Genomic DNA, 288,358 nt, shown 5'->3' with positions numbered 1-288,358 from the left:
ACAAGCGCCCCTGGGTTCAATCCCTAGTACCCCCTGCCCCAATATTATTTTCAGCGTATAGTAAATGCATTAATAATGGGTTTCATTGTGACTTTTATGCCAGTATATAGCATACTCTGATCTTATCAACCTTTCTTATTTCCCTCTTTTTTTTCCCCTCCCACTCCCTTCCCTGGTCCCCTATCCCTTCCCAAATAGTCCACCTTCTACTTTCATGTCCTTATTTTTTCCTCCAGTTTCCATATATATATATAAAAAAAAGCATGCAATACTTGTCTGAGTAGTTTATTTCACTTGATACAATAATCTCCAGTTCCACCCATTTTCCTGCAAATGACATTATTTCAAACTTATGGCTGTGTGTGTGTCACATTTTCTTTATTTATCCACAAATGGCCATCTAGCCTGATTTCATAACTTAGCTATTACAAATAATGCCACAATAATCATGAGTGTGCAGGTACCTCTTTAGTATGCTAATTATGATTCCTTCATACAAAGGAGTGGAATAGCTGGACTGGATCATATGGTAGTTCTAATTTTATTTTTTTGAGAAACCTCTCATACTGTTTCCATAGTGGCTGAACTAATTTACATTCCCTCCAACAGTGCCTAGGGTTCATTTTTCCTCACATCCTTTCCAGCATTTGTCCTTTTTGTTTGTTTGTTTTCCCCTTTTTGCAGTCTTGGAGATTGAACCCAGAACCTCATGCATGCTAAGCAGGAGTTCCACCACTGAGCTACAACCTCAGCCTTTTTTATTTTTATTTTGAGACAAGGTCTTGCTGGATTGCCAAGGCTGACCTAGAACTCATGATACTCCTGCTTCAGACTTCCAAGTAGCTGGAGTTTCAGGCATGTGTCACTGCATCCAGCTATATATTTTTTTTTCTTGATAATAATCACTCCGACTGGGATAAGATGGTGTCACCTTTTATTTCTGGTAAGAACACAAATCTGTTAAATTTTTGGTATATAATAAATACAATGTTACTAATTATAGTTCTCATTCTCTACTTTAGATCTTTAAGTTTATCTTCCTAGGATAACTGCCAAGTTTGTACCCTTTGACCTACATCTCCCCATTTTCCCCCGCTCCATACCTGCCGCAGTCTTGGCTGAGCCACCACACACCTTGTAGATTCAAACAGCAACTCTTTATTCCCGAACTCACACCGGCCTCTACACACACGTTCTGGGGAAATCCCAGTTCTGCCGCCGCCCCATTCACCTACTCCACGAGGCTTTTTTTTCCAATACTTTCTGAATCTCAGGAGAACTCAAGGGAACTCAAGGATCGGGCGTGCCTGAGGCAGCAGGATACGCCCTATTCCCCCGCAGGGTACACCTTAAACCTGGAACTTCCCTAAACCCAAGTTGTCTTAAACCTGGAACGCCTTAAACCCAAATTATCCTAAACTGGGATACTTCCTAAAACCTGCAGGATACACCCTAAACCTGGATCCACCCTGGTCCTTGAGCAGGGTCACCTTTCTCAAACACACATGCAATGTCACAGCGAATTTCCAAGGCAAGTCCATTTAACATGGGATACGCTGGCAAGGAAATTTCGATGCATCATTCCTACTTGGCAATGGCCCTCAGCACATACCTCTGGTAACCACCGTTCAACTCTGTTTCTATGTATTTGATTTTTTAATATCCTACATAAAAGTGAGAGGATGTAGCTTTTTTTCTTTCTGTGGCTTATTTTTCTTAGTACAATGTTCTCCAGGTTCATCCAAGTTGTCACAGAAGAACTATCTTCTTCTTCTTAAAGGCTGTGTGTATATACACCACAATTTCTGTGTTCATTCATCTGGTGATGGACACTTCCTTTGATTCTATATCTTAGTTATTGTGAATAATGCTGTAATGAACATGGAAGTGCAAATGTATCTACAAAGTGCTGATCTCATTTCCTTTTGGTTTATGTCTAGCAAAGGAGTTGATTGCTAGGTCGCAAGACAATTCTGCTTTTATTTATTTATTTATTTATTTTTTATGTGTGTGTGTGTGCCTGTTACTGGGGATTGAACCCAGGAGCACTCTACCACTGAGCTACATCCCCTAGCCTTTTAATCTTTTATTTTGATACACAATCACTAGATTGCCCAGGCTGGTCTAGAACTTGCAATCCTCCTGCCTCAACCACCAGGGTAGCTGGGATGGCAGGCATGCGCTACCGCCCACAGCCTGTTTTTAACTTATTGAAGAATTTCCATACTATTTTCCCCAGTGGCAACACCAATTTATATTCCCATGCACAGTGTTCAAGTGTTCTCTATTCTCCACATCCTTCCAATACTTATCTCTTGTTTAGTGGATAATAGCTATCCTAACAGGTATGAGATGATATTTTGTTGTGGTTTTGCAGGCTAGAAAGCAGTAAAATGCTATGTTTTATGTGCTGAAAGAAAAAAATTGCCAACCAAAAATACTATACCCACAAACTTGTCCTTCAAAACTGAAGGGAGGGCTGGGGCTGCAGCTCAGTGATAGAGCACTTGCCCCATATGTGTGAGGCATTGGGTTCGACTCTCAGCATCACATAAAAATAAGTAAATAAAGATATTGTGTCCATATACAACTAAAAATATATTAACAAAACAAAACCTGAAGGGATTGTCAGGCACAATGGTGCACATCTGTAATCCCAGCAACTTGAGAGGCTGAGGATCACATGTTGTTGTTCTCGGCAGCAACTCGAGAGGCAGGATGATCTCAAGTTTAAGGCTAACCTGTTTCAAAATTTTAAAAAATGAAAAGACCTAGGGGTGTAGCTCAGTGGTAAAGTGTCCCTGGGTTCAATCCTCAGTACAAAAAAAAAAAAAGACAATGGGGATTATGGACTTTCTCAGAAAAACAAATGAGGGAGCTCATCATTGCTAGATGGTTCTTACATGAAATGCTAAAGAGTTCATAAAGAAACTAGAGAATGCTAAATAATAAGAGAGCTTAAAAACATAAAACTTATTGGAGAAGGTTAATATAGAGACAAAAAGAATATTACTATAATAGTGGTGAGTAAATCTATTGTAATCCTACTATATAAAAGACACAAGTATCAAAAGCAACTATAAATTATGTAAATTATGTTAATATAAATATAAATAATATAAATCTTTATAAATTGTGGCGTTAATAGCATATAATGTGGTGGTGGTGGGGATAAAAGCATAGCAGTCTTTCATGCAGGGCGAGTTAAGCTGCTATCAGCATAAAATAGCCAGTTATAACTATAAAATATTTTGTGTGAGCCCTGTGATAACCACAAAGAAAATACCTATAGAAGTTACACAAAAGAAAAAGAGAAATGAACACCTAGCAATAAACAACAACAATAAAACATAAAAGTCAGCAAGAAAGATAAAGGATAAAAGAACCACAAGACACACAGAAAGTGGTTAACAATATGCCATAGTAAATCCTTCCTTATTGATAATGACTTTAGCTTGTAAACGTACTAAGCACCTCATAAAATGATAGGGTGGCTTGATGGATTAAAAAACAAGATCCAACTATATGCTACTTGCAAAAGAGTCACGTTAGATTCCAGGACATACATAGGCTGAAAGTGAAGGGATGGGAAAATATGTTGTGCAAATGGTAAACAAAAAAAAGCAGAATGTCAGGTATGGTGGTGCCTGCCTGTAATCCCAGCTAGTCAGGAAGCTGAAGCAGGAGGATTGCAACTTTGTGGCTGGCCTGGGCAACTCAGCAAGACCCTGTCTCAAAATGAAAAATAAAAAATAAAAAGGACTGACAAAGGAAATCAGTGCCTGCCCCACTACACTCAATCTCTAGCGCCCCCCCTCACATACAAGCAGAGGAAAAGAAAAAAAAAAAAAAGAAAAGCAAGTAAGTAGGAGTGACTACATATATCAGAAGAAGGAGTTTTTAATTCAAAAACTGCTTCTAGAGACACAGTCATTACCTAATGATAAAAAGGTCAATTCAACAGGAAGACATAATTACAAATATACATGCATTCTATATCAGAGTGTCTAAATATATAAAGCAAATATTGATAGACCTGAAAACAGAAATTGACAACAATGCAGTAATAGTACATGAGTTCTACACTCCACTTTCAATATAGATATACCATCCAGACAAAAAGTCAATAAAAAAAGAGCAGACTTGAGCAACACTGTAAGACAAAAGGACTTAGGCACATTTTTTAAAATTGTAGTTAAATATGCAGGAATTGGTCCCAAGGAAATATCAAAACACAGAGAAAGTTTTGTGCAGGATGAAACTGATGGCAGCTTAATTTGTAATCAGGAAAAATTGAAAATTGTATATACAATAATAGGTAAATGGTTTTTAGCTTAATATCATAAAATTATTAAAAGCATTATGATACACAGTAAGGAATGGTAATTACTTAAAAATAAATGAAGAATACAAAATTATATTTGTATTAAAATTTGAATAAATTTTAAATCATATACACATATAGACATGAACTAAAAAGGGATGTGAGGAAAGAAAAATAGTTGATTGTTAGGTCTGGTGGAAATGTGTGCATATTTCTTTATCAAAGAGGAGCTTAATTGTATAATTATTGTATAATAAACATAATTCTTACATTATAATCATTTTAATTTATTGTAACATTTGCATAATAAATAAATATATAGTAGATCAGAAAAATATGTTAGGATGAGCCAGAAAACTTGAAAACTTAGTAGCTGGAAATGTTTCTACTAAATCACAATATTTTGGGGTTGGGGTGGTGGCTCACTTGTAGAGTGCTTGCCTAGCATGTGTAAGGCACTGGGTTTGGTTCTCAGCCCCACAAATAAATAAATAATAAAGGTTCATCAACAACTAATGAAAATATTTTTTAAAAATTTACAGTATTTTGACTGAATTAACTAGGTCTTTCCACGTAACATAGGCAGAAGTTTCTTTTCTTCCAACAATGTTCTAAGGCCAAGTGTTTCTCTCAGGGTCACATCACCCAGACAGTTTCCTACTTACTAGTCCTACTTACTGATACTTGGTTTTAGAGAAGAAAAAAAAATGAGCCTGAAAAGCATTTGGAATGCAATTCTTTGGTTATTATAAGGAAGACCAACTTATGACTGTCAGAAACATCTGCAAAAGTGTGAAGAGCGGCCTTCCAAAGACAGAGAAAAGGGGATGACACCAGGAAGATAATTTTGTGTTAATGTAGGTTACAGTACCATGACATTTTCCTCACCAGATTTTTTTCTTTCCCTTAATCCAGTTCATTCTGACAGTGATGTGCAGCCTAATTACTTTTTGGGGGCTGGCTTTAATTGAGGCCCTTTCTCCATGGCTTAAACTCAACATTACATAATTACATTTTTTTCTTTTTTTTTTTTTAACCCTTCCAGTAATTGCTTCAGTCAGTAAATTTCTACTGTCTTTGAAATCAAAAGATATTCCATTGCTTATATTTTGAAGTCTAAGTAACCTTGTCTAAAACCAGTTAATCAGCAAGAATTGAAGCAGGGCTATAAAGTTGTTATTAGCATATGCAAATCATTAATCACTTCTATATTATAATGCATTCCACCCATACCACTTCATAAGTGTGACTTTGGAGGAGAATTAAGTGATTTAGGGGACTCAGTTTGAATATTGAAGATGAATAGTTTGTTTAAATATATTAACCTTGGAATAATTTTTAAGTGACAAGCTTTCAGGTGCTAATACTTCTTTCCTTATATTTACATAATGCGCAGATATAATTTTTGTTCACCAATTATATTCAGCATTGCTCAGGCTGGAATATTAAGGTTTTAGAGTCAGTCTGGGTTAATATGAAAAGAGTAGACCTTGGAATCAGAGAATCCATAATCCAGTCGCTGCTGTCATGCTTTTGGGCAAATTGCTTAACTCCTGATATCTTCAGTTTGCTCATCTTTAAAATGTAGGAACCTCCCAGCAGCTAGGAAGGTGGAGGCAGGAAGATCACAAACTCAAGGTCAGCCTCAGAAAATTATTGAGGCCCTACGCAACTTAGTGAGACCCTGTCTTTAAAAATAAAAATAAAAGGGCTGCAGTGTTAAGCACCCTGGGTTCAATCCCCAGGACCCTCCCCTTACCCCGACACACACACACACACACACACACACACACACACAAAATAAAATGTGAAAACTTAGTAAATATCTCATTGCATTTGTTGGGCCCACAACCATATAGATTCTGCTATGACAGGTTCTTATTTAGGGGTAGATATAGCAAGCATTAGGCTTCACTGAGATTTCACTGTGATTTAATATGACATTCGGAGACACTAAAGAACATACAGAAAAGAGTCAGGGGAAAAGTCCTGCAGTAGGAAAATAGGTTATTCTCAAGTACATTTTAAGAGAAAAAAGAATTCAAATTATTGGAAATGTATGACAATTGAAGGATTGTCATACATTTCCAATAACTCTCAAATACATGAACAGGTGTTCTGAGGGCACAAAGGAATTCATACCTTTCCAGTTCTAGTCAGGATAGAAGAAAAATAAATTAGCTTAAATTGTCATAGAAGATTGAGGCTAACATTTTAACCGTGAAACCTTAGAACCAATTCTAGGAGAGTTTCATACTTTCCTGAATGGACTTGGGTGATTACCTATTCAATGTCCATTTTCCCTTTTCCCTTCACACAGCCATGTAGATTCTTCTTTGCTCATCTATCTCTCTCTCATGCAGCCACCCTAGAGTTTGGAGAGGGACATTCACCCTTTTCTTACTTCCAGGGGTGGATCCCAATTGCCTTATGTTGGTGAACATGTCCATCACCCAGGTGGCTGTGGAATTTAAGAATCAGAGTAGATTTTAAGGTTCTTGTTTGAAATGCTAGAATATATGTTCTTTCTTCAGAATTGTCAGTGTGATGTGAAGCCTGGAAGTGTGGCAACCATCTCAGGATTCTGAGGGAAGCTGGCCTAAGGTAAGAAGAGTTTGAGAAACCAGAAAAACATTACAACTTTGGTGACCAGTTGAACCATTTGTAATCCACCTGATTTTTCACATGCATGAGCCACACTATTATTTAAGCTAATTTTCTCTTATTGCAACAACGGGGGTGGTGTATGCAGGAGGCTTCTAATGGACACGCAGAGACCATCTATTCTCATGTTTTGCCTCATTTGCAATTACGTTTGTGTTTCTTCTCCCCCAAATGGGTTACAGACATTCCCAGGAGTAGCAGTTATGAATTCTGCTTATTTTGGATCTCCTATCACATCTAATAGCATATCCTTTGTGCAGCAGACCCTCCAGAAACATTTGTTTACTGAGGATCATGCCTGGCGGATCCGTCTTCATCATATCACATCTATGATTCTCAGCAGGTGCACAGATTGGTTTTTAGGTTATCTTCAAATCGTTTTCTCACGCTGGGCTATCGCTGTCATTATCTTTCAGACTGAGAAAATGGTTTCAGCAAATGAGTTTGCTACCTTTCATTTAGCTCTCTGCCACTCCGGCATGAACCAGAACCCAGATTGCCTGGGGAAAAAAAAAAAAAAAGAAAAAGAAATAAAAGGTTTTAGGCTAAAATCATCGCTGCAGTCATAGCTCATTTTTAGGAGGTGCTAAATATCTACAGAAATAAACCTTGCAACTCCCAGAACTCTTGGAAAATTAATATTTTAATTCAACTTTATGCACGGGTTGCTATTGCTCTATTACATATAAAAGAAAAACTGAGCTATTAACCAATTCTCTTTCAAATTGCTCACAGTGTTAGCATTTGAAACACATCTCTGGTGAGTGAAATCACACATGGCCTAAATGTGGTAATCATAGTTCATCATGTACCATGGGCTTCAAAAATTAGTGTTGGGTGAATATCAAATCTTGATCCTGTGTGCGGTTCTTTCAACCTCTCGCTGTTTCCAGTTACATCAGCATCCCTGTTATGGTTGTTTCTACAAACCAGTCTTCCAATAAAGGTAAAGCCACAGGCTTTCTTTTTTCTTTGCCCAAGTAAAGGCTTATGACCAAAAGCTTTTGTAATTAATTTATGCACTGCAATAATAATCTAGCTTACTCTTAATCTCTCTGAATCCCTTTGGCGTTACAAAAGCCATCTCCATCATTCCCACTAAAAACAACACACTCATTTTAAAATCACAGTTCCAGCCTTTCCCCAATTGAGAGGCACATCTTCTTCCAGGTAGGAGGTTGTAGGATTTAAGGCAGGTGACAGAAAATATCCTGGTGTGTAGAATTCGTGGGATTGGGAGCTCTTTATGTTTGCACAGAAGAAATAAAGAGCAAGGGCTGATAAAGGGCAGGCTTATTGCCAAGTTCATGACCTTTCAAAGGCTTACAAGGATGAGCAGGTGTTCTCATCACAGCGAGGGTTCAAGGCCACAGAGAAAAATGAAAATATTGAATTCTGACAGTGATTTTTCATCACATTGTCCACAATTCTCTTCCAAAGCTATCCAGCAGCTTTGGTAAGATGCTATACAAATTATTTTCTTAAATATCTTTCCTGGCTCGCCATTCATTTTAACTTGCCTGGTTTCCTGACTACAAAGGCCCTTCCCCTTCCCCCATACCAGATGCAATGCCCACACTAAATAACAGCTGACGTCTATATAATGTAAACTATATATTAACTACTCTTATAATTACCTTATATACTTTAACTCAATCTTCCTAAAAACCTTATGAAGAAGATACTTTTTTTTTTTTTTTTGGTGGTACTAGGAATTTAACCCAGGCATATTCTGCCTGTAAACTACATCTCCAACCCTGTTTTTTTTTTTTTTTTTTAATTTTATTTTGAGACAGAGTCTCACTAAATTGCCAAAGCTGGCCTCGGACTTGTCATCCTCCTCCCTCAGCTGCCCAAGTCACTAGGGTTACAGACATGCATCACTGTGACCAGCTAGAAGATGCTATTCTTATCTTCATTTTACAGATTAGAAAATCCGTGCACAGAGAAGTTAAATAATATGTCTGAGGTCCTACAGCTACTAAGTGGTAGAACCAGGATTTAAACGCATGCAAACTATCTCTAGGAGTTTATACATTTTATGACTGTGCTCCATATTTTCCAACTGACCTCAGATTCTGGGATCAAGAGGAAAAATTGTAACACCAAATTAGCAATCTGCGAAACTTGGACTCCATTTGCTTTGCCTTGGACCTTAGTTTCCACAATTGGGTCTGTGTTTTAATATCACTTCCTGCTCTTCCCAGTCACAGTCCCTACCCAATATAGCCAATCTTTTGCTATATATATATCTGGGACAGAATTCTTAGGACCTGATGTTGGAAGTGCCTTCTCCTAGCTTGCAAAACACTGTGTCCTCACCAGCTTGCAGACTCAGCTGCCTGCTTCTGCCTGTGGCCCATCACTGGACGTCTCCATGCCTGACTTGGCTCCATGTTTGCCTAGTTGTTAGCTACCTCCCTCTGTCAGGGAGGGCAGGACCACTCTCTGGATTCCTGTCTGTCTTGGGACCATCTTGACCTATTTATATTACCTACTGAGTCTGTATTGTTTATTGCTTTTGTCACTCCGCCTTATCCTGACCCCTTTTTGCTGTTTCCCATTTCTCTTCTTGGGGGGGGGGGCTTCATCCACCTCTGTCAGACATTCCTCTCTCTACCTTTCCACCTTTCTTATGAGCCACATTTTTTCTTTTTTACGATTTTGCTTATTTTGCCAACTCTTCATGATGTCACTTTCTTTGGTTTCTACTACAAGCGTCCTAATTTACCTTTTTTATATTCCCTTCAAATTTTCTTTGTTTAACTCAATTATTACATGTTCTTCTCTTACTACTATCTGACTTGGAATTGCCAATTTCCTAAAGCAAGAGGTTGTTCCCTAACTCTCTATATGCTAGAAAAACATTCATACTTTACAGTTCTATTTATCTGATTTGTAACTTTTGGCACCTTAATTTCCTCATCTGTTAAACAGAGATAATAATATCTCTCGAAGAGACATGGAGGGTTGAACAGAATCATATATTCAAAAGCACTTTGAAAGCTGTATTACACTGGACAAATGTTAGGCCTTAATAGTACAAAGAACACTACAAAAAGTAAGTGATTTTTACTCTGCACCATAAACCAGTCCAGGAATTACTTCACTGTTCCTGTTCTCCAATTTTTTACACCTGCAGGTGTTGATATATAGAGCAAAAAGAACTGAATGCATTAGGAAATCTAAGAACTTATAATGTCCATAGGCATTAGATATATAAGTCTCTGGAGATTCTCAGCATCTTTGTCAAATTCTTCAACACCTTTGTCAAGTTCCCAGATTTCTTAATGGACTGAGGATAAATTTTTTTTAGATTAAGGCAGAAATTTCAAACTGGTAACTTATTAGCTAAATTTGGCTCTTGGATAAACTTCATTTAAAAGAAAATAACCTTTTGAAAAAGTTGCATATGAATGCATTTAGATAGTATTTTGGTCAGCAGACTCTGAGCCAAGGATTTGGGAAGTAATTTTTTTTTTTTAAAAAGTGCTCCCCACAGAAATTGACAAGGGGTTCAGGAAAAGGGATAAGAAAAGGGAGAAGTCCAGTAAGAGTGTGATTTCAGGTCGAGTCCTAGATTCCACCTGATCACTCAAGGAGAACTGAAAGATGAAAGGTACCTTGGAATTTAACCTGCCTAAAGGTAGCGTAAGGGGCTTTAAATCCTCTGTTCATTGGCTATAGATGGCCATGAAGAAGGCAGGACACTTCCCCTTCCCTCATCACTGGTTAATTCCAGTGACCCCAGACAACCTCTTCACAGGGGTGAAATATCAGCCAAGCACATAGGAACTGGGGGTTGAGCACACAGCTAGCAAAAAGAGAATTTCAAATGGGGCACCAACCAGGTTCATGACAGATAGGGTGCATGCTCTCCAGTTTATTACCATTCCTATTCCCAATATGTAGCCTAGGCAAGCTGCAGCTCAAGGATTTCTGCAAAGGGGGTGCTTGGGCCCAGCACTGTGCCCAAAGAAGGTGCTATCTCTGGAATGTGCTCACTTGGGTAAGACTATATCCAAGATGACAAAACATAAATTACCTATACCTGAGAATTGAGCATGCAGAAAGGATTGTGGAAGTCTGTTTTGAAGTTCTCCTTCCCCAAGATTCCCTTCATCTTCATCACCACATTTAATCACTGTATTTATTTGGCCTGACCCCGCCAGGCATTTCAGTTGGGTAACTGCATAATTTGTATGATTGAAAATTAATGGGATTGTGCAAGGTCTGACCTGAAAAGACTTAGACCATCTGGGCTTCTTCCTTAACTTTACAATTAAGAAGAAGCTCCAAGAAACTGACTCTCATAAGACCACAGAGGTAATCATGGGAGAGCTGATGTACCACTGATGACTCCCGACTCCCACAGGGATGCTTACCCTAGGGCTCAGTGTCCTCCTGAGCTTTCACATGGGGGCTACTACTAGGTGAACTCCGTAGAGAGGGCTGGACGACTTATTAGATCGTAGAGCACAATGTAAATGTTTAAGTGTGGTTATGACCTCAAAAAATCTCTTATCCTGCTGAAACTGATGTGCTTTGAGGGACGGCAGCTACAGGTTATTACACAGAAAATGGAGGGCATTAAACTTAATTCTCTCCATGATGTCTTTCTAATATCTCCTAAATGTGTTTTATATCCTTAATATTTCCCACAAATTCATCAGGAAAGGTCTTGCTTGATTTTAGTCCACTGGAGCGGATGACTGAGGTGACTATGAAAATTGGCTTATACATCATAGTTTTAAAACGTAAATCATTCCATAACTGCAACATTTTGAACTATTTCAACCATCCATTTGTTGAGGATACAGCCCTAAAAACATGGAAATGGCAACTCAGTCAGATAAGGACCAAGCTAACATTTAGTACTGTGTTTGGCACAAACAAATCTGTCAATAAATTTGTTTGGCCAGGTGCAGTGGCGCATGCCTGTAATCCCAGTGGCTTGGGAAGCCAAGACAGAAGGATCGTGAGTTCAAAGCCAACCTCAGCAAAAAGCGAGGCACTAAGCAACTCAGTGAGACCCTGTTTCTAAATAAAACACAAAATAGGGCTGGGGGTGTGGCTCAATGGTCAAGCACCCCTGAGTTTAATCCCTGGTATCCACCCCCCCCAAAAAAAATTGTGGCTTTTTTTTTTTTTGGTACCAGGAATTGAACCCAAGGAGACTTCCTACTGAGTCACATCCCCATCTCTTTTTATTTCTTATTTTGAGAAAGGGTCTCACTAAGTTACTGAGGGTCTTGCTGTTTCTGAGACCTCTAACTTGCTATCCTCCTGCCTCAGCTTCCTGAGTCACTGGGATTGCAGGTGCACAACACCACACCCAGCAAAAGTTTTTAAACAATGAAAATTTTATAAATGGTTGGGGGCTTCTAATTTAGCCTACAGGAATATCTTGAGATGCTTTTCATCTTTATATTTTCCACCATCTACACGGGAAGCAAGAATTTGATCTGGCTGCTTGTTGAAACATTTCTTCAGAGGACATCCAGGGAAGTCAGACCCACAAGTAGGCATTATTAGAACCTGAGCCCAGGACAAAGGGGACATGGGTTAATGAACTGGAAGACAGATGTGTGGGCTGAAAAATGAAGGTTCAAGTTAACTGATGGGCTGACACTAGAGGTGGGGTAGGAGCGCAGGGAACCTGGGAAAGAAGCTCAGGGGACCAGAGAAAAAGAGCCAAAGTATAGTTTACAGGTGAACACTCAGGACCCTCAATTACAGGTTTTTTTGTGGAATGAGACCTGTCCTGGTCTGTGGAGGGTAATGAAAACAGCAGCCTCTGATGTGAATAACTGAGGATCACACATTCTGAAAGCATGCAATGTCAAATGCTACCTACCAAACCCAAGGTTGTTCTGGGCAGCTAAAGGTTAGTTTGGTCTAGAAAATAGTCCAATCTATTTTCATGGCTGACATCTGATGGAGTCGATTAATTCACATCAAACTTTTTGACAAACAATGGTAGGTATGATTTATTTGGTTCTTAAACAATACAAATGTAGCCCAAATATATGGTCTCCCTCTCTTTCCCTTTGGAAGACAGTATTCTTTTAGCTACGGAAACACAGAAGATTCCGTGAAGTTGGTCCCCACTGTCCTGCCCCTTTCCTTCTGTTCCAAGCTCCCCACTCACCAGCCTTCTGCTTCTGCTGATGTTGCTGAAATCTGATAACATGATGGGTTGAGGTAGTATGAGAACAGAGTGGTTGAGCCTCCCTTCTCTTGCCCCACTGACCACTCAGTTCCCCTAAGACCATCACATGAAGCAAGCAGACAGAGGCGAATTCTGTTTGGGAAAGGGTTAAACAATTTTAGTGGAGGGAAGCCCTGACTTCCTTTATACAGTTCCCTGTGTGAGGCACAGACAGCTCACTTCCTTCTGTTAATAGGTGTTTTAGTCAGCTTTTTTACTGCTGTGACTAAAAGACCCTACCAGCACAACTGTAGAGAAGGAAAAGTTTATTAGAAGGCTCGCGATTTCAGAGGTGTTAGTCCATAGAAGGCCGGCTCCATTCCTTGGAGCTCAAGGTAAGGCAGAACATCATGGTGAAGGAGTGTGGCAGAGGGAAGCAGTTCATATCATGATCAGAAAGTAGAGGAAAAACTCCACCCTCCAGAAACAAAACATATACCCCCAAAATCATACCCCCAATGAACCACTTCGTTCAGGCCACACCCAACCTTCCTCCAGTACCACTCAGTTAGTTCCATCAGGGATTAATTCACTTATTCGGTTAAGGCTATAACCCAATCATTTCTCCTCCAATCCTTTCATTGTCTATCATGTCTAAACCATCACAATAGGCCTATTATATTAAGTACATGTGTGCCTCCCAAACACATGCTCTTTCCAACCTGGACCAAACAAACAAACAAACAACAACAACAACAAAAAACACACCTCCCCCCACCAACTCGGTAAGGAAGGAAAGATTTCCTGAATTAGCATAGAGTCTTGTCCTTAGTCCTTGGTGCCAATGGGTCCCTATTGATTTTGTGGAAGTGCATTTGATTTCTGTTCTGCTCTGTTCCTATGTCTCCCAAAATAATAAAAAGGCTGCATCGGCCTTTAGTGACTTATTTATTTTTTATGACTTAAAGGACTCCAGATTAACTCTTCTTTGCATCTTCAACACCCTAACTGTAAAATGTTTCACAAATGTTTATTTGATTCTTAAACAATACAAATGATTGCAATGAGTTAGACCGATTTTGGCCTCTTTTTTTTTTTTTTTTTTTTTTTTTGGCACCAGGAATTGAACTTGGGGTTCTTAACCACTGAGCCATGTTCTCAGCCCTTTTTAAAAATGTTTATTTTGAGACAGGGTCTCCCTAAGTTGCTTAAGGCTTCACTAAGTTGCTGAGGCTGCCCTTGAACTTGAGATTCTCCTGCCTCAGCCCCTCCAGCTGTTGATGTCACAGGCATGTGCCACCAAATCTGGCTGACTTGGGATTTTCTTTGGTATTCATTCCTCTAGTTTTTCTTCTGCCAGAGTCTTTCTGAAGAGCATTGGTTCTGGATTGAATTTCAAAACAGATCACGAGAGATGTCCTAAGTCACCTTTGCTCTCTGTGCTTGCTGCCTCTCTCCATCAATGGCAGAGGATCCTCATTCTTCAGAACCTTCCAGTCCTAATTTGCTCCAGTAAAATCTGCTCCTGGATGTCTGTAGTAGAGGTGGAGTCAATTAGTGCTTAGAGTTACCCTTCCCAAGCTTGTGGTTCAAATGGAGATTACCAACTGAAACTCCCACTGGAAAAGACAGATTAGCTTTAACAAGGTCAGTGTATAGATGAGGCAGAGCAGAAACCTCATAGTTGTCTATAGCAAAGAGCTTTTGCTCAGTGCTGGATCAGTGTGACAATGCTGGCCCAGTAATGTCAAGCCTTTGGGTTTTTTAGGAGGGGGGAGATAGTACTAGGGATTGAACCAGGGGCACTTTACCACTGAGCGACATCCCCAGCCCTTTTTAGTTTTTATTTTGAAACAAGTTCTCGCTAAGTTGCTTAAGGCCTTGATAAGTTTCTGCTGCTGGCTTTGAACTTGTGATCCTCCTGTCTTTGCCTCCTGAGTTGCTGGAATTACAGGTATGCGCTACTGAGACTGGCAAGCCTTTTGGTTATCCAGGAAAATCTGGGTAGCTCAACTTTATATGAAATCTCCAAATTGGTAAAGAAATACATAACATGATAACATTTAGGTAAACTAGAATACAAGCACACAGTCCCCTCTGAAACAAAGTAGATAGGTCCATTTAAAAAATGTACAAGAATATTTATAACAGTCTTACTTATAAAATCCAAAAAAGAAAAAAGGAAAAAAAAACCTAGAAACAGAGCAAATACATTTTGTTGAATGCTGGCTCCCGAAATTATCCCCAAACTCACCAGCTAAGACAAAGCTGAGCAAGGAATATCTTGACAGAGTCTTCACAGTGTCTTAGAATGGTTAGGGCAAAGTCAGAATTACTGAAATTTTGAAGTTGCCTTTAAGGTGAGTCTCAGGGTAAGGGAGTGGGTCTTGGTTAAGACTGGGTAAGAATATGATGTAGTAGTTTAAGATTGATGGACACGGCAAGGAAAAGCTAGAAGTTTAAAGAGACTAAGGGTATAAGTCATCATTTGATGCTTTCTACTGACGAGTTTCTTTCAGGAAGTTCCTGGAATGAGTAATAAAATGGCTTGTGACTTATCTTCCTGGATAAGAGTTTCTTAAAATAGTAAAGTTACACTGATAATGTTGGTGGAATAGAAAAGTCATGTTAATACAGTATGCATGTAGATGGTCTAAGTTCTCAACTTCAAGGAAAGAAAGGACAAATTGTAGTATATTTTTAAAAACCAATACACTCAGCAATAAAAATGAACAAACTAGTCCCATACACAATAGCATGAATGTATCGTATAGGCACAGGGATGAGTGAAAGAAGCCAAATGCAATAGAGAACATACTGTTTGCTATGTTCAAGAGCCCACATTAAGTTCTAGAACAGGCAAAATAGAGGTATAGGGACAAGACTCAAGTAGTTATTATTTCTGAAGTGAGGCTGCTGGTAGTTGTGGTATTTGGGAAGGAGCACAGTGTTGGAAATATTCTACATCTAGATGGTGATTTTGCCTGTGTGTGTGTGTGTGTGTATGTGTGTGTGATTGTGTATGTGTGTGTGATTGTGTATGTGTGTGTGTGAGCTCCATGCAATCATTCAGCTCAATACTTAAATTAGCACAATTAAATATGCTTATTGTCTGATTTCAATTAAAACATACAGAATTCTACACCATTCAATTTAAAACAGCACCATTCTACAGGAACACATTCAAATAAAAATACGCATCAAAAGAATTGTTTGTGGTGGAGTGGGGAGAAAATGAGAGTGAGGAATGGGGATAAAAGGAAATTATGAAAACAAATATAATAGGGACCTTACCTTGCCAGATCGGAAGGTGACAATGTATTAAAAACTACAGTGGGCTGGGTGCGGTACAACCTGCCTGTAATCCCAGCTGTTTGGGAGGCTGTTGCAGGAGGATCACAGGTTCAAGGCCAGGCTCAGCAATTTAGTGAGGCCCTAAGCAACTCAGCAAGACCCTGTCTCAAAATAAAATTTAAAAAGGGCTGGGGATGTGGCTCAGTGGTTAAGCTCCCCTGAGTTCAATCCCTGGTACCAAAAATGAACAAACAAAAAGAACGACAATGGTATAAGATTCACTGAAGTTTCTCCTCCTTGGATCCAAAATTATGCATATTAAAAGATACATTTTGTAGGATAAAATTAAATATAAAATGTATATGTGTCAAATATTTTAATTCATTAATGGTGAAAACAGATGTTATAACAAATTCAAAAAACACTTCAAAGAGCAGAGACTACAAGGGGAAAAAAATCCTGTGTATGGGTGTGATGATGGATTAAAACCCGGAGCCTTGCGCATGCTAGGAACGCGCTGTACCACTGAACTACATCCCCAATGCTTTTCTTTCCTTTTAATTTTGAGACAGGGCATCCCTAAGCTGCCCAGGCTGGTTTCAAAGTACAGTTGTCCTGCCTCAGACTCATGAGTCAGGAATGAATAATTCTTAAATGAATTTTCAAATAGATGCAAAACATATTTGTCTAAAAAATGAATATATCTTTCCATCTATTGCAAGAATCACATTATGAGTTTCCTCCAAACTGTAGAATTATTAAAAAAAATTCAGACAGTGATAGGAAGAAAGATTGCTTGTATGGGTAAACTAGAGAAAATACTCAACTTCAAAATCTATTTCTACTTTTTCTGGGTATACTTACAAATTTAATACTAGGCAGTTTGAGTAAAATATGAATGCAAGCCCTTATTAGCCTAAGAATCTCAAGTTTTCAAGTATTATTTTAGAATGCTCTAATGTTGGTGTGAAAAGCAATCTCAAAGGTCATCTTTGAGAACAGACTTGGGCTACAAGAATGCCACTTTATTGGGGGAAATTCCTGGCCATTGGTAAGGTAAGCACAAGAGAGTCATTTTAAGAGACACCCTGGTCTTCCAAATGTCCCCACGTTACCCCATCTCAGCCATCTATTTTCTGTTGGTATGGCTGGCCTTGATTATGAAATTTTGCTTCATGGTATAATTAAAAAGAATCTCATATGAGCAGTATGAGCAGTGTTCATGTGGATTCTGATAGAATATCAAGATATCTTGGGCTGGGGTTGTGGCTCAGTGATAGAGTGCTTGCCTATCATGCATGAGGCACTGGGTTCAATCCTCAGCACCACATTTTTCATGGCCATTTTTCTTGTTAAGTTTCTGTCTCAGACAGTGGGAGAAGATGCAGCCCAGATCTTGATCCTGAGCCAGGAGGAAAGGCAGAGAATTCTCAATTTCATGAAAGGAACAAAGCTTCATTTATAGCATACCACTGCACATGATAGAATTTCATGAGTCAGTCGATAAGGATAATTAAACTGTGTAGGTCAAGGACTAAACACAACCATTCTACCTCCTGAAAATCCATTAGACAAAAGCTTGAGGAACATTATTTAAAAAGCTGCAGTATTTAAGCATCAGTGCATTCTTAAAATATGCTTCATTGCTGCTAAATAATGCTGAATAAAAGCCCAAATCCTCAGCAACACTACTTTGTCAAAAACAAACAAACAAAACCCTCCAAAACATAGTAATAATCCTTTTTTTAAAAAAATTACTGTGTGAATTGCCATTTTTTGCTTTGTTCCTGATGTCTTTTCTCCTTGGCTGGCCTTTGTCTCTTTAAAATTCTTGTTTTAAAAAACAAGAATGTTCACTCTCAGTACTTCTATTTAACATAATGCTAGAAATTCTAACCAGAGCAATTAGGCAAGAGAAAAAAATAAAGGGGATAAAAATAAGAAGGGAAGAAGTCAATTATTACCGTTTGCAAATGATATGATACTATACATAAAAGATTTTTTTAAAAGCCACCATAATACTGCTAGGGCTAATAAACAAATTTAGAAAGTAGCAGGTTACAAAATGAACATACAAAAATCAATAGCTTTCCTATATGCCAACAATGCATCTGCTGAGAAAGAAATTGGGAAAATAATTCCATGCACAATAGCCTCAGGAAAAATAAAATATCTAGGAATAAATCTAACCAAGGAGGTGAAAGATCTCTACAATGAAAACTATAGAACATGAAGAAAGAAATTGAAGAAAATCTCAGAAGATAGAAAGACCTCCCATGTTCATGGATAGTCAGAATTAATATTGTCAAAATGGTCAAACTACCAAAAGCATTGTACAGATTTAATGCAATCCCCATCAAAAATACAAATGACATTCTTCACAGAATTAGAAAAAAAGCCCTAAAATTCATTTGAAAGGAAAAATACCAAGACAATTCTAAGCCAAAAAAACAATGCTGAAGGCATCAAAATACCTGACTTCAAATTGTACTACAGAGCTATTGTAACAAAAACTTTGAGGTACTGGCATAAAAACAGACATATAGACCAATGGTACTGAATAGAAGACACAGGGACAAACCCACACAGATATAGTCATAGGACCCATGACAATAGTGTCAAAAATTAAATAAAAGACAGCCTTTAACAAATCGTGCTGGAAAAACAGGTTATCCATATATAGAAGAATGAAACTGGACCCTTATCTCTCACCCTGCACAAAATTCACTCAAAATGGATCAAAGACCTAGGAAACTGCAATTCCTAGAAGAAAACATAGAGTCAACACTCCAGCATATAGGCACAGGCAACAACTTTCTCAATAGGCCCTCTAAATCTCAGGAAATAATGCCTAGAGTTAATAAATAGGAGGCCATCAAATGAAAATCTTCTGCACAGCATAGGAAACAATTAGGAATGTGAAGAGAGAACCTACAGAATGGAAGAAAATCTTTGATAGATACTCTTCTGACAGCAGATTAATAGTAGAATATATAAAGAACTCAAAAAACTTAACACCAAAAAATCAAATAATCTAAATAATAAATGGGCAAACGAATTAAAGACACTTTTCAAAAGAAGAAATACAAATGGGCAACAAATATATGAAAAATGTTCAGTATCATTAGCAACTAGAGAAATGCAAGTCAAAACTACACTGAGGGCTGGGGTTCAGTGGTAGAAGGCTTGCCTGGCACACGTGAGGCACTGGGTGCAATTTTTTCCCCTCTTCCTCTTCCCCTTCCTCCAATTCCTCTTCTTCCCCTTCTTCTTCTCCTCCTCCTTTTTCTCATTTCTTCTTCATCATCGTCCTCTTCCTCCTCCTCCTCTTCTTCTTCAAGTTTCCACCTTTTTATTGGTGAATTATAGTTGTATATAATGATGAATTTTTGTGTTACATGCATGCACATAATACAACTATATAATTTGGTCACTATCACTCCTCGACGAGGAGAGGGAGGAGAAGAGGGGGAGAAAATTTTTATTCTAGAAAGTAAATGGGATTGCAGCATGCTAATCTTTTCCATGGTCCTGAATCCTGAATCCTTTCAGCACTTTTAACACACAGTGTCTTCTAAATTAAAAAATATATATATATATCAAATTTAGCTGGGTGGCACACACTTGTAATTCCAGTGACTCAGGAGGCTGAAGTAGGAGGACTGCAAGTCCTAGGCCAGCCTCAACAACTGAGACGCTGTCTCAAAATAATAAATAAAAAGGGCTGAGGGTATAACTCAATGATAAAGGGACCCTGGGTTTAATCCTTAGCACCAAAAAAAAAAAAGTTGAACTATAATTCACATAAAATAAAATGTACTCATATTAAATGTAAGCTTGATGGGTCTTGACAAATGTATAGACTCCTGTAACCACAACCACCACCACAATCAAGACAACAGAACACTTCTATCACTTCAAAAACTTCCCTTATATTATAGCCTTTGCAGTTGATTCCCCCACCAAACCACCACTTCTGGCCCCAGGCAACCCCTGCTCTGCTTCTCAGGCAGTACAGATCAGTTTTGCCTACTCTAGAGTTCCACCTATGAAATCACACAGTTGGTATTCTTTGGTGTCCAGCATCTGGGCTCATTTTAACATTCTTGAGATTTGTCTATGTTGTTGTGTATTTCAGTATATTCTTTCCTTTAATTGTCAAGTTATATTCTATTGTGCAAATACACTCAATTAGTTGATCCAGTCACATTTTGTTGGTGATTTTGGATATTTCCAATGTTTTGCTCCTGTAAATAAAGCTCAGATGAACATTCAAATACAATCTTTGGGTAGGCATATTTTCTTTTTAAAAATTGATTATTTCATTGTATATATTTCAGGTGTAAACAATTTTGATACATATAACAAAATGATTATTATAATTAAGCAAATTAACATATCTATCATTTCTCATATTTATCTTTGTGTGTGTGGTAAGAACACCTAAAATCTGCTCTCTTAGCAAATTTTAGCATATAATACAATATTATTAACTATAGCCCTCATCCTGTACATTAGATCTCTGACTTATTCATCCCAGATAACTGAAAGTTTTGTATCGTTTGGCCTATATCTCTGTATTTTCTCCTCTTCCCTCCCACTGTTATACTGTCTGTATCTGACTATGTGATAGATTTTTTAAAAAGATCAAATGAACATATATTTTCATTTCTCATATTCATACACATATGCACACACATATCTACACATAATAAATGATCTAATGTATGTTCAATTTTGTAAGAAAATTGCTGAACTTTTTTTTAGCTTTGAAATTGTTTAAGGTTTTTCTTTTAATTAGTTATACATGACAGTAGAATGCACTTACATTTTTCAAAGTGGTTGTATCGTTTAATATCCCCCAATAGCTGTGTATTAGGATTTTTTTTATTTGATGTCCTTACCAACACTTGGTAGACTTTTTTACTTTTGTTATTCTAGGAGATATATAGTGATTTCTTATTGTGGTTTTAATTTGCATTTAGTTATTTGGGGCACATTTCTATATCTTATATGTAGAAGGATAGGTGGGGTCAGGTTATGGGGGATCATATGTCTAAACTAAGTTAGCAGGCTAGTATCTAATAGTTCACTGTTTGACAAGCCTTTTCTTCACCTGCCTTCAAAAAAAATTTCTGGAACCACTTTTACAGAAATATATTATTTTAAAATCCATTTTTGGATTTATTTTTATCATTTTATAATTTTCATATATGCATGATAATTGAATGATGCAAAAAAATTATGTAAAGTTTGTTTAAAATACACTCTTTAATATCAGTAATAAATGAAAGGAAAACTTTCCTATTCCCCAGTTATCAATGAATGTATGCTGTTAATTTACATTAAGCTCTGTAATAAGTGCAATGTGTTGTTAATAAATTAAGTTATGAACCTGGTGTGTTGGTGCATACAGGTAATCCCAGCTACTTCAGAAGCCAGAGCAGGAGGATCAGAAGTTCTAGACCAGCCTGGGCAACTTAAAGATACTCTGCTCAAAAAAAAAAAAAAAACCCAAAATAAAAACATAGTAAAAGGGTTGGGGATATAAATCAGTGGCAGAGTGCTTGCCTATTATGTGTGAGACCTGGGTTTAGTTCCCAGTGCCAAAGCAAAAACAAAAATGGAAGTTAAGATATAGTAAGCTGTGTTTGGCTATAGGGCCAAGAATATGCTAAAATATGGAAGTGAAATTTAATTTTGTTGTATGGCATCCAAATATTTCAAATTGTTTTCATAACCTGATATTTGGAATTTGTGCTAAGACATCAATAGGTTTGTGTTTATCTTTTTAAGTTTTCCTTCTTAATGCACAATAGAAAACATGGTTTCAGAATTATCTTGGTAAAAGACATATGGCAGATATGTATGGTGTTTATGTCCAAAAAACTAACAGCCAAATGGAACATAATTGGCATTCTATCTTTTTTTTTTTTTTTTTTGATACTGGATATTGAACTCAGGAACAGTTTACTGAGCTACATCCTTATCCCTTTTTATTTTCATTTTTGAGACAGGGTCTCATTAAATTACCCATGGCCTTCCTAAGTTGCTGAGGCTGGCCCTGAACTTGTGACCCTCCTGTATCAGCCTCCCAATCCCCTGGGACTATAGGTGTGCACCAATGCCCTGGGCTCTATTCCTTCTTTTTTTTTTTTTTTTTTTTTTAAGAGAGAGAGAGAGAGAATTTTTTTAATATTTTATTTTTAGTTCTCGGCGGACACAACATCTTTGTTGGTATGTGGTGCTGAGGCTCGAACCCGGGCCGCACGCATGCCAGGCGAGCGCGCTACCGCTTGAGCCACATCCCCAGCCCGGCTCTATTCCTTCTTAACACTGTTTTTCTTACTACTTTATGTGCTCTCAAACCTTTTGATAAGAATCATGTAATTTACAAATCTGTTGAAGTTCCACTTGGTGTAAATTAATAATAGTAGCACTTTTTCTTTTCATCACTTTGTTAATAGTAGCACTGTTTGTTTTCATCACTTTTCATCACTCCCTCCCTCCTTTCTTCCTTCTTCCTTCCTTCCTTCCTGTTTTTTGTTTTTTCCTTCTTGGTACTGGGAATTGAACCCAGAGATGCTTTACCACTGAGCTACAGCTTTTTTTATTTTTTAATACAGGGTCTGGCTAAGTTGCTGAGGCAGGCCTTGGAACTTGCATTCCTACTGCCTTGACCTCTCCAGCTGCTGGGATTACAGGCATGCAACAAGGTGCCCTGTAATTGAATTTCAATTCTTATGTTCAATAGATTTTTAAATCTTTAACCAGGGGTCCATTTAACTAATTATTATAAAGCAAACATCCTTGAGACCATCCTTCATGTCGGAAGACACTCCCCTGACACTTCATTAACACTACATATGACCTGTCCCAATCTCAACTCATCCTTGCCTCCAAAGTGAGCACTATCTTGATTCTATACTTACTTATTTTTTACTATACAATTTCATAACCCAATGTATATCACTAAACTCTGTAATTTAGTTTTGCTTTTTATAGGGTTTGCTTTTTAGTTGTTTTTTTTTTTTTTGCGGGTGGGGGGGCGGTACTGGGGATTCAACTGAGGGTCACTTGATCACTGAGCCACCTCCCCAGCCCTATTTTGTATTTTATTTAGAGACAGGGTCTCACTGAATTGCTCAGTGCTTTGCTTTTGCTGAGGCTGGCTTTGAACTCTCGATCCTCCTGCCTCAACCTCCCGAGCCACTGGGATTCCAGGCATGCACCACCATGTTGAGCTGCCTTTTTGGTTTTTTAATTTACAGTGTTCCTTTTCATCTCTTGTTTTCCTCCCTTGCAATTATTTGTTGTAGATACATGATGATTTCTCCTATAGTTTGCCACAGCTTAGGTTTGCTGATTAGATTCCCCTTAACATGTTCCTTCTGCTCTTTGTATTTCCATAAATTGATATTTGAATCTTGAAACTTATTCAGATTCAAGTTTGTGGTCTAGCCACACTATTTATTTCATAGGTGGTGGTGTGCAATTCATCGGAGGCACACAGTGTTCAGTTGTCTCTCTCTGATCCCTGAGCAGCTTTGGTTGCTTAATGCCCAGATGATTGAATTCTTTAAGACGAATTCCACATTCCTTCTTTATTCCTGTGTTGAAAACTTATAATGGGAAACTTTGCCCTTTCTGCTATTTGCTTTTATGGTGATATAATTCATACAGAAAAGGCAAAATAATTCTTTTTATTTACTAATTCTTAAAATAATTGGTTTGCTAACACCTCCAAGGTGATCAATCAACTGTGTGTGTGTGTGTATGTGTGTGTGTGTGTGTGTGTGTGTGTGTGTGTGTTTGCTAATGAATTTATGGATTTAAATATATTTGGTATAAGATCTCTGGCAAATATTACCCTCATTCATGCTAAAATTACCCTATCTTTGGGACAACTGTTCAAGTTGGCTCCAAAGTCCTCAAAAGGCCTTTGTACCCACTGCCCCTTTTTTCCCTGTCCTGGGTATTAAATCCAGAGCCTTGTACATGTCACTTTGCCACTGAGTTCCATCCTCAACCCCCAAAGACATATTTTTAGTTTTTTAACAAGCACATGGATGTAAGAAAAGGCCACAGAGGCTCTGGATTGACTCACTTAAGGTATTTTATTTTGTAGCCTGTAAGTACCTTATTTTACTAGAAACGAAATTATGCTTTAATGTCGTCAGTCTCACACCTGTGTGGGTGGCGGATTTACTAAAGACAAACAGTATTAGAATGTGAATCACAGAGGCTCTACCTGACTTTAAAATAAATAAAGGTAGTCTGACAGGTCAAAACTATTGTTCTTCCTGGTCGATAGCTTCAAAGAGGAGCCATCTTCCATTTTAGATGGTGTATAGCTGGGCTTTGATTGTAATTCCACAGTCTCAGGAGCACAGGAGTGTCTGGGTCCTTTTACCTCCTGAAGCCTCTTTCCTTACTAGGCTATGTTGAACTCCTTTGAAACAACTTAGTATAAGAAAGTTGTTTGTTTTTTAATTAAGATATTTTAAATATGAACAAAAAGAGCAATTTTACAAACATCTGTTAGTGACTACACAGGATTCACAAGTGTATTATTTGCTTCAGATCATTTTTAGGGCTGGGGATTTAGCTCATTGGTAGAGCACATGCCTAACATGTAAAAAAGAAAGAAAGAAAGAAAGAATTAAGTATGAGTAGACCATTTTTAAAAAGAAAGAAAATATTAAGCCAGGCATGGTGTCACAATCCTGTAATCCCAGTGACTGGAGAGGTTGAGGCAGGAGGATCTCAAGTTTCAGCTCAGCATTCTAGGGAGACCCTTTCTCAAAATAAAAAATAAAAAGAACTACGGATGTTGCTCAGAGGTAAAATGCCCCTGGGTTCAATCCCCAGTATCAAGAGCAAAAGGAAGGTAGAAAGTATATAGTATATAGTCCCCTTTATTTTCTAAACCAGTCCTATTTATCTCCCTCATGTGGAAGCAACCACTATTCTGATATTGATATGTATCCTTCTTATGCGTGGTTTTATACCTACTTCCTATATGTATATATCTATGAAAAGCATTGAGAATTGTGTGTATTCAAAGTTTATATAAATGTTATCATCCTATATGACATCTCTTCCACTGACTTGCTTTTCTCACTGAACATTCTGTTTTGAGGATTTATGCGAATATACCAAGTTTATTAACGTTCCACAGGATTCTACCATTTGAATACACGTTTATTTGTCCATTCCCTTATTAATGGACATTTATGTTTCTAGTATTCCCCATTATAACACAATGCTTAAAATAACATTTTGGATATTGCATGTTAGAGAGTTTCTCTGGGGATAACCATCGAAGCAGAATTTCTAGGGCACGTATCATGTATCTTCAACTTTGATACTATCAAATCCATTCATTCATAAAACATTTATTGAAGATGCCCCACAAGCCACTAATGTAGAAGACAATGGTAATAATAAAAGGTTAAATGACACTTAATATCTCTTCTTAAGGTTCTAAGAAGAGAAATAGTCACATAACTAAATAAATTTAACAAATTTTAAGACAGTGGAAGCACAAAGGAGGAAGTTGCCAATTCTACAAGAACATGTTAGGAAAGCTTCTGTGGAGAAGTAAGCAAAGAGAAAAAGAGAACTTCTTAGTGTTTGTCTATGGACCAAGCCAGGAGGAAGCTTTGTGGTTACAGATGGTGTTGGAGAAAACGGGCCCAGGAACATGGTCAAGCAGGGAGGGTGCTTGAACCAGGTAGTCTATGAATCTATTGCCAAGAAAGTGATGCAAGGTAGACCTTGGGAGGAACCAAAGTCACCAACAGGAATGTGAAGGTATGGATGAGTTTAAGGGAGAGCTAAGACCCATCTAGAAAATGAATAGTGAAGTTAGCTGCCCAGCCCAGAAAAATAACAGGAAGTTTACTGTCCAGATCTGGTTGGAGATTTAGACTCACTGAATCCAGGAGCCTTTTTGACTATGCTGATTGTCAGCCTGGGGGGGGGGGGTAGTGTGAAGCTATTTCAAGGAACCCTGCCAAGTTGAACAGATGCCACCTCTTTGTTGGCTCATATGTCTGGTTCTCTGCTTATTTGTCCTCTTTTTTCTAGTCCATGTGGGTACTCTCATCTTAAGCACAGTTTTTGCTAATATTCCTAAACTTTGAAAATCCTGCTTACAAAAAAGACCCATTTCCATTAAGCCATATTCAAGCAGTACAAATATGATTAATCTGCATCCTATGAAATAAGTCCTTTGGAAATTGTGTTTACTAAAGTAGATGGAAAATTACATCATCCAGTTTAATGGTTGAATGAGGGATTTTGGGAAATAGGAACCAAACTGATGATTCAGTGTCAAGGGTGGTGGCCCAGAAGAGAGAGTTGCTCACTGGAATAATGGGTCAGATTTGAATGCTGAAAGCATGTCCAGTGCTGACATTTATCACCAAATGCATGCCAGAGCAGTGGCCCACTTGGCAATCTACAACACATGCCTTGCTTTCCTGCCTGTGTTACTAATTTGCTTCCCATGGATCAATGACTGCAAATCGTGATGAGAGTTTTGGCCAGATCAAGAATGATTTATCAGACTCTACAGGAGTGGCCAGCTTTCTGGCAGGGCCATACCGCTTCTGTAGCTTTGCCAAAGTTCACAACTGGGGAGAGATAATTAAGCCCAGGAACGAAGCTCAGAAGTCTTTGAAAACATCCCATAAGGTTACCTCCTGCTTCAGGATTTGAGGCTGAATTCAAAGGTCACCCTCAGAAAAGTCAGAGTATCCAAACCAGCCACATTTAAAACAATACTCCTAATAATAAAACCTCTTGAATGCTGTTTTCATTAATTCCAGGAACACCTGTCTGTCTCTCTTCACATCCCCTTAATAAATTACTTTTGCCCCTAGACAAAGATGTCCTCTGTCACACTGCCAAGTCCTTACCTACACACTGGATCCACATTAATAAAAGAACACAGATGGATATTAATTGCTGCCATAAGAGTGCTTTGCCTTCCTGGATATGAGGAAATTAGCTTCTTTGTGGTTTAGGCCTTTCCTGGAATCCAAAGTCAGGCATAATACATAACTACCCTGAATCTAAGATACTAAACAAGGAAGGAAGAAACTTGTTCACAGAAGGATATTCTTAAATCCATATGTACTCAATTTTTCTCCCCTTAGTGTGGAAACTTAGGAAAGAATAGTAAGGCCAGCTCAACCTGCATAACTCCCTGTGACCTGGCTGATAAAGGCAAGTGGTGTGTGGGGGTGGGGTGGGGGGTAACAGAGGGGCATGATATGGTACTCAATATAGTTGAATGAGAATCCAACACGAAGAGGAACATCTAAGTAAATGTCAGGTGCAGGTATGTTAGACTGTGCGCAAATCTTGAGCTATGCAGTTACCAATAACCTTCCTTTCCTTTGACATATGTGGGACAAGGTAAGACAGGCCCATTTAAAGGGTCTGAGGTGCTGATGTAGGGTGTGTTTCTTTTGACTGTCTTTATTCATTAAGTTTTACATTTCCTGGGATACGGTTCCTAATTATAAGGCAGAATTTCATGACGTCTTTCCAGCTACTTCCTTCCCAGTGAACCAAACACTGGATGGAGTGGCTTTGATGTTTTTGGGAGCCCACTACATCTTTTTTAATCTTGGTTCACCAAGGGCTTGGCACTGAAGTATGGGACAGAGAATAGAATCTTAGTAGCCAGAGAAAATTTGGTAGAGGCATGTCCAAGGTGGGTATTAGAATGTAGATGAGAGGAAAGATTATTCCTGTCATCTGGAAGAGGTTCTAGTAGCAGCCCTCTGGTCCTTGGTGTGGGTGAGGGTGTCAACAATGGGAGAGGAGTTCGATGAAAGCTACCACTTTGAACTGCTCTATGCCTGTTGGAATATTCTTTGGCATGCCATTCTTCTTGGACTGTAGATACCTCATCTTGGTACAGACTGGCTCCTAAGTGCTGTGAAAGATAACTTTCTGAGTGGAAGATTGCTATGAATTATAACCAAATGCCATGCTAACCAGACCAGCCTTTGATTTTAGGAGTACTATACCAGCAGCTGCAGAGTGGTAGAACCCTGAACCTAGATTTTGTGCTGTCAGGTAAATGGTCTAGGTAGGAAGTGGAAAGGCATATGAAATTTTTTGAAATCGTTAGTAGTACCCTACAAAATAAAAATACAACCAGCTACTAAAATCAGAGATTGTGTGCTTGGCTCTTTCATGGAGAAAGATGATTTCTTTGATGACCAAAAAGGGAGTGCCTGATATGTATAATGAAAAAGAACAATAATGGAGAGGGAATCTACTTCTTAAAGGATTTTTCATAAATAAGATAGTTTCCTTGTATGTGGAGGAGGCAGCCTGAACTGAAGTCCATTGTGATAATGTTCTCACTTGGATTATGAGTTGGGAAAGAATATATTAGACTCTTATATCCCCTTGTCCTATTTTGACTCTCATCTCTCATGATTATATTAAGATTTTGAATGGAGTCATTCAGGGTGACCTGGATGACAGTCTTTAAGACTGTGAAACAGAGCAAGTCATCCTACTAAGTTAGGAACCTCTGCAGCCTCAACCCCTGGTTCTCCTCTGCATAGCTCTGGAGCTGTAGCAGATACCATTAGATCATCTTGGTCAGTGTAAATTGGGTCTGGATGGCCAAAGAGTTCTTGTGTCAGTAGTGTCTTGGGGCCTCCTGTTGCCATATATATTAGATTGAGTTTTCTGTTTGGTGGGATCAGAGCTGAGCCAAGAGGACCTAGGTGTTCTGCCTCAGACTCTCAAGAATTTAAGTTGTGGTTCTTTCAATCAAAGAGTATTCAGATCTGGGAGTTTTCGATGCCAGGATCAACATCGAAACGTCCTGTTGTTCTCAAGCATGGAGAATCATCAGAATGCCCTGGGGAGCCTTCAGAATTGCAGAATTCAAATCTTCTAGAATATGAATTATAGAGAAAAAATTTTCTTTTCCTCCAGTAGTTCAGATTATTAGTCAGATTTAGAAACGTCCAATATGTGGTAACTTTTGGATTCAGGATGTTGAACAGAATCCTCTTATTTGGCAAACTATTGTTCTTGCTAAACTGAGCAAGATCAAAAGTGCCCTGAAGGCACAGCTTCATGTAGATCAGGGCCACCAGGTATCAGAGGATAGGTTGACACTCTGTCATATTACATATACATCTTTTCATGTTCTTATATTTGGAGGCCTTATTTATTTTTGGAGTACACCCTAGCAATGAGAACTTGCCTTGAGGTTCATCAGAACACATTAGTAATAGGTGGGTAGGTGGGAGGACAGCTTCTTGGCTTCCTGGATGTATTTCCTAGTAGTCATTGTAAACCTAATGTTCCAAGAGTCTGTTATGGGTAAGTTATGAAAGTGGCACTTGCCACCCTTACTTTCATAAGAATGCATTGTCATTTATGACTGAGGTTAGAATTCAACAAGGTACAGGAAATCCCTAACCAATTTTCTCTCTATTAATTAGCCAGGTGGGATTAAATAAGTAGGGAGATTTTATTTTATTTTTCCCAGGGGCACACTAACACCAAGCTACAACCTCAGTTCTTTTTATTTTATATTTTGAGGTAGGGTCTCACTAAGTTGCCCAGGCTGGCCTTGAACTTTCGACCCTCCTACCTTAGCCTCCTGAGTTGCAGAGATTACAGGCATATGGCATCAGGCTCTGCCAATAGGAAGATTTTTTTCTTTTTCTTTTTCTTTTAAGGAGGCAATGGCTAGGTGAAGTGACATGAACCTGTAATTCCAATTCTAGTGACTGAGGAGGCTGAGGCAGGAGGATTGCAAGTTTGAGGCCAGCCTCAGAATTTAGTGAGACCCTGTCTCGAAATAAAAAAATAAAAAAGACTGGGGATATAGCTTGTCCCAGGGTTCAATCCCCAGTAAATAAATAAATAAATAGAATAAATAAAAATTTTAAAGGGAGCAATGGTTTCATCTGGGCCATTTGGACAGGGAATTGAGGCATGATCGTGGAGATGTTGGTGATTATGATGATCTTGGTAACAATGCTGATGATCATGATGTAGGAATAGTAGTTGTAATCTAGGCAAAAACCTGAGATGGCAGCTGTTGCCTGGAGCTGACTTTTAATTGATCTTTTTCACATGATGGGGAGGTGAGTCAGCTACTTTTAAAAGGCTAAGAACGAAGTGGATGTATATAAATCAAGTGTTATAAATTAAATATTTCAATTTTGACTCATACTATAATTTCTGAGGCATTAAATCTTTATTTCGGAATGACCTTTCATTGTCAGTGATGGACTATTTTAGCCTTAAGTTGCCTCTGCCCTGTTGCCTCTGTAAAATATGGTTATTTTGTAAAAGAACTAAATGATCACTGAATGAAATTTATTTTAAGTGATCGTTTTGTAAAGAGTAGTTATCGTATGTGAGAGCATATTAAGTATTTCTGTTGTATCAGATGAAATTTTCTTATACTGAGAATTCTAGGGGACGCACACTGCCATCTCTGAGACTACAGAGCTTATAAGAATATTATTTAAAAGCACTAAAAGACAAATTATTTCTCTACTGCATTTTTCCCCCTTGGGATGTTGACAGATCATTCAGGTAGGCAATGAAAATAAACAGCAAAAATGTCATAATGATATTCTAGACATTAAAATGACAAAAATAACATTATGTAACAACATGAAAAATTTTTCTCTTTGGATTTTAAAGGGCTGAAGATTGAATGATAGAAAAAAAGGCAGGGGGCTTTTGGAAGAGAATGCTTTCATTTGAGGTCAATTAAAAATAGATAACCCGGGCTGGGGTTGTGACTCAGTGGTAGAGCACTTGCCTAGCACAGGTGAAGCACTGGATTCGATCTTCAGCACCACATTAATAAAATTAAACAAATAAAGTTAAAAAATAGATATCCCATCACAAACTTGCCAATGTAAATTTAACAAGGTAAGATGATGCAATAACCCTATAAACAACTCTGTCCAATAAAAACTATTTTGTTCCTTTTTTAATGTTTTTTTTTTGTCATTATCATCATCATACTTTTTTCCTTTTTTGTAGAGCTTAGAGGCTTGATACCACGCTGAACACTTTATATAACACTGCTTTTCAATGCTTACAACAGTCCAAAGCCTTTTTTTTTTTTTTTTTTTTTTTTGCTACTGGAGATTTAATCAGGGGTGCTTTACCATTGAGCCACATCCCCAGGCATTTTTTGTCTTTATTTTGAGAGTCTCACTAAATTGCTTAGGGCCTCCCTAAATTGCTGAGTCTAGCCTCTAACTTGTAATCCTGTCTCAGCCTCCCCAGCTGCTGCGATTACAGACACTTGCCACGGTGCCAGGCATGGGGCATCTCATGTCTCTATTTTACAGAAAAAGAAACAAAGGCTTAAGAGATTTTAAACAATTCATCCAAGGACACACAGCCATCGAGCAATGAAGACAGGAATAAATTCCAGGTATGACTATGACCAGGAATAAGTTCTATTTGCTCACAAACATATAAAAGTTTTCAACCCTAAACTCTTTTCTTTTCTTATTATTTTATTATTTTTAAATTGTTTTTTAGTACTGGGGATTTAATTCAGGGGCACTCTACTATTGAGCTACATACCCAGTCCTTTTTATTTCTTAATTTTTTTGGTACTCAGAGTTGAAACCAAGGATGCTTTACCACTAAGCAACATCCCCCCACCTCCGACCCCCGCAGTCCTTCTTGTTTTGAGACAGGGTCTCACTAAATTGCTTGAGGGTCTTTCTAAATTACTGAAGCTGGCCTTGAACTTGTGATCCTTCTGCCTCAGCCTCTCAAACCTCTGGTATTACAGTAGTGTACCACCAGGCTATTCTACCATTTTAATCAATCAGACATTCTGTGAACATGGCCTGCTGGGATGTCCTGCCCTCTAGTGGAATTTTGCTCATAAAGACCTTTTAACCCTCCAGGATGAAAAGATGATTGTGATTTTGTTGTTGTTGTTTTGTTTTGCACAACTATTTGTTGTTGCTGTTTTATTAACTATGGTAAATGTAGAAAGATCTTTTTCCTTTTTTTTTTTTTTTTTTGGTACCAGGGATTGAACTCAAGGCCACTCAGCCACTGAGCCACATCCCCAGCCCTATTTTTAGTAAAGACAGAGTCTTATTGTGTTGCCTTGCCATTGCTGAGGCTGGCTTTGAACTCACTATCCTCCTGTCTTAGCCTTCTGAGCTGCTGGAATTACAGGTGTGTCCCACCGCACTCGGCCCTATCTTCTTTTCTAATGTAGAGAGGAATTTATTTCTAGGAGGGGAGAGAGCATAGAAAACCCAAGAGAAGTTTAAAATACCCTCTAAGAAATAAAGATTCATTGCTTGCAGCCTGTTGAAATCAACATGGTTACACTTTTCTCAGAAGTTAATGGGATAGTTCAAGCTTCTCCCCTCAAATTACATTTAAAGATTGAGGATATGTCAAATCGTGTTAGGACCAGCACTGAAACACAAAGCATCTCTCTTGGGATTCACAGACAGCTTGGGAATATATTTAAAACACAGGAAATGCAAATAAATCAAAATTTGCTTTCCTCTTGGCTTACCTTAATTCTTCAATTTTAAATACTTTTCAAATGAATCTCTTTCACTTTGGTACTGTTAAAAGTCATCATAGTATTAAAATGCATAATTGGATGGCCTGGGTTTAATTAGGAAGGACTTGGGTTAATATTATATTGTATTGCAGCAACAGGGATAGATTTTTTTTAAGTGAATTAGGCCATTATTTCAGCTATTGTTCATTAAAAAAAAAGCAGCCCTGGGTAAAATTGCTGATGCTATCACATGGAAAAGGGCTGACTGTTGAGTTATAATTGCTTTGTGTGCAGTCAGTGGGGCATGCTGAGGAGGGAAGGGGAATCCTGCCAGTTTCGTCTTTATTATAGAGCTAGTTCTTAAAAATTAAATATCCCTTGTTAAGCAGCAGCAAAGACAGGGTGTTGTGGCATATATATTATCTACTAAAAGACAGAGTTGTCCAAGGGTTCCTAAGAAAATCACATCTCTTCACACCCTGGGTTAAAATTGTATATTGCTTATATTTCAGGATGGGGGATAAGATCGTTAAAATGTAACAAAATAGCAAATTTTCAAGACAAATCGTCTTTCAAATAGTGCATGAATAAATTACTCATTAAAAAATGCCATGACCAAAATATGCTGTAACTGTAAAAAACGTAAGCTAGGTAAGAAAGGTGTAAACCATAGAACACATATTTAATAAGCTCCTTGTGTCCACTCAGAGTTGAAATGAGATTCAATATATTACACATGGAATAAAATTTGCCTTGGTAGTGATCTTTGCTATTTGTAGATTATGTAGTACCTAATACCAAATATCAAGTACTTGGAAGACTTTCAGGGTCTTATGTTTTCTATAGATCTCTCTACCTGCTGTTTAATTTTAAATTGAAGATAATGCCGTGTGTGTGATGAGGGGTGGCTGTTCTGGGCATTGTAGAATGTTTAGAAGCTTCCCTGACCACGAAGGACTACATTCCGGTAGCAAATAATACCTCCCCTCCCATTTTTTTATGATCAAATATGTCTCTAAGGGATTGGGAATTTAGCTCAATGACAGAATGCTTGCCTGGCATGTGCAAGGCCCTCAGTTCAATCCTCCGCTCTGAAGAAAATGTTTAAAAATTCTCTAAATTTTTACATTTAGAGTATAAGTGGCTCATCCAGAGTTTGAGGCCAGCCTGGGCAATTTAGCAACACTGCCTCAAAAAAAAAAAGCTTTTCTGAGAGTGTAACTCAGCTCGGTTTAGTGTAAAGCATCCCTGGATTCAATCCCCAGTACTGCAGAGAAAAAACATCTAGACATTACCAATAAAATCAAACAATTGTGTACTTGTGTATATGGCATGTCTATTCGTTAAAAGATGGGGTAAATATGACGAATGTACTTTACCAAGTTGCTGCCCCAATACACATATATTTTATTACAGTTTTTGGGGGTTTTTTTTAGTACCAGAGATTGAACCCAGAGGCGTTCAACCACTGAGCCACTCCCTAACTCTTTTTATATTTTACTTAGAGACTAGTCTCGCTAAGTTGCTTAGGGACTTGCCAAATTGCTGAAGCTGGCTTTGAACATGCAATCCTCCTGCCTCAGCCTCCTGAGCCCCTGGGATTACAGGCATGCTCCACTGTGCTTTGGTCCAGTTTCTCTTCTTGTTAATATGACCTTGACACGCCTCAAATGAAAGGAGTGTCAGGGAAAAAGGGTCTATGTCCCTGTCTTTTGAAATTTGGTATGAATTTGTAACTGCCTCATTCTATATAAGGCAGTTGATGGGATATTGTGTCACTGAAGCTAGGTTGTGAAAAGCAACATATAGCTACTATATGACTCTCTTGGGGATAGTAGAACCCACTGGAGGCCATTCACCATGCTGTATAGAAGCCCAGGTAACATGGAGTGGTTACATATGGATATTGTGGCTGTCAATTCCAGCTAGGTCTCTTCCTTATCCAGCACCAACATCCAAATCTATGAAAAATCTTATCAAGTGATTCCAACTCCTGGTCTTCAGCTAAGGAACCAGATATCATGGAGCAGAGACAAGCTGCCCATAGCAGAGTTTCAGATCCATGGACACTATGAGAAATAGTAATTTTTAAAAATTAATTGAAACCACTAAATTCTGGGCTGATTTCTTCTACAGCCATAGATGACTAAAATGTGTAGGTCAAATCACGCCAATAAGATCTTCTGTCTCTCTATATTTTTAAATAAAGATAGTCTAATAGTAATTAATTAGGATTATACTTACTCCATAATACTGATATTACCCCAATGCACAAGAATTCCAACCGGACAGAGGACTACAATCTTTCCTAAGTTCCATTAAAAACAAAACAAAATGATCAAAATCAACAGTACCCATCCCTTAACTACCATTTTCTTCCTTTATACTACTATCTATCACTTGTTCACACACACACACACAAAAATCATGATATTGATTTATGATATGGCAAGCACTGTCAAACTGAATCAATTAACATTTCAGGGGCATTTTCATTCCTACAAGCAAACCATTTTCAGCTGCTAGAAACACATGAACTAAAGGCCATGGATTTAGTTTTATTTTTCAAGTCACATGGGCTTAACCACCTGCTACAAACAAGAGACCTATAAAGGTCAGACTATAACATAAAAGCCATCTCCAGTATAATTGCAAACCCTGCACAATGACATCCCCTAGAATTAAGTGACTTTACAGTACTAGAAAAAAGATAAGTTAGTTAGCTTTTACAGCACTGAATCAATTAAGGAAGATCTTCAATTACAGATTACAGAAAATCCAACCAACAGTGGCTTTAACAAACGTTTCTTTTTCTCATCTAATAGGAAATTTTCAGATCAGCACTGTTGATGTTGGTTCAGAGATTTGACTCTTAGGGCCAGCATTTCTGTTCTTCTTTTTACCTTTTCCTCATGTCTTTTGAATTGTGGCCACATTATGGCTACTGCGGCTCTGGAGAGTACATCTGCATTCAAGGCTGGTAGAAGGTCAAAGGGAAAAATGGACAATGCCAGCAGATTTGCCCTTCTATTTCATTGGGCAAAACTGTATGCCATGGCCTTGCTTCACTGTGAAGAGAATGGAAAAACGAGTATTTGCTTGCACATTCTCGACCACAGAGGCAGGCAAAGGAGAAGTTGGTATTGGGTGGTGGATGAAGCTGCAGTATCTAAAATTTGTACAAAAATGAGAATTTATCTTGGTGAAATATCCATAAAAACCTTAAACAACTGAAGGTGTACTACACAGGCACACAGCCTTCTATATATGCATAGAAACATCCTGATTTTATATATATATATATACATACAAATCCCAGGTTCTAAATCTGCATGGAACTCTCAATATGTACAGTATTGTCCTGTTTTTGAAAAATAAATACAAAAACATAGAAATTTGAAACTGTGGAAGGATAGATAAATATACTCCATATCCATGGAGGATAAGTTCCAAGAACTCTCTCAGATACCAAAACCTGTGAGCACTTAAGCGCTTATCTAAAATAGCATGTTATTTGTATGTATCCTAAAAATAGATTTTAAATATACATTTAAAATCATCTTTAAGTTACTCATAATGCCTAATACAATGTAAATGCTATGTAAATACTGGTTATACTGACTTGTTTAGGAAATGATGATTAGTAAAAAGGTTTTTTCATGTTCACTGCAAATAAATTAAAAGGATATTTTCAGGGCTTGAGAGTCTAGGTCAATGTGAGAGTACTTGCCTCTCTCACATCCAAGCATGCATAAGGCCCTGGTTCAAGTCCCAGTATGGCAAAAAAACCCCACTATATATATATATATGCACATATATATATATACACACATATAATATTAAATTCATCGTTTTATATATATACACACACACATATAATATTAAATTCATCATTATAAAACCCTCAGATATGGAAGGCTGTACACTAAAATATCTTCAGAATTATACTTCTTTGTCCCCTTTTATATTGTCTTTTCTACAATAAAAACATATTAAGTGTGAATAGTAAAAATGAATAATACATATGTAGAACTAACACTTTAAAATATAACTTTTAAAAATATGGGTTGATGAGAGAAAATCTCTAACATGTTAGTATTTAGTCTTTCAAATAGATACATACATATGCACACATACCTTTGAACACTTAGGGTCAAAATCCTAATATATGTTTGTGTTATCTCATTAAACAATTGTATGATAAAGTTACCATAAAAAGTCTTAATTTTCCAAATAGTTATCATTGAAATGTTAAATATGTAAATAGCATTCATAAAATAAAAATAATCGCTGATGAACAAAACATCTTAGTGTCTGGTCAAACACTGTTCTTTACTTAAAACTAATACATATTCTTATCTCATGCATACATATTTTTGTGTTTTTCATTTATTACTTTTGACTTACTAGGTATGTGGTCTCAGGTAAGCGACTTACCTCTGTCTTCATTTTAGCATCTGGAAAATGGATGTAGTAAAGTGTCTACCTTGTGGAATTGATGAGTTGTTTCAACGAATTAGTACTTAACATTTTAAGCTCTATACAGATGTTGACTTTAAAAATTAGTGTTGCATTTGCATTTCTCTAATCACTAGAGATGTTGAACATTTTTTTTCATATATTTGTTGATTGATTATATATCTTCTCTGAGAAGTGTGTGTTCAGTTCCTTGGCCTATTTATTGATTGGGTTATTTGTTCTTTTGGTGCTAAGATTTTTGAGTTCTTTGTATATCCTAAAGATTAGTGCTGTCTCTGACATGCATGTGGTAAAAATTTGTTCCCAAATTGTAGGCTCTCTCTACCTCATGGATTGTTTCTTTTGCTGAGAAGAAGCTTTTTAGTTTGCATCCATACCATTTATTGATTCGTGATATTAATTCTTGTGATATAGGAGTTTTATTAAGGAAGTCGGGGCCTAATCCAACATGATGGAGATTTGGGCCTACTTTTTCTTCTACTAGGCACAGTGTCTCTGGTTTAATTCCTAGGTCCTTAATCCATTTTGAGTTGAGTTTTGTGCATGGTGAGAGATAGGGGTTTAATTTCATTTTGTTGCATATGGATTTCTAGTTTTCCCAGCACCATTTGTTGAAGAGGCTATCTTTTCTTCAATGTATGTTTTTGGCACCTTTGTCTAATTTAAGATAACTGTAATTATGTGGGTTAATCTTTGTGTCCTCTATTCTGTACCACTGGTCTACCAGTCTATTTTGGTGCCAATACCATGCTGTTTTTGTTACTATTGCCCTGAAGTATAGTTTAAGGTCTGGTATAGTGATGCCACCTGCTTCACTCTTCTTGCTAAGGATTGCTTTAGCTATTCTGGGTCCCTTATTTTTTCCAGATGCATTTCATGACTATTTTTTTATTTCTAGGAGGAATGTCATTGGGATTTTGATTGGAATTGCATTAAATCTGTATAGTGCTTTTGGAAGTATGGCCATTTTGGCAATATTAATTCTGCCTATCCAAGAACAAGGTAGATCTTTCCATCTTCTAAGGTCTTCTTTAATTTCTTTCTTTAGTGTTCCATAGTTTTTGTTGTAGAGGTCTTTTACTCCTTTCGTTAAGTTGATTCCTAAGTTTTTTTTTTTTTTTTTGAGGCTATTGTAAATGGGGTAGTTTTCCTATTTCCTTTTTGGAGGATTTGTCACTGATATACCGAAATGCCTTTGATTTACGAGTGTTGATTTTATATCCTGCTACTTTGCTGAATTCATTTACTAGTTCTAGAAATGTAAATCAAAACTACTATAAGATTTCATCTCACTCCAATCAGAATGGCAGATATTAAGAATACAAACAAAATCAGTGTTGGAGAGGATGTGGGGGAAAAGGCACACTCATATATTGATGGTGGGACTGCAAATTGGTACAGCCAATATGGAAAGCACTATGGAGAATCCTCGGAAAACTAGGCATGGAACCACTATTTGACCCAGCTATCCCACTCCTCGGTCTATACCCAAAGGACTTAAAAACAACATACTATATATAGGGACACAGCCACATCAATGTTTATAACAGCACAATTTACAATAGGTAAACTGTGGAGCCAACCTAGATGTTCTTCAGTAGATGAATGAATAATGAAAACGTGATATATATACACAATGGGATATTATTCATCATTAGAAGAGAATAAAATCATGGCATTTGCAGGTAAATGGATGGGGTTGGCGAATATAATGCTAAGTGAAGTTAGCCAATCCCAAAAAAACAAATGCTGAATGTTTTCTCTGATTTAAGGATGCTGATTCATAATGTGGTTGGGCAGGAGCATAAGAAGATTAAATGAACTATAGATAGGGCAAAGGGGGGGGAGGGAGGAGGCATGGGGGTAGGAAAGACACTGGAATGAGATGGACATCATTACCCTAAGTACACATATGAAGACATGAATGGTGTGACTCTACTTTGTGTACAACCAGAGATATGAAAAATTGTGCTCTATATGTGTAATATGAATTACAATGCATTCTGCTGTCATGTATAACAAATTAAAATAAAAAATAAATTGCATGAATCTGAAAAAAAAGTAGTGTTGCATATTTAAGTATAAAGGTCAAATAGATATTGAATGCATGAGCCCAGGGCCCAGCCAAGGTTTTGAGTGGGAATAGGAAAACACTGGCATGATCAGCATACTAATAATTTTTAAAGTTACAGAACTGAAAAAAAGTCACCCAGGGAGGGAATTTAGATGAACATCAAATACTTTGAAAAACAGAAAAAGATATTATAAACATATTATTGAATTGGTCCTATGTGGTGGGCACCATAATTGCCAAGAAACTTTTGTTCATGCAGGGCATAGTGACATATGCCTGTTAGTCCAGCAACTTGGAAGGCTGGGGTGGGAAGCTCACAAGTTTAAGACCATCCTCAGCAATGCAGCAAATACTTATCTCAAAATGAAAAGTAAAAAGGGCTGGGGATGTAATTCAGTGGTAAAGTGCTCCTGGATTCACTCCCCAGTACAAACAGAAATGGCTATAAAAATGTTTTTTTGTTCCAATAATCTTGCTTACGATGTTTTACATGTTTTTTTCTTTTTTTACAAAGTCTTGTTTATAAAGAGTCAAAGGAAAAAAATATGATTTTGAATTGATATAAGGAAAGGTTTTTCTTTCCACATTAACTAGTTTATTTCCCTTTAATGGACAATGAGAATTAGGTAAACCACAACTTTACCTTTCAGGATTAGCTACCAAAATTTCAAAGTTAAATTGAAAATTCAACTGATGTTCAATTCACAAATTCCAAATATGATTTCTTTGCTCTTTTTTAACAAATACTTCCTATTTTTGTCATTTAATTTTATGAAATTACTTCAAATTTATAGAAGGGAATCGGTGGAGGACTAGAGGTGAAAAAATAGTGAAAAGAGCATCATAATGGCTTGGACATATAGATTCTGTCTGCCTATCTACCCTAAGACAGATGGCAGCACTCATTGTGCCTCTCAATCCCCCACACTGGTCTTCTCTTTGTTCCTAACCTGTCGGACTTCTTCCCACTGCTAAGCCTCCATATTTACTCTTCCTTCTGCTTATAATGCTCTTTCCCCTATCCAAAACCTGCTCAGCTTTCAAGTTCCAGAGTCAATGACAACACCTAGGGAAGGTCTTCCCTGACTGCCCTCCATTATACATTCTCATGTACCCTGTGCTTTTTCTCCATAGTAATTATTATCATTGAAATGATTTGATTTCTTGAAAAATCATCTTGTTACTTTTTGGCACTAGGGATTGAACTCAGGGGTGCTTTACCATTAGGTCACATCCCCAGGCTTCTTTGCTGATTATTTTAAGACAAGGTCTCACTAAGTTGCCAAGGCTGACCTTGAACTTGCAATCCTGCCTCAGTCTCTCCAGTTGCTGAGATTATAGGTATAATTACAGGAAGTCTAAAAACTTTCTTTAGTCCTTAAATTTCAATTTATTCATGAACAGAGTTTTACCCAAGATTATGCATTCAAAGATAATTGGTATCTAGCTCTTCCTACCCTTTGTTTTCCAATGCATGACAGTGAGAGAGCTTTAGGTCATACAACTCAGGTATTTTTAAATATGAGCCAGATAAGTGATTGAAGAATTATATAAGTACTTATTTTTAAAAATATTTTTTGCCATTTTATCTCTTTGAAATATTCAGTCCATATTCAAATTTCCCTAATTATGCATGACATGTCTTTTATAGCCATTTCTAATCCTAGATCCAACTGAGGCTCATCTGTCTTGCATTTGAATTTGAGATCTCTTTAGAGTCTTTGAATGCAGAAAAGTCCCTCCTTTTTTGTGTGATATTGACTCTTTGAAGAATCTAGGCTAATGTTCTCTTTTCTGAATTTGTCAGATTGTTCCCTGGTAGTATTGCTTAACTTAATTTTTAATTCTTTTCATTTTTTTATAAGCTGGAAAATTAGGTTTATTGCAGAGTTGTCTAAAATATGCAATATAAGCCCCATTTGTAATTTTAAATTATCTAGAAGCCACATTTTTAAAAAAAGTAAAAATCAACAGATTAATTTAAATGAGATATTTACTTAACCCACTATATCTGAAATATTATTTCAACATATAAACAATATTTAAAATTTTTTTGTCAATGGACCTTTATTTATTTATTTATTTATTTATTTATTTATTTATGATGCTGAGAATTGAACCCGGTGCCTCACACATGCTAGGCAAGAGCTCTACCACTGAGCTACAACCTTAACCCCACATAAACAATATTAAAAAGATATGAGATGCTTTTTCTCTTTTGGTATAAAGTTTTTAAAATAAGGTTTTTTTTCACACATAAAGCACAAATTCGGAGAAAGCACATTTTAAGTACTCAATAGTCAAATAAGGCTAGTAGTGGTCAGTATATATGGAACAATGAATTTTAGGGTCTTACTAAGATCCAGGTTAAACTTTTTTTTTTGTATGTGAGTGTGTGTGTGTGTGTGTGTGTGTGTGTGTGTGTTTGTGTGTGTGTGTGTGTGTGTGTGGTGTACTGGGGATTGAACCCAGAACCTCAACATACTAGGCAAGCCCTCTACCACTAAGCTACATCTTTAGCACTTTTTATTTTATTTTGAGATAGGGTCTTGCCTAGGCTGCCCTTGAACTTTGGGATCCTCCTGCCTCAGCCACCTGAGTGACTGGGATTATAGGTATCAGAATGCTAGATTCTTGGCAAGAATGTGTCATGGGTGATGTGCACTTCCCATTGTGTTAGATTAGGAACCTCATAATATCTGTGAATTACTATTAGTGGCATTAAGTTTGAGTTCTAATAAATGGGTTACTGAGAGTTTTTCAGTGTAAAAGATTCATTTCCTACCCTACCCATTTTAATGTACAAAGCAATTTTTAGGTATTCTATGGGCACCATAAGATAACCTTGTTGCCCTGCAAGCTTTCAAAGGAAGCGTTTAGAATCTACAGACCATCTTTTTGGGAACCAATTATTACTCTGTGGGGTACAAAATGGCACCATTTAAAATATATTAGCTGGCATTCTTTTTTGGCAGGGGGGTGGGGGCAGGTACCAGGGATTGAACTCAGGGGCACTTGACCACTGAGTCATATCCCTTAATTTGTACTTTATTTAGATAAAGGTTCTCACTGAGTTGCTTAATGTTTCTCTTTTGCTGAGGTTGGCTTTAAACTCATGATCCTCCTGCCTCAGCCTCCTGAGCCTGCTGGGATTACAGGCATGTACCACCATGCCCAGCTGGGCTGGAATTCTTTTAGAAAAAGGGAAAATATTTACTTTTAACTGGAAGTGGTTGTTTACATCAGGAATTCCTTCTATTTCTTTTCCTTAGTTTGCAAAGAGAACAGAGTCTGAGAGGACACATCAGGATTACAAGAAGCCCAGGAGAGTTGGGGATGACTAGAGATTAGGAAGATGAATGCATTTAAGGCAAGGCTAGCTATCTGTTCAATGTCTACCAGGTGTCAGGTACTGTTTTCGGTATTGAGTATATCCTGGTGAATAAGATTCTCACAATCACTACCCTCATGGGGTTTATGGTCGGAAGGAAAACGAGACATAAAGGAGATAGTTACATCCCTCAAATCAAATGATTTCAATGATAATAAGTGTTATGATTGTTATGGCGACATTGCAATAAGTCACCTAGTCTATTTAAATGCAGGAGATGGAACCATTTTTATTCACCAGCCAGCAGTCTGAATCCACCAGCTGGAGGTTCCAAGGGGCAGGTTGCAAATCTACATGCTTTGACCCCCTCCTCAGGTTTCAGTACACCTTTTATAGTCCAAAATCATATTAATCATAAGTGGCTGTTGCTATGATTTAAAACCATAAACAAACATCATGAGATCTAAAATCATAAGCAGAAGGGGAAGTGGGTCAAAATGACCCTAGTTGAGTACAAATTAAAGAATGGTAGTAATCAAAATGTCTAAACAATCATTCTAGAACAGAAGGAGTGGGGGAGGGGAGGGTTAAGGAGGGTGAGAGGATAAAGATGTCAGGGAAGAATTAACTTCCATATTTATAGCTTAAGGAATATACTGAAAGGTAGTACTGCCTGCTGACATAGAGAAGGGAGAAGGGAATATTGCAGGGATTATAAAAATTCAGGTTTGGCCAGATATGGTGATGCATGCTACTCAGGAAGCTGAGGAGGGAAGATCATAAGTACAGGGCCAGCCTGGGCAATTTAGTGAGACTCTGCCTAAAAATAAATTTTTAAAAAATTGGCTGAGGATGTAGCTAATAGTAGAAAACCTGCCTAGCATATGTAAGGTCTTGAGTTCAGTCCCCAGTACTGAAAAATAACTTTGATTTACAACATTTGGTGTTTCAAAATACATCAAGAAAGTGAAATGACAACACAGAGAAAATATTTGCAAATTATATTTCTGATAAGACATTTGTAATCCTCAGTATATAAAAAATTCTTATAACACAAAAAATTAAAAGATGAATAAGCCAAATTAGACACGGACAAAGGTTTTAAAAAGACATTCTTTTTCTCCAAAGAAGATATATATAAATGGCCAATACACACATGAAAGGAGGCTCAGCATCATTAGTCATTCGCAAAATGCAAACCCAAACCACAATGACATGCCACTTCACATTCACTAGAATAGCTATAATAAAAAAGATAACAATTGTCATCAAGGACATAGTGAAATTGGAGCCCTCCTACATTGTTGGTGGGAACACGAAACGGTGTGGAACACTTAGGAAAACAGTTTGGCAGTTTCTCAAAATGTTAAAGATAGGGTTACCAAGAGAACCCACAATTTTACTCCTTGGTTTTTGGCTAGGAGTAATGAAAACATATAACCACACAAAGACAAAAATGGATGTTCCTAGCATTGTTCATAATAACTCTAAAGTAGAAATAACTTAAATGTGCAACTGACAAGCGAATAAACAAATGTGTTAAACCCATACGTGCAATGGAATATCAACAATAAAAAGAAATGAACTATCGATACAAATCATAACAATGATAACCCTCAAAAACATGAGGCAAATTGAAAGAAGTCAGTCACAAGCTGGGCGTGGTGGCCCACGCCTGTAATCTCAGTGACTTGCGTGGCTAAGGCAGGAGGATCACAAGTGTGGAGCCAGTCTCTAGCACTTTGCAAGACCTGTCTCAAAATAAAAAATATAAAATAACAAAGACTTGGAGTGCAGCTCAGTGGTAGAGTACCCCTGGGTTCAATCCCTAGTACAGAAAAAAAATGGTCACAAGGACTACATGTTGTATACTACATAAATGAAATGTTCAGATAAAAACTACTGATTTGTACATTTTAAATAGGTGAGCTTTAGAGTATGTTAAATTCTATCTCAATAAGCCTCTTAAAAATTCATTTTGAGATATATTAATTTACTAAACATATCTGTGAGTTTTCTTAAAGAACTCTGTTCTACATTTTCACACTGTTGGTGGGACTGTAAATTAGTACAACCACTATGGAAATCAGTATGGAGTTTCCTCAAAAGACTAGGCATGGAACTATCATATGTCTCAGCTGTACCACTCCTTGGTATTTATCCTGAAGAATTAAACAATTCTTACTATAGTGATACTTGCATATTCACATTTATAGTAGCACAATTCACAAGAGCCCAACAATGGAACCAGCCTAGGTGTCCATCGAAGAATGAATGGATAAAGAAAATGTGGTAAATATACATAGGAGAGTTTGATTCAGACATGAAGAAAAATGAAATTATGTCATTTTGAAGGAAAATGAATGGGATTAGAGACCATTACGTTAAGAGAAATAAGTCAAACTCAGAAGGTCAAGGGACATAGGTTTTTTCCTCATATGCAGAAGATAGAGAGGAAAAAAGGAAAAGTGTGTGTATAGAGGGAGGATCTCACGAACATCAAAGGGAGACCAGTAGTGGAAAGGGACCAGGGAGTGGGAGGACGAGAGGGAGGGCATAAGTGTTGGTAATGATACTGCCCAAATTATATCGTTATATTGTGTGCATGTATGAATATGTAACCCAAATCCCATCATTATTAAACTAGAATGCATCAATAAAAAATTGTGGGAAAAAGAGAACTCTGTTCTAGTGTCCCGTAAGTGAAGAGGCGTCCAAGCAGATTGTGGGGTATGTCAGAATTCTCAGCATTTGGGAACGAAAGAAACTTATTGTCTTTTTCCAACTTCCCTCAGCCAGCTCATCCCCCTTTCTCTTTTCTGGTCTCCCTGGGCCCATCCCCTTTCCTCGTTTCCTAGCAACCAGCTTCCTAGGGTGCGCTTCCTCAAGTCTCAGGCGTCACTTCCGCTCTGAGACAGGAAGTGGGGTCAGACCGACTGCTTTCCCGGGAGTTCGGCGTTTGCTGCAAGCTGAAGTACGTCAAGTAGTGTTTTCCTGGGACTGGCTGGCGGTCACCAACCCCCAGCCCCGCCATCCGCGCCGGTTCTACCTCCCTGCCTGGTGGTGAGGCCTCGGAGGAGGGCTCGGAGGAGTCTAGCGACCTGTGCGAGAGGAAGCGAGGCTCTGGGACGCGGGGGCCCCCAGGGCCGGCGGGGGCAACTACTTAGGTGTCTGTGGAATCTTTTCAGTGTGCCTTGCCTTTCCTTTGCGGGCCGCCGGAGAGGAGATTGAGACATTTCTGCATTCCTTCCCTAACTTCTCACGTCCTGCCTTTGAAGGAAGACCCCCTCAGAGAGACAACTTTCCCAGTTGCTGACGCCCTTCCACGCCCAGGCCCCCACTTGTCCTGCCATGACCTCACTGTGAGCTATTCAGCGATTTTTGACAGTTCCCGGACGCCTAGGGTAAAATGTTTATATTGCGTAGAGGTGGGCTTGGGGGACTTAATTTTCTGCAAACCTGATAACGCTGGGCAAATGTGTATTTTGGCTTTTTTTTTTTTTCCTTTTAAACATCTCTGGCTTGGTTTCTTGTTGCAAACCTGAGGAGTTGGCGCTTTATTTGATTTTTTTCCCCCCTTGGCACTGGGGATTGAACTCAGGGGTGCTCTACCATCGGATTACTTCCCTAGCCCTTTTAATTTTTAAAATTTTTTGACAGGGTCAAAAGTTAAGTTACTGAAGTTGGCCTGGCATTTGATTCTCCAGGTACTGCTTTTGGAGTTGCAGGGATTACAGGCGCGTGCCACCATGCCTGACTCTGCACCTTGTTTTAGACAGGTGGGAGAACATACTGGAATTAGAGTGGAAGGGCCCAGGAGATACTGATTTTGTGGCTCTTAGCCTTACACTTTCAGGAACTCAGTGACCTACCTGTATTAGGTGAATCTTGGTTGTGAGCTTTTAATACGTCTATCTTCCCCCGCCAAAAAAACTGCAGATTCTTAGCAAGGGCTGTGTCATATTCTATTTTTGTGACCCCCATAGCCCCAAGCACAGTAAAAAGCTCATGAATATTTTAAATCCAAATATCAGTAAATACACATTTTAACATTTTCAGCTTAATGTTGAGGGGATCTATGTAAGTACATTTGAGCTCCTAGAAAGGACCACATGAAATAACAGCATCTTTTTAGAAAAAATAGTAAGAGATCTGTGTAGTTAAATGTGTCTGAAGTTTAGAGATTGCTCAGAAAGCTAGGTATCATGCTCTCAGTGGAAGAGAAATATTGTACATTTATCTTTCTGGAAGAGACCAAATATTGTTTTTCTGTTTCTTTTCTCCCTTCTTTTTTTAAATTTCTTCTCTTCTCCCTCACTTGTTTTCTTTTAAATAGGTATTGTATCCTAACTTACTGACCCAGAAATATTGCCATCATGGGAAATCAACTTGCTGGCATTGCTCCTTCCCAGATCCTTTCTGTGGAGAGTTATTTCTCAGACATCCACGACTTTGAATATGATAAAAGCCTTGGAAGTACTCGATTTTTTAAAGTTGCTCGAGCAAAGCATCGAGAAGGCCTGGTGGTTGTGAAGGTCTTTGCAATTCAGGATCCCACATTGCCATTAACTAGCTATAAACAAGAGCTGGAGGAACTAAAAATCAGGCTGCACTCTGCACAGAACTGTCTTCCTTTCCAGAAAGCAGCAGAAAAAGCATCTGAGAAAGCAGCTATGTTGTTTAGGCAATATGTGCGAGACAACCTCTATGATCGCATCAGTACCCGTCCATTCTTAAATAACATCGAGAAACGTTGGATTGCTTTCCAGATCTTGACAGCTGTGGACCAGGCACACAAATCTGGAGTTCGTCATGGGGACATCAAGACTGAGAATGTTATGGTTACAAGTTGGAATTGGGTTCTTCTAACTGATTTTGCCAGTTTTAAACCCACTTATCTTCCAGAGGACAACCCAGCAGATTTCAACTATTTCTTTGATACTTCAAGGAGGAGGACTTGCTACATTGCTCCTGAACGTTTTGTTGATGGTGGTATGTTTGCTACTGAGTTAGAGTATATGAGAGATCCTTCAACTCCACTTGTAGACTTAAATAGCAATCAGAGAACAAGAGGAGAATTGAAGAGAGCAATGGACATCTTTTCAGCAGGTATTTGAGTTGGTCACATTTGCTTATTTGCAAATTAACAGTTCATTTGTAAATTAACAGCTCATTAAGCTTTTTAAACTGCCAAACATAGAAATATAGCTTATTTTTAAGTTACCAGATGTTCAAAAATTAATTTCTTGGTATGTCCTCATATACCATTTCAGATAGATGCATCATTCCTTCACTGGCCATGTTACATACTCAGAAAATGCAAAGAACATTAATTATATTACTTTTAATATAACATTTAAAAGTATTTGTGTAATTCTAGTGTAGTGTCAGATAGTGTTCTATCTGATGGATGATATATGTTACTCTTTTAAGATGACATTTCACTTTGGTGTTTGCTATGGTGGTGATAAGCCTAGGGTGTTTTATTGAAACACATAGGTGCTTAAATAAGTCTACATGGGGGTTTGATGGGTAGAGAGGCAAGATCAGGGAAGCCTTCTATGAAAAGACTGACATTTAAATTGAGATGATTAGGGGTTAGTTTTGGTAGGGTAGTTTGTTTCAAGCAGAAAGTCTTGTTTATACAAAGGCTTAAAGACCAGAGCATGATATACTGATGTGTTAGGACACTTCAAGTAGATTAGTGTATCAGGAATATAGATAAGAAAGGGTGTGGCATGCCCATGCTAGTCTGTTGGATATGTGTTTTAGACAAAACATTGATAAAGCATAGGGAGTAAATTGCCCGGGATCCACACTGGAGACAGAAAACAATTTAGGAGAAAACTGTCACAATCTTGGTTAAGAATGATGGTGCCTGATTTAAAGTTATGGCAGAGTTGGAGGGAATAGACAGAAATGATAATGTTTAAGGGATAGTAAATGGACTTGTTAGGATTTTGTGACTAGAAGACAAAGTCATGAACATTCAATTCCTTTTGCTCTTGGAGAAACTGTGGATGGCAATGTTGGTCCTGAGATAGGAGACACATGAGGAAGAACAGGTAGGAGTGAAAAGATAATGAGGTCTGTTTGCTAGATAGTTGGTGGTGTCGAGAGAAGATACACAATAGGCTGTGAAACTTTGGTGACTAGAAGAAATTGGAGATGGAGATGGATATTTGGGAATTATTAAGCAATACTATTTGTAGCCAGTGGAATGAGTTTGTAAGCCAAGAGAGTTTGTAGAGAAATGATTCTTGAGCTCTTTTTGGATCGCCTTAAAAAATTACTGGACTATGTCTCTGGTAAAATGTACCATGTATTCATATATTTTTTTTTCACGTATGCAGACCACATGAACCTGGGCTAGGGACTACAGGTTATCTAGGAACTTCTGGGATAAAGAGCAGAAGTGGATTGAAGATAGTATTCTGACACACCATATGAACTCTGGCTTCAGTGTAATTTCTGGTAAATTTTGTGATGATTTGATATAACCTTATTTTTAACCATAGGTTTACTAAAGAAAAATATAAATTGAGCCAAATTTTAGATGATTTAGGAAAAGTAATATAATTAGTGAAGAAGACTTTCATCTAGGAGAATGAATTGTTGCATAGAATTGCACCTATGTTGGTCCATTCAATGCACTAATCTGTTTCCCAAGATAACCCTGAGGAGTGTTCTTGATAGGATAGATTCAGCCTCCAGGTTGTAAATATGGGTTGATCCTTCCTAATCTTAAAATCTTTGACCCTTCCTAATAGTGCAAAATGTTTGCACAGTTGTGAATTTTGGGTAAGAAATGTTCAGCTAGTAAAGTCTATGCAAATATTCCAAACTCTTAAAACAAACAAACAAACTCCTAAATACGGAACACTTCTGGTCCCAAGCATTTTGGAAAGAGATACTCAACATGTATAACAGGATTAGAAATTTAACATGAGGTGGGAGATTTCCAGAGGAAACATAAAAACCTGCCATGTGGAAAACTCTGGGTTTTGTCTCTTGAGTGGACCTAGTTTATTACATGTGGAACATACTTCCATTTCACTTAAAAAAATACACACATACACACACACATTTATGTATAAACTGAATCAGAGTTAAACTTTGTTGACTAAATACATTTATCTAAATTTTTATTGAACCATTTTTACTTTTTAAACTTACTAACTTTATAAATAATACTCCTTTAGCTTAGAAATCTGATTAGTTTCTAACTTTAGGGGATCATTCTCATTCATAGGTTTAAAATTTCAGGGGCTGGCAAGTTTATATCGATCCCTTTTGTGTGTATTATTTTGTACACTTCCAAATTCTTAACTCAGGGCTTGTTTTTGCAAACTAAAGAGTCCTGCATTTTGGCTAAAGGTAGGCCTTTCTGTTTGTTTGAAAAATAGATGGATGGCTTTTGTCTTACCTTCCAGAACTCTTAAGACTTGAATCTTTGAGTTTGGAATGTTGCTTTTTACCCCCTCAAGCTAGTATTCGTGGTGGTCCCTGACTACTGGTTTGGGAGAAGTGAAGTGTATGTATTCTGCTGACTCTGGTCACTTAATGAGTAGAGCCCTCTTTGAAATTGTTTGGTTTTCATCAGATTTTATATTTATCAGTGTCCCCCTCTTCCCCATTCTCCACTCCTGATCCCTTTTTCTTCCTTTGCTGTATGTGTTTTGGTGCTGGTCCTCATGTATGCTAACTAAACATTCATTCTACCACTGAACTATAAACTATATATAGCTCCTGTGGGTTTTTTTTTTTTTTTGGTACTAGGGATTGAACCCATGGGTGATTAACCATTGAGTCACATCCTCAGCCCTTTTTAGTTTTTTAGTTTAATTTTTATTATTTGCTTAGGCCTCACTACTTGCTGAGGCTGGCTTAGAACTTGAAATCCTCCTGCCTCAGCCTTCCAAGTTGCTGGGGTTACAGGCATGCGCCACAGTGCCTGGCTCTCCCTTGGCTTCCCCTATGTTTTTTAATTGAATATTCCTTCTTTGGGTGTTATCTGATGTATCCTTTCGTTCCATTTATTTATAATTGGCATGAACTCATTAATTACTAATTTTTCAGCCAGGCATATTTGTTACTGTACTTAATTATTTTGGTGTGCTGGTTGTTTCAGATTTGGCTTGTGGAATCCCTTTCAGGTTGACTCCTGTGTCCTTGTGACATACTCATCTTTTTTTTGTTTTAGCATTTCTTTTTGGCACAAGATACTGAATCTACCTTGTCTCAGTGAAAATGCAAAATAAGAAACTTAAGGGATATTTTCCCAAGGAACCTTAGCTCTTTTAGTGTGTAATAAATGATATTAAATGTTACCATATAGTGCTTATTGCTATTAGAGTGTTCTGTTACTTGGGTCTTACGGTAGAGAGAGGTGTGGGAGTAAGGGCTTGGAAGCTTCCTGCCCTCTCTGAGCATGCCATCCTGCAGGAACCTTGCATTTGGGAAGCTATCCGAACCCTGTATCTGAACCCTCTTTTGGATTTTCATGGAGAGTTCATTGCATAGGCATGATTGAAGCATGGACAACTGTGTCAAAATATGATTGGATAAAAAGTATAAGCTAATTCTAATAGACTGTGTGGGGATACCCAGGAAGGACTGGCTGCTTCAGTATTCTTCTTGGCCTTTCCGTGTAGAATTCCTCCTTCGAGGTTATGGGGCAGAACCCCTTTGGAATGAGGAGAGTCTTATGATGTACTTTTGGATAAGTATGGGTCAGCATTTCTTTTTGGCCAGCTCCATTTTGGCCTTTTTTTTATTGTGTTTATGATATCCTGATGAAATACATTTAGATCCACTGTTTTTCAATTTATTTTCATTCCCATTCTTATTGATTTAATTTTTTGAATGGGAATATCAGTATGCTTTTCAGAGTCAAAATTACACTAAAAGTGAAGTATCCGTTCTAATCCCATTTTCCCCTCACAGTGTATGTAACCAACTTCATTGTTTTTTGTTTTACCCTTTGGTGTTTTGTTTCTTTAAAGTAAGGAGAAAATATGCACATGCATGTTCACATATATACACACATATATATGTATACACATAATACAAATTTTTCAATTTTCCTTCTTACACAAAGGTAGCATATCCTATATGCTCTTTTAAAAAATCTAACTTTATTGAGATATGCCGCAGTCTGGCTGGGCACAAAATCACGAGCTACTCAAGCAGGAACAAACTTTATTTTTTGAAACTGCCACCAATGCCCCGTACACACACTATGCTTGCAGATGCACACACGCGGCATTGTCCCGGAACCCCAGAGGAAGTTCCTCCCCCGGAATTCCCTCCTACTGTACTTCCCCAACCAATGGGAACTCTCTAGGAGTCCCGTAGCAGGCCGAGGTGAACAGCAGGAGTCCAATATTCATATGAATGCAAATCTTAACATAATCATATCATCTCAATGGCTAGCTGGCGTCACCTTTCAATCAAAAATGCCATGCATCATATTACTTGGCTGTGGCTCTTAGCAGAGATATAGTTTACATACTATAAAATTTACCTTTTTAGATTGTACAATTAAGTGATTTTTAATATATTAGTAGAGTTGTATAACCATCATCACTAATTCTAGAACATTTTCAACACTCCAGAAGGAAAACCCTTAGTACTCCCTTCTCATTCTCTCTCTCTATGGCCTTTAGCAACTATTAAAATCTCTCTACAGATTTGCCTGTTGTGGACATTTCATATATATGTGGTCATACAATATGTGGCCTTTTGTTTCTGAGCTTCTTTTTTACTTAGCATGTTTCCAAGGTTTATCCATGTTGTGATGTGTTATGGGTGAATAATAATATTCCATTGTATGCTGGACATTGTGGTTTCCACTCTTGGGCTTTTTTGAATAGTGCTTCGGTGAACAAACATTTATGTATAGGTGTTGGTGTGAACTTACGTTTTCAACATCTTGAAATTGTGGGATCATATAATAACTTAATGTGCATTTTGAGAAATTATCAGGCTTTTTCAAAGTTGAAAGGAAAGTGACCACAACACTCGGAGTGACCAAAAGATCTTTATTGCAGCAGTGCAACAAAGAGAAAAGAAGGAAGGAGAGAGAGAGAGAGAGAGAGAGAGAGAGAGAGAGAGAGAGAGAGAGAGAGAGAGAAAGAGAGAGAAAGAAGAGAAGAGATGAACAGGGAGAGAGCAAGAGCAAGAGAGAGACAGAGAGTGCGTGCAAGAAAGATAAAGAGCAAGAGAGAGAGAGAGCAAGAGAGAAAGAGCAAGAGAGAGAGGGGCCTGGCAGGAGGGAGTTTTTATAGCCCAAATCTAATGGAGCCTCTGGGTCTGCAAGCTGCCTTGTTGGCCCAAGTGGGGTTGAGTGCTCAGCCTTGAGCGGGACTTGACACACACAGGTGATAAAGGACCAGATAGAGGGGGGTTTGAGTGTGTGGGCTATCTTGCAGCCAACATCTGTTCAGCCTGCCCTGCAGACAACACAGTTCAGCCTGCTCTGCACCCAACAAAAGTGGTGCCATTTTATAATTCCACCAGCAATGTCTGAGGCTCCAGTTTCTTTCTCTACATCCTTCTTGACACTTATCTTTTTAAATAGCGATTACAGTAGATATGAAATAGTACTTCATATGGTTTTGATTTGCATTTCCCTAATAATGATGTTAAACATCTTTTTTTTTTTTTTTTTTTTGGTGGCATTGGAATCAAGCCCAGTGCCTTGCACATGCTAGGCAAATGCTTTACCGTTGTCCCAGCCCAACATCTTTTCATATGGTTGTTGACAATTCATATATTTCCTCTGGAGAAACCTCTATGCTTGCTTTGTCTTTTTAAAACATTTCTCTTGTTATTATGGAGTTGTAAGAGTTTATGTATACTGGATACAAGTCTGTTATCAAAGAAATGATTTGCAAGTATTTTCTCCCTTTCTGTATCTTTTTCCCCCCACTTTCTCAGTGGCTAGAACCTTCAGTACAACAGGAATAGAAGTGGTGAGAGCTGACATCTTTGTTTTGTTCCTGATCTTAGGAAGAAAGCACTCCATTTTTCACGACTGTGTTATCAGCTATGGGACTTTTATATGTATCCTGTATCTGTTGAGTACTTTTACCATGAAAGTGTTGGATTTTGCAAATGTATTTTCTGTCTCCATGGAGATGATTTTGTGTTTCCCTATTATTAATTTACATTAATATTTACATTAATATGATATATTCATTTATTGACTTTCATATATAGGAGTTGCTTGCATTCCTAGAATAAATTCTACTTGGTTATGGTGTTTAATCCTAGATCCAGTTTGCTAATATTTTTCTTTTTTTTTTTTTTTGAGAGAGAGAGAGTCAGAGAAAAGAGAGAAAGAGAGAGAAAATGAATATTTATTTTTAATATTTATTTTTTAGTTTTCGGCAGACACAACACCTTTGTTTGTATGTGGTGCTGAGGATCGAACCCAGGCCGCACGTATGCCAGGCGAGCGCGCTACCGCTTGAGCCACATCCCCAGCCCAAGTTTGCTAATATTTTGAGGATTTTTTGTGTTTATGTTGGCTTTTCTTTTTCTTGTGTTTTAAGGATAATTTTTTGAGCTCTTTCTTCTATTTTAATATTAGTACTTATAGTGGTGCATTTATTCTTATGCTTTAGTTATATCCATTAAATTTCTTATTTTGCATTTTCATTTCATTCATCTCAAAGTATTTTATAATTTTCTTTGATCTGTTTAGGATTATGTTAATTTCTATATATTTGTGAATTTTTCAAATTGTCTTCCATTTCACATTTCTTATTTTATCGTGGTTTGAAAGGCATTGAATGATTTCATTCCTTTTAAATTTACTGAGTGTTAGTCCCTTTTTTCACTACTCTGACAGAATACATGAGGCAGGCTACTTTTTAAGAAAAAAAAAAGAGACTTATTTTTGGTCATGTTTCCGTGGGGGGCAGGGAGTACAAGGTCAAGGGGCCATATCTGGTGCTGGCAGAATCCTGAGGTAGTGCAGGGCTTCATATAGCCAGAAACAGAGTTTGTACATGTGTCTTTGTGTATCTGGTTTCTCTCCCTTTTCTTCTGAAGCTACCAGGATTTAATCATGAGGGCTCTACCCTAATAACTTGAATCCAGATTACTTCCCAGAGGCTCCACCTCTGAACATCATAGTCAGATACTAAGTTTTAATCCTCTTAATACCTCATAAAGATTGAAATTGAACATATGAGACACTTAAACCAATATCCAAACCATAGTATTGAGCCTTGTTATGTGGCCTAGTATAGGTCTGGTCTAGAGAGTGTTCCATGTGCCCCTGAGAAAAATTTGCTTTTATTGAGTGGAGTGTTCTATTGATGTTTATTAGATCCAGTTGGTATACAGTATTGTTCAGGTCTTCGCTGCCTTGTCAATTATGGTGTTTTTAATAGCATGGTTATTTTTTATTCTAAAAATGGAATTTTTTTATTCTAAAATTTGACACTGTACAGATAAAAATTAATTTTAACAAATTTATTGGGTGTTATACGTCAGGATCTTAGTTGCTGTGAATTTTTCAGTGAACAAAATAAATATCTCTTCCTAATGGAGTTTGCATTCTAGTGAATGTATAGACAATGAAGAAACACCATATAATCTAACAGTTGATGTTCTGGAGAAAAATAGTATTTTTCAGGGAAAAAGGAATGTGCTTTAAACATCTTTTAAATTTACATTAATATGATATATTCATTTATATCATATAAATATAATGATATTGTGGTGGTGTTTTGAAGTTTTAAACAAGTGATCAAAAAAGGCAGCTGAGATGTTATTTGAGTAAAGATCTGGAGTGGAGGTTTAAGCCACCAGATATGTGGGAGAATAGTATTTTGGGCAGAGACAACTTGCAAATATGAAGACTGAGGTTAGGCTATTTAATAGTTTTTTTAAGACTTAAATGCATGTCATATGATGATTCAATTAAATTGTTTTTTTTTTCTTTTGGGAATGTAGATGCTTTTTAAAATTTCTGGTTTGAAGAATATCTTAGTGCAAAATAATTGAGTTATTTCTTCTTTCATCTCAAAATTTACTGCCACATGCCTTAGTATTTCACATTTCATATTTGTTCATTTATTCATTTTCTCTCTCCCTTTCTAGAATGAAGGCTTCATGAGGGCTGGGATTTTATATACTACTGGTACCTAGTTTATAGTAGAAATCATTCAACTTTTTGTTTAATGATGAATAAATGAATCACCAGACATGACTTCTTAGCAGATCCTCGTGAACTTAAAATATCTATATATCTCTACTCAGAAACAGTTTCTAGTGACTTTTTGTTACGAATATATGTATATATAAAATATGTTGTATGATATCACCATTTTAAATTATAGAATTGGAAAGTAATTTTACAAAAGGTATATTTACATAAGTAATTTTACATAAGTTTACATTAAAGGGAGATAAATTAAGTGCCCTTTTTTTACTTTATTCTCTAGAAACTAACAATCAATTAGTAGATATCTATTTTACTCTAGTTATATGTTGCATTAAAAATTTGAATTCATTTTATTTGGGGTTTGGCATTTTGAGTTTTATGAATTTTCTGAATTCTGGCCTATGTTGCATGATCTCTTGCTTCTCATTTCTAATGGAATGATATCTGCTGTTTTCCAGGTTGTGTGATAGCTGAGCTTTTTACAGAAGGTGTACCATTGTTTGATCTCTCTCAACTTTTGGCTTATAGAAATGGACATTTTTTCCCTGAACAAGTGCTAAATAAAATTGAAGATCGCAGTATCAGAGAATTGGTAACTATGTTACAAATATTTGCCTTAGAGTCTTTATAGGACCGTGTCCCTGCCTTTGCATTTGTCTGCTCTTGGAATGTATAAATTTGGAAAAAAGAAGTAACACACAGATGAATACAAGTAGCCTATTATTACTTTATTAGGGAGAAATGTACTGATGTTTTTCCTGTTGTGTGCAGAGATCATTTGACTTAAAAAAAAAAAAAGAATCTGTTATCTATTTTCTTTTATAATCTTCATCTGTGTTTTTGATAGATTTGCAAATTGGTGCCTGGATTTTAGAGAGATTATCCTACATAGAGCTTGCAAGTAAGAAAAGAAGGAGACAGGAAACATCAATTTGAATATAATATAATAGTGTAGGGCCATTTCATATAAAATTGAATTAGGGCAAGCTTGGAAGAGGATTTATAAAATCAAAAATTTGTATAGCAGAACAGGCATGAGAAATTCTATGGGTGGTCACTTAAAACACACACATATTACTGTTTGAGGACATCTTTGTTTTTTGTTTTTTTTTTTTTTTGTATTGGGGATTGAATTCAGGGTCACTTAACCACTGAGCCACATCCCCAGCCCTTATTGTATTTTATTTTGAGACAGGGCCTTGCCAAGTTGCTGAGGCTGGCTCTAAACTTGAGATCCTCCTGCCTCAACCTTCTGAGCCACTGGATTACAGGTGTGCTCCATTATGCCTGGCTGAGGATATCTTTTTTAAGTTAGTTATATAGTAACTGATGCTTGTTATAATGACTTTGATTCATGGAAAAGATGATGGTGAATTTAGAATACTCTTTAAGACAGTAGGGAAATATAGAATATACTTTAATTTCTCTTAAAAGTGGTAAATATTAAAAAAATAAGATGCTTCTGCAGAAGCCACTTTAGCTCATGTGCAGTAAATAGTACATTGGATTATAAATTGGCATTCCTAACTTTTTTGGTCTATGAATGTGGCATTTATTAATTTTTTTAAATTAATTTTTTAAAATTGGTTGTTCAAGACATTACAAAGCTCTTGACATATTTCATACATTAGATTCAAGTGGGTTATGAACTCCCATTTTTACCCCAAATACAGATTGCAGAATCACATCAGTTACACATCCACATTTTTACATAATGCCATATTAGTAACTGTTGTATTCTGCTACCTTTCCTATCCTCTACTATCCCCCCTCCCCTCCCCTCCCCTCCCATCTTCTCTCTCTACTCCATCTACTGTAATTCATTTCTCTCCTTGTTTTTTTTCCCATTCCCCTCACAAGTTAATAACAAGAATCAACAAATGGGACTTAAACTAAAAAGTTTTTTCTCAGCAAGAGAAACAATAAGAGAGGTAAATAGGGAGCCTACATTATGGGAACAAATTTTTACTCCTCACACTTCAGATAGAGCCCTAATATCCAGAGTATACAAAGAACTCAAAAAATTAAACAGTAAGATAACAAATAACCCAATCAACAAATGGGCCAAGGACCTGAACAGACACTTCTCAGAGGAGGACATACAATCAATCAACAAGTACATGAAAAAATGCTCACCATCTCTAGCAGTCAGAGAAATGCAAACCAAAACCACCCTAAGATACCATCTCACTCCAGTAAGATTGGCAGCCATTATGAAGTCCAACAACAATAAGTGCTATCGAGGATGTGGAGAAAAGGGTACTCTTGTACATTGCTGGTGGGACTGCAAATTGGTGCGCCCAATTTGGAAAGCAGTATGGAGATTCCTGGGAAAGCTGGGAATGGAACCACCATTTGACCCAGCTATTGCCCTTCTCGGACTATTCCTTGAAGACCTTAAAAGAGCTTACTACAGGGATACTGCCACAACGATGTTCATAGCAGCACAATTCACAATAGCTAGACTGTGGAACCAACCCAGATGCCCTTCAGTAGATGAATGGATAAAAAAAATGTGGCATTTATACACCATGGAGTATTACGCAGCACTAAAAATGACAAAATCATGGAATTTGCAGGGAAATGGATGGCACTAGAGCAGATTATGCTAAGTGAAGCTAGCCAATCCCTAAAACACAAATACCAAATGTCTTCTTTGATATAATGAGAGCATCTAAGAACAGAGCAGGGAGGAAGAGCAGGAGGAAAAGATTAACATTAAACAGAGACATGAGGTGGGGGGGAAAGGGAGAGAAAAGGGAAATTGCATGGAAATGGAAGGAGACCCTCAGTGTTAGGCACTTATTAATTTGGCAAAGTAACTTCATATGTCTTTGGGCCTACATTTTCTTAACTGTCAAGGGAGTAAATTTGTTTAATCTTTGACTTAATCCAAATGTGAAGGTAATTGTTTTGGGTTACTTTTCAACATAGTAATATGTAATATAGAATATAATCAGAAAGCTCAAATAACCAGATACATCTTTATGATATTCTATATCTTTAAGTAATGGAAAGTTTAAACTATATTCTATTAAAAAATTTTGTTTCCTATTTAGTAGAGTAGAGGTGGAAAGGTGAGGGTGGGAAATGATGATTGAAATCAAATTCCTTGCATGTATGATTTTGTCAAACTGAACCCAAATACTAAGTATAATTATAATGCTCTAATAAAAAAAAATAAAAATTTTTATTTCCTTATGATACTAGAAAACAGAATGAATTCAGATTAGGTATATATTATTTCTATTGTTCACAGAATTTAATCTCTCTCTCTCTTTTTTTTTTTTTGAGTAACAGGGATTAAACTCAGGGGTCAGGGGTACTCAACCACTGAGCCACATTCCTAGTATTTTATTCAGAGACAGAGTCTCACTGCGTTGCTCAGAGCCTCATGGCTTTGAATCTCGATCCTCCTGCCTCAGCCTCCCAAGCTGCTGGGATTTCAGGCGTGTGCCACCATGCCTGGCTTAATATCTCTTTTATATTATTTTTTATTTTTATTTTTTGTGGTGTTAGTCATTGAACCCAGGGTCTTGCATGTGCTAGGTAAGCCCTGTGTTACTAAACTATACCTCCCGTCCATCTTTAACATTATGTGTTGGCCAGTGGTAAAGAGCTTGCTTACCTTTCCCAAGGCCTTGGGTTTAATTCCCAGTACTGCAGAGTAAACAAAGCAAATACCCTCCACATATTCCCCTTTTGACTAGATCCTAGAGATATACTTAAACTGTATATTATTTCTTTGGATTTTTAAATATATATATATATATATATTTTAGTTGTAGTTGGACACAATACCTTTATTCTGCTTTCCATTTTTATGTGGTGCTGAGGATTGAAGCCAGCGCCTTGCACATGACAGTACAGTTTTAAACTAGAGATCTGTACAGGACAAATGTAAATGGAATTCAAGGTTTCTGTGATTCCTTCTATAATTGTATATAATTTTTATTTGCAAAAATTTTGTTTATATATTTTTCTCTGGAGAAGATCCATTGCTTTTCTTAGATTCTCAGTAGTATCATCTGCTCAGAAAAGTTTAAGAATCTTTGAATTGTAGGTGTCAACATATTATTACCCTATTTTAATAAATGGGGAATGTTATATGTCAGGACTATCTGTAACACATTAGTATGTAATTTCCTTTTACTTTCTAGGATGATAGTAGAGTTTCGTATTTTTTTGTATTCAGGTTCTGAAAGTAGTTTGTGAGATAAAGATTGAGGATAGTCAGAATTACCTCAGAAACCCTTTAAGTCACATGTAAATTGCCCTTATAACTTTCATCTGGTTTAATTTCCTGTTCTTAAATCTATTTTTATTCCTTTTCTCCCCTTGGTATAGGTAACTCAGATGATTCATCGAGAGCCAGATAAACGTTTAGAGGCTGAAGATTACTTAAAGCAGCAGCGTGGCAATGCCTTCCCTGAAATATTTTACACTTTCCTTCAGCCTTACATGGCTCAGTTTGCTAAGGAAACTTTTCTCTCTGCAGATGAGCGTATTCTTGTTATACGAAAGGATTTGGGCAACATTATTCACAATCTCTGTGGACATGATCTACCAGAAAAAACAGAAGGAGAGCCTAAGGAAAATGGGCTGGTTATCTTGGTGTCTGTTATAACATCTTGCCTACAGACTCTTAAATACTGTGATTCCAAACTTGCCGCTTTGGAACTTATTCTCCATTTGGCCCCAAGATTAAGTGTAGAAATCCTTTTGGATCGTATTACTCCATATCTTCTGCATTTCAGCAATGACTCTGTTCCTAGAGTGAGGGCTGAAGCCTTGAGGACATTGACCAAAGTTCTTGCTCTTGTCAAAGAGGTTCCTCGCAATGATGTCAATATCTATCCAGAATACATTCTGCCAGGCATAGCCCACTTAGCCCAAGATGATGCTACTATTGTCAGACTAGCCTATGCTGGTAAGATTTTATTGTCCAGATTGTACCTACTCAGATATTTTTAAAGTTAGTGACTAGAATACCTCTGATTTTTCTGATTTCTTTGGAAATTACAAGTGTGAGCTTGGCTCTTTGAACTATCTGTGTAAATTTTAATGTATTTATAGCTAATCTTATTCCTGGGATTCAACTTTTGTGTGTTCTTCTATTTTTGAAGTAGTTAGAATTATCAAGTGAAAAAGTATAAAAAACAAAATCTTATGCTTTTATTGGTAGTGTTATATTTAACTTGGAATAAGGCTAATGTTTACAACTATGTGCTTCTGATCTAGTGTTTCTAGGCCTTTCTGATGTTTCTCAGAACAAATCTACTTGTGTAGCTCTCAGTTTTAGGTTATAACAGTCTACTATTGAAAAAGATTAGTTTTTTGGAGTAATTTTGTATTCAAAGAAACTAGCATACTTTCTGAATTTTCAGGTCCTCCTTCTAATTACTCTAGTGCTTAGGGTGTGTAGTTTCTTTGTGATGAGGTGTTATTACAAACCACTACCTATTTCACTTGTAATTCTTACTCAAAGGTAGTGATACAGATTTATATTTTTAGCTCCCAAAGTCAATTCTGAATGCTTATTTTAGTATAGAAAATGTCACTGAAACATATGTAGTATTATATTATTTTGTTTTCTGATGGAAGTCAGAGCTTCTGTTTTGAAGTCTTTGTAAAGAGTACATAGGTTGTATATAGTCATAATTTTGTCACTTTTTTGAAAGAAACTTGCTTAGTTTATTCATTTTATGATTTGCCTGCCACTGTTTTAATGGAGCATGTAAAAAATGGTCTTTAGGCGCTAGTCTTTTTTTTTTTTTTTTTAATTTTTTTTTTAAAGAGAGAGAGAGAGGAGGGGGAGAGAGCGAGAGAGAGAGAATTTTTAATATTTATTTTTTAGTTATCGGCGGACACAACATCTTTGTATGTGGTGCTGAGGATCGAACCCGGGCCGCACGCATGCCAGGCGAGCGCGCTACCGCTTGAGCCACATCCCCAGCCCCTAGGTGCTAGTCTTATCTCTAGGCTCATCTGCAAAGGGATTGGTGGTGGTTGGGTGTTTTTCTTTTTCCATACATATATAGTTATTTATACTTATCTCTGCCTGTTTGTTTATTTCTGGTTTCTGGTTTTCATAATTGTACAGGTATAAACTTTAGGTCTAGAAATCCAGGATTTCTTTAAGCACAGTAGAGCTTATTATTTATAACAAGCATATTTATAATTCATTTGGCAAATGTAAATAATTGAACAGAGAAAATCAAGTTAGATAACAGAAAAGTTTATAAATTTAAAAAATTAAGTTGTATTTTTCTTTCCAGGGTTTTATGATCCTTTATGGCCTAGTGTATTCCATGTGTTTTGATGTATAGGTGCCATAGTAAAGTATTGATACCTAATTACTATTAACCATAGCATAATAGCTGCTGTTTATTACAAAGCCTCCTGGGTGTCAAGGAACCTACTGCTCAAGATTGTTGCAAGGATTAGTTGTGAGTTGAAGCAGCTTTAAGTAACAAATGTTATAGTGTGTTCATTTTAAAGGTTAGGAAATTGGGATTAGAAGAGCCTAAATAACATGAACCAAGTCTGTGTGGTCTAATTCTCAGTTCTTAGAGCTGCTGGACTAGATATTGGTTTTAAAGCAGTCCTGCTTTTCCGGTCTTCTGGATCTTAATGGTGACAGTCCATGATAACCCAGGGTCATTGTCAGTACCTTTCATTGTTCCTTCATGGCCCAGTGCATGATAAAGAAGCTTTTTAAAGGAAGAGTCAGTCTATTTGATTAAGTATAATTAAACCATACATGTCAGTCATTATAAAGTTTAAAATCAATGTACTTTTTTTTTTTAATCTCAGAGATACTGGCATAGATTTCTGTCTTGTTTAAAGTGAACTTTCAAGTGTGTTGTGTTTATGGACCTACATGGGGAAATAATCATAGATCTACTCAGATTTTAAAAGTGTCCATGGAAGTAAGAGACTTTTCCTAATAAAGACATATATATATATTTGGTCCTCCATAGCCATGGGTTCCTCCATGGATTCAACCGACTATTGATTGCCTAACATGTACAGACTTTAAAATCGGCGTTCCCTAAACAATACAGTGTAACAACTATTTATATAGCATTTAAATAACATTATATAGGCATTAGAGTTGCCTGCAGATGAATTAAAATATATGAGAGGATATGCATAGATTTATTTATTATTTTTACATAAGAGACTTGAGCATCCATAGATTTGGGTATCCAAAAGGGGTTCTTGTACCATTCCTCCATGGACACCAAGGAACAACCATACTCTTTACAGTTGGGGTATTTATCTAGAATTCTGACTTACTATCAGTGTATGGCCAAGAAATGTCCTGTCTTTAGGGTGAGCAGGCATTATAGGTCATTAAAATCTTGCATACTTAACGTTTAGTATTGGATCTGTTCAGGGTGGTGTTGAAATCAGAATGGTGGGGAGAGAGAGCCCAAGATGAAAATAATGACTGTATTTAACAGGCAAAAACCTCAACTATTATAGGGTGCATTTTTAATTTCATAGATTTTTTTTAAAAAGTAGGGAAGACGTCAGTTTTAAGTTTAAGTAGGTCAACTTTATGTTCAGTTCTTCATTGCTAAGAAGGAAACGTACAGTCTTTGTGTCCTATGTTAAGCATAGAAATGGGAATGCAAGGGAGGATACAGACATGGGAATAAATAAAAATGGAAGGACTATGAAAATACAAGTGAAGAGTAGATATAATTGATAGTAAACATGATAGTAGAATTACTTTGTTCCACTAAGAACTTCAGAGTATCACTTTCAAAGCAGTCATTTATTCAATTTGACAGTGGCTCTTTAAGGTAGCTGTGACTCCCATTTATGTGTGAAGAAAGCCAGATTCAGATTGTTTAAACAGCAAGCCAGTAAGTGGCAGGATGCAGATTTGAGTCCAGGTGTTTCTGATTCCAAAGCCCAGCTTGATGTTATTTTAAAATTTTCTGTGTTAGTCTAATAAATATCTCTGACCTGCCAAGTAATTTTTAAAGGGTAGGCCTTTATAGAAGAATTAAGCTCCCCCCCTCATTATATTTGTGTGTCTATATTGGGTTATTTTTACTATTTTAAATAAAGCTGATGTTTCATTGTTAAAACTGGCAGTTTGGAGATAGTTGTAGATTATGAAGTTAGTTACTGAAAATTTGATTAGTTAAATTGAAAAGTCCTAAGTTTCCCCTTAGTTTTATGGTTATTACTTACAATTATAAAGACTTAGGAATAGTTGTATTATCACAAATGTTTAAAATTATAATTATTATAAATTTTCTCCCTCTTTATCTTACAGAAAACATAGCTCTACTGGCAGAAACAGCTCTGAGATTCCTGGAATTAGTACAGTTAAAAAATCTCAACATGGAAAATGACCCTAATAGTGAAGAAATAGATGAAGTTACACATTCGAATGGGAATTATGACACAGGTTGTGTAATTTTTTCACCTAAAATTCCTATTAGATTGAATTGCTAAAACTGTCATTTGTAGCTTTTATGGGAGATGAAGAAATTGCAGATATTTGGATAGAATGGGTCCTTTGTGATTGTTTTTTTCTAGCCTTGTACATACATTGTTATTTAACTGGAAAATAATCAGCTAGACACCCTAGATTCCAAACTTGATTGTTTTTCAGCCAGAATTGATGTGTGTGAACAGTAAAGCTAGCTGAATTATTAAATTCTCAAAAAAATGGAAACATAGCTAGTGAATCTAAACCTTTTCTTATGTCAGTACATTTTGAGTATCCTTAATCACAAATTGCTTATATTTTATACTGTGTGATTTACTTATTAAAACCCATTGCATTTATTGTAAAGAACAGATGTCATGATAAACTCACTGAAGTTGTGTCTTTGATTTTCCTTTCTTTGTTTCTTTTTTGTGCTGAGGATTGAACCCAGGGGTCCTCTGAGCTACATCCCCAGCCCTTTTTATTTTTTATTTTGGGACAAGGTCTCATTCAGTTTCTAAGGCTGGCCTTCAACTTTAATCTTCCTGCCTCAGCCTCCCAAGTAGCTGGGATTATAGGTGTGCATCATCATACTTGGCCTCTGTCTTGATTTCCACACAACTTTTAATGGGTTTTTAGCTAATATTTGAGTGGAAGATTTAGAAGTAAAATCATATCTGCTCCTAGGTGATTTTAGTTGAAGACAACTAGAGAAATCTTGTTTATGGATTTTTATGCTATAGACAATTGTGATAGCAATTGGACCTTTGTAGACAATGAATTTAGATATTAAAACTTTCGAGGAGTTAAATCTAAAGTTTTTCTTACTGTGAATATGTAACTTTGCATAGTGACCTGTTCACCTTTTCCCTTGATAGTAGCTGGATGGAGCAGGAGTAGTTTCTGCTTTCTTTCCTTTAGTCAACAAATATTTGTTAAACATATTCTGGGCATCAGTCAATTATGAACCTGCTCTAAGTACTGGGGATATAGTAGTGAATAAAAGAATGATCTGTACTCTTGAACTTTTAATAAATGGAAGATAGGCTAAGTAAATAAATGAAAAGGGATGAGTAGAAGATAAGTTCAGAAAAGGTGGCTGAATCAATGATATAAAGCCTTGACAGGATTGGCAGTATGTTTTCTAGCTTTCTAAAATAATAAATCAACATTTGAAAATGCTTTCTAAACATATTGCCTAGTACCATTATATTTATTATATCTAGAGACAATCTGATCTTTTTCAAGTTCTTGATTAAGTCATTATTTTGGAGTAATGTTTACTTTCTGGTATTTCCCTCTCATTTTGTTCTTAAATTCATAAGTGGAGATACTTAATTAGTTAGATAGTAACATACTTGTAGCATCTGCTTATTAGGATATTCTTCAATTTACATTTTAGTTGCCCGTTCATCAGAATGTGGAAGAGTGGAAAAGCATAGTGATTATAGACTATACAAAGTGGTTTCATCATCCTGTTATTCCAAGGAGTAAGAAAGAAGGCCCAGTCTATATTAAGGGAGAAAAAAATTGATCCTTTTTTTTTTTTTTGCAGAACTCCAAGCCTTACATGAAATGGTCCAGCAGAAAGTTGTCACTTTGTTAAGTGACCCAGAAAATATTGTGAAACAGACTTTAATGGAAAATGGAATAACAAGGCTGTGTGTATTCTTTGGACGTCAGAAAGCCAATGATGTTTTGTTGTCCCATATGATCACTTTCCTAAATGATAAGAATGATTGGCATCTGCGTGGAGCTTTCTTTGATAGTATAGTGGGTATGTTGTTAAGTTAATGAAATTTCAAGTTTAAAATGTAATTTTTTTTGTTTAATATAAATTCATCTTCTGCTAACTCTGCAACTTGGAAGCTTTTGAGGGAAAGATGTTGGTGTGTAAAATTAAATAAACCCCCACAATGATAAAAGATTATTCCTAAAAAGTTAAAAAAATTATTTTTAATGACTTGGGGGACTAAGGTCAGAGCAACACAAATTTGGGGCCAGCCTCAGTAATTTAGCAAGGCCCTAAGGAACTTAGTGAGATTGTGTCTCAAAATAAAAAATAAAAAGGGCTGGGGATATGGCTCAGCACCTTCGGGTTCAATCCCCAGTACCAAAAATAAATAAAATTGATATTTAAGATTAATAAATTATACTTTTAAATACTTATTCAAGTTGAAGGATGGGTAATAATATTACCAAATTAATTAATGAGAATTCTTAATATTTTTGTTTTCATGTTGCATTTGGATGATGTATTTTAGTTAATCAAAAGTGCTTTTGTAATTGAACTATCAGTCCAAGTGAAGGAATAGCATGTGTTTATTGAAATCTGTGTTTTAAAAGAATAATTACCTGGGAAATATCATGAAATATTGTTAAAGTATCTGAAGTAGGTTGTGAGTCTTAAAGTGTGATCCCAGTTGTTTAAATGTAAAAAAAAAAAAAAAAAAAAAAACAAATTTTGTTTGTAATAAAGACAGTTATACTAAAGTATAAGAGTGATTATTTCTTGGTCTGAGATAGTAGGTAATTGTTCTCTCTATTTTCTATGTCAGGTTTTCTACAGTGGATATGGATTACTTTTAGAATTAGAAAATAGTTAAAATATAATTATGGTTGACAGTCTATTAGAAAGTTAAAATTTATACACTTGGCTTTGTGTAAACTGAAATTTTTTGAAAAATTAAGCAACTCTTGTTTTCTTTCATTTTGCAATCTTGATTTTCAAATTTATCAAAGAAGACAGGCATGTTTAATTTAGTAATAAACTCCTTTTACATTTAAATTCAAAATTATAAATAAATGAAGTGGATTTTGTTTAAAGTGTGTTAAATCATGCTTGAGATAGGATTTAATATTTTTTGAATAATATTGATTCCTTTCTTGTTAAGTGTTCTAATCTTTCCAATTTTAGGTTAGGTCACTTGTGATATGTTATATGCTAAATACAGATCCCACATGATCTGTTACCTCCAAAAGGTTAAAAACTCTTCTACACATTGGAAATTGTGGCTGGTGATATATACTCTTTCATGATATAGCAGAAAGCTAAGGCTTTAAGTTTTGGCTTTTAGTAATGTAGGAAAGTAAGTGCTATAAGGTTTGCTGTTGGATTTTTTTTCCTTAAAACAAGATTAGAGAAAGATATATTCCATGCTTGTGTAGATATTTTGATAGATTCTACTGTCATGTATAACTAAAAAGAATAAATAAAAAAATAATGAAATTAAAAGGGCTAGAGATGTAGTTCAGTGTTAAAGTACACCAGGTTTAATTCCTGGTACTAAAACATGAAACTAAATAAAATTAAAAAAAATAAAACGAAAGAAACCTATGTGGCAATGAGATTGTTATTTCTGTAAATGCTATCATATAATGTTTTGGAAAAAAGGATACTTTCTGATTTGAAAACCTTTGGAATTCTAGCTTTTTTGTGTGTTGTTATTAAGGGAAATTTCTGTAATTCTCTTTTCTGACATCTTTGTTTTGTTTTTATTTTTGCATTAGTTTATTGATGCATTTATCAGATTTGCATTTAGGAATCTGTCCACCTCAGTTCCTGAATATGTTATACTTTGCTTCTCACCTCTTTTTGTCTTTCTTGCTTGTTTTTTTCCTTCTTCCAGATAATCTTATTTCTTTTCTTAGAAAATAGTGGTCCCAGAACTCCCCCCATTTATTGATCAATTCATATGTGTTTTGAAGTATATATTAGTTCTTTTTGAATAAAAATTAATTTTCATTGATTATATATTTATTTATAAAAACCATACATGCTATAGAAAATTTGTAGAATACAGAAACCAAGAAAGCAAGCAAATATTTCTAACCCTGCATCCTGCATATAAACTTTTTAATGTTTTGGTGTTTTTTTCCTACAGGTCTTTCTTTTTTCTTCCTATCCCATCTGTCCTATTCTGTATGTATTAATGGTCAAGAGCAGGCACTGTGGAAACAGACTCGGAGTTCAAGTTCTAACTTGGTCTCTTATTAGTTTGTGGTTCTTGGGAAAGCTATTTCAATCTTTTTTGTGCCTTAGTTTCCCTATCTGTAAAATAGAGAGAAAATATCCATTTAATTATTTGTTGTGAAGACAAAGTAAATTCACAAATATAGTAGTGCCTGATATATAAGTGCTATGTATAATATTACTTCTTAATTTAATTTATTGTTTTTAAAACTTTTCTAGTAACATTTTAAGCATATCTAAATGTCATTAAATTCTTTGAAATCATAATTTAATAGATCTAAATTATTCCATTGTATAATTTTATCAGTTCATTTAAGCCTTATTGAAAGTTTATATTATTTTTATTTTTAATCATGTTAAAAGATAGTCTTTTACATATGTATTTAATTAAGTAAAATACTTAGGTATTTAAGTAGGGTCATGTGCTGCTTAATGGAGTTGCATTCTGAGAAATGCACCCTTAGGTGATTTCATCATTTTCAGATGGGTGTACATATGCAAACTAAGGGGCGTCTGTAATGTCACAAGGTGATATAATCCTGTGGGACTACTGCATAAGTTGTTGTTGATTAAAACATTATTTTTGGCATATGATTGTATTTCTTTTTGTTTATTTTCTTAGAATAGAAATTAAATATTTTAATGACCGAGTTAAAGAATACTAATATGTTTTTAAAACTTTTGTCACATTTTACAAGTTTTTCAAAAAGATTATGCCACTTTCCACTCCCATCAACATTAAATGTTGCCCATCCTTGTAGCAAGGAATAGGCTTTCCTTAATCTGTGCTTGTTTGAAGGATAAAATGATAATAGGGTTACATTTGACATGTATTTCTCTGCTTACCTATCAAATTGGAAAATTTTTTTCTTATTTTATGTTTTTTAACTCATCATTTTGACCCTTTTTTTTTGATGGAGTTATTTATGTGTGTTGATTTTTTTTTGTCTTTTATATATACACATAATGTGTATCATCTTAAAGGCACATACTTCTCTCAGTTTGTTTTAACTTGATGATATTTGTTTTTATAGACTTTCTTAAATCAAATTTTATGTAGTCAACTTATTTGATCTTTTGCTCAGTGATTTTTTTTTTTTGCTTTTATACTTTTTCCTATTCCAGAATTAAATCAATCTGTTGTATGCTTTTCTTCTTCTTGCTTTATTTTGGAAATTTGCTGGTTTAATTTTTTTGGGGGGGCAAATAAAATCTAAATTTTATTTTCTTAGTAAGTAAGCCAGGTTCCCCAATAATATTTATCAAACACTTTGTTTTGGTTTGTGAAGTTTTCTTTATCACCTGTTGTGTTCTTCTGTTAGGGTCACTTTTCTGGGTATACACTCTATTCCATAGATCTTCCTATTTTGAACACATATTGTACACATGTTATATTTTCATTATTATATAATCAATTTTAGTATCTGGTAAAGTAACTTTCCAGATGTTGTTTCTTCATTTCCATAATATTTTTATATGTTTAAGCTTATTGTACATTTCAGCTAGTCAAGTTTCTAAATAACCCACTGCTGGAATTTTCGGTAGTATTTTTCCTTTTATTAAAGGAAACATTTCTGAAATTACTTTTTGTCACAAGGGAAATATACTTTTGTAAGTTATCTAGTTTATTCAAAATATATAATGTAATATATGGAAAGCAGTAGTTGTGATTTACAGAGGCACTACCAAGGTTTGTGTTTTGGGACTATTGTCTTCAGATGATTTGTCACTAGTATTTCTAAATAATATTTTCATAATACTGTTTTCAGTATTATAAACTTTCAATGCTATCTCTTGAATTTTTTTCTATGCCAGATGAAGATTGAACTGACTCCTAACCATGCCTTGATTTCTCTTCCCTTGTCAGTTGATTATTATCTTCCAGAGTGCTTTAGTTTTGTTTATTGTTGTTATAATGTTATGTAATTCAGACTAGTCTTATTACCCTACTTTTGATTTGTACTACAAGAGGATTAATGCCTTCTTTCCTTTTCTTTCTCTCCAGTTGACTTCTCAATAGCAATTTCATTGTCATAGGATAATATTTACCTTCTGTTTTGTAATCATAGTAACATCTTTTGTGCTTTGTGTAGACTGATTCTAAAGGTTGAGGACAAAATTTACATGACTATGAATGTAATTTTTTTGAATGTAGAGCCAAGTAGTATATTTATTTCACCACAGTCCGAGTTTCAAGAACCTTCCCTAACTTGAGCTTGTGTATAGCAATGTCAGTAGATTATACTATTTTCCCTCTTTCTGTGACTATATTACACATTTTAATTTATTTAATGTGAAGTTATCTTTTATTTGTCCAGGAGTTTTAGATTCCTTTGTCTTCCTTTTTTAGAGAAAAATAATATACTATCTTCATATTTATAATATTTAGCTTCATTCTTAACGATTTTATTTGTTGCTTATAATCTATTTCACTTTTCTTCTTCATGACATTCTTGAAGTTTATTGGCTTTTATTTATAATTTGGGATGACTGAGTTCTGGATTTTTGTTAGCATCATCTTTTTCCCCCCTTGAATTCCTAGCTTACATCTACCATTGTTCACATTTTCCATCTTCTTTATTTCACTGGAATTTATCCTCAAACATTTTTTAGGAAGGATTGCATGAGAAATAAACCTCTATAGTCCTTGCATGTCTTGAAATGACTTACTTTTTGTTTTCTTATTTGATAGTATAGAATTGCTTTCATAACTTTGAAGGTCTTGCTCTGTTGTCTTCTAGCTTTCATTGATGCTGAAGATCATCTGATGGCAGTCTGATTCTTCTTCCTTTTTAGGAGACCTATATTTTCCTTTTTGTAAGTTTTTAGGATCTTTGCATTTTCTTGGTGTCCCAGAATTTCTTCATGATTTGCTTTGGTATGGGTCTTTTTCATTTATTATGCTGGGTAGGAAGTGCAATGTTTTTTCCTGAGTTGTTGATCAATATATTTGGCTTTTGATTAATTTTAATGTTTTATATAGTGTTAATGTATACTTTCAGGTATTGAGTAATTATATAATGTTGCTCTTCATATTCAGGTGTTGCTGCCTATGTTGGCTGGCAAAGCTCCTCGATTCTCAAGCCCCTGCTGCAACAAGGTCTCAGTGATGCTGAGGAATTTGTTATTGTGAAAGCTCTTAATGCACTTACCTGTATGTGCCAGTTAGGACTACTACAAAAACCCCATGTCTATGAATTTGCCAGTGATATTGGTGAGTTTCTGTTTTGAAAACTTAGAATGGGAAAATCAGGGTATGGGAATAATTTCATAAAATTTCTATTGTAACTTTATCATTGTAACTTTATCATTTTAAGTATTGATTGTGTGTGTATGTGTACATTTATGCATGCATGTATGCAAGAGACAGGTGGACTTATTTCCTTCATCTCAGGTTGGGAAGTATTGTTCTGTTTTCATCAGTTGTTAAATCTTTGTGACCATTGAAAAAACTCAGTATTTATTATTATTTTTTTAAACATGATATGCATAAGGTGTTTACTGTTCTGAAGATTAAGTGTATTTTGGGTTGTAGCTCAGTGGTAGAGCAAATGCTTAGGAGTTATGAGGCCCTAAGTTCAATCCCCTGTACCAAAACAAAATAACCCCCAAACACCTTACTTTTAGGGCACTGGACCATTATTCAAGTTGACCACTGGATGTGAAAGATTGTTTATGACATCTGTTCTTGCATTGTTTGGTAGTAAACAATTCATAGTATTGAAAGTACTATCAGTAATTTTATGAACCAATGCAAGGAATTTATTCCTTGAGCTTTATACATGGATCTGTTTTTCTCAAACTTTGAAAATGCAGAATAATAGCAAACAAATACATATGGCAAATGCTAAAATTAAGAATATCTTGAATTTTTAATGGTATTATCACTTTAAGAAAGAAAGCAATGTAATATTGCCAGTAGGCTTTGTGTATTGAGAGGACATGTAATCTTAGAAAATTCCCTTTTTACATAAGATACTTAATTTCTGCAGAATGATTTGTCAGGGAAAATTGGTGGAAAGTCAGACCTGGCAAAAGGCAAAATTTTCTTCTTTTTAAAGACTGAGTAGTATTTCATTGTCTTTATCCATTCAGTCTTCAGTAGACACAGGCTAATTCTCTCTCTTTGTTATTGTGAGAATGCTGCAGTAAATATTGGAGTGCAGATATATCTACAAAGGTGCTGACCTAATTTCCTTTGATGATAGTTTACTTTGATAGATCATAGGTAGTTCACTTTGTTTTTTGAGGACCCTTTTTACAGTTCTCCATAGTGGCTGTACTCAATTACATTCTCACCAGCAGTGTGATCCTTTTTTTGTACATCTTGATCAGATTGTCTTTTGTGTTTTTTATAGTTAACCATACTGACATGTGAGGTGATACCTCTTTGTTGGTTTGATTTGCAATTCCCTAATTAGTGACAGTGAACATATTTTTCATATTTTTGTTGACTATTTGTATGTATTCTTTTGAGAAATGTTTACTTTGGTATTTTGGCTCTGGGTTATGCCTAGGTCCTGGGTTTTCAGGTTTGGACCTGGCTGTGGGCCTAGGCCTGAGCCTGAGTCTAGGTCTGTAGAGGGTAGCCTGATGCTGGGGTCTTTTGGGGTGGATATGGAGTCTGAATCCATGGAGGTGGGCCTGGGCTCTGGGTCCATAATGACTGACCTAGAGGCTGAGACTGCAAGGGTATGCATGGAACCTGGGTTTCAATCCACTTTCTTTTTCTTTCACTCCCATTCCACCTCCTCTCCCTTCTCCCTTTCTCTCTCCCTCTTGTGGTGCTGTATCACTGAGATTACACTCCCAGCCTATCTCAGTCTGTTTTCTGTTGCTGTAATTGAATTCCACAGGCACAGTAATTTATTTTTTTAAAGAGGCTTATTTACTTTGTGGTTCTGGAAATCTAAGAGCATGGTGCCAGTATCTGCTTGGCATATGGTGATGAGGATCTTTCTGCCAGATCATGACATGGTAGAAGGCATCACATGGTAAAGCAGAGCAATCTCGCTCAGGCCTTCCCTACTTATAAATCCATAGCCTCATTGGATTAAGGTCCCACTCTTATGGCCTAATTAAACCTTTATTATTTCCTAGAGGCTCCACCTCCAAATACCATAGTTGAATTAAGTTTCTACCCTGTTAATAATTGACAGTGATTATTCAATTTTAATATGAGTTTTGGTGGAGACATTTGAACCATAGTACTGTTTCTCACTGGGGTAAGCCTGGTGCTGTGGTCCCTGGCAAAGCTGGATGCTCACTTAACTCTACTTCCGCGTAAAAGGTGTCACTCCAGGCTGTGCTTCCCAGGCTTTGAATAAGGTAATGTGACAATGTCCTTTCTACCCTCTTCAGTACATCTTTTCTTATTTTTGTGCTTATACTCAAGTGCTGCAATCTCTCACCTAGATTCTTTGGCTCTTATATATTTCCTATATGAATAGTTGTTAAATAGATTTTTCTGCAAGAGGATGAAAGCTGAACTGTCTTATTCTACCATTTTGCTTACATCACTGCTTTAGAGATTTTTTTAAAAAAATTTTTTAGATGTTGATGGACCTTTATTTTTTTCATTTATTTATATGTGGTGCTGAGAATTGAACCCAATGCCTCACACATGGTAGGCAAGTGCTCTACCACTGAGCCACAACTCCAGCCCCCTGTAGTGATTTTTAAAGGGAAAGAAATGATGTTCTTGATAGAGATTATCATGATTTCTTTGGCAGCTCTTTAAAAAGCTATGTTTTTCTCACTTAGATGTAAATACTATCTTCTTCTTGTGCTTGTCTTCAGTGAATTAGAATGTGTGAAATAGAGAAAAGATTAAGTACTTTGGTTTATAAGAAATTCTTTTGATCAAGGCTTCTTGTTTTTTGAGTATTTGATGTGGTCTAGTATTGATATAATAATGTTGTATGTGGGACAACTGCAAACATCTCAGTAAATACTTAAATAAATGTGTCATGCATCTATGAGTTGTATGGGTGGTTCTGCTTCAGGCTATGCATCTCTAGATTGTCTTAGGTGAGTGTGATCCATCTGTCTCATTATGTGGCCCTGGTTATAATGATTGTGGTTAACTAGGTTATATTCTTATGATGATATCAGAAACAAGAGAAGGAATCCTAGTTAAGCAGCACATTTCAAGTTTCCCTTTGGACTAATGTTTGATAGCATGCATTGGCCAAAGCAAGTAAGATGATAGAGCTGAAAGAGCAAGGGACTAGAAGGTATGCTTGCATACCCTAAGTGCATACACATTGCATATGTATGGTTAAGACTTGAGTCAGTAATTTAGTATGACACAGTGTCCAACTTCTGTCATGCAATTATGGTTTTAGATACTTTCTGGAGGTTTGTGATGTTTTTCAGTTTTCATTTCCCCTCTTTTTCAGAGGGAAAATACCAGCCCTCCCTTGTTTGATGGTTCACAGATTGTAGATTTATAAAATAACAAAACTTTTTGTGAATTTAGAAAAATGGAAATGAGAGAACTTAGGAGAGGGATCTTAAATGAATCTTTTCTAATTCCTGTTTTACTTAAGTATTAGCAACATATAGTGCTATTTATTTATAAATGTAAATTTCTTATGGAATAAATATTCTGTAAATAAATATCTTTGCATAATCAGAGCCAGTGAAATTTTTTTGCACTTAGAAGTTTGAATTTTATTCTAAATCAGGTTAGTCTAATTTTGATTAGTTGAAATCATTAATTTTATGTTTAATACATAAAAGGGATGAGGAGACATTGATTTAATTTTCTGATTTATTTTACTTTGTAGTTTTTAAGAATGGGCATGATGTTTTCTACCTTTTTAGTTTCCATTCATGATGTTTTGTGAATGAAATTATGAATTATGTGTTAGGTTTGTTCAAACCCCTGCATTTAAAAATAATTCCAGATAGATCAAATTATTCCCTTAATTGTAAGGCTGTGGCTTGCAGAAGAAAAGCTTCCCAGTTTCTCTGCTTCTTGTATGAAAGATACTGTGTCCTTGATCTTTTGTGGGAGTTTAATTGGAAGAGTTAATCATTTGCTTTATGTTGTTAAGACTTTATGTCTGGGGTCAATATTTGTTAATCTAGTGTTATAAGTGAGTAGGTGACATACATCTTCAGCTCTGGCTAAAAAGTGGAAATGTAAGAAATGTAAAATTCTCAGAAAATAGGTAACTTTTTATTCTTTAATGGTATTGCTTATCTCTGTGGTAAGGGGATATTATAATAGTAACTATACTTTCAGTTGATTGAGTTTATGCACAGATGAATTGAGTATGTGATGAAATCTTATAGTAACATTGTGGTTATGTGGGTAATAATCTTTATGGAATTTGTTATAAGGCAAGAATTTGTCCTGATTGTTTGAAACTATTTGTGAAACTGCTTTGATACATAACTTTTTTTTTCTTCTTTAGCCCCTTTCCTATGTCATCCTAATCTATGGATACGCTATGGTGCCGTGGGATTTATCACAGTGGTAGCCCATCAAATAAGTACAGCTGATGTCTACTGTAAACTGATGCCTTATCTTGATCCATATATTACCCAACCAATAATACAGGTATACATGTTCTAATTTGGAGTCAATCTTCCTTACAAACTGTGTCTCTTAAAAGTTAAAAGACTAGACTGATTTCTTCTTCTTCTTTTAATTTTTAAACATTTAAGTTGGACTATAACATCTTCATACTCCTTTCAAGCTAGTTAATGTTCACGGACCAAGCAACCTTGATAGCTGAGAAAAGTTCAAGATAATATTATGTCACACATAATATAGTGTGCAGTAGTTCATGCTTTATTTTCTTTACATAATGTAAAAATATGTGTTCTTAAAGTGAAAAGTATAACTGATTTTAGTCAAGTTATCATTTATAATAAATTAGTATGTGTGTTGTCTCTCTCTTTCTCCCTCTCTTTTTACCAGCACTAACTGGTTCTGGTTTCTTTTTAAAAAACCTAATAATGATTCCCTTCCCCTCCTTCCAGCCTTATTGTGTCTGGTGATAAACTTTGAATCTGTCATTTATGTAAAGCCAATTTATTTGTTTATCAGTGTTTATATCGTTCATCTTGTTGGGCAGCTAACTATAAAAATAGATATTTAACTTGAATAGAATACTGAAGGATGAGTCTGGCTGTTAAAGCATCCTGCTTTTACTAAAACTCCATCTTCCATTTGGAAATTTACGTGTTTCTCTGGTTTGTTATGTTTTTATATCAGTGAGTCTTTCCTTTGGTTGAAAAAAGTGACATTGGATATACTCTGTCAAATAGGAATCTTTGGCTGTGCTGTGTCGTCAGTTTTATTTTCAGATTCATCCATTTCTGGGGATCATCATTCTTTATTTCATAGAGTTTGTAGAATTTTTTTTCAATTTGCATATATAAGAGAAATTTGTATATTTGGAAGTTGGTTAACACTACTAGTAAGTATGCCTTTTCATTTTGGATATTTATTTATGCTCTCTTGGAAATTAGGGATAGAGGTGCCTACTCCTTTTCATGAGTTATTCTATTTATTTTATTACTGTTTTATATTTTGAAGGCAGGGATCAGGAATAGAGAGTAAGATTATCCATTTGCTACATAAATCTTTCCTTTTTACAGTTTGGATTAGACAAAAGATAACCTTTAGTGCAAGTTTCCACTGACCAACTCACTAGCTAATTGAATAAATCTAAAAAAGATCCTTTTTGGTTAATGTTAGTAATGCTAATCATTTTTATTATATGCATCAACAAGGATTTTTTTTTAATTTTTAGTTGTAGATGGACACAATATATATATTTATTTATTTTTATGTGGTGCTGAGGATGGAACCCAGGGCCTCACGAGAGCAAGGCAAGCGCTCTACCACTCAGCTACAGCCCCAGCCCTGGAAAATATTCTTAGTGATAATAAAAGGAAGAATTTTATGATGTCTATGGAGAGAGCATATAAGAAATATTAATTAAGTGGTCGAATCTGTTGGGAAAATGTGGAAACTGAAGGGAAGACCTGTGGTTACTTATGATCTCTGGTTTAGCATTTATGTATTAGACCTCCGAACTGCAGGTGTTTTTTAGATCTAGAAAGTATTCTGTCATGTTTGGATCTAGAAAAGGTTCTTTTGACTTTCTGAAACATTTTGGCATGGATATTTATTATTAGTCTTTGAGCATGATAGACAGAGGTGTATTTCAGTGGTAATAGAGAAAAGTAAGAAATACCTTAACCCTTTAAAGCTCACTGCTATTCTTTTTTCTTTTGCAAATATTGCAAATGTTGATATCTTTCATTTTCTTAGAAAATAAATACCTGTATTAGCTTACACAGGTTGTATTTAACTGAATCTGAAAATAAGTATTTTTCACTGATTCTTTCTATTCTTCTAATGTAGATTGAAAGAAAACTTGTCCTGCTCAGTGTTTTAAAAGAGCCAGTAAGTCGTTCTATATTTGATTATGCTTTGAGATCTAAAGATATTAGTAGCTTGTTCAGACATCTTCACATGCGTCAGAAGAAACGAAATGGGTCTCTACCTGACTGCCCTCCACCTGAAGATCCTGCCATAGCACAGCTTCTGAAGAAATTGCTCTCACAGGTTGTATCACCTTTCTGAAATCTTTTTTTTTATGAAATACAAATTTAATAAAATATTGAAGCATTCACTTAAATATTAAAAATGTTTTTGATTAGGTTACATCATAACAAATGAAAATAAATATGGCAAATATGCATTTGCTTTGGTACCTATGCAGGTGACTATAAGGCATTGGGTTGAACTAAATAAAGAGTTATAGGAAAACTATTAAGTTTCTTTTGTGATTATTGGCTAAGTAAATGAGAAAGTAAAAATAACCTTAGATTTAAGTAATATTCTTGATTTTGTTTTATATTTCACCAAAATATAATGAAATCCAGTTAGAAGAAACATTTTAAAACATATACACAATATGTAAAAATTTTGTTTCTTTTCGGTCCACTATTTTTATAAAGTTCTTACTGTATTCAAAAAACTGAAATAACTTGGATTTAGAGTATATCTTTTAATAAATTGCTACATCCAAGCCTGTGAGTTTGGATCAATTATCTCTTTCTTAGAACTAGGAAGTAATTTTTATATTTTACTTGGATTTGGTAATAAAGCTTTAGAAATATTAAGTCTATATTTAGCCTCCTCTTTTATGAGTGATGTGTGGGACCCAGAGAGTCAAGACAGGAATAAAAATGGTCAGAAGTAAGGCAGATACTGAGGAACTACGTTAATGATTATCTTTAATTCTGAAGAATGTTTATGGAAAGAATATTTGTCAGTCATCTCTTGTCTAACAAGAAAAGAAGATGAGAAAATGCATTCATTTTCTAACTAATTGTCTTGGGTGAAAGGAGGGAGCAAAAAGGAGCAGGTCTCATGGCCTTTCTTTTTTCTGCTATCTGCTGTTTTCCCAGGCATTCCCACTACTGCTCTTGTCTCCATGCTAGCCCTTGTTACTGAGTACCATGACAAAAGCACAACCATCCACTGGCTTCCATTCTTCTGAAATGTTGGGTGCTTGGTATATTTGTCATTTAGGCCTTCATTTGAGTGGACAAAAGAGGAACAAATAAACCTGTTTTATGTTGTTTCTGGTGATAATAACATTAGAAGATTCATAGCATTAGAAGATTCATAAACATTAGAAGACTATACTCTGTTCAAGGGACAGTCATTGCTAGTAGAAGGGAGAGCAGGTCAGAATCTCTGGGATCCTCAGAAGAAACAACAGCAGAGCAACACTAGCTTCCATTTTTGGGAAGACCTGCTGTAGTTGTGCATTTCATATTTTGTGACCTAAAAACAAACTTGAACAATTATTATCCCTGTATTATAGATGAAGAAACTGAGACACAAAGTAGTTAACTTGCCTGTGTTTGTGCAGTACAATAAGTTTCAAAATTGGCATTGGAACCTAAACCTGTCCAACTCCAAAGCACATGCTCCTACACTATTCCATGTTGTCTCTCATATAAGATAATCAGGACAGAAAGCTAAGATTGAGAAGCAAGCTTGGGTTTTGTACAGACTTAGGACGAAATTCATGTGTAGATCATGTCCTCCAGCCCCTTGCAGGACTTTTTTTTTTTTTAACTTCATCCTTTTTGGTATCTATACTACCTAAATTTCTTAGGATTACTAGCAGAGGCTTAGAGCCATAGGAGCCCTTGGAGATAGGAATTGAATTATTGTTCCTAATGTCAAGGCTGTACAGATAATTTTTTTTTCAGCTTTTGCAAGCAGTAGCTCTATTCATAGTTTTGTTTCTGTTTTGTTTTAACTTGGAGTTTTAACAGTTTTTTGGACAGCTGTGTACTTGAAGTATATATGGGTAACATAGGCTTTTCTATCCTTGCATTGTTCCTATAGGAAAATATGTTCAGAGTTCCAGTTAATAGACTTAAAATACACTTCTGGAACATCATTCTTATGGAAGTTGGACTCCAGATTCTCAGTAGGACTTACCATCAGGAGATGACACATGGCAGGGCTGATTTTAGTTAGAGCTCATCTACAATAGCTTCCTGTTTTATTTGTATCCATTTAATCAGGTGCTAATAAAGAATTCAGAGTGATTTCATTGCTTGTGTAAGAAAATAAAATTTTTAACTTTTTAATGGATTTTTAATTTTAGTAAATTTTGAGCAATATAAATACAAACATAGAATTGAAAAAGTATAAGAAGATATGTGATAAATGTAAGTTTTCCTCCATTCCCTGACCCTCAGCCATCAGTTTCTTTTTCTGTTGATGTGAATTTTATGTGTTGGGTGCTGAATACCTTTATATAGTGTTGAGTTTGTTCTCTCATACAATCACTGGGAATTAGTTTCATCCTTTTAAAAACCTTACTTTTAAGCTTTGTTAGGCCAGGTTTAGAGCAAGCTTTAGTTGGCCAGGTTAGCCCAGCTACTGACAGTCTTTGTGAGCACGATGCTCTGTGTATATTATATTCTTTCACTTCTGGCTGCTGAGAACATGGACTATTCCCAGCCCTGTGTTCTAGGAATCATTTGGCCTGCTGTTCTTTCCTGTTGCTCTTTTTCTTCTCAGGTATCTTCATCACACACATATAGTTTTTGAAGCTCTCGCTCTGGGCAGATCCCTCTTCATTTCTCTGCCCCACAAATTTTAGCTTTCGTGGCATTCTTGAAGTCTGACCTGTCTCTTGAACCAGCTGTTTTGTACTCTTAATTTCTTTCCCAGGGCCATGGCTTGGAAACACTCCAGGCAGTATTCTGGAACAGTAATGGGACTCACCTTTATCTTGGAGATGCAGCCCTATTTTCCCATGCCATGAAATGTTGTTTCATATTTTTGTCCAGTTTTAAAGTTGTTTAAAGTGAGAAAGTAAATCTGGTCCCTGTTACTCCATCATGACTAGAAGCAGAAGTCTGTGGGTTGTTTATGGGCTTGTAGTAGTAGTGCTCTGTAACTTGGGCTTAATCTCAGATAGAACAAACTCTCTTGGCTTTATTTCTTATTCAAGATTGACTTAGCTCTCCTTGGTCCTTTACATTTTCATATATATTTTCCATATGATATTTCATATCAGCTCTGTTGGTATATTGTTGATATTTCATTGAATTTATAGGAAAAAAATTAACATCTTGGCAGTATTGATTTTTTTCAGTTCCTAAACATGGTATATGTTTTCATATTACTAGGTCTTATTTAATTGGTCTCAGTAATGATGTATGTCTTATTTTTGTAAAGTTTTATACATCTTTTATTATAAATCTTTGGGTGTTTGATTTTTTTTTAAACTGGCATTTTTTTGTTTATAGTTGGCATATGAAAAATTTTTTATACAGACCTTACATCCAGCAAACTCATAAAACTTATTAGTTCTAATAGTTTGCTTATTTATTTCTTTTGAGTGTAACTTCTTAGTCACATAGTGTGTGAATATTCGTTTTTTCCAATTTAATGATTTTATTTGCCTTCTTTAAGTCACTGAGGAGATCTTTAATAGTATTAAACAGAATTGATGATAGTAGACATCCATGTTTCTCATCTCAGAGGGAAAGCTCTCAACATTATGCCAGTTAATGTGATTTTGCTACCGATTTAACTTTTTAAATTATTTGTTTATTTATTTGCTTATTTATTTGGTACTGGAAATTGAACTGTCATGCTCTCCTACTGAGCAATACCCTAGCCCTTCTTTAAAATTTTGAGATGGGTGTTGCTGCATTGCTGAGGCTAACCTCAAACTTGCAATCTTCCTGCCTCAGCCTCCAGGTCACTGGGATTATAGGCATGCACCATCATGACATGTTTTTTTGTTTTTTGTTTTATCTGTTTTGGTACCTGGGATTGAACCACGGTTTCTTAACTACTGATCCATATCCCCAGTCCTTTATTAATTTTTTTTTTTAATTTTGAGACAGTGTCTTTTTAAATTGCTTAGGACCTTGCTAAGTTGCTGAGGCTACCTTTGAACTTGCAAACTTCCTGCCTCAGCCTCCCAAGTCACTGTGTCAAATGTCTTTTTTAAATATACTGAGAGTATTGTATGGGTTTTCTCTTGTATTAATGTGCTAATATTTGGAATAAACATAATTGTGTCATAGTGTGTGTGTGTATATATATGATTTTATTTTTATTATACAAATTATAAATAATAACTATATAATTATGTAAAATGTTTTCATGTATATTGGATTTACTTTGCTGATACTTTATTAAGTATTTGTATATTTAGGGTCATGGACAACTTTATCCTATAGTTTTCCTTTCTTAAAATATTCTCTCCCCTCCCTCCAGTATTGGGGTTTGAATTCTGGGGTGCTCTGCCACTGAGCTTTATCCCCAGCCCTTTTTATTTATTAATTTGAGATGGGTTCTTGCTAAGTTGAACGGGCTGACCGCAAACTTGTATTCCTCTTCCCTCAGCCTCCTGAGTTGCTGGGATTATGTTGTGTGCCATTGCATCTGCCTCTTTCTTGAAATATTCTTGTCTGCTGCTTCCCTCTCCTCTCCCAATGGTACATTACTAACATTTTTCATTAAGATATAATTCACATACCATGCTTTTATGGTACACAATTCGTCGGTGTTTTAGTGTATTCACACAGTTGTGCAACCATCACCACTGTTAAATTCCAGAATATTTTCATCATCCCCAAAAGAAACCCCATGCCCGTTAATCCTCATTCCACGTTCTCCCCTCCCACTCTGCCCCTGAGAACCATTAATCTGCTTTCTGTCTCTATGGATTTAATTATTCTGGACATTTCAAATATGATCATACAACATTTGTTGTTTATGTCTGGCTTGTTTCAGTGGTCTTATGTTTTCAAGGTTCCTCTATATTGTCACATGTATCAGTACTTCATTTCTTTTTATGGGTCCTACCTTTTGTTGACTAAAACACAGACTGACAAAAAGAGTAGAACTCACTATACCTGTAAGCTTGTCCTCTTGACCAGAATTTTAGGAGGAGAAGTAAAAAGCAACTAGAATGGTGGGTTAATACTTGTTAAAAATTGGTCAAGGATTCCTTTATGATTATTATGCTTAAATATAATCTTATCCCATAATCTTAACTTTCTGTCCTTTCTAGGATTGGTTTGTGCCACACTGTGCAAATGAATTGTGAATATTGCTTTAAACCATAGTGGGATTGTAGCTAGAGGCCTTAGGGAAACTGCTGTTTTATTACATGATGTATTTTATTTTATTTATTTGTATAATAAAGATATACTATGGAATTCTGTGGATGGTTGGAAAGAAGAAAATGCAGAATAGCCACATTTACCTGAATATTTAACTTGTTTATTGAATTAATTATTTAGATTATTAGTGTTTCTAGTCTACCCCTTTCTTAATATCTTTGGTGGATTAGTGCATTAAAATTTCCCTATAACCTTACAATGTGGTTGTAGGTAATTATCTGTACTTTGTAGATAGAGGTACAGAGAAATAGAGAAATTTCCAAAAATGTTACATTTGCAGATTAATGGTACTAGAATTTGAATGCAGGCATTCTGACCATAGCTATTATGTAGGATGGTCCTGGGTATGATGCTAGCATTAGTATTCAGCCAGAATTTCTGTCACTTCCTAATGTAGAATGCTTTAGATATCAGAATGCCTTCACCTACAGTCTTTCTCTCTCTCTCTCTCTCTCTCAAGGGCACTCAACCACTAAGCCACATCCTCAGCCCTAGTTTTGTATTTTACTTAGAGTCAAGGTTCTCACTTAGGGTGCTAAGCACCTTACCATTGCTGAGGCTGACTTTGAACTTGCAATCCTCCTGACTCAGCCCCCTGAGCCACTGGGATTACAGGTGTGTGCCACTGCGCCTGGTTCATTTAGTATTCTCAATACAAACAGGAGCAAGGTTGAAGTGATACACTTTCTTTTGCTTCATATTGTATGTTCATAATTTTTGTTTAGATAATAAATGTTTGATTATTCAACAGTTACAATTTTAAAGATTTACTGGACATCAAACTTTGTGTAAAGTTCTTTGAAAATGTCAAGGATGAATTTTTTTATTGTTTTTTTTAGTTATACATGACAATAGAATACTATGACATAATTATAAAAGCATGGAATATAATTTGTCCTAATTCAATTTCCAATATTTCCTCTTCGCCTTGCTTCCTCCCACCGCCTATTTTCTTCCCTCTACTCGACTGATTTTTTTTTTTTAATTAGTGCCTTGTGGAAGTACATGATGGTGAGATTCACTATGGTATATTCATGTATATACATAGGAGGGTTAGATCAGATTCATTTCACTGACTTTATCTCATTCGTCCCACCTTCCTTTCATTCTCCTTTGTCTATTCCTTCTGATATTTCTTCTTTTCTTTTTCTTTTTTTTAGTCCCCCTGCCCTTTGTTTTGGATTATCATATCAGAGAAAACATTTGACATTTGAATTTTGGAGACTGGCTTATTTTACTTAGCATAGCTTCCAGTTCCATCAAGAATGATATTTGCTGCCATTTAGGAAAAAAGCTAAGATATAAATTATGATACAAAGTAGACAGTGCCCTAAAAGAGAGTTGTGGGAGATTCCAATAGAGATATATTGTTCATTATTAATACTTTTTCTCTTTTGTTTGCTTACATCATTTCAAGATTCTGATTCTTTTTATATTAAATTGGGTGGTTGATGCTTCCTTTGTTAGTCATTCTGAGTCCTGTTGTTACGACTCTTGAAAATAACCTGAAATGTATGGTTTTATTTGGTTTAGGGAATGACAGAGGAAGAGGAAGACAAACTTCTGGCACTGAAAGACTTCATGATGAAATCTAATAGAGCAAAAGCAAATATAATAGACCAGAGCCATCTTCATGATAGTAGTCAGAAAGGTGTAATTGACTTGGCAGCTTTAGGGATAACTGGGAGACAAGTTGATCTTGTTAAAACCAAACAAGAACCAGATGACAAACGGGGTTAGTACATTTGTTTATGTTTGTCTTACTACTTTATCTTGTTAGTATATAAAAGTTGTTTTTAGCTAATTAATAATAGAATAAAAGCCCCATTTTCCAGATAGAGAACTTTCAAATATAGTGGCTCCATTACTTAGTAGGGAGATGCTGGGGAGGAAACAAGAGGAAATGAACTCACAGTTAAAAGATTAAGTGACCTGTCCAATCACAGTGGGGCCTTCCAAAGTTATACTTTTATAAAGTAATGTTGCCTCTGTGGAAGTGTGTGATTGAAGGTGAAATTCTATTTTTTAATCCTTTAACCACCAATTTACAGCCAGTAGTCTATGTAAAAAGAAGTAAAGTTTTCTACTTTGTTATTAGTAAGTGATGCCCAGTGAATTAAAAAGGACAGCTTTGTTATTAACAATGAAATAAGAAGAGTAGAGACCAGAGAATCATTAGTCATTTGAAGTTTTTAAATTTGGAACTTATAGATCTTAATGACATTGACATTGATTGTATGAAGTTTGTAAGATTTTGTGCATATTCATTTCACTGATACATTGACTACCAAGTACATGCTTTTAAAATTTCTTCTGTTCTAGTATCAGATTTTGAGGATAGCAAATGAATTATATTGAAATGAAACTCTAGTTGCCAAATTTAGGATGAAGTATTTGTATATTAATGATTTACATCTGTAATGTATAAATAACTCATAAAAATTAATAAGAAAGCAAGTACCCCAAAACAAAAAGGGTGAAGGATTTAAGCAGACAAGTGATAGAACTGAAAGGCATACATATGAAATGGTAAATAATAAAGTACAAGCAGATTAAAACAGTGAGATGCTCCTTTCTCTTCCTGTGTAATTGGCATAGACCAATGATACCCCAGTGTTAGCAAAATTATAGGGAAGTAAGCATTTTCATATACTTGTTGAAATTATAAATTGAATATATTCTTATTAGAAGGCATTTTAATGTTAGCTGCTGTAATTTAAAATGTCTTTCCTATTTGACTTGTTTTCAGTTCTGAAAACTTATCCTAAGAAATACTGACAGGCATGTGAAGAAACATATATAAATAAGACTTCATAGAGAAAGAAAAAGGAAGTAATATAAATATCTGTTAATAGAGGAAATGGTCAAGTTAATGTTCAAAGCATTTAGTTAAGGAGGGGAAAAGGCATGTTTTCCAACAGTATGTATTCTGTTTTTACTAAATAATATGGATAGTATATTTTTAAACTATAAAGTATCTGAGGTCCTGTTAGGACTTTGCATCAGGATATTGGAATTCTGGGGAGCAATTCACAATATACTTTGGTAATGCTAGAACTTTGTATTAATATATTTTTTATAATTGGATAAAGATAAAAATAAAGGGTTTCTCATCTGTAGACAGGAGCTAGCTACATAGCAATTGATTTTTTAATTTCTTCCATTTTTTTTGTTTATATTTCCCACATCACTGATATGGGAGTAGAGAGGGCATGTACTGCATTGTGGTCAGTGACATGAAAAAGTTGTTTTTATTATTGTTTCTTTAGATAAAGTGGTTACTTTGAAATTGAGCTAGCTTTGGGAAACTAGAAATAATTAGGACTAATTATTCACAATCTTGAAAGCTCATTTGTTCCATCTGTTCTGGAGATGAAGGGAGATTTAATGAGTTGAAACACATATCTGAGTGAAGTGGAGATCCAAAAGAACAGATAGGATATGAAGTCCATTGCTGCCTTCCTTCCAAAATAAAAGGAGGGGTATATAGTAAAAACCCATTTTAGTTTTAAAGGCCACCTTCAGACAAAACTATTATGAATATATTTTCATAGCTAGAAAACATGTAAAACAAGACTCAAATGTAAATGAGGAATGGAAAAGCATGTTTGGATCACTGGAACCAGCGAACATCCCACAAACCCTGCCTAAAGGAAGTGACCAGGAAGTGATTCAGACTGGGAAGCCTCCAGGACGATCTGAGTCCTCTGCAGGCATTTGTGTCCCTTTGTCAACTTCTCCACAGGTAACTGTCACCTAGGTAGAAGTTTTGGTTATTTCTTTGAATTCTGTTTTGCTATTTTTGATGTTTAAAGTCTGTGTACTTTACTGGAAAAATCAATGTGGTGGGCTGTAGTTGTAGCTCAGTGGTAGAGAGCTTGCCTAGTATGTGTGAGGCACTGAGTTCGAGCCTCAGCACCACATAAAAATAGATAATAAAAAAGATATTGTCCTTCTACAACTAAAAAATTAAGAAAATCAATGTGGTGACTTGTTCTGTAGGGAGGACTTACTTCTTTCTAAGATGGGTTCACTAATTTTAAGCCAAGGAGGAATCTAGTTAGTAAAATCATCAAAAAGGTCTCATTTAAGAGTTTTTGACAGAGAGATTATGGATGTGTCTCATGGTAGAATGCTTGCCTAGCTTGCATGAGGCCCTGGGTTTAATTCCCGGCACTGAAAAAAATAAATGAACATAAAAGATGTTATGAACTGTGATTACAGTTTGGCTACAGTTTAATTAGTTCGTAATATAAAGCAACTCTTCCCTAGCCAATCATATTTTAAGTGAAAAATATCCATTGAAACAGACTGATAAATTGAAATTCCATATCTTATTTTAATTTAGATCACTAAAAATTTTTGTCTAATGTTATTTTTGTGCTAAAATATGTTTTAATATAATGGAGAGGTTTAGAAATATAGCATTTGAAAACAAAAAGAAATGTAGCATTTGTAGTTAACTGTAGGTTTTCATTGAAAAAAGTGTATTTAAATGGATTTTAAAATTGGTATATTAGCAAGAATAAAAAGTTGGTATAACACAGTTATAGAACATTGGTCCATTTTTATCATCACATATACTTGACTTAGGACATAAATACATATAATTCTATTTATTTTGCAGGTTTCAGAAGTAACGAATGTCCAAAATAAAAAACCAGTAATACAGGTTTTAAGTAGTACAGTTTTACCATCAACCTACCAGATTCGGATCACAACTTGTAAGACTGAACTTCAGCAGCTCATACAACAAAAGCGGGAGCAGTGCAATGCTGAGAGGATAGCTAAGCAGATGATGGAAAATGCTGAATGGGAAAGTAAACCACCACCACCTGGTAAAAGTTCCAGCCTGGGTGCCTAATCTTAGAATGTAGTGGAGGAAGCTGATACAGGTTGAGTGTCCCTAATCTGAAAATCCAAAATCTTAAACTCAGATTTAGGATTTTGGATCATTTCTTCTCATGAATTTTTCATGAGAGGTGCTCACATATACTTCCAAAATCTGAAACACTTCTACTCCCAAGCATTTCAGATAAAAGATATTTAACATATACTTTATCAGACAACATGTACTTTATACTTGACAAAGAAAGTAAGGGTAAAGCTATCACTTGGGAAACCCAGAGAAATAAACAATTAGTAAGAAATCTTAAAGTCATTATTTGTGGGGTTTGGATCTTTTTAGCTCTGAGTACAACTTGCAGTGTCATATTTTTGGCCAGTCAGTAATTTAGCTCAATTGTGTTTATTTTCCCCATTTATAGTACCAGGTTTTTACCTTCCTAGTTTCATGCTGCTTTCTCATTGAATGTCAGGCTTTTTGGAGTAAACTGCTTTTGAATTCTGGAGAGTTTAACATTTTCATCTATTAATATTCTACAAGAAAAAGGTATAACATTTAGAAAATTGTTTTAAAAAGAAAACATATAGACCCCCCACTTAGCAATTATTAACATTCAGATTTTGGGAAAATACTTCCTATATTCTGAGCTCTAAAAGAAATTTAGAAATAAGATGAAAATGTGGCTCAGCCATGTTAACAGTCACGCCCCATATAATGTGGCAGAGTTACTCTTCATTATTTGATTTGTAGATTTAAAAAATGATTTTCTGAATTTACATCTTAATGAAAATTTAATTGGAAAACTCTCAGAAGAAGTGCGTAGTATGCTTATGTGTAGACTTTTAAAAATTATGAATTCTTACAAGCTTTTCATGTGGATCAGGGAAGATTCTGGTTGAGGTTAGTGATTTAAAGATTTAGAAAATAAAATTTTTAATTGGTAAACATCATCTCTAATCATAAATATTCTAATTAAAATAAATATTCTGGAATATTTAAGCTATTTCTATGATGTAAGTCAATATTATTTACCAGCCCAGCTAAAAAAACGGAAAAAAGACCATAAACAATTTACATTTATGATATAATCTGTCTTTATAAGTGGAGTTAAGTTGTACATTTTATTTGGTAACCAGAGAAAATATGTCAAATTTTGTGGCTTAAGAAATGTACAGTGACTATTGTGTTGGGATCTTAGTTTTTTCTTTCCACACCTGAGCAGTTGTATGAAATTGATTTTCTCTAAAGGGAAATGTTCATCCTAGGCTGGCAAGTTATCTAGACTTTATTACCAAGTGTTTTTTGGTTACTTTCAAATTTAGTTATATTCTTCTTAAAAATCACATTCACCTGTTCCCACACAAATGACCATTGAGGTTCAAGGGGAAAACATTTTGGTTTTTAATCTTAAATTACATCAGATTTGGCAATAGTCTTGGTTTCATTTTTGTTTCTTGGTGAAAAGAAATGATTTCTAAAATAACATTGTTGTCACTTAGGCATGTTGTTGACACTCCGTACAGTATGATCTTCAGCATAGCTTTCTGTTTTATTTTAAAATAAATAATATTGAACATTATGGAATGTTATATTTGATACAAAAAATGGTTAATGATCAAACATTGAAGATAGTCATGCAGGGAGGGACCTATGCTAGGTACTGCAACTGTTTCGGAATGGTAAGACATGGTTTCTAGCCTCAGGGAATTTATAGTTTGGTAGACAAAATTAATCAACTCCAGAGGAATATATAAATAATGTAGAAAGTTATAGATGTCATGAAGTAAGTACTGTAAAGACCATAAACATTTTGAGGCTATAATTTATAATACTATTTATATTTATATCATAGAATACAAGATTTATGGAATACAAGATTGCAGGTGGAGAGGAATCAGCCAGCATTGGGATGTTTACTGTACTGTAGGGACAGTGCTGGACTCTTAAATATATCTTGTTTATTCATATTTCTACCCTTTGGGTTAAGTAATAAACCTCTCATTTTACATTTGAGGAAATTAAAAGTTCAATGAGTTTTAAGTAGCCGAAGGTCACACAGTTAAGGTATGGTGGAATGAAGTTTTCGAGACTTTGATGCTTAGGCCACTTCTTCTCCTGTGCCTCCTGTGCTGTAGGCTGAGAAAATCATTTCCCCATGTTACTGGATCAGAATTCAGTGTTTTTAGGAGTAGTAAATGACTGTTGTGCTCTCTCAGATTCTGGAAAATGACTATCTGTCATAGTTCAGTAGACCACTCTATATTGGCTAGCTATCAGTACCCTTTAAGTTCTTAAGCTGATTCTTGGTCACTATAGCTCAGAGTAAGGGGAAAATTGTGTTTGTAAACTACAATTTAAGTTATACTCCTTTGCTTTTTCTTAGGGTGGCGTCCTAAAGGGCTACTAGTTGCACATCTTCATGAGCACAAATCTGCTGTGAATCGAATTAGAGTCTCTGATGAACACTCACTTTTTGCAACATGTTCAAATGATGGCACAGTGAAAATCTGGAACAGTCAAAAAATGGAGGGGAAGACCACTACTACTAGGTAACCATATGATCAGGAAAAATCAGTTTATTCATTCAAATCAGTAGATACTTATTGAGTGTTTACTCTGTAATTAGCACTGTTTTAGGAGCCAGGGCTATGTCATTGCTAGATGGGCAAAAATCATACTTCTGTGGGGTTTACCTTCTAGTGAAAGATGACAGTCAGTAAAAAATATAAATAAGTAAAATATTGTGTTAGATGGTTAAAAAAATGTTATGGAGGAAAAATACAGTAGGAAAGGGAAAAGGGAATGTGATGGGGTGGGATAGATAGAATTTTAAATAAATTGCCAGAGAATGCCTCACAGAGAAAAAATGACATTAGAGGAAAGCCTTGAAAAAAGTAAGGGGAAGAGCTATGAGGATAACTTGGGGAAAAATGTTCTAAGCAGAGGAAACAGTAATTTCTGTGGGCCTGAGGGAGAAACATTTGGGGTGTGTGCAAGATAGCAGAAAGGCCTGTGTAGCTGAAATAGAGCAAGGAAGAGGAAGAGGTGGTGGGTAAGGCCAAATTAAATAGGGTCTTGCAGGCTGTTGTAAATGTTGTGAGCAGAGGAAAGACATGATCTATGTTAGATGTCAGCACAGTTACTCTGACTGTTGTGTTAAGAATGGATTGGTATAGGGACTGGGGTTGTAGCTCAGTGGTAGAGTGCTCGCCTTGCACGTACAAGGGGTTTGATCCTCTGCACCACATAAAAATAAATAAAATAAAGGTATTCTGTCCAACTATAGGGAAAAAAAAAAAGAATGGATTGGTGTATATATACAATGGAATATTTTTCTTTTTATTTATTTCTTACATACATGACAATAGTGGAATGCATTACATTCATAATTATCATTCACAGCACAATTTTTCATAACTGTATAAAAAGTATATTCACGCCAAATTATGCCATTATATATGCGCTCTCTCTCTCTTTTTTTTTTGCATCACAATTCTTAATACACCTTTATACCACAGTTTATCATATCTCTGTATATAAGGTATGTTGACACCAAATTCACATCTTCATACATGTATTTTTGGAATATTACTCAACCATAAAGAAGAATGAAATATGGCATTTGCCACTAAATGGTTGGAAATAAAGAATATCATGCTAAATGAAATAAACCAGTCCCCAAAAACCAAAGGCACAGTGTTCTCTCTGATATGTAGATGTGAACCCACAACAAGGAGAGGGAAGATTAGAAGTTCACAAAAGAGAATGAAGGGAAGGGAGGGGGGATGACAATAGGAAAGACAGTATAATGAGTCGGACATGTCTTTCCTATCCTCATATATAAATACACTACTAATGTAACTCCATATCATGTACAACCACAATAATGTGATCCTAATTGGAACAAGTTATACTTTTTCTATGTATATATAATATTTCAAAATATACTCTACTGTCATATATATAAAAAAAAGAATAGATTGAAGAAGGGCAGTATAAAAGCAGATAGGAGTCTATATATTAGTAAAGCAGAAGAAGGTAGCCTGGGTCAGGGTAGTAGCAGTGTAGCTAGTAGGTAATTCAGATTCAGATTCTGAATATTTTTGAATGGTAGAGCTGTCACAGTTTGCTGAAGAGATTAGATGGTGTATGCAAGAGAAAAGTAAAAAACTGATGGAATAGCCAGTTAGGAAAACAAATACTGTACCATTGTTCCACTGCTATAGACAAGGAGATAATTTATGACTTGAAATTCTTAAGACTAAATATGTACAATATAATTTAGATACATATGATTATTGTAATTATTTTAGATTTGTACAACTTTATAGTTATATACCTCCTTGTTTTACAGTCTGTCTCCACTCTCTTCTCCCTCTGTCTGTGTCTTACAGTTCCACTGTATTCTTATTTGTTTTTTGTATAGTTTGTTCCAAAAAGAAAGCTACTAGAAATCAGAATTGAATTGTGTTTACATTAAAAGGATGTGGGGAATCTCTGGTGTTTTCGTAATCAGTTCATTGACCGTAATTAATCATAAAATCAACAAACAACAAAATATCCTTGATAATTAAAATAATTTTAAAATTTTATTATGTACCAGCCTGATAAAATTTTGTGCTGATTGGGTGTTTTTTAAAAAAGAATTCTGTGTTTTTGCACTATGATTTAATTTTTATATGTATTATATCTTGGTCAGAACATAAATTAAAAGTCAATAAAAGAATCCTTAAGTCTATTTAGCATTTTTAAATTAACATTTTATTATGAAATTATCAAACTTGGAAGAAAAGTTGAAAGTATTTCATGGTACTTGCCACTCAAATTCTTTAGTTAATAATTTTACTGTATTTGTTGTGTCTTTTACCTGTTCATCTACCTCTTATAAGTCCTGTTTTTTTTTTTTTTGGTGCTGGGAATTGAACCCAGGGCCTCAATGCATGTCAAGCATGCACTTTACCACAGAGCTACACTTTTATTTTTATGATTTCAGCGCATTGCAGGCATTAGTATATGCCCTCTAAAAACTTCAGTATGTATATTATTAACGAGAATTTAATATTTATGTGTATTTTTCTGATATGAAATATATATACAATAGTATATAATATGATATAATGTATATACAATAGTATATATATATACTTAATAAAGTATACAGATCTTAAGTGAACCATTTCATGAATTCACACAAACACATATATGTCTACAACTGCACCCCTCTCAAGATACAGACTGTAACCATCATACCAGGATGTTCCCTTATGTCTTTTTCCCATTAAATCCCTTCATGTAACAATTCTTTTACTTTTTTTCCCTAATCACTATTAGCATTTTGATTAACATTTTAAACACTTACTCTGATAATTGTTTTCCAGATGGTTCTTTGCTATTATCATCAGTTATGTTAATTGTCCCTTTTATTAGGAGGATAAGTTTAATTAACATAAGTAAATTTCTCAAAAATGAACTTGGAATCATGTTTACATTACAAAAACACTTCTTGTTAATTTCCAAATGATTTTCATCAGAATCATGCCTTCTGTATCCTAGTGTCATATGTTAGGCAGTAGTATTCCAGTGTCAACATTTCAGACAGTTGGTATCTCCAAAATTTTGGCAATTGAGCCTACTTTATAGTCTTTGGGAAGTTTGTACTGTGATTAGGAGATGGATCTCTTCTGGAAACAGTTGTTCTCTTACTTTGATGTAACACTTGCTGTCTTGTTGTGAATGCACTGTGCCTTGTTTTGGAGGGGCTACATCCAAGTTCCAGGGTAGAGAAGAGGGCAAGGGAACAGAATGTATTATTTTCACCAGATGCCTTCATGGACTCGTGAGGGAGGAGGATATAATCATTATTGCCTTAGCCAAACACAGAGCAGCTGGTGGTAGAAAAGACTGGTGAAACTAATGTACTTTTTTGTTACTAGTATGTTATGACTACTGATACCCCTCCTAGCGTGGAGGGGAGTGCATTGTTTGGCTAACTCTTCATTCCCAGCCCTAACTTTTTCATTGAATTACGATTGCTTATTTATACTACTTGGATCTTAGTTCTGTCCTTATTTGAGTTGAACTTTCAGTTTGTTTTATAGGGACTAATTCTTGAAAAATTGCTATTCTTTAAAAATTTGCACAGATTTTTCAACAGATTTTTTAGTATTCTAAATTATATTTTCCATGTATTTTTCTTGTACTATCTTATCTCTGGCTCATTTTAGCTTCTCAGTTGTAGGGGAGATTGATGAATTTGGTAATTATTGAAATTGAAGTTATGCTACAATATTTAAGAGGAGTTTTGACAGAGTAAAGAGTTAGAACAATATAAAGGGTGCACAAGGAAGATGTCAGTGTTAGGGTTAGGGTCACATATATTGGAGTCATTGATAGTATTGAAAGTCAAAGTTTTTGAGTGGTATGGCTACTCTGAAGGGAAGAGTAATGAGGCTTGAACCTGAGAAAATTGAATTTTGGGGTTAGGAGCAGAGGGGCCAGAAAAGAATAGAGAAGAAGTTATTTGTGTTACAACATGAACTACATCAGAAGAGAAAATTTTAAGAAATGGACTCTTAGGCCTCTCTCAAATGCAATAGAAAAGCTAAGTGGCATAACATCCTAGTAAGAATATCTGGGTCTTCTTACATGGTGCCCCCGGTGGAATACAATTGATGACATCTTCCTTGGAGGGCTTTTGGACAACATACATGATACTTCTTTATGATGTACATATCCTAAGGAAATGTAAGTATAAACCCAGATGTTAGTTTTAAGATTATTAGATTGCCTACTTTTAATAGTAAAAAACTAGAAACAAACTAAAGATTCAGCAGTGGGGATAAAATGGGGCAAATAAGTGATGATGCATCTGTAAAACTGATATGGAAATAAAATATTTCATAGGAAAGATATTGAAATATTATATAAAAAAAATTAAGAGTACATAAAGTTTCTGTTTCTGAAATGGTAGAAAGGATCTTCAAATATTGCTCCTCCATAAAAGCAATAAGAACACTGGCAAAAAATTGAGAAAGTCAGTTTTCTTAGAACTCTAGAAATGAAGTCTCACAATCCCAAGAGTGTTTAACCAAGAAAAATAATAAGAACAGTGAGCCATGTGCTGTTTAGCTTAATTTCACCCCCCTCTACCCAACTTTGTGGTAGTCTTGAAAACAAATAGTTTCATAACTATGGTTGCCATGGAAAGTAGCCCCTTCATATCCACTTGAGGGCTCACAATGGCTTTGGAACTCTCCAAAAGCCTCATCCCCAGATAATTGTTGCTATTTAGCTTCTTTGTTCTGTGAAAAGCCCCTTTTGACTTCTCTCACACCTGTTGTTTGAGAAAAACCTCTTCACAGGGCATTTGTTGAAAATAATCTGCATTGCCAGGCATGGTAGCACATTGATGTAATCCTAGTGTCTCAGGAGGCTTGGACAGTAGGATTGCAAGTTCGAGGCCAGCCTCAGCAATGTAGCAAGACCCTCAACAATTTACTGAGACCATCTCAAAATGAAAGATAAAAAGACTGGGATCTAGCATAGAACACAGTGGTAAAGCACTCCTGGATTCAATCCCCAGTACCAAAGGGGAGATAAAAAAGATAAAACAGAAAATAATCAGCAATGGCAGTGACCTAAGGTAACATTACTCAATGGACATAACAAGAGGCTGACAAAAAGTCAGTAAGTAAGATGTCCCTAGGGGTCTTTGAAAAGTTTTGATATATTCTTGGCCATATGTATGTGCAGGGTTGCAAACATGCCTAGGAGATAATTAAAAAGACTAAATTCTCACCTCTGGTTGACTTTGAAATTCAGGAAATAAGGCAGGAAATGAAGGCTAATATAGAGTTGTAAAACATTTCATGGGTTGTAGAAGATGAGCCCAGATGGAAAACTCTCACTTAATGGCTCAAGGCATTTAAGGCAATGCCTATTCAGTTATTAGACAACCATTAAGCTTACTGAACAGTGACCTCATTATTCACACTATGAAGAATACAAACTTTACAAAATTAACCCAAAGAACATTAAACAGACAACAATGGAATCATTATGTTAATTTTGAATGTCCAGTTTGAATAAAATAATTAGAAACCATGTGAAGAAGCAGGAAGGATGAAATATACATAGGAAAAAAAGGTAATCAGTGCAAACTTGTATCTCAATATTCCCAGACATTGGATTTGCTAGACATAGACTTTAAATAAACTGTTATAATTATATTCAAAGAACTAAAAGAAACCTTGTTTATGTTTAAAGAATTAAAAGGGGGGTTGGGAATGTAGCATGTAGTAGAGCACTTGCTTACCATGCACTGGGCCTTGGGTTTCATTTTCAGCATTGTAAGGAGTAAAGTTGGAAAATAAAAAAGGAGAGCATGAAAACAATATCTTGCCAAAAGATAGTATCAATAAAAAGAAATGGTAAGTAACCAAGTATAAATTCTGGAGTTGAAAAGTATAATAAATAAAATAAAAACTTCATTGGGCAGGCTCTACCACGGATTTCATCTGACAAGAGAAAAAAAATTCAGAGAATTTGAAGATAAAACAATTGACATTATCCAGCCAGAGTTACAAAGAAAAGGACAAATGAACAGAGCCTTAAAAACTTGTAGAGCACCATCAGTCATTCCAGTGTGTACATAGTTAACAGTTGTCGTTTGGTATCTGTGGGGGATTAGTTTCTGGACCCTCTGTGGATACCAAAGGCCGCAGATGCTCAAGTCATTTATATAAAATGGCATAGGATTTGCATATACATTGTCATGTCCTCCTATATATCTTAAATCATCTCTAGATTTACTTATATCTAATACGATGTATAGACTATATAATAAATAGATTCTATATTGTTTAGGGAATAATGACAAGATAAAATGTATATGCTCAATGTAGACATAAATTTTTTTTTCCTGAATAATTTTTACTATGATCGGTTGGATCCACAAATGTAGAACCCATGTATACAGACTATTCTGTTGATATCTATTAGATCAGATTAGTTTGTAGTGTTGTTCAAGTGTTCTGTTTCTTTGTTCATTTTTTGCCTACGTGTTCTATCTATAGTCAGGTATTAAAGTCTCCTACTCTTATGGTCAGATTGTCTGTTTTTACTGACTATATTTGAAGTATTAGCTGAAAACTCCCCAAATCTGATAGAAAACATGAATGTGTATATCTAATAATTCAGTGAACTTCAAGTAGGATAAAATGAAAGGAGATCTACTATCTGGACACATCATAAGCAACTATTTGAAAGACAAAGAATCTTGAAAGCAGTAAGAGAAAAGTGTCTCATTGCCTCCAAAAGATTAACAAATGATTTTTCACTGGAAGTGACAGAGGCCAGAAGTCAGTGAATGTGTATGACATATTTAGAATGTTAAAAGGAAGACTGTCAGTTAGTAATAAATATCTAGTAAAGTTGTCCTTCAGAAACAAAGGAGAAATGAAGATACTTCAAGATAAATTGAAAACAAGAAATTTATTGCTAGCATATTTTCCCTACAAGAAATACTAAAAGGAGTCCTTGGTACTGAAATGGAAGGACATGAGATAGTAACTTGAATTCTTATGAAGAAATAAAGGGAAATAGTAAAGGTAAAACAGAAGTAAATATATAAAGAAAGTATGAATCACATATAAGGTATGATTTACATCTGACATTTTGCTTTGTCTTTGTCTTATGTGTTTTTGTTTCTGTTTTTTTTTTAATTTTCTATATGCTTTTTTTTTTTGAATTTTTAATATTTATTTTTTAGTTCTCGGCGGACACAACATCTTTGTTGGTATGTGGTGCTGAGGATCGAACCCAGGCCGCACGCATGCCAGGCGAGCGTGCTACCACTTGAGCCACATCCCCAGCCCTTTGACAATATTTTGATTAGAATTTTGCATTGATCTTCTTAAGTATGATAGGTCTGAAGTTTTTCATTTCTTTGCAATATAATTCAGGTTTTGGATTCAATATTATATTTTCTTCATAATAATAACTAGGAAGTTTTTTCTTCCTTTTTTTTTTTTTTTTAACAACTGTTTAAATATCACTGGGATTATTTGGTCCTTGAAGATTTGGAAGATTTCTCTAAAATCATCTAATTTGGTGTTTGTTTCTAGGCTAGTACTTTTTTTTTGTTGTTGTATTTATGATATATTTTTTTATTGTTGGTCATTCAAAACATTACATAGTTCTTAATATATCATATTTCACAGTTTGATTCAAGTGGGTTATGAACTCCCATTTTTGCCCCATATACAGATTGCTGTATCACATCAGTTACACTTCCATTGATTTACATATTGCCATTCTAGTGTCTGATGTATTCTGCTGTCTATCCTATTCTCTACTATCCCCCCTCCCCTCCCCTTTTCTCTCTCTACCCCCTCTACTGTAAATCATTTCTTCCACTTGTATTATTCTTCTCTTACCCCTCATTTCCTCTTATATGTAATTTTGTAAAACCCTGAGGATCATCTTCCATTTCCATGCGATTTCCCTTCTCACTCCCTTTCCCTCCCACCTCTCATCCCTGTTTAATGTTAATCTTCTTCTCAAGCTCTTCGTCCCTACCCTGGTTACTCCCCTTATATCAAAGCAGTCATTTGGCATTTGTTTTTTAAGGATTGGCTAGCTTCACTTAGCATAATCTGCTCTAATGCCATCCATTTCCCTCCAAATTCTATGATTTTGTCATTTTTTAATGCAGAGTAATACTCCATTGTGTATAAATGCCACATTTTTTTTATCCATTCATCTATTGAAGGGCATCTAGGTTGGTTCCACAATATTGCTATCGTGAATTGTGCTGCTATGAACATCGATGTAGCAGTGTCCCTGTAGCATGCTCTTATTAGGTCTTTAGGGAATAGACCGAGAAGGGGAATAGCTGGGTCAAATGGTGGTTCCATTCCCAGCTTTCCAAGAAATCTCCATACTGCTTTCCAAATTGGCTGCACCAATTTGCAGTCCCACCAACAATGAACAAGTGTACCCTTTTCCCCGCATCCTCTCCAGCACTTGTTGTTGTTGGACTTCATAATGGCTGCCAATCTTACTGGAGTGAGATGGTATCTTAGGGTGGTTTTGATTTGCATTTCTCTGACTGCTAGCGATGCTGAGCATTTTTTCATGTACTTATTGATTGATTGTATGTCCTCCTCTGAGAAGTGTCTGTTCAGGTCCTTGGCCCATTTGTTGATTGGGTTATTTGTTATCTTATTATCTAATTTTTTGAGTTCTTTGTATACTCTGGATATTAGGGCTCTATCTGAAGTGTGTGGAGTAAAGATTTGTTCCCAGGATGTAGGCTCCCTGTTTACCTCTCTTATTGTTTCTTTTGCTGAGAAAAAACTTTTTAGTTTGAGTAAGTCCCATTTGTTGATTCTAGTTGTTAACTCTTGCGCTATGGGTGTCCTATTGAGGAATTTGGAGCCCAACCCCACAGTATGTAGATCATAGCCAACGTTTTCTTCTATCAGACGTCGTGTCTCTGATTTAATATCAAGCTCCTTGATCCATTTTGAGTTAACTTTTGTGCATGGCGAGAGAAAGGGATTCAGTTTCATTTTGATGCAAATGGATTTCTAGTTTTCCCAGCACCATTTGTTGAAGATGCTATCCTTCCTCCATTGCATGCTTTTAGCCCCTTTATCAAATATAAGATAGTTGTAGTTTTGTGGATTGGTTACTGTGTCCTCTATTGTGTACCATTGGTCCACCTGCCTGTTTTGGTACCAGTACCATGCTGTTTTTGTTACTATTGCTCTGTAGTATAGTTTGAAGTCTGGTATCGCTATACCGCCTGATTCACACTTCCTGCTTAGCATTGTTTTTGCTATTCTGGGTCTTTTATTATTCCATATGAATTTCATGATTGTTTTATCTATTTCTACAAGAAATGCTGTTGGGATTTTGATTGGCATTGCATTGAACTTATAGAGAACTTTTGGTAATATCGCCATTTTGATGATGTTAGTTCTGCCTATCCATGAACAGGGTATATTTTTCCATCTTCTAAGGTCTTCTTCTATATCTCTCTTTCGGGTTCTGTAGTTTTCATTGTATAAGTCTTTCACCTCTTTTGTTAGGTTGATTCCCAAGTATTTTATTTTTTGGGGGGATATTGTGAGTGGAGTAGTTGTCCTCATTTCCGTTTCAGAGGATTTGTCGCTGATATACAGGAATGCATTTGATTTATGCGTGTTAATTTTATATCCTGCCACTTTGCTGAATTCATTTATTAGCTCTAATAGTTTCTTTGTAGACCCTTTTGGGTCTGCTAGGTATAGAATCATGTCATCTGCAAATAGTGATAATTTAAGGTCTTCTTTTCCTATTTTTATGCCTTTAATTTCTTTTGTCTGTCTAATTGCTCTGGCTAGTATTTCAAGGACTAAATTAAATAGAAGTGGTGATAGAGGGCATCCCTGTCTTGTTCCAGATTTTAGAGGGAATGCCTTCAACTTTTGTCTATTCAGAATGATGCTAGCCTGAGGCTTAGCATAGATAGCTTTTACAATGTCAAGGTAAGTTCCTGTTATCCCTAGTGTTTCTAATGTTTTGAACATAAAGGGATGCTGTACTTTGTCGAATGCTTTCTCTGCATCTATCGAGATGATCATATGGTTCTTATCTTTAAGTCTATTGATGTGGTGAATAACATTTATTGATTTCCTTATATTGAACCATCCTTGCATCCCAGGGATGAATCCTACTTGATCATGGTGTATAATTTTTTTGATATGTTTTTGAATCCGATTCGCCAGAATTTTATTGAGGATTTTTGCATCTAGGTTCATTAGAGATATTGGTCTGTAGTTTTCTTTCTTTGAAGTGTCTTTGTCTGGTTTAGGCATCAGGATGATGTTGGCCTCGTAGAATGAATTTGGAAGAGCTCCCTCTTTTTCTATTTCCTGAAATAGCTTGAAAAGTATTGGTGTTAGTTCCTCTTTAAAGGTTTTGTAAAACTCTGCTGTATATCCATCCGGTCCTGGGCTTTTCTTAGTTGGTAGTCTTTTGATGGTTTCTTCTATTTCCTCAATTGATATTGGTCTGTTTAGGTTGTCTATATCCTCCTGACTCAATCTGGGCAGATCATATGACTTAAGAAATTTATCTATGCCTTCACTATCTTCTATTTTATTGGACTATAAGGATTCAAAATAATTTCTGATTATCTTCTGTATTTCTGAAGTGTCTGTTGTGATATTGCCTTTTTCATCCCGTATGCTAGTAATTTGAGTTCTCTCTTTTCTTCTCTTCGTTAGCATGGCTAAGGGTCTGTCGATTTTATTTATTTTTTCAAAGAACCAACTTTTAGTTTTGTCAATTTTTTCAATTGTTTCTTTTGTTTCAATTTCATTAATTTCAGCTCTGATTTTAATTATTTCTTGCCTTCTACTTCTTTTGCTGTTGTTTTGCTCTTCTTTTTCTAGGATTTTGAGATGAAGTATGAGATCATTTATTTGTTGGTTTTTTCTTTTTTTAAGGAATGATCTCCAGGCAATGAATTTTCCTCTTAGAACTGCTTTCAATGTGTCCCATATATTCCGATATGTTGTGTCTGTGTTTTCATTTAACTCTAAGAAGTTTTTAATTTCCTCCTTGATGTCTTCTAAAACCCATTGATCATTCAGTAACCTATTGTTCATTCTCCAAGTGATGCATGATTTTTCCTTTCTTCTTTTATCGTTGATTTTCAGTTTCATTCCATTATGATCAGATAAGATGCATGGTATTATCTCTACTCCTTTATATTGTCTAAGAGTTGCCCTGTGACATAATATATGATCTATTTTTGAGAAGGATCCATGTGCTGCTGAGAAAAAAATGTAACTGCTTGATGTTGGGTGGTATATTCTATATATGTCAATTAAGTCTAGGTTGTTAATTGTGTTATTGAGTTCTATAGTTTCCTTATTTAACTTTTGTTTGGAAGATCTGTCCAGTGGTGAGAGAGGTGTGTTGAAGTCTCCCATGATTATTGTATGGTGGTCTATTAGACTCTTGAACTTGAGAAGAGTTTGCTTGACGAACGTAGCTGCACCATTGTTTGGGGCATATATATTTATGATTGTTATGTCTTGTTGGTGTATGGTTCCCTTGAGCAGTATGTAGTGTCCCTCTTTATCCCTTTTGATTAACTTTGGCTTGAAATATATTTTATTAGATATGAGTATGGACACTCCTGCTTGTTTCCGCAGTCCATATGAGTGGTATGATTTTTCCCAACCTTTCACCTTCAGTCTATGTATATCTTTTCCTATCAAATGCGTCTCCTGTAGGCAGCATATTGTTGGGTCTTGTTTTGTGATCCATTCAACTAGCCTGTGTCTCTTAATTGGTGAGTTTAAGCCATTAACATTTAGGGTTATTATTGAGATATGGTTTGTTCTTCCAGCCATATTTGTTTATTAATGTTACTAAACCTGATTTGTTTTCCTCTTTGATTACTTTCCCCCCTTTACTGTCCTACCTCCCACTGTTGGTTTTCATTGTTATTTTTCATTTCCTCTTCCTGTAATGTTTTGCCAAGGATTTTTTGAAGAGATGGTTTTCTAGCTGCGAATTCTTTTAACTTTTGTTTATCGTGAAAGGTTTTAATTTCATCTTCCATCCTGAAGCTTAATTTCGCCGGATACACGATTCTTGGTTGGAACCCATTTTCTTTCAGTGTTTGAAATATGTTATTCCAGGATCTTCTAGCTTTCAGAGTCTGTGTTGAGAGATCAGCTGTTATCCTGATTGGTTTACCCCTAAATGTAATCTGCTTCCTTTCTCTTGTAGCTTTCAAAATTCTCTCCTTATTCTGTATGTTGGGCATCTTCATTATAATGTGTCTAGGTGTGGATCTCTTATGATTTTGCATATTCGGCGTCCTTTAGGCTTCTAGGATTTGGGATTCTGTCTCATTCTTCAAGTCTGGGAAGTTTTCTCGTATTATTTCATTGAATAGATTGTTTATTCCTTTGGTTTGGAGCTCTGTGCCTTCCTGTATCCCAATCACTCTTAAGTTTGGTCTTTTAATGTTATCCCATATTTCTTGGATGTTCTGCTCATGGTTTCTTAGCAGTCTTGCTGAGCTGTCTATGTTCTTTTCAAGTTGAAATACTTTGTCTTCATTGTCTGATGTTCTATCTTCTAAGTGATCTACTCTGCTGGTAGTATTCTCAATTGAGTTTTTAAGTTGGTTTATTGCTTCCTGCATTTCTAGGATTTCTATTTGTTTGTGTTTTTTATTACCTCTATCTCCCTGTGTAATTGATCTTTCACTTCCTGGATTTGTTTATGTAGTTCCTTGTCAACGTGATCTTTCATTGTCTGATTTTGCTGTCTCATGTCTTCCTTGAGACTCCAGATCATCTGAAGCGTGTATATCCTGAATTCTTTATCTGACATTCCATCTGCTGCAGATATTACCTCTTCTAAAGTTGAGTTGACCTGCATTGCTTGTGGTCCTTTCTTTCCTTGTCTTTTCATACTGCTCACGTTTCTTTCTGCTTGGTGAAACTGTTGTTTTTTTGAAATTTTCCCCCTATTTATTTATATTGCTCTTGTATAGTTGGAAAATCTCCCTTGCAGGGCGGGTAGTGGCTGTGCTCCTCCTCTAATTAGGGTGATCTGTCTACCACGCTGGTCGGTTGCAGGTCTGCCCACCCTGCGGGCGCGGGTGGCTGCTCTGCTCTGCCCGCACTCCAATTGTGGTGACGTAACTACCACGCCCTCGGGTCGTTGGTCCTGATCCGGATGTGGGCCGCGGCTCTGCTCGGCCCCTCCAATTGGTGTGACGTGTCTACCACGCTGGCAGGCCTCTAGGCCTGTTCCGCCGGTGGGTCTCAGGTCTGCCTACCTTGCGGGCTCGGGCGGCAGTTCTGCTCAGCCCCCACTCCCAATGGGGGTACCTGACTGCCTCTCCAACGGGTTGCTGGGCCTTTTCCGGACACGGGCGGCGGCTCTGCTCCACCCCCACTCCAACCAGTGTGACGTGACTCCCTCGGTGCTACGTGTCCACCACGCTGGCAGGCTATCGGGCCTGTCCTGCCAGTGGGTCGCAGGTCTGCCTACCTTGCAGGCTCAGACAGCGGCTCTGCACAGCCCCTACTCCAAATGGGGTGACTTGGCTACCGCGCCATCGGGTCGCTGGTCCTGTTCTAGGCGTAGGCAGCTATTCTCTTCGGCCCCAGCTGCAGTTGGGGTGTCATGATACCACGTCGGCGGGTCACTTGGCCTTCTCTGGGCGCAGGCGGCAGCTCCACTCTGCCCCCCTGGCCCCCACAGCACCCAGCAGGACCCGGACCGAGAAGTAGTCACCGCAGGTTCCCCAACCCTGGGCCAAAGCAGCTTCGGGAGCCAGAACCCGGCCTCTCCGATCCCGGCTCACGCTCCGCTAGGAGCAGGCTCCAAGGACCGACCCCTGCGGGTTCTCCTGCCCCAGGCCAAAGCAGCTCCGGGAGCCAGAGCCCGGCTGCTCCAAGCTCTCCGAGCTCGGTGTACGCTCCGCTGGGAGCAGGCTCAAAGACGCAGTCCCCACAGGCTCCCCAGCCCCGGGCCAAAACTGTTCTGGGAGTCAGAACCCAGCCGCCCCGAGCTCAGCGCACGCTCCACTTGGAGCTGGCCTCAACACGCAGTCTCTGCAGGTTCCCCAGCCCTGGGCCAAAGCAGCCCTGGGAACCAGAATCCGGCCGCTCAGAGCCCAGCGCACGCCCTGCCAGGAGCGAGCCCCTAGGAGTATTGTCCACTGGTTCTCCAGCCCCGAGCCTGAGCGATCTGTCTGCGAGACGCAGGCAAATACCAGCCTGAAATCACCTGTTCCGTAGCTGAATGAGCTGAGATCAGTAGAAAACAGGGATGATTACATCAGCTCTCCAAGATGGCGGCTGCTGTCCTCCTCCGTGATCCGACCGGTGTTGAGAACCGAACTGGACCGCTTCTCTCCTCTGTGTCAAAGCCGGAACTCAGCACTAAGCACGGCCATTGCACCACTGGCAAGAGCCCCCAGAATCTGCATTGCTGCACCCCCGCTCCGGCACCTCGCCGCTTCCCAGCGCGCGCCGCAGACTCCAGCTGCGGGGCGATCCACCGATCAGGTATGCGACCCTCCGTGCGGAGAAATCGCCCGCGTCCGAGCCCCCGCAGCCGAACCTCGCGCGATGGAAATCCGTCCACTAGATTCTGGAGCACCTTAATTTCACTGGAAATTCCCAGCAAGATAGCCTTCAGCTGTTTCACCTCGTCTTTCTCCCGCACAGTGACGCGGCGCACTGGGGTGATGCTCTCCCTTCGCCGCCATCTTCCTGTCCTCTCCTTCTATATGCTTTTAAAAGACAGTTTCATAAAGAGATAATTATAAGCCTAGGTCAATGAATTTATAACACATTTATATACGCCCAATACTGTATGATGATAGTTAAACAGAGGAGTAAACATTGGAGCAAAATTTTTCTGTATTAATATTAAATTGGTTTTTAATCTGGTTGTTTTAAGATGCTAATTGTATTTCTCAGGGCAGTTACTTAAAATTACTTAAAAACTTTCAGTAAAATTAAAAAACATAAAAAAACAAATGTTATGCTAGAAAATGTCTGTTTACTGTAAAAGAAGGTAATAATAGAAAAATAGAAGAACAAAAACAAAAAGACACAGAAAATAAATAGCAAAATGTCAGATGTAAATCATACCTTATGTGTGATCACACTAAATATAATCAAAAGGCAGAGTTAGTAGAAATGATGAAAAAACCTTCAATTATATGCTGTGTACAAGAGACACATCTTAGTTTTAGAAGGTGCAAGTAGGTTGAAAGTAAGAATTAAAAAAGATACATCATGCAAATAGTACTTAAAAGAGAGGTGAAGTGTCTATACTAATGTCTGATAAAAATAAATTTAAGATAAAAATTGATCCTAGAGAAAAATAAGGATATTTTATAATGATAAAAGCATCAGTGTATCAGGAAGACATAATCATGAAATATATGCATCTAATAATATAGCCCCAGAGTACATAAAGCAAAAACTGACAGAATTGAATAAAAGAAGGCAATTTAATCATAATTGGTTAATAGTGGAAGACCCACTTTCAATATGGATAGGACAACTAGGTATAAAATCATCCAGGAAATAGAACACTTGAATATCATTACAAATTGATTGGACCTAACAGACATCAATAGAATGCTGCACCTAACAGCAGAATATAAATTATTCTGAAGTGTACATGGAATATTTTCCAGATCAAATTATAAATTATTCCATAAAAAAACCCTCAATTAATTTAAAAGGACTGAAAACATAGAAAATATGTTCTGCAAACACAGTGGAAGGACATTACATAGCATTAATAGCGAGGAAGTTGGGAAATTCATAAATATGTGGAGATTAAACAATATATAGTTGAGTACCAAGTGGTTCAGAGGGAAATTAGAAAATGCTTTAAGATAATGAAAAGGAAGACACAGGATACCAAAATTTAGGGAATGCAGCTAAAGGAGAACTTAGAAAGAAATTTATAGCTATAAATATCTACATTAAAAGCAAAGAAAAATCTCAATAACTTAGCCTTAATTCATTAAGTTCCAAATTTTCAATTCTGCCAATATTTCAGTGAAATTGATACAAGTACATTAAAATAGGTTGAAATAATCTAAAATGTATATGTATATATATAATGTCAACATTATTATATCACTATATAATTACATTATATACTATTATATACCATGTATAATGCGATATACTATATTTATATTGTTATAGGTTTTCCAAACCTAGACAATGGGACAAAATGGTTTAGGAAACTCTAGCAAAGGAAGAGTAGACCTAAAGTAAGTAGAAAGAAGGAAAAAGACTAAAGAGGAAAAAAACAAAAAATATTTATGAAATAGAGAATAGAAAAACAAAAGAAGCTGGTTCACTGTAAAGATATCAAAATTGGCAAATCTTTATGACAGTTACCAGTTACAGAAAGAGGAAAGGACTTATTACTAAAATCAGGAATGAAACAGATATTACTATAGACTTAACAAATAAAAAAGAATATACTATGAGGGTATACTATAAATACTTGTATACTGAGAAATTAGATAGCTGAGTGAATTGGATAAGTTTCTAGAAAGACACAAGCTTCTGAAAATAATTCCAGAAGAACTGAAAAATCTGAATGGAATTGTAGTGTTAAACAAATTAAGTTAGTAATCAAACTCTACTGCAACAGTCCAGGCTGAGATGGCTTCAATGTGAATTATTATATCAAATACTTAAAAAATTATTGTCAATCTTCCAATAATATATGAGGGAGCAGTTTTAAACTCATTCTTTGAGGCAGACAATATTACAACCAAGTATGTCCCAAGAAACTACAGATCTATGCCATAATTAACATAAGTGTAAAAATCCTCATCAAAATGCTAGTAAACTGAATTCAAAATATAAAAAGGATTATAAGCCATATACAGTGCAACATGAAAATCAATCAGTGAACATACCATATGAATAGAATAAAAAGTAAAGATCATGTGATCATCTCAGCAGACTTTTAGGTTGCATTTGACAAAATCCAAATGTTTTTATGATTAAGGTCAACTCAGCTAGTCATAGGAGACAAAGGCCATCTACGAAAGCCCCACGGTTAACATTGTAGTTAATTGTGAAAGACCAAATGCTTTCTCTCTCAAGATGAGGCACAACACCAGAACATTCATTCTTGCCAATTTCATTGAGTAATGTATTAGAGGATCTTGCCAGTACATTTAGGTTTAGGCAAGGAAAGGAAATTAAAAATACACAGATTACAAAGGAAGAAGTAAGACTGTTTGTATTAGTAGCTAACATGATCTGGTGTATAGAAAATCTTAAGTAATAATTCTTTAAAAAGTTAGAACTAGTAAATGAGTTCAACAAAGTGGCAGAATACAAGATCAATATACAAAAATCAATTGTATTTCTGTGCATTAGCAATGAATATTCCAAATATGAAATTAAGACAATAATTCCAATTACAATAACATAAAAAGAATAAAATTTCTAGAAATAAACACAAAAATTATAATACTTCTACACTGAAAAAATGCAAAAGATTGTTGAAAACAATTAAAGATTCAAATAAATGGAAAGAAATCCCATGTTCATAAAATAGAATAAACATTGTTGAGGTAGTTTATTGCCCCAAAATTAATGTATAGATTCAGTGGCATTTCTGTGAAAATTCTACCTGCTGCTTCTTTTTGTTGTAAAAATTGAGTTGGTTCTTTAAATTCATAAGGAACGCTAAGGGGCACAGAATAGCCAAATTAATCTTAGAGAGAAAGAGGACCAAATTGGAGGACTCACACTTCCAGATTTAAAATTTGCTACAAAGCTGTAATTATCAAGACAGTGTGGTAGTGGCATAGAGTAGATATATAGATCAGTGGAATAGATTGATCATAATAGATCTCTGTCATGTAAAACACATTTATGGTCATTATTTTTTGACAAAGGTGCCAAGATATTTTAGTGGGGAAGAATAGCCCTTTTAATGAATGATGCTGTGATTACAGGGTAGTTACATGCATAAGGATGAATTTCCACAGAATCATTCAAAATGAATCATCAACCTAAAAGTAAGAAATGAAATTGTAAAACTTTTAGAAGAAAACTTAGGCATGTAACTCTTTATTACCATAGATTAGATAAGGATCTGAGCTATAACTTCAACATACAAGTGATTAAAAAATGGAACTTTATCAATAATATAAACCTTTGTGCTTCAAAAGACACTATCAAGAAAGTGAAAGATAATCCACAGAAAAGGAGAAATATAAGTCACATATCTGGTAAGGATCTGTTCCCTAGAATATATAAAAAAAAACTTTTACAACTCAATAGTAAAAATACAAATGACCCATTAAAAAAGCAGACAAAAGATTTGAGTAGATGTTTCTTCAAATAGGATCCATAATAATAAGCTCATGAAAAGATGCTTAGCATAATTAGTTGCTTAGGAAACCCAAATTCAAACCACAGGTAGAATTTCACATCCACTACAATGTCTATAGGCAAAAAATATAATGTGTGTTGATGAGGTTTTACAGAAATTTGATGCTTTATGTATTGCTGATAGGAATGTAAAATACTGTAGCAACTTTGGAAAATAGTTTGGCGGTCTCAAAATGCTGAATATGGAGTTAACTTTATGGCCCTACTGTTCCACTCCTAGGTATACCTAACTCAAAAGAAAACAGAAAAATCTATACGCAAATGTTCTTAAGCAACATTATTAATATTAGCCAAAAGATGGAAACCAGCATGTCCATCAGGTGATGAATGGATAAACAAAACATGGTATATTCATACAATGGAAAATTATTTAGTCATAAAATGGAATGAAGTATTGATTTATGCTATAACATGGAAATGTTTTGCTGAGTCAAAGAAGCCAGTTCCAAATGCCACATTTTGTATTTCATTTATATTAAATGTCCAGAATAGGCAATTTTGTAGAGACAAGAAGTAGATAGGTAGGTCTCACTTCGGTCCCAAGACTAGGAGCGGGGAGATTTTGATATAACAGCTAATGAGTACAGAGTTTCTTTGGGGAATGATGAAAATGTTCTGGAATTAGATAATGTTGATGATTGTCAAACTTACTTGTTATAAATCCCTTTAAATGGTGAAATTTGAGGTATGTGAATTACATCTCGGTATTAAAAGACAGATGAAGAAAGTGCTGTGTATGTTGAAAGACTGAGCATACTGACTTTTTCATCTCTCCTATTGCCTTGTCCCCTGGCTCTCTTTACTTATCTACAGTACTGAGCTCCTGTAGGCATTCTAGATATATGTCTATTCAAAGACTCATCCATAGTCATTTATAGCAGCATTATTTATAGTAGTCAAAAAGTGGAAACAATCCAAATGTTCATCAGCTGATGAATGGGTAAGCAAAATGTGTGTGTGTGTGTGTGTGTGTGTGTGTGTGTGTGTGTGTGTGTAAATATATGCTGTAAAAAGGGGTGAAGTTCTATGTGCTACATCATGGCTAAACTTTGACAACATGGTATATGAAAGAAGTCATATACAAAAAGCTATATATGTTTGTATGAAATATGAAGAATGGTAAAGTTGATAGAAAATTTAAATTGATGACTTGTTGCTAGGGGCTAGGGTAAGGAAAAATAGAGTAAATGCTCCTGGGTAGAGAACAGTTTATTTGTGGGTTCTTAGGCATAATGAAAATGGTCTAAAATTAAATAGTAGTGATCTATGCAATGTTCTGTTAATATACTAAAAATCATTGAAATTGTATACATTAAAATGTATGGTGTATGAAAACTATCTCAATAAAGCTGTTACTATGAAGAAATGAAGTAGGGAAAAATTATTGATAAAAATATAAAATTCCATATTTTAAAAGCAAGTATGAATATATTATAATAGGTATAGAAAACTCTTTGGAAGACTATATAACAAAATGTTAAATAGCATTTATTTCTGGGTGGTATTATAAATTTTTTACTTCTGTACTTTTTGTATTTTAATAATTTTGTGCATTTAACATGCATTAGCTTGTATAATAAAATAAAATATAGACAACAAATTAGTAATGCTGGTGATTGGATACTGTGACCTTTTAGAGGTGTGTCCTCTAGAAGGGTAAAGATACAGCCTAAAGGAGGAGTAATGAAGGAGGGAATTGGTGATACTGGTAGGCATTTTACTTAGTTACATATTCAAAAAGTTTGGCAGAAAATGTAAAGGAGGAAAATAATACAGATAGCTTAAAAGGTCAGCATTGTGTATGAGAGACTCGATATTATAATAAAACCATGCATTTATGAGTGTTTTAATGCTTATATATTTTTTGATCTCCACTGTAATCCTGTTAATGATCCTGTTAAATAAGTAAAGCACCCTTTGTTTTGTGGGTGAATGATCTGAGGCACAGTGCAAGTTACGTAGCACAGCCAAGTTCGTATAGGCAGTTGGTAATGAAAGTCAAGTCTAGCCAGACTGTATTTTTGATATTATAGGATAATTTAAGGGCCAAAGAGAGGATGTAAAAAGTATTGCAAGAGTTGAAGGAGAATGGTGGAATGAGATGGACGTCATTACCCTAGGTACATGTATAACTGCACATATGGTGTGACACTACATCATATACAACCAGAGAAATGAAATGTTGTGCTGCAGTTGTGTACAATGAATCAAAATGCATTCTGCTGTCATATATATCTAATTAAAATTAATTAATAAAAATAATAGTAATTAAAGAGTTGAAAGAGAATTTGGATCATCAGTAGGATCAGGACTGTTAAGAATTTGGTTTCTTATTAAACAAGAGGATGGACCACTTGTTCTGTGATACGAAGTGTGCAAAAATGACCATTTGAAGCAATCAGAAGAAAAGGTGATTTTGAACCACTGCTTTTCAGAGGAGATTCTTATTTTGGTATGAAATCAGGAAGACAAAATGAACCTCACAAAATAATAATTTTGTTTGCAAATAGTCATGTGCATATTTAATATTAGCAATAATGTGCTTGTGGTGTTTCAGAAATAAAATCTTATTTTTCTTTCATTCAGATCTATTCTTACATATAACCGAATTGGAGGAAGAGTCAAGACACTCACGTTCTGTCAAGGCTCCCACTACTTAGCCATAGCATCTGATAATGGTGCTGTCCAGCTTCTTGGAATTGAGGCTTCTAAGCTGCCGAAGTCTCCTAAAATCCATCCTCTACAAAGCAGGTATCTATCTTTTGTCTTTTTAAAATTTTGCATTTAGTACATTATAGTAATTTAATTTTCCCTCATATACCACAGTGTAGTTGGAGCAGGCATTATACTTCTTATTATACATTATACATTATACATTACTTCATTATACATTATACTTCTTTTTTGAGCCCATGGATTAAATAAATCTGTGCTTTCAACTCAAAACTATCACCTGTGGCTAATTTTAGAAGACATCTTATTTTTTGCCAGTTAGTTAAAAGGTCAGAAGGGCAGCTTTGAACTTGTAACTCATCCCAGTCTGAAATCTGTCTGAATAATGTAATCACAAGTTATATCTTTTATATAACTACTAAAAATACAATTCTGTCTGGCCCATTTTGAGTATTCTTCATTAAAGAAAACTCAACCGTCAGCATAATGTTGCTTGGCATTAAAATCTCTGAAGTTGATGAGAATATACAGTAAAGAGTTTAGGCATGTGATTTCCTTACCATTTTTAAAACAAAATGCTGGGTTTTTTTTTAAAGGAATTTCCTTCACTTCTTATTAATTGTAGCTGCTTACAGATTAAACACATGTAAAATAAGACATTTAAAGATAAAGAGCAACAATTATTTGGGTGACCAATATGTATAATGATTTTGTGTGGTTCCATTTTTATTTCATTCTTTCTCGGTTTTGTTTGGTGTTATCTTGTTGGGTTGTATTATAGTAGAAATATGGGATCAGAAATTAGTAAAAAACAAACTGAAAGAGTGTTAAGTAAATTGTTAGAGGAAGGAGGCATCCCAGTAAAATCAAGAGCAGTCAGGGCATACGTTGATACAATACAAAAATGTAGCCCATGGCTTTTTAAGGAGGAGTTGTTAAATGTATCACAATAGAACCATCATGGTGAAGATTTAAAAAGAATAGAAAAGAAAAGCCCAGGAACTCTGCCAGTTGGCACATTGACATTGTGGGCGTTGGTATCTGGTTTGCTTAGTCCAAAGCCTTCAGTTCAGACAAAGGTAGAGGAAGGAGAAGACATATTGATTCAAGTAAAAGATAGGCCGGTTAGCTCAGTTGGTTAGAGCTTGGTGCTGATAACGCCAAGGTTGCGGGTTCGTTCCCCGTACGGGCCACCAAATGCCGCAGTCTGGCTGAGCACAATTCAGGAGCCACTTGTCAAAAGAAACAAACTTTAATTTTAGAACCACACACGCCAAACAAAACAGCTCCTCAGGAAAAACCTTCAGAGCCCAACTGCCACCACCGGCTTCCCACAAGCCTCTTCACCTCCCCCCCTCCTCCTGCTCTTGAAGCCGATTGGCTGGGTCGCGTGGGCAGAGCCAAAAAAGTCCCCCAGTGAGCAGCTCCGTGGTCTGAAAGGGCAGGGAAACAGTCCAATGAGCATCACCACAGAGGAGCCAATCAGTTGGCAGCTAGAAGTTGCTGGGGCTGCTGTGAGCCAATCATCAGCTGGCAGCTGGAAGTTTGCTGGCAGCTGGAATTTTGCTGGGGCCCCTTCGGCTGTGGCTCTCAACAAATATGTGTTATGTACTGAGGATTCCAAAGACAAATAAAATATTACATTTTCTAAGAATCTATAGACGAGTGGCAGAAATAGACGAGAATGATTTTAGTGCAGTATGGTAATGTGCCATGTTACATGGTTAACAGGAGTCCATTTGAAAGAGAGAAGAAGACAGGGAGAATAGATGTGAGCGCCTGAAGCAATGTGGTTGAAAGGGGCATACCAGGGACTGCGGCTGTGGCTCAGCAGTAGCGCACTTGCCTGGCATGTGTGAGGCACTGGGTTCGATTCTCAGCACCACATATAAATAAATAAAATAAAGGTATATAAAAAAAAAAAAAAGAAAGAAAGGGGCATACCAGGCAGAAGTGGTAGACCCCTACAGAAAGAAAACTAAATTAGGAGACTTTCACTTAAGCGGATGATAACTCATAGTTGTATAGCTTAAGGCAGAAAAGGAATTTGTGGGATCACCAAGGATTTTTTTTTTTTTGTTTTCGTTGTTTTGCTTTGCTTTGTTTTTGCATTTAAAAATGTGTTATTTTTAGAATAGTCACTAAACAGATTGGAGCAGCTTTAGTCCAGGACATATTTTTTATGGCTTTTATTAATAAATACCTGCCAGTTTCCTTAAAATTTGTTTCAGTAGAGGATGACTGTATAGCATTACACATATTGAGTTCATTTAAATTATTGGCAAACTGTGCAATGTGATGACTGTGCCCTCAGGTCACAACACAGATCAGATATGCATATTCCATGCAGGATTCTCTCTCAGCTGACAGCACTTTCTACTGTGAATGTTAATGTCTTTACCTTGAGCAAATTATTTATTGCCTAGATTTGGAGTGCTTGCCAGAATATTTGGGTTTTACTGTATCTGACTATATTATTCTCCGAAGAAACCTTGCCATAGTCAGGTGTTTGTTTCATTCAGTCATATCACTTGTTGTCATGCCTCTTTAGGAATTAAATTTTATGGGAATAACCATTTCACGTTTTATTTGATATTTTGATTTTCCATCTTCCCGTATCTGGAAATATAGTTAGGAGTAGAATATTTGTAAATATAATTACATATGTAAGACAGAGAACTGCAAGCTACAGCCTATAGCATGGTCCATAAAATAGGAATGGTTTTTGCATTTTTAAAGGTTTGGAAAAAGTATAATAAAGAAGAATATGGATATGAGATATATGTGACTCAGAAGACCTAAAATATTTAATGTTTTAAGAGATATATGTGACTCTTAATAGATAATGTTTAAGAGACAAAAATAAAAGTCTGTGCACAAGCTTGATGTGTACTAATCATGGAGTCTGGCCAGTACACATTATGATATTCTTTTTTTTTTTTTTTTTGTGGTACTAGGGATTGAACTCAGTTCATAGGTATGTAGGCAAGCACTCTACCACTGAGGTATATTCCAAGCCCTCTGATGTTCTTTTCAATATAAAAATGCCTCAACTTGGGAAAAAAACTGGAATACCTATATAATAAATAAGGGAATAAATTATTTATTGGCTTATGCATCACTGACAACTCTTAATACATTTTGCTAATGAAAGAAATTAGATCCAAAAGGCTAGGTATTATATATTTCCAATTATATGATATTCTGGAAAACATAAAATTACAGGGAGGAAGACAAATCAGTTGTTGCTACCAGTTGAAGAGATAGTTAGAGGTTAACTACAAATGGGCTGCACAAGATAGTTTTGGGGATGCGGAATATTTTTCTGTGGTTACATGATGGAAGATACATGGCTATATTTGTCATAACCCATGTACTATATTCCACAAAGAAGTATATAAATTTTTAAAAAATCAACCAGTATATAGTGGGAAAGATGGAATGCAATCTGTGACAAATATATTTGTTTTTACAAATGAATCATATCTCATTGAAGAGCATAGAGAATAGAGGAACTAAAATAACTTTGGAAAGCAGTGTTTTAATTCAGTTCTACAAGTTTAATGACTAAAAGAACTGAACTGAAGTGTTATATTCTAAGTGGTTGTTTTTTACAGGAATATGGGTTGACAGCTCTGAAGCTACTTTCTAGGGCTGAAGAAATAAGTAAATACGTTGTAGACAATGAGAGCCAGTTTTCTCACTAATGGAGAAAGAAGTTAAAAATAAGGAAAATGAGTAAAGGCTAGAATGAACTGGTAGTGATGAAGGTGAAGATTTCCAAATGAACTTATGATACATGTATATATATATGTATAGACATACATACACAAAAAGATAGGAATAAATCCACGTCTACACACATGAAGTAGTGTACATAATATATTTTTTAGCTCTGGCCATTGAGAGGAACTAAAATCAGGGATACTGTCATAACACTCAGCATTTATAGTGCCTAGATCTTGGTTTCTTAACACCATTCTCCATTAACAGGAATCAGGACTCCTTGAAGAACTGGTTGATCTTCAGTTAGAAACGTAACTTTTACATTTTCTTAAAGTAATTTCACAGTGAATAATTTTAGCCAGTGCCACCTTAAACAAAGGATTATGATTTACCTCACCAGTAATACATCTGAGTATCAAGTATTTCCCCATATCATACACTTAGAAAGATAAGCCATTTCTGTGGTATCCTTCCCAATGAGGCATAACTTTAATAATGAGAAAACATCAAACAAACCCAAATTGAAAGACATTTTCCAAAATGACTAGCTAGTAGTCTTAAAAAATACAAAGGTTGTGAGAGATTGAGGAACTGTCACAGACTGGAGGAGACTAAGGAGATGTAACAACTCAATGCCTTGTGATATCCTGGAGTGGATATTGGGACAGAAAAGGACATTAGTGGAAAATGGATAAAATCAGAATACATTCTGTAACATAATTACTGGTATTGTACCAAGATTAGCTTCTTGGTTTTGATGAATGTCCTATGGCTTTATAAGATGTTAACATGAGGCGAAGCTGAGTAAAGGGTATACAGAAACTTTGTACTATTTTTGCAGTTCTACTATAAGTCTAAAATTATTTTTTTAAAAAAATACTTCAGCTATAATTGTCCTAATGGGATTACATAACTTTTTCTCTTGAACATGGTATATATTCATTTTATATGGAAACTAGTTCTACATTTTTTGGTGAGAGGAAAAGTCTATTTATTTTGCTTTATGTATTTCTCTAGAATTCTAGATCAAAAGGAGGATGGCTGTGTTGTGGATATGCATCACTTCAACTCTGGGGCACAGTCTGTTCTTGCCTATGCCACTGTGAATGGTTCTCTGGTTGGCTGGGATCTCAGATCTTCAAGCAATGCATGGACATTAAAGCATGATTTAAAGTCAGGCCTTATTACTTCCTTTGCTGTGGACATCCACCAGTGCTGGCTCTGCATTGGTAAGCTGATTTTCAAGTCATTGACTGGGTTTTGCATGCCACCACTGCCTGCAGTTACCATATTGGAACTGTTTTTTCCTTTTTTTTCTTCATTGGTAATTTCTTTCCATCTTCTCCCTTTTTCATAATTATCATAATTATTGCAATTTATTTATTTTTTTATTTCAAGACAATTTGGAAAGGTAAAATCAGTATCACAAGGCATAAACAATTTCCTTCTCGATCTTAAATTAGTATCTTTATAATCATTATAGTGATTAAATTTTCTGGCATTCTCTTACTCTGACAGGAAATCACCAGGCTTGACTTAAAAAAAAAATAGAATTTGAGTTCCTGCAGACACAGTTAAAATTGTGTAACCTCAATTACACAGTAACCTCAGACAAGCTGTTCAACTCAAGTCTCAGAATCTTCATCTTCAAATGGGATTAATGCTTTCAAAGGCTGCTTTGAGGATTTAATGAGCTAAAAGCTTATATCAGTGTCTGGTGCAGGAGAAGAGCCAGCAATGGTTTCTCATGTTATTATCTTCCAAGCCTCTTTTCCCCAAAGGTTGAAGATACACCATGTGGTGATATCTCTCTCTCTCTCTCTCTCTCTCTCTCTCTTTTTGGTGCTAAGGATTGAACCCATGGCCTTGTGCATGCGAGGCAAGCACTCTACCAACTGAGCTATATCCCCAGCCCCTACCATGTGATCTTTCTTGCTTCTTTCTTCTGTTTTTATTGTTGTTGGTTTTTGAAAATGTTTAATTTGATGAGTTCTGAAAAATATATAATATAAAAATATATACAATGTACCAAAAATATATATACCACAAATGGGATACAAACGTTTTCATCACTTCTTGAAAAATTTCCTCATACTCCTTTACATTCAGTGCCCTCCTCCCAGCCGCTAATAAAACCACTCATCTCATTTCTGTCTCCATAATTTTGCATTTCCCAGAATGTCATAAAAATAGAATCATATAATATGTGTCTCTTTTTTTGCTAAGCATAAATTTTTTAGACTTTTCCATGTGATTGAATGTATGAGAAGTCTTATTGTTGTGACATTGTAGTCTATTGATAATTTATGTATCCATCACATTCTCCAGTTAATAGATGTTGTTGTTTCTTGCTTTTATTTAGTTCTGAGTAAATATTTATAAATAGGTTTTTGTAAAGACATAGATGTCCATTTATTATAAGTACATACCCAAGAATGGTATTGCTGGTTTTAAAAATTTTGATTTTTAATTAACAAATAATCATTGTACATATTTATGGGGTACAATGTGATGTTTCCATGTATCTTCATATTGTAGAATGATTAAATCAGGTAATTAACAGATCAGTCACTTCATGTACTTATTGCTTGTGGTGAAAACATCTAAAATGTACTACTTTTAGCAATTTTGAAACACACAATGCACTATTGTTATTACCAATCTATGCAATAGATCACTAAAGCTTATTCCTTCTATGAAACTTTGAACATCTTATATCTACATTTTCTTCCCTTTTCCTGTTTTAAGTGTCATCTCCTTGCCCCCATAGTACTTTGAACCTGCCCCTTAGGAAGCTATCACATCTTACTCTTTCTCTCTTATTCAGAAGAATTAACAATCTTCTGTGTCTGAATTTAGGTTTCTTAATTCCCTAATTTATGTTTGCAACAATTATATATCTGCCCTTTTCTGTATTACTTGGGTTTTTTTTAGATGTTGATGGACCTTTATTTTATTCATTTATTTATATGTGGTGCTGAGTATCAAGCCCAGTGCCTCACACATGCTAGGCAAGTGCTCTACCACTGAGCCACACACAACCTCAGCCCTTCTTTTTATGTAGTTTATGTAGAATGCATTATTTTTGCCTTCTGTCTCAGTAAACTGTGCAGGTACAGGAAGATGTAATATTAGGTCTAGAAAATTAGATATTATATACTAGCAAGTTAGCAAATGGTAGTGATGCCTCTTAGGCTCCCTGATCAGCTTTTAGGGGGAAGCTTATGTTTCCTGTACTATTTGAGTCATTATCTTGGAGTGGGTCAGTTTGACATGCAAGCTGTCTTTGTGTAACTGCCACCCCTTCCATCCCACTCCTGCTGGGATTGGAAACCAATATAAGAATTTGCTTTCATGACCAGAGTTTAAGTTGCTATGGGTAGATGCAAAGACTTCACCCCAGTTTCTGCTGTGATTGGATATCCATATTCATCTCCAGGATGTTTTAGAGAAAAGGGCACATGAAAATGATTGAAATCTGATGACAGCTGCAGAGCTACTACCAACTTTGGATTCCAAAGTGATCATTGGATAAAATCCCCTATTACACCATTATTGAAGGTAGTCTGAACATTTTGACTTACCAATTCAGTTTATATTTTCTCTAGTTTTTGTTTTTGTGAATACTTTTGGCAATTAATAACAGTATCAGTAATTGATGAATTACTCATTTTAAATTTACATTCATTAGACAGTACTCTACAACATTATGACAAGCACTTTATGTCTGTTATTTAACAACTATAGGTACTGTTTGAAACTGGGAAGACAGCTACATGAGAATGAAACCCTTTTCTAAGGGATGAAGGCAATTTTAAAATACATTGACATAAAGCTAATACTTTGTACAAATGCCCCCCTAGTGTGCTTTGATCATTAGATGGTAATCTTTTTATGCTTCTTTTTCTTTAAGGTACAAGTAGTGGTACCATGGCTTGTTGGGACATGAGGTTCCAGTTGCCAATTTCCAGTCACTGTCATCCTTCCAGGGCTCGAATCAGGCGCCTTTCAATGCACCCTTTGTATCAGTCTTGGGTGATAGCAGGTAAGATGAAGGGCCAGCTTTTGTGTATTGGGGGGTTTTCTTGGAAAATGTGTTATATCCTGTTGCTAAGATACATTTTTAGTGTTTTGCTTTATATATAAAGAACTGCTTTTCCTGTGATGTTCTGTCCATAAATGGAAGCTCTACTGGGTGCTCAGGCAGAAGTCTGGTGTCTTCTTAGGTTATTGCTGAGTTGCTGAGAGTGGCCTCAAGCTTGTAATCTCTTACCTCAGCCTCCTGAGTTGCTAGGATTATGGGTACTAACTCTTCTTTTTCTCATTCCACCTCTAGTGCATCAGCTATTCTACAAATTCTGTCTTAAAATATATCCAGAATTTGACCACTTCTTACTACTACATTATTGGCTCCCTAGTTCAAATCACCATAATCTCTGTCCTTTCTTTGCACTATCCTCTTAATTCCCTGCTTCTGACCATGTCTCTTAAGATTTTTTTTTTTTTTTCTGCTCAATAACTCCCAGTGGCTTTTCATTGCAAGTAATAGCCAGTGTGGTCCAAAAGGCTCTATGGACCATAAGGAGAGATCATCCCTGATAACCACTGTCTAACCTTTTTATCAGAGTTCCAATGAGAAACTAATGGCATACCAATGGTAGGAAAATTATAAGGATTTATTTTCAAAGAAACTGTTACAAAGATGTGGATATAGGACTATCATAAGATATTGCAGTAATACAAGATTAATAATAGCAGAGTAGCAGTAGAAAGCATGAGTGGAAGGTATAGTTACTGGAATTTGGAAAGAAATTGGATAGAGAAAACCATCTTGAGAGGAACAGTTATTTGGAGGTGAGGGAAACAACCAGGTTGGGGTAACTGGTCTCTATTCCCTCGGGGCTCCTTATGGGCATATGTTAGTTTTCTGTGACTGCTATAACAAGTTACCACAAACTTTGTGGCTTGACATAACACAGTTTTATTTCCTAACAATTCTGGAAACCAGAAATCTGAAGTGGGTTTTGTGGGCCAAAATCATGTTAGCAGCAGGACCATATTCCCTCTGGAGGCTCTTCTGTTTCTTTGCAGTTTTCCACTTCTGTTGCTGTACTCCTTTAGCTAATGTCTCCTTCTTTCATATTCAAAACCAGAAAGATCATCTTGGTTCATTCCTCTATATCTCTAAGCAAATGAAGCCTGGTATATTGTCAGTCCCCCTGCATCACAATCCTAAGGGATAATTTCTCTCTTAGGCCTTGGAGTTTCCAATTTTTGTGATCTGTCACAGATATGCTCCAGTTATAACTCATGTTTCTCTTTATTCATCTTTCTCCAAAATAGCCCACGGATTCCCCCCCTCCCATTTAGTTCTTTCTTGCTAAAGTAGTATATCTGCCTTTTTAGTCCCTATTAAAATATTCTGTCCATGATGGGACCTGGATTCTCACCCACCAGATGTGATTTTTTAAATTCCCTGTATTCAGGTGGAGCTTACACTTTCTTACTTGTTTCTTTGCCATTGTCTTCTTGTTTTCCATATATCCTTTTTTTTCTCCACTTCTGGAGAAACTCACAAACTTAAACAAAAAACATAGGTTTCTTGAGGGCTGGATCTCTATGTGATTTGTCTTTCTGCCCTATAATTCTTTTCACCAGGTTGGAGACCAGTAAATATTTATTGTTAGGCTATTAAAAACTTGTTAACTACACCCACCCAATATGGTGATGGGTTCATGTTGTTATTTAAAAGTGTTAGTCAGTATTTCTTATAGGTTGGGAAAAAATTGCTCTACCTACCACGATGTGAAAGCTCTGAGTGTGAGATCCTTCTGGTCTAACAGTTCTGGTCTTTGTCTCTCTTAGCTGTTCAGGGGAACAATGAAGTATCCATGTGGGACATGGAGACTGGTGACAGAAGATTTACTCTCTGGGCCAGCAGTGCACCACCACTTTCTGAATCACAGGTTTGTCTCCAGTTCTAACTGTAAAGGATATTATTGCTCACATCCTAAGCACTTTCAGGTATTTTAGCAAACAAGGGATCTATTGGGCTTTGGGGTTATGATTAAAATTTGAGTTTTTAATAACATCAAGTACCATATGGCCATTGCTGCATGCATATTTTCTAATTCCTTAAACTTTCTTGTGTCTGCTTTACTGAATGTTTTGGTTGCTAATTATATAAAGTTTGTAGTATCTCTTTAGAACTACAGTGTAGTCCTGGGTTAATTAGGCAAATCCTGGATTCAAGTTTAGGTTATGAAAAAATGGAATATGACCATCTTACATATGAGGATCCTGACTTAACCATGGTTTGACCAAATGATTTTTTTACTTTATAGTGGTAGTAGTGTAGAAGTGATAGACATTCATTAGAAACCATATTTGAAATTTTGATCTTTTATTGGGCTAACAGGTATGTGGTCCAATACACTCTTGTGATGCTGGGCAGTGAGCCATAGCTCCTGGTCAGATCACAACGGTAAATAACTAATACTTGAAGATAGGTGTATTAACTGTATTTTCAACTTACAATGAGTTTATTTGGACATAACCCTCACATAAATCAAGAAACATCTGTACTTTTGTTTTTAATAGTCACAATCATGTTGCCAGGGTACTTCATTGGGGCAAAAGGTAGGATTTTTATTTTATTTTATTTTTTTGGTGGTGCTGGGGATCAGACCCAGAGCCTCCCATGTGCTAGGCACATGCTTTGCCAACTGAGTTCCATCCTTAGCCCTTTCCCGCCCTGTAGGAAAGATTTTTTTCCCTTTAACTGCGGTCTTGCTCAAGGTGGTCCTAAAGAGAAAATTTTAGAAAACTGAACAGGCTGCACCTCTCTGTTCAGAACAATACAAAGCAACTATACTTCAAAGTCCCAAAAAAGTAGATTTAACTTATATAACTCATTTCTCATATCCTCTGGTAACCAAGTGTGACTATAGAACTATCAGCAGTTAACTTGCCTCTAGAAATAGTATTCCATTAGTGGAAGGCACTGATGTCTTTTATTTGACATGCCATCTTTGCTTCTTTTAAGCCTTCTCCTCATAGTGTCCATGGTATCTACTGCAGTCCTGCTGATGGAAATCCTATCCTGCTAACAGCTGGCTCAGACATGAAAATAAGGTATAGTATCTCAAAAAAAATTCTTAAAAAGACGGATGAGTACATTGGTTTATGAAAGGTGTTATTATAGATACTGGTGACAATTTAATGTTTTAAACTATCAGCACATTACAAGGGCAACAATTAGTACTCTATTATAATTAATGTTATATTATTGATTCTAGAAAAATCTTTTTCTAATCACAGTATAAACAATGCATTGATGAATGTAAGCCAATGAGTATTAGTTCTTCCTATTATCTCGTGAAGATTTTCCATATTTATTTCCTCTTCCCTAGGTTTTGGGACTTGGCTTACCCAGAAAGGTCCTATATTGTGGCAGGAAGTACTAGTTCCCCATCTGTGTCCTATTACAGGAAAATAATAGAAGGCACTGAGGTTGTTCAGGTACGTTACTTTTTATTTTTCTTTCTTTTTAACTTTTGTAGACACAAAATTGGGTTTGGTCAAGTCTGGAAATAACTTTTTTAAATATAAGAAATATGATTTATTTTCTCTTGGATTTTTTTGTATTTTTATAAATTAATTTATTAAGGTATAACAAGCATAAACCACATATAGGTATATAGCTCAAAATGAAAAGTAGACACTTTACAAAGTTAAGGTCTGAGAAACATAACAAGTACTTTTATTATTTACTTTTACAAAAGACAAATTTAGGGACATTGAAGTTAAGAAATTTTTCTGAGACACAGGTGTAAACAACCTAGTAGTAAACTCAAATCTCACTGTTAGGACTCTAAAACTTGTGTCCTTTGCTTAGAAATTTCAAATGTGATTTATCTGAAAGTGCCTTGGCCAGGTAAGCACTTCCTTCATGACAAAAAATGAGGAGCTGTAGAAATTCTAGAACATTAGATATATATTTACTTCTATATTTTGGTCATTTTTACTTCTCCCAATTTATACTCTTTCCCTTTTTTACATTTGATGTTAATAAAAATTAATAGGCCCAGACTATTGGCCATTTGTAAGTGTTCCATATTTGTACATGGCTACTCATGCACTCCAGTGGCTGGAAACCCAGCATGTCATTTTGGACTCTTTCCTTTTGCTCTTTTTGTTCAGTGTGAGAGTGTGACTACTTTACATGAGGTGTTAACTTCAAATCAACAACTTATCCTAGAAAGAATTCTGATAAGAGGCAGAAGGTGGTGTGGATTTAACTCTGGCTCTCTCCTTGATTTCTAACTATCAAACAGGAAATTCAGAATAAGCAGAAAGTAGGACCAAGTGATGACACCCCTCGAAGGGGCCCAGAGTCTCTGCCTGTGGGACATCATGACATTATCACGGATGTTGCCACTTTCCAGACCACACAGGGCTTCATTGTGACTGCCTCTCGAGATGGGATTGTGAAGGTGTGGAAATAAAGTCTACTGACTCATGTGAATTGTAATAAAGTTTTAAATGTACAGTTATTCAAAAGAAAATGTATTTCTAGAAAACAGAAGCGAGAACAAATTCATTTGCTTAATTTTTAAAATCATGCCAAAACTAAACAAATCACACCCAAGGTGGTTAACAAAGTTGACATGGCTAGTTTACTTGTGCACCTTTCTTCAAGAGTTAGCCAGACAACAGTGTCTTAGACTTTTTGTTGTATATGTCATAGAGATGAGAAATGTAAAATGCAAAGATGAATATGATGTTTATTTTGTATTGAAAAAGATGGTTGTAAGCTATTATAAACACATTTTTGCTATTAAAAAATGCTATTCAAACTAAACTTTACTCAAGCATCCCAATAATTTTTGGTTTATTTTTTGGGTGGTGTTTTAAATAGTAATCATAAGCAAGGGAAATCTCTCTAACAGCACTTATTCTGAACTGAATAAATGAACTTGGTGTCACAAGGAAACAGAGACAGAACAAGGCCTTGGGTCCAAATCTTTGGACACTCAGAACTGTATTCTTCTCTGCTCTCTGATCTTTCTTCCTTTGTTTTACAGTCTGCCTTATTAGGTATTTAACACTGTAAAATTAATTTCTGATGTATTAGCTCTGGAGAAATTGGGTCTTCTTGGCCATGATCATTATTTTTTATAAGCTCTACCATAAATTCTGTAGCTTGGTCTACCAGCTTGCATTATCCAGCGAAGATTATTTATTAAATGCCTTGACAAAAAAAAGATCAAATGAAAAACATGCCAGAAATTTGTATTTTCAAAAGGCCTTTCCCACTAAGATGAAACCTTTAAAGGTAATGGGTTACAGTTTGTATGCAAACCTAATTTTCCACATTTTATTCTTATCTATTTACAGAATGGTTCATGGTGTTCAAAATATTTGAGTTTAGATACATGAGTATAAAAACATTCAGTAGATTCTGAGTCTGGTGCAAAATACTACTTGTTAAGAAATACACTAAACAATTTTCTATTTTTCTGTAATCATTATCATTGTTATTTTGAGACATGGTCTTCCTCTTGCCCAGGCTGGCCTCAAACTCATGACCCTCCTGCCTTAACCTCCCAAGTAGCTGAGATTATAGGCATGTGCTACCACACCCAGCTATATTTCTTTAATTATATAATTCAGCTTTAGTATGTAACAGTTTACAATGCATCTATAACTAGCTTTTCAACTCAATAACTTAGTTTTTAAACAGATAACAACAGAATTGTTGGGAAATGCCAGTCACTTGAAAAAAGTCAGGAGTGATTAACTCTGGTGGTGCCCTAGTTTATTGGGGTAGTAGTCTGTATCCTTAGTATTGGCATTGTCGTGGTGTGTTGCCTCAGTTTCCCTTTAAGTCTGTTAAAACCATATTTACTGGGGGGGAGGGGGGGCTGGGGTTATGGCTCAGTGTAGAGTACCTGCCAGGCATGTGTGAGGCCCTGGGTTCAATCCTCAGCACTGCATATAAATAAATAAATAAAATCTAAAGATCCATTGACAACTAAAACAAAAAATTTTTTAAGACCATATTTACAGGGTTTCTAGGTTTTAAGTCAGATTTAGAGTCTTCACAGGTTGGGGAAAATTTTTTGATACATGAATTTCACATGGATAAGAGGCTTTAGGCCAGAAGCTATTAGGTAAGCCATTAGACTAATAAATGTGGGAAATGCTGAGAAAACAGTGAATGGGCTGACAGGAATATGATCCTTTTTTCCCATTGTCATTCTTCTCTCCTCAATTCCCCAAATAATGCTACTTTTTAAAAAAAATTTGGTTGAATTATTACTAAGTATTATAATCCATAGCATGTTCAATTATATCCCTTTTTAAAATTATTTTCAGATATACATGACAGTAGAATGTATTTTGACATCTTATACATACATGGAGTATAACTTATTCTAATTAGGATCCCATTCTTGTGGTTGAATATGATGTGCAGATTCACTGTGGTGTAGTCATATGTGAACATGGGGAAGTTGTGTCTGAGTCATTCTACTATCTTTCCTATTCTCATTCCCCTCCCTACCCTTGACATACCTTTTTGACCTCTATTTCTTTCCCCACTTTTTTTTTAATTGATACATTATAGTTGTACAGACTGATGGGATTTATTGTTAGATGTTCATACATGCACACAATACATAATTTAACAATGTAATTTGGCCTATATCACTCTCCAGCACTTCTTCCCTCCCTCCCAACCACCCACCCTTTAGTCCCTTTCCTCTACTGATCTCCCTTTGTTGTTGCTGTGGTTTTTAAATCAAGTTTGACTCACAGCTCAGTGCAGAGACAATGGGAGGCTGGTCCCTTACAATCAATTTGCATTTCTAAGCCAAGATGCACCACAACAGCACTTTATTAACATGCACTTAATTTTTGCTGTTTTTCACTTTAGGAGAAAGGTAAATCATGGAAATGCCAAGATTAGGAGTTATTAAAAAGGAACTTCTTTTTGTAGAATACTTCTGATTCCTCACCTATTAATGATTAAAAATATGACCCAAAATGCTAAAAACAATCTCAATCACAAGAAAATATTTGTTTGGTGTACTTTACTTATGAACACAGGAAAAAAAAATACATTTCCAAAGTATTTCCAATAATAAACAGAAGAAAGGTGTTTGTACTTAATCCAAACTTAATTAGAAAAGTTCCTGTTATTAAAATGCCTCTTAAATATTATTCATCAATTTCCGGTACTGGAAAAAAATTTTTCCTGAACCCCAAAGCACCATTTAGGATGGACGAAGAAACCTGATGTGTTTTATTCTTCTCTGTTACCTGAGTATTAGTGCGACATTTAACTCCTTGGACTTCTTGCTCCTCTGAAGATGTGGGAGCTATCTCCGTAGAGTTGCCTGAGTAGAGATGGCAGAAGTGCTTCAAAAAATACTACAGATGGCTTTTCGTTTCAGGTATTATAAAAGAGGTATAGAAAAGAAAATCTGAATGGACCCTGCTGGTCTTGGTGTCAGTTATCTCATCTGTGCAGTTTCCCTCCCTTACTAAAAACAGTGATATTCTGCCTAGCAGGGTCATTGCTACCAGCTGTGGAACCAGCTCTTAGACTGAGGTAAGGTCTGAATATTGAGTCTAAATAAACAGTGCTACTTGGGTGTTTAGTTGTTGAAAATTTCATCATAAGAGATGAAATTGAATGGGGATAAGGAAAAAAGTCATCAGAGAATGATACTAGAGACTAGGCACTTTGAAGACGTTTTCCTGCTCTGATTTACTCTGATCTCTTGGATTTCTTCAACCGATATGGATTTTTAGATTGAAGTTTTAAAGATTTTCTTACCTTTTTCAAACTCAATATCTATTTAAAGCTCTTTTCAGAGTTTTGCCAATCCTGTTTTGGTGCTGTTCATTATTGACTCAATAAGTACCAGAAGTAACTCAGAACCTTACCCATAACCAGTTGTCTTTACCCTTCTTCTCTAAAGCATACAAGGATTAATGAAAATTAATAAGTGGCCATAACAAGGAAGAAAAACTGGAAATCCATCAAAATGGCTTAGCAGGAAGTTTTATAATGAAGATAGAGCATCCAGCTGAAAAGCAATAATTTATGTTCTAGGAGAATTAATGAGTTCCTCAGTGGGTTTAGGAGGATTTAGAGCTGGAGAAAATTCCCCTCTGTTTCTCACCAGTCCAAACAAACAACTGCAGAAGATGAAAGACAAACTTCTAGTATAAACCCATTTGAGTAGTAATCATTCCACACAGAAATAGGATGTGTTTTAAGTGGAAAAATAACGAAAGGTCAAATATCCAAAAATATGATATACAAACAGCATCAGTCTCTGGGTAAATGTTATTCAAGTTGCACCAAACGTTAAAAAAACTTTGGTTAAATAGATGAGCATTAAACAGTGCTGAATTAAGAAAGAAGGCTTGGTTTGCAGTAAATGGACTGAGAAATCTGCAATCAAAAGTATTAGCATTGGCTCATGTACACACACATACACTATGTAAAATTTACCTTTAAAGTATATCTCCATTACACTTTCCAAAGTACTTCTTTCATTCTTCCTTTTTCTAATGATAACAGTTGTTAAACATATCCGTCTTAGAGTGCTAGAATTGTCAGGAATGGTCAAATAAATGGTAAGATATATCTTAATACCAGTGAGTATGGAGAGTCAAGTTACCTGATAATCTAAAACCTGTGGCTTGTTCATCCCACCAGAATGGACTTCTGGTAGGCAGATATCCAAATAAAAGTTGCCAGAGTTCTGGAGTAGATTTAGTTATTATTTAAGTCCAAGTCTTACCATGCTAAATTATTTGAGCACTTTCTTGAATGTCTTATCTTTTGGGAGTAGGTTTTGCCATTCTCCTTCCATTTTTAGAAGTATGGGATGTGCTCCTGGGAAAATTCCGAATAGCATCATCTCTACCACCTCTCACTACTCTTGAAAGATATTTCTTATCTTGGAAGAATTTTGTCCGCTGTAATGCATCTTCTTTGAGGACAGTTTTCTGTGGTCCAGGAACAAAGCTATACAACAAAGAAGAGAACATCGTAGAAGATAAATGTCACTTCAACTTTAATAGACTCCATATTAATCTTTTTTTCCTAAATTAATTGTTGTACTCATTTCCTTATTGCATCCTTCCTCCAGGGTAATTTTTAAAAGATTATTAAACTGGGGATTTATACTGGCCCATATATCACAAGCTGACAAATGAGAAATCTTGTATAAGTATGCAAAAGTATAATTTTGGTAGCAGCATTTCTTCTGTATGGAACATGTTCCACCCAGACCTTCATATGGTGGGTCTCATTCTTCAGATTTGGGTTCAAATGGTCCCTCATCAGAGACCACCACATTTATCATTTTCCCAGTTCCTTCCCCACTTTCAGTCACCCAGCAAAGCATGTTTTTATTTTCTTCATAACACTATTGTAATTTTTATTTACTTATAAACTTATTCATGATCTGTTTACCCAAACAGAAAGTGAGTTTTGTGAGACCTTATCTGTTCACAGAAATCATCAAAAAGCATCTGATGAAAACATGACTGTATGCCACACACTTCTTTCCTCTCTTCCCTACATTTCTTCCTCCTGTCCACCCATCTATCCCTCCAAATATTTATTTTCACCTCTATGTAAGGAAGGCCCTTTGTTAGCTATAGTGGGAGAAAGAGAGCCCAGTCTGGTAGATACATAAAGAGCCTGATTGGGAGTCATGAATAACCCAACAACAGAGGAGAGTGGGAGTCAGACTCTAGAATGCCTTGAATTCCAGGTAAAGTAGTTGGAGAATTGTAGGGGCCAAGTGGTAGCTAGAAATTCAAACCTGCCCATACAACTTTCTGCACAGATAGAAATGTCTTATAATCTGCCCTGGCCAGTATGGCAGTCACCAGCCACATATAGCTATTGCACACTTGAGACAGTGTGACTGAAGAACTGAATTTTCTAATTCATAAAATCTTTTTTAAAATATTTTTTCAGTTGTAGATAGATACAATATCTTTTTTTTTTTGTATTTATTTTTATGTGGTGCTGAGGATTGAACCCAGGGCCTCATGCATGTGAGGCAAGCACTCTACCACTGAGCTACAACCCCAGCTTCTAATTCATATAATCTTAATTGCTCTAAATAGCCATATATAACTAGTGGCCACTGTATTGTACAGTGCAAGAAAAGAGCCATTCAGACAAACAATTTAAGGGATATAGTAGAAAGAGCCATGGGTCCAAAAAATGTAATCCAGGACCTCTACTTACAAGCTGAGCAGTCTGGGCAAATCATTTAACTAGACTAATCCTCGTTTCTTCAGATAAAAAGTGGAAATGAAAAATAATGCGTGTTTTTGTGAGCAACAATTGAAGTCCCTTACCTTGGGGCTCTGTTGGTTATAGTGCATGGAGGTGAAGGTCAGTGACAGAGCTGGGCTATATCCCAACTTTTTATTTTCCTTTTTTTTTTTTTTTTTTTTTTTGGTACTAGGGATTGAACCTGGGGGCACTCAACCACTAAGCCACGTCCCCAGCTTTTTTTATATTTTATTTAGAGATAGGGTCTCTCTGAGTTGCTTAGCGCCTTGCTTTAGCTGTGGCTGGTTTTGAATTCGAGCTCCTCTTGCCTCAGCCTCCCAAGCCGCTGAGATTATAGGCATATGCCACCATGCCCCCAAATCCCAACTTTGCTGAAAGTAAGAGTCCAATGTTACTTTCACTGAACTAGGTTTTAATTTAGGACAGTATGGAGAACTACTGAAATACCTGGAATAGAGAGCTAAATAGTAAATGTTGTGAAAGCACCTGGATATGGTTACAGAATGGCAGGCTCCTCATAAATATTTGGAGAATGAATGTGAGAGACTGGTGACATGAGAAGAGAGAGGTTCATTGATGCTGATAAACTTCAGCTACTAGCTGAATTGTGGTCAAGGGACAATTCAAGAGAACTTCCAAATGTTGATCAGAACAGTGGCAATATTCACGGTGATCCATTCTTTCTGCTTTCACTAGCTATAAAATCTGACCTCACAAAACATCAATACTTAGGAAATGAGCACAGTGGGAAAATATATAACAAATTTGAACTAAAATCATTTCACTTTTTTACATATGCATGAACATATGAATGTGCACTCTTCCTCATCTATAAACAGAGTTATAGGTGAAGGAAACCCTCAGAATAACAGAACCATGCCATTCGTGTTCCCTGACACACCCCCACCAAACTGCCAAGCACTAGATACTATGTGTCTGGCTTCTGAAACTCAAATCACAAAGTGCATTTCAGTTCACTTCTGTCAGTGTCATCAGAGATGTACTAAGATGATCCAACTTAAGAACAGTAGCCATGGCTAAATTTTATCGTGAACACAACTTCTTCACACACTCTCCCATTTTTATCCTTCACTGTATTATTAATTTCCAGACTCAGTTATGAATTCAAATTCTCAGTCATGATTGTCTATATACACAGAATATGGCACCACCGATCATGGGGAAGGCATTCTTGTGTCAAAAGCCATGGTTTTCATGGATTGATTATCTTATTTTGTTCTCTTCCACCATCTCCCTCCTACCTTTCCTTTTTATTTTTCCTTTTATGGAAAATTTAATTATGTTTGTCGTCATCTTTCATCTTTGTTAAGAAAAAATTGTGAATTTGCAACTCCTCAAAGCATGACATTGCTATTTCCCCCCCCTCAAATATTTTTATTCTCAAAGGGATCAAACATTAAAACACCCTACCTTTGAATTTCTATACCTTGTCTTATAGTAGGCATTTGCATTTCCTAAGCATTTGATAAATACCATTTATTTCCCAGTTTTATTTCTCTTTTTTTCTATACTCTATTTTCAGAAAATTCTGTGCAGATTGGTGATTCCATCACTAGGTAGTCAAGACAAAGAAATAAGGATGAGATAGTTAATTCATTTTGCATCTTGTGCTCAGCTCCACTAAAAGCCATTGAAAGAAAGATGTGGCAAATTCTAAATAAAAAGGGGGAAGGTGGATGGAACTAATTATAGATTTCAGTTCTCTGTGAAAAACAGATTCCTCCATCTATGCAGATAATCAGGAGTGAGCTGTGCTACATAATTGACTTGCTGCATTGGAGTAGAAAATATAGACAAGATTGCTTCTACTTCCAAAATTATTTTTACCTTAATATATGTTTTGTATGTCCATAAAACATACTTAGAAAAGCCGAATTGCAACAGATGTGTTATTCATATGGCATTGGTGACTGTGTCCATTTTTATAATTCACTTACTCTGGCTCTAGCCTGTCACTGCTTTAGAATCTGGCACAAATGCTTCCCTGACTAGATAAAGCAATAAACAGGTGGCTTTCTGTCTTATTGTCTCTGAGCCGGTTCTAAGTGCTTATACAAGAGCCACCCTGCAATCTTAACCTCTGGCCATCTGTCTCCCTGGTAGCTTGTGGTTAACTCTTTTCCATCTGATAAGAACCAGCTTCTTATGCATTTTCCTCAAAATTTCACAACAGAATGATCCAATTCCTAGGCAGGTCATTCGGAGGGCGGCCAGACCTCTTGCCTAACAGGCATTTTTGTCCCCCACAATCCTCTGTTCAGTTCTGCTTCACTTCTCTTAAATGACTCAACTAGCAAGTTTCAGAAGCAGCTGGGTGACTCATTACCTTTTATGAGAGTCTTTGGTCATTTAAAAGAAGGCCTGGGGTGTCCTGGTCTATTATACCATCAGGGAGTTCACCAACGTGAAACGTGGAACAGATTTTACTTCTCAATTCTTGATACCCCAGCCATTTCATCATTTCAGAATCACAGGAGAAGCTGAGCCTCCTGTGTATCTAAGGCATTATAGAGAAGGGGTTAGAAACTTCCTGTCCAAAATTGCTGTGAGTCTTCTCTTCCTACTCATATTGCTCTTCAAACAGAGAGCATGGTGGAGTGGTTTCCAGAAATGCCTTTTAATTGTGTGGGTTGACTCTGGCATATGCCCTTACAGTCATGGCTGGCTGCATCATACCTGGAGCTTAATACAAAATGCAAATTTGAGCCTCCAGTTTAGAAAAACTGAAAATAATTTTTTTCTTCTGTTGTCTCTGTCTCTCCAACCTGCCGTGGACAATTTTTATTTACCTTTAAAAGTCCAGTTCCCTATGAGTTGGCCTGTGAAGCCAACTGTCAGATTCCTCCTCTCACCAGCCTCTAGACAGTTGGTCTGGAAATTGAGCCAGGCATCTCATCTTCCCTCAGCTGTCTGTCCTAACCCTCAGCAGAGGGGTGATCCCCAAGAATATCACCACCTCCTTCCTGGAATGTACTGGATGCTTATATGGAGGAAAGCAATGACAAATGTATTGTGGCATCACTAACTTGGAGCAGATGGCCACTGCCTTCCCGGTCTCCACTCTTTTGTGTGCCTGGGTCCCTCACCAAGAAGGGGGAGGTAGGGCAGACCCAGGGAGCCAGGAGGCAGCAGAAAATGGGGTGGTAAGTAGACTGAGGCTCCAAGTCCCCATTTGCCACTGTGTGCCATTTGCCATTGTGTCCATTTGGACCCCAATACAAAACACAAATTCCAAAATAACATTAATAGTGACTGGAGAGCACTAAACCCCAAATTCAGGCCCTACTGAGCACCCAGGCCCTTTGCAAGTGCACAGCCCACAAAACTAGCCAGCTTGTAGCTCTGCCACACCTGCCTCAGCCCTGCTTTTATACAGCTTTAAGACATCCTCCATGTAAAGATGTGGCCTCACTCACTCCATTTCCCTCTTCTGAGCTGCCAGGCACCTGCAGCAGGGGGCGCTCTGCTCCTCCTAGATTGAGGCAAACAGGCTTGTTTTAGGCTTGAATTCAGGCAGTATTTGCTGCTGGACAGTTCCCCTGGACAACTCTCCCCAGGAGGTGAGCAAGAGATTGCAGGCAGAGGCCTCTCAGAGAGGCCAGAGCTGGGGCTTCTGGATTGCCTGCCTGGCTTGATCTCCACACAGAATTGCACACGCTACACACTACACAACAGAAGTAGGCATGTTGCCTAAGGTATTTGCCAGGTGCCTGGGGCACACTTGGTTGTGGTCTGTGGCTGTGTGTGAGTACAGAATGACTTATCACAAAAATAAACACTCAAAACTACTTGATTTCACTTATTTCTAATTTATACTATTCACTATTTCTAATGTATGCTATTCAGTTTTAATAGAACTTTTGCCCTTTTTGATATATCTTAATTTTAAAAATTAAGTTCTACTTTTACTATATTACACACAATAATATGTTTACTACATTATTTCTTTTCCTTTCTCTGTTTTTTTTTTTTCTATGAAATCTTAAGACCAATGCTTAGATCATTAGCTTTTAGGGTTTTAAAATTTTCTCTAACATAGGAATTAAAACTATATATGTTCCTAAATCATGACTATATCCCATAAATTTTGACACAGCATTTTGAATATTACACAGTTCTAAGTACTTTTAAATTTTCATTATTTTTTGTCCTGTTATTTATTTAGAAATGTGGCTTTAGTATAAAAGCATCAACTTTAAAATAGTTATTAATTTCTAAGTTAACTGCATTGTGTGGGTTGTATGACACCAAGTCATAGAGATGTGTTGACACTTGCTTTATAAGTTAAAAATCGTGCAATGAACACCCATCAACTCTCCACCCCCATTCAACACTTATTAATGTTCCGTATGTTTCTTTGAATGCATGTTTAATTTTTTTTGTAAAAGGTACTATATGTATTCATAAAATCAAGCTTGATATGTTTAAATCTTGTATGTATTTACAAATTTATGTCTATCAAGTCTGTGTACTTTTGAAATCTTCATTTTGACGATAGTTCAATGGCAGTTTCTTACTATAGTTTTTTCAATTTCTACCTTGTGTATTTTAAGGTTATTATATGAACCTCTTATAAATTTAGGATCTTCCTTGTGAATCACTTTCCCATCATGTAGACTCTATTATTATTATTATTATTATCATTATCATTGTTATTATATAAATCTATAGCCTTCTTATTGTACATGGTAGTTGGGTTCATCCCGACATAATCATATATGCATGGAATTGGATCTTGGTTCACCATCCCTTCTTCTTCCCTCCCTTTTCCCTTCTGTCCTCCCTCCCCTCCCTTTTCTTTTTCCTCTACTCTGCTAGACTTCCTTTTGCTCAACATACAGACTCTCTTTAATTACTACACAATGGTTTTATTTAGAAGTATATTTAATCTGATATTAATATAGCTATTCCAGCTTTTATAAACATGTGCCTGGAATTTTTTCCCCATCATTTTACTTTCAACCTTTCCATTTCCCTATGTTGTAGATGTGTCTTCTGAAAACAGTTCATGCTGGATATTGTTTTTAAATCAAGTCTATCGGGGCTGGGGATGTGGCTCAAGCGGTAGCGCGCTCGCCTGGCCTGCGTGTGGTCCAGGTTCGACCCTCAGCACCACATACAAACAAAGATGTTGTGTCCGCCAAGAACTAAAAAATAAATATTAAAAAAATTCTCACTCTCTCTCTCTCTTAAAAAAATATAAAAAATAAATCAAGTCTATCAATCACTGATTGTAACTGGCATGTTTGTGTATATTTTTATTGTGATTACTGATATATTTAAATGGACTTGGTTCTGCCACTGGTCATGCCAATGGTCATTTGTGCCCTCTACCTGTCCTTTCTTGCCTTTAATCTTTTCCCTTCCTTGGCTTTTTATTTTTAAATATTTACTTTTGTCTTTGTTTTTATTCCATTTTCCCTTGCTATATTTTTGGTAGTTAGCTACTTTCTATTTTTCCATGTGTGCCCTCAAAAATTTTAATGCATTTTTATTTTATTTTATTTCCACATTACAATTTTTATTACACATATAGAGCACAATTTTTCATATCTCTGGTTGTATACAAAGTATATTCACCCCAATTTGTGTCTTCATACATGTACTTTGAATAATAATGACCATCGCATTCCACCATCATTTCTAACCCCATACCCCCTCCCTTCCCCTCCAACCCCTCTTGTATTAAGAATTGTAAGGCCGGGGCTGGGGATGTGGCTCAAGCGGTAGCGCGCTCGCCTGGCATGCATGCGGCCCGGGTTCGATCCTCAGCACCACATACCAACAAAGATGTTGTGTCCGCCGAGAACTAAAAAATAAATATTAAAAAAATTCTCTCTCTCTCTCTCTCCTCTCTCACTCTCTCTTTAAAAAAAAATGTAAGGCCAAATAATAGTAATAGAGCTCATGTAAATAAATAAATAGATAAATAAATCTGTGTTATAAAAAAGAAAAGAATTTTTGATAGACGAACTTTAATGCATTTTTAAAACAGTCTAAAATATTTCAACAACCTAACCATCAGTTCAAGTACCTAGAGCCCTTGGTATCTGTTTACCTCCCTGTGATTTATGTAATTATTGTTTCTTTTTTTAGTACTACCTTTCTATCCTTAAAGATCAAGGCTTCATTTTTTTTTCTTTTTTCGGTAATAGAGATCATTTTATTATTTGTTGTCTTTTTTCCTACCTAATCAGTAAATAAAAATATTTAATTTGATGCTCATAGTCTTAGTTACCACTGTTTCTTCTGTTAAAACCATTAGGTGACAAGTGCTTTATTTTCATATGTTTGTTAACAAGTACAGCTTTTTGGTAACCCACAAATTAAACATTACTATTATTTAAAAATACATATGTTGTCCTGGGGGTTTAACTTAGTGCTAGAGCACTTGCCTACCACGCTTGAGACCTCCGAGTTAGATCCCCAGCACCATAAAATAAGTAAATAAAAATACATTTGTCTAGATTTACCTAAATATGGACAAATTTTATCACTATTACTTTTTGCATCTTACTTCTTCCTTCTGTGGCCATTTTTTTCCCTTCTATGTACATGCTTTAGAGGTTCCTTTAGTAAAGCTTTTTGTGATAGACTTATTTTTAAAATCTGAAATATTCTTCCTAGTTTTCAAAAAATTTTTTGAAAGTCAGTTTTTCTAAATTGACAAAAATTTTCTTCTGCTACCTTAAAGATACTCAGTAGTCTTGTGGTTTCCACTGTTGCTGTTATTAATAATTCAGCTGCTGCCCAATTATCTTTGTAGAAGATCTAGTCTTTCTTTTGGCTGATTTTAAGTTTTCTTTCTCTTGGCATTCTGCCAAGACAGTGCCCTATTCCAAATCTAATTGTTGCTTTCTTTTTATTTATGCTGCCTGTTATAGCTTGTCTTCATTTTATCTGTGCACCCATATCATTCTGAAAAATGATCATTTCCTATTGTCTTTTCTTTATTATTTTTATTTTTTTCCTTCTAGAATTCCATTTAGAGATAGGTTAGACCTTTCCATTCTGTTCTCTTAATCTCTTATGGTCATCATCTCTGTAGTCCAAGAAGTTTCTTCAGCTTTTTCCTAGTTTATTATGTTTCTCTTCAGATGTATCTGTTTATTCACCCATTGAGTTTTATAAATTATTTTTTAAATTTTTTTAGAGAGAGAGAGAGAGAATTTTTTTTTAATATTTATTTTTTAGTTATCGGCCGACACAACATCTTTGTTGGTATGTGGTGCTGAGGATCGAACCCGGGCCGCACGCATGCCAGGCGAGCGCGCTACCGCTTGAGCCACATCCCCAGTCCTATAAGTTATTTTTTTATTTTCAAAATTGTGAAGTCCACCAAAAATTAGAAAGAGCAAAACTATAAATTGCTTCATGCTTTTTGCCTAGATTCTCCACCATTGCCATCTTGCTACTATATATGAGCATGTGTACATCCATATCTGTGTTAGTGTTCATACGTGTACACACACACGATCCTACTCCCCTTTAGAAAAAACATCTAAAAGTAGTCTATAACAGTAACATTAAAAGAAAAGCATACCTGTTTCAAGAACAAAGACATTCTCTTATACAAACAGTATACAAACAGTATCGTACTATTATCACATCCAAGGAAATCCACACAATTCAGTAACATCACCCAACATATTCTTCATACTCAAATTTCTCCATTCCCCAAATGTTATTTATGTATCTCTTCTTTTTCTTTTTTCCTGAAGTACTGGATTGAACCCAGAGCTCGTGCATGCTAGGCAAGTGCTCTACCAATGAGTTACATACTTGGCCAGCCAAATATCATTTATATCAGTTCTTTTTTTAAAATCTGGAATCCAATTAAGGTTCATACAATTACATTTGACTATTCCATCTCTTTATTCTCTCTTATTCTAGAACAGTACCCCATCCATATCCCTCTGTTTCTCATGACATGAAACCTACAAAGAGTATAGGTGAAGCATTCTTTTTTTTTAGAGAGAGAGAGAGAGAGAGAGAATTTTTAATATTTATTTTTTAGTTCTCAGCGGACACAACATCTTTGTTTGTATGTGGTGCTGAGGATCGAACCCGGGCCGCACGCATGCCAGGCGAGCGCACTACCACTCGAGCCACATCCCCAGCCCGAGGTGAAGTAACCTTAAGAACATTCTACATTCTGCAGTTGTCCAGTGACCTTCTCAATAGGCTTAAATTCGCAGACATTTCCAGCAGGAACCTCCCACTGATCCTACAAGAGGCACACAGTATCAGATCGTGGTTTTAGGGAGTCCTGCCAGGTCTCACCATATCACGACACATTTTCCTCCTTGTAATTAATAAGTCATCTGTGAGTGCTTCTGTTAGCCTTTTAAAATACTTGCCCCCCTCCAAAAAAAAAAAAAAACTGTCATAGAATGGTTTTAGCATCCCTGAGCCATCAGTTTCTACATTTATAATTAACGTTGTAAGTTACAACTAGTGATTTTTCTAGTTCAACTATTTCCTCCATGTTTATATGCCAGTATTCTTATATAAAGAAGAGCTTTTGGGCTGGGAATGTGGCTCAGGCGGTAGCGCACTCGTCTGGCATGCGTGTGGCCCGGGTTCGATCCTCAGCACCACATACCAACAAAGATGTTGTGTCCGCCAAAAACTGAAAAATAAATATTAAAAATTCTCTCTCTCTCTCTCTCTCTCTCTCTCCTCTCTCACTCTCTCTTTAAAAAAAAAAAGAAGAGCTTTTTCTCCCCTTCTTCACCCCTCTTTGGAAACCTATATAGACTTGTGGGTTTTAAGAATTCAGCATATTGTAATTTATTACCATCATTGCTCTTTCTGGTATTCATTTTACCCAAGATTAGAACAGTGGGAATCCTTACAAGACAACTTATTTGTCCTTTTCACATGACACTGTTGTTTTGTATTTTCTTGCTTCCTGGAACAATAAGTTGCCCTAGGCTACCATTGCACCTTCCCTGTTACAGCCTAGAATTAGATATTTCTAAGGAACCATGAAACCCTGGCTCCATTAAAAAGCAAACAACCAAAACCCCCAAACATCTCTATTTGGTTATTTTTCAGATTAACCTGATCATTTAAAAAATTCTCTTGTTCCCATGAATTATATTTTAACATCATAGTAATAAATTTTTCATCCAAATAAAATGGGGGGGGGGGTAAAGAGAGGAAGAAGAGGAGGAGCAGGAAAAGACAGAGGACAAAGGGGCAAGTGCCTATTCATTTATCAAATCACACCAAGAAGACAGTACCTTCGGAACTGCCACAGGGTTCGGAACTGCGTTGGGTCTGTAGAGCTGAGACGGTTGCACTTTGCTTTCAAGTTTATTGGTGGATATTTGTTGATTGCACCTAGGAACAAAAAAGGCTGTGAAGAGTCCCTTCTTTGTGGCTATTAACATTACTGCAGGCTGTTCTGTACACAGTGTCACTTCACTGTTTTCCATAACTATCAAGAAAGATACCAACTAAGGTGGTCCTAGGAAATGAAAGCAGATTTCTCTGAGGAATTTCCAAAATTGAGCTTAGAAAATCTCTTCTGAATTTTTGGTGAATTCAGCTAAGTTTTCAGTGAGATGCCCATGTCTGTTCAAATTGTTAACCATGAGAATCTGAAATATCATGAGTCCTTCCTAATGATCTAGTCTTTAATTGATATGAACTATTTTTATATTTATTTGTTTCTGCAGAATATCAAAATGCAAAGGGAAAAGGACATTCCCTTTATGGTCTTTATGTCACTTATAAAACTAATAATACAGTGCTATTTTGGGCAATTCATAATGACTCATTTCAGTTGGAAGTGTATCAGTTTTTATCATGACAATAAAGCAGGCCTCATATTATTTAAAAACTTGAAAACCATTTTTATTGGAAACTTGAAAAAAAAATTTTTTTTTCCTGAAAGCATTAAATAGAATACATTTGTTAAACACAGTTAAATCTCTTCCTGATGATGCAGGATCCTTGTAAGTAGCAGGTTTTTACTGGGCTGTGATACCTCACTGTCTCCTGCAGGAGGGACTGTGTGCTCTAGACTGAATGTCCTAGGACCGTGATGCTACCCTTACTGTGTACCTCTTCAGAAGGACCTCTCGTCCCATTCTTTTCTAGCTCCTCTTTCCTATTCCAGAATACATCAACATACATTTCATTCTGGGAGCTCATTTGCCCCCACACCATTGTTTCTCAAATCTTAACGTGCATATGAAAACCTGAGGAATTTGATGAAATGCAGTTCTGGTTCCGAATATCTGTGGTAGGGTCTAAAATATGCATTTCTAATAAGCTCCCAGGTGATGCTGGTACTGCTGGTTCTAGATTCACACTCTGAATGGCACAAGACATAACATGAGCCCCGTGGACACTCTCCAAGGCTCCTCAGACCTCCCCCTGCACTGATCAGTCAGTGTCTTGACAGCTTTGACCAGTCTGTTGGAGACACAACCAGGACCTTGCTTGAGCTACACTAGAACTGGCTGCTCTTTAGCCAATGTGATCAATTTTTTGATCACAGGACCATTTACCTTGAAAATATTGAGAAATTGCACTGAGTGCTTTTCAACCTTCAGAGTCATATCAGAGCATTGTTTCTCTTAATCCACCCTATTGCATTCAAAACGGACTATGTGTTTTCAAGGCAAGCTCATTGCAAGGAATAACAGCCCATGTTTATTTCTTATGGGCACCAGTTACACTAACTCTTGGCATCATAAAAAGTCATTAACAAGGCTAAGAAAGTTTTGCAAGCCTGTATTTTTTCATTCTGACAGGTAAAATGGTGTCTCCTAACACTTCAGACTTTGCCTTCAGAACTTGTGAAAGCAAAGCCAAGAATTGCCTAATTTTTCTTTGGCTTTCTCCTTCAGTGTGTTTAACTGACGAAAGTTTCCATCAAAGGGCAGCGTGCTAATGTTACATGGCAAGGGCTCCACTTTGTAGCTAGAGTCCAGGCTGTGACTTCACACCCCCAGACTGCACTGCTCCAGGCAGACAGATGTGTGAACAGCTGCTTGTTATGATTGTTTTGCCATAGAAACCAGAGGCATAAAAAGGATGAGCCAAAAAATTAAATGCTTAGGAATCAGAGGTTGCCTCCCTTCCATCATCCATTATTACATAAATTCCTTTCTGACCTTGCAATGCCCTTGAAGATAGACAAGAGGTTTCCAATAATACATGCTAGCCCATCAACCTTTTACTGGGGAATTCCAAGTATATTCTGAACATGTAGGAAAGAACAATTTCCATGACTTACGCCTGATTGAGTTTATAAAGGACTTCACAAACTTCACACCATATCTGTGCTCAGGTTTCTGAATTCGGCCCAGCTGGATCAAGTGGTGGTCCAAAGGGTGGCTGGCTAGCTCTTCCAGTTCCTTGTCATTCCATGAAGGGCCAAGGGAAAGCACAAATAGAGCATACCCTTGACATTTGGCTCTCAAGGACTCTTTCTTTAAGGTTTCCCCATCCAAGTAACTGGTTTCCCCAGCAGATATCACAAATATGACTTTGTTTCTTCTCAGATTGGGTGTGGTTAAAAAGACATTGTCCAGAGTCCACCGTAAGGCATGACCAATAAAAGCATCTCCATTTAGCTGTTGAACCGATTGTTCCACGTGCCTCTTCATGAGGCGCTTACTGCTATAGGTTGTAAGGTTGAACTCAGTTCTAACAGGACTCCTCTGAGTGTTGGGTAGGAAGTCAGAGGGGGCATGACTCAGTAGGGCCACCCGGTCTCCAGTGACAGAGGTCTCTGGCTCTGGGGTGATTTCAAAATGATCTAGCAGGGTCCCCAGGAAGCTTCTTATGTCTTCAAATTCAGCATGTCCCACATTCCGGGAGCCATCCAGCAGGAAAGCAGCATCCATGTAAGACTGTACAGGGGGTGGTCTGTCTTGGTCACAAGAAGCGTCAGGCTTGCAGATATCTGCAAACCAAGTCACTTAGGGTTACTAAGTAGATGTGGATAGAAAAAGATAACACCTCAATTATCTTAACATGTGGCAACAGCCTAGTCTTTGATATTAAAATAGTTATAAAACAGCTTGAATACCAACAACAGCAGGATTTCCTAGTACACAGTTTCTACCTATCTCCAGAAAGTACAGATTTTATACCCACCTGTGCCTTAGACTCCATTCACTCATGCTATCAATTTTTTTAAAATTAGGTTGCTTTCAACAAAAGTTTCATCTTGGCTCTGTTGAGTTTGTAAAGCTTAAAGTGGACAATTTGTCCCATGCATCTTGAGTACATAGTAGCATAATATGAAAGATTCTGATTGTCCTTGGTTGATACTAAAAGGCTAAAACCAGTGGCCCTTATCACCATTCTCACTATGATTGTTCTACCATGCAAAAAAAAAATATAATAATCTGCTTAAAGTAAAAAAGCCATGTGTTTTATTTCAATTTAAATAAGAGTTCACAACTTCATGCCTATCTCTGCATATGTACTTAAGGACAAAGCTACAGCCCATCCTTATGTCTCCATAGTGCTTTTTTGTTAAAAGAGTAATGCATGTTAAATGAATGACTATAAATATTGCTTATTGATGGGCTCCCATAAAATAGGTCATTTTTCTAAATATGCATATCTCATTTAACAAAAGAATGCATGGTAATGAAAAGAGTCAATTTCACTGAATTTAACCAAAACAACTATTCAGAGGAATAAAGTAAATTGGTAATGGAAGGATCTTGGAAGTCAACTGATCTTCTAATTTTATAGAGTAGATTGAGACCAGAAGAGTTAATCATTTTTTTTTTTTTTTACCAAAGGACATACCAGTATTACCAGAAGTTTCTACATATGAAGTCATGATTTATTATCAGAGATGAGGCCATGTGAAACAGTAGTGGGGAGGCTCCTTGGCCCAAGGGATGGGGTGCCTAGATAGGTCTTGTTGCAGGAAGAAACATGCTGTGTGTGTCCAGCTGTGCCCCTGCTGGGCCTCAGTTCTGCAGTTTCTCTGCATAATTAGGTGGTTGGACCCAACTAGGATCAGATCCACCCAGAGATCCTTTGCCAGGGATGACATTCCGTCTCATTTTTCAATAACATTAATGATTGAGGATAAGAATGCCCTCTTTAAACATCAAAGGAAAAGAAAAAGAGAAACAGCATAACATGTATGTAGACAGATGGTATTTAGATGTGGGATGGACCATAAATAAAAACTATTCGATGAAAGATTAATGACCGAAATGCAGATCCTAGGGGATGTAGCCAACTTCCTAATTTCACTCAGTAAGGACCCAGTAAGGATGGTGCTGCACAAGTCAGAGTCCCCCAGTGAAATTTAGGAAAATTTTATGGACTCCATGTAACAGATGACAAAACAGTCACCTGTGTACAAGGCCGTTTATAGAATCAGGGACAGCAGGCTGCCCATTTGCTCAGTTTTGTGGGTTTTTTTAATTGCAGGAAATGACAGCCAAAATATCTTCCATCATGTGCCTAAGAGACAAAACAAAGGCTGGAGCCAAGAAATGGAGCCAAAACCCATCCCCAGTCACATATGTGCAACTTCTGACTGTGCACGAACCGGCACAAGAGTGTGGCACGTTGTAACTATTGTAATCAACGTGTTTGAAGGTGCAACTGAGAATTATAACTCCCCATAGCCTGCTTAGCACTTAATTGCTTTGAGTAAGACTGCCTGAGTCTAAACTAACCCTGTGCAATCAACAGAAAAGAGAAATTGATTGGAGAGGAGTAGAGGAAAGACAGAAAACACAGGAGCTATAAGAACACGGAAAACTCTACTTCTCCACCAGAGTTGCCACCTCCCTATAAGGTCATTTGAACATCCATCATAGCCTCTCACAGATACCCTTGGAGAAGGGCAGCAATCAGGCATTTGCTTCAGACCCAGATGGACAGTTTCAGGGGAGCAGAATGAGACCTCCATTCCTCATAATCTGCAAGCAGTTTAGAGCCAGCCTTCTTGGGTTTGATCTGACTGTAAGGTCTTGGGCAGATTATCACATCACTCTAAGCTTTATTTTCCTCATCTGTAAAATGGAGTTAATAATAGCTCAGATGTTTTAGAGTGATTATAAGGATACAAAGACAGAATTGATGAAAAGTGTTTTGAGCTGTGCTTAGAACATAATAAGCACAGTATCTTTAACTCTTGTCTCATCGTCACCATCAGTATTACATAAAGAGATTAGAAGAACAGTGCATGGTCTATATTAAATGTTTGGTGACCATCAGCTCTAACATCCTCCACCACAAATCTCAGTGACTTCCACAGTTTTCATAATTATTAGAATGCTCAAAAGAAAAATTAGAGTTTTCCAGTTAGACCAATAATTGGGTATAAAACACTACAAACAAATCAATGGGCAAATCTTTCTGATAGTTAACATTTTGGAGCTCTTTTCAATGGAGATTCATGACTTTCTATTGTTTTCTACCCTTCTAACACGTTGTAACTATCTGCCAGGCATGGTGGTGGCACATGTAATCCCAGCTACTTAGGAGGCTGATGCAGGAAGATTGTAAATTCCAGGACAGCCTGGCAACTTGGCAAGACTCTGTGTCAAAATAAAAGTTTAAAAGGGAACGTAGCTCAGTGGTAGGGTGCCCTGGGGTTCAATTCCTAGCACTGGAGGAAAAAAAAAAACCTCCCCAAGTGCGTAGGAGGGTGCTGAATAGCTTTAAAGCATCTGTTTGGGGCCATGAACATTTGAGATTCAGAAAACTCACATAAAATACTTTATAACATGAAATACCTGGCAATGAGACAAGCTAAGTTTTTCTACAATTCATTACTGTTTTCTGGAAGCTGCAGGAAATAGAGAGGCCTGGAATGTCACCCTCCTGCTGGGATACATAGGAGGAGACCCTGCAGGCTGAGCTAACAAACTCCATCTGTTTAATCTTAAACATGCAGCATGATGAGGTGGGGCCAGAGCCCGAGGAGGAGGTCCTCTCTACACCATGCTCATTCTGGCCACAAAGGTCCAGCTGCTGTGGCCAATGGTGACTCAGAGGATTTAAAAGGCATGATCATATTCTCTCTGTGGGTCTCACCATGGCAGAAAGTGCACCGCTGGAGTCTCTCTAATGCTGGTGTATCCTCAGTCGCGGAGGGAAGCACTATGACTTGGAATGTACCAGTGTCATCGATCTGTAAGAGGTGGGAGAGGAAGAACTGCTTAGTAGGTAGGGAGGCGAGAATGTCCCCGTTCTGTTGACAGAGCTGGGACCAAGAGGGCAACTCTGCTCCTTCTAAGGTCATGGCAGGATTCAGCATGTCAGGGTGACCAAGAGCACTGCTGGGCTTTAACCCCAACCTTTCCTTTTAGCTCTGGCAAATTTGCCTCTGTTTCCTCGTCTATAAAACGGGAATATTACAATTACTAACAAGGCTCTGGGTAAGCATCAATTAGGCTTGTCATCATGAAGCACTTATTGGCACAGAGTGGGTGTCTTGTGGGTCATTAAGGAGCATAAAGTACTTCCTATCTGTTACCTCAGCAACCCAGGAGGTTAGGTCTTAGGTTCATCCTCCCCATTTTAGAAATTGAAACACAAAGAAAGGCTAACAACTGATGAAAGGACACCAGACGCTGACATCATTTAAGGAAGAAAATCAAAGATGTCTGCCCCCCCCCACCACGTGCCTAAGTACCAAAGAACCATGTAAAGTCACGGGCTGCTCTTGGTAACTTCTTTAGGTTTCCACCGTACACTGGGCCTCGGAACTGGCTTTAACACAGACTCAAATCCAAGTTTAGGCAGCTCTCCTTTTGAAACTCCCAACCATTTCCACTTTGGTCCCTTTGTTAGAAACCTACTTACAGTTTGAGGGCGCAGAGTGGGGGAATGATCACTGAGGAGAAGTAAGGAGACCCCAAATATCCAAGAATAATTAACTTGCCCATTAACTAACTCACAGATAACTGATAACTGAAGAAAAATTGTAGGTGTGATCCTATCTATTGTCTCAGATAGGACCAGATGACATTTTAAGTGCTATGAATCCTAACACTCATGGCTTCTCTCTTTGTCTGAGAAGTCTCCTTCCTATACTTTATCCATAGAGGACCAACCTTGAGTATGGGGATGAGACCATTTCTCTGACAAGAGCCAGTTGGACTGGGAAAGGACATCCGAGCCAGCCAGACCCATGTTATCCAGAATTTGGAACTGGGGTTCTAAGGGCTGAGGGTGGGTGTTTAATGGCAAGAGTTTCTAGAGTGTCCGGCTGTGTGTATTCTATCTGTGGAATCAGGAGCAAGGGAGGATAATACACTAGCAAAAGTAAGAAGGTTTTTCCTGAGACTCATCACTATTTCTGTCATTTTTAATTATTCTTTGTACAACAAACAGAGAAATATCTGCCCCTCAGAGTCCTCTCTGAGAGATCACTGGGTTGCTTTCATATGCTTTCTGGGTTGGAGGTGAAGACTCAGATGGACTATGTGATAACTGAAGATTTTGGCTAAAGTTCTAGACACAAACACATAGAGAAAAGAACACACCACATCTGGGAAAGACAGAAAGAGGCTGGGGTTGTGGCTCATTCCTCATGTGCAAGACCCTGGGTTCCATCCTCAGCACCACATAAAAATAAATAAGTGAAATAAGGGTATTGTGTCCAGAGGCAGCTTACCTGGACTTGGGACCAGAGGATATCTTGGGCCCTATCTAGGTCCTTTTGACGTATTTTTCTTATGATATGTGCATGTGGGTACTTAAACTACCTTAAACTGATTCTGATGATCTGTAAACAAAGTGCCTTGGGTAATACATTAGCACAAAGAGTCTGCTCTGCTAATGGTTTTATGAGATGCCTCTGTGCACAGTTTCAAGTCTATCAAACCCTTGCTCCCACTGTGAAGGTTGATGGGAAACTGAACCAGTGTCGGTACAGAGGACACAGATCAGACTTTCTGGGAAGGGGAAGAGCTTTCTCATTGCCACCTACCAAGATCCAGGGGAAACAACTTCACAGACTGTTGGAGTTAGAACAAGTCTTAGAAACCATGTAATCCAATCTTATTGTTTTACAGAAATGTGAGCCCCAGTAGGGGATGGAATATAGACAACTTTGGTTTAAGCTTTGCTCTCCTCAAACAAGACCTACCTTCCATCTTCTGCATGAGCCACTTTTATCATTGCAGTTTTATATCAATGAGTCCTAACTTAATTTAGAGCAATGTTTCACAAGATGTTGCCCGGGGATCGATGCCATTTGCTAACTAATCTTGTGTTCTAACATGTTTACACTGTAACAATAACAACTTCCATATTTCTGGCTGTGGCCTTAGTTGGCAATTTAGGCTCACATTTAATCATGTGTCAACATACTGGCATCAACATAAAAGCAGTGTCATTGATTCTCATTGATTCTACTGAGTTTCTTTACTAGGGAAAGTCCACAGGGGGGTCTGCACTCTCCCTTGACACCACCCTCAAGGATCTCTTAGTCAACAACGTTGGAAAGATGTGATTTTAGAGATCATTCATCCGACCACTTATCACTGAAGAAACAATAATAGCATATTATGGAAAAATACCTTAGACAAAATGTGGACGGGGGGGGGGGGGTGGTTTAAAATAAAAGAGTCCTATTGTTTGCTTTCCTCATTGCTCATTTTCCTGTGGATTCAAAGTACCAGCTTACATGAAAGCACAGCTATAAATCCGTGGATGGACAGTAGGGGTGTTCAGCCCATGGCTCTGAATGATAACTTATTGTTTTCCTCTCTAGATAACATGGGGGCCCCATAGATTGGTGCCTCTAAAAAAATTTCAATTAACATTGTGGGTAATCTTTCTTTAGACAATTCTGTGTTAACAAAGGAAATCCTTTTCAAAATAAACAGGCTGGGTGCACAAAATGCCAAAGTTTCCAATTAAAAAGTTTTCCCTCCAATTTCAGTTCTGTCTCTAATCACTAGGATCATCTATAATATCAAATACTACACTTAATGTTTCTCTCACCTCCAAGCCTAACAGCAGAATAAAAGAAAAAAAAAAGTTAGGGTTGCTAAAAAAATTAAAAATTAAAAAAAAAGACACATGTCTCATAAGAATATTAGGAAGGGAGTTGGGCATGCCTGCAATCTCAACTACTAGGGAGGAACGGCAAGTTCAAGGTCAGCTTGAGAAATTTAGTGAGACCCTATCTGGAAATTAAAAAAAAAAAAAAAAGAGGGGCGGGGACTGGGATGTAGCTCAGTGGTAAAGTACTTGCTTAGCATACTTGAGGCCCACCCTAAATTGGAAGTCTTAGTGGGGAACTAGTAAAATTTCATCAGAAGAAGTAAATTGCTAAACAAATTCAGAGGGAAAACGCTGGTGACGAAACAAAGTGAAGACTGAGATTTTTTCCAGTCAAAAGTGGCCTTCCATTTTCCAGCTTGAAACTCCACTTTATACCACTGAGAAGAACTTGCAGGGTGGTGATCACAGTCCTTGTGCAAAGAAACAGGAAAATCAGTCCTTGCTCTTGAAATAGCTGCTTTTGAGGCCTACCACACAAGTCTGCTCAGGTACCAAATTCCACCCTGGCCTACTGAACTCTCCATGAATTGAGATTTGAAAAATCCCTGGTAAGTACAAAACAAATTAGGGTTTTAAAATATAACCCCCAAATAAAATAAAGATGCATGGTGTCATTAGACTTCTGAGGTCTGTTCAAAAACAGAACAAAACAAAACAAAACAAAAAACCCCAAAACCACAACACTTTCAGTAAAGGTAAAACACAATGGAAGAGAATGCACAGAAAACAGGAAAAGACAGCAAACACAAGTTGCAATTTCTCTTCTGTAATGTCAGACACTGTGTTCTAACCAACTGGTGGCATTTGCCTCGGGTTTTGAGCCCAAATAATAACCCTATCTATCTAGGCAGGGCTGTTTAAGGCATGTCATGCGAGGGGGAAATTTTTGGTTTTCTTATTTACTCTTGTATCCTCAGAGCCTGGAACAACACCTAGTACACATGAGGTGCTCACTAAACATTTGTCACATGAAAGGAATTCTGACTTCATTAGTAAATCTTGTGCTTCTGCTCAAGGGCTCTTGGTGGTCAATGCCACTCGATTTTATGAGGTTCTGTTTTCAAAATTTGAAACTTCATTATGAAAATCTCTAGGCTATTTGGGTGGAATCAAGAAGCCAGATTTACCAATCTCTGAAATGATTAACATTCAAGTCTTTAAACAACAAAATACCTCCTTATAAATAATATACTGTGCAGGTCACTTTGAGTGGGTGGATGGAGTTACGTCTAAGTTTATATCACAAGTGCTACCAATTGTTTGCAACAAGATGTAAAGTTGTCTCTTGTTTTGTGGCTAAATAAAGCCAGCAGATGAGAGAATTATGAGGACTGTGTATAATCAACCTTACTTACACGTTACTTCTCCTAGCAGCTTCATTTGCATAGTCTGGCCCCCCTCTTTCCTAATTTACATGCATAACCCTCTCATTCTGAGAGTTAATTCAATGATGCTAATAGCATTTTCCATTCTGGAACTTCCCAGACTTCGTTTTTTAAAAACAGGTTTTAGTTTAACAGTATCAAGCTATTAAGTGATAATCATGATAATTAAAGCAGAAGCTATCATTCCATTCTGCTTTCTAAGTGTCCGGCTTCATACCAACTTTAGAAAATAGGTACTGCTCTCTGTATTTTCAGATGAGAAATATATTTCAACTTCATTCTGCTTATTTCAACATTTTCACTGAAAAAAGTAGAGAGCTGGAAAAGGCTTCCAAAAGCCACTTAGTCCTAGGTCCCAGTCTCTAGAAAGATAGAAGTCACGCTGACTGGAGAGTCATTGCCCCCATTCAGGGCCTTCAGAGAAAGGCACTGTCTTGACCATCCATTGAATCCACACCAACGCTAAATTAAAATTACCCTCTGACAGTTCTTTCTTGAGCCTAACCTGAAGTTACCTGTGCTGCTCTAATAGGAAGTTTTGCAAAGCTGAATCTCAGCTAATTTTTCTGAAGTCATAACTTTTCACCTACTTGAAGACAATAACTGAGAGGCTTTTTATCTTCTGTTATCTAAATGAAGTAACTTTTGATTGGTTGACCTTTTTATTCATTTGCTGCTGCCTAGGGCCCCTCTTCATAATCTGTCTCCACATGAATGGAGAAGCAAACACCATGCTGGACCAACACAGTTGACTGGAAGGATACTTTGCTGGTCTGGTGGTTCTTTGTAATGGAGCCCTGCCTTGGAGCCACTATGGACAGAGTATTATGAATTTATGCATGGATGTCTTCATCCCAGGTGGTTTATTTACGAATGTTACAAATTAAGAGTTAATCCCCAATTAAGAGGCCATAATTTTTAAAACGTCTTTTCTTTTTATAAAATCTGGATTTTTATATAATTGGTGAAGTTTAGCCAATTGGCTTTCACTGTGTAGGAATGACTAGTACCCTGGCTATTTAAGTGGCATCTGTGTATGTTTAATGGTCTCCCAATTCAGTGTCATTAGATGCAACTCAGAGTAGCTTGTGGAAGCACTAGAACAGTAAATCTGGAGTCAATGCCTGGCATTGCCAGGCTGTGCAAACCTGGACAAGTAGCTTAACTTTGAAGTCTAGGCTCAGTTTTCTCATTCATAATGTGAGAACCACTGTTATCCATTTCATAATACTACTTTTGAGAATTAAACAGTATGATGCATATAAGGGCTTAATATGTTCCTGGTATATAAGTAATAAATCAGTCTTTTTTTTTTGTTTGTTTGTTTCTTTTGTTGTATGGGGATTGAACCCAGGGGTGGTTTACCATTGAGCTAAGCGACATCCCCAGATTGTTAAATTTTTTAAAATTTTGAGACAGGGTCCTGCTAAATTGCCTGTAATTTTTCATCCATCTGCCTCAGCCTCCCCAGGAGCTGGGATGGCAGGTGTGCCTGGGAAAATAAGCATTTCTAATTGTCTCGGGCCAGCCATGGGCTGTGTGTGTGTGAGCTGTGAGCATTTTGAGCACATGAGCAGACTGGACTGAGGCCGCCTCTCTGTCTGGGCTGTGCAAGTGTGTGTCCTTTTCCCATTCTGCTTTTTGATCCCACCCAGCACCTGAGATGGGTGTAGCCTTCCAAGATGCCAATCTGCTGACCACCAGACATCACCAGGCTAGACTCAACCCCCTGAAACCTGACCCCCCCCCCCTTATTGGGGTGGAACTTTCTAGAGTGCCTTCCCCTCAATAAAAAGGAGCTTCAGAACCTCCTCCTCTTCTTTTTTGTCTGCCTCCTTTGTGGGAGCTGGAGCAGAGAAGCCATTGCTGAAGAATCCCAAGAAAAAAAAAGGTATGTTCTCCATCTCGGCCGTGGTCATTTCTGCCAACCCAAAGTCACCTGGAGTGACCCTGAATGACTTAGTCACGCCTCAGGGCATCTCATCATTCCATTCTGCCAACTTTGGTTGTGAGAGCAAGGGGATGTGGTTCTCTACTTTCTTAGGAGACTGCTGAATACAGGAGAAATAAAAGAGTGAAGAAAGGCGAAGAGCTTCCTCCTCTTACCGCAAACGCGCGTTTGACGGAGGGCACGTTGCCGAAGGCGATCACCACGGGAATGATGTCCAGGGCGCTGAATTCCATGGTGGCCGCGGCGATGGACTGGGCATCGGCCGGTGCACCGCTGCTGAAGAACGTGGCGATTCTTCTCGTGGAAGTCCCGGGAAGGGTCCGCTTGAAGACGTTCCTGGAAATGAACCTCATGGCCCGGCCCAGCTCCCGGCCCTCTGAGGATCTCTCGTAAGGCACAGCTTCGATTTCCCTGAGAAGCTGGTCCTTCCGGAAGGTGTCCGAGAGGCGCACCAGGTGCCTGGCGTGCGAGTCGTAGGAGAGGACGGCGACGCGCGCCCCCACGGGGCAGTGGTTCTCCCGGACCTTCACGTCTCTCACCAGGGAGGCCACTATCCCCTTCATCCGCTTGAACTCCTCCTCCGTGACATCCCGGGACTGGTCCAAAGCAAACACCAACTCGGTTGGATGCACGGGGCATTCAGGTTTTCCTAAAAAGACAAGACCGTGCCCCTTTAAATGTCACTCACCGTGCTTACCTCCAACGAGACCAAGAAGGTGGGGTGAGTGTCAGTGTTAACTACTCAAAACATTTAAGCATTCGATAATTAACGATTTCCATATTACAACAGAACATGCAAAAATGTTGAATATTTAAATCTTGAAATAATTGAAAGTGCTAGTCGAAAGGCCAACTTTGCTCTTTTGAAGGAAGTGCAAAAGAGAAAAGTGCCAAATTCAAGGTGATCTGTTATGAAATTTAATTAGCGAACCCCTTCTAAATGAGTAGAGAGCTTCTGGTAATGCCCTTTAAGCCCTACCGAGATTGGATTAAAGGTATTGTATTTTGTTGCTGGAACTTCCACTCAAACTAAAATAAATTCCGTCTTAATGAGAAAAATGGAACAAGTGTTAAAAAAAGAATGACTGTGAAAGCCCCTTTGATAATTTCAGGAAAAAAAAATGGAAGTAATGTGCAGTACACAGAACAGATCATGAGATGTAAAGAGTAGGCAAGAAAGGGTGGTATTTAAAACTAACATAGGACCATCTTCAAATTACTTATCCTCTCTGCCTCAGTTTCCTTTTCTATAAAATCTGAGTCATAATATCACCTAGTGCCCAAGGCCTGTGGTGAGGACTAAATGAATCAGCATGAATAAATCACTTAGAACTACAGCGCTAGGTGCTCAATAATACTAAGCCATTATTCTTAATGACTTTGCTATTTGTGGCAGAGAATAACCCTAGCACTAAAAGGAAGACATGGAAGGCTTTAACTGATAACTTTTTTTCCCCCCAAGGAGCAGGAGTTTATATTTTAGCACTGGAGATCAAACCCAGGCCAAGCAAGCACTCTACCACAGAGAATAATAAATGATTTCCTGTCTCCATTGAGAGGAACCCAAATCAAACTGTTCATCTCAATGGAGACATGAAATAATTTATTATTCTCTGAATCTAACTAATGGGCTGAGAAGACTTTTAAAAATTGGGGCCATTTTAATTTTGCAATTAAAAATGATTAGAATAGGAACAAATATTAAGTTGATTCTGCTAGCTTTTGTTATTTTTATATGGGAGCAACTACAAAGTTTCAGGTGTGATATAGAGATACAAGAAAAAAAAGAAATATTCCTAGCCACCTTATGATAACATGCCAAACCCAGCTCAATCCAGCCTCTGCCTATATCCCTGTTTTTTCATGTGCCCACTGTCACCAGGCCCTGTCAGTCCCTGGAAATAGCTAGAGGTTTTTCCTGTTCCGTGGTCTTTGCATTTGGAATTCCCCTGCCTGACTGTGTTTCCTTCAGCTAGACTTCAAGTCCACTGCCTAAGAATGCTCCTGCGTCTAAAATCATCTCCCCTCCCCTCACATTATCCTGTGCCAGAGTCTCTCACGCTGTATCTCTTCACAGAAGCCACAGGATTCTGAATTCTTTCCTTTGTTCATTTTCTAGGTCTTTCATGAGAATGGAAATTTCTAAGGACGGGAACCTGAACCTTGTCTATTTTTTTGACTCTGTGTCCCCAGTGCCTAATACAGAGACTGGCACATAGTAGGCCTTCAATAAATATTTGTTGAACACATGTACAGGCAACCAGAGGGCAAGAGTTGGCGGATTTATATAAAAATTGTAAGGGTTTAAATGTACATATGGATTTACACAAAAACATCACATAAGAAGCATTTGTTGAAATACTTGAAAACTATATTAGGCCAAGTTGGTGATTATCATTAAGCATGAGATGCATATTCCGCTTACTTGCTATCTGACCATCCCTACTTTATTCTGTTTCTCTGCATCTTAATCCTTAATCACTGGTCTACAGAGAGCATATGAGAGAGAGAACAAAGGAAAAATTTCATTACAAAAAAAAAAAAGCCTAGCAGTAAGTAATTGATGATGTTAGCCTGTAACATATTTTAATACTAAGAAAGCTTACCCATTTTGCTTGAGAAATAGCTGTGAAGCTCAGTTAAAACTGAGATATTGGAGGTAGGTCTATGCTACCAGCATGAGGCAGCAAAGAACGCCCTGATAAAATTTGTATCAGCTGTCAGGCAACACATTATTCTAACTCTTCTTTCCAGATGTATGACATTTTGGAGCTTGATTAAAACATGCTGTAAATAAAGATTACTCACCATGTCCGCCCGCTGGGGAAGGAGAACAAAGGAGACTGGGTTATTATTTGGTGGGAGAATAGAGTTCTCTGACAATGTCAGAAAATCATGGCAGTGAAATCCTGCCTTGTCTGTTTTTTGTAGATGACTCAAAAATCAAGGCAACAATTAGGCTTTGGAGAAGATGCAGACAGAGCCCCAATCTTGGTAAAGCATTATTCCTTCTCTAAGGAAAGGCATGGGAAAGGGGGTAGATAATATTCAGACATAAATCAACAGCCTGCTGCTAGCTGTCAGAGGCAGAGAATCTCTGCCTGGAAGGGTCATGATGTTGCAAGGAGCTACACTGGATTTGGAAAAGTGAAAAGTCCTAACTCTACATTTTCCCCATGTACAAAATATTCCCATCTGAAATTTACCCATCTAAAATTTTCCCACATACATATTTATAGCTATCAACTACACACGCGCCACACACACACACACACACACACACACACACACACACACACACATACACACACACTGTATGTATAGCATGTGTTGTGGATCCCTCATCTGATGCTTAGGAATAGAAATGTTTCAGATTTCAGATTTCTTCAGCGTTCATATGCACAATGAGATATCTTGGCGATGGGATCCAAGTCTAAACATGAAATTCATACACATTTCATATATCTCTTACACACATGGCCTGAAGATAATTTTATACAACATTTTTAGTGAGCCTGCATTTTGACTGTGACCTCTCACATGAAGTCAGATGTGAAGTTTTCCATCTGTGGTATCATGTCAGCAATAAAAAAGTTTCAGATTTTGGAGCATTGTAGAGTTTAGATTTGGGATGCTTAATGCATGTATGTGCATATTTCTATATTATTATATAAACATCAGAGATGGATTTACTCTTAAGTAAATGATCATTTACTCTAGACCTCCACTGTGCAATATGGCAGTCATGAGTCATTATTTAAAATTATTTAAATTTTAAATAATTAAAATTAACTTACACTTTCTACATGGCAAGTATTGAAAGCTACATGCGGCTGATGGCTACTCTATCGGACAGGGCAGTGGACACTTCTGTCATTGAGAATGTTCTATTGGAATCTGCTTTAGACCTCTTACTTGCAGAGTTCCCTTGCACAGCTCTGCCTGGAAGAGGCCCTAGCCATGTTGCTCATATGATCATATGCTTTTGTAAAATATGCAAGAATTAGGTAAGTAATGTAATCACAATGACATTTTGTAAAATATGCAGTTGTGATTTCCATTCTTGTTCTAAGTAATACTTGTGAAATAATTTTCTACCTACTTTTGGATTTGCAATTTTGTAGTGAGCCCCTCAAATTTTAATAGTTCAGGTCCCATCACATCTTTATCATTAGAGATCACATAGACCTAAGTCAGAAAACTTACTCTGCTAATTCAGCTGCAAAACAACCAGTCTTTTGTCACCCAGTGTATAAATTTTGATTCCCATCTTGGTTCCATTCTGCTACCAAAAGAGTGCTGACCTATACTGTTTTCTAGAGCTTAGTCTGTGTCTTTCTGAACAACTCTTGTCTGCAGAAATGGGCTCCTACTTGTCCATCTCCCTCCCGAACCCCCAAAGGTCTTGAGGAAACTTTTGACTCTTTTTGGTCATAGTGCTTATTTGGGAAGGACTACATATGTGGAAGTGGACATTCGACATGATTAAACTTCAACTCTTCATCTTGTACATGGATTTTTTTTTATGGTATCAACACATATTTTGAAAGCAGAATTTGTTTTGAGGGTCTTAAACTCCAAAGAGAATTTGCCAAATCTAAATGCCTTCTTGCTTTTAAAATTTTGCAGCAGAGGGAAAAATGTATTGGCAGAACATGCATTATCATGAGTTTTACAAGCAAATCAATCATCCTAACTAAAAGCAATCAAACACATCCGTCCAGGAAAGGCGTAATAAACCATAAATCAAAGGCAAGGCTCCCACCCACCGGGACACCCTGTCACCATGGCTCTTTCACACTGGCGAATTCAATTCTGTCAGTTATTGTCAGGTGCTAATAATCATTTGAAAGAAGTCCAGTGTGACTCTCCACTGATTGATTTACCACTTAGGAGAGCTGTGACCTCAAATCTCAATTTTCCCCAGGTCCAAAGCACTAGCTATATTGTTGCTTATTAGTTCTTGGAATGGGTTCCAATAGGCAGACCAGCAGCTACACCAGGACTTAAGAACCACCAGCCCATGATGACTCAAATTTATGCAGTGACACCACTGATTTTAAGAAATTGGCAGGTGCATCGTCCCAGTTGTGAGTGTAGGGCTCCCGGCTTCCCTTCATTGAAAGCTGTCGGCTTGGGTGGTAGTTTTACGAAGGGTACTTACAACTGTGGTCCCGCACATATTGAATGAGGTCACATGTCTGCAGTTCAAAAATCAAACAGAGGGAATTTAGCCAACAGATGCTTGGTCACGACACGCAAAACTAAATAAATTTAATGGAGTGCTCAGAACACTCAGAGAAAAGAGATACATACTGAAAATGAAGCTAATCCTTTGGCCCCTTTCACGCCCTGGGGAAACAAACAAAAAGTGTTTTATAGCTTTAGACACATTGGGGGCCAGAATCTGCAGCATCATTGCCCTGAGGATGTGTTGGCTTTTAGGTTTTTATTCTTAAAAGGAACAAAAAATACAGGTTGGAGACTCAGGGCCTAATGAAGAAGAGCATACTCAGGGGGACAGATGGGGAGCAGCAAGCTTGATACGCTCGGCCTCCAAGGTCGCTTTTCTGCAGCCCCTTCTCTGAAGGACAGGGTTGTCCAGAAGCTAAGGATGGAGCTGGCAACTTGACACAGGCATGCAGAGCTTGGGAGCAGAGGTGGGGAGCAGGTCTACAGCTTAGCACTAAAAAGATGGAACCATTCGTGCTTGGCTGTCCCTCCTGTGCTCGACAGACGGAGTTCTTCACCCCATGCCTTGCTTCTGTCACTGAGCAGCAGCCCAAGCAGAGCCTTCATCTGTTCCCACCACTGGTTGGATGACAAAAGGACTCAAACCAAACATCTGGAGGGGTTGCCTTGAGTTGTCTTCCCAAACCGAATATGTATATATATACGTTACACACATATAATATACATATATATATGCAATTATAAACACATATGCATATATATTCATCAGGTTGGGAATAGAAAGAACAATGTGCAATTGGTTTTAATTTTAGATGTCCAGTCCCATTTTGGGAATGGGAAGAATCCAGCTTCTCTGGAAGAGACATCCAAGGAAAAATGCACTGGAGCCCCATCCAGACTCCTGAAGCAAATAATAAGCTCCATGTGAGTGTCACTTTGATCAAATTCATTATTTATCAATTTCCCTTCATTCGCTGACCCAGTATTAAATGCAGCAAGAGAGCAATTATTGAATAGATAAGTAAAATTTACTGATAATTGAGAAATCTCATTTTAGTCTTATACTTTTCGTTTCTTCTTCCAATTTTCCCCACCGCCCAAGAGATAAATGTTAGTCTGCATTTTTTTCCTTCCTTTTGCAGAGCTCATGAAATAGCAAAAATAATGGCCAAACAGCAGAAGCAGAAGGTGCACATATTTGGACAATGAAGCGTTCTTGCATTAACTTTTTAAGTGACAAAGGTTCCGATATGGTTTATAACTTTCCTACTTACCTTGCGTCCAGGGGGTCCTGTCTCCCCAGGGGCTCCTGGCTCTCCTGGAAGTCCAGCAGATATCTCAAAGCAGAATTTATTTATTTAAAATCATATTTACACACACATATGTGTATATATATGTGTGTGTGTGTGTGTGTGTGTGTGTGTGTGTTTTAAATTTAAATATCAAAGGTGAAAACTCAAAAGTGAATTTTCACTTTCATTATAGAAAACTGAGAGATTTCCAAAAGGCACAAAGAGTGAAAAAAAAAATGCTGGGTACTGTGGTGCACGCCTGTAATCCCAGCAGCCTTGGGAGGCTGAGGCAGAAGGACTGTGGGTTCAACACCAGCCTCAGCAACAGCGAGGCACTAAGCAACTCAGTAAGACCCTGTCTCTAAATAAAATACAAAATAGGGCTGGGGATCTGTCCCTGAGTTCAATCCCCAGTACCCGTCCCCCCAGAAAAGAAAGAAAAAAACAATACATAACAATCCCTTCTTCCTCAGATAATCCTTGTTTACATTTTGGTGTCTTTTCTTATTCTTTTAGGTGTTCAGTCCCATTTTTGGAACTGGAAGAATCCTGATTCTTTGGATGAAGAAGAAAAAAATTTATATATATATATATATTAGTTTGTAAAACTTATTTGGATCATACTTTTTCCTGATGTCTTTTAAACTAAGTATGTAGCTCTGGATGTTTTTATGTTATTAAATATTCTTTTGTAAAATCACTTTTCATGGTTGCATAATATCCTGTTACATGAATGTACCATGATTTATTTAACCAGTCCCTTACTTTTGGCATTTACATTTGTTGTTGTAGTAAGCAATACTACTGTAAAATCATACTCACAATTCTGATTATTGGGGAAAACTGCTAGGATTGGAAAAGCTGGGTTGAAGGAGAAATTTTTATCTAAATGAGAATATTTATCTCTTTTTATCTAAACTAAAAAACAAAAATAAATAAATAAATAAATTCCCTAGAAAATAAAACTAAAGTATAAAACCTCCTAAGATGACAACAATAAAAACAGAAACATTTAGCAGTTGGCTAGAAGGAAATGTAATAAACAGCAGTAATAAAAAAAAAAAAAAACAGTTGTTATCTGTTTACTTGTGTCAGAATTTTTTCTATATGTATTCAGCAATATACTTTATCACTGAGAAAGCCAGGATTTACTATTTAAAAATAGGATAATATGCTGGTGTACGCCTGTAGTAATCCCAGCAGCTAAGGAAGCTAAGGCAGGATGATTGCAAGTTCAAGGCCAGCCTCGGCAATTTAACAAAGCCCTAAGCAGCTTAGTGAGACCCTGTCTCAAAATAAAAAAAAAAGGGGGGGGGGGCTGAAGATGTGACTCAGTGGCTAAGTGCCTGCATCCCCACACCGCCCCCCCCCAAATTACTTTCTTTTGCAAAAGTCATGGGTTTTACAACTTTTGCAATAATAAATGCTGAAGTTGTCTACAATCAACTTAATTTGTAAAAGCATTGCCTATGGAACAGTAAATAATTGTTGATGTCCTCTTGTATCCCAATGATATTGACAGTGTGCCAGTTTGAATAAAATAAACTCACTGACCATATTTTACTCAGAAGACATGGGGTTAACCTCGCCAAAGGAAAGATGGTAGATTGAGTGTCTGCATTTCCTGTTGTCCTTTCTAACATCTTACCGAAAGTAAACTGAGTTTTTAAAAGGGCAGAGGCAACAATGATAAGAATTTGGAAGAGAAAAAAGGCAAGAGACATAAAATTTTGGAGGCTGGAAAGCAGACGTGTGTTAGACACAAACCTGAAATAGCTAAGTCCTAAGCCAGCATCAGGGAAGGACCAGGACTGACATGTCTGATATCACACATTCCCAGAAGGCTCAGGCTTTGGCAGTACCAGACACCACGAGAAGGGGAAGTGATGGGAAGAGGCCAGATAAGGAGGCTCAGTGGAAAATAATTTTAGGAGTCCCCAGATCTCCTTTCATTTTTAACAGTTCGGTGGTTGTCCCTTCTCTCCACCATGAAATAAACTGAGGTAAATCTGAGTTGAGACTCAGGAAGAGTTGAGGGACATCCAATGGTACCACTGAAACAGGAGATGCAAAGAAACAATGCACAATAAATGTGAGATCCTCCAGCTCTCTTTTTCCTCATGGCTTCTAGAAAGCTGGCATATAGGCCTTTACTCTTCAGGCAGGAAACGGAAGGAATGTTTTAAGGGGAATCTAACTAAAGAAGAAAGACCTAAAAATACTGATATCATAGGTTTGTGTAAAAAAAAAAAAAAAAAAAAAAAAGTTTAGCCAGATCAGCCTCCAGTGAAATCTGTAGTTGGTAAATCCCATTCATATCCTCAGAGCTTCCAATCTGACTTTTTCTCAAGTGTTAAATATGAAGCAATAACTCATTCTTGATACATATGAGAAATACAGATTAAAATAGAAAAATGCAGGAAACAGACTATGTTGGGCAAAGAAGACTTAAAAATACTCATTTATATCCTTAGAGAGATAAGAAAAAATGCTCTATGAAACAAGAATAGTATATGATAAAAAAGGAACATGAAGAAAACAAAAATAAGTTCTTAAAGTATGAGAGAAACATTACAAGATAAAACCAAGGAACACAAAGTAGAACAAGAAGACAGAAAATAGGAGAGAAAAAGTAAAGGAGTAAATTGACAAACAAAATATAGGTATTCAAAAAATAGTAATAGAGGGGACAGAGGGGAAGAAAAGCTTCGAAATAATTAATAACACTTTTGGAACCAAAGAGCATACATTTCCAGGCTCAAGGGGCCTATCCAATGTCCTTGAAAATTGATAAAAATGGATCATACACAGAGTCATAAAAACCATGAAATATCAAAAGTAGGGACCAAGATATGATCCAATGGGGTTCCAGAGAGAGAATATTGGCCATGTAAAAAAGTTAGGAATTTGAATTTCCTTGGACTTCCCAAAGCAATGAGAGAAGCTAGAAATAATGGAGAAATGACTGCCTTCAAAATCCTGAGAAATTATTTTTAAATTGGAATTGTGTCCTACCCAAAGTATGCATCACATCTTAAGGTAGTGTCAAGCCATTTTCAGATGTTAGCTGTACCAAAAAAAAAAAAAAAAAAAATGTACCGCTTGTTCATCCCCTCTTAGTGGGCTACTGGATGAGTTTTCCATGAGGCACGGGAGAAATCCAGAAGTAGGCTGGGAATGGGAATGAGGAGTCTGGGAACAGGAATGAGATACCAGAAGAAAAGTGAAGGGAATCCACATGTGAAGGTAAGGGCGATTGTACTTTGGTTGGTACCAAGCACAGTGGAAACCAGATCAAGATGGTCAGGTTGAAGCTCTGGGTGGAGATTTAATAGGCTACCTGCTGAACCTACACATCTTCAGAAGGGATTTGGATCAAAGGTAAATGATGAAAGGTAAATCAGCAACGTTTACAGTAATACCTAAAACTTAAAAATCAAAAGGTTGGTGCCATAGGCATGACATTTAGAAACATATTGCCAATTCCAGAATCACCAGTTAGGAAATGAAAGTTGTTTCCATGGAGAAGGAAATGGGAGGAATTGAGAGGGGCAGAGAGATGACCAGTTATTAAATTTCTTCCTTTTTTTTAATTTGACCAATAAAAATGCCATTAAAAACATTAACATGGTGTCGTCATTGTTTTAACCAGCAGTTCTCAGCTGGGGAGAATTCTGCCACCCCTCCTCTAGCTGCCCCGACATGGAGAGATCTGCAGAGGTGTTTAGGGAGGGTGGGGTGATGCACGCAGCAGGCAGATGCCAGGTGTATTGCTAAACACCCACCAATACCTGGGGCAGCTCCTAAACAGGATTATCCAGCCTGAGATGTCAACAGTGTCAAGGTGAAAAGCCTGCCTGTTTCAAACTGTTTGTAAAGTTGTTGTTTTTAACGAAAACACACATACAAACAGAGCACATCTACACAAAATAAAACAGGTTAAAATCACCCCGAAATTTAAATTTTCAGAATTTAAGGCAAGGTTTTTTTTTTTTTTTTTTAACCAAAATCTTCCAATAGAAACTTCTGCTCTTTCAGGAGAAAACCTGAGAATTTTTAATGTCTCAAACTTCAACTTTGAATGACAAAAATACTCAAAGCAGATGGATGGGTGAAAAAAGCCAGTCACAAACAATGCAACATGGATCACAAAGAAGAAATTCAAATATTTCCAATGGCCAAGAGGCAAAGTTTACATGTTTCATACTAGTTTATTGTTTTTTTAAAAAAATGATTAATGTGCCATCACGGGAAGGGAATGCAATAAAGAGCTGAGCTTGTTAGCATGCTTCTGATGTTCAAGGTTAAACTGCTCTGTTAATAAGCCAAAGGAAATGATCCAGAGATATTTCAATGCAGATGACATCTAGATTAATTTGAAAGTCTTTTCCAATTATTTTTCTAATTAAATCAATCTTTGTCATTTTTTGAAGGCATAAGGATAAAGGATAGCCACCAAAAAATGTTCAAGGAAAAGAATTATAGTTGGGAAGAAGTCCTCTTGGGAGAAAGAAGAAGAAGGGAGAGAGAAATTTCTTTATCTTGCACCCCTAAAACCTACATAAATATTCTCTATACATAAAGTTCTTTGGTAGAATCCATTATGACATAATTATCCAAGCATGGAACATATCTTATTCTAATTAGCACCCCATTCTTGTAGATGTACAGGATGTTGGGTTTCACTTAGGTATTTTTGTACATGCACATTGGAAAATTATGTCCGATTCATTTGAGGGTCTTTCGTATTCCTATCCCTTCTCCCTTCCCTTCATGCCCCTCTGTTTAATCCACTGAACTTCTTTTCTTCCCCACCCACTCTATTGGTGGTTTAGCTTCCACATCATCGGTGAAAACATTCAACCTTTGGATTGGCTTATTTCACTTAGCATGATAAATTTTTATCAGAGATTTCATCCTTCCTAATTCTCTTGACCAGTGCTATTATGAAGAAAGAGATGAAGATTGAGATTCAATTGCCTTTATATAATCTTAAAAAAAAAAAACCCACAAGCATCTCATGTGTTCATAGTCTAAGATATTCAGAGTCATGGAATGTAAGAAATCTATTCTTAACCCCTCAGCCTTAGGTGAATTGATGCTTATGAGATGTCCTGAACATATCTTTCTTCTCGTTGTCCCAGAGCGTCAGGCAATAGCTAAGCCCCTCCATAAAATAATAAAGACATATTCAGTTACATACTAAACACAAATTTTCTCACAAAACTCAAGAAACTACCTTTCTGAGATAAATGAAGATGGAACCTTTTAGCATATATCTTATTAAAAATAGCTTAACAATACCTCATTCATGAAGACAAGAAGTCAGGGGGCATTATTAAGTTGCATTCAATCTTGCAGGGAGATAGGATTAAATTGATCATATTTTGGCTGTGTAAAACCTGTTTTGGATCACAAGGATTCCTTTGGGTAAAAAAAAAAATCTTATTTCTAGTGATAACAATGGTACCTTAACAGCCAGGACAGGGAATTTGTTCACTAAAAGGGAGCAGTCAAGAAATGAAACAACAAGGACATCTTCTTGCTGGCATTGAGAGATGAGTATTATAATCACTGAGCCACATCCCCAGCCCTCTTTTAATTTTTTTTTTTAAATTTTAAGACAGGGTTTCACTAAGTTACTTAGTAGTGAAAGTTACTAAGGCTGACTTTGAACTTGTGATCCTCCTGCCTCAGCTTCAGGAGCTGCTGGGATTACAGGCCTGCACCATGGCGCCTAGCAAAATCCACACATTTTATAAGACTTTGGGAACAAGTCTATATAAGTCAAATGACTATATATGCATGAAGAAGGACTTTCCGAAGTAGCTGAAGGGGTCAGCAATGGGAATCTGAGAAGCTTACCGTTATGCCTCTGGATCCTTTGGGTCCAGTCTCTCCTGGACTCCCAGGGTCCCCCGTCTCACCCTAAGTGCATTAAAATAAAATGGTTATTGAAATCAAATCTATATCACAGAGAGATATATATGTGCTTTTAAACTGATTCCAACATGAAGTCATTTTTCACATGTTCTTTTGTCTTTGAAGGGTTTTCTTTTCCTGTGAAGCTCTCACAAAGTTGGCTCAGGTCCTGGGAGACGTGAACTTGTTTTGTCCTTAGACCCTATCACGGGACCTGGCATTTATCAAGTTTAGTAAATGTTTCCAGAAAAACTGGAAGCCCTGAAGTTGAAAATATCTTAAGGCAACTTACAAACATACTGAGAAAATTGAGCCAGGTGAAATCAGATCATTTTGATTTTCTTTACATTTTACTTTTCTCTGAGGAAAGAAAAAAATACATATGATAGAGGGGAAGGATCACCCTGGAGAAGAAAATTTTCAGAAGGATTATTTTTCTTCCTTTACCTATGAATTACAAAATTAGACATGAAATGTTTTTTGAAAATCTTATACTTCTAAATAAAGGTTATCATTTAAAAAAAATTTGGCTCATTTCTTTCTTCCCTCTTTTCCCCTCAGAGGTAGGACATCTATTTAACAGGAATAGTCCTTCTGTTGGCCCAGGATATGTTTCCTAACCCCAGGAGTATTTCTGACAGATCTCTAATGAATGCGAAGTACACAATACCTTAGGTCCACTCTCTCCAGGGAATCCTTCTTGTCCCTACAATTGACAGTAGAGAAGATTAATTGCACACATTGCCCAGTGTCTTTTTTTAATTTTAATTGAAATGTATTTTTGCACATAATTATTGAGTATGAGTTCTTGTATAATATAACAATATATGCTTACAATGAGTAATGATCAAACCAGAATGTTTTAATCTCCTCAAACATTTACCATTTCTATGTGTTGGAAAATATAGGAATCTTTTTCTTATTATTTTAATGCATACCATTAAATTGTTATAGACTACAGTTACTCTAACATGTTAATAATTCCTACAGTCTCTATCTTGATACCCGTTATCTAACTTCTCTGTCTCTTTTCCCTATTATCCTTTTGAGTCTCTAGTCACCACTAGATAACTCTTTCATAGTATTCAACCAGTGTCTTTTTACTAACTCTAATTTATCTGCTGACTTGTTTAATGCCTCTGAACCAACGAAGGGCTCAAACAGTTGCGAACTAGAAACCAAACAGTACTGTTGGAGAAACTAACTCCAATTTCTAAATTAAATAATTTATAGGTTTCATCAAAACTTGACAACCTAGATAAGTGACTAAAAGGAACTTGAGGCTAAAGTGATTTGAAAAATTACAAATTGCCTCTTCTGCATACGTATAACAGAATACATGGTCATTTGACCCTGTGTCTCTGGAACAATCTTCTTAAAATGGATTTTCATGGCGAACTTGGAAACCTACAAAGTCTAAGCTGGATTATTCATTGTAAGGTCTTCCTTCTTTCCTTCCTTCCTTCCTTCCTTCCTTCCTCCTTTCCTTTCTTTCTTTCTTACCTTACTTTGGTCAGGGTTTAGCTGAAGAATTATAATTATAAGAATTATAATTATACTTGATAAAGAGAATACATATTTAAAATAAAGTTTATTTTTTAAGTTTTATTTTAACATGTGCAAATTGCAGTTTATTATTGGGGTCAGTGTAATATAGTTCAATACATGGATACAGTGCGCACCAATCAAATACAGATGCCCTTTATCCACCTTCTCCTTCCCAACCTATAGTAATCACTATTCTACAAAAAAATCAATTTTACTTTCTGAGTGTTAAAACAAATCTTAAATGTATGTAAAATATGAGAGGATGAAAGAAGAAACAGCACCCAAATCTTCCCACCCAGAACCATGGTAATACTCTGTCCTACTTCTTTTGAACTTTTAAAAAAGCATGTTAGCACAATGGGGATAGATGTTTCCCTAGGCATATTCCAAATTTTCACTTGAATTGGAAATATAATTTTAATTGTATTAGTTTTAATCATTTTTTGTAGTTGTCAATGAACCTTTATTTTATTTTATTTATTTATATGTGGTGCTGAGAATCAAACCCAGTGCTTCACACATGCATGGTAGGCAAGTGCTCTACCACTGACCTATACAACCGCAGCCTCTTAATTATATTTTGAACCTAAAAATTTTAAGCATAATTATAAACATTACACATTCATTTTTGTAGAGTGGCAAATACCCAATGTCAGGCTATTGAATATTTGTCTTTTATGAGATATTAAGGCTGTTTTCAATTATTCTCTACTTTAACAAACTTTTCACTAGAGATTCTTCATTCCTTAGCTTTATTTCTCAAAAATTTTTAGCTTTCTTTTGTTTGTTTTTTTATACTCCCAGCTGGCCTTTTGGGAAGTCCACTTGGAATCACACTGATCTTTAGGACGATTTAGACTTTGCAACAGGAACACTGCCTCTCTGCTTACTTTATATCTCAGATCTTTGTCTTAGGTCTTGAACTTTTTTTTTTTTTTCAGAAAGGATATCCTAAACTATATTATGTTTTTGAAGATTTTGTAGTTATGATTGGGTCTTTTTAATTCTTAGTTTTTACTGGTCATTTTTGGTATATAGAAATCACTGGCTTTGGTAAACTTACTTATTTCCAGGCACTTAATTCAGTGACAATACAAAAATGATCATTCTGATGTACAGGGGTTTTCTTTTGTTGTTGTTTTGTTTCATATTTTTTTTTAAGTTACCACTTGGACCAATGCATTTTGAAAAATCCTGCAAAATCTTTCACTAGTGGCTAAAGCAAACATAGTAACAGGAAAACAGAGTGTGGAATGCTTCCCTGAGCAAACTTCAACCCTGAACTGCTAAGACTAGAGGCCTTGTTTAAGCTGAACCAGGTCAGGCCCTAACCACACATCCCTGCAAAACACACAGAATTCATTTTTGTGTTTCAATTTTTGCACCTTAAACCCTCTCATTCTCTTCTCTTGTACATGTCCCCATGGGATATCAGCCAATAGGAAACACATTATAAAAATACGTTTCAAACTACAAGATTGTTTTATTCACTGAAATATATATATAAAACAAGCAATAAAAAGTAAAGGGAAAACATTCAGCTTCGGGTAGATGCGTCTTACCTTTGCTCCTTTACGTCCAACACTACCATAACCTGGACTGCCATCATCACCCTGGAAAAATGCAATTAATTACTAACATCTCAAACTCCAGATAGAGGCAGGCTTATTCACAACAGAACAAGACAGCCAGGTTCGGGGTTTGATGAGAAGCCTAGGATGCAAGATCCTCCCTCTGGGCAGGCCACTGACATTTTTGTGATAGTGGCACTAAACACGTCTGCAAAGAAGGAGTAATAATTCCCACTCATGGTGTTGTTATGAGGATGAAAAGACAAAGCGTTGGGAATACTGTTAATGGAGGTAGCAGTTGCATTTGTGTTTTAATATATCAGGTCTAATCCATTTTCCATTTCCTGGGCCAAAAACAAGAACTCCAAAATGTCTGGATATTGGCTACTGACCCTTGTAGTAGCTGGGAGCAATGGGGGGCAGATGGAATGGGTTTCTGATAAAGAGATTCTAATGGGAAGAAAGTTTGGAAGAAAGATTAAGGGGATACTAAATGCAAGTTTTGTCTATTTTAGCCTTTGGCTCCAAGATCATCCTGGCCATGATTTTTGGTATTTGGGAACTCACTGTCTTGGAAAAGCTGGCCAAGGAACTAGTCCAAGGTGAGGATGATATCGCTCTCAATTTCCAGCACGCTGTAAAGCTAGACTGAGATACTATCACTAAAACTCTTCATAGACTCTTCAGAGGTAGCATTCAGACATCTATCTAACTAAAAGATTCCAAGGGTCAGATCAAAAGTACCGATAAATCACAGAACCGACCTGCAAGCCTCGAGGACCAGGAAAGCCAATAGCTCCTTTTTCTCCTGCATCTCCAGGCTCTCCCTGTTAAAGAGCACAGTGAAACATGTCTTTATTAGGTTGCTTTTCTGATGGAAATCAGAAATGAGGGCATGAAGGCAACATTCAATTGCATCCATGTGTATCACACACACCAAGGCGCTTGTGCCCTGGGCTGCGTGTTATGCAAACGACACAAGAGGAATGGCTGGCTGCTGTTGGCCAGCGAGGTCTCCTCCACTGACAGTTGAATTCTCAGAGGTCTGATTTATTGTTTAGTGCAAGTTGCCTCTTGGCAGCTCATGCCATGAAACTGTCTTACCACGAGCCAAGGAGGAAGCACTGTACTGTTCAGAAAAATGTTAATAGAAAGGTTTTCCATGATGATCCATGCAAATCATCAGGCTCCTGCAAAGATGGTAGATGTACTGAACTAGTTTTAAGGTTTCCGAGTGTGAATCAGACAACTAAGGGTGCTGGCAATAGTTTCTAACCTCTGACTAGTAAAGCACCTACTGTGGGTTATACCTCAATCTTAGTATTATCTCAGGCAAGTCCAGCTACATGGAAAAATCAACATGGGTTTAAAAAGGAAGGTTAGCTCCTTTTAAAAAAAATTTTTAGAAATTAAGTTTGGAATGGTTTTAGATTTACAGAAATGTTGTGAACATCAAACATCTCTATCCTACCTAGGATACCATATGTCATGTCTCTAAGTTCTTCTAGACTGGGGCAGTTTATCAAGCTTCTCTTGTTTTTAATGACCTGCACAGTTTTGAGGAGCATTGGTCAGGCATCTTACAGAATATGTTCTCTAGTTGGAGTTGGTCTGATATTTTTTCTCATGATGAGACTGGGATTATGGGTTTAGAGGAGGAAGACCACAGGGGTATGAAACCATATCATCACATCCTATCAAGGTTACACACTATCAACGTGACTTGTCAATGTTGACTTTGACTGTGGGGTTGACGTAGTGTGGGTCGAACTTCCTCACCATCAGGTTACTATCCAGCCTTCTCCCTAGTCCATGTTGTACTCTTTGAAAGAAAGTGTTAGGTGCAGACTACACTGAAGTGTTTGGGAGTGACTAAGACATTTTTAAGAACAGAAAGGAAGTCTACTAAGTGTGAGAATTGCAAATGGATTATTATCCACATTCCCGAACTCTGGAGGATAAAACAGATTAGAAAGAGAAGCAGAGATCTTCTGATTCTCAGAGTGTGCTCTGGGGCCACCTGGCCCATGGTCACCCAGGGTTCAAGTGTAAAAGGAAACTCCTGGACCCCATTGGATTAGTCTCACTAGTGGAGTCCAACAATATGTATTTTAAAGTAAACTTGTCAGCTGATTCCCATGCATATTGAAATCTGAGAACATCTTCAAGTTTCAGAAACAGAGGAAGTCATATGGCTTGTCCAGGGCCAAACATTTGGTTTCTGGTAAGCCAGGCATTGAGTCCAGCAGGATTAATTGCTGGGTTTCCATGTGGACATGAACTTACTGAAGTAAGCTTGGGGTAAGTGTTTGGGGGTTTATCTCATTAATAATGAGTCTAAGGTCTCAGTCCATCCTGGGTCTGCCCAGAGGGTTTGTGTTTGCTGTGGGATCCTTTCCTCCCAAATTTTTGCATGGCTCCTTAAAAGTTTATTCATTAATAATCTTCATAGGTATAACTACCCAGCTGTGTCTGTCTCCTTCCACATACTCACCTCAATCTAGCTCTAGGGTCCCTCCATTTCTGTCTACTCCTCTTTTAGTCCCTCTACCACACCCTAAGGAGTGGCTTCATTTCACATAATAGACTTAAATCCATGTGCACATCCATGATGTCTGCCACACACACACACACCCTTCCTCACAGCACAGGGGACTTTTGTCACCAGTAACACCACTTCCCTGACACCCTTCTCCAGGACAGAAGGCAACACTGTGTCTGTTCCAAATGTTCATCTCCTGACCACTATTGTTGACCCACATGCCCTAGAAATCCCTTCCTCTGAAGCCGATTGTTGTCCATGCATCTTATTACATAGTCCGGTCAACTATCTCTGCGTCACTCGACTTCTGGCCTCCATCATATCTTGCTAGCAGTTGTCCAACACAGCTACCCTCTTTTCCTTATGTCCTCAACCTCATTCTCTTTGTCAGGAAGTTTCTGTGCTTGAGCAGCTACTCTGCTTTTTCTTCCTCCATCTCCTCCTTCCTCTTCTCTGATCATAAACATGCTACATCTCTCCTATCATTGAAAACAGCTCCCCCCCCCCGCCCCGCTCCAACCTTGCCTAGATCTTGGCAGTAGGGGAAGTAATGTCTTCCTCCTCCTCCTAAAGGCTTAATTTCTTTACAGAGTAGTTTGCAGCTCTGTATTCAGTTCCTCCTCACCAACATGTGGTTCAGTCTTTTGCAATCTGGGTCCCTTTCCTTCTTCTCCTCTCAATTGCTACACTTTGGAACTCTTCTTTGAGCATCCTTAGCCACCAGATCGGATGGCTTCTCTCCTCCCCTCCACGTTTCTGGACCTGTCAATACTCGTGACTGTCCCTTCTTGTATTCTTCTTCACAGAACTTTTTTTTTACTTCTTTTCCTTCTTTCATAACGAAGCATTGTCTTCTAGCTTCTTATACACTTCTTACAAATAGGCATCACTGAGGAAATTTTTTTTTAAAAAAAAAAACAACCAATGATTTCGTATCTCCAACCAGACCTACCTCCCATAGCAAAAGATTTTCTTCCTTTGGAAACCCGCTCCTCTTTGTGACTTTCCTGCATCTATGATGGTGTCTCCACTGATGCTGGAAGTCCCAAATCACCTAGCCCCTTCTGCCGGTCACAGTTCCCTGTTGGAAGAGTCCTATGGAATCCTCATCCTGTGAAGTCGTCCAATCTCTGCTTGGCCCGGAGGCTGTGAGAGTGTACTGCCTGATCTCCTGGCTTCCAAGCTCTCTACCTTCAAAACCCTTCACTGCGTTGCCCGTTTAACATCTTCCAAGTCTGGCTGGGTTCAGACACTCCATTCACAACCTGTAGACAGCTAGCACTGTACTGGCTACTGAAGAAAGTCAGTCACATAGACACATTGTTCTTTATGTGCCTGCCAGAGGGTGGTATTTGTCATCCTCTGAATAATCCCAAATCACCCATCCTGCCTCTCTGTCTGCCAAAGGTCTTATCTTCTAAGCCCACTCACAGCCTATATCTTCTTAGATATATTCCAACCGAGAAATATTTCTATCAATGCTGTTTAAACCTCCATGTCACTCCCTTATCCCTCTCTATTTTATGCCCTAGATTATTGTCTTGAAATTTTTCTGAGTTTTGTGGCTTTCACATCATATTTATTATACCACCTAGAAATTCATTCATTCATTCATCGAGTATTCACTAAGCACTAATACTTATCAGGTACTGTTCTAAGCACCAGGAATGCATCAGGGAATGAATGAAGATTCCTGATCTCCTGTAGCTGACTCTCCAGCTCAGACAAAGGGAAGGCTCTGTACAGGGCCTTGGTGTTAAAAGGTGCTCAGCAGACGTTAGAATGAATGGAGGAAAGAAAGGAAAGAAGAAAGCAAGCAAGAAAAAGAAGGAGGAGAAGAGGGAGGGAGGTAAAGATGCAGGGAGGGTGGGAGAGAGAAAGGAAGGCCAAGCCAGAATAGTCCCCCTCCTCCCCGAGATCCCTCAGCTTCTACTGGGTGTAGCTCCTCGTGAGATTATGCTGAACTGGAATCCCTGACCTCATCCTGGTCCACACCCATGTCCTTAGAGGTCACTGGCTCTCTAAGAATCAAGCCAGGGTTTAGGGGCAATGGGATGTGTTTTCCTTTGTGTTGAAAGGGCTCTGGCGAGTACAACCAGACACAGCTCTCTTGAGGAGAAAAACCCCCACTTTGGGGGATATAAAGAATGTGACCTACTTTATTTCCTTGGCTTCCCAAACGTCCTTGGTTGCCTGCTTCTCCTTCGGGTCCTGGAGGCCCCTGAAACAAAACAAGGTTTGCAAATATAGCAAAACATAGAGCAACTTCCCCTTAAAACTTTTGTGTCTCTTCTAAGAGGAAAATGAACTACAGATGCGAGAAGAGTTATGGCTGTACAGATTCTTGCTCTGGAAAAAAGTATTGCAGCTGTCAAATAAAGTCTAGTAAATAAAAGAAAATTAATAAAGTAAGTCATGCCAGATGTTGCCTAAATGATTGTGCTTCCTCGTGAGTCTTCTCTTCCAAAGAGATTTCAGGTTCTCACAATTTTGCTCTCCGAGCAGATGTTGCTAAAATGGCTAACATTTAAAGAAGGTATTCCAAGTGACATTTGCCTTAAAAGAAACACATTCTACCAAAGCAAAGGATCAGTCTTTTTACTTTTTTTAAATGCAGGCTTGGCTTCTTTATTTCCAAATAATATTCATCAGAAAAAGCTCAAGAAAATTTTTACTAAACACAATTTGCATGGGACCAGTGGTAGAACACTTTGCCTAGCATGATCAAGGCCCTGATTTCAACCCTCAGCACCGCAAAACAAAATACAAAACAAAACAAAAGTCCCAAAATAAACAAGACTGACCCCCCTCCCTAAAAAAACCCCACCAAAAATCAATTCACATTTTAGCAAAATATGCTCAGGTAACACAGGATAAATATTCTGAAATAGATTCAGAAAAGATTAGAAAAGAGAAAAGTAAGTGTAAGTGAATTCCTATTTACAAAAGGGGAAAAAGTTACAAAGTACATAAGTTCAATTTAACAAGAAAGATACAAGACCTATATTTAAAAAAAAAAAGCTTTAAAACTTTCTGAAAACATAATAACACAACTTGAACAGATGGATAGACATAATATGCATCTAAATGGAAAATCTATTAGACATAATAGAAGTAAATTCTTCCAACATTCTAGAAAGCATTTTTTATTGGAACAGCTTTAGGGCTGAACATTTTTAAATCCCAATTCAAAGACAGCACAACTTGCCTTCCTCTGTTATTAGCACTTGGGATCAGGTTTTTCCTTTGGGATATCCAAACATATGTCAAGAGAAATATCTTTTTGCAAAGCTGTTTACAGGTACTTCTAAGTAATCCCAACATCTGTGAACTAAAATATATTCACAACATTTTTGATCATGGTTGCTATAATTTAAAATTAAATAAGCTAATCTCTGTGTAATAAGCACAATGCTTAACAAATTAATTTTGTTTGGAACAAAAAAAATTGCCACATTAACCTTTTCATTCTTAAATAAAAATGTAGTGAGTGGGTCATAAAAGCATTTTCCTAATAAGAGGGATCGTTGAACAGTAAATTGATTGCTAAGGAAGATAATTTTTCCATAATCCCCCATCTCTTTTCCTCCTTTATTTTAAAAGGAAAGTCTCAATTTCTTTACCCTCTATAGAAAGCTTTCGATTCATTTTCTTTGAACTTTCTCTTCCACCATGGCACAGAGCTGTCCCAGGACATTCGTGTTCAACCAAATCAATATTTTTCTGCCCTTACTTTATTTGAGATTGATCATGTGTTCTTTGAAACTTTTCCATTAACTTTTGTAACATCAAGTTACCAAGATCTTCCTGGGCCCTCTCTAGTGTCCTCTCACTAACCTTCAAACACTCCTATTCTTTGCCTCTTAAATCTCCATCCTTTCCCCTATTTCCCTCAGTTTAACCCCCCACATACCACTGCTACATAATGACCCCTAAATAATGTACCTTTAGTCCAAACCACTCAACTGAACACCAGATTCATTTATTTAAATGACTATTGGATATCCCACAGGGAGCAATTATAAAAATAATCATATTTACCTTAAATTATGCTCCTAGTCTCATATTCTTTTCATCAAGGCATGCTGTCACCTTTTACTCCTGCTGAAACTCAAGCTAGAAACTCTAAAATCACCCTGGATCCTTCCTTATAGCTCACTTCTCCAAATCGCTCAACTACGAGTCAGACAACGGAGAGTAGTTTAATCCCCGTCTTCCAAAAGTCTTACTATTAGCAGCATCCATTGTTCCAGGAAGAACAGCCGAACCTCCTGGCTTGCTGGGTTAGGTCTCATTCTCATCTCACCGATTACTCTACTCTGTATGTAACTACTGATTTATTTCTCTTTCTGATTTACTAGAGACTTGATTGCACACTTCCTAAAGGATGAGGCAAATCCTATTGACTTCATTTCTCTGGAACACCAGACAGTACTTAGGACCCACCAATCCGTCCATCCATCCACCCATCTGTCTTTTCAGGAATGATCCTCAGGAGGGAAGGAATAATGTGCTTAGTTGGTTGTTTTCCCATGTAAATTCATGTAATACAGAGAGAAAAAGCAGAGAGATTCTAATTATCCTTGACAACATGGTACCAGTTGGAAGTTTTGCCTACCAGCTCTCTTTCCATAAAGAACTCAGAGGTGGAGAAGATTTCTGGAATATTATTTCATGTGTAGTCACTCAAAGCACATACAAGTAGAATGAGAAGTTAACATGATTTACGAACCTCCAAAATAAAAGATGCCTTGGATGGATGAAGGATGGATGGATGGATGGATGAATACATATAAGACCTTGTCATCAGCAAATCAGAAAATACCTGATTCTGTTTCCTATGCAGGATCCTACAAAGTACCAAACGGAGACTTGTGACTGATCAAATAGGGCTCAGGTTTCAACGAATGGTTATCCAGATAAATTACCTACTCAAATACTAGTGTTAGATAAAAGATCATGTTAGTAGTTTCTAAAGGAAAGGAGAAAATTTCCTGGGTATCAGAGCCAAAGAGTTCCCTCGACTTAACATCAAGAACAGCTATGGAATATAAAGAGCAGCTGAGGCAATGGTGTTAGTTAGAGGTTAAAGGTTCATTGGCTTTTGCTGTAATGGCTGCCTTTTATGGAGCTTTTTATTCTGTTCAGGGCACTGTGCTAATGGGAGATAAAATCTTTAATTTCCACAACAATGTAGCGAGAGATTAAAATCAAAAACAGATTCTCAAGGCATTTACCCCCAAATCACTTAGTGAATATGAGGATGAGATGGGAATTGAATCTCATTCTGACTCTAAAAACCAAAGTACCAGCCACTCTGCTATTTTGAGGTCCATGTGTGAGACAGACTTCCCAAGGTCTTACATCCATGCACCAGCTTAGATTGGAGGTCTGAAAATGTGAGTCTCCAAACTTGAGGCAGGCGGCTGAGGCTAAATCAAACCTCCAACATGGGCACTCAGGCTGGAAGTGTTTTGCTTGTGTTGAATCTATTTCATTGCCTTTGGCAGCCACAAATGCTTTAGTGTTAAGTGAGGATAGGAAGGAACTGTTCAGAGTTCAAATGTTTAAAAAATATATATCCTTAGCATCTTATTAGAAGATACGGCACTAGGAGTTTGGGATGGATGGTTGGGACATTCATTGCCAAGGACATCTCAACTTTGGTTGGGACATGGCAGGGCAGGGCAAGAGGTGCAGGTTCTCCTCACACTTAAGAGAAATGCTGATCACTCCTTGCTTTTTGTTCGCATGAGGGTAAAATCTTGCAAAAACTCATAATCCACAAATATCAAGCTGAGAAGAAACAAGGGGATTAAATGCTCAGTTTCTATAAGAGTCGGATATAAGTTTTGTCTGAGAAAACAAAAATGAAGAGGCCAGCAAGTGATGGATTAATGCAAGGACAAATGCCGAGACACTTGAGAAGATGCCAGCCTTGACCACGCTAGTCTGTGAGACAGTCCTAATCTTACCTTCAAGTGCTCTCCCATGCACCCCATGTTCCAGTGCTGCAACAATACCATACTATTTATGGTTCCCAAACTCACCTTGATGGATTGCTTTATTTAACTTGGCTCACTACGTGCCTACCTCTTCCTTGCTGACCTGGAAAATAACTCCTCATTCTGAAAAATAGGATCCACTTATCTCCCCATTGAAATCCATCCTTTCTCCCACCGCTCTACCTTGGGTATAATTCTATTTTAACATTCAGTACAATGCACCTCAGTTATTTGTTTGCATGAATCTCCTTTGTGAGGCTAGGTATACTTGAAGCTGGATTCTATGTTGGATTCCTTCTCATATCCTGGTATAGGGCCTGATACACAGAAAGCACTTACAGAAATTTGTCAAATTAGTGAAAGCAATGGTTGATGGACTGTCCAACTTAGATTATGCAGAATGACGAAATCTGAGGATTGTGATATAAGTTACATATTGTTATGTTACTAATCTGGTTTTCCTCAGAACAGTGACCCACATTCTTTGGGCATAAAATGCCTCTGTTAAGTTAGGTGATGTTGACACAATATAGTAGTAATAACAAACATTTATGTAGTTCTTACTACTGTAGGTAATGTTTTAAGCACCTGCATACATTAGACCATTTAATTTTCACAACCTCTAATGAGGGAGCTACTAGTAGTATTCTTATTTTACAGTGGAGAAAAATGAGGCACCGAGGTGTTAAATGAATTTGCCCAAATCACACAACTAGTAAGGTACAAATCCTGAACTCAAGGCCAGGCAGTCCGGCTCCAGACTTGTGCTCTTGACCACTGCACTCTGCTTTGTAAAGACAACAACAGAAATTCTACTTTGTGCTCCAATTTGCATTGAACAATTGCATCCTTTCTTGATATTTCACATGCCACTGGTGATTATTTAATTGAGATAACATAAATGTTTAAAGAATAATTATAGCTCCAACTGAAATTGGTGTTTTATATCTAGTTTTTCCTTCTTTTTCTAAGTGTTGGGAGGTACAAAACAATATGCCATTCCTTTCAGAACACTTTCTTCCTTTTCATTGTGAATTGTATTTTTTTATATCATAGTCACAGATCGGATTGGCACGTCTGATTTATGCAGAGCAACCTAATACCATGTAAGTTTATGAGCCTTCAGAAACACCAACAGTAATCACATCCCTTTTCTAAATGTACATCCTGATGTAATCCTTCAAGCCTACTGTTAGAAAGTGCTCATCCTATTCCAATTGGTGGCTGGTCCTTGTGTGCTATACACCTATATGAAACCTGTGGCCATGGGTTTACAGAGCTGATGAAGAATATTCTCTTGTACCTCTGATGGTGTTCATCTCTGTGGTTCTTCCACTGGAAACAATTCACCATGTATGGAACAGAAAAATATACACATCTTTGAAACAGTATTTTCACTGTGTTGACAGGGTATTTCATGAAAATTAAACCAAGAAGGAAAATCGCATTCTCCAGCCAGATAAATGAAGAGTGGTACCTCTTGACTAATTCTGGAAATGCCAAGGGGTTGAGTGATTTATGACTATGACCAATATTGCCAAAGAAAGATTAAAGGGTCTCACTCACAGAGATATACTATAGGAAAAAATGGAAAAGTTATTAGCGTAACAGCCAGTTGAATGCCATACTGGATTCTAGAACAAAAATTTAAAAAGCAAGACCTTTGGATTTTGATCCACCTATGTTTCAATATTTTATATAAATGAATGAGATAATCACCTGATAAATGTTTTCCTTGGTATAATACTTGCTACTGTTTCTTTTAAAAATTTCAATTTGTAGTGCTAACAAGTGTTTAACAATTTGAGGATGTGAATGCGAAATAGTTATTTTCATCAATTTAGTACTACTGTAAGATTATAAAGTATTCATGCTTTTCAAAGGAGCACTGTCACTGAAACTGGGAACAAACATCTTCATGAGCAGTTAGTTGTTAATATGCTTTAACACATCATGTCATGTGATACAAGTTTATGCAAATAGCGTATTAAATACTCTGATGATAAGCACAGCCACTTAAGTGTTGGGCCATTGCCTCCATTTAACCAATAGGGTGAAAAGTAATGAATTCCCTTCATTCTAGTGTTAATGGAGAGTGCAAGTCCTATGTGTATCTCTTTCATTCATTTACTGCCTGATTCACTGTATGAATATGTGTTATTCTTTTCTATGTGCCAAGTACTACTGTTCTGGCCTCTGGGGAGACAGTGTAAATAAAACACTAGACCTTATGGAGGTTAAAAATCTTAGAAAAGAAGATAGACAAACAGCTAAACAAATCACAGACTATGAGAACAGGCAAGGGCCTGTTCTTCAAAGTGTGGAACGGGGACCACCACCAGCAGCAGCAGCACCTGGGAGCTCATTAGAAGTGCAGAATCTCAGGCCCTGACCAAGAACTACCCGGTTGGAATCTGTATTTTAACAAGTTCTCCAGAGGATTCTCATGCACTTTGAAATCAGAGAAGGGTTGATGTTGAGCCGTCATTCCCAGCCCTGCGTGTATAATAGAGTCACCTGGGGAGAATTTAGAATGATTGATAGCATTGCCAGACTTCCAGAGATTCTGATTTACATGATTTGGGGAGGGTCCTAGGGGGTGGCATGTTTTATAGTTTCTCCAGAAGCTTCTCCTATGATGCTCTTCTTCGGTTGAGAGTCATGATAATGGGCTGTATCCTGAGTGTGCTAGGATGTCCTAAGAGACTTGAGGTCAGGGGACTGATGTAACCTGATTTACACAGAGGAGGAATCCTTGACCTCAGCTGAGCAATGGAGGAAAAGAGAGCTAGACATGATCTCCCACCTCTGTGCCTGACAGAATGACAGCTCCCTCTGCAAGATGAGAACCAGAATGTGATGTAGCCACCACATGTGGCACTGAAGACAAACTAAGACATGATGTTAATTCACAGCCCACAAATAATTCCACCTGTGGGGGGGACAAGGGAACACACAAAAACATCCACAGTAAAGCCAAGATAAAAAACAGAGGCGATCGATTTCTCTCTCAATTACATACCTGAGGGCCTTTCATTCCCAGGCCTCCTTTTTCTCCTTTTGCACCAGCCTCTCCTCTTGGGCCCTAAACACACAGAATTTCCGTATTATTTTCTCCCTAAAAGAGAACACTTGAATATTTACTTGAATTTTTTTTTAAAAGTGGAAATGCTGAGTCAGCAACACAGACAGAAATTGGAAAGAGAATTCCAGGGATGTCATTGGTCCATCTAAATCTCGAAAGCTCCCCCCTCATCTGTGTGAAGACACTAGAGTCTAATCTGAAATTTAGGTGCTTGGGCATCTGCAGACAAAGGGAAATGGGTCCTGGAAGAAATATTGAACAGTTGAGCTTTTCAGTTCTGCTGTCTATTTGTCCTCAAAATGTTTGTACTATGAACCCATACATTTCTTAGGTTAAAAAAAAATCCCTAATTGTGCAAATCTGGAACCAAAATATTTCAGTAGATTTTCTATTTCAATAACCACACTAAAGACGGGTCATAAAGAAGATAAAAGTAATGGTAAGATGGAATTTAGATATGTCTACTTTTGGAATACTGTATTGTCTACTAACTGTGGATTCCTTATATTATGCAGAGAGAGACCTTCATGCTGTATTCGGTTTTTGCTTCACCTTTTAAATTACATGGTGAAAGAGGTAATGTTCTATAAAATGGAAGGAGGGATGCTGTAGTGTTATTTTGTTTAGCATGAAATAAAGGCAGTGAATCTATTGAAATGCTTCCCCACATTCCCAGTGGCAAAGATTTCTCACTTGAAAGTAAGAAAATCGAGCTTTCCTCAGCTGGTAAGTAACAACAAAGAAAAGCAATCAAACTAGAAAGAGATAGAGGTCCAAGGGGAAGACTGTTTACTGCTTGGAAATCTTAGTGAGTTTCTCTTCTGATGTTTAAGGATATTTTGCTGAACTTCTACACACCAAGCTGCCAACATAGAATGCTTTTATTTTCTAACTGTGTGTCATAAAAACGTTGAAAACTATCTGAACCATATTGTCCTGCATGTGCCAAATAATACACTTATTTCTCTTACTTCTCTTACTTTCAAAACTAGTTTGAAAAGGAAAGAAAGTTGTATCTTTTTTTTGTGTGTGGTATGGCTTCTTTCTTTAATATCAGCATTTATTTCTCTTCTGTCTCATCCTTACTATAGGCTACATTTTGCCCTCTCTTCTCATGTGATCCGTGTAAAGAGCCAACTATGGTTTATTCCTTGCAAAGGAAAATGTGCAGCTCCCTGGAGAAGTGAGCTGGAAAGGACAGGCTGAGTGCCACACTATAGATCACCACGCAGAAGATTCCAGCTGTATCTGGAGCAATTCTTTCCTAGAGCGCAGCCAATCTTTCTACATCACGGACATCCAGATATGTAACACTGAGCCATTACTGTGCTAAATTGACCACAATTCCCAGAGTTGAGGCTCAATATTTTCCTTGGCTCAAGGTCTCCCTGGATTATCCTAAGGACCCAGAAACCAAACCTTCAGCGACTGCTGCCCAATATGTTCATACTCTTTCCACCTCTTAACTGGGACAAAACTTAGAATGTTTTACAAGTTTTACAAGTCAAAATGGTATTGTTTCCTTACTTCATTACCTTGAAAATGCTTTAAACATCTGTAATTCTGCAAGGTGGTTTGAGGGTTTCTATCAAGACTTCAAATTCTTCCATACCCAGATTCTGCTATATGGTCTCACACCCTGACTGGTCTTCACACATACCTGAGGGCCCTTAAGTCCCCAGGACCCTTCAAGTCCATCTGGGCCTGGAATGCCTGTTTTCCCCTGTGCCGAGAAACAATCAACCTATTAATGCTGTTTCCTAAGAATTTTATTTAAGTGCAAGACTGTTAATATTCCTGTGGTTATAATGGCAATGAAGATCTTTACAAAAATAGACGAAATAAGGACAAATACAAAGAAGAAAATAAAAATCCAAATACTTACCAAGCAGAAATACGGTGTATTTACTTCCAGTCTTTAAATGTAGGTGCACATTCACACACACACCCCTGCTCCTCAGTAAAATTTGTATTATGCTATATCTTTCTTGGGCATGTGGCTTGAAAATAACGAAGAATTTGCTTCGTATTTTCTTTAAACATCTCCAAGTATTTACTATATCATATTTATAGTCAAATAGACAAAATATCTAGAGATAAAACATTAAGCATTCTCTTCACATTGTTCTGGACTCTGTCACAGATAAAAATTCCCACCCCAAAAAGGAAAAAAAGGATTATGAAAAGCTTCCTCTAGGTAACTATTAGGATAGCCTAGGTTTTATATCTTGGTTCTTATAGAATTGGATGTGATTAAATGTCCGTCATTGCTACCTTTTTCTTGAAATCAGAAAGAAGGATTTTTTAACCTTTTCTCCAACTGATTTCATTTATTTCATGCCATTTTGTTGGATTTACTTTTCTTTTTGTTGAAGTCTAACTTTGAAGTTTGCTATGGTCTAAATGTGTGTGTGATCAACCCCCTCAATTCATACACTTGAAGCTTAATCCTTCGTATGACTGATTGTACTAAGAAGCAGGGCTTTGGGGAGGTAATTACATCATAAGAAGTCCAATCTTACGAATGGAATTAAAGACTTTATAAAAGAGACTCAAGGAAGTAGTGAGCTCCTTCCACCATGTAAGGGTATGGCAAAAAGCAGAGGAAATAGCAAACCTTCACCAGACATTGAATCTGCTGGTGCCTTGATATTGAACTTCCTAGCTTCTAGAACTTTAAGAAATAAAATTATGTTGTTTATAAATTACCCATTTTAAGGCATTTTGTTATAGCATCAGGAACAGACTAAAACAAATTGTGTGTGCGTGTGTATGTATGTGTGTGTAAACTCTCCTTGTCTGTCTAAAAGTGTCTATTTTACATTCACTCATAGTTTAGTTAGGTATAAAATTCTAGGTTAACAGTTATTTTTCCTCTATACCTGCATGTACTACTACTACTGTTTTCTGAAAAGAAATCTGCTACAATTTAATTTAGTTATTCATTTCATGAGTAAAATCTTCTTTTCTCTAGTGAGAAATATCATAGGCTCATAAAGCATGTATAAGGTATCACTAATACGTGCAAAAGGGATATCATATGGTTTTTGATCTATGTTTTTGAATAAAATATTCAGAATATGCACTTTGTATTAAAGTTTCATTGTATTTTATTGTCTTATATGGGGTTTCTACAAATTGTAAGTAAGGGTTGAGAGTTAATTGAACAAAACTCTAAAAGAAAGGTTATTCACTGAGTTATATGAATTCATATTTGAAATCCAAATAAAGTTCTGAACTTATCAATAATTGGGCTAAATACTGTCTTTGGTCATTAATTTTTATGTTTTTTTAACTAAAGTGCTCAAATTTTATTTTATTTTGAAATTTGAATTCTTGAAATTGTAGCCTAAAAGTTTTCCAACATTTTATTGCATGATCAATGTTATCAGAAAGCAAAAGACATTTAGGCTGGAAAGAGACTACAGAGTCTTTATCTGGGTCCTTGACTGGACATAAAATATTGATAATTTGGAGTTAAGAAAAAGAATCACTGACCTGTGGGCCTGTATGTCCTCTTCGGCCATGAGATGCCTAAAACAAGAGGGAAAAATGGATATTTTTAATTTAGTAAATATGCCATTTATATATGATTTAAATTAGTAATGGAAACTTGGAGGCACTGACATAAATAATAGTTCCCACACAGTGCTTAAAACATTCAATTATTACTATACCATGAAAGCAACATGTTGCCAACTCTGAATTTCTATCCTAGGGCACTAGGTAATTGAAATCATAGACAACTGATATCTACAGATACTTATGAGAACAGGCTGTGGTCAATAGTTTGTCCTCCACTAAAATTTTTATGAGAGCTGTTCACCAGCTGTATAATTGATGGATTTTAATTTTATTTCTTTTTGTTTTTCCCCAAGCTTGTCCAAGTAAACCAGAAATAAGGAGTGGATTAGCCAAAGGCAGGAGGCCAGAGGAAAAACTGGGAAAATTGGCTTCAGGAACTTTGTAATAGATTTAAGTTCAGAAATTAAAGATAGCCAAACTGTTTTATTTTTTTTTCAAACTGTTTTATTTTTTAAAAGCCAAGTAATATCCCAAGAATTCAATAGTTACTTACTTCAGTTTATTAATAAAATATCCAACCAAAATAATGGTGCTTTATAATCAAGTGGATTTCTTACTCTATGTAGGGTTAGGAGTATGGGTACATTCCATATCAGTTTCTCATCAATCAGCAAGTCAAGAGACAATAACATTTTTTGTTCTTTTTGTCTAACTCACTAAGGGTCTAGCAAAACTCACATCCAGGGCTTACATAATTCAGTAAACATCAGATGACATTGTCTTGATGGAAATTTGAAATGTTCTTGGACAGGCCAGTACTGCAGGCTTTAAATTCTGCTAATCATATTTTAAAGCCTATTGTTATTTAAGAAACAAGACTGTGAGTTGCATTTCTTTTAAGTATTGGTGAGTCATCCTGAGACAAAGTTTAAATTCTGTCAGAGGGAGGACAACAAGCTGATTCTACTACTTCAGTACAAGGGTTTTGTCTGTTCCAATTCAATTCATTTCAGTTTCATTCAGAAAAAAAATATCAACTAAAAAATCTACCAGTAGATACTTCCATTCAGACAAAATATCTGCTATTCTTTAAATTACATGAAATGGGTACCACAGGAGCATAACTATCACACACACATGCACAAATCTTTGACCTCAAGAGACTCTCGTTGTTTAGGTTTTGTAGGTAGATAAATACTATAAGATAATTATGGAAAATGTCATAAACAGTGGTAAGTTGTAAGTATGAGTTTCAAAGAAATAATTGTATTCAGTTTGTAAAATCAGGAGAATTTTCCAGAGGAAGACGTTTTTGATATGGGTTTAAAAGGACAGGTAGAAGTCTCACATCCTAGGGATGTAAGAAGTCTTTCCAGAGCAGGGTATGGCCTAGGTGATGAAGTATTTGGTGGAGACAATAAGGCCACTGGGGTCCAAGGTGTGAAAAGAGAGGGAAGTGGCAGGATGGGTAAAGGGTTGGTACAATGTGCATCAGAAGCCACTGGGTTCATGGAGCAGGAAGTGTCTCTGGTCAGATCCAGGCTTTAGGTGGATGCATCCAGTTGCAGTAGGAGGAACTGAAATAAACCTTGTATTCCAGCAAAATAAAGAGTTTCTGATATACCTTAAGGAATACAGAGCAGATGTCCATATTCAAAAGTATTTCTCTGGTTCACGGTCACCATGTTTGAAACATCACCTACAAACATTTGTTCTCTTGTGTCTTTAAGCTCAGCTTTTGAAAGGGCTTGAGTAAAATGGGTCATGGCAACATATGTTTATTGAGTCCCTGCTCCTCCCAAGCCCCTGCTAGGTCATGGTGAGCAGGCTCTGACTCCTGTCCCTAGTGAGGAGTTTTTAAATCTAACCAAGGAGACAGACTTTAATCCACCAGTCGCACAAGTAATGGGAACACACTGAGAAGTCATCGCCTCTCCCTTTTGTTAATGGATATTTGGGGTTTAAGCTCCAGTTGAAAGTCATGGGAGAGGTACTTTGGCAGATAGAAGAGACAGGAAAACAAACAGTGAAATAGGTTAAAACACGATTTTGCAAATGTTTTGTAAATGAAAGATGAAATCTCAATACGTCCCGTGGTTTGCCCAAGGGCGGGTAGAGTTCTGGTAACATCCACAAAAATGGACTTATATTTGAAGCCAAAGTGAGTGAGCACATCAAGAAAGAACCTGAGAGGAAGAGGACCCCGTACAGGATACTTAGCCCCTGAATTCCTCAGTCTGGCTTCCTGAGTGTTTCTAGGACCCAGTTTCCTAGATAGGTGTGGACTAATTGGGGACAGAGAATCACCGGGAATAAAGCAAGATGGTGAAACATCACAATATTGAATCTTACTGGCAGATTCTTACTGGTTCGCAATGAGGCTGAACTGTGCCAGAGCACTTCAGGAGGCCTGTATAGTAAGGCCAAGAAGACTGGAAAGGGCCAAGCATAACTAATAGCCCTCTGGACTGAACAGGAATGAAGACATGCTTTGGTTTGAGGCTACAGTTGCTTCTCATTAGCCCTGGCACAAGAATCTCTTCTAATTCTCAGGAAGCAAAGTGTGGTTCAGAAAGAGCCAACCCCACCTACGCCCCTGCACTGCTGCTTTCTGTCTCTGGTCCTGCTTCCTTGCCTCTCAGGTCCTAGTCCGAAGGGGCCCCAGCAAACTTCCAGCTGATTGGTTCACAGAGGCCCCAGCAAACTTCCAGCTGCCAGCTGATTGGCTCCTCTGCAGTGATGCTCATTGGGCTGTTTCCCTGCCCTTTCAGACCAGGGAGCTGCTCATTGGGGGACTCTTTTGGCTCCGCCCATGCGACCCAGCCAATCGGCCTCAAGAGCAGGAGGAGTGGGGGGTTGAGAGGCTGGGGAAGCCGGTGGTGGCAGTTGGGCTCTGAGGGAATTCCTGAAGAGCTGGTGTGGTACAGCCTTGTGTGTTCTAAAAATAAAGTTCATTTCTGCTCCTGAATTGTGCCCAGCCAGGCTGCGGCAACTATGGTAACAATTAAGTAGACTCCCTCAACACCAAGAGTTCTCAACTGAATGGGGGGTGCTTAGCTCCCTTCCCCAGGAAGGATTTAGTAAAGTCAGGAGAAACTTGTGTTGTCACAAGTCAGAGGTAATACTGGCACATAGTGAGTAGAGGTCAGTGGTGACATTAACCTCCAACAGAGCCCAACATGAAGGGTGATTCAACAAAAGCCAATAGGACTGGGGCTGAGAAATCAGGCTCTTCAACGTGGTTCTGAGCTCCTTGAGAGTGAAGATCACCTCCTAGTTGACTTTATATCTCTGGTAGTTCGTAGAGTTGCTGGTGCATTGTAGATGCTAAATAAATGTTTGTTAAATGGATAAATGTCAAATCAGTTCAATGGTGGCCCTTCATGCCACATCCTGCTATTGGCCATCCTCCAATCACTTACTAGATCAGCAGGATCTTAGTGCACTGCGAAGTCCTGAATGCTCATTATCAACCTACATTTAAAATAATTTTGTTTGTAGTGCTGGGGATTGAACCCAGGGCCTTGTGTGTGCTTAGAAAGCATTATATTACTGAGCTATATCCCTGGCCTGGTTATATTTCACAGTTTTGCAGTGAATGGTATAGATCTTTCTTCTTCCTAAAATAATAATGAAAAATCAAAGGGAGATCAGAAGAGTAGAAGAAAGGAACTAAGAGGGAAAAGAGAAATACTGGGGAATGATATTGGGCAAATTATATTGTTATTTTGTGTACATGTATAAGTATGTAATAACAAATCCCTCCATTATGTACCAATAGAAATATGGAAAATAAAAAGACAATTTTTACTAAAAGGAAATGTTTGTTTATTAATTAATTTTTTGATTGATTTATACTGGGTATTGAACCCACAGGCATTTTACCACTAAGCCATACCTCCAAGCCCTTTTTAAGTTTTTACTTTTAATTTTGAGACAGGGTCTCACTACAGTTGCTTAGGATCTCGCTAAATTGCTGAGGCTAGCCTTGAACTTGTGAATCTCCTGCCTCAGCCTCCTGAGTTGCTGGGATTATAGGGGTGTGCCACTGTGCCTGGCAGAAATATCTATTTAAAGCAATAGAAGTTCAGTGAATCAGACAAAGGAGAATGAAAGGAAGGGATAGGGGATAGGATTAGGAAAGACAGTGGAATCAATCAACATAATTTTCCTATGTTCATATATGAATACGACCAGTGAAACTCTACATCGTGTACAACCATAATAATAGGATCCTAATTAGACTAAATTATACTCTATGTATATATAGTATGTCAAAATGCACTCTACTGTCATTGTATATCTTTTTAGAACAAATAAAAAAAGAACACAAAAAAGAAAAGAAAAATGAAAAATGAAATGGTATCCAATGAAAGTTCTCCTAATGAAAAAAAAAGCATTTTTTGATACTATAAATATGATATATGCTGATTTTTAGATATTTAAATAGAGAAAGTACACAGAATAAGCCTTTTAAAATCATCACAAATTCTCCATACATAAATTCTAAATAGTGATACTTTGCATTAAAGAGGGATCACACTCTTCATGCTATTTTAAATTAAAATATTACATTGAAATTTAATTAAAATATTACATTTTACTTGAATAGAAGGAAAAAACGAAAATGGAATGACAAATCAAGCGGTCACCTTTCTACTATATTGTAGAGGGCTCCATTTTGTCCTTCCACGGCCCCTGAGCATGACCAGTTTGCTTCTCTCCCTTCCTATTGTCTTGTCAATTCTTTGAATTTTTTTTTTAAAGCAATAATGTTGTTTTCGTTTCTTTGAGACTTTGAAGAACTGTTTGCCAGAGTTGTACTTTTTCCTTGAATCATCCCTCTTCTAATCAGGGTTTATTTACCTGTTGGTAATGATTTTTCTTCTCTCCTATGCAGCTGCTGATGATTAATGATCTGATTAATTCATAAAAGAATTAATAGTATTGCTGACCTTTAGCCATCTTTGAACAGGAGCACCTGTTGACTGCAGAATTTACGGGGAGGTGTGTAGATGAGATTGAGCCAGTAGCTTTGATATAGATTCGCTGCTCTCAAACACTTTCTTATCAAAGCTTTATTTATTTATTTATTTTACCTTAGAGCTACATCTTCCTCCCAGCTTTTGGCATTGAAGAGATTCGTGGAACTCACAGGAAGCCCCTAAAGTCCTGGTGTCTCTGTGCTGTTTCCTCTGACCTCATTGTTTGCAGCCTCCGGGGGGGCCTTGGCTGGATTTGTAGATAATACAGATGGGCTCTTTTTCACTTTCTCATCCTTATCCTTCTTCCTCTGCTAATTGTGTTTGTGCTAATTGTGTTCCTCTCAAACCACAGTGCCTCTGGGTTTTGTTCACCAGTGCTTTCCGCACAGTGCCAGTTACTTTTAGAGAAATCTGATCCCAGCTTATCAGATGTAAGTAGATGTGTGTTAACTCTCCAAATCCTTCCTCATTAGGGTACAGATTTTAAAGTAGTTGGCTGGTATTTGCCATCCTTTGTGGTCTGAAGCTGTGGTCCTGTTTGTTTCTCTAATTTGAATTTCTTTGGGGTGAGTTGCACAGAAGAGCAATCATGTTAAAAAAAAACACCTTTGCTTTGCTGTTTTTTGAACTGGAATTCCTTAACTCCTGTGAACCTGGCTGAATCTGCAACTCAACGAGGGGCCGTATTTCTTAGCAGTTGTGGTTTCAATACGACTTGGCGACACTGCATTAGTCTCTAGAGGCTATAAAACAATAAATGCACACTCTCACATGCCAGGATTTCCTGGATGATAGTCTTTAAATTGAAAATATTTTCCAGGGGTATGTAAGCAGCCTACACCCTTTTAGAAAGTGAAATGAATAGCAAATGCATTTCTTTATACGCATTAAAACAGCGTTATTGAAGTGCTTTCCCAGCAATCCAATTCTGCCCATTTTAAATGTAATCTCAGTTCTTCCTTCCATTTCCTCTCCCTTGCAAAGAAGATGGGTAGGCTTCAAGACACAAGATATATATATATATATATATTTTATATATATATATATATATAATATATATATATATATATATAAAATATATATATATATATAAATATATATATATATATATTTTTTTTATGGAGTCTAATAGCTAGCTCTATGAACCACTTCTGCTCAGAAAGTAAAATGTGTAATAAATGCAACATCCTCAACTACTTTTTCTTTGTGCTCAATTTTAAAACATTTTTTTTTTGGGGGGGGGAAGGAGAGGCGAGTGAACTTGGAGAGATTGGATAACCAAAGAATAAAAAGAAAATGTTGCAAAATGAGATAAAATAGGTTTAATTTAGACTGATGCAGGTGTCCATGTAAATTTCATTTAAATTATTGCTTATTGGATAAAGACTTTCTTTTATAATCTCTGTGCTTTTCTAAGTAGTCAAGCACAGAAAAAATTTTTTAAGTATTCATTTAAAAAAACCCAACAAAATAAAACAATGAAAAAAAAAAAGATACCCACAAAGGGTTCCACAAGAACTAAACTAACTCTCAGAGATATACCTAAACCAGGGCTGCTTTTCTTCCATTTTTTCCAGACTCACTATATAGTTATAAAATTTGGAAAAGGAATGGCCTTTGGACTTTGAAAAGACATTCCTTGCAATCACAGTTAGCCTTGAAGTAGACCAAATGTTGACCCCCCTAGTTGGAGGCTCCCCCCCCTTGGGTAGTCTCTCCTGATGGCAATTTCTCCTGCATCCATACTTTCTTCTCCAGTTTAAGAGGCTTTCCCAAGTCCTTCACCAGTCTTATTCTGAGCAATATCCTAATTCAGGCCCCCAAGATAGTGAGACTCAGTGCAACCATTCCCCCCATCCCCACAATCAGCCATAGTCATGACTAAAAGCATGTGAGACAGAATTGTCCGCAACCTTCAATGACAATGTAAGCTCTGGAGCCAGGGGTCTCCTTGTCTAGGACACTTACTGTCTTTCTTCTGGAGCCTGGTGTTCCAGGGGGTCCTGGCCAGCCTCTTCTACCCTGTTAAAAGAACAGATAAACATGTGAAGGCAATTGCCCAGCGCTGACACAGTTCCTGCTTAACATCAGCTTGTGCTCGAGGGAGAACAGATGTGTTCGAACCAGCGAGAAAGCTACCTCCCTTTGGAATGTGGCATTAAGTTTCAGTGTTCATACATCACATTTCCATGTGGGTGACAAGGACCAGCAGGACAAAACACTGATGACAAGGCTTCACCTGTTCATCACCACTGTCTAACTTGTATCTGGATACACATCAGAGTATTCAAATCAAGCTACTCCCACCATCGGCATGATGAAGCATGCTATGTACCAGGGACATCTGCAACTGGTTTGGATTTCTTCTTTGGCTCACCTTTGTAGCTTAACACAAAGCTACAAACCTGAATAAAACCTCATGATACTCACAAGTCTTCCCAAGATGCAAAACTACAGTATAATTTACAAGCCTAGAAAATACAAAAGTAGGCTATTCAAACTATTCTGCAGATGAAAAAATTGAGGTTTACAGAAAGTGGTCCAAAGTCACAAAGTTAGTAAGGAATAGAACTTCCAAAAAGTAGGTCGTCTCCAAATCAAAAAGTTCTGCCTATCAGACTTCTTCCCTAGCTGAAGTTATCAAGGGAACTTTCTTATCAAGAGGAATGGTGCATGTCTATAATCCTAGCAACCTGGGGGCTAAGGCAGGAGAATCACAAGTTTGAGACCAGCCTTAGCAACATCGCAAGACTCTGCCTCAAAAAAGGGATGTCGCTCAGTGATGAAGTGACCCAGGCTGAATCCCCAGTACAAAAAAAAAAAAAGGTATCAGGGACATTTTTCAGATAATTATTTAAGAAGAAAATCTTGAAAAACAGGTTATGACAGAACAAACAGTGAGATTTCATGAGATCAATCCCAAGAGATTTGCCTTGGGTGTATGGGCCACATAAATCTACCAGGTCTTGTTTTTTTTTTTTTTTTTTTTTTTAATCAAATCTTTAGTGGATGTGTCCTCTGAATTCTGGGAAGGCCTAAAGCTCTTTCACTTGCACGGTTTTATTGCTGTCATTGTTCTCGAAATCAGCTAACCCTACATTTTAAGTTACAGTTAGATGTTTGTATTCATGAATAAAGACCTCAAGGATACAGCTTGATGAAGCAATCACATCAGATTTAGAAGAGAATGTTCTTCCAATCCCAGGGAAGCTGATGAGCAAGAGTAAAAGACATTACCGTTCCTAACAGTGGTTTTCCTGCACCAAGTATATTCAATCTGATTTCAAATTCTTTATCAGGCATTTCATATTCTATTACTTGACCTTGAGTCTCACTGTTGTCCCATCATCATTTTATAAGTTTCCTTTCAAATGCCCACATAATTACTTGTCTTCCACGTTCTCCTTTCAAGCCCTTGGGTCCTTCTATGTAAATGTCAAATCCAGGAATTCCCTGAAAAAAAAAAAAGAAAAATTCATAGGTTTTTGAATTATTTCTTCTTAAGAATGTAACTTCTCTACAACACATTTTGGCATCCCTCAAAAAGTTGACATGAGAAGCCCAATCCATTTGAAAGCAGAGAGGTTGCAATGACAAATGGCTTCCATGTGTTTTCTTTGGTTTTAGCAGAAAGAGAATGGAAACCTAAGGTGAGTGTGTGGGTGGAAATTAAGAGCTCACCACAGAAGGCACAGCCCAGGCAAAGAAGGGTGACAAGACTCAGGTGGAAGTCAACTCTTATCCTAGGTTTCCCTTCTTGCTACTCCTTCTCTTCACATTTCCTTTTTCTTGTGGTGTAAATTTATACTTGAGAATCGGTAGACTTTGCTCTCCTCTTCCCTGGAGAGAAGGCAACTGCTCCTGATGGGTTCCACCATAATAATGTAAGCAGACTGCTGGATGCTGAAGTCTATACCTGCCACTCCTCTCCTTTTTCTTCCTGGATGCCCGGCTGCCCCCCACATACTATCCCCACATGCTTAGCCCTACTTTTTTGGTTTCCAGGAAATTCTGGAATCTTGAGGGTTTTTTTTCAATGTTCATGCAAACATTCGAGTAGGAACTTGGGTAGGCACACATTATGGGATGTTATCCTTAGCAGGCAAACTGAAGGCTTTCTAACTTGGATTTAAGGACCACAGACAGAGTTCCGTGATGCTGAGACAATCAATTGAGCCAATCAATTCAGTCGATGCTCTTATAAATTGAAAGGGGACAACAATTATCCAGTCCTGCTGAGTGCCAGCTGCCGGGATGTTCAGCTGATGGCATCCCAGATTACCTTCATCAATCAATAAGTAATTTGCCATCACCAACAGGGACATATCATTGCTCCAGATACTTTGTAAATAGTTTTTATACTTACAGAGCCTGTAGGCTAATAGGGTGAAAATGATGAATCTGGAGTATATTTTATATAACTGATATAACTAAAATGTACATAAGAAAATATTTATTTCAGTTACCTACCAAAACCAAAGATTATTTTCTACATTTTAATTTCCCCCCTTTAGGTTTAAGTATTTGACTCTTAAATTCTCTAAGCAGATATACCTAAAAGATAAAGGTGGAAAATTGTATTTTAACAAATATAGCGAGTGAGAAAAAAGGAAGGAAAAGTTCAGAATTTTGTTCCACTGGACACACAAGCCCCTTATTGTAGTTCAATTCTACAGGATTTGATTGAAATGATAGAAAAGAATTACACACTACTATATTTAATAGAACAAACAACCTCAATTACATATAGATAAATAGTTTTGCTGATGTGAACATGAATAAATTTAGTCTTTTCATGATGTATGCAAATGGACAAAAAATACCATTTAACAGAAACTTATGATTAAACATGAGCTTCTAAGAATATTGTCAAATGATTAAAATTCTAGACTTACTAGACTCTGTAGATCAGGTAAAAGATTTAGCTCAGTTCCCCCACCCCCAGCATTACTGGAAATTAAAAAAAAAAAAAATCTTCCTGTCAAAATGGGAAACTCCAATCAGCCAAATGAGCTTTCCTCTGATCACAAATTCAATCTGCATAAGCTCAGGTTTTCAGGAATATGTGTCATTTGCATGCATTCCTGTGAATAATCTGATCATATGTGTGTTCTATTTTTCCTGTCTTGATTTTGTTCTCCTGAATTCTTCCTGAAATAGCAACACATTAAAACCACATGTATAAAAAAATCACAGAGATTGATTCCCAAGTATTTTGTATTTTTTGAGGCTATTTTGAATGGAGTAGTTTTCCTGATTTCTCTTACAGTGGATTCATCACTTATGTATTAGTTCTAGAAGTTTTCTGGTGGAATTTTTTTGGATCTTCTAAATAAAATAGTGATAGTTTGATTCTTCCTTTCCTATCTGTATCCCTTTAATTTCTTTTCTTTGTCCAATTGCTCTAGATAGAATGTCAAGGACTATGTTGAATAGAAGTGGTGAAAGAGGGCATCCAAATACTTGGGAACCAATCTAACAAAAGAGGTGAAAGACCTCTACAATGAAAACTACTGAACACTAAAGAAGGAAATTGAAGAAGACCTTAGAAGATGGAAAGATCTCCCATGCTCTCAGATAGGCATAATTAATATTGTAAAAATGACCATACTACCCAAATTGTTATACAAATTTAATGCAATTCCTATTAAAATTCCAATGACATTCTTCATAGAACTACAAAAGCAATCATGAAGTTCATTTGGAAAAATAAGAGACCTAGAATAGCCAAAGCAATCCTTAGCATGAACAGTGAAGCAGGAGACATCACAATACCAGACCTTAAACTATACTACAGAGCAACAGTAACAAAAACAACATGGTATTATCACTAAAATAGACATGTTGATTAAAGTACAGAATAGAAGACACAGAGACCATCCCACATAAAAACAGTTATCTCATACTAGACAAAGACACCAAAAACATACATTGGAGAAAGGACAGCCTCTTCAACAAATGGTGTTGGGAGAACTGGAAATCCATGTGTAGCAAAATGAAATTAAACCTCTTTCTCTCACCATGCACAAAACTCAACTCAAAATGGATCAAGGACCAAGGAATTAGACCAGAGACCCTGCTCCTAATAGAAGAAAAAGTAGGTCCAAATCTTCATCATGTCAGATTAGGCCCTGACTTCCTTAACAAGACTCCTAAAGTGCAAGGAATAAAATTAAGCATCAATAAATGTGATGAACTCAAACTGAAAAGCTTCTTCAGTTTCCTTGAGGTGAAGAGAGAGCCTACAGTATGGGAGAAAATTTTAACCCCATGTAAATCAGATAGAGCACTGATCTCAGGATATATAAAGAACTCAAAGAACTTAATACCAACAAACAAATAACCCAATAAATAAATGGGCTAAGGAACTGAACAGACACTTCTCAAAAGAAGATATACATGCGATCAACAAATATATGAAAAAGTATTCAACATCTTTAGTATTAGAGAAATGCCAATCAAAACTACTCTAAGATTTCATCTCAACCCAGTCAGAATGGCAGTTATCAAGAATACAAACAACAATAAGTGTTGGCAAGGATTTGGGGGAAAAGGCACACTCATACATCGCTGGTGGGACTGCAAATTGGTGCAACCAATATGGAAAGCGGTATGGAGAATCCTTGGAAAACTGGAATGGAACCACCATTTGACCCAGATATCCCTCTCCTTGGTCTACACCCAAAGGACTTATAAACAGCATACTACAGGGACACAGCCATATCAATGTTTACAGCAGCACAATTCACAGTAGCTAAACTGTGGAACCAACCTAGATGCCCTTCAACAGATGAATGGATTAAAAATGTGGCATATGTACACAATGGAATATTACTCAGCAATAAAATCATGGCACTTGCAGGTAAATGGATGGAGTTAGAGAAGATAATGCTAAGTGAGGTTAGCCAATCCCCAAAAACCAAATCCAAATGTTTTCTCTGATATAAGGAGGCTGGTTTGGGCTGGGGATGTGGCTCAAGCGGTAGCATGCGTGCGGCCCGGGTTCGATCCTCAGCACCACATACCAACAAAGATGTTGTGTCCGCCGAGAACTAAAAAATAAATATTAAAAATTCTCTCTCTCTCTCTCTCTCTCTCTCTCTCTCTCTCCTCTCTCACTCTCTCTTTAAAAAAAAAGGAGGCTGGTTCACAGTGGGGTAGGGAGAAGGAGCATGGGAGGAATAGACAACTCTCGATAGGGCAGAGAGGTGGGAGGGGAAGGGAGAGGGCATGTGGTTAAATATAATGGTGGAATGTGATGACTATTATTATCCAAAGTACATGTATGAAGACACAAATTGGTGTGAATATACTTTGTATACACCAGAGATATGAAAAATTGTATTCTATATATGTAATAATAATTGTAATGCATTTTGCTGTCATATATAAATTTAAAAAATTAATTAAAAAACATTATATGATAAGGAATAAAGGTTTATTAAGAATTGTAATGCAAAAAAAAAAATAATAATAAGAGAGCTCATGTATAATGGCATAATTTGGCGTGAACATACTTTATATACAGAGTTAGGAAAAATTGTGCTTTGAATGGATAATTATGATTGTAATGCATTCCACTATTGTCATGTATGTAAGAAATTAAAAAAAATAATAGAAAAAGGGAAATTCTAATCAAAGTCTACGGAAAGTGTGTATCAATATCTCAAATGAATTTCTGATCATTATATATAGATAATTGAATTGTCCATCTGTTTAGACTACTGTTTCTTATTACTCTTATTTGTGGATATTTTCCTGTTCTAAATTAGATACTTTGCAGTTGTGTCTGCAAAACTCTTGGGTCACCAGACCATTATCAGAAGATGTCATTCAGTGAACAATGTTGTCATCAAGTGCAAATTCCTCTGCTTTATAAGTAAACTCATCTTTAAAGTGCACCTAACATTAACATTTATCAGTATTTATATTTCACCAAATTATTCCTGTGAGCAAGGCATTATATACTTGAGGAGGACACGTTAAAGAAAAAGTCACATAAAATTCCTAGTTGACCCCATTCTATCAGCAGTTGGTAGTACCACGTTTTATAAATTGTAGCCATTTTGGGTGTGTAGCACACCTCTCATACATTGCTAGTAGGAGTGTGAATCAGGGTGAACAATTTTGAAAACTGATTATAAAGATTTAGACTGAATATAGGCATCCGTGTTATTATCCAGAAATTCTGCTCCTAAAGTAGATAGTCAATAGAAAACGTACAAAAGTGTACCCCAAAAACCTGTACAATAGCATCTACTGCAACACACTCTATAATAGCAACAACTGGAAGCAGCCCAAGTATCTATCAATGATAGAATACACAAATAAATCATATTCTCACGATGGAACACTATACAAACAAGGGTGAATGAACTAATGTTAGATGCAACATGAAGGAAACTCACAAGCATAAAGTAGAGCAAAAGAAGCTAGAAATGGAAGAGTAGACACCAAGTGATCCTGTTTATATAAAGTTCCAGAACAGGGAAAGCTCATGTATGGGGCTAGGAGGGTTATGATCTAGGAAGGGTGGGTCTTGACTGGAGCAGGCCCGAGGGAGGCCTCTGGGATGCTGGTTTGTTTCCTTTCCTTACCTAGAAGATAACTAGGCGTCTTCACATTCATCAAGCCGTGCATTTATAGGTGGACATTTTTCTGAAGTACGTGACAATTCAACAGAAAGTTGAGCAGACATTTAAAAATAAACCTAAGTCTGAGTCCATTAAGGTTTTAGAGATGTACTTAAGCAGGCAATGAAAGTTCTTATAGTACTGATGATGTTCAGTGCAGGACACCAACCTGCATTGGTGTGTGTCTGTGTGTGTGTGGGTCATGCTTTCTCTACTGGATTGTGTCCCTGCGAGAGCAGGCACCTTTTTTTGTTGGGAATGGTGACTGAATTTTGGTCCTTGAGCTATCCTGTAACAGAAGTGGTGCTTCTTCCGAAAACCCTCGGTTCGAAGATGTCCATGGAGACTGCCCAGTTGCTATGGTGATGCCCTGTTCAAAAGGAGGTTCTGAGCCAGCTACAGGACTACCAGTTTTTGACCTTGAAGTTCAGACACCAACTGCCCGGGGGTAGAAAAGTAGAGCTGCAAGCTGATAATTATAATTGGGCTGTTCATACCGGTGACCTTAGTTCTGCTTGTTTTGAAGAAATTTTCTCACAATAACCCTTTTGATGTTAAAACTTATATAATAAACATGCTGAGCTGGCTCTGCGGATCTCTGAACTTAGTGTCAAAAGTTTTGCCAGATTTGCCTTGGATTCCTGGAAATGAGGTTCCTATTCTCAATTGAGAAAGAGTCTTGGAGAATAGAAAGAGAGAGAGAAATGGGTTTGTTTCTGTCCATATTTTCAGGCATTCAAAAGGAAGATAATGGAACGTACTGGGATCCCTTCATCTCTCTGCCACACAAGAATATGAAAAAGATCTAGCACTGATATCTGCTTTTAAAATTCTATAATTACGATGGTTGGTATTTAAAACTCAGGATTGCTATTGCATCATAGAAAGGAAACATCTCTCCTTATCAGAAAGGCCTATGGGACCAGTCCTAAAACAGTCCACAAGCCCACACAGCACAGGTCTTACCGGATCTCCTCGAAGGCCCTTTGGTCCACGGTCACCAGAAGCACCTCTCTTTCCTGGGCTTCCCTAAAGTGGATACAAGTCAGAATAAGGACAAGATGAGAAATTTTAATGAAATCAATAAGAATATAAACAAAGAGCTAATCTTCTTCCTGCTGTGAATAATTCACTATTTTTCTGCTCAGGTTATTTCTAAATTTGAAAAAAAGATCACGCCCTCCCCCCAAAAAAGTTCTGGGGCATAAATAACTTAGTAGTGAACTTGATTATTTGTCACAGTGGTGAGCTCTGTGTTCCAGATACTTTTGTCACCCTTTTAGTTGTTATGAATATTCTATGAGCTAAGTATTATTTATTCTCTCTCTCTTTCTTTGGACTGATAATTTAGCCCAGGGGAACTTTATCACAGCACACCAAACTCAGCTCTTTCTTTCTTTCTTTCTTTCTTTTTTTTTTTTTTTTTTTTGAGACAAGGTCTCTCTAAATTGTAGAGGCTGGCCTTGAACTTGCAATCCTCTTGCCTCAGGCTCCTGAGTACTTGAGATTAAAGCTGTGTGCCATCACACCCAGTTAATTGTTATTTTTTTTTTAAATAAGGCAACTGAGATTCAGAAAGGTTATGCAATTTGTCTGAGGTGGTTGTATCAGCTAGAAAATAAATTTCTGACTCAATGGTTCCCACTCATAGACAAAGCAAATGATAGAAGCATGGTTGGTACCAATATTCTAGATGAAAATGGTTGGCATGACCCCATGCGCTGACTGGCCCCACAGACCCCTTGTGACCACCCTCATTCTGCTTTTTTATGGGAGCTGCCTCGGTGGCCCCAATACTTCACTCCTCCTTGTCCCTGTGTCTTTTTCCATGCAGCTCTGAAATGATTGCAGCTGCGGTGGGCAGGATTCCCTTCCCACTGGAGGGAATCAACAGAATGACTGGAGATGGTCAACAGAAAGAGGAGTGTTGCTGAAAAAGTTCCAAGCGAGGCCCTGAGAGGTCTGGGGTGTTGGCTTCTGCCCTGGCCATGAAAAGCTCATGGCCAACATGGCCGGGTGAGCTGTAGGTCCAAGGAGCACAGGAGACACATAGAACAATGCATGTGGACAACCTTTAGTCATGCGAGCCAAGGTCAGCCTCACCCACCCTAGCTCAGCCGATCCCGTGGATGCAGAAAAAATAAGGTTTAATGTTGTGCGTGATTGGGGGTCTCATGAGTGGTGGTCACAAATCAGTTTGGGACAGTAGCTGACTGATACACCTGGGGTCGCTGTTTTACTCCATTAATCACCTTTAACTTCAAGGACAGTTTTTGGTTTTCCCTTATTGAATCCCTACCTGGGATCCCTCATCACCCTTTTCTCCTTTTCTTCCAGGAAGACCACTGTCCCCCTAAAAGACAAAGAAGGAAAAGCTCAAGTTCCCATTTTCTTAATGGGAAATAGCTCAGAAGGGGTCTGTGTGGTGGAAGGAAAAGGCTCTACCTGTTCTCCATTTAGCCCATCAATTCCACTTTCCCCAACTTCTCCCTGAAAAGACAGGTGTGATTAGACCACAGTGCATCACATCTACGTGGAAAGAAGTCAGACAGCAAACCCAAACAGTCTAATTTTAAACTTTGCACACAACCCATTGGTTAGACTGTGCAATATAGAATATTACTTTAAGAGAAACTGTCAACAAATAATATACAAAGCATACAATAAAAGAAATAAGCAAAATGAGATTGCTAATGCTAGAAAAAGAAGGTCAACAGAAACTTCAGTGGTATGATCTACTGGTCAGCAATAATGTAAAAAAAAAATATTTCCAGATAATAGATAAATGAATGGGCCTGGGCCATACCTCCTGTCCATTTAGTCCTCTGCTTCCCTGAAAATAGAAAAGAATGGCAGAAGTTAGTTTGCAAAAGGGAACTGCTGAGTGTTGAGAAGGCAGCATGACTCCTCATGCAACTCCTACCTTAGGACCTTTGGTGCCGTAGCATCCCTTAGTACCTTGCTCTCCCACTGGTCCAGGGGCTCCTCTTTCTCCCTGAAAAAGAGCACGTATCCAGATGAGCTTCTCCTACTGGAATCTGGGTTCTTTCTTGGACACTCCGCAAGATTTTTGTTGTTGTTGCAAAAATATGTGTGTGACTGTTCATGGTTTACCCTCCAGAATAATCCGTGCTTATTAAAAACAAAGATTGGAAGTAAATCAGAGCTATTCTGATGACAGTCCTTTGCTTTTCTTTGGATCCTACCTTCATGTTGCCTGTATTTGGCTTCTCTCTCTGCAGCTGGTCATCAAATCATATCTTTTCGATCTTCTTAACCTATCTATTCATTCTGTGTCAAGCTAAGATAATCAGCTCCTTGTTTTGCACCCACGACTGGAAGACTTTTTAGCCTACCTTATCTTCACCGGAAACATTGCCTGAGCATGCAATCATTTCTGATCATCTTTCCGATCATCCCCATCATTTTTACTCCTGTGCTTAACTTGATTCAATCACTGTCAATGGGAGACACCCTCCAAAACATGTGTAGGGTATTTCCAGACTCCCAATAACTTTACCCCCCTCCTGCAGTGTCCTGGGTTCCAGCCATGTTGACCATGTGCCATGCAAATTTTTGTATGCCCTTGAACATATTGTTCTCTCTGTAGAATGTTCTTCCCCACAAACTTCGCCTAGAGAAATTCCTACTCATCTTTCCAACATCTGCCCAAGTCTTACCCCCTTTTTGCAGTTTTTTTTCCTTTCAAGCTCCAACTCCCACCAAAGATGTACTGGCAGCTCTTGGGTTCTTGTGCTTCGACCCTCCTCTGTGCCTCTTTGTACCTCTAAAATAGTCCTTGTGTATAACAACTGGAGCCATTGGCTCATTTGTCCTATGCGTAGTCTGCTAGTTCCCTAAGGTAGGAGCCATATTTTTTCCTTTTATTTTCTCATTTCTAGGGCCTAGCACTATGCCTGGCATATAAGATACTTAATATATACTCAATGAATAAATGAATGAATGAGTGTATTAGTGAGTGAGTCATTGATAAATATCCATGTAGTGAATGGTAAGATGCTTATAGTTAAATGAATGAATGTGTGGATGAATGGATAGAAGGAAGAAAGAAAGGAAAAAGGAAGGAAGGAAGGAAGGAAGGAAGGAAGGATGAGGTCTTTGATAAACAATGTGGTAAGTTGGTTTATCTTGGCAAAATGGACCAGAAAGGGTAAAGAAGCACTGATTTGATTTGCCTAATGAAGAAGATAATTCTGCATTGAGTTCATTGTGTAACCTGGATCAAACAGGAGACAGCAGCTTAACAAATCACAAGAAGCTAAGCACAATGAACATTAGGAAGGACCTGATTTTGCACATGAATTCTTAGAACCTGACTTTTCTTGCCTTCCTGTGAAATGACACAAGACATTTCATACTGTAGATATGTTTTTAAGAATAAATAAAGCTGAGTAAAAGCCTTAACTTACAGCAATGCCCTCCTCCCCCAAGTAGCCTTCACTGCCTTTAATACCCGAGGGTCCCTGGAAACAAGAAAAGGAAAAGAACATTAGCATTTCATCAACCCCAACCCAGAGGTCACCAAGCAAACTTCTTCAACTGTAAAGTTTTACTTCAAGTAGAGTAGTAAGAGTTTGTAAAAATAAATCCACCCTCCCAATCCCGGACTGTATTTACACACACAAAAAGAGATGGAACTGTGCAACATATGAACGGATAAAGAAAACGTGGTGTGTGTATATACACACACACACACACACACACACACAATGGAGTATTACCCAGCCATAAAGAAGAATGACTTTATGATATTTACTGGCAATTAAATGGATCTGGAGACTATCATGCTAAGTCAAATAAGCCACTCCCTTAAAACCAAAGGTCAAATGTTTTCTTGATGTCTGGAAGCTCATTCACAATAGGGGTTAGGGATAGATGTTCAGTGGAGTAACATAGGGGAATGAAGGGAAGGGAGAGGGATGAGACAAGGAAAGACAGTGGAATGAATCTGACCTAACTTTCCTATGCACATACGTGAATATACCACAGTGAATCTCACCATCATGTCCATCCACAAGAAATCAATTAAAAAAACAAAACTATGGGTAAAAGAAAGTAAGACCTGTAGAGCAGAGAGAAGTGGGGAGGTGAGGAGAAATAGAGGTACTGGGGACTGAATTAGAACAAGTTATATTCCATGCTTCTATAATTATGTCAAAATGGATTCTACTGTTATGCATAACTAAAAAGAACCAATAAAAACAAGAAAAAAATATCTTAAAAAGAGATGGAATTCTGAGACAAGTTTCCAGTATTCAAGTATGGGTGTGCGCATGTGTGCCTATCTTGTCTGCGACTCTCTAGGATTATATATAGTACCGGATGTTTCCTTCCAGACATTCAAACAAACATGACTATATTTGCCCTTGACAGACTTCAAATATCCTGTTTTCATTAAAAAAAAATTTTAGGATTTATGCTATGCATAGAAAAATAGACCACACACATTTTTTCCTATTCTTTCTGAGCTCTGTTTTTGTTTGTTTTTACCCTACCATTCTCTTTATATGAAGTTGAAGCATTCAGGAAATAATTAGTCCAAAAACTTTCTTTATAGACACAGATTTGGTGATTTGGGAGTTCTGGCACTATCCATAAATTATTCAGAAATCAAACACATATGTAAACAATTCGTATTGAAATCATTATTAAACATATCCCACAGTGTGTTTTTACATATTTGAAGATTTCTTAAAGTCCAAAATAATATTTTAACATAAGGATACATAAACATATTTTTGGCTAGGAAATATATGAATTAATGTTGTTAGCTGCTTAAAAAAAATACTGGCCTGTGTTTGTGTGTGTGTGTCTGTGAAACATCAACATCTTAACATCTGCTATGGCAGAGTGGCCTGATCTAGCTTGAGTTTCAGCTGACAAAATGTCAACTAGATTTATAGGACTCTGCCATCATTAAAAATGGAAACTGAAACGAACTACTGGTATTGAGGAGGTTTTCGTTATTCAACATTGAAGGATCAGTGTCTTGCATCCTTGACACCTCTGCTTGACCACTGGGTAAGCAAGATCTTGACAGTTATTTCTCCTGAGAGTTCTATAAGAACTTTAAAGATCTAATTTAGCATGTCAAGGAAAATTGACCACTATCTAACTTGGCCATAAAAAAAAAAAAAGAGTGTAATAAATGGTTACCACAGAGGTCCTATCTGGAAGTCAAAATCATCCCTTCTTGTCATCTAAACCCACGTCCACAAGACATACCACAATTCAAATAAAGTGAACCATGAAGCTGAACTAAAAACCACCTTTTTCCCTGGTTGACCCGGATCTCCCATTGTGCCATCCCCTCCGATGCACTTGCAGAACAAACAGCAGCAAGTCCTTTCGGCAACATTGACCTTGGGATACGAGAGAAATATGTTATATTTGATGGTATCGCTTCCCAAATATCATGCACACACCCACACACAAAAGCACACACGAGGTGTGGGGTCGTAGCTCAGTGGTAGAGCGCTTGCCTAGCACATATGAGGCACTGGGTTCCATCCTCAGCACTACATAAACATTTTTTAACATAGTTATCACACACGCGCATGCGCGCGCGCGCACACACACACACACACACACACACACACACACACACACTGATTTATGCTCAACAGTATGACCCAGATTTCTTTTTAAAAAATTTTTTTAAATATATTTGATTTTTAGTCGTAATTGGACCCAATGCCTTTATTTTATTTATTTTTACATGGTGCTGAGGATTGAACTCAGGGCCTCGCATGTGCTAGGCGATCGCTCTACCACTGAGCCACAACCCAGATTTCTATAGCAGTTTCAGAAGTCTGTTCACTGTTAAAATGACTGTGCTCTAGGGAGGATATCCAGGATTCTTTTGCCCCCATCTTTTTTTGTTGTGATCTGCATTCTCCACTATCTGAGAAATCCCAAATCAACTCAAAAAGTATTTTTGTGTTTTTGAAAATGGTAGCACTCTAACTATGGTCAACTCACTGTGTATTAATATTTTAGAGTGGCTTCCCTTTCACATCCCACCCTACCATAGCGTTGACTATGGTGTTGTCGATATAATTCTGCCCCAAGTACTTTGTGCAATAAAAATGGATACATGCTATTTTCTCCTTTCCCCATTTTGTGAAATACCTCTGCCAGAGGATTTTTAGATGATACCTGCTGTAACACGGCTTGGAACGGTGTCCAGTGGTAAACGTTTCCAAAACACTTTTGAGAGCATTTCAAAAACACATGCCAAAATTTTGGAAGCACTTGCTATATAGAGGGTGTGGGCATGAGGAGAATAATCCTCTTGACATAGTGGTAAAAAAAATCGTATTATGTATTTAAAAATGTGAACGAATTTCATCCTGGACTTAGTTGTTTCCTGAATAACTGACATACTGTTCTTCATTTTAAAAATTAACCCACCAGATTTATTTTTAGGAAAATTCTGTTGGTAACAAATGCTATGCTTCCCTTTAGAGGTGTAAAATTAATCTTTGAATTGCAAAGTTTCTCATTAAATTTCTAGTGCCAATAAAAAACATACAACTTTTGTTATAACCATTTAGGATTTTTCCCCTTTGAATGCTTTCTATTATATAATATTCCTTTTATGACATTATAAAACTTTCCTTGAAAATTTCAGAAAAAGCAATAAAACTTGAAATTGAAATATGTAAAACCAAACAATGACAACAAAATGAATTCTATGGTTTCATATTAGATATTCTAACTTTCTTTGGGTCAGTCACATCCAGCATTGAACCTAGCATTAAGAGGATTAAAACTGATCTATTTCTAAAATTAAGTTTTTCTTATACATTGTTTCATTTATGTGATATCTAAAAACTTTTAGGCTTGTTTTGAAGAATAACTTCCTCTATGAATTAGCAATACAGATCTCAAAGAGTACAAGACACACAAAAAAATACATATAGGATAGGAATTACAACAAAACTTCCATAATAGTTTTTGTAATAATTTTTATGTAATTACTACACTGAAAAAAAACTGTGTTTAAACATCTATTTGTATACAAATTCTATGGTGTAAAAATCAGGAACTAGCATTTCTGAAAAATATAAACAAATATATTTCTTACAAAATATAAACAAATTACAAATTATTAGCCATACATCAAAGAAAACATAGTGTCACAAAACTTGGTAATGTTTCACCACTCAGGTACAAAACTTTGTTTCTGAAAGAAATGGCATTAAAATGCATCATTTATAGGCATCAGAGTCTAAAAAATAGAACATACAGAGAGAATCTCAAAGCTGAAGACAAACTGTGAAAATCTTTCACTTGCTCATAAAATAGATCATATGGTGTTCATTGACATTGTTTCTCCTGCATTAGAGCAGATTGCTTGCTCGGGTTGAGCTCTATATGGAATTTGCTCTCACTTACAAGCCACGTTGCTGAGAAAAACATATCTTCAACATTAGAATCATACACAGCAAGGTGAGCTGGATGTTTAGATCTGCAAGGAATGTGAAATTGACTGGTGGAGGGAAGAGAGGGAACAGCAGAATCATGTTTGTATCTCAAATTCTCTTTGGCACTCATGCTCATAGACTGTAATTTGGGCAGGATTGCCAGTGCTATTTAAATATTGGTTTTCTTCTTCTTTTTTTCTTTTCTCTCTCCCTCTCTCTCTCTCCCTCCCCCTCCCTCTCTTTTTTCCTTTTTTTTTTTTTGCCAAACTTATCATTTAAGCATGTTTTGACCTATCTCTACTAAATTATATTTTTTTCAAACACCCCTTACTTTTAGGCTGATCACTGATACTGAAAAGCCTCTCTGCACTCCCAAAATGATCAGAATCAGTTCAAATGTATACACATAAATATTAAACGTATATACAAGATAACTGAAATTTAAAAGTGTCCAGTCTTTTCTGAATGACTTACCAGCTGCTTTGACAGTCGACTCCCAAGATCCCTCATGCCAATAGTGAACTGTGTCCTGTACTCAAATCCTTTCCCAAATTCAATGTAGAGGAGATCAGCCAGGTCACTTGAATAGGCAGCTCCATCCAGAGCCACGGTTATGAGTGCATTCAGGCCTATTTAACACAGTTTACAATTGCCCATGTGAGGTAGATTGATTAACCTTTTTGTATTTTTAAATTGCTATTCTCAATAAACAGTTGCAAAAAAACCCCACTCATGTTTATTGTCTATGTAGCCTAACCACATGATATAAAGCTAAGATCTAACACAACTGCAATAAACTTATTAAATTGGAGAAAATGGAAACAATAATAGAAACTTCAATACCCTTATAATTTGAAGTGGGACAGTGAGTTAAAAAAAAAGAGCATACTAATCCATAATGAGGGGTGTGGGTAGGGAAGAATGAAGGGACTATGGATTGGGCAGAGGGGAATGAGGGGAAGGGAGGGGCTATGGGAGTGGGAAGGACAGTGGAATGAGAGGGATATTATTATCCCATATGTAAGTATGATTACATTACTGGTGTGACTCTGTACCATGTACAGCCAGAGGAATGAGAAGTTGTGCTCCATTTGTGTACAACGTGTCAAAAACCATTCTACTGTATAATTAATTAGAACAAAATTTTTAAAAAGACAAAAGAGCATGCTAAAGTACAGAGAAATTCAAGAAAGTGAAAGTTGTACATTTTTGCCACTAAATGGAGGATTCTTGAAACTGTAACATTTAAATCACCAAGGAGCTTTCAGAAATACAGAATTTCTTGAGCTATGTACTCACTCTGACTAATATCTTTCAATCAAGTACAAAACTGAGTGAGAAACTGATCCTTTAAAAAATGTAGACTCTCAGTCCGCATCCCCTATTTACTGAGTCAGCATTTGTATTTTAACAAAATTCCCAAGTCATTTATATTCAGGTTAAATCTTTAGATGACCTCATAGTAGTGAACGTATCATCTAGCTATAAATGGATGGCATATAATCATTGGGAACTGTGGTTTATGATTGGAATTTTATGAATAAGAATATTTTAAAGAAAACTTTTAGCATTAACATAGGTTTGTCAATGACTTATTTTGTAAACAGGAAGATTACATAGACTTGACAATCACTATAATGCTACCATTTGTCAATAGTCACAACATGCCTGGAAGTTGATTTACATGAGAATCCTCTGGGTTCTTGGATATGATTATAACCCTATTTTATAAATAAACAAAATGATTGGTTACATGGGTATTTTTAGGTTTTCACTTGGCCTAATTGTGAAGCCTTGCCCTCAAAAGCACATTTTAACAAAAATGCACTAAGGATATGATTATGAAATAAAGGACAATTCCTAAAACTGAGTAAGTTTAGTTTGATGAAAACCCAATTCTATTGGCATAGTGGTCTCATTTTAGTACAGGTGGGTAAGAAATTATTTGGATAGGATTTGGGTCCAACACACAAGAGTAGATTGTTTAAGGACTTGGTTGAGAGTCAAGATGACTTCTAATGTACATTTATATGATATAATTTTGAATAAAGTGAGGCAAAGACAAAGAGGACAATGAAAAGAATTAAGTTTCCGGGGCATATTGGAGTGTCTTGAGTTCCAGAAGAGAGAAATGGAATGGCTGGTGTAAATGGCATAAAAGAAAGATTGCCAAGGAATAGGGTGACCAACTCGTCCCAAGGTACCTGGGACTTGCCTAGCTGTAGAGCTCAAAGTTTCTGGCTTGTCCCAAGCAAACCAGAACAGTTAGTCACCCTTCTAGAATGGGAATAAAATGGGAGAAGAAGAAAAGAGGTTGTTAGGTGGGCTGGGGTAGGGAGAGCTGTACACACCGATTGGAGATTAGCCATAGTGAGAAGGCATGCTTCTAGGTCTACTTATAATGGGGGGAAGTCTTCTCAGATCTCATATTTTTCTTATTAAGTTCCAGGAAAGGTAAAAATTTAAGAGTTACAAGAAGCATGGAATTGTTAACTTTCAGGAAATATGCATATAATTATTATTTATAACTGCTTTTCTCAGAATAGGAGACTCCAGCCATGCTCCCTTTAGACTCATCCAGTAAGCGAGTCATAGTATCTTAAGTACGTTGTCTTCAATTCCTAAGAAGGAATTAAGAAAGAAGAGATTTCAAAACTGGGGAGAATAAAGAATCACTGAGTAGATTCTAGGGTATCCAATTTAAAAAAATTAAAAACTGATTCCAACTTCAGCCCACAAAGATAAGTTTTGAAACTATCTGCCATCGAGGATCTTTTTCTCTTGTCTCCTTTTGTTACATGATGATTGTGTAGTTTACATGTGTATATATGTGACCTCAAATTAAGGTGGCTCTTCTAGGTCTACAGAGCATAGGATCCATCAACTAATGTCATATATTAGTTGATGGGGTACTTCTTTTCCATATTGAGAGCCATTTGATGCCTTTTAGAGAACATTAGAAACTTCATTCCTTGAGCTATTTTTCAAAGGTTCTAAATTTCTGAGAATATTATTTTAAAAAATCTAACTTCTAAAGTTAACACTGATTTACAACTTTTCTAGTGGGAGTTGGAAGAAAGGATTGGTCTTAGCATTCTGAATTTTCCAAGGCATCTCCTGGAAGAAACTTCAATGCTGTCTGAAAGAGATCTTTCCCCCACAGAAGGAAAGCTGAGATGATTAAAAAGAACAATGGCTTCTACAAAAGTGCCCACCCAAACTAAGTGCTCTTGTTCTCAATCTTAATTAAAATATCCATTACCAAGTTCATGATCAAAGGCTTGATAAAGAGTGTTCTACAAGGGGGAAATAAAAGCTGTAAGTTCAGAGAACTTTGCAATTTATTGAAGATTGAGGGGAGAGAACCAAACAGAAAAGATGAAGTCCAGTCAGCCTCTACTAGTAAACCTATGGGGCAGGTATCTTGGGTCAGTTTCCCTGGAGGCAGAGCCTGAGATGAGAACTCAATGCATACAATTTTTTTGAGGAAGAACTCTAAGAAAAAGGTAGAGGGAATAAGGGTAGGGCAGGAAAAGAAGGTGAGCAAGATAGTATTTCAGCTCGAGTCTAAGATTAGCCTGATCTGAGGGAGCTCTGGAGCACAAATTGCACACTTTGATGCAAAGGTTCAACTCTTCCTACTATATCTGCTGCCCAGGGATGGGGTGGGGAGCAACCTCCTAGGTGAGGAGGCTCCCTCTGGCCATGTCTAATTCTTCAGAGACTGAGTAAGCTGTGACTTTTTAGTAGCCAATACTCAACCGCAGTTGGCAGATGGGTGGTCCTGCCATTAAAGGGGACCAGGGTGGACCAACAATAACACCCACTTACAGGAGAGTGTTTCCATTCTTAGTCAAACCAGAAAGAACACTTGGATCCTTTTGCCTCCACTGATCCATATTGTAATAAGAACTGACAATAAGACTGGCCATTGGTTCTTAAAGCTAAAAACCTGGTGCCAGAGCTTTATTACCTCACCAAGACCATGGTTGGTCCATCTGTGGTCTGAAGGAAGGAACTGATTATAAAGTCCCAAAACATGAATAAACATGTCCAGCAATGCTTGCAACATCTAGAAGAAAATAACCCAACTCTCATATTCCTTGGTCAAGGAGAAATATCCCATGTGCTTTCGTTGACTCTAAAGATATAGAAATATTAGATAATGCAGGATAAGGGGAAAAGAAACCTTCTCCAGGAAAGGTTGGAAAGAAGAAACTCAGTGATACAAGACAAGGGACTGGATGTGGTATTCAGAGCTGTTTCCAACACACAGAGGAGGAAGAAAGCAGATGTCAAAAGATCCTCAGGGTCCATATGTTCTGTTGGGTGCATACAAAGTAGAAAGACTGCCAAGTTCAGGGTTATTTGAGTGCCTGGAAACTTAAGAGCAAGAGGTGGGCTCTGAGATTGTAAAGTTAATAAGTGCCACTTCCCCCCACACCTGTCCAGTACCTTCTTTTCTAAGTTCATCTGATTTTTGTTCAAGTTTTTCAACATCGTCGTCCAATCCATCTGAAAATAAAAGGGCCACCTGGAATGTGTTCAAAAAGAAAAGAAAGACGAGTCAAAGAAGTTCATTGCAATCACACAGCAACAAATAAAATCAAGCCAGGTTACCTTTCCCCGAGTCGCTGACTTATTCTGGAACGCGTCCCACAGGGAACTCAAGAGGTTTGCGTTGAGAAGAGACGGGCCTTTAACTGTCACCCCCTTCAAGCTGTTCAGGATGTTTTCACTGTAGATCTCAAACTTGGGGAAATGTTTTTCCATGGCATTTGTCACTTGGAAAGCCACACTGACCTGAGTCTCTGTGCCCACCTCACAGCTTACCCCGTTGAGGGAGCTGATGGCCCGTAAGAGGTCTTGAAGATAGGTTTCCATCCAAGGCTGGCCTTCCAGAAAAGTCTGCCCTTTCAGCTGAGTTGAGATGTCAAATCCAACCACAATATCCACAAAACAATCTAGGATTCAAGGGAAAAGCATGTCTTACCAAATCAGCAAACTTTTACTTGACTGATTCTAGGCTCTTGGAATTTTTTATTTCGATTCCAGGTATGAAGTTGGAAAACAAGAAAGGGGAATGGAGGAAACTCAGAACCATTGCTTTATAATCTGTAATAGTATAAATGTATTATTATTTTTATCTGATGTATGATCTGGATGGTTCTATAGCAACCACATTTCTGAAAAGATTTTAGTGTAGCCATTGAAATAATCCCCTTTAAATAGGCAAAGTCATTTAAATATCTCTAAAGTATGTTGTGGAAGTGTTAACAAAGCAAGAAACTCATATCATGCTATTTATCAACTGAGGTCTTTGAGTAGATATTAAATTTGAATAAATATAAGGGAAATGTAAAAACATTTTGAATACAGAAAATAATTCAGAATAAAAGAAATCTCAGAGGACTTGTTTTGATGATTTATTTTTCCAAAAAGGGTCTCTGATTCCTCCTTTGGAACAAATAAAAACAAAACAAAAAATTCCTGAGATTTTGCTTCGTTTCAGTTCTACAGGTAAAGAAAGTTGCAATCCAATCCTCCATATTTGATCATGTCAAAGGTGGCCCTGCAAGCCCTCAGCCCTTCAGAAAGTTAAGGGTACTTCTATTTTTGAATCTAGAGGAACTTGGAGAAGTGTTTCATTTAAAGAACTTTGCCTTTATCCTTAACATCAGGACAAATTAAGCATTGGAAAAATCAGAATGGATGTTATGTTTTAAGCTGAGCTTCCTAAAGGTAGGTAATTAAAGGATAAAAATCATACAACACACTCTTTTTCTTCAAGATTTTTTAAGTTGGTGAAACATTCCAACCTTTTCCAGCAAACAACATGTACAGTTTGCTTGATACAATAAGCAGCAGTGAGTGCTTTTGCTTTGCTTTGCTTAGATCAGCAGTTTTTCAGATGTGTTTTGTACAGACAAGGCCTGCCTACATTTCTTCCCAGATACCCTGGCTAGTTGGACATTTGCAAATCTTTGAAACCAAAATGTCAACTTCAGTTCTTAAAACAAGGACCATAACTTGATTTTTTTTTTCAATGAGAAAGGAGGTAAGTGAAGGAAAATAAAAGCTTTATTAGATTATCAATTTTCACCATGAGATTTAAGGTAAGTCAATATGTTATCAAAACATCTAGAAGAGTGGCCTTCTTAGTTTGCTATCTTTTACTTTATTAGAAATTCTCTTCTTGGATACTAGAAAAGCAGGATAAAAGAAAAAGAAAGCAGTTGGAAACATCAGGGTATGTCCTTTCCAAAAACCTCTTAAATTTATATCTTCTCTTGATTTGAGATTGAAATTTTTATTGTGGAATTGTTTTAACCTCTGGAAAGAAAACCAGTCAGTAACTAAGATAAATGACCTCATAATAATGTGAGCAAAGGAATAGAATTTAGCCAACAAATTGTGTGAGCAGCCGGGTGTCTAAGTACAATAGAGAAGAGGCCCTGCTGATCGTGTGGGTTCCCAGGCCAGTGGGCCCTGAAAGTGCTACAGAGGTAACTGCCCTAAATCAGGAGCCCTTGGAAGTCTTGAGGCCTAGAGTCTTCCACAACAGAGTTGTACTTTGGAATAAATCCAGCAAAGGTGATTCAAATGAACTGGAGGCAGGGGTAGTTTGGGATGTGAGCTAGGGAGAAGGCTAAAATTGATTGATGAGCTATAATGAGGAATTAAACTAGGATAACAGAAATGGGAATAGAGAAGAGCAATAAAAGAAAATTAAGAAGGTAACCCACAGGCTACAGAGGAAAAATTTTAAAAAGAGAGAGAGAGAAGTAAAAGTGGCATTCTGAGTCTTTAACTAGTCCCCCCGTGTGGGTGCCCAGGGGGCAGGTCTTTGGGAAGACAGGAGCCTTCATTTCAGGCATGGGCTGGCCATGACTCTGTTACTGCTAAACGAATTTGGGCAGATCTCTTTCCCTCTCTAGGAATTACTTTTCTTGACATAAAGATAAAGGGATTATGTATCTCAAAATAAATTCACAAAAGAACAAAAAAGAGTAGATTGGACTGGACAGTCTTGTGGTTTTCCAGCCAGATCCCGAAGCTGATTCTAATTATCTGAGTCTTTAAAAAGAGTCCTTATAAGTTAGAGTTGGTGATGGCAGATTCTTAGTCTTAAGAAACACTGCTCAGAGGCTAGGGTGTCTTCAGAAGATCTGAAGACAGATTCTAGTGGGGAAAGTGGGCCTGTTGGTAGTTATCAGCTGGGGAGGAGACAGATTTGTACGGGGTCTTTGAAATAAGGTGTATCGTTGAAGAAAAATAAGAAAGAATGATCAAGGAAATATAGTTAGGTACTATAACAGTCCCAGTTTCTATAACTCCTATATCTGTTTTCTCCCTCTGCACAGAATTATGACTTTGTCCACTGAAGAACCACAACTTCCACCATTTGGTCCCCTAAAACATGGGGGGGTGAGGGTCAGGTTTGACAGGGTCTCCACTGTGTTCATTGCAAGAGGGCTGCAGTGCTCCCCACATGCATGTAACCCAGGTGAAGTCAAGAAGGCTCTGGATCCTTTCCCACTTCCAATCCCACATGTGTTGCATGGTGCATCCTGTTGCTGGTTTCCTCAGCAGTTTTCCAAGGAAGCTGAATAACACCACCCAGTAGGGTGGGAGGGCAAACTCTCCGTGGGGTAAATGCTAATCAAGAGGAGTAGATAGAAAGATGCATCCTCTCCTTTACTCCCCATGCTGGCCTGGTCTGGGCAGTGGTTCTGCAGGGTCTCTGGTAATGTTCTGCATGGCCAATGTGCCAGTTGTGCTTTCTTAAGAAGCCCTGGGTAGCTTGGCAACGTACCACCTTGTATTTATTTTCCCTTCTTTCCTACATCTCTGCAACTCAGTCTTGCTTTACTTTATTGCACTTCCAATAAAGTATTAACACATAAGTTTTGCTCTGAGTTCTGTTTCTAGAGCATCCCGCAAAAGCAGGAACATAAAGAGCTCCTTGTCAAGAAAAGTTGGAAACTATTTTCTATTTTCCCCTTGTATTTCTCACATTCCTTGAATCAAATAAATCCTTAAGTTTCCTCTGACCTCATTCTATTCAAATAGGCCTTGTGATCCATCTGTCCATGATTACAGGTGCAAAAGATGAGAACTACTCCTGACTCTTTTGCTACCTACTCAGGGCTCCATGCCAAAAAGATTGGACATTCCCATCCTGAAAACTGTCCCAAGTTTCCTCTAGGTAGACAGAGTAACCACCCTCAAGAGAAAAATCAGTAGAGTAAGCTTGGGTGAAGGTTATAAATCAGACTTTGGAGTTTAGTAATGTAGGATAATTTGGCATATTAAATTTGAATATCATTCTGAAATGTTAAAATATTGAAATTTTGGGGTTGGTGCATATAGCTCAGTGGTAGGGCACTTGCCTAGCAGGTGCAAGGTTCTAGGTTTGATCCCCAATAAGGCAAAAGAAAAATTATAATAAATAAAATAATAGAAAAATAAAAATCATCTTCACAGTGTCTGAACTGAGGGTCTTAAGAAAATACAATAAAGTTCCTAAGCCAAAGAACCCTTATTAAATTGTTCTCCTACAAACTAACCCCGTTACTCCAGTTTTTATAGCAGAGACTAACAATAATGCTGAATAAGTGTAACAAGTTGTTATTATAAGTTACACTTATTACACTTATTGAGCATTTACCAAGCACTTCCCCCTCATGGTCTCACTTGTCCTTATATAACAGGAAACGTGCAGAATCCTTTATAATGTTCATTTTGTAGAGGAAGAAGCTGTGACCTAGAGAAGTTTGCCCAAGGTCTCACAGTTATGACTGGATCTCAAGCTTGGGATTCAGATCCAGGCTTGTCGGGAGTCCATATGTTGAGCCACCCTATTTTATCACTTCCTGGGTGGCCGATGATGACAGGTCATGCGGGTTACTAGTCCTGCTGCTAGACTGTGCTGTGCTGTTGGAAGTGACAACTTAGCAGCAGGTGGTTTCCTTCGGAAGCAGCAGCTCGTGGAAACAATTTCAAGGATATTAATCCCTGACGTCCTCATCAACCCGAGCTATTAATTGGTGAAGCACAACACTTTGACACTCGTTCTTTATACTGTCAGCCCCAGATAATCTGCACAACAACTCCATCAAGAAAACAGGTTAACTTAATAAAAGACTAGGGTGGAAGAGGTTGGGATCAGACAGACTTAGGTTTCAAAATGTGCTTTATCTATTATTCTTGTATGATCTGGACCAGACTACCAATATTCCTTTGAGTTTCAATTTCCATAGTTTTTATTTATTTATTTATTTTGGTGGTGCTGGGAATTGAACCTGGGGCGTCAGGCATACTAGGCAAGTGCTCTACCATTGAGTTACATCTCCAATCCTTGTTTCCACATCATATAGGGTGTTAGGAGAGTCAATGAGATAATACAGTTGAAGTTCTTAGAGCTCTAGGCTTGACCCTTCAGAGATGCTGAAAAGGATGTTGATTCTCAGTCAGATCCTTAATGTTTCCATGCAGTTGATTTTACTTTTGCATTCTGCATCACAGTCTACAATCGGAGAAACTCTTAGAGATGAGTTAGCTTTACAAATGAGAAAACAAAGACTCAGAAAAGCTAGTGACTCCTTCAAAGTTAGGCATTTTTTTTTGTTAAATAGCAGAGCAGATGGGAGTGTAGCTCAGTGGTGGAGTATTTGCCTAGCATGTGTGAAGCCCTGGGTTCCATTTCCATCACCAAAAGAATAAGTAAAATGAGAAGCAGAATGTCCAGGCTCTAAGCTTTGTTTGTTTGAGTCACACCAAGCTACTGTCTGATTTGAGGATCTATTATATTGCACTAAAGAACTGGCATCCCTTAATATGTTCTCATAGGCCTTTGAAGGTTTATCAGTGCTCATTCCAGACTCATCAGTCCTCAGCTCATAGCTTGGGTCCAAAGCTCTCACATTCCTGCTTGCTGCAGTAATGACTTCAAGTTTATCTTAATACAGAGTACTTTCCTTATTTAATTTTTTTTTTGCATCCACAGCTATTTCCTTTAAAGATAACTCAATCACTACTTGCAGTTTATATTTTTGTATTTTACGTTCCGCATGATTATTTGTTATGCACTCAAGTAGAAACTAAATTGTTTTAAGATAATTTTCTGCCTAATAACTAGAAATGGATATTTCATGTGAAAACAGGAAATTGATGCAGAAGGTTTGGCCAAGGGAATCAGATACACTCCAAAGTATGAGTAGATCATAAAGCCGGAAGTACAAAGACAGTTTTTAGTCAATGGTGGGGCTCTTAACTGTAAACTTCCACACTGGGTCTTATAAAAGATGAGATTGGAGCTAAGAAGAACATTTATGGAGGGCACTGTTGACACATTGGGAGCTCTTACACACACACACACACACACACACACACACACACACACACACAGGAGAGAATTTCCTCTAAGTCAAGAGAGAGGATTTTTCAGAGATAACTTAAGCCTGGAAAACTCTAAGGAGTAAGACACAGGGCTGCAATTTCCAGTGTTTACTAGGGCAAGTGACATGCTCCTGTCCTGGTGGAACTGATATGGCTGAGTATAAGAAAGAGGTATTGGGGCTCCTCTCATCTCCCATCCAAGAAGCCTATCTAGGGGCCCGTGAGTGGGGGGAGTGCAGACAGACCTCGGTAGAATAAAGCCAGAATCATCACCAGAGGCTCAGAGGCTGAGGAGGGGATCAGGGACCATCTAGAACTCAGACATATTTGACTTCCTCAAAGGAGCTATAGTTGAGAGATGCCCCCCAAAATGGATTTTGGTGGGGAGGAAGGACGATGGGGGATAGGACAGAAGATCTTTGAAGGACTCATAAATGGACCCAGCTTTGGACATTGGCTATCATCAAAGAAAACCAATTCCTGACAAGTATTATCAAGTAAAAACTTCTATGGACCTCCTCTCCCTTCCCCACCCCATTCTGGAATGGCTAGAAACCAGTTTTAGCAAGATGGGACAGGGTCTAGGAGAAAGGATAGCAGAAAAAGATGGGAACCATGAGCAAAATGTCAACCATGTATGGCCTCTTCTCTGATGGCAGGTGAGCAGTCTGTGGCCAGCTGGAAAGTGGAATAACCTTGGATGAAGTTTAAAGTTTTAATAGCTGCATTGAGATAGACATATTAATCACCAAGAGGAGGTTCATTTATTTCTTAGAAATGATTAGGGGCAAGGGAAGAGCAAGCCCCCATGAATAAATTTAATGGGTCAGTGGTGGACAAAAATGAAGTGACTTTATAATTACATCCCAAGGTGTCATGCTTACCCAAAGTAAAGTTTAAATATGTGATTTCTCATTTAATCCTCACAGTGATCTTTTTTAAACCAGGTGATGCTATTATTCACATTCCATGGGTGAGACAATTAAAGTTAGAGAAGTTAAGCAACCTGACCAAGAAAAATTGGCTGGAGCAGGGACTTTGTAGTTGGCTATCAGTCTGCAGAGGCCTCTTGATGTCCTGTGGCTTTATTTTCCTTGGTGGAAATCTGGAATTAATGTTTACCAGGCATACTTAGAATCACAGCTAACCTGGAGAGAGCCTTTATGATAAGTTAAAAAAAAAATTACTCTCCTTCAAGACACTTTACTTCCACCTATTGGGACAATGTCAAAATATGCTAATGTGATAAGATATTTATTAGTTTCTGTGGTATAATTTCATAACAAAGATATGAATTCCCATATCTGTACCCATGGCACTTGGAGGCCCTGTAGGCTCAACTGCCAGATAACCAACATCATAAGTCTCTACTCATTTGAAAATGTCCTTCAACCTCTGAAACCAGCCAGATTGTGAACAATAGCCCTGTCCTCACACCCTCTGAAACTGAGGCTCTCCATTCTCAGAGGGGGCTCTGAGAATGCTCACCCAGGATGGAGGGCGAAAAAAAGATATAGAATCCCAAGCATGCTGTTTCTCAATCCACAAGTCACAAAAATACTTGATAACTGTGAAAAAAATAATAAATGTGAAAACCAGAGGCACAAATCTAAGTTCTCCCAGCAACCCCAGGGGATGCACATAGAGCTTGAGGAAAATGTGACTGAAGACAGTGGAGGAGATGAAAAATGAAGAACTTATTAAATACTTACTGCTCTCACCCCCCGAGGTGCAGATGTTGCGAACAATCCTTTTTTTGACTTTTCTCAGTTCATCAAAGTTATGAACTGTCAACTTTTTTTGTGCAGTCCCAGTAATCTGAACAAGCTGCTGATCATCCACATCTCCGATGCCCACTGAATAGATGTCAACACCTTTGTGTCTCAGCTCTTCAGCAGCCTGAGCCACTTCGTCTTGGGACTGGCCATCTGTGAGGACCAGCAACACCTGCGGGGTACCTGCATTGATCCTACTGCCCATGTCTGGCCTAAAGTAATGCCCCACCTCCCGGAGTGCAGCGCCAATGTGTGTGTATCCAAAGATCTGCTGGATGTTTTCAATCTGAAACGATATCTCCTTTTCACCCGTGAATGTTCCCAGTGGAAACTCTGGCCGGTAAGTATGGCTAAACTGGGCTGCTCCTATGCGCACTCTGTTGAGGCTGACATCAAAGTCTTGAACAATAGATGCTAAAAATTCCTTCATCTTCTTGAAATCACTTGGGTGAATGCTATTTGAACCATCCATGAGAAAAACAAGATCTACTTTTTCAATTTCACAATCTACAAAGGAGAGAAAACGGAACAATAATGACAAAAACCAGAGATTTCGTTTTTCTTTCATCCACCAAAAGTAAATTAAATGTTTACAGCCACATAGAGACAATATTTCTGAAAGTGGTTTCTTATCTTAATGCTACTTTCTGGTCACATTAATTGGAGAAGGAAGTAAGAACAAATGATCAGTTCATAAAGCAACACAGGCATGAACTACTCACACACTCTTGATATTTCTCTTGGCTTGTCCATTTGGTCTGACGCCATTTTCTTCTCTGACATGCCAGAGAGCTGGGAATGGTGCTAGAAAAAAACCTTTTTCTCATCTGCAATCTAGTCTTAACCCTTCCAGAAAGCCCAGGGACAGTAGTAGCACAGCAAGGAAAAAAACAAAATAATACATATCCATTGAGGAATTCAAACAGAAACAGATGGTTCACGTTATTGACTTGGCCTCTCTGGCCAGTTGAGCCAATAAATGTTTTTCTGGTTTATTAGGTCGAATCAATGGGAGGACTTGAGAGCATGCCTTCTGGTGTATATCTAGTTGATTTTCCTCTTCTTTAAGCCCTCTTTTTGATATGTAGGCAAAAAATACCTACTTGAGAATAAAAATATTTTTGAGTAAAAAATTTAGTATGTTAGAGCTACTTCTCTGGTATTAATACAGCAAATACAAAACAAAAAGGATAAGAGGCCAACGAGTGAGTTATACTTGGCACACAGTCCTGTGTGATCCTCGGCTTTCTGGAAAGCATTATCATTTCCCAGAATTCCCCAGTGATCCCACCACTGACCCAACTTAATTACTTCTCATTGTCACCTCAGAGAAGATTAAAGGTACCGGAGATTCCTGCCCTCCAGATAAGGAAGACATCAAAAGAAATACAGGAGAGCCGTCAGGAATGGGTCAGCTCATTAAGCTCCTTCATTTCAGATTCCAATAAAGGAAAGCAAGTACTGTTTTTCTGCTCAAAGAACTTTTCAAAACAAAAATTCAGTGCCATCTTTCACAGGGGGCTCGAGAAGGACAAATCAAATTTTAGGAATTAACCACAAGGAGATTTGTCCTTGTTTTCTATGGAGATTTGTCTTAGTGAAGACCCAGAAAGATTCTGTTAGTTTCATCAAAGAAAAAGATGGTAGTTGTGTTCTATGGATGCAAGGCATACGAAAACCAAAAAAGCTAAAATGATTTTGAGAAAAGAACGGCACCAAGATGTTGAAACGGTGCATTAACAGCCATTCATCTAATAAAAATAGTGGGGTTTTTTTTTCAGTAAAATATATCTTGGGAAAAAATACTAAGACATTTTAGTAACACATAATCTCCCTGTAACCCCAAAGTGTAAGATGACATTTTAGATGAACTTGTGCCGTATTAGAAATAAGTGAATAAACAGGGGATTCTTAACCATGGAGACAAGAAGATTTCATGCTGATTCTTAGACATAGAATTTTATTTCTTATGTATACCAGGGAGAAAAAATTAGTGGGTAGAATAACCTGTGATTTAATAAATAAAGCCTGTTCCAAACTGGTGAATTCCCCATCATTAGAATAGTTTAGGAAAAGCGATTAGGAAGTTGGAGAAGGTACTTCTTTTGAGAGAGGAGGCTGAACACAGTGACCTTGAGGTTTTCCCACGTTCCGGAATCTCAGAGTAGGGGAGTCTGCTGAAACAAGTTTGGCTCATTCTCTTCTCTGGAAAACTTCTCCCTTAAGGACTATCGCTTTGGCATCTCCCTCAATTGGCCCCATGTTAATAATAAGGAAAAACTTGATGGACAAGGCTTACCAACTTTTGAAGAGTTACAGACACTGGCTGAGACATCTGAAAAGATCCCCTTCAGGCCTCCAAAAGTCTCCACAAAGTAGTACTTATCTCTTGATCCTGCCATCGCTAACAGCTCCACAGGATTGGCGCCAGCAATGCCCACAGCCAGGACGAGAATGCCTTTGTCCCGCAAGGCCTTGGCAGTGGCATTGAGTTTATCAGCATCGTGAGATTCCCCATCGGTGATCACGATGAGGACTTGGGGGACCCCCTTGTGCAGGCGGCTGCCCCTGGCTTCAGTGAACATGTGGTCTGAGAAGGCTAGTGCCTCCGCTGTGTAAGTGTTGCCCCCCAGGGGCTGGTCATTCTGGAGCACTGAAATCACCTCCAATTTTGTGCCAAGATCACCCAGATAAAAGAGTACCTCTGGGTCATCAGCGTACTTCAGGGCTCCAAACCGGACCTGGTTCTTTCCAACATCAGCTTTTTTCACTAAGCCAATCATGAAGTCCTTCATGATATTGTATTCATCGTAATCAATGCTGCCAGAGCTATCGATCACAAACACAACATCCAGAATTTCAATCCGCTTGCACTCTAGAAGAGGAAGGGAAGGAAAAATCAATATGGATGAGCTTTGGAGAGTCCCCAAACTGTTGGTTTTTTTTTTTTAATTGCTGGTGTTTCCATTGCATGGGGTCATGCTGAACATTAAAATATCAATTCCCTGGATAACAGAGACACATGCACTTTTGCACTACCAATACATAATGATGATCAGGTAAGTTTTCAAGACTAGGCAGGTATGAAGGGAAACCTACCAAAGGTTTGGGAGGGGTGGAAAGACAAACACAAGATCATTGGGAATAAATTTTCAATAAAACCTTTGGACTAAAAAACCCAAATCCAAGTTTCATGTAAATTTTCCCATATAAATGTTTCCTTCAACATGTGTTTTCATTTAAACGAATTTGTCTTTTTTCTTTAAGGCTGTAGGGATCTTGAGATCTTATTCCTAAGATAAAACTTTGAGGAAATAACCGAATAAAAATTAATTTGGCAACACTGTATTTTTTTTCATAGTTATGATGGCTGACTTTCAAGGTTACATTTTATCCCCCTTTGACCTTCTTGAAACATCTATTTTCATATTGGACCGCCATATGAAAAAAAAAAAAAGCCCATTTCTCCCTTGGCCCAGTTTAATTGTCTTAGTATGACACTCTGAACTTCTTAAACCTGAGGTCAATGCCATGGAAAAGTAGAGCAGGAAAGACCCCAATTAGTAATTCACTAGAAGCATGTTCCATCTAAAGGAGCTCATCTATTCTGAGTTCGAAGCGCCAACTCATCCATTCTGGAGAAGTTTTCTTGATAAGAAGGCAAGTCCTTGTGTCCTTATATAGTGCATTGTCTCTGCAGGCCTCAGAAAGGTATGATCCAAGTGTTAACTCATCCCTTCTTGAGAAATGGGACTGGGAGGAAGCACTCTCCTCCCCCTCCTCCTCCAAGGGTGTCTGTATCTCCTCCTCTGTGACCCAGTCATTGGCCATGTGCAGGACTGTTGAAAACCCCAGAGCCAATGGACCTAACTGCTAATTAGAGACCTTGTGTACAGAGCCATAAACCAAATTCCAAGGAAGTCTGACTCCACTAAAGAAGGAACTAGGTCCCTCTGGTCGTAGGCTGCCTGCAAATCTTGCTTGGATTACTCAGGGGACTGGAGGTGGGTGGGTAGATTGCTCAGCTTTGGAAGCTTTCAAATTCCAGAGTTCATATTTGTTCTGGATGGAATTACCAGGGATTAAAAACAAGGTGTACTCCCCTTTCTACAAAACACAGGCCATGATCATCAAACCTTGTAGTGGGAGTTGAACAGAACCGTTACTTGAAGGTCCCTCTCCTCCCCTAAAATCCCATTAAGATCCATCGCCCACGTAGACTTTTCAATACGCCTGCTGTTAAGCCCCCAGGGGTCACAGGATAAATCAGCCCCTTCTATTTGTTGATCTGGTTTTTGTTTTGTTTTTATTCTGGGGATTGAACTCAGAGCCTCACCCATGTCACAGGCAAGTGCTTTACAGCTGAGCTACCTCCCCAGCCCTGAGCATTTGTTTGATGACTTCCATTACTCTGCAACATCATAGGCAGAGATTGGGGACACTGCTCTTCACTTCCTTTGAAACTTTCATTGTTCAACTTCCCTTTACCACAGTCCTTCTTTATAATATTTAATGAATATCAAAATGTTTTCACAAATATCTCCTTTGATTAAGTATTATTTTTAGTAATTACAAAAAGAAGAAAAATAGCCCATAGAGACTAGATACCAGGCTTGAAGACTAAATAGAAGTTATGCCCCTTCTGACTGCCTCAGAAACCCACATGTAATCTAGTGGCACAGTGTATGCAGGCTGGACCCCTCAGCTTAAGAGAGGGCCAGTTCTTGCTCTAACTCCTTGCTTAGCACCTACCTATGCCCTGCCCTCCTCTCCTTCCTCCTCTTTTGAAAATACCTCCTCGATAAATCACCTCCACAAGAACTTCTGATCAGCTGGGAACCTGAGCTAAGACTTAGTATGGTACCACTTTTCTTAAATAAAGGATTCATCACCTCAGGTCTATTTGTCTAAAACAGGAATGAGACTAGGCAAACCCAAATTGCTCTTGACTGTCTATTTAGTTCAACAGGTCAGTGCCACGGGTGGTGGTGCACACTTGCAATCCCAATGGCTTGGGAGGCCAAGGCAGGAGGATCAGGAGTTCAAAGCCAGCCTCAGCAAAAATGAGGCACTAAGGAACTCAGTGAGACCCTGACTCTAAATCAAATACAAAATAGGGCTGGGGATGTGGCTCAGTGGTCGAGTGCCCCTGAATTCAATCCCTAGCACCCCCCAAAAAATATACGTGTGTGTGTGTGTGTGTGAAAAATCCTAGCATAAACACTTCAATTCAATGAAAATATTACAGGGTCCAAATAGAGCTCTACTTAATTCCAGAAGAAAATGACTCATATCCACATCTGGTGCTCAGATATTCGCACTCATGAACACAGGCATGCCTACCTTCACGGGGACTGCATATTCCCAAAACAAGATCATCCTCAATGTGCTGAAGAATGTCAAAATTCTCAACATAAAAAACCATCTCCGGCCTCCCACTGATCTCCTCGAGCTGGGTGACATTGGAACCAAATACTCCCACAGAGTAGATAATGATGCCTTCTTGCCGGAGGGCGACTGCTGGGTCCTTCACTATGTCCTGAGCTTCACCATCTGTGATGAGGATGAGAAACTTCCTGACGTTGGGCCGGGCCCCCTTGGCGGGGCTGAAGTACTGAGCCACGAAGGCCAGGGCGCCACCGGTCAAGGTAGTTTCTCCAATGTGAGCCATTTGGTCTATTGCATTTGAAATGTCACTTTGGGTAGTGAACCTGTTGAGCTGAAACTCCTCCTTATTGATGTCGCTGAACTGCACCACGCCGATTTGCACCCGATCGGCCCCAATCTGAGATTTGCTCACCAGGTTTTTCATAAATATTTTCATTTTCTGGAAGTTTTCAGGTCCTATGCTGCCAGAGCTGTCCACCAAAAACATGATGTCAGCTTTCATGTCCTTGCAGGCTGCATAAGAGAAATTAGCATGTTTATTCAAGTCAACTCCATGCCAAAAAAAAAAGAAAAATAAATAAATAAGAGTAAACAGGAGAATCCAAACCACAAATGATCTAGTGTGGAAGTTAAACACGTGCTTGGTAAGGATTATTAGTAGGTAAGTAAAGCAGTCTGCATTGTAGGATACAGTGGGATGTTTAGCAGTGTCCCTGACCTCTTCTCATTGGATGCTAGCAGGGTTTCATGATTATGACACCAAAATATCTCTAGAAGTTACCACATTCAACCAGAGGGGAATAACACCTGGTTGAAAACCACCGACTTACAGATTTCATAAAAGTGCTATAAAGCAGAAATTTAAGTGAACCCTAAGTACTCCTGGCAATCTGAAATCACTCGATCATATGATACAGGTGACATCTAACCACATATCTAGCCTGCAGGGATTTGTTGGAGAAAGCTAATTAATTATTATTAGGGAGAATCTTTCCAAATATTTTTGTTATTTTTCAATTATATCAGTAATTGAACGGTATCAATTAGAACAACACTACAGTGGGCTGGTGGCTTTTTTTTTTTTTCTAGAGGACAAACACGGTTATAGTTGCACAGATCAACAAGTCTCAACTTAGCAATGTACGTCGTTCCCCTTAACCAGCAATGTCAAACATCACCATGAAGGCCTATGTGCGAGCTAAAGTCAAAAGGCAAGGGCCACCATTTCTCTCACCTTCTTCAGCACAGATTTCTTGGACAACTTGGTTCCTTATGTCTTTCAACGCATCAAAGTCGTGCACGTAATACACCCTCTTCTCCTCTCCTGCGATTTCTCGCAGCTGTGTTTGGTTGGCCTCCTTGACCCCGATGGCATAGACACGAATGTTCTCCTCTCTCAGTCTGTTGGCAGGCTCCAAGATGCTATCCTTGGACATGCCATTCGTCAAAATGACGAGGTGGCAAGGCACTTTGTTTCCCCGCTGCTTCTTTGCTTTTTGCAACAACTTCAATGTGAAATTCAGGGCTGCGCCCGTGTTTGTATTCCCACCCATCTGCCTGATGTTCTCGATGGCCTTTCCCAAATCGTGCTTGTTGGAGTACTTATTGATCTCAAATTCCAAGTCCCAGCTGTCGGCGTACTGAACAGCCCCCACGCGCACCTTATGGGGGGCGATGTTGAACATCCCTACCACCTCCGACAGGAAGGTCTTCATCTCTTGAAAGTCTGTGGCCTGTGTGCTCCCGGAGCCGTCCACGAGCAGATAGATGTCTGCTTCCTCTGTGTCCACACATGCTACGATGGAACCAAAAAATTGAACATGACATTAGGGAGTAAATGAGGAAGAGAAACGGGCACAGAGGGGAAGAAGGACAAGGATAAGCCACCACAGATGGAAAAATGGAAAATGGTGTTTGGGTTTAAAAGGCTTGCTTTCCTAGATTGAAAGGGGAGGGACCTTAGCATCAGTTGGGCCAAATGAATGTTTCTGAGAGTTTGAGATGATTACCCTAAAAATTCTCTGCCACCCGTCAAAATAAATGTGGGTGTAGTAAAGTATTAGAAAACTTATAGCTGATCTTTACAAGTCACTTCTTCCTGGAGTTACATAACTGCTTAGCCAAAAGTCAAGTGATATGATGTGACATGAAGAAGGTGTTTAACAGGTCCTTGTAGACATATGAGCTCCCTTTCTTGGAATTTAGAGCAAATTATGTACTCCTTATTCAATCCTACCAATTAACTAGAGTATGGATATTGTCAGCAAATTTATGTGTGAAAGATAATGACATTTTTATAGTAAGTGAGATGTAAACACTTATTACAGAATATATACAAACATGTGATGTGTATATACATGCATGAAAATCTTTCCACAGCATCACTGTGTTTACATGTAGATAGCAAACCATAAGAAAACATTGCCCTTTCTCTCTCTTCTGAAACTTGCAGACACTGGAGTGGTACTTCATGACAAATTAATTACTTTTGTTTTCTATCCAAATCACACTTCCTGTTTATTCTGGAAATTGGAATTGGGGTATGAGGGAAGAAGATAAGGAAAGTGAAAAGTACAAAAAAAGAAAAGAAAAAGAAAGAAATACAGAGCAGGGGAAACTCAGGCTGCTAAGTTTCTGAGGCAGGAGGATTGCAAGTTCTAGGTCAGCCTGGGCATCTTAGCAAGACCCTGACTCAACGTAAAAAAAAGTAAAAAAAAAAAAAAAAGGCTGAGGATGTAACTCAGTGGTAGAGTACCCCTGGGTTCATTTTCCAGTAAAGGGTGAGGGTGAGGGAGCAGGGAAAAAATAGAAAAGGAAGAGAAATAGCAAATGATGGTATTCCAGGGGTCCAGAGTGACAGATGGAATTGGAGCCACTCTATTGGAAATGAGAAGGGAAATCCTCTTTAGCTATGCTGGTACTGCAATAGATTTTAAAAGTCCTAACTGGACTTCATATCATCAAGTTAAAATAAAAATTAGGAACTCATTCTGCCCACCCACATCATTATCATATTCCCACCAATTCCTTTTGCATATATAAATATTCAAAAGACAAGAAAAAAGCAAAAGGTTCTGAACAGTCCTTCTCTCAGCAAGACTTTACCCAATTTGAGGGTTTCCGTGCGCTCTGACAAGACAGAGACGGTGTGTGTTATCTGGTTCCGCAGCTTCTTCAGGAATGTCTGGTTGTGGGCAGCCAGATCAGGGAAGTTGCTCAGCATGGAGACATACTGCTCCGCAGGGTGAGATGCTACCTTTTGCAGCTGGGTTCTGCTGGCCCCTTCGATGCCCATGGTGAAGATGGTCACACCCTCGCGCCGGAGGTTAACTGCTGCCTTGGTCACGTTATCTTCCGAAGCTCTGTGGGTCACCAGCACGGCGATCTGGGACACACCCTGATTTTTCCGACTGCCTTTCTGTGCACTGAAGACTTCCTTTCTGATCTTCCTGATGGCAGCCCCTGTGTAGGCCTGCCCGGCCCGGGGAGACAGGCTCTGTATACGCTGGAGAACCTCTGACTTATTGACGCCTCTGCTCAGTGAACTGATCACTTTGGTCTCATTGCTGTAGGCCACAAGGCCAACCCTCATGCAGTTCTCCTTGATGTCAAGGGCTGAGACACTTTCTTCCAGGAATGCTTTAAGGTAGTCGAAGTTCTCCTGGCTGCCATTGATAGACACATCCAACAGGAACACGACGTCAGCCACAGAAGGGCCTTGGCACACTGTGGTGGGCAAGGAATGAACAAGCACAATATTAGCTGGAGATGTGGCATTTCTGCTGAGCATCAGAAGACATGGAGAACATACACTAGATCTTGGTTATCTGCTTAAAGAAAGAAGGAGGTGTGTGAAATGAGTAGGAAGCTGAGATCAAAAGGACCTGGGTTCAACTGCTGAATCTCCCAGTTTCAATTTCCTCAACTGTCAAATGGAGATACAATTCTCATCTCATAGAGATACTATGAGAATTAAATGAGATAATATACTTAGTATGGGACTAATACATAAGAGTCACTCAGCAAATAGTAGCTGTTAAATATTAAAATCATTGAAGCATCATTACCATTATAATTAACAGTTACAGACCAAGTATTACTAAGAATGGTAATGAATACACATGCACATTCAATTGCTTTATTGGGGAAAGATGTTGCTAATAAGGATTCATATTGTCATAGGCTTACCACAAGAAAAACATTCTCTACTATTAATAGGTCATTAAATAAGTCATCTCCAACTGATTTATCTGAGAATAATGTGAGTTTCCTATGCTACTTATTTGGACATGCACATTTGGAGCAGGTTGTTTTCTTCTGGGTCTTCCTGTTCCTCGTTTGCATGATGTTTATAACTCTTGGCCTTTCTAGGACAAGAGAACAGACAGCAGGCTGGCTATGGAGATCGGGGAGAAACTAACTCAGAACAGGGCAGCAGGGAGGGAGGCATTGTGGGCTGACTACCTGGCTTGAAATCTGGAGACCTGACTTAGCTCTGACTGCAAATTGCAGCCAGGCCCTGGGTCAGGCCATATCACTGGTAAGGACACCTGTAGTTTCCTTCCTGCAGAATAAGGAGTTTGGGCAAACTAAAGTTGTTTTTTAGCTGTAACATTCTGTGATCATGGTTATGTGGCTTCAGGAATCATAGATTTCTTTAGGAACAAAGCTACCTTTTAAATGACCCAGTAATGAAACCATGTAACAACTACAGCCCAGGGAGATAGCTCAGACTTAAGCTGAGAAGCCGGAAAGAGGGCATCCTGAATTTTAAGAAATCTGAATGAAATGCAACATGAATAAGCAAAGTATGAGAATCAAGACCTGTGGGTATCATTAGATTTAAAATCTTCACAATTTTCAGATCCTCCAGAACACATGGATATTTAATATCTGAACACGCAGCCCATTTTGAGAGAGGAGTATTCAAAGGGTTGCAATCCTATAGCCCCCATATTGATTTTTCAAAAGCATTTTATCATCACTCCTCTATGTGCATCCCAATTTCACCTTCTACGAGGTGATCATCGACTGCTCCTTCTCTGTACTTGGTTGCATCCTTGATGATCTGCGTCATGTTTGAGGAGAAGATGCTGAGGTCTCTGACCGTCCGAAGTTTGAAGTGAAACTGAGATGTGGCCATGGCCCTCAGGTTTTCTTCGGAAGCCTTCTGCATCCCCACGGAGATGATTTTCACCCCATCTTTCCGCAGGGCCTTCGAAGCCTCTTCCACCTCATCCTCGGATTCGGCTGAAGCCAGGACCACCAAAATAGGAGGAAACAGTTTCCTGTCTCTTCCATCAGTAGGTGCAGAGAAGTAGACCCTGTGAGCCTCCCGAAGAGCGTTTCCTATCCTCAGGGATCCGCCAAGGAACCCGAAGTTCTTCTTGAGATGGTTCAGCATGGGGTTCCTGCTCCTGAAGGTACTCAGGTTGAATTCCTTGTGGAGTATGTCACTGTACTGGGCCAGGGCCACGCGGTACTTGTTGGCCTCGATGGGGAGACTGTTGATCATTTTATTGATGAAAAATTTCACAAATGGGAAGGCCTTAACTCCCAGGTGATCAGAGCTGTCCACCAGAAACACCACATCTGCATACTCAGGGCCTGGGAAAACAGAAACAAACATGTAAACAAAGCAAAAACTTTAATGCCAACCATATAGGGGAAAACTTACTTTTCATTTCATTTTATTTTTTAAGTGCCTTCTCAATGAGCGGATTCATTGAGAGTCCAAAACTGCATTTTCTCTTAAGAAAAAGAAATACTGATTTCTTGGGCTGATTCTTTTTTTAAAAAAAAATATTTATTTTTTAGTTGTAGTTGGACACAATACTTTTATTTTATTTTATTTTTTTAAAATTTTAAGTGGTGCTGAGCATTAAACCCAGGGCCTCGCATGTGCTAGGTGAGCACTCCACTGCTGAGCCACAACCCCAGCCTTATTGGGCTAATTCTTTTACACAGTTTCTCATTTGAGCATCTCACAAAATTAAGCATCACTTTTGAAAAAAAAATTAGCTAATTAGGAATAGGCAAATTAGAGAAGTAAAACATCATGGGTGTTTAGACTGTTAGTAGATAATTTCTCCTAATATATGTATTTTTGGCTTTCAGAATTCGATCTCAATTCGATCTCGACAGGTCACAAATTTTATTTGAGAATCAGGCTCCTTCTAATTGATTTGAGTGTTGAAATCTGAAAGTCTTTCATTGTGATTATTATTTATGCAATGCAACAAGTTAACTTATAAACATTAGTTTGTATTCTAAAGTTTCAAGTTGATGACATTTAAAAATACACAAATAATGGAAATACGGGATTGGCTTAATCTATTTTAAAGTTACTTACAATATTTTTGAAGACTTATATGATTGAGTGTCATAATTGATAAATTTATTTTCACGTATGCAAAATATGATAGCACTAGTATATTTTAGGCTAGAAAAGGGATGATAGTTTTAAAAACAAATAATTTTTATATGAAAACGTAATATTTTGTTGAACTTCTAAAGCTTCATTTAATGCTAGATTTGATGTTAGGTATCTAGAATTGTATATTTACAAGTAGAGAATCACAGGGTTCGAACACTGATGTCATTTACTGGTGGTCATTTAGATCAAGAGTTCTCAGTACCTAAGCATAAGGTCCACTTCTTGTCCAGGGAAAAGAGGGGAATGTATGCGTGTTTACATGTACACGTGTGTGGTTTCATATTTAAGGAAAGACACAGTGTGTATCAACAAGTAATGAATAAATAAATAAATAAAAAGAAATAAATATATCATAAAAAAAGTAATGAGACCCTGACTGTGTCATCAGGTAACTCTCTGAGCTCTGTCAAACCATCCAATATACTTGGTCTTTAGTTCCCTCTACTTTAAATAGATTCAACTAGAAACTACCTAAGGTTCCTCCTCCCTCTGAGATTCTCACCATCTGAAATGGTTACTATAAAAATTCTAATCAAATTAAAATAACTTCAATATTTTCTTTCCTGCAATTGCTAGGCAACCAGCTTTAGTTCTTTGAGTTATTTCGTTTTTCCTTACAGAGGTCTGATCCAGACATAGTGGATCATTCTTTCTTGTCTTTTACATAACCTGATCCCAGTCCCACCCGAGGTTCCTGTCATGATCATACAGCATTGCAGAAATAAGTGAGGGCAATCGAGACCTTAGGCTGGATGGCCAGGTGAGCCCTGCTCAGGGTGGCTCCACTCAGGACCACCGGGGACCTTTAGTAAATCCCTATATGTTGTACATGGAAAGGAAGCATGGGTGATTGGCACAGGATTCAGCTTCCAAAAAGGTCCTTTGTTATGTCTGAACCATGAAATGACTGGGAGGAAAAGTTGCCTCTCCTTTAAAAGCTGAAGACTCAGTGAGACATTGAAGGACAACATTTGCAGGGCAAAGTCTAGTTTATCTCTTCGTAAAACTTGCTTCCAAGGTCAGAGACCTCAAGGAAGCTGTAAAAGCTGATGTAGGTGGTCCTGGACATGAACTGACCAGCACAAGAACCAATTACTTGATTATGTAGTAGAGGTGGTGAAGGGCAAGTCAGAGTTTGGACTTTAATTCCATTGCGCACAGATTGCTGACAGACGGTAGACAGCTACGGAACTTTCTCTCCAGGGTGAAAGCCTGTTCTTTATGATAAACAGACTAGCAGTTTAAATTGGAGCAAAATCTGGACACTTAACCAAGACAACCTTTTGGCACAAATGAATTAGAAAGAGACATTCCAAATTTTCCAGGCCTGAACCTAATAGTAACAGAATTTTCGTGTAACCTCCCAGAAGACCCAAAATGGGTTGAAACTGAGGACAAAATGACAACTTCCATATCTTTCTATCGCTAACAAGGAATAAAGTCCAGAATTTTCAAAGGAACAGAGAGTAATCTTGAAACAAAATAAGTTGACCTACCATTCCCATCCTCGCTACTATCAAAATCAAAACAAAGTGATAGAAAACTTAACTTTTAAGTAGGTCAAACTCACTTATCATCTCTTTACTATGGTAAAAATTAAGGAAAAGAATTCTTTTCATATTTTTTCCTTACCAGAATCTTGGTTCACAGAAACATGGAAACAAGTTATTATGAGGAACAAAATCAGCCACATTTTCATATTATGTCCTGAAATATCTCCAACTCGAAATCTGAAAAGGCAAAAATATGAACATCTACGGATGTTATTTATGAATCCAGACTCGCATACACAACAGGACATGAAATGATACAATGAACTGGGTGTGACGGGGGACAAGAATGACGGAGGTTTACTGACCTTCTAATTGGTGAAGTGCCTTTGAGAAAAATGAAGCATCATTTACAGAGTTGTAAGAGTTTGTCCTGGTCCCCAGACCTGTAGAGACATGGCATGTTGGGTGGTCAATCGGAGCAGACAGATGCGTTCTAGTTCCAACGATATTATGTCCCCCTATTACTCATTTCCCTGAACCCTTGTGTCATTCTCTGTTCACTCATTGTCATGAAATTCAGAATTCACAGTTGGGACACAGTCTAAAACCCGTAAGGTAATCTCATCATCATTATCATGAATATGTAGATGTATTTCATCTTTGAATAATAATTATTTCTAGATGTGGTCAAAATTCCCTATTTTTCCCTCTTCCTTGCTAATTAGAAAGGTAACTATCTCCCTTTATCCCTAAATTTGAGAGAAGACACACACCAAAACAAAAAACAAAACAAACAAACAAACAAAAAAAAAACAACCAAGCAGTGACTTTCTATAGTTCATGTCAGGTCTTTCTCTTTAGAATGGGGAACACAATTTGTGTACAACTAACAAGCAAAGCATGAAGAAAGAGTTTTCCAATTCTAGTTACTCCTCCAGCATGTTCAGCCACCTTGAAATGTTCCTTTCATGGAACAAATAGGATGTTAAAGATATTGGAAGTAAATATCATAATGAAACACAGATTGAGCTCATTCAATCATTTTCCCCTTGAACAACAACAACAACAAAATGAATGTATCCATTTCTGACGTATTAAGAAGCGAGGGTCTTTATGTCCTGCTTACTTGCTTACAAAGGTATTTGCAAAACTATGTATGGGTATCTTGCTCCTATACAGGCAGGGTGCAATTGTTTAATATTTTACCTCTTTAGAAAAGGGACCTTTGACATGAGAAATCCATCCTATGGTTTTACCTATTCTATTGTCACTCTGATATTCTGCAGTTTGGGACTTGGTTCCAGTCCTTCACAAGAAATCAAGACAACTTGAAGTTTTGAAGCTGTAAGCCAATCTATCAGTCCTATTCAAGTCTGTGAGCTGGAAGTGGAATCTTAAAAGGTTATGTTTAGTTCAACTCATTCATTTTAGAGGAACTTAGGCACAAAGTGGATTGCCTAAAGTGAAAACCAAGTCATGCCATTTGTATATTTCTTTCTATTTATTGTGTCAAACAATGAATTATAAATGCTACCATTCATCAAACCTTACTTTGTGCCCTGCTCTGGCTAACAGCCTCAAATTTGTTCTATTTGACATTGACAGCAGCCCTAGTAACAGGCACTATTATTGTTCTTATTTTGTAGATAAAGAAACCGATTCCTAAAGGAGAAATAAATAACAGATGCAAAGTCACATTGGTAAATAGGCCACAGTTGAAACTGGAACTCACATCTGTATGCTCCTAAACCTGTCATTTAAAATTCAGCTATTCTGCATCCCAAACCCAATATTATGAACTTGCAAAGTGTCTCCTCATTTTTTGGGGGGGGGTATTTTTTCTAAGGAATAGGAGGGACTGGTACTTGTTTACCTACCTTTGTGGTTTTGATTTTCAAAATCAAGGCTTCACACTATTTTCTTCTTTTTTGTTTATATTATGAGCTTCATAAATTTAGTGCAGTCTTTCAAGTTACAAAAGATCAAAGAGAAAGTACTTTGGGATGAATCCATAAGATCAAAGATTTTAGCAGTCAAGATGGGAAGAAAACACTACTGAGCAAAGGTTAAGCACCTGGAGAGAGAAGCTAGTGTTAAATAAGGCCACGAGAGTCCCAAAGCAGCACATGGCATCCACAAGTTTCTCCATGTGGATGGTCAGTACCATTGGTCCCTTAAAAGGTAAGTTCTCTGGGTTAGTATGTTATGCAATGATTTTCTTGCAGCCTTTAAATGGAACCCCAAATTGGGTGTGCTGTAAGGTCACATAGTGTTGAAGCCCAGTGAAAGTTCTCTGGAGGTATTAGGTGACCTACTTTGTATGAATGCAGGGATGGTCGTGTGTGTGGTAGGAGAAGTGGTAGGACTACATCTTCTGTTCAAGCTCAGGAGGCAGGGATAATGGGTTCATGTTTTGGCCCACCAAGACAAGGATTGTGATCTACATGTTACTCTACTGCCAGAAATGACCAGGATTCTCTAGTAAGTAGTATGACACTTGAATTTTTTCTATATCTGATCCCTTGGAGACAATAATGAGGGGAGAATGAAGGAGCTATTTAAAGCAATCAACATAAAATGTAAATTCATAATACACTCCATCCTAATAGAACAAGGAGATTGAGTGCCTCTCATTAATGAAACAAAGGTACGGGTCTCCTCGATCTGAGTTTTGTTGCACTCCATCCATCCTAAATCAAGCAAGCTAAGGCCAAGGCAAGTCTTGCATGTGTCAGAAAATCCTTTTTAAAAATCTGGATCTCTGTAAACTTTCAGTTGAGAAGGTAGAATGTTTCTAATTTAAACCACAGCTGCAAAAGCAGCACAGCCACCCAGGTCTTGGCTTCAAACCCTGAATGTTCAGAACTTGTGTAACCCCCTCTCTTGAGGCTACTGAGAAGCAGGGGTTTCAGGGAGACTTCTGCCCTGAACAAGCCAACTCATAATCCAGGTCAAGACTGCAAAAAATAAATAAATAAATATATTAAGAGCCCGGAAAAGATACAAAAGAGACGTTAGCAAAAATAAAGATAAATGTCATTTCTTTTCTTTAAAATGAGGCCTACAGGATAAACGATTTCTAAGTACCCATTTTTTTTTCTTTAGAAACAGAAATATTATCCACTGTTTCACTGGGTCTTTGCCACAGCATCAAAGATACTTGGCTGTTGGCTTATTTAGCACTTGATGTCTCACTGCTTTGCTTCCTCAAGCCATTCTACTCCTCAGAAGTCAAAAAGTAGAAAGAAAAATATTCAGAGTGAGACTAAAGTCCACACTAGAATGTTGCAAGATAAAGTCCTCGGCACACAACGGGCACAAGTATTGGACCAGTGATGGTCAGAGAAGCAAAACACACCAGCATTCTTGGAGCAAGCAAGTCACACAGTTTTCCCTGTTCCTGCCGTACTTCCTTCCAGTTACATTTTCTGGAATCACAAATAGAAGCTTCATACTTGGATCCCATTTGGAAACGGTCATGCCAGTGACCTTTGTAAGATGAACACTTTTCATGTTGAGGTGGTTGGCTGAGTGGAAGGAGTTCAGGCTATGAAGTCTCATCTCCTAGGTTCTCCTCCATCCCTGAACAATTGTGTGATGTTAGATACCACCACCTCACCTCCCTGAGTTCCTAAACCTGAAGCACAAGGAGTTACATGCTAAGTCCAAGAAGTGCCACATTTCAATAGTTCTTTGACCTAACAACTATAACCAAGAAAAGTATAAGCAATTAAGCCAAGAGGTGTACATTGAAACTCTGAGCGTATGTTTTGAAACGGCCCTCACGGAGGAAGCTACCCCTCAGATGACCACCTGTGGCAGGTCCTGGGGACCAGCAACAGCACAGTTAAGGACCAGGTCTAGGCCACTCACTGATCCTTCCCGGCTCAAAAATTCTTCTGAGGTCCTTTAGGATTCTTTAGCACACAGAGTGCAGGGGGCTGAGATTTCAACAAAAATCCACTGGAAATGAACTGTCCAACTTAGAAATTAGAAAAGATAATAAATGCAAAAGAAATATAAATACTAAAATGCTAAAAATAAGATCAGAAATCAACAAACCGAAAAAATAAAGGTAAAATAAAGAAAATTAAGCTTTGAAAAGAGAAATCTCAGAACAGACTGATTAGTAAAAAGAGCATATTGGTATTCTTAACAAGGCTCACCCTCGGAAGAGAGTATTTAACCAGAGCCCACCGCTGGAGTGTTATCAGAGCCTCATCAATCTGGGGGAAGGGAAATACTCAACTCTTGCCCCTTTAGTTATCCAGTTCTACCAAAAGGTGGAGGGAACTGAGAAACATGTGAAAGTCACAGTTCAGAGGCACAGGCTCCCTAGACCACTGAGACCTAATCATAGGAGTGTAGTGTACTGCTCCTCTCTCTGTATCTTACCACCATATTACTAACGGCCCAGTCACAGCCACTCCTTTTACCTCATATATCATATCCAGATATAGTGTAAGACACAACTAAGAGACAAAAAACACAATTTGAAGAGACACAACGTACATTAGAACCAGACTCGGATACGGTAGGAATGTTGGGATTATCAGACCAGGAATTTAAAATAGCTCTGATTAATATTCTAAGGGCCATAATAGATGAAATAGACAGTATGCAAGATAGACAGTGTAAGCAGAGAGATGGAAATTCCAATAAAAACCCAAAATGAAAAGCTACAAGTAAACACAATTAGAAGTGAAGAATGTCTTTGATGGGCCAATTGGCATACTGGACATGGTTGAGGAAAGGATCTCTGAGGCAGAGAATATCTCAATAGAAACCTCCAAAATCGAAGAGCAAACTGAAAAAAAAATAGAACAAAATACCCAAGAACTTCAGGAAAAATGACTATGAAAAATGAAACATACATATAATAAGAATTCCAGGAGGAAAAAGAAAGGAACAGAAGGAATACTTGAAATACTAATGACCAAAAATTTCCTAAAACTAATGTCAGACACCAAATGACAGATACAGGAAACTTAGGGAACACCAATTCTCGCAATACTTTAAATTTATTTTAAATTTAATAAAAAAATTTAATGCCCCAAACACTACACCTAAGTCTATTATTTTTTAACTGTCAGAAATTAAGAAAAAAAAATCCTTAAAAGCCCTCTCAGAGGAGCAAAGATAAAAACTACAGCTGACTTCTCAGAAACCATAAAAGCAAGAGAAGAGTGAAGTGAAAATATTTAAAGTATTTCGAGAATTCTTTATCTTGCAAAATCATCCAACAAAGGGACAAGAAGATGCAATAAGAGGATAGTCTCTTCAGTAAATGGTGATGAGAAGTGGGATATCCACATACAAAAGAATAAATTTGGACATTTATCTCTCAGCACACATAAAAAGATCTAAATGTAAGACCAGAAACCATAAAACTCTTAGAAGAAAATGTAGGAGAAAAGTTCCTTGACATTGGCTTTGACAATTATTTTGGATATCACATTAAAAACTCAGACTTCAAAAGCAGAAACAAATAAACAATCCTACATCCAACTAAAAAGCTTCTGCACAGCCAAGGAAACAGTCAAAAAAAATATAAAGGCAGCTGACAGATGGACAGGAAGAGTTTCTAAATGAGATATCTGATTAGGGGTCTGTCCTTCGGCATCCCATTGTCATGACAAAATACCTGAGAAAAACAACTTAAAGGAGGAAAGATGTATTTTGGTTCATGGTTTCAGTCCACGGTCATTTGGTTCTGTCACCTTGGGCCTTTGGCCAGGCAGAACATCACAGCAGGAGCACATGATGGAGCTGATTTGATCACCTCATGGTGGTTGTGAAACAGGAAAAGAGAGAAAGAAGAAGGGAAGGAGAAGTGAGAGAGAGAGAGTCTGAGACACAAATATCCTCTTTGAGGGCATGTTCTGAGTGATCTACTTCCTCCAGCCAGGCTCCACCTCCTGAAGCCTCCTCCATGTCCCCACAGTGCCACAGCCTGGCAACAGCCTTCAGTAAGTGGCCTTTGGAGAACATTTCCGAACTGGTTTAGTCAGCTCTTTGCTGCTACGACTGAAGGACCCATCCAGAACAACTGTAGAGGAGGAAAGCTTTATTTGTGGGCTCAGGCTTTCATAGGTCTTAGTCCATAGAAGGCCAGCTCCATTCCTCAGGGCTTGAGGTGAGGCAGGACACCATGGTGGGAGAGTATGGTGGAGGGAAGCAGCAGCTCACATGAAGATCAGAAATTAGAACGAGAGAAAACGGGAGAGAATGAGAGAGAGAGAGAGAGAGAGAGAGAGAGAGAGAGATATGCTACTCTCCAGATATAAAATATATACCCCAAAGCCACGCCCCCCAATGAACCATCTCCTCCAGCCACACCCAACATGCCTCCAGTCATCACTCAGTTAATCCCCTCAGGAATTAATTCGCTAACTAGGTTAAGACTTTCACAACCCAATCGTTTCTCCTCTGAACCTTCTTGTATTGTCTCACACATGAGCATTTGGCAGACACCTTATATCCAAGCCTTAACCAGATCTAAACCATAACAGGAGTTAATATTTTAAAAGTATAAATAACTCATACAGCTCAGTATCTGATCACCTAAAGACATATAGAAATAGCAATAAATAAATAATTAAAAACAGATAACCTAATTTAAAAATGGCCAAAGAACTTGAATACTTGAACAGAAATTTCAGGAAAATGCAAATCAACCCAATTAAGATACCTCACATCTGATAGGATCACTATTATTAAAATGATAAGAGATGACAAGTGTTGGTGAAGGTGAAAACAAGAGGGAACTCAAACACTGGAGGTTCCTAAAGAAATTAAAAATTGAACTACTATATGACCCAGCAGTGCCTCCTCTGGGTGCACCCCCAAAGGAAATGAGGTCACTAGTTTTTAAAGATACCTGCCTCTATGTTCATTGCAGCACTATGCACAATAGCCCAAGACCTATGGAAACCTAAGTGTCTGTCAACAGATAATGGGTAAAGACATTTGTATTTATGTGTAATTATACATAATATGTATTATTTATACATATATAGTGGAATATTACTCATCCTTAAAAACGGAGATCCTATCATTCACTACAACTTGGTTTGAACTGGAGGACATTATGCTAAGTGAGAGAAGCCAGACACAGAAAAAAATTACTGTGTGGTCTTGTATGGGGAAGGGAAGAATTAGGAAGATGCAAGTCAAGGGATAAAAAGTTACAGATGTATAGAATGAGTAAGCCTAGAAATCTAATGTATGGTGTGAGGATCATAATATTATATTTTACTCAAGACTTTTGGTGCTCTTGACATAAAAAATGGTAATTTTGTGAGATTATGGCTATATTAATTTTCTTGTCTGTCATAATCATTTCACTCTGTATATGTAGTACAACACACACACACACACACACACACACACACACACACAGTAGAAAAAGGGAAAGACTCTCAGACAAACAAAAATTGAGGGAATTTGTTGTTAGTAGACCTTCCTTGCAAGAAATATTAAAAGAAGTTCTTTGGAAAGCAGGAAAATGATATAGATCAGATCTACATAAAGAAAGAGTAATGGAGAAAAAAATAACTACAGGTTAAATAAAATCTTTCGGTGTTCTGTTTGGAAACGCGGGGAAAAGTCTGCGTGGTGTGTTAAGTAGGAATGGACACTCAGAAGGACGTTCAACCCCCAAAGCAGCAGCCAATGATCTATACCTGTGGAGAATGTCACACAGAAAATGAAATAAAATCCAGGGATCCAATCAGATGCAGAGAATGTGGATACAGAATAATGTACAAGAAAAGAACTAAAAGATTGGTGGTTTTTGATGCTCGATGAAACATGGGAATTCAGAGGAGTGTCTTCCTTTGTACCTGGATTTGACCCTTGAATGTTTCTTGTTATTATACAGCTTTTTATTTAGCACACTAATCTTATGAATACAACTGTATACATATGATTCCATTTTATTTCATTTTCCAAGTCAAATTGTGTTTAGGTATCAGTAATTTGTGTAAAGACTCTTGTTTAATTAAATGACTTAATTTAATTTTATTGTATTATGTGATCAGACACAAAATGAAAAATTAAAATTGCTTCCCCAAATCACACTTTTAATTACACGCTTGTTAGAAATGGGAGTTTCTAAAGTCCTGTAAAATTCTGATGAAAGAAGTTCCTTGGAAACCATAATTATATGTTGTGAACTGTTGGTAAACTCTCTAGCATTATTTGGTACAGATTAAACTAGTCTACTTGCTCTCAGTATAAAGATATAAAAAATTCAAAACTAGTAGGTAAAATCAGAAATGAATAGACATAAAGGAATAGCTGAGAATGTGTAAAAACAAGTTGCTTCTTCACATATACAGGGTCATATGCATGCCTACCCTTCTGAAATAAGTTCTGTATAGAAAATTAGTCAAGGTGGAATAGTTACTTGAGTCGAAGACTAAGAGATTAGAAGGAGCATTACTGGAATAGGGGAAAGAGCCAGTGTAAAAGCTATGGGGCAAACTGTGAACTGCTTTGTTCCCACTTCAAAATGAAGCACATGTGACTTATACTTCATTAACAGTGAGTTAGTGGAAAAAGGTGAGGTTGCATTTTTGCCACTGGATGCCACCAAGAAAGCATTGTTAGAGTCTTCCTACTACCATCATCTCTAAATCAGAGTCCCCTGAGCACCTGAACATCTGCAGAAGCTGTTCATCAAAGGGCTGAGCTTTGAAACAACTGATGAGAGTCTGAGATGCTATTTTGAGTAATCGGGAACACTCACGGACTGTGTGGTAATGAGAGACCCAAACATCAAGTGCTCCAGGAGCTTTGGGTTTGTCACTTATGCCACTGTGGAGGAAGTGGACACAGCCATGAATGCAAGACCACACAAGGTACATGAAAGAGATGTGGAACCAAAGAGCTGTCCCAAGAGAAGATTTTCAGAGACCATGGGCATACTTAACTGTGAAAAAGACCTTTATTGGTGGCATTAAAGTCCCTGAAGAACATCACATGAGATTATTATGAACAGTTTGAGAAAATTGAAGCTATTGAAATCACGACTGACTGAGGCAGTGAAAAGCCTTTGCTTTTGTAACTTTGGATGACCATGACTGTGGATAAGACTGTCGTTCAGAAACACCATACTGTGAATGGCCACAACTGAAGTGGTGAAAGCCCTGTCAAAGCAAGAGATGGCTAGTGTTTAATTTAGCCAAAGAAGTCCAAGTCTTGGAAACTTTGGTGGTTGTAGAAATGACAGTTTTGGTCTTGGAGAAAACTTGAGTGGTTGTGTTGGTTTTGGTGGCAGTGGGGATGGCTACAATGGATTTGGTAATGATGGAACCAATTTTGGAGGTGGTGGAAGCTCGTTTATTTATTTTGACAATTACAACAATGAGTTATCAAATTTTGGACCCATCAAGGGTGGAAACTTTGGAGGCAGAATCTCTGGACTCCTTGGTGTTAGAGGCCAATAGTTTGCTAAATCACAAAACCAAGGTGGCTCTGGTGGTTCCAGCAATAGCAGGAGCTCTGACAGTGGTAGAAGGTTTTACTACTGCCAGGAAACAGCTTAGCAGGACAGGAGAGCCAGAGAAGTGACAGCTACAGATACAGATCTGTGAACTTATCTAAGCACACTGGTAGCAGGGCCTAGCCGCAACAAAGAAGAAATGGTTTAGACAGTACTCATATGTAGACAAAAAAACTTGAGGACTGTATTTGTGATAAATTGTATAACAGGTCATCTTAGTTTCTGTTCTGTGGAAAGTGTAAAGTATTCCATCAAAGATTTTAATGTAGACTTTTTTCCCCCACCCATGCTGTTGATTGCTAAATGTTAGTCTGATAATGATACCGAATAAATGTGTCTTTAAAAAAAAATCTTTCATTTTTTTCTTAACCTCACAGATAACCATTTATTCAAAATAAAAGCAACAATGTATTTCATTATGTATACTTATATCTGAGTTTATGGACACTAATGTATATATGAAATGGATGACAGAAAAGTTAAAATGGACATAGGGAGGAATTAAGATGATTTTGTTATTATAAAGTGCTTCATTGCTCATGAAGCAGGTTAGTATTATTTTAAATTGCATTTGAGTTAGTTGCAAAACTGTATTACAAACTTTAAGGCAACCACTAAAAATGGTAAAAGAAAATGTCTAATCATCATGCTAAGAAAGGAGAGAAATGCAATAAAAATGCTCCATTAAAATAACAAAGTCGGGGAGGAGATAATGGAAAACAAAAATAGAATCAAAGAATTACATGTATCAAATAGAAACCAGTAACAAACATGATAGACAGTCAGTGGTCTAAATGTACAATTTAAAGACAGAGACTGTCACAGTCAACAAAAACAAGAACTAACTAATGTTCTCCATAGGAAACACTTCAAATATGAAGACACATTTAGATTAAAAATAAATGGATGAAGACAGATGTACCATGATAACACTACCTCCAAAAAAGCTGGAGTAGCTATGTCAATTTCAGACAGAGCAAACTTTAGAACAAGGAAAATTATTAGGTATAAATAGATGGTAATTATATAATGGGGAAGGGATCAGTTCTCCAAGAACACATAGCAATCCTTGATATGCCCATGTCTGAAACAGTGTCTGAAAACGTGTCAAAATACAGGCGAGACTTCAGTTGCGGTGGCGCACACCTGTGATCCCAGTGGCTCAGGAGGCTGAGGCAGGAGGAGCAACTTAGTGAGGCACTTAGAAACTCAGTGAGACCCTGACTCTAATAAAATATTTTTTTAAAGGGCTGGGGATGTGACTAAGTGGTTAAGCACCCCTGGTTCAATCCCCAGTACCAACCAACAAACAAACAAACAAATGAGACCCAAACTGATAGAATTGCAAAGAGAAACAGATAAATCAACTGACCATAACAGACACATATATCCATCAACAGCAGAATACACATTCTTCTTAAACTCACAGGGAACATTCACCAACACAGGCTACACTCTTAGCTATAAAACTCAACTTTAAAAATTCAAAAGAAAAGAAAGCACAAGATGCCTGCCCTCAGATGACAATGTACTTAAGGTAGCAATCAATAATGAAAAAAATAGTTGGACAAATCCCCAAATACCTGGAGATTATATACTATACTTCTAAACAACACATGGGTCAAGGTTCAATCTCAAGAAAAATTTTAAAATATTTTCAACTGAATGAAAATGAAACCCCAACTTATCAAAATTTGTGACATTAGAAGAAATCAATAAATTGAAAACAAGAAATCAATAGGAAAAAAAATCAACAAAACCACAAAGTGATTATTTGAAAAGATCAATAAAATTGATACAACCCTAGCCAGATTAAGAAAAAAAAGAAAAAGGACAGAAATTATCTATATCAGACAGGGAATATTATGAACAATTCTATGCTGCAAATTTGACATCTCAGATGAAATGGGCCAATTTTTTGAAAAACATAATCTTCCCCAAAACTCACACATGAGGAAATAGAATATTTGAATAGGCCTATGTCCAATAAATACATTAAACCAATAACTAATTCTCCTCTAAAAGAGAAAACATCAGACCCACATGTGTTTATGGTAGGTTCTACCACGCACTTAAGAAATAAATATACCAGTTCTCTACAATCTCTTTTGGAAGATAGAAATGGACAGAAACCATCCTTACTAGCACTGAGGCTAGCTAGCATTACACTAACATCAAAACTCAACAGAGGCATTATAAAAACACCTCAGACCAATACCTCATGTATACAGATGAAAAAATCAGCAAATCAAATCTAATATTGCATAAAAAGAATTATGTTCAATAACCAACTGGAATTTTAGCAAATATGTAAAGTTGGCTTAACATTCAAAAATCAATTAACATAATAGATAATGTTAACATGCTAAGGAAAAGTCATGTTGAATGACACAAAAAGCATTTGACAAAATCATGCATTCATTCATGATGAAAACTCTTAGTAAAACTAGAAGTAGAGGGAACCTCCTCTACTTGATAAAGAATATCTACACAAAACCTACACCTAACATTATACTTCAAAGGTGAGAAACTAGAAGATTTCTCATCAAAATCAGAAACAAGGCAACAATTGCCGCCTTAACTATTGCTTTTCAACATTTAATGGGAGTCCTAGCTAATGAAGTAAGACAAGAAAATGAAACAAAAAGTAGATAGATTGTAAAGGAAGAAACAAAATTGTCTTTGTCCATTGGTGACATAATTGTCTATTTTGAAAGAAAAGACAAACAATATAAAGAGCTACACCTATTAAACAATTATTGCAAGTTTTCAGAACATAAAGTTAACATGCAAGAGGCAATAATTTTCCCATATATCAGCAACAATCGGAATCTAAAATTGAAAATATTGTGCCACTTACATTAGCATCCCCAAAATGAAATTCTTAATATCAGTGTTCAAATTAATGATTTTTAATCATAAAAGTAGAACAAAATTCATGCAAGATTATATGGGGGAAAACTAAAAAATTCTGATAGAAATAAAAGAAGAGCTAAACAATTGAAGAAAGATTCCATGTTCATGGATAGGAAGACCCAATAATGCCAAGATATCAGTTCTTCTCAACTTGTCCTGTAGACTCATGCAATCCAAATTAAAATCCAAGCCAAGTTATTTTGTGGGTTTTGACAAAACGATTCCAAAGTTTATATGGAGAGGCAAAATACCCAGAATAGCCAACACAACATTGAAGGAGAAGAGCAAAGGTCTGACACTATTTGACTGTGAGACTTTTGTAAAGCTACAGTAAATAAGACAGTGTAGTATTGGTACAAGATCAGTGTAACAAACAAAGAGTCCACAAATAGACCCACACAAGTATAGTCAACTGATCTTTGACAGAGAAGCAAAGGCAATATGATGGAACAAAGATTACCTGTTCAACAAATGCTCCTGGAACAATGGAACATTTATATGCAAAAAAAAGAATATAGATTCATATATGAAGAGAAGCTACAGATTGGGAAAAAATATTTGTAAAAAACATATCTGAAAAAGGACAGTTATCCCAAACATGCAAAGAACCTCTTAAAACTCAACAATAAAAAACAGACAACCTAATTTTAAAATGGGCCAAAGACCTTTTTAACAGATAACCCATCAAAGAAACTATATAGATGGCAATAAACAGATGAAAAGACATTCCACATCATATGTCATTAGAGAAATGCAAATTAAAACAAGATCCCCCTATACATCTATGGACAAAAATTCAGAACACTGCCAATATCAAATGCTGCTAACAAGAATATGGAGCAGCAAGAACTTTCATTCATGAGTTGAAAGAGTGCAAAACAGCACCGCCATTTTGCAAGACAGGTTAGTGGTTTCTTACCAAACTAAACATATTCTTACCATATAATCCAGCAATCATGCTCTTTGGCATTTATCTAAATGAGTTGAAAACTTATGTTCACACAAAACCCTTGAATGTGGATGTTTATAACAACTTTATTTGTAATCGTCAAAATTTGGAAGCAACAAAAATGTTCCATAGGTGAGTGGATAAAGGAACATTGGTGCATTCAGGGAACATCATCCAGCACTGAACAGAAATGAGTGATCAAGTCATAAAACGTCATGGAGGAAACAAATGTTTTACTAAGTGAGGAAAGAAGCCAATCTAAAAGGCTATGTACTATATGGTTCTAACTACCTAACATTCTGGAGAAGAGAAAATTATGGTAAAAAGATTCATGGTTGCCAATGGTTAAATGGTGGGAGAGATAAATAGGCAGACCATACAGGATTTTCAGGGAAGTGAATCCACTCCAATGCTATAATGTTAGACATTCTAAATTTCTAATTTGGCCAAACCCATAGAACACCATCAAGAGTGAGCCCTAATGTAAACTGTGAACTTTGGGTGGTAAGGATGTTCCATTGTAGGTAGGTTGATCAGTTGTAACAAAGTTCCACTCTGATGAGGAGGTTGATAATGGGGGAGGCTACTGTGTAAGTGTGGGCCAGGGAGCTGTGGGTACTCTCTGCATCTGTAGCTCAGTTCCTCTGTGATCTTGAAACTGCTCTAAAATGTAGTCTATTATTAAAAACAAACAGCAAATGGATAATAAACATAAGGTTCAGAATGGGATTGGGAGGAAACTCACCATAAACCTCTTACTGTTAACATTCCAGTTTTCATATGAGCAGGGGTTTGTTTTTTATTTTATTATTAAGAAATAAAAAAAATAAAAAATAAAAAAAAAGAAATAAGCAAATAGCCAGGCACGGTGGTGAATGCCTATAATCCCAGTGGCTCTGGAGGCTGAGGCAGGAGGATCCCTAGTTCAAAGCCAGCCTCAGCAACTTAGTAAGGTACTAAGCAACTCAGTGAGAGCCTGTCTCTAAATAAAATACAGAAAAGGGCTGAGGATGTAGCTCAGTGGTTGAGTGCCCCTGAGTTCAATCCTCAGTACCAAAAGCAAAAACAAAAAGAAATAAGCTAATAAACAAGAGCTTCTTGCAAGGACCCATGGATGAGAATGTGTAATGGACTAAAGGTTAGAATCAATCGAATTAATGTATATAAAAATAATCACATTTTAAAATTAAATACTGTTAGTGGGAAAAAAAAAAGATTAAGCAGTTAGTCCAAGAGCCAATTGAAATGTTAAGAGTAGGTTTGGAACAGTCACAGGGAGAAATTCCCCTCAGAGGCTCTATCATGTGTGATAATTTTATAAGGAAACTGAAAAGCAAGGAGAATGTTTTGACCAAAAAAAGAAAAAAAAAACTTTCCCTGCATCTGTAACTCCCCATGACATCCAGCAAGACCTAATTAAAAGAACTCAAAGAAATAAAATTTCAACAACAAAAATACCACCTACTAGTCATCACGATCCCCGAGGCACACCTTTCTAGCTGTTCACCAAAAATGTACTTTCTGTACTGTGAAGTTGCTGCTGAGCCATCACTACCAGCCCCCCTGCAGGTTCAGTGCTGGAGGTCCATCCTGGGGAAGGTTAGCAGAAAACCTCCCACAAGGTGCCCCTCCAACTCCTTTGGTCTTCTAACTAGCTGAGATGGATGCAACCTTAAAGCACCAAAAGTTGAAGAGCAGGGCTACTCTCAAGGTGGGGATTCAAATGTCTGGGTGGAGAGGGGCCTGTCCTCCAAATGCATGTGCCCATCTACTTCTGTTAAGTGAGTAACAAGTTAACTTATTATTGGGTGTGAACCAGTATACATTTGGGGGCTTATTTGCTATAGCCAATGCAGCCTCCAGCTGATGGTAGGATAACGTGAACTAGTAGGAACAGGAAAGGAGTTGTGAGCATCGAAGCCTTGTGCACACTGGAGGAGTAGAACAAATTCCTGGGTGACGATGGCAGAAGATGGAAAGAGGGTGACTAAAAATGGCTTGGCAACCCTCGGTGCTGAGGTCACTCCTTAATTACACTAGATCCAGATGTAAGGCAGTGTGGCCTGGTAGTTAAACTTCATAGGTTCTGGCATTAAGACTTGTCTGATTAAAATCCTGGTTCTGTGCCCCAGGATTGCATGATGAATAAGTAATGTAATCATGTTGAGTCTGTCTTTCATCCATAAAATGGTGTGAGCCACCATACCCACTTCAAGGAATTGTTCTGGGATTCAGTGAACTGACCTTTGCAAAAAAGTTGGTACAACATCTACTTTGCAGTAGATATTAAATTAGTGTTAGCAGGTATTAGGTTTATTCTTGTCATTGTTGTCTTTATAATAGGACAGCTTGTGAGTAACCTAGAAAAGTCACTCACTGAGGAATACCCTGCAGAGAAACTTTACTCCCTGTCCTAAACTCTGTCTCCTCTTCTCTTCCAAACCTTAACACATAGACAGATTTGTATAGGTATCTCATTTGGCACCTTCTTGAGCTCTTTTATAGCCATTTTTTTTCTGAATCCTAATAGTCCATGAGAAGCAGGTAGGAATTATTACTCATTTTTACAAAATGGATCCACTACAGTGCCTTTCCCACTACATCACATTGCTTTCCTTGAGGCAAAGTTTTGCATGATATCCAGTTCTCTGTAGATGAAAGAATTTTATCTAATGTGTCAGAATGTACCTGATAATCTATGTTTGTAATTATATTTTTACCGGTAATCATTTCTTTGTCTTCTTTTTCAATGAATGGATACTAACTGCTGTGGATTTCTCCCGCTGACAGCTGATCCCATTAAATTTGAACAGAGGATCTGTATCTCCAAGTTGCTGTTTCCTGTATTTGGCCAAAGATACAAAAGGACAGCCACACTAATAGAATTCACAAAAGCCAATGATGACATCAGCTGGTCTGAAATCTGACCAGTAATACCCGGGAGGACCAGAGGGGTAATAAAATACATTGAGTCACTGATAAAATATTCATTAATTTCAGCTAAATCAAAAGCATGCCTGGTTTAGGATGGTAGGAAGTAGGAACTAGGTCTAACTGTTCTTTTTTAGTATACTAGTGGTCAAGCCTAACTATCTGCTAAGTGTTGACCTCCTAAGGTTCACATTTGGAAAAGCAAGATGTAACTAAAGAGATTTACATATAGAGAATCATCTTGAAGTTGTTTTAGATTTTGTCTGTCAGTTCAAGGATTAGGTACCTTTGAAAAATATTTTGATCTTGCATGGAGCCAAGAAAGTAGAGAGTGATATATGATTCCTGGCTTGATTGACTACAGTTTCTGGAATGAATAAGAACAGCTAATATTGAGCACTTACTATGTGCCAAGCATTATTCTAGAAGTCACACAATTTTCTCAACAAACGAGTATTAATAATTATGAGGCCTGTTTTACAGATACTATTAAGGAACTTGCCAAAAGTCATATACAGCTATTAATTGGTAGAAGTAGAATCAGTCAATCAATTGAATGTGAATATAGCAACCCCAGCAGTAGGCCTATGTGAAGGGCAATAGAAGACGTACTATCCAATTATGGAGCGGTACCAAATACACACAACAATTACAGAAAAATTGACTGTTAAATAATGCAGAGTTGAATACAACTGCCATCTCAGTAAATGGTACTGCTACTCACCAAGGCACTCAGGCTAGTAACAAAAGTCATCTTTCCTTAACTATCCTGAGTAAATACTTCTGGTTTTACTTTTAAAAGGTAGATCTCAGATCCAGTCAATTCTAAACATCTTTTTTTTACTTCCACCTTATTCTAATGTATTGTTAGGTCACCTGGATTTTAGTAGAAACCTCCTATTTGGACTCCTTGCTTTCACTCTTGTCCAACTGATTTATTTTTTATTTTTATTTTATCCAGAGTGTTTTATTTTAAACTAAAAACAAGATCTTATCACATACCTACTCAAAATTCCTTACTGTGACCATCAAGGCCTTTCATGATCTGAGCCTTACTCATCCTCCAATCTCATTCTACCCTCCTTCACCCATCACCTTCACTGATCTTGCTCGTCCTTGTACAGGACAAACTTGTTCTATCTCAGAAACTTTGCATTTTCTGCTTTCTCAATCTCTGCAGGTGTCTGAATAACTATTATGTCCTCTTTCAAAGGACTTACAAATAAACAAGTAAATGAATGAATAGGTGACAGATGGATGAAGGAAAAGAAATAGGAGTTGGGTATGGTACAGGAACAGAAGGACTCACAAAGAAGATGAGACTTGAGTCTGACTTTGAAGAATGGTCAAAATTTGGAGCTCAGGCTCCTGCATAGGACCACCTCTTCTGACCAGAAGACCCCTGCTGGAGCCCAGACCTGGCCTAGATCCACCTCCACCCACCTGTGCAGGATCCAGGCCCAGGGTAGGTCTGAGTTGGCCACACACACACCCCACCTGGGAGCCCAGGACTAACCCACTTCCATCTTGGGACAATGCAGACATTGCCATGACTTTCCCTACGCAGTACCCTCTACTTTTCTACAACAGACAGGGCCTAGAAGTAGCTTGGAGAAGGCATCCTAAAGACAGTGTAAGGCCCACCCTTTCAGCCCCATTTCTGAAAGACATGCATCCATCTTGGGGCACCTCCATTGCTATCGTGAGTTACCTCCCATATTGCCACCACCCCCTTAATTTTAGTTGCAGTAGCGTACATCAAGGGACACCGGCAGCATCTGAAAGCCTAACATCAAGGTGAGGTACAGAAAATCTGCATGAATACTACAATATTATAAAGTAGAAAGTGTAATATCTCAGATCCACAGTGCCAGAAAGGAAGATATGTAGACAACATGAAAAAAAAATAAGGGAGGAAAGTGCCCCAAAGTGACCCAGCTTTCCCCCTCCTCGGTCTATACCCAAAGGACTTAAAAACAGCATACTACAGGGACACAGCCACATCAATGTTTATAGCAGCTCGATTCACAATAGCTGAACTGTGGAACCAAACTAGATGCCCTTCAGTGGATGAATGGATAAAATAAATGTGGCATATATACACAATGGAATTTTACTCATCATTAAAAGAGAATAAAATCATGGTATTTGCAGGTAAATGGATGCAGTTGGAGAAAATAATGCTAAGTGAAGTTAGTCAATCCCCAAAAAAACCAAATGATGAATGTTTTCTCTGATATAAGGTGACTGACTCATAGTTGATAAGGAGAGGGAGAATGGGAACTCTAGATAGGGCAAAGGGGTGGGAGGGGAAGGGAGGGGGCAGGGAGTTAGCAATGATGGTGGAATGTGATCGACATAATTATCCAAAGTACATGTATGAAGACATGAATTGGTGTGAACATACTTTATTTACAAACAGAGATATGAAAAATTGCTCTATATGTGTAATAAGAATTGTGATGCATTCCACTGTCATGTATTTAAAAAATAAAACTAATAAAAATATTTAAATTTAAAAAATAAAATAAAGAAAAGAGAGACTCTGAAAAAAAAACATCAGAAATCCTTGAAATGAAGAAAACAATAAACCAAATAAAAAAACTCAATAGAAAGCATCACCAACAGACTGGGTCACGTGGAAGACAGAATGTCAGATAATAAAGACAAAATATACAATCTGGAAAATAAAGTTGACCACACAATGAAGATGATAAGAAACCATGAGCAGAATATTCAAGAATTATGGGATAACATAAAAAGAACAAATTTAAGACTATTGGGATAGAGGAAGTCAGAGTTTCAAGCCAAAGGAATGCACAATCTCTTTAATGAGTTAATATCAGAAAACTTTCCAAGCATGAAGAATGAATTGGAAAATCAAGTACAAGAGGCTTACAGGATATCAGATGTATAAAATTACAACAGATCGACACATTACAATGAAAATGCCTAGCATACGAATAAGGAGAGAATCTTGAAGACTGCAAGAGAGAGGAAGCAGATCACACTGGGAAACCAATTCATATTTCAGCAGATTTTTCAACCCAGACCCTCAAAGCCAGGAGATCATGGAATAACATATACCAAGCTCTGAAAGAAAATGGATGCCAACCAAGAATCTATATCCAGCAAAATTAAGCTTTAGATATAATGATGAAATAATAGCCTTCCATGATAAACAAAAGTTAAAATAATTTACAACTAGAAAGCCTGCACTACAGAACATCCTTGGCAAAATATTCCATGAAGAGGAAACGAAAAACAATTATGAATATCAGCAAAGGGAGGTATTACACTAAGGGGAAAACTAACCAAAGGAGAAAACAAGTCAAGTTAAATATCAAAAATAAACAAAAATGACTGGGAATACAAATCATGTCTCAGTAATAACCCTGAGCTCTGGGATTGTGGCTCAGAGGTAGAACACTCACCTAGTATGTGTGAGGCACTGAGTTTGATCCTTAGCACCACATAAAAATGAAATAAACGTATTGTGTCCACCTATAACTAAAAAATAAATATTAGGAAAAAAAACCCTGAATGTTAATGACCTAAACTCACCAATCAAAAGACATAGACTAGCAAATTGGATTAAAAAAAAAAAAAAAAAAAAGACCAGGGCTGGGGATGTGGCTCAAGCGGTAGCGCGCTCGCCTGGCATGCGTGTGGCCCGGGTTCGATCCTCAGCACCACATACCAACAAAGATGTTGTGTCCACTGAGAACTAAAAAATAAATATTAAAAAAAAATTCTCTCTCTCTCTCACTCTCTCTCCTCTCTCACTCTCTCTTTAAAAAAAAAAAAAAAAAAAAAAAAAAAAAAAAAAAAAAGACCCAACAATATGCTGCCTCCAAGAGGTTCATCTCACAGGAAAAGACATCCATAGACTGAAGGTGAAGGATTGGGAAAAATCATATCACTCACATGGACTACAGAAGCAAGCAGGGATTTCCATCCTCACATTAAATAAAGTAGACTTCAAGCTAAAGTTAATCAAAAGGGATAAGAAAAAGGACACTACATACTGCTCAAGGGAACCATACACCAACAAGACTTAACAATTATAAATATATATGCCCCAAACAATGGAGCATCTACATTTTGATGAATGAATCTCTTCTCAAGATCAAGTGTCAAATAGACCACAACACAATAATTCTAGGTGACTGTCACACACCTCTTTTACCACTGGATAGATCTTCCAAACAAAAGCTGAACAAAGAAACTACAGAAGAACTCAATAATACAATCAACAACTTAGACTTAACTGAATATATAGAATATTTCATCCTTCAGAGAGCAAATATACTTTCTTTTCAGCTGCACATGGATCCTTCTCTAAAATAGACCATATATTATGCCACAAAGCAATTCTTTGCAAATACAAAAGAGTAGAGATACTACCCTGTATTCTATCAGTTCATAATGGAATGAAACTAGAAAACAATGATAAAATAGAAAATAAAAGCTACTCTAACACCTGGAGACTAAATAATATGCTATTTAATGAACAATGGGTGGCAAAAGACAAAAGGAGAAGATTAAAAAATTCTTAGAGGTAAATGAGAACACTGATACAACATATCTAAATCTCTGGGACACTACGAAGGCACTACTAAGAGGAAAGTTCACTGCATGGAGTTCATTCCTTAAAAGAAGAAAAAGTCAACAAATAAATGACCTAACATTACATCTCAAAGCCCTAGAAAAAGAAGAACAAATCAACACTAAAAGCAGCAGAAGACAGGAAATAATTAAAATCAGAGTTGAAATCAATGAAATTGAAACAAAAGAAACAATTTTAAAAACTGACGGAACAAAAAGTTGGTTCTTTGAAAAATAATTGACAGAGCTTTAGCCATGCTACTGAAGATGAGAAAGAAAACTCAGATCACTAACACACATGATGAAAAAGGAAATATCACAACAAACACTACAGAAATACAAAAGATAATTAGAAATTATTTTGAAAACTTGTACTCCAATAAAATAAAACTATCGAAGGCATCGGCAAATTTCTAGAGTCATATGATTTGCCCACATTGAATCAGGATGTTATCCACAATTTAAACAGAAAATCCCAGGACTGGATGGATACACAGCTGAGTTCTACAAGACTTCTAACAACAAACTAATATCAATACTTCTCAAATTATTTTGTGAAATAGAAAAGGAGGGAACACTTCCAAACTCATTCTATGAGGCCAGTATCACCCTGTTTCCAAAATCAGACAAAGACACATCAAACAAAGAAAACTTCAGAACAATATCTCTAATGAACATAGATGCAAAAATTCTCAATAAAATTCTAGCAAATTGAATACAAAAAAACATATCAAAAAGATAGTATACCACAATCAAGTGGGGTTCATCCCAGGGATTCAAAGTTAGTTCAACATATGGAAATCAATAAATGTAATTCATCACATGAACAGACTTGAAGATAAGAACCATGTGAACATCTCAATAGACATAGAAAAAGCATTCAACAAAATATAGCACCTATAGCACCCTTCATAGTCAAAACACTAGAAAAACTAGGGATAGCAGGAACATATCTCAACATCATAAAAGCCATCTATGCTAAGCCCCAGGCCAACATCATTCTAAATGAAGAAAAGTTGAAAGCATTCCCTCTAAAAACTGGTACAAGACAGGGATGCCCTCTTTCACCACTTCTATTTAACATAGTTCTTGAAACACTGGCCAGAGCAATTAGACAGATGAAAGAAATTAATGGCATACAGATAGGAAAAGAAGAACTCAAACTATCACTATTTTCTAACAACATGATTTTATACCTAGAGGATCAAAAAAATTTCGCCAGAAAACTTCTAGAACTAATCAATGAATTCACCAAAGTAGTAAGATATAAAATCAACACCCATAAATCAAAGGCATTTCTGTATATTTGTCAAATCAGTTACAAATCCTCTAAAAGAGAAACAAGGAAAACTTCTCCATTTACAATAGCCTAAAAAAAAACTTAGGAATCAACTTAACAAAAAAAGAGGTGAAAGACCTCTGCAACAAAAACTACAGAATGATAAAGAAAGGAATTAAAGAAGACCTTAGAAAATGGAAAGATCCACCTTATTCTTGGATAGGCAGAATTAATATTGTCAAAATGATCATACTACCAAAAGCACTATACAGATTTAATGCAATTCCAATCAAAATCCCAATGACATTCCTCATAGAAATAGAAAAAGAAGTTATGAAATTCATCTGAAAAAATAATAGACCCAGAATACCTAAAGCAATCCTTAGCAAGAAGAGTGAAAGCAGGTGGTATCACTATACCAGAACTTAAACTATACTAGAGCAATAGTAACAAAAACAGCATGGTATTGGCACCAAAATAGACTGTAGATCAATGGTACAGAATAGAGGACACACAGACAAACCCATATAATTACAGTTACCTTATATTAGACAAAGGTGCCAAAAACATACATTGGAGAAAAGATAGCCTTTTCAACAAATGGTGCTGGGCAACTGGAAATTCACATGCAACAAAATAAAATTAAACCTCTATCTCTCACCATGCACAAAACTCAACTCAAAGTGAATCAAGGAGCTAGGAATTAAACCGGAGATACAGTGCCTAATTAAAAAAAAAAAAGTAGGCCCAAATCTCCATCATGAAGGATTAGGCTCCAACTTCCTTAATAAGACTCCTATATGCAAGAATTAAAATCAAGAATCAATAAATGGGATGAATAGAGAGCCTACATTTTGAGAGCAAATTTTTACCACACATCCATCAGATACAGCACTAACCTCTAATATACATAAAGAACTAAAAAAATTCTAATACCAAAAAAAATAATAATAATCCAATCAATAAATGGGCCAAGGACCTGAGCAGACACTTATCAGAAGAGAATATACAATCAATCAACAAATACATGAAAAAATGTTCAACATCTCTAGCAATTAGAGAAATGCAAATCAAAACTACTCTAGGATACCATCTCACTCCAGTGAGAATGGCAGCTATTAAGAATACAAACAACAAATGTTGGTGAGGATGTGGGGGAAAAGGCACACTCATACATTGCTGGTGGGACTGCAAATTGGTGCAGCCAATATGGAAGCAGTATGGAGATTTTTTGGAAAACTGGGAATGGAACCACCATTTGACCCAGCTATTCCTCTCCTTGGTCTATACCCAAAGGACTTAAAAAACAGCATACTACAGGGACACAGCCACATCAATGTTTATAGCAGCACAATTCACAATAGCTAAACTGTGGAACCAATATAGATGTCCCTTAGTAGATGAATGAATAATGAAAATGTGGCATATATACACAATGGAATATTATTTGGCATTAAAAGAAAATAAAATCATGGCATTTGCAGGTAATGCATGGAGTTGGAGAATATAATGTTAAGTGAAGTTAGCCAATCCCCCCCCAAACCAAATGCCAAATGTTTTCCCTGATATAAGGATGATGATTTATAATGGGGCTATAGGGGGAGGATCATGGGTGGATTAGGTGAACTCTAGATAGATCAAAGGGGAGAGAGGGGAAGGAGTGGGCATACAGGTTGGAAAGATGGTGGAATGAGATAGACATCATTACTCTAAGTATACGTATGGAGACATAAATGGTGTGACTCTACTTTGTGTATAACCAGAGATATGAAAAATTGTGCCACTATATGTGTAATATGAATTGTAATGCATCCTGCTGTCATACATAACAAATTAGAATTTGAAAAAAAAAGAATGGACATAATTTGGTTACATGCAAAGTAGGGCATGGGAGAAGAATTTGAGTCTCACGAAGACTCATAATTAGAAATTACCATGTCATACAGACAAGTGGAGAGGTTTTCTGTATAGTAAAGTTTGCCAAATAGCATCTCCTTCTATAAAATAAAAAAAAATAGAAACACTTGGCTTCTTGGCCTGGAGAAATGCTATAATGACTTCAAACTCTTCCCACATTCCAGCTACCAGTTAGTATTCTTAGTAATTCAATGACATAAGTTCTATTATTATCCACATTTTACAGGTGAGTAATTGAGGCTCAGGGAAGATGGATAATGTGTCCAAGGTCCTACAGTGAGGAAGCAGTACCAATGAAACTTAAACATCATCACATTAGAGTTCCAAGTCTTAATTACAGTGTTGCATTAAAGCCCTATATTTAAAAGAAGTGAGAAAAGAAACTCAAGTCTGGTTAAAGAAGAAAAAAAAAGTAGGTATGGAGCTTAAATATACAAAACACACATGGTACAACCTCAAAATTGAAGAATTAATGTAATAATTGGTGTTAATCATGAAACGCTGATGCTACTGTTGAGATGAAGGCAAAACTACTCCTTAGAGATATTTTCACAACTTTAAATACATAGAAATCTCTCACACAATTTACAAATAACATTTCTGAAGATGCAATCAACAACAAAGAATTACAACTATAGAATGAATTAACCCCTCTGAAAGGGAGGCCAAATGTTACATGGATAGGCATCCATGAGCAAGAGGAAATAAAATAATTTGAAAGAGACTGTAAAGTATGTTGAAAGTAGTTAAAGAGATAATAGAAAGTATATCTATTACACTGAGATAATATAGCATAAAACTACCATAGCATAAAGAATATAAAATGAAAATGGATTTGAAAAACCACCACCAAAATATCTACCAATGGAAAATGTATTAACTGGAACTAGAATGGATCTAAATATTCTGCTTTATTCATAAAAAAAATAAAAAGAGTTTAGGTACCCAGGGAAGCAAAGAGAAATAAAGAATTAAAATAAAAAACCAACAGGTAATTTAGCAGCATAGAGTGAGAAAAAATTGGCATAGGTCTAATAGAAATTCTAGGGGAAAATAATAGAGAATGAGAGGCAATGTTTGAAGGAGTCGTGAGTAGGAATTTTCCAGAATCAAAGGAAATCATGAGTACACTTTTGTGGGAAAAACAAACAAAGTAACTAACTAACTTCACTTGAGGAAGTAGAATAAATCAGCGAATGAATGAAATTTACTGAGCAGACTTCTTATTAAGGAAAAAACTCATGATGTCATCTCAATAGATGCAGGAAAAGTCTTTGACAAAATTCAGCACCATTTATGACAAACATGCTGAAGAAAAGAGAGATAGAAGGAACTTACTTCACTATCATAAAAACTATGACAATCTCAAAGCCAACATCATGGTGAATGGGAAAAACTGAATGCATTTCCTCTAAAATTAGGAAAAAGACAAGGATGTCCACCCTCACTACTCCTATTCAATATAGTTCTTAATACACTAGCCAGAGCAATGAGGCAAGAGAATGAAATAAAAGAGATAAAAGTAGGAACGGGAGAGGTCAAATTATCACTGTTGGTAGATGATGTGATCCTATACTTTGAAGATCCCAAAAGTTCCACCAGAATACTGCAGGATCCAAAGTCAACATACAAAAATCATTAGCTTTCTTATATACCAATAATAAATTTGCTTAAAAATCAGGAAATCAATTCCATTCACAATAGCCTCACTTGGGAATAAATTTAACCAAGGAGGTGAAAGAATTGTACAATGAAAATTACAGAATACTGAAGAAAAAAAAATTGAAGACAATAGAAACTGGAAAGATAGCCTATGTTCATGGATCAGCAGAATTAATACTGTTAAATGGCCATACTACCAAAAGCAACCTACAGATTTAATTAAATCCTCGCCAAAATACCAATGATGTTCTTCATATAACTAGAAAAGAACAGTCTTAAAATCCATTTGGAAAAATTAAAAACCCAGAATAGCCAGAGCAATTCTATGGGGGGCGGGGGAGGCAATACTAGAGGCATAGTCAACTTTAAATTATAATATAGAGCTACAGTAAAAGAATAGAAAACTTAGAGATAAACCCAAAGATTGATCTGATCTTTGGTAAAGGTACCCAAAACACACATTAAAGACAGCCTTTTAAACAAAAGGTGCAGGGAAAACTGGCTATCCATTATGTAGAAGAATGAAACCAGATCCCAGTCTCTTACCCTGCATACAAGTCAATTCAAAATGAATCAAAGACCTAGGAATTATACCAGAAACTTTGTAACTGCTAGAAAAAAACATATGGCCAACACTCCAACATAGAGGCACAGGCAATTTCCTCAACAGGATTCCAAAAGCTCAGGAAACAACACCAAGAATTAATAAATGTGATGGAATCAAATTAAAAAGTTTGGGGGGCTGGGATTGTAGCTCAGTGGTAGAACACTTGACTTTCATGTGTGAGACACTGAATTCCATCCTCAGTACCACATAAAAATAAATAAATAAAATAAAGATATTGTGTTCATCTACAACTAAAAATATTTTTTTTAAAAAAATTTAAAAGTTTCTGCATAGCAGAGAAAATAAGAGCATGAAGAGACAACCTACAGAATGGGAGAAAGTCTTTGCTACCTAATCTCCTGACAGAGAATTAATAACCAGAATATATAAATAACTTAAAAAAACCAAACAACCCAAACTTCTCAAAAGAAGTATGAATGACCAAAAAAAAAAAACATGAAAAAAAAGTGTAACATCTTTAGCAATTAGCAAAATGCAAATCAAAACTATGCTGAGATCTCATCTTACTCCGCTTAGAATGGCAGCTATCAGAAATAACAAGCTGCACATGATGATGTTCTCTTATCATTTCAGCTACTCAGGACACTGAGGCAGGAGTATTGTAAGTTCAAGGCCAGCACGCACAACTTAGTGAGATCCTGTCTCATAAAATATATAACTAGGGATGTGGCTTAGGAATGTAGCACCCCCAAGTTCAATATTCAGTACTCACCCCCCAAAATTACAAATAACAGTAAATGCAGAGGTTGTGTAGGGAAGGAACATTTTACACTATTTGTGGGGTTTTAAATTAGTACAACCACTATGAAAATCAGTATGGAGAATCCTTAAAAGACTAGGCACGGAACCACCATATGACCCCGCTATGCCACTTCTCAATATTTATCCTAAAGAATTAATGTCAACACACTATAGTGATACATGCATACCCAATTCATGATGGCCAAATTGTGGAAATAGCCTAGTTTATGGATGAACAGATAAAGAAAATGTATATATACACAGTAGAATATGTCATTCCACTATTTAAAAAGAACAAAATTATTCCATTTGCAGAAAAATTGATGGAACTTGAGAACATTATGTTAAGCAAAACAAGCCAACTCAAAAAGTCCAGGGTGGGCTGGGGATGTGGCTCAAGCAGTAGCGCGCTCGCCTGGCATGCGCAGGGCGCTGGGTTTGATCCTCAGCACCACATAAAAATAAAGTAAAGATGTTGTGTCCACCGAAAACTAAAAAATAAATATTAAAAAATTCTCTCTCTCTCTCTCAAAAAAAAAGTCCAGGGTCATATGTTTTCTCTCATATGTGGAGACTAGGGAGTGAGAAAGGAATTAGGGGATCTCATGATGATAGAAAAAAGACCAGTAGAGGAGAGGAAGTGAATGAGGCAAAGGAGAGGTACTGGGGGAATGAAACTGACCAAATTATACTGTTATGTTGTGTGCATGTACAAATATGTAACAATAAGTCCACTGTTGTGTATGATTATGATGGACCAGTAAAAAGGAAAGACAAAGATGTCAGAGAATAATATGTCTTTGCTTAGCAGGAAAAATTGGTACTCATATAATTTGTAATTTAAAAAATGAATGTGAAATAAAAGCATTTACAAAAAACTCTTGGTAGATTTTCATCTAACACCCTACTAAAAGATATGGTGCATACCTATAATCCTAGCGGCTTAGGAGGCTGAGGCAGAAGGATTGCAAGTTCAAAGCCAGCCTCAGCAATTTAGTGAGACCCAAAGCAACTTAGCAAGACCCTGTCTCTAAATAAAAATAAAAAGGGACGGGGATGTGGCTCAGTGGTTAAGTGCTCTGGGTTCAATCCCTGGTGAAAAGAAGGAGGAGTTGGAAGAGGAGGAGGAGGAGGAGGAGGAGGAGGAGGAGGAGGAGGAGGAGGAGGAGGAGGAGGAGGAGGAGGAGGAGGAGTTCTTATTGTTGTTGTTATTGTTGAAGGAGGAGAAGGAGAAGAAGAAGAAAATTAAACCCAGCAAGAAAAAAAAAATGGAATGCAGGAAACCATGAAGAAATAATGTCTAGAGTTCCCTATCTCCTCACTTTTATTACTTATCTCCATGTGAATTTTGATTCTCTCTCCAATTTTGTCTACTTTCCAGATTTCTCTTTTCTTTAAGAGAGGGATCTGTAAAAATCCAGGCTGGGGGAGTGGTCAGATTAAACATAATTGCTGCCAGGCATGGTGTTGAATGCCTATAATCCCAGTGATTCTGGAGGCTGATATGTGCACACAAAGAAAGAGTGATTAAACAGGTGCATTCTCATTCCTGGGATTATTATTCAAGCATTAAATGAATAATTTAGATCTACATGCTTTAATTGGAATAAATCCCAAAATCACAGCAAGAAAACTACTTGTTGTAGGTTGATATGAATTACCTACAACAAGGCTCCCATTCCTGGAGGAGAGACTCAGAATAAGTGTGCTACCATCCATGTAAAATCCTTAAACACAGCAAAATAAAAATGGTCCCTGTCTTTCAATGGTTCAACCTATATATATTTTTTTTCACTTTATGATAGCATGAAAGCCATACACGTTGAATAGAAACTTTATTTAAATATTTGGATTTTGACTTCTTCTCCAGCTAGCAATACATAGTGCCATACTCTATCACAGGGCTGGGTAGTGCCAACCAGACACAGCTCTCAATCCACCACTCAATCCCAAGGACAGCCAATCCCCTACAGTGTATTGTGTTGCTAAGCTCTGGAGTTCTGTAGATGAGGTATTACATGCATTTTCAACCTATGATATTTTCAATGTACCAGACATAACCCCACTGTAAGCTGAGGAGCATCTGTACTACGTATTTGTTTTAACCACATGTCCATTAAAGCAAAATTTGAAATAACACAAATCAACTTTGGAATGGTGGCCCTCTCTGGGAAGGCAAAATGAAAAAATGGGATCAGGGAAGGGGACTTCAACACTAACTGGTGTATTTTCTTTAAAAAGTTAAAATTATTAATGTAAGATAATAGTTTTCGTAGTTTTAAAATGGGTAAGAAATATTTATAATATTATTTACTGTGCTCTTCTGTATTTCTGAAGGGAATCATCAAAAAGAAATGCTAGATGGTAATAACACATGAGGTGAGAAGACACCAACATGATTCTTGAGAAAAAGGAGTGTTCTGTTCTTAGAAAAACCAATCTGATAGAGGATTGTAGATAAATGAGAAGCAGATGGGGCTGGGGTTGTAGCTTAGTGGTAGAGGGCTTGCCTCTCACACATGAGGCCGTGGGTTCAAGCCTCAGCACCACATAAAAATAAATAAATGAAAATAAATATATTGGGTCCATCTACAACTAAAAAATTATTTTAAAAAGTGAGAAGCAGACGATGAAGTGATGAAATATATTAATATTAAACTAGGTGGAGCAATGACGTCTCACCCTTGGGAAGTAGAAAATGAATGAAGAAAAGGGGGTGACTTCAAAAAATATTTAAGAAAACTTATGAAGATAAGTATAAATTTGGATATAAGGATGAAGATTAAAAATGATTTTAAAAAATAAAGGATCCAAAAATATTAAATGTACTTCTATTTTTATTTCAATATACATTAATTTTTTAGAAATATTCTGGATGTAGGGTTATGGAAGAATTGTTACCAAAGACAACAAATTTCACTTGCTAGAAAATATGACAGATCAAGTATCATAGAAAAGGAAAGCAGCCTTTTCTTTGCCACTGTTCCCATTGAGAGGGGAAGTCTAATTCCCTTTCCTTTGATCAGTGCTAGTTTGAGCCTTTCAATGCTAAAAGTCCTGGATCCCTTGGTCTGGGTGAAGCCAGACCGAATCTGAGTTCCACTGTTCTGAGACCAACATGCTATGAGAAAACCTGAGACAACTCCATGGACTAGCCAAAATGTATGCAATCCACAAAGATTTACTGAACTCCAGCTGTATGCCAGGTGGAGAGGTTGGGAGAGCTGCCAGGTGAGCCGGCCATCCCAACCCAGGTGCTAGACAAGTGACTAAAAGGCTTTCAATGACTCTAGCACCAGACACCAGCTGACTGAGACCCACAAAGTAAGACCTGCCCAGCAAACCAGTCAACCCACAGACAAGATAATTGTTTTTAGGGCACTACTTTTTGAAATGGTTCTGTAAAATTAAATAGCTGGTACAGAAAGGGGAAATGCAAGGTTTAATTTTTTTGAAATGCTGAATATAAGGTGTCCACATATTATGAAGTGGATATGCACCACAGACAAAAGATGGACACATAGTATTGGAGCCTTAGTAAATCACTGTCATACTCATGAGTATAGTCACCTGCTTTAGCCAGTACACAGCAAATCCAGTAAACATAGCCTTGACCTAGCGAACTTGAAGTCTGATGGGGGCAGGGATGGGGGGGTGGAGGAAGGGTGACCTGGACAAGCCAAAGGTAAGGATGTAGACAATTAAACAAGAGGCATCTCAGTGCTTTGGCAAAAAAAAAAAAAAAAAAAAAAAATCTCATGGGTGTTCAGAAATAAAATTTCCCAAAGTGCCTGCTTCAATAAATTTTGAAAGAAAAAATCCTCAGTGTCAAGCGCAAGTATCCTCTGAGGGAAAAAAGACCTAGACAGTGAGGGTAGAGAGAAATGTTTATGAGTGCCATCATTTCCAGGAACTTGAAGTCAATAACGAGACAAATTGCTTTGCCTTGGCAACTGCCCCATTAGGTAATTTATATATTAATCTCAGAAGGACAAAGAAAAGACCCTGCCAAATGCTATCAGAAAGAGAAAATAAATTAAAACAAAATGCAAAATACGGCATGCAAATTTGTGCAGTCATTTGGCCATTTTGGTATTTTTCAAGGTTCATATTTCATCCTAAGCACCTCCTCCCCACTTTGTGGACAATGATAGTCTTATTTAATCCGTAGGTCTGGGGTGGGCTCCAGGATTTGCATTTCTAACCATGTCCCAGGTGATGCAAATGTGGCAGGTCTGGGAGCCACACTTTGAGAGTCTTCCCTCTCACTCGCTGTGCTGCCCTCTACCGAGCAGGAGGACTAGCCAAAATGTATGCAATCCACAAAGATTTACTGAACTCCAGCTGTATGCCAGGTGTTGGAGATAAAACAATGCCAAGGGAAGGGTGTGTGGGTTGCTGGGGCAGCAGTGTAGCCCTGGCTTAGGGGGAGTGAACTAGGGAAAAATGTTCCCACATTTTTGTAGTGGTTTGTACCAGTGTTTCCCTTCCAGAGGCAATTTTCCACCCCCAAGGAGATGTTTGGCAATGTCTGAAGAAATTTTTGATTTTTACTGCTGGGGTTGGGGGTTGCTACTGGCATCTAGTGGGCAGAGGCCACAGACACTGCTAAACATCTGATAATGTGCAGGACAGTTCCCTACAACAAAGCATCACCCAGCTCAGATATCAATGGTGGAGAAACTATTTGGGTTGAGAAGATTTGACCTACACATATTAAGCACATTGTGTTAGTTATAGTTCTCCAGAGAAACAGAACCAATAGGATATATGTGTGCATGAGACAGGGGTAGAAAAGAGAGAGATTTTAAGGATCTGGTTCACCTGCTTATGGGGGCTAGCAAGCCCCAAATTGGAAGTTCCCATATGAGTGGATGTTGCAGTCTTGAGTCTGTAGTCAGAATGCCTTTCTCTCCTGGGGACCTCCAGCTTTCAACCAATTGAATGAGGCCTACCTACCTTATGCTTTGCTCAAAATCCTCTGTAAATTATATCTAAAAACTCCCTTCACAGCCACTGATGTTTGACCAAGGAACTGGGCATCATGGCCCAGCTAAGGATCACGCACCCTAACTTAATCACTGCAAGCGTTTAACTTGCAAAACCCTGTGAGGCAGAGTTTATCTTTGTTTTAAAGATAAAGGAAATAAAACTGGAGAAGCTAATGAATTTCCCCACAGTTGCACAGCTAATAAGACTACCACTGACCTATTTAGAGCGCACACACTTTGAGCAGGTGTTGGGCTAACAGCTCCGTGGTGTTGTTATCTAGCCATTATCTTGGCTGCTTTTACACCACAATGACACAGTTGAGTCGTTTCAAGGGGGAAAAAAGCAGGACCTTTAAAGTCTAAAATGTTTATTATCTACCTCTTTATGGAAAAACTTGGCCAACCTTTGCCCGATTCCACTGCTTCTCTAAATGTGACCCACAGATCAGCATCATCTGCACCACTTGGCGCCTGCTGGAAAGGCAGAGTCTCCTGTTGTGCACACTGAATCAGAAGCTGAAGTTTAACAGGCTCCCCAGGTGATCTGTATGCACATCAAAGTTGGAGAAGCCCTGTCTGATGCCCATCTTGACCACTGCTACCCACTGTGGCCACTTTTTATTGTCCCTCTGTCCTTGATCCTGCTCGGTCCCCATCCTCTGGGTCTTCATTGTATTGCTGCTGCTTCCTCATTAAATTAGGTCCCCTTGGTGATTTTTTTCTCCCTTTGTAGCATCTTATTGTTTTTCTTCAAAGCACTTGTCAAATCTGTCTGCTAGACTGGAAGCCTCCTGAGGGTAGAAGCTGGGCCTCAGGGCATGAGAAATATCCCTGAAAAGCATAAACCCCACTACTGGGTGTTGCTTCTAAGTGGGGGACAACAAACAGAGGAAGTCACTCGATGGGAAGGAACAAATTACTATTCAGACCAGAGAGGATGCAATCCGGAAGGTTCTGGGTGGTAAGCAGCTAGCTTAGGTTTAATTTTCTCCTTTTGTATTTTAGGGTTACATATTAGTATTCAATCAGACAGAAATTTTCAAGTGCTTTGGTAAACCTCGGCAGAGCAAGGATCCAATTTTGCCATCTGTTCATTAAATGAATTACCCATATATATCAGGAATTTAATTAGAAAGGCAGGGGGCCAAGGATATGGATCTTGCTTGAGAAAGTTACATTTCAGGCCTCTGTTCTCTTCCAAGAGAACAGAGGAAACTCTTGATTACATTCTATTCTCCTTTCCCTCTTAATCAGAGTTTGCCCCAACTGATTTCGTTCAAGATGCCCTTGTGGGGGAGTGAACATTTTTGAATGGTTAACTTCTCATGTGAAGATTAAGCACACCAGCTGCTCTTGGCTGAAGATCTGTAGTGTCTTTCAAAATAGGACATAAGTCAGATGGCTTAGGCCGACCTCTTTGGGTCCTAGGCATGACATACATCAATAGTAAGATAAGATCAATGATCATTCCTGGGAAAGAACACAAGCTTAAAGAAGAAGAGGAAAAACGTCACAGACTCAAGGAACCCCAACAGAGGCTCATTGTCCTCATCCGTAAATTAGTTTTTAGTTTTCAGATGTATCCATTCATTCTTTCACTCAAATAATATTTTTGAGCATCTGCTAAATATTAGGCGCCATGTTAGGGAAAGGGGCATGCAATACACAATAAAACCAGATTTAGGTTTTGTCTTCATGGAGCTTACAGTCTATTGAGGATGTGGGGTATTTAAGAAAGAATTACATCAGTAACTGTAAAGTTACAACTGTGGTACCCATCAAGAAGAGGTCTCACCGAAAACCCATAACCAATCCATCAGCCAGTCTTATCAATAGTACCTTCAAAATATACCCCAAATCTAACATGTCTCACCATTTTCCAACCACATCACATAAGGCTCCACATAATAAGGAGAAAAGATTAGCTCAAAAAGATCGAGGAAGGCTCCCTGAGGGAGTGCAGTCTGAGCTAATGATGAAGGAATAGTGAGATTTACCAGGCCAAGAGGAGTGTGATGTTCCAGGAAGGGGCTCATGCAAAAGTCCTATGGCAGGAAGAAGAATAGTATGGCCAAGTGTCGCAGTCTGGCTGGGCACAAAATAACCGAGCCTACACGAGGCACTGGTAGGTTCAAAACAGGAACTCCTTTATTGCCCGAACTCCTGCTAATGCCACCCACGCGGCCCTTCCAGGAACCACCAACCGGAAATCCCTCCTCTGGAACTTCCCCAGCCAACTTGAACTCCCCAGGCATCCCCAGAGAACTCCAAAGTAGCGGGAGCCCAAGGCGGACAGCAGGGGTCTATATACAATTGAATACACAGCTTAACATAACCATCATCATCCCAAAGGCTCACTGGCATCACTTCTCAACCACTCCCTTCTGGCAAAAATGCCAGGCATCATTCCGACTTGGCTGTGGCTCTCAGCAGCCAAGGAATCAAAGGAAATTGGTATGAGCAGAACACAGAGCGAAGGGGAGCAAGATGCTAAATGAGACCAGGCCATCCATAGCTTTGCAGGACCCAATAATGATTTATGTTTTTTCCCCTAGATCAACGAGAAGTCATTAAAGGATTTTAATTGGAAGGAAGGGTAAAATACTTGAAATGATTTATTTGTTAGATCCATTTCTGCTCTGAAATTCTGAAATTCTATGGAAAGTGATTCAGCAAAATTAGAATGGACTCTTGGAAATATTAACAATCTCAGCAAAATAGAGAGAGAGAGCAATGTTGAAGGCTGGATTTTACCACATTCTTCATTCAACCCCCACCCTGCCCAGCCACTGGTCAGCTGTCATTTGAACAACTGATGAAACCTCAGACCCTCATTTGGGAAGGGGGATGATGTTGGTACTTTTCTCTCTGAGCTGTTAGCTTTTCCAGGAGGTGACTAAAATTCCCACAAGACCAATTTAAAGGAGGAAAAATGTATTTTTGGGCTCATGGTTTTGAAGGTTCAGTCCAAAGTCCATGGCTCCTGCCTGAGGTGAGGCAGAACACCATGGCGGAAAGCGTGCTACAAAGGAAAGCTACTCAGTTTATGGTGGCTGGGAATCGGACAGAGGAAGAAGAAGGAGCTATAGGGAAGATGCCCCCTTCCTGGGCATGACCCCAATGACCCATCTCCTTCAGCCAAGCTCCACCCGTATACAGTGATCATCCAGTCAGTCCATTCAAACTAGGATGGATTGATGAGGTTACAGCTCCCGATCACTTTGTCTCTGAACATTCCGGCACTAACACAGGAGCTTTGAGGAGACAGCTCATATGTAAACCATAACAATAATGGGTTCCAAGTGCTTAATAAGGGCTGAGTTCGTTGACAGAAAACTCCTTGGATTGGAATATTCAAAATGCACTTTGTGAAGACCTGGAGTCAACCATCAGCCTCTATCTGGGGTCGTCCTAGTCCAGTCCCCTCTTGCTTACTGACTGAAGCTAGTGTGGTGGCTGCACTCTGCATCCACAGCACCCATCTCCTTTCCCCGTGGGCAATTTAGAAGGCATAGAAGGTACAGAATCACAACCTCTCAGTGTCCCATGCACCACCCAACTCAATGACTTGCAGCTGATGACTGAGATGACAGCAGCACATCTATGGCTAATGGCAACTTTCTCCATGAAGAAATGGAGAGACCCGGTGGATTGCCAATAAATAAATGAGCAAATAAATGAAAACCCTCACACTTTGGGGAGTAAAAATGCATCTTTTTAAAAGCATTTTTCACCTCGAAAGAAATATTTTGGGATTTATCTATTCAAATGAGGTGGGGGGTCCAATACAGACAATACCATCAACCATCAATTTGTCTATGCTTCTTGATGTAGCATAGACATCAAGTCACTACATAGACATCAAGTCACTACATAGATGTAGTGACTGGATTATAAGTGACTCCGTGTGCCATATCATTTTGCAATATATAGAAACAAAGGAGATTTGCAAACGTTGTGTGTCTGGGGTGGATTGGGGGTACCTCTGGCCCACTGAGCTTGAAACCCGCTTTGCTATAGACATGAAGTAAGCATGCCAAAGAAGTAATTTCCCACCAAAGAATCCCTGGGTCTGGGACGTGGCTCCATGGTAGAGCACTTGCCTAGCATGTGTGGGGCCCTGGGATCCATCCCCAGCACCATAAACAAAAAAACACTTTAAATGGTTCTGACAGTTCCCTGAAGTGCTATTATCCCAATTTTTACCACGATTATATACTTAACTCACTACCCACTACTAATAAGGGTGGTTTTTTTTTTTTGCTTTAATCACTGACCAGTTCAAGCCTATGAATTCATTTAGAGCTCACCTCCACCCAGTTAAATCACCTATAAATGTGCCACTTGGTTCATGAGCCTTCTGATGACAGTTCCCTGGAGGCCCAACAATTAGGTGCTTAATGGTGCTGTTGCAGGATGATGACAGTAATCGTGGAGAAGAGGGAAAACCAAGCATGAATCACAGTAGGGAGGCATTTATTAAGGCAAAACTTGTGGGAAAAGCTCTCCAGTTTAGAAGCCGGATTCATGGCATTAATCCAGGGAATGCAGATGTTGAAGCCCGAGAAGAAGGATCATTTGGAAGAAACCGTGTAAGGGAATTAGATGCCATTACATGTTTTTATATCTCTTACATTTCCAAAAACACACCCTATGCAAGATTTGAAAAAAACATCATAAAAATGGGATATTTTAGCTAAATGACACTTTTTTTTCTCTCAGTTCCACCCAAAGCCATTGTATTAAGGTGCACATTTAACTTATACCTTCAGAAACATCACACAGTCAATACAATATTATCCTATCTTGCCTAATCCAAAGTAACCAGTATTTATTGAGCACTATGTGTCAGGAATCAAAAAGCCATCCTTCCTACCAATGCTCTCTATCACCCTACACTTGTATATTATTTCCACTTTAGATGAGCAAATGGAAGTTCAAAGAGGTTATGTGATTTATCAATGATCGTCAGTTAGTAAGGCACCTGATATCAGCTCATTTATTCATACAACAGGTATTCACTGAGCATCTACTAAGTGGCTGGCACTGAAGATGGCCTGGTGAACATGAAAGACTAGGAAGTCACAGTCTGAGTGAGCAATATTATGAAGGGAGTCCCAGGGTACTCTGGGGACTCAGGGCACCTTTTCCCAGTAGAAATGGTACAGTAACGCTTCCCAGAGGAATGAACCTAGTAGTTAAGCTATAAAGAGAGAGAAGTGGTTAACCCAGTTTAGGGTCCAGAGAATACTACTCTAGGATATTCCAGATGCAAATGGAAAGAGATGGGAAAGAGCAAGTTCTTCTTAGGGAACTGGAGGATTTGGAGTGGTGGCAAAGAAATAAGAAGACATGAGGCAGAAGAAGGAGATACAAGTTTGATGGTAGGAGAATTTTCAACCAGGATGAGGATTTTGTATTTTATCCAAAACTACTGGGGCTCTTTAGTAGAGAAAAGATGAGCAGATGGTTTTAGGAAGTTCACTCAGAATGAAATATGGAGAATACTATGAAGGGATCAAGACTCGATGGAGGAGGGGAGGTAGACTAGGAAGCAGGTGTTATATGAATGAGAGATGATGGCATTTTGGGAACTAGGAGCAAGGATGACAGGGATAAGTTTGTAGAGATAGTTAGGAAATTAAATTGCTACCATTTGGAAACCAATTATATGGGATTGTTGATGAGGGCTCGGGAGGACAGGGCTTCCAGGACACTGCAAAACTTTCTGGTGACGCCATTGGGTTGTGCCACTCACTGGAAGAGGGGAAGGTTTGTGAGGCAGGTAAATGGTACTGTTTGGGCTTGGTTTTGTGGTGTGTGATGTTCAAGTGCCTATTGGAAGTTAGATAAGCAGGTCTGCAGTTCTCAGGTGAGGTCTGGCCTGATGGTATGGATTAAGTCACTAGTAAGTTAATGGTGACCAAACCTGTGTAGGGGATAGGAAGAACTAACAGGAATACCAACGGACCAGCTCCTCCTTCACAGATAATGTGTTTGAACCAATTTCCATTATCAGCAGAATGTGTTCTTTACACTATTCTCCAACTGTGGAGTGGCAGCAAGCCCTCACTGCCACACTGAGTCCTCACTGATGTCTCTACCATGTCCCAGGACAGTTCCCAAGAGCTTATGGGGATTTAGGATCAGGCCATAACCTACAAACTAATTGACCCAGATACAAGTGAAAATGGCATTAGCTAGACAAAATTCTGTTCTCCAGTGTGGAAAGCAAGAATTCCATTCTTGATTTAATTTTTGGCTAGAATGGTGTTCATGAGCTACTCACAGTTTACTGAAGTAGCTAATAAGCTGATGGTAGGTGAGGACAAAAGCAAAGCATGGAAAAGAATTCATGCAATTAGTTTATTTGGGAGGTGAGGAGTGGAGAAGTGAGATGGTGAAGGAAAGGAAGCCAGTGTTAATGAGCAGGTAATTCCCTACTGTGGGCAACTGGAACTCAGTTCCATTGGGCACCTCAGAAGAATGTATAGATGATACCTCAGGAGTTGCCTCCCCCCAGGGTGTGAGCAAATGGAATATTTACTCACCTACTTTCACCTGTTATTGGTTGAGGTATTACTCCCAGGGGTGTTAAGACCCAGGCCTCGGTCCTACCCCACATGGGTCAGGCATGTGCCCAAGGCCAGAGAAAACCTTCAGGCAGAACCACAGTGCATGAAGTACCTAGCCTCTAGCATACACTGAAGGAGGGAATGTGGGCAGGGCTCCAACATCATCTGAAAGCCAGCAGAGAAAAGCCTGGACATTGAGGCCAACTCAATGTGTGTGTGTGTGTGTGTGTGTGTATGTATGTATATGTGTCTGTGTGTGTGTGTATATATAACAGTATTTTTAGTATCATAGATTCTACCTCTCCTAAAGACAATGTAGAAGTAAATGAGATGATAAAGTCAACTATACATTCTAGCTTAGGGTGAGGTAGGGGTACCAAAAGATGGTATATGGGTCAATTGACACACTGTGGGATCTCCCCACACACACACACCAAACAATAATAGCCAAATATGACTATGACCTGCTTATGATCTTCAAAGTTCAGCTGTATTTGGATTCATATAATGGAGACTTTCAGTCACAATATCTTGCCCAACATTAATCAAGTTGTTTTTAAAGGACTCAATAAGTGATTAGCTTATGGTTTTTCAAGCCAAATGCCTTTGGCAACTAATTCTGGCAAAATCTTTCCCCTCAAAAGTGTAGGATACAGTACTCAGGGTGTTACAAAACATCCTGGAGTCCAATTAAGTCCAAATTCTTAACTGGAAGTGGTTAAAAAAATGGTTATGTGGATATTTAAGTCTTAAATATGTGACTTAAAGAGAATGTCGAGGTTTACATTCGTAAAACTAAGTTTTTATGTTTTATTTTTCTTCTCTCCCTTCTACCACTTGAGCATTTGGAGAAAAAACTTTCTCATCATGCCAAAATTAAATCAGCAAGTTTTCTTAGGCCTGTTGTTTGGAATCATAAAGAATATCTAATGTTTGAATTTATCTCAGTCAATCCAGATAACTAATAAAGGTAAGATTTAAGAGTCAGTAATAATACACCAGCTGTTATTTGCTTTAGCAAGGCTGAACTTCAGAGACAGGGACACAAAGAAAGATGATGTTACCTCCTTTGCCCTGCCTGAGATTTTGCATGCTATGGATTTTCCCTGAGATTTTGCATGCTATGGATTTTCCTGAGATTTTGCATGCTATGGATTTTCTAAGTGCAACTGCTCCAGCTTCACATGAAAAACATGCCTCAGCTGGATATTTGAAATTTTAACAGATTTATAGAATGTTTATATGATTTATAGAATATTTACTGAGTACCTACTAAGTGCCAGGTACTATGAGAAATACAAGATATCTTTTCTTCTGCACATGATTTATATTAGCTAAACTGTTTTCATTTTTATTCATGATAATCTCTTCCAAATTCCCGTTCCAGGGTTTTGGGGTCACTCCAAGAATAGAACAGTTTTGGAAGGAGGGCGAGAAATGAGGAGAAGCAGTGAGACAAAGACTCTATTATTTCTTCATTTAAAAGTTTGGCTTTTAATTAGTCACTGTTTTGTACAAGATCCTTTGTACCTTTTCAAATCCCCATTCCTTGGACAACTTAGGGTGAACTTTTGGAGATTTTGTTTTAAAATTCTGAAAAAATTAAATATAATATGCTGCTTCTGAAAGCAGAAAGATATTTTTATTATCACAAAACCATTATTCACAGAAACAAAAACACCAACTGCACTTTTTAAAGCCACCTACCTGTAGGAATAACTTGACCTCTCTGAGAAAAATTTCCCCTAACTGTATGAGAAATACATAATGAACTCCACAGAACCATCCCCATCCCCTAAAACATCTCTTCCAGAACAGTAGCCTGCCTGAGTGACAAGTCTTTCCTTAAACCATCCTTTTCAAACTGGAACACTTGCAGAAAGAAGAGGAGATGTGACGTTTGGCCAGTCATTCATTTCAGTTAGTCACGTGTTTTCCTCCATGGAAATGAGGTGTTTTATTGAGAACCAGAACATGGAATAAAACTGGGTTCAACATTAAGTGAATTATTGGGAATAGCTCTATTTGCTGTTCTGTACTATCCTTACACTTTATCACTACCTCACTGTCACCATAGTCTGACTTATGACCCACCTGTGCTTGGTATTTTACAAGGTTCCTGATTTTCTCACACATTCCTGTGAAGTAGGTAGGTATCTCTGTTCTGTGTGAAAGGTGAGAAAAGTAAAACTCAGCAAGGTTCAATGAACTGGTTAAGCTCAGCTCTAACTTGAACCTAGACCTATTTGAGAGCAAAGCTAAGCCACTCAGTACTTTAAATAACAACAGGTCAGGAAGGAAGACAAAATATTTTGACCAACATTTAATTACTCTGAAAAAGTCTTATGTTCATGACATTCATAGAATTATAAATAGAAGCCTAGAAAATAAAATATTCACTTATTTCTTGGGACTGTAGGAGTGGGCATTCTTTAATTTCATACACCTACTCATTAGATGGGAACACTTTTATTTATCTGCAGTGAGTATAACTAACAATCTCATATTTTTGAGAAATTGTAGGGTCAAATGATATCTACTGAGAGTTCTTTTCAGTCATTTTCAATACCATTATATTAATAGGACTATATAGTATACTGTACACATAGATGAATAAACAATGTGTCAATTTCTATTCATAATTCTTGTAGCCTGACCTTTATTTGGTGACAACATTAGCTGTTTTTGCTACTGTCTAGGCAAATAATAAATAAATATTTCCTGCCTTAATACTTAAAATACTTAAAATTTTCTGAAGTTTAGTTTATCCGAAGAGAATGGGAAAACTAAATTGTGTTTTATATTTAATGAGAGTACTTTTTAAACAAGGATATTTTTGAAGAATTACTTCACAAGGAGATGTAGCAAAATCAAAAGGTTACTACAAAAAAAGAAGCTTACATTCTAATGAGTGCTTAACATAAAACATTATCAATGTCATAAAATTTGATTTCACATGGCACAGCATTTAAAACATACCAAAAAAAATTGAGTGGAAAGGAATCCTTTTTCCCCCCAAGTTCTCCTCTGCATTTTTAATATTTTGGAATGAAATGAGGGAGGAAGATGGAACTGACACCTTCTCTTAAAAGCATAAAAACTTTTAAGGCTATGTGTCTTAAACCATTTATTTAGAAGTGTCAGGATTTGTGTGTGTGTGTGTGTGTGTGACCCTATCTGTGAAGACAGGAAACAGTAAGTTTAACATTGTAACTTCCAAATGACATACTTGGAAACTTTATATTGAAAAGAGTAATTATCAAATAGGTCTTTTAAAAAAATCAATAACTGCTATATTCTGTAGCAACAGAAGTTCTAAACAAAAAGTTTCCAATATTCTTCCTGTCTCAGGTCTTATGATTTTAACCATCTCAGAAGTTCCTCAACATTACCACCTAACTCCCCTATCAAATTACCCACACACTGTTTAAAGGTCCTCTTCAAACATTTCCATAGAGTAGACTTCTAAAAGGAGAAATGAGAAGTCTTTATCCAAAGAGGACGCAGAAGAAAAGAAAATCACTTCCTAGTCCCGAGACTTTCCGTCTTCCACCCAGCCTCTTCCCTTCATCAAAATTATTCCCACAGTTGACACTGAGCCAGGCAGCTGAGGCTCCACTCATAGCAAAATGTTCCTGAAATTGATAAAAACGTGCATTTTTCCCTATCCCCCGCCCCTTCCCTCAGACAATCAAAACTTTATTTTTGATAGATTTGTGTGATTTGCCAGAGCAAAAGTACAGGCTTTGCAACCACTTTTCCTGGCTTAGGCTAGTCAACCTCATTCATTACTCCCCCAAGTGGCCCTCTGTGTCTGCCACGCGCCAGACCCTATGCTGGGCGTGGGGACACAGTGCAGGGTGAGGCCCCTCTTGCCCTTGGAGGCAGCGGAGTGTGCGGGCAGTAAGCCCAAAGGAGGGAATATACCCAGAGGGTCCGGTAGGTTCTTCAACAATGGGTTGCAGAAAAAAATTAAAGCAAGGCGAAGTGAAGGAAGTTAACTGCAAGTAAGGGGTGAAAAACCAAAGAAGGCGAATTGGGGCTTTTGAAATTCCTTCTTTCCTTGCACTGCATCCTTCTCGTGCAGCCCTCTCTATTCTGGAGGATCCCTTGCATCCAACTACTCCCCACTCGTAAACCTAGTTCTGGCTTTTATAGTCCCAGCGGACTTTGGCTCCTGAACTTACCTCGGGGAAACTTCTACGCAGCCCTAGCCCTGCACTTCCCAGTCCCAAGGCGGGTATCTCCAGCGAGCGCTTCGCGGGCAGAGCGCACCGGTGCGCTCAGTGCTGCCAGCCGGGAACCACCACGGAGACCCCCTCCGGGACCTGGAAGGGACGGGCGGTGGCGCAGGCAGTCTCTCGTCTTCTGGTGTCCCGCGGACGAGCGGGTGGCAGCTCCTATGCCCCTGCTGCTCAATATATAAACACTTGTCTCCCCGCCCCGGGTCCGACCCTTCCCCGCCCCGGCGGCCCCGGGCCCAGCACACGTCTCCAGAGAGGAGCGCAGCCTGAGGGAGGTGACACAATAGGAGTGGGGGGGATTCTGGGGGCTGTAACTGCCCCGCCAGCTTCTCTCCAAAATGGTACTCCCAGTCTCCGCTGCTGACCCTGGGAGGAAATCTCGGGCGGGAATTGGGGGAGTTCGTGGTGCTCGCCTTCTCTGCGCCCCACAGACAGGCAGGGCGCGCGATCCAGGCGCACGCAAGAGCAAGCAGCTCCGCTCCTACTGTGGCCACTGCTGTCGTTTGGCGGCTTTGCCTGTGTTGTGGAGTCTTTTTAGAGAAGGCAGGGTCTAGCAAGGTAGCCTGAGTCTTTGGGTTGGTGGGAATTTCTCACTTTCGCTAGGGGTGGGGAGGGGCAGACTCTAGCCTGGGACCTCACCGCTAGAAATTCACAAGTCTCAAGAATATCCTCTTCTCTTTTGTCTACTTACTTTTTTTTTCCCCTCTAACTTTCTGTCCATTCATTCACCTATTCATTTATCTGTTTCATAAATATCTGAGCATTTACTATGCACCTTTTAGGTGCCTGGGATACAAGAGTAACTAAGTTGAGATCTCACAATCTGGTTGGAGAGAAAAACGGAAACGAAATAGGGTGGCAATTGCTAGCGCAGGTAAGTGATGCCAGGAGACTATAGAAGAAGGGATCCTCACTTAAGCCTGGGAGGCCAAAAGAAGCTTAACTTCAAAATAAAATGTAAAGATTAAGCTAGGCAGAAAAGTCAGGAAAAGAGGGTTCCAAGCAACTGGGAGGACAAGGGGAGCACTATCCTTCTTCAGGGAAGTCAAATGTTTAATTTTTTCCAAATCCAGTATTGTTGTCATCCTAAGTCAAGAAAAAATTAAAGAGAGAGAAGCTTCTAAGTGTAGAACTAGGATCAGAATGTGGATGGCTCTGGAGTGTGTGTTTACCTCTTGTGCTGTGTATGGCATAATGTCAACTTCACCAATGACAAGTTCCAATGGAGATTGTTCAGCATGGAATAGTAATTGCTCTGGAACCCAAGACATAACTTCAGGTCTCAGATAGATACTTCAACGATTGCAACTTGGCCATGTCCTTCATCTTGGTGTCTTTCTCAATGGGATGTAAATACTAAAGACTTTCCAGTGACTCTCACTGAGTTTTCCGGACCAGGAGGCTTCATGTTTGGTTCCCACAGTTGGCAGAGCAGCACCAGGACAGGCAGCTGCAAAATGGCAATTCCTCTATGGATCCCTTGGCTTGGCTCAAAGAAGTCTGAGGGAAGAAAAACAAAAGAGCAAGCATTAGAATGTCTAAAATTGTTCTTGCATTTACCTAAAGTGATTAAAATCAATTCATTCACATACATATTTGTGTGTGTGTGTGTGTGTGTGTGTGTGTGTGTGTGTGTGTGGTGCTGGGGATTAAACCCAGGGCTTTGTGCATGCAAGGAAAGCACTCTACCAATTAAGCTACATCCCCAGCCCTTTATATTGCTTTTTAATTAGAGTTATACATAAGAGTAAGATACATTGTAATATGTTAATACATACACATAACATAATTTGGTCAATTTCCCAGTACCTCCCCTTCAAGTTTTTATATTCTCTAGAGTATTGTTTTAAAAACCATACGTCTTAACACAAATATGCTTTCCTCATTCCAGGGTCTTTATTTAAAAAGCCAGATGTGTTTCTTGAGTTGCAGGGCTTCTAGACAATTGCCAGCCCACCCAAAGCTACTTTATAAATATATATGTTGTAGATGAACACAATACCTTTGTTTTGTTTATTAATGTTTATGTAGTGCTGAGGATCGAACTCAGTGCCTCATGCAAGGCAAGTGCTCAACTACTGAGCTACAACCCCAGCCCCACTCAAAGCTATTTTAAAAAATGTACCACACATGCAAACACAATCCCCTATTTTATGATAGCCCTGCAAGAAATCTAGTCCGAGAGAAGAGCTCCTGGAAGTTGTGAGCATGTGAGTCATGGCCTACTCAGGACCAAATGTCATGTCAGTCCAAGGAGAAGGCTTAGTGGCTCTGCCTTAACAGTAAGCAGAATCCCTGGGACATATAGTTTTCAGATATCTCAAAATGTTTTATGTGATGCTCTGGACCTTCTAATGTTTCAAAATCAGTTTTCACAACTAGATCAAACTTAGACCAAAATAGACTTCCTTTCACCCACTGTAGAGCAAGATGATGGAGAAAGAAGAAAGGTTCTTGGGTTCTGTAAATGCAGGTGGTTGCCTAAAGTGACCCCACTTTCCCCCATTGTGCAATCTTGGATTTCTAGATCAGAGAAATGATAGGTAAATGGCCATTGATGGTTATTTCTCTCCCATTTTCTGTATTTCTGGAGTTTTTCAAGACCATCTGTAACTTATGGGGAAGTATGGGTGCCACGTAAATGGGACCCATTTTTAAAGCCCATGGCAACCTCCTCAAACTGCCCTCTAATTACATCAGAATTATTGGTCTTCCATTGACAATGGGGGGGGGGACTCTGGGAATTTTGTGCATTTATATTTCAAGCCTTTGGGATAAAGTTAGCCTGGGAAGATCCACACTGATTTCTGAAATGTCTTCAAGACACAATCCAACTAAACCTTCATACTTTAGACCCTCAAGCTACTGAAGTTGACTTCTATTTGGTCTTCTGAAGTCCAGTCTCCTCCTTCACTCACCCAACTTCTCCCAATTCATCCTTCCTTCTTCCTACAGAAAAATCTAAGTCACACATCTGATGAATCACCCTGCTGATTAAATTACATAGGACTCCCACTGCCTGCAGACCAGAGCCCAAAGTCAGTCTTCTTAATCTTCCTTCTTGCATAATTTTCTGCCATCCTGCCCCACTGTCTAATCGTGAGCTGCAGTGCCCTATTAGGGACCCTCATTCCTTAATCTCATGCTGCATTAGTATCTCCTTGCCATTGTCAAGGCTGTTGGCTTTGCATTTATCTATTCATTTCATCAGCAAAATACACACAAATGCTCCTCAATTTATGACAAGGTTTCATCTCAATAAATCATTCACAAGTTGAAAATATCACAGGTTGAAAATGCATTTTAATTATGGCATTATGCAAAAATGTGGATGTGTAACCGATGTGATTCTGCAATCTGTATTTGGGGTAAAAATGGGAGTTCATAACCTACTTGAATCTAATGTATGAAATATGATATGTCAAGAGCTTTGTAATGTTTTGAACAACCAATAAAAAAAATAAAAATAAAGAAAATGCATTTAATTGACCTAACCACTGAACACCCTCGCTCAGCAACACAGGGCACTGTAGAGTATCAGTTGTTTAAACTCTTGTGATTGTGTGCCTGACAGACTTTGGCCCACTGCTGCTGCCAAACATGGCAAGAGAGTATCACACCACATGCTGCTAGACTAGGAAATAATCAGAATTCAACCCCACCACCCCAGTATTGGGGACTGAACCCAGAAGCACTCTACCACAGAGCTATAACCCCAGTGCCCACTCTCCTCCATCTTTTTTTTTTTTGAGGGCCTTGTTTAGTTGTCCAGGTTGGCCTCAAACTTGCACTCCTCCTGCCTCAGCCTCCCTGGTAGCTAGAATTACAGACATGTCCCACAGTGCCCAGTAAATATTCAAATTTTGGAATAAAATTTTCAACCGAATATGCTTTTGCACCATCATGAAGATAAAAAAAATCTCACATTCAACCACTGTAAGTTGGGGATGACTGTCTGTATACTGAATATTTACTATGAACCAGGCACTGGGAAGAGTAGAATAATTTTTATAGTAGTAATCTGGATATATTTTTAAATAAATTTAAATAAGATACTTAACCAAGACTTTTTTTTTAAGGATCCATTAGTTTATCAAACACATATTAAACACCTTCTATGCAATCAGTCATGGTCTCTGCCCTGAGGACCTCAGAGCCTAGTGTTAAGAGGTGGATATGTAAACTAATTATGAATGTGACAAAGGTCTGAATACACTGGACACTATGGAAGGAACCCTGGAAAGAAGTTATGGGATAAACAATGTTACTGCAGTTGGATGAGGAAAGTTGACAGAGGGGACGGAGAGTAAGATAGAATGAGTAGGTACATGAAGCACAGAAGCCAGTGGTGGCCAGAGAACAGGGAAATCAAGGAGCCTGGTAAGAAATAAAGTTGGAGAAGGAGGTGGAGAGCAGGTGGTAGGTTAGATGTGAGTGGCAGGAGTCTAGGATAACTCAAAGGTTTTTGTCTTACAACTATGTGGGGACAGCGTCATGTACTGAGATAGGAGAAAAAGGTTATTTGGGAGAAAGGTGGAAGAAAATAATTCTATTTTGGGTATTTTTAACTTTGAGATGCCTGGGAGCTGGTCAATAATGAGGTTCAGTGGCCAGATGGACACCTGTAGGTCTCAGGCTTGGTTGTGAGTCCTGACCTGGAGGCATAGATTTGGGTTTATTGTAAAAATGGGTAGTTGAAGTTACAGCCCTGTATGAGGTGGTGCAGGGAGAGCTCATTCATTCATCATTCATGGAAAAAAATATCAATGGAGCACTTACTCTGTGGGAGACACTGTTCTAGACCCTGGCAATACCCACCAGGGAACAAAGCCAATAAGACCACACTCTTGGGGTTCTTGGGGGAAGGGATCAAGAGCACCTTAGTGGGTGGCAGGGGAGGATGAAATTTTAATGCAATGAGAAGGTGACTTTGGACAAAGTCTTGAACAGATATGAGAAGTGAGTCCTGAGAGGTTTTAGAAAAAAAAAAAAAACTGTGGAAAGAATCAGTACAAAGCCTCCGAGGCCAGAGCAGAGTTGTGCATTTAAGCAAAATGAAGAGGTTGATGTGGCTACAGCAGGTGAGTGAAGGGAGGAGTGTGAGGACAGAGAGTGAGAGCCATTGTGGGAAAAGTGAGGGATGGGGGGAAATGGAGGTATGAGCAGAAGGAGTGACATGTGTGACTCCTGTTTATAAAGGGTAATAGGTCTAGAGGGACTTTTATAGTAGTCATCTGTATATATTTTAAAATAAATTTAAATAAGATACTTAACCAAGACTTGCACTTGGACGAGAGAAGAGTCCTGGGAAATAACTCACATTTACAAGATGTGCAAAAGATAAGGGAGTTCGGGGCAATGGAAAGGTTGATGGAAAGTCAGATCCAGGGGATCTCAAGGATGCTAAGATCTTAAGACTCTCCATCATGTGGTAACTTGTTGTGAAGGAAAGGCCAGGGAAAAGAGCTATCTCAGAAGCCAAAGCACTATAGAAAGAGACTCAGGGCTGGTGCTAAAGGCCACAGAGAGGTCAAGAAGGACAGGCCTGGGAAGCATCTTTGGACTTGGCCGTGCAGAGGGCCCTGTGACTGCTGCTAGAGAAATGAGTGGGTGGGGGTAGACGTCAGAGTGTGGTGAGCCATTGAGTGAAAGGGAGATAAAAAAAAAATAGCGGACTTTAAAAAGAAATGGGGCCAAGAAAGAGGGAATAGTTTGAGTTATGACTTTACTGAAACATGGCATTGAAGGGATGTTCATCTTATTGGTGACAGCATAGCTTTTCTCTCAAGTGCAAGACAGATGCAAGAAATCTTAAGCCTCATAAAGAAGACCATAGATGGAAAAACATGAAGAAGATGTCCACAATATAAGAGTTCTAGGTCTGCACTTTTCAGTCACCATCCCTTTCTATAATTCCAAAGAATGCGTCAGTTAAGAAATGACCAATCGTGAAGGACTCTTCCAATCAGTCCGTTGAGAGCAGTATAAATATCTCCATCTTTACTTTTGTGCTCTTTTAAGACCATATAATTTTTTACAATATCCATTTTCAATGAATTTGCAAAACTGCAGCCTTGAATTTCAGGCAGTTGATTTCCAGATTTCACTTATCACAAGGAGTAAGGTATTCTGGTTCCATTACTTACTTAGGGCATATGTTGAGTCATTCAAAGAGAGAGCTCCTTTTTAAAACCTTGAGGTTTTTCAATCAGCCATGAAGTCAGAGTAGAGGAAGACTTTTCCTCCTGATCAGTCAAATAAATGCTAAGAAGCTAGAGGCATTGAACCAAATTCTCTCATTGTGTGATTTATTCCACTTGTATAATTTATGAGAGGTCAATTCACTCTTATAGGCCATGAGGGTATAATTAGGATTCAGCAGAAATTTTCTAAATGCTCTTCTTGAAACTTGTTTAAAGAAATAGAAAATAAACAAAGTCTATGATAGAGTCAAATGTCTCTGGCCTTTCGTAAGAAAACCCACTAGTTCCTGTAATCAAACAAAATATCATCCCCCAAGGTTGACAAGGGAGAAGCACCTGGACTTTGTGAATCTGACTCTGACCCCTAGGTTTCTTTGTTCATGGGAACTTTCCCTCATAGATGCTGAAATTACTCCCAAGGACCCATCTGGACTGTTTGGCCCAAGAGGAGGCTCATAAGCTTTCCCCTAATTTCTGAATCACAACCAAGAAAGTACAAGACAGCCCTGCAGAACTGTTTAAAGACTTGGGATAATAACAGAGAAATAACCACAAAAATAATTAGTAAACCCCATACAACTGATACTTTTACAGGTAAAGAAATGGGCACCCAAAAATTAAGGAGGCTGCCCAAGCTTAGTTGCACAGCTACTAATCTCTAAAGCAAGATTGGAACATGGAAAATGAACGAGGCAGTGGATATGGGGGTGATATATAAACAGCCAAGCAAGCTGGCATACAGATTCTGGGTGGGTGATCATGTTGCAGCAATCTCTCCAGGGTCTTTGTCCCTCTGCAATTCAATGAAACATTTTACTATCTTCTCTGTGCTAAGGCATGGAGACTCCTCGTTTGGCTCCTACTCCAAACCAAAAGCAGATCCAGATACAAGGGTTCATGTAGAAATAGTTTATGTGGGAAATGACCCTAGAAGATCTTGGGAGTGGGGAGCTGAGATAGGAAAGGAAAAGCAGCCAATGAGGGCTGTGTTATCAACCAAGTTACCAGTGTGGACCACTGCTGCTCAGTCCCATGGGGGAATGCTGGGCAACAGTGCAGAATACACCATATCTGTTTGTTATTGGCTGAGAGATGCTTGCAGAAGGACTAACTCTCTGGCTTTCTGCCTGGCCCTGGGGTTGGGGGTTGAGGGTGGCTCAAGCAGGCAGAGCAGCTTATAGAATCCAGCGTGCAGCAGGGGAGGCAGGAGGTGGAGTTGCTGGTGCACCGCTCCAGTTCCGCGTGCCTGGGTCAGTGTGTGAGCTCCCAGGAGCATAGAGCAGAAACAGCAAAGAAAATTACGATGCAGCTGAGACTCACATTACCCAAGTCAAACAGAATATAAAATCCTCTTGAGTTGTGTGCAGGCAAGCTCCTATGTTGACCCTGTCTCTCTTCTTTGAGGCTTGGCTTGTTCCAAATTGTTCTCCCACTTGATTCCTATTGCCCCTGCTGGTCCTCTGGTGCTTATGATTGGGGTGGTGGAGGGGGGGGGGGGTGGCAAACACCATCTGCCTTCAAGAATGTTACCTTAGAAACATTTGTACCTCTATTTGAGGAGGTTGTGTCATGTCGGGAGCTGTTAACTCTATTTGACAATGAGATTGATTGGAAATTATTGAAAAAGCACAAGTTGAAAACTGGTTTAGAAAGTGACTTTCCTTTTTTTTCTGATAAGAATTGTTTTTCTTGGATACATCTAAAATAAGTCAATATGTTGACTGAGTATCTGATCCAGATGACCAAATCTCTCTAAATGGACATTATATAAAAATTATTATGAGAAAGGTTTAAGTTCAAAAATCAAGTGCCTTAATAGTATGTGTTTTCTTCTCATAAAGAGATAGATCTATTTCAGTGCTTTTTCCAGAATTTTCTTTTGGGGGGTGTGTGTGGTTGAACAACAGAATTTGATTTAGAGGAGGCTGGCAATTCTGTATCTGGGTGCTGGGGATTGGTTTCTTCTGAGTTCTCTCTCCTTGATTGCACATGGCAGTCTTCTTTCCTGTGTGTTTGTATGGTCTTCCTTCTGTACCTGTATCTTAATTTCCTCTTCTACAAGGACAGCAGTTGTATTAGATTGGGGTTTACCCTAATGACTCCATCTTAATTTAATTACCTCTTTTTTGGGGGGGAGAATGAGCCAGGGATTGAACTTGACCACTGAACCACATCCCCAGCCCTATTTTGTATTTTATTTAGAGACAGGGTCTCACTAAGTTGCTTAGCACCTCCTCAGTGCTGAGGCTAGCTTTGAACTTGTGATCCTCCTGCCTCAGCCTCCCAAGGCGCTGGGATTACAGGCTTGTGTTCCACCACATCTGGCTTAATTACCTTTTCTAAACTCCTTTTGAATACATTTTTCTTTTCAGCTTTATTGAAGTAACTGACAAATAAAACTGAATGTATTTAAAGTGCACAACAAAATGATTTGGCATACCTACACAATGTGAAATGATTACTATACTCAAGCCAATTAGCCCATCACCTCACACAGTTGTGTGTGTGTGTGTGTGTGTGTGAAAACTTAAGACCTACTCTCAGCAAATTTCAAGTATAAAATACAGTATTATTCATTACAGTCCCCATGCTAGAGACAGCGGCTCTTCAGAACTCATTCTTCTTATAAATGAGTTTGTCTGTGTTGACCAACATCTCCCCACTCCGCCCACCTTCCTCAGTCCTGGGCAATCAACATCTACTCTGTTTTTATGAGTTTGATATTTGTCCCCCAGGATTCCACAAGTAAGTGATGTCATACAGTATTTGTCTTTCTCTGGCTTACTCTACTTAGCACAATGCAATGCACCAAGTATTTAGATCTTACAACACCATCTGAGGTGTCTGAGGTTCTCCAGTCTGCAAGGAGATGCCTTGGTAAGATTCATGAGACTTCTTGAAGTTCCTTATCACGTTCCAATTATTTATGGACTTAAGCTAAGACAGTTGTATTTCCACCCAGTAAGCCCAGGTATTACATTTGCCAAGGCAATAGATTCATGTTAATGACATTTCAGAATTTAAACATACATATAGAATAACTAGGAAGCATGATCTCTTTGTTGGAAAGCAACTTATCTGCCCTTAAAAGCCTTATTCAAGGAGACAGGACAGCAGTTGTAACAAGTGATTTAGGAAGTGCCACCAATTGTACTGGAGAGCTATAGCCTCCATTCTCTCTTCACACTAATCGTGCAGTTCCTTAAGAAGCATGAAAAGAAAAATATTGAATTTGGAAGAAAGCTTGTTGTATTAGGCATGTTGTAAAAAGAGACCAGATAAGTTTTATAAAAATTTTATCTTGAGTTTTTCATGGGGTAGAAGTCCTACCCTGAAGAAGCCTTATCCTGAACTTTTGTTCTGTCAGAAGAGATGGTGTTATTTAAATTGCCTGAACTAACACCCATTCTAGGCCTCCGGAGAGGCAGCACATCCCATGTCTATTTTTTTTTTAAAGAAGTAAGTCAGGATCTTTAGAACAATTAATTACAGTTCTTGGTAAAGTTCTGTGTCTTTTGGTATAAAGTATAAACAGCATTTCCAATTTTATGGGAGCATTTAATAATAGACTGGAGTAAAATCAAGGACAATTAATAAATTGAAAATTTCAATGAACCTTATTGCATTCATAAATGTGATAAAGTAGCTGACATTACTCCCAACTGGTCACTTTTCCATGAGAAAGACTATTGAATAAATATGTGTAAACATCTCTATTTTAAAAAATATATTCTAGGAAGACCCCCTTTCAGAAATAATGTGCACCCCTGCACCAAGAGTCTCATAAAAAGTGATTCCTTTCCTTCCTGTTATTTCTATTCCATAGCTTCTTGTGTTGGACTTTAGTTATTCAGTCTTGGATATAGAATTCTTCCCTCACTCTTTTTTCTAAAAGCTTTGAAGAAGTCCGTATTTATTGTGATTAGTCACCCACCCTCTGGGATCCTTGGCAGAGAATTAAACAAATGCAAGTACACATACAAGCACATACACACCCCATGCAGAGATTGATATATGGATTATTCCAGTTTGCTGAGAATGCATCTTTTGGGGGCAAAAACAATTCTCTTGTCCCAGGAGTGATGAGAAAAAAATAATTCTGACCATGTATGAAATCCAAATTTTCCTAAACAAGCAGTGTACTCAGTAAATGCATCAAGATGTAAAGCTTTATTTCCTGTGACTTAAGTTTCGGGTTTAACTGGTCAGCATTTTGCTGAGGGCAGAGCCTCAGAGCACTCTGTCTTAGTTACAATCTTGAGAACAGATGAATTTGCTTGTTGAACTTCCCTCCTGTGCACTGTTCACTGTCTGAGCAGACCCCCTCAAGTTAAATTTGAAAAATAGGGAAGTAATGACACAGGTTCATTTTTTTTTTCTTCCTGAAATTGTGGACTTTCATGCACTCTAAGCTGGGGTGATAATAATAATCTAGGAATAAGCCGTATTCCTAGGAAAGAATTTGAAGACGTGTCTCTTCATTTCATGTGACTAAGATTCAGGGCAGATTCTGTTGCTGCTGTTTGTTACTAAGGGAACGCTATGCAAACTTTCAAAGTCCATTGGTCCCACCCTAAAGTCTCTGGGGAGAAGATTATTTCCAGGGGAAGATAATAATTGGCAATCAGAAATACATATGGCATCATTTTTATTTTTTTAATAGAAAGTTTTTCTATACTTGTGCTCAGACTCATAGATGATAATCGTAAAAAAAAAGTTATCTAGTTCAACTCCTTCAATTTCCATCTGCATTAATGAAGGTACAAAGAAGGCCAGAAAGGTCACCCAGAAGATGGTGACAGGTCACAAAGTAAAAAGCACTGAGGAGAGAAAATCTGATCAGTATTTCTTTTCTGGAGATTCTCCCTGTAAGTTACCTATGATTGATTCTTTATTGGGAAACAACTTAATTTCCCATAATTAAATTGATACCCCAGAAAGAGATTTAACTAAATATTTTTAAATTTTGATAATATATTTTATTTAAGCCAATATCTCCAAAATATATTCCAATGAGAGATAATATAAATAAACTGAAATGCCTTGTATTCATATGTTCGTACTTCATTTTAAAAATTTGGTACATGTTTTATTGTGTTTAAAATTTTTTTAACCAATTCATTAGAAACAATTTGTACATAGAAAACTCTGTCATGGTTTGCACACTAGGTTGACTATGGATAACAATTATTTACTGTGTATCTCAAAAAGATATAAAAAAGGGAATAGTAAATGTTTCTATGAAGAAATGATAGATATTTAAAGAGATACATACATTTAGCCTGATTTCAACAGTACACAACGTAATATATAGATCAAAACATCAATGAGTCACAACTGGGTTTCTGTTTTTTATATATTTTGTCAAGAAATAAGCTATTGAAGGAGACAGATATACCAGGTGAACAATGAGATTCTTCCAACAGAAACAATCGGTTCTCTTTATTTCTTTGCTATGCCAGGAAGAATAAGAGTCAATTTTTTTGATAAGTGAGTGTGTCTGACAGCTGGCTGCTCTATCAAGGATTTGTGCTTTACTTTCCCCTGTGTGAAGATTTTACTGGAAAGCCAGGAACCACGGATCTAAGACATCCGTGAGTGATGAGTTTGGGCTAATAGAAACACAAAAGAAGGTGATGAGTTATTTCCAGATCAAGGAGCCAAAGAAGCAAATTTTAGTTCCCTGCATACTTTTTCACGTACTCCTTTCCCCATAGAATAGCTGCATCCACAGGGAAAGGTAGCATCAGGAAATGGAAGAAGCAAGTTTCTTCAAAGCCTCTGCTTACCGTGGAGAAGCTTCTTGCTCAACACAGCACAAGTGATGGACTATGAATAAGAAATACATTTCTAGTATGTTTCTCTGTATCTGTTATCCATTGCAACCAACAACCCCCCAAATTAAAGGCTTAAAATAACCATCATTTGTTTAACTCATTAAAAAATCTGCACAGGACTCTATAGGGACATCTGTCCTCTGCTCTTTATGGCATTGACTGGGGCAGATCTACTGGGGGCTGCAGGACCGACTTTCAGATGGTCACTCACATGACTGGCAAGTAAGTGCTGGGTGACAGCTGGGAGCCCAGCTGAGCCTGAAGCAGCTGCCTGCCACCCCCAGTTCCTTCCCATTCTGCATTCACCAAAGTCTGCTTGCCTGCCACAAGACATAGTAGCTGAGTTCAAAAAGCATCTGTACAAAGGGATAGGAAAGAAGTTGACACATTTTTGAAGTTTGGGTCCAGAAACAAACACAATTTTACTTCTGTCATAATTTATTGATAAAGTGATGATAGAGCCTAGATTCAAAGTAATGAGACAGAAATCTAACTTTTCAAAGGAAGAATATTAAAGATTTTGGGGGGACATGTTTTAAAACCATTTCTGAAACCATGAAGATTTTCAGATTTATAAGTTAGAGCAGCTGGTATCACAGTTACAGTGTTCACAGTGAGAGAGAAGAAATATGCCAGTCTTGACATATTTCAATTATAGGTCACCGATCATCCCACCCCTAGCAACAATAAAACCTGCAAAGAGATTGAGATTTAAATTTGTGAATAGAAGAAGAAGAAGAGGAGGAGGAGGAGGAGGAGGAGGGGGAGGAGGAGGAGGAAGAAATCGTTAGGGAGGTTCTGCAAAACACTACTGAGTTCAGCTTTAAAATGTATTTGAAGATCTCTTGTAAGTCAGTAAAATAAAGATGAAACTGACCCAGAAAAAATGGACAAAGAACAAGAATAGATGATCCACAGAAGGGGAAATGAAGTACCAATTTAGAAAGACATTGTTATGGTCATTTGTTCAGCTGGGTGCCCAAGATCCATTTCCCCTTCCTAGCTAATTTCCCTGGAGAAATTAGCACTTTCTCTCTAAGAGTAGGCAGCACCCTGATTATAATTCCACTGGCTGTGGTTCAGTGGAATTGTAACCAGGGCACTCTCTACTCTTAGCCCCAGGGCAGGCATGTGCCCCAAAATAAGTCAACTGCAATTTGAATCTTAAGAGAGGTATAAGAAGACCAAACCTGTTGGGGCTCCATTTCATTCTTGGACTGCATCCAATGATGCTGTTCTATACTGTTCTAATCACAGAAGCACCTATTTTCTCACATTCAGAGGTGCCAATGTCCTGCTCATTCCTATGCCTGGTTTTCCAGCCTCTGACAAAATCTGTGGGCCTCTGATTTCCTGTCCTAGATTCCCCTGGATTTAAAGCACCTAAAGTTGTTTATTGCTCCCAGTGAAAGAACACCAATCTGCACAAATGCTCACCTACAAGACTAATGAAACAAATACATATTAAAGCTGAAAGAAACAATTTCACTTGTTAAATTAGCAAGACTCTTTAAAAATTAATGGTACTTCCCAGTTTGTTAAGATTTTGGAAAAATGACATTTTTAAAAAATTTTTCTTTTTTTAAAGAGAGAGAAAAAATTTTTTAAATATTTATTTTTAGTTTTCAATGGACACAACATCTTTATTTTATTTTTATGTGGTGCTGAGGATGGAACCCAGCGCCCCTCGCATGCCAGGCAAGTGCGCTACCGCTTGAGCCACATCCCCAGCCCCATGACTTTTCTTATAATTGCTGGTAGGAGTGTAAATTTATATAGTCTTTCTGGAAGAAAAAACAATCTATATCAAACACTTAAAGTGTACAGCATACTTTGATCAAGCCATATAAAAATTCCATGCAGAGAATTATCTGCATAAACATTTATTAGTTTTTTGTTCATAATAGGGAAAATTAGAAACAACATACATAGTTTAGGTGACCATATAATACATCATCAAGCAAAAGGAGATTTTTGAAAGTGAAAGGAGTTACTATTAATAATTATGCCAAGATGAAAAGTTTACACCTGTTTAGCCCTGTTTCAGGCAAACCAAGATAATAAATATTACCTTGTACGTAACCACTGTCAGAGGTTAGCACCATAATGTTACCACACATTGAAACAAAAGAATTCAAAATATTAAAATATGATTATGTATATTAGAAATATACATGTAAAGTATATATGTATATCTATATTAATTCAAGTTTGTACTGAAACTTTGCATTACTTTATTGATTTGCCTATATCTTTTTGTGGGTGGGGTGAGGGGGTGTACCAGGGATTGAACTCACGAACTCAACCACTGAGCCACATCCCCAGCCCTATTTTTTGTATTTTATTTAGAGACAGGGTCTCACTGATTTGCTTAGTGCTTTGCTTTTGCTGAGTCTGACTTTGAACTCATGACCCTCTTGTCTCAACCTCTCATGCCTATGTCTTTTTGTACCCATTTGAAAATATATTGTGGGTCTGGGGAAGTAGCTCAGTGGCAGAGCACCTGCCTAGAATGTGCAAGGTCCTGGGTTTGATCCTCAACACCATGCACTCACAAAATGTGATTTCAAGGTATATTTTGCTACATGATAAGCAAATCGCCTATTGCCTAGTATTAGTTTTTAGTTCTTCCAAGGGTATAATAATTTTCTCAAGTTCTCACACACTTTTCTCAGCATGTTAAATTATATAGTACTTTGGGGAGGGATGATTTTTTTTTTATTCTTTTAACAATTTGAGCTCCACCTACCTTTGTTTTTTTTTCATATGGCTCAGTGGAATTTTAGAGTTTCTCTCCAGTGCTTGTTATGTTATAGCTAGGTGTTTTACAACATTGCTACTATAAATACTGTTATTGCTATATAAAAGGTTATGGACTTTTCTATATCTGTATAACTAACCACTCTACCTAGCATCCTTTCCAATTATAGTTCTAATTTCATTATATCTTTCTTGGGGTTTTCGGGTACATAATCATATTATTTGAAAATAAGAGGAAGAAAGTGTTAGAGGAAAAGTAACTCCGCATTTTGGTATAAGTATGTTAGGGTGTTCTGGCTTTAGTAATGCATCCAGAGGGTTCCTTGGCATTAGTCACTCAGTCTTGACTTGAATCTCTCCAAGAAAGTTCACTAACTTTAAAAATACCTTCTGTAAAGGAACTTTTGTGTATTTTTCAATACAATTAATATTGAAATCAGTAGAATTTGAGTAAGGCAGAGTATTCTTCATGATGTGAGAGGACCTATTAAAAAGACTGACTTTCCCTGAGGAAGAGAAAATTCTCAAGCAGACTGACTCTGAACTTGAGCTGAAGCATCAGCTCTTCCAGGAATCTCCAAACTGCTGACCTAACCTACAGATTTTGAATTTGCCACTGTTTCCCATTTTCCTTAGGAGCGGGGGAGGGGGGAAGAAACACAGAGAGTGATGTTAAAGAATTTAAAGAATTCTCTTTTTCCATTGATGTGTGTGTGTGTGTTTTCTGTTTCCTTAGAGAATCCTGATTAATAATGTAATCATACTTAGCTTAAAGGTAGTAGTACCATTTGTAAGAATCTATCCCAAGGAAATAATCACAAATATAGTGCAAATTTATATAACAAAAATAGTTTTAAAAAGTTTAAAATCTTTGAGAATGAATAGGTATATTATGCTATGTGTATCCTTAAAAAGAATGAAAGAATATTAATTTCCATCACTGAAAATCATGTGTTGGAATAATCTCTTTTCTTTTCGTGTGTGTGTGTGTGTGTGTGTGTGTGTGTGTGTATAAGTAACTGGGGCTATAACCCAGGGCTTCATCCATTCCAGGATAGTACTCTACCACTGAGCTACCCCCCGCCCCAGCCCAGAGTCATAGTTATTGATAGGGAGAAATGCTTACATGTGATACACCCACACCCATCTCCTTATTCTGTGTCTCTTTACCTACATACAGATCCATCTGCATCTGTACTCTCCAATACAAGAGCCACTAACC

The 288,358-nt window shown here is 37.6% G+C and overlaps 3 protein-coding genes across 7 annotated transcripts; 2 read left to right on the top strand and 1 right to left on the bottom strand.

Moving 5' to 3' along the window:
• Positions 1-45,799: 45,799 nt before the first annotated feature.
• Positions 45,800-125,187, top strand: PIK3R4 (phosphoinositide-3-kinase regulatory subunit 4). 4 transcript variants are annotated; one of them, XM_081301186.1, is made up of 21 exons: positions 45,800-45,858; positions 46,073-46,288; positions 47,221-47,993; positions 56,523-56,656; positions 60,412-60,994; positions 64,361-64,495; positions 66,075-66,296; positions 71,533-71,706; positions 75,917-76,062; positions 77,881-78,084; positions 84,732-84,933; positions 86,753-86,943; positions 87,826-88,036; positions 90,428-90,593; positions 111,612-111,776; positions 116,442-116,653; positions 119,338-119,469; positions 121,290-121,390; positions 122,470-122,558; positions 122,837-122,945; positions 123,761-125,186. In XM_081301186.1, exons 3-21 carry the CDS (start codon positions 47,261-47,263, stop codon positions 123,929-123,931), a joined length of 4,080 nt encoding a protein of 1,359 aa, XP_081157312.1. In that variant the 5' UTR covers positions 45,800-45,858; positions 46,073-46,288; positions 47,221-47,260; the 3' UTR covers positions 123,932-125,186. The 4 variants fall into 4 exon arrangements, with proteins under 4 accessions (XP_081157312.1, XP_081157311.1, XP_081157314.1 ...); XM_081301185.1 differs by having other exon boundaries at positions 45,806-46,288; XM_081301187.1 differs by lacking the exon at positions 46,073-46,288 and having other exon boundaries at positions 45,811-45,858; positions 123,761-125,187.
• A 242-nt stretch (positions 125,188-125,429) lies between these two features.
• Positions 125,430-272,520, bottom strand: COL6A6 (collagen type VI alpha 6 chain). 2 transcript variants are annotated; one of them, XM_081301125.1, is made up of 38 exons: positions 272,280-272,519; positions 229,753-229,830; positions 229,527-229,624; positions 226,469-227,065; positions 224,564-225,184; positions 222,693-223,253; positions 221,414-221,971; positions 218,370-218,945; positions 216,008-216,577; positions 208,515-208,858; positions 208,350-208,428; positions 204,369-204,523; positions 201,735-201,827; positions 199,875-199,928; positions 198,368-198,439; positions 198,251-198,277; positions 197,890-197,934; positions 197,744-197,797; positions 196,411-196,473; positions 190,199-190,264; positions 188,780-188,833; positions 181,800-181,835; positions 179,962-180,024; positions 178,239-178,301; positions 171,370-171,432; positions 167,434-167,496; positions 166,661-166,711; positions 164,221-164,256; positions 163,494-163,556; positions 157,611-157,673; positions 156,460-156,495; positions 156,308-156,344; positions 153,952-153,963; positions 151,299-151,792; positions 144,826-144,922; positions 141,038-141,709; positions 139,032-139,131; positions 125,430-128,472 (listed from the first exon to the last, which is right to left on the bottom strand). In XM_081301125.1, the coding sequence occupies exons 3-38, from the start codon at positions 229,591-229,593 to the stop codon at positions 128,280-128,282; spliced, it is 6,798 nt and encodes a 2,265-aa protein (XP_081157251.1). In that variant the 5' UTR covers positions 229,594-229,624; positions 229,753-229,830; positions 272,280-272,519; the 3' UTR covers positions 125,430-128,279. The 2 variants fall into 2 exon arrangements, with proteins under 2 accessions (XP_081157251.1, XP_081157252.1); XM_081301126.1 differs by lacking the exons at positions 125,430-128,472; positions 139,032-139,131; positions 144,826-144,922 and having other exon boundaries at positions 141,443-141,709; positions 272,280-272,520.
• Positions 236,971-237,611, top strand: LOC308653907 (DNA-directed RNA polymerases I, II, and III subunit RPABC4-like). The gene has a single exon (XM_081302685.1). It carries the CDS (start codon positions 237,020-237,022, stop codon positions 237,194-237,196), a length of 177 nt encoding a protein of 58 aa, XP_081158811.1. The 5' UTR covers positions 236,971-237,019; the 3' UTR covers positions 237,197-237,611.
• Positions 272,521-288,358: the final 15,838 nt, after the last annotated feature.

The sequence above is a fragment of the Spermophilus citellus genome (assembly GCF_964194105.1).
Source record: "Spermophilus citellus genome assembly, chromosome: 7".
In the NCBI taxonomy this organism is placed as follows: Eukaryota; Metazoa; Chordata; class Mammalia; order Rodentia; family Sciuridae; genus Spermophilus; species Spermophilus citellus.
The sequence above is the reverse complement of the archived record's forward strand: the minus strand, read 5'-3'. Positions and strand labels throughout refer to the sequence as shown.

Coding starts and splice junctions, on each gene's coding strand:
- COL6A6 (XM_081301125.1), bottom strand. CDS start 229,593: ATGAAAATGTGGCTGATTTTGTTCCTCATAATAACTTGTTTCCATGTT. Junction 225,185..226,468: donor CGATGATCACCTCGTAGAAG/GTGAAATTGGGA, acceptor TGCCCACCACAG/TGTGCCAAGGCCCTTCTGTG. Junction 223,254..224,563: donor CACGGAAACCCTCAAATTGG/GTAAAGTCTTGC, acceptor GTTCCATCGTAG/CATGTGTGGACACAGAGGAA.
- PIK3R4 (XM_081301187.1), top strand. CDS start 47,261: ATGGGAAATCAACTTGCTGGCATTGCTCCTTCCCAGATCCTTTCTGTG. Junction 56,657..60,411: donor ATCGCAGTATCAGAGAATTG/GTAACTATGTTA, acceptor CCCTTGGTATAG/GTAACTCAGATGATTCATCG. Junction 122,946..123,760: donor AAGGCACTGAGGTTGTTCAG/GTACGTTACTTT, acceptor ACTATCAAACAG/GAAATTCAGAATAAGCAGAA.
- LOC308653907 (XM_081302685.1), top strand. CDS start 237,020: ATGGACACTCAGAAGGACGTTCAACCCCCAAAGCAGCAGCCAATGATC.